This window comes from Microcaecilia unicolor, chromosome 2 (genome assembly GCF_901765095.1).
Source record: "Microcaecilia unicolor chromosome 2, aMicUni1.1, whole genome shotgun sequence".
Lineage (NCBI taxonomy): Eukaryota > Metazoa > Chordata > Amphibia > Gymnophiona > Siphonopidae > Microcaecilia > Microcaecilia unicolor.
The window spans coordinates 347,309,207-347,584,882 of record NC_044032.1 but is presented as its reverse complement, the minus strand read 5'-3'; the positions used below and the strand labels follow the sequence as shown (position 1 = coordinate 347,584,882).

The 275,676-nt window shown below is 45.9% G+C and overlaps 1 protein-coding gene and 1 pseudogene across 1 annotated transcript; one reads left to right on the top strand and one right to left on the bottom strand.

Moving 5' to 3' along the window:
- Positions 1–33,394: 33,394 nt before the first annotated feature.
- LOC115463713 (ferritin light chain, oocyte isoform-like) lies at positions 33,395–37,048 on the bottom strand. The gene is made up of 4 exons (XM_030194434.1): positions 36,849–37,048; positions 34,725–34,871; positions 34,008–34,133; positions 33,395–33,612 (listed from the first exon to the last, which is right to left on the bottom strand). Exons 1-4 carry the CDS (start codon positions 36,948–36,950, stop codon positions 33,457–33,459), a joined length of 531 nt encoding a protein of 176 aa, XP_030050294.1. The 5' UTR covers positions 36,951–37,048; the 3' UTR covers positions 33,395–33,456.
- A 17,467-nt stretch (positions 37,049–54,515) lies between these two features.
- LOC115463715 lies at positions 54,516–235,231 on the top strand (annotated as a pseudogene).
- Positions 235,232–275,676: the final 40,445 nt, after the last annotated feature.

Sequence of the window (275,676 nt, the reverse complement as noted above, 5' to 3'; positions counted from 1 at the left end):
GGGATGCAGGGAAGGAAAGACAGAGGAGGGAGATGCACACGGATGGAGGGAAAGGAATAGAGAAGAAATGGTAGACATGGATGGAGGAGAAAGAAGACAGAGAAAGAAGATGCACATGGAGGGGAGAGAGAAGAAATTCTGAACATGGATGGAGGGGAGGGGAGGAAGCAAGATGAACATGAATGGAGGGGAGAGAGGAGAAATGTTGGACATGGATGGAGGGATTAGAGGAGAAATGCTGGACATGGATGGAGGAGAGGGAAGATAGAGGCATATATATGGATGGAGGGAGGGGAAGAGAGAGGATGGAGATGAAATGAAATAAGGGAAAAAAGAGAGGAGAAAAACTGCACATGGATAGAGAAAATAGGCAGAAGCTGGATCCACTCTATATCTCCCGCAGTCAAGTCTGCGGAGGACCCAGCTTTTAATTAAGGATGTAGAGCAAGAAATGAAGAAGAAAGGAGGAAAGTAAAGAAATAAATGGAAAGGAAGCCCTGGAAATGGAGTTAAGAGAACAGATAGAGAGCAGCAGGATCAGATACTGGGACCAGCATGATCAGGATAACAAAGGTAGAAAAAAATCATTTTATTTTCATTTTAGTGTTTGGAATATGTCCAATTTGAGAATTACAACTGCTGTCTTATTTTCAATGTATAGCAATGTGTTTCTTTGTTTTTTCTGGTATTATGCTGCATGCAGAGTCTAACTTCTTAGGATTTCAGGTTAATTTTTGAAGAATTTGAAGAGGGGCTATCTCTGTTCTGCATGTGTGACTGCAGGCCAAGTGTCTGAATAGGGATCCGTTTGTTAGGTTCTGAGATTTTGATAACATATTTTTCAGATTTGGAAAGACTGTTCTCATAATTCCTGGTCTGTATGCTAATTTGGTTTGTGTCATTTTGGATATACTGGAGCTATAACAGCTTACGGAAATTATAATGAAAACAAAATAAAACACAAGTTATTTTTCTTCTCCTATACTGTATAATATTTTCAATGATGCTTGTTTATATGTGTCATGGGTGGTAAAAGAAGTGTGGCTACTGTGGGTGTGACTATAGGGGCAGTGCAATAGCAATCCTGCCCCTGCATAGGTAGGGGTGGCAACTAATAGGCTGCAGGAAGGTGCCAGAAACCCCAGCACTGGCCCTGGATGAAGGTACTGGCTATTAATTAACTGGCACTTCCTGTACTCTCATATAGGTTTGGTATTATAGACTGGCCTCTTAAAGATCTTTAAAAACTAGGTGTACAAATGAGAAAACTCTTCCATGCCCACGAGGTCATCTATAAGAATCTGTGTATGCCTAGACTGTACATTCCTAGAGCTAAAGGAGGAATGGGTCTCATAGAAATAGATTACATCTATCGAGCTACAGTTATAGGCCTCCAGGCTTACTTAATGGCATCATCAGATCCCAATTTCAAAAGTGTTGAAATATGAAAGAAAACTTCCAGGATCTAGTTTTAACATTAAAACTTCCAGGATCTAGTTTTAACATTAAACTTGGACAAGCGTTCCAATGAGTAAAAAGAATGGGTAAAATTCCATTGGTACCAAAACGGAAGGAAGCAACAGAATTTGCAAAGGAAGAGAAAAAACTCTTTAAGAAATTGGATCAACAGGGGCAAAACAACAAGTGGGGACTACATAAGTACAGTAGGAAATACAAAGTGTTACTGCAGGAACCACTTGTTGACCAAAACCAAACACATGAATGGTTAAACAGAGATGAACTGAAACCTAAGGATGAGGGATTGATAGCTACAGCCCAGGAGAGTGGATTACAGATGAGATGGGTTACAGCAAGCATTGAAACAACTGGTGCAACAGACGTGTAGATTCTGTAACAAAGAGCTAGAAACAGTTAACTCATCTTATGGCTGGCTACAAAGTGCTGATGGTGGAAAAGTTTTATACAGAAAGGCACAACAAGGTGGCATATCTCATCCATGTAAGCATTACAACATCAGTGTACCAGAAAAGCATTTGAATCATGATCCTAAGAGAACTGTGGAAAATGAAGAGGTTATGATCACCTGAGACATCCCCATCCTGACTGATAAAAAGCTGGATGCAAGAAAACTGGGTATAGTAGTAAAAGTGAAAAATACCAGAAAAGCATTGATTGTCGGTTCCAAACAATTACTTGGTGAATCACATGGAGAGGGAAGATTCTCAAGTACCAAGTGATATAGTCCAAGACCAAGAAAATGTGGCTGAAAAATATAGAAATATTTCCCAGTCATGAAAAAAATCCACACTGCTACATTAATAATCATTTGTATCCGCTACTAGACGTACGCAGATCTGTACATATTATATGCAGGTACTTTCTTTGTCCCTGGAGGGCTCACAATCTAAGTTTTGGTACCTGGGGCAATGAAGGGTTAAGTGACTTGCCCAAGGTCACAAGGAGCTGCAGTGGGAATCGAACCCAGTTCCCCAGGATCAAAGTCCGATGCACTAACCACTAGGCAACTCCTAGGATATGTCTCCAATAATTTTTTTTTCTATTCTGCAGTAACCTGTTCATTTCCACGTGGATAGCATAGTTAAAAAGAACCAGAACAATGACCTTATCTTAAAAAAGACAAAAGAATGGACATTCCAATTCAGCCTGCTGGAGTGGTTGAACACTGAGTTCTGTTATTGTTAACCATATGTCTACTGTTATTGTTGGATATGTGTGCCTGATCTCTCAGTAAAATTCTTCTACAAATTAAAAAAAAAAAAGAACCAGAACAAACATCTGGGAATTTACAAAACCTAAAACCAAACATAATCATTTCACATATTTTTTTTTAAATAAAACAATCTTCAGTTGTTTATGGAAAGACCACACATAAGTTAGAGTGGACAGCAGAAGGGAGAGAATTTCGTATTGTTGCAGCTTGATATGGAATTGAAGCCAAAAGTTGTTTAAGATATTTGACCAACTTAACTGTGGGATATAACAAAGGTATTTGCCCCCCTCAAAATCTGTCTTTTGAATACAGAGAAGAATCTCACCCAATAAAAAGGAATATTTCCTTGTAGAGTCTGATGAACCAGTGTACACAACTTAAAATGACATCTTGCTATAACCGGGAGCCAATGTAACATAATAATAATGAGTAATAGATCACTCTTAAAGCTAAATTCTGCATTGTTTGCAAATTCTTCAATAAAGTATTAGTGCATCCCACATACACCACATTACAAGAATCTAATTTCGATAATAAATAGTGATTGTACTGTAAGTCTAAAAGATTGTTCAAAAATTTTATGAATCAGTTTTAATTTTCTTAATAAGAGAGAATGTTTTACTACCGTATTTGATTGATCATCATCAACTTGCTATCCACCTCAATTCCTAAAATCGTGGAAGAAAATTCAAATTTAAATTGTATCTTATTGATAAAAAGACATTGAGGGTAAAGAAAATATTTCTGAGAGCCGCCCAAAGGAATTTTGTCTTCTCCTGATTAAGGGGCCTGTTTACTAAACTGCGCTAAGAAAACTTGCGTGTGCGGTGTTTGACACGCATTATTGCTGCTAATGCATACCAGCAATAGCGCGTGGTGGTGCTGCTACAGTTGAGGCGTGTTATAGGCAGTGTTACTGACATTGCTGTGTGTGTGCGTCAGTAACGTGCGGCAGGTATCTCGACGCACGTCAATATGTCAATGCAGGAATATATTCCTGTAGAGGAACTGGTATACTGGTAATGCTATGTGATAGGAGTGAATGCTCTGTAGGTGGCACCCTGTCACCAAACTGGGAAAAAGAGATGTTCTGCAATAGCCCAGTTGTATGGGATTGGCACACGGCTACGGCAGATTTCCCCTTTGGTGGTCAAAAGGTGAATGTAACAGTGCTGTCATCAATACCTGTGCACAATGTAGAAATTACTATGTGGCTAGTGCTATGTTTGCCCCTCTGTCTTGCCACACAATCACTAGACAGTAAAGGGTCAAGTCCCATTGTGGTAGCCATCAGGCGTTGGGTGCATGCTGGCTGATGAGCAGTGGCCACACCTCCCTCAGACTCCAAAATAGTTTTCTGTAGTATGGTAAATGGCATGCTGCAACAACAGGCGTACTGCAGCTTTTGCGGTGTGTCCCCATTTAGTGGCCCCGTCGCCCTTTCCTAATATGTCTCCCTCGAATGGGTAAAATGCAGCAGTCACCACAGAGAAACAACTGCAGGGCTCATAGCCACAGAAGAGAGGATGAATAGAAATGATGTGCCAATGGAGAAGGTTGCTCACATTAGGGCCTGGGTGTACTGTATGAAGTTTGTACATAGTGGAGGATTGGAACTCTTTCGTGTGATATCCTCCAAGGAGATTGAAGAAAACAGGAGATGGGATGGCGTCAAAAAGTTGAAGCTACTTGGGTAAGCCTTTGTTTCCTCTTCCCTACGCAGCCGTCATCTAGTACACTCAAAACAAAGCAAATTTCTACCAACAAGTATTTGCTATTTGATAGAGCCAGTAGCACAGGAGAAGTATGTGGGTCGTCCAAACAATTGGCGAGGTCTCCGGAAGAGGCCTTTGCGAAACGGGCCCCTTCATTATTTGGTTGTTGGTAGAAATTTAGATTCAGAATTAAAGTTTGGAAAATTTGATCTACCAGACACCCTTCTTTTTGGGTCTGCAAAGAGTGGACTCTTATTAAGGCCTTTTTGTTGCACGTGGCCTTCATGTCCCAGAACCTGTGTTTGACCTGCTCAGTGGTTCTGGGTGTGGCAGCAATGTTATTGACTATCTGGGTGATGGTGCCCCAGATCAGTTCTTTAGAGGCAGAGGACAGCCAATTGCTCATGACCCCAAACAGCTGCTCGAAGTTGGAGATAGCCATGCGGAGGATCAGGTCATTCTTCTCCTTTGAAAAGCATGGAACCCTGAATTGTGCTTCTGCCTCAGCTGCTTTCTGGCTCTCCTGCTTCCTACTGGCAGGCCTTTTAGCTGGTTGCTTGCCCTTCTTGCCTGTGATAGACATTGTGTCCAGGATTGTGAAGGTAACTGCTCAAACCACACAGAAGGGTGCATCATTTATCTCCTCATCTTCCATTTCCGATAAGGTGACTATCCTGCTTATTTTCGAACGAGAAGGCCAGCCATCTTCCGACACAAATCGGGAGATGGCCGGCCATCTCCTGAAGCCAGCGAAATCGGTATAATCGAAAGCCGATTTTCGCCAGCTTCAACTGCTTTCCATCGCAGGGCCGGCCAAACTTCAAGGGGGCATTTCGGCAGGGTATGGAAGGCGGGACGGGGGCATGATTATGAGATGGCCGGCTTCGGCCGATAATGGAAAAAGAAGTCCGGCTCTGACGAGCACTTTGCCGGCTTCACTTGGTCCATTTATTTTTAGGACCAAACCTCAAAAAAGTGCCCCAACTGAGCAGATGACCACCAGAGGGAATCGGGGATGACCTCCCCTTACTCCCCCAGTGGCCACCAACCCCCTCCCACCCAAAAAAAAAATTAAAAACATTTTTTGCCAGCCTCAAATGTCATACCCAGCTCCATGACAGCAGTATGCAGGTCCCTGGAGCAGTTTTTTGTAGGTGCAGTGCACTTCAGGCAGGCGGACCCAGGCCCATCACTCCCCCCTACCTTTTAAACTTGTGGTGGTAAATGGGAGCCCTCCTAAAACCCACCCGAAACCCACTGTACCCACATCTAGGTGCCCCCCTTCACCCATAAGGGCTATGGGTAGTGGTGTACAGTTGTGGGGAGTGGGTTTTGAGGGGGGGATTTGGGGGGCTCAGCACACAAGGTAAGTGAGGTATGCACCTAGGATCTATTTTTGAAGTCCACTGCAGTGCCCCCTAGGGTGCCCGGTTGGTGTCCTGCCATGTGAGGGGGACTAGTGCACTACAAATGCTGGCTCCTCCCACGACCAAATGCCTTGGATTTGGCTGGGTTTAAGATAGCCGGCATCGGTTTCCATTATCGGCATAAACCGATGCCAGCCATCTCAAACCCGGCCATCTCTGACATTTGGCCGGCCCCATCTTTTTCAATAATACGGTTCAGGACCGCTCTTTGTGGCGCCAGCCTTATAGATAGCCGGTGCCGTTCGATTATGCCCCTCTATATCACATAATCACACCTTGTGTGGTACACTTGTATCTTGGAGTGTGTGTGGGCATGCTGTTAAAATATAAGGGTCGCTAAGAGTGTCCAGACAGAGGCACATGAATATTGTCTCCCGAAGTAACATGACCTATTGGGGTTGTGGAACATAATCATGCGCTGATGACGTGCACGCACACATAAGATAGAATTATCCTGGCGAAGTCATATTATCACATATCATCAGTCTATATAACGCGCCACATGGGGAGACCACTTCCTTTTGCCAGAGTGGAGTGCATGCTGTGCTGTCTGTCTCCAAGTAAGTTCTTCATGATCAAACTTAATTTTACGAAGTCCTGTCTTCTGCCTCTTGCTTTCAGCCACACAGGTTGGACGCTTGCTGGCAAACCACACCTAGAAATTAGATGCTGTGTTATTGGAGTTTGTTCAGACGGTCACAAACAGAAGGGAAGTTTCTCCACTGAGGGAAAAAGTCAAGCAGGAACAAGTAGAGCAAAGAAACCTCTCGCAGATGCTGTTCAAAAATCTGTGTATTAAAAAACTAGTAAAAGAGGACCGTTTCAGAGCAAATGAAACGGGCGCTAGCAAGGTTTTCGTCGCCAACACCCCCCCCTCCCCCGGCCAACCCCTTCATTGTTCTGCCATTGCTCCGCCCCCAACGTCATGACATTTGACGCGAGGGCGGGGCCCGGAGCGATTTCCCCCCCGCCTCCCTCCGTGCCAACCCCTTCGTTGTTCTGCCATTGCTCCGCCCTCGAGGGCGGGGCTCGGAGCGATTTTGGTGGCTTCACCACCACGAACCTTCGAACCTTTTTGAAGGAAGTCAGGGCTTGGCTTCACTGACGTCAGTGTCCTCAGAACGTTGAGGGTGAGTTTTATTATAGTAGATTCTTCTAAAACAGTGAGGATGACCTGACACTCGTGTTTCGGCCTGACCAGCCTGCATCAGGGGTCTATAAAGTGTTAGAAAGCGTACACGATAAGAGTAAACCTATACATAAATATACATAAACAGATATGTTTAAATGATTTTTATTAACTTTTCACTTAACACAACGTGCTTATAATACATAGTGTCCAGGCATTGTAATTTGCTAATACAGTCACTTCTATATCTTTATCAGTGTCTGAACTCTTTTTACAGCTTAATTTCTTAACACCCACTCCCTCAGTTAAACATCCCCTCCCCTCCCAAAACAACTTTCCATCCACCCCTCCCTTCTCCCCCCCCCCCCCCCACCCCGAGAGGCAGGTCTCATTGTCCTTTGTAGAGGTCCATTTTGATTGGCTTATTTACATATTCAATAAGTATCCTCGGGCCGCAGGTGTCATAGAGTCTAGAAAAGGGCCCCATCTGCGTTGAAATCTCAGATCTCCAGGGGGGGGTTGGTGATTTATTTCTAATCTTTTGAATCTCATAAGCTGTATCATCTCCCCTCGCCAGAATTGGTTTTGGGGTGGTTTCGGGGACAACCAAGCTGCAAGTATAGTTTTCTTGGCCACAATGATGGCCCGAGCCGCGAACTCCCGCATGCCCCGGGCCACCTGGCCTTGCATTTGTAATTTTCCAAACAACATCTCCGGTCCAGGGTGCCAATCGGATTGCCAAGTGCTCGAGATCCATTGTAACAGTCTATCCCAAAATGCTCGTGTGGCTGGGCATATCCAGAACATATGCCCGAGTATAGCTCCCTCTGCTCCACACTTCGGGCATGCTCCATCTGGGGGTAGCCCCATGTGGAAGGCCCTCCTCAGCGGCATATGAGCTCGCATCACCATCCGGTATTGGAGCTCCCAATGCCTTGCCATTGAGGTCGTCCGCCTCAACCCTAGGATGTGGTCTTTCAAAGTTGCTGTCATTATAGTCCCATCCAGTTCTCCACTCCACACCTCTGCTAATTTCCCATAGTCCAGCTCAGGGATTGCATCTTTTATATGTCTGTGGTGGAATGTGAGTGGTACTTTCTGTTGTGATCTCATAGTGAATGCTTCTGCCAGTTCCTCTTGGGACATCTTCCGTTAGGGAATCCCAGGGTAAGCTCAATATGTAATGTTTCAGCTGATAGTAGTAAAACAGATCCGACGGCAGCAGTTGATATTTAGACTGTAGTTCACAAAAGGGTTTAACTTTCCCATCTTCTGTCAGCACCTGTACCAAATATACCAAGCCCTGTTGTTTCCATCTCCGGTAGGCCTTATGTAGCTGTCCTGGCTGAAAGTCTGGGTTCCCACATATAGGTAGGTACGGTGTTGTCCTTGCTGAGAATCGATGCAATCTGCAAACCCACCTCCAGACTGCATGTGCTGTTGTGAAAATTCCTGTATCCTCAAACTCATTTCGAACTTTTGTCCTTGGTGCGTGCAACAAATAGCCAAAGTGCATGTTTTGCAGTGCTGTCTGCTCCAATGTGGTAGCTGAGAAAAAGCTAGTGTCTCTCAACCAGTCATTTGTGTGGCGCATGCCACTTGCCACCGTCAGGTATCGTATGTTTTGGAGTCCCAGGCCACCATACTCCACTGGAGTTTACAAAATCGACAGGGGTATTCGGGGCTTTTTCCCCCCGCCAAAGAAATCTACTAATGGCCCTGTTTAATGTTTTATCATCTTTAAGAGAAAGGTATAGTGGCAATACCTGAAATGCATAAAGCCATCGTGGCACAATCATCATATTTATTATGGCAATAAGCCCTATTAAGGAAAGTGGGTATGCCTGCCAAAGCTGTAACCTAGCACATGTGTCTCCCATCAGCCTAGTAACATTCAATGCATATAGTTGTGATAAATCCTTCAGTACCCGGACCCCAAGATACCTAAATTCTTCCTCCGCCCAGGTCATCTTAAGGGTTCCTTGCCATTTGGCCCCTTCCCCATGCACCATCATAGCTGTTGATTTTGTGAAATTTAAAGTGAAACCCGAAAACTTACTGTACTTATCGAGTATTGTCAGCAGACTCGGGAGGGAGCTATCCGGGTTCGTGATTAAGATCAACAGGTCGTCCGCAAATGCCAGCGCTCTTATGTCATGAGCTCCCAACCTAACCCCTTGAATCCCCTCCTCAGATTTTATTGCTCTAAGTAAGGGTTCTAAGGACAATATGAATAACAAGGGCGAGAGGGGGCATCCCTGGCGCATCCCTCTACAAATCTACAAAAGTTTTCGCTTCTCACCCCATTGATAAGGATCTCAGCTGTTGGCTCTGTGTAGAGGGCTCTTATGGCATTGTAAAACCACCCTTGAAATCCCATATGTTGCAGTGTGTCAAACATAAACTCCCAATCTACTTTATCGAAAGCTTTTTCCGCATCGAGGCTTAGAAGTAATGTTGTAACATTATCTGCCTTGCTCTGAGCCATTGCTATTAATAGTTTACGGACATTCCCTCCTGCCTGCCTCTGTCTCACGAACCCCGTCTGTTTTTCTCCTATCAACCTGGGCAATATGTTTGATAGTCTGTTTGCTAATATTTTCGCTAAAATTTTGTTGTCTACATTTAATAATGAAATGGGCCGATATGCCTCCGCCTGGTCCTCTGGTTTACCCGGCTTAGGCAGTAAGGTGATGAGCGCCGTATTTGCGTAGCAGGGGAAACTCTTGGTCTGAACTACACTATCAAAGTAGGCTCTCAAAGTTCCTAAGGAGGTCTCTGGCAACAACTTATAAAACTCTCCCGAGAATCCATCCGGGCCCTGGCGCTGAATGCAGCGCCAGCCCCCGGACCAACCCCTGAAGCTCTTTCCCCTGGATGGGTTCATTCAACCGTTGTATCTCTTGGTCTGTCAGGTGCATGATGCCCACCCTCCGCAAATAAGTGTTTAATGATGCCTCTCTGGGCCCTTGCTGTTTTTGATATAGTTGAGAGTAGTATTGAACAAATATCTGCTTAATCTCTTCACTTTTGGTATTTATCTTCCCTTGCTTATCTTTCACCGCTGTAATCACCCTGTGAGGTTTCCAATTCGATACCAACTTCACTAACATTGAGCCCACTTTATTGCCGTACCTATACAGCTTGTATTTGTGATAAAACATCGCTCTGGTGGCTTTCTCATGTATGTGGGAATTGAGAGCTACTTGTGTCGTTTTTAGCCGTTCCCAGGTCTTTTTATTTGGGTTGCCCGCATATTGCCGTTTGGCTCTCTGGAATTGCTTTTCTAGTTGTATAATGGCTCTAGCTATCTTTTTATTTCGTGCTGCCACATACGCTATCACATCGCCTCTTAAAACTGCTTTTGCGGTCATCCAGTAGAGGCTAGGGCTGTCTGCATGTTGCGCGTTAGATACTACATAGGCTTCCCATTTTTGATTAAGGTGTTGTGAGAAATCCCTATCCTTGTATAGATACCCTGGGAACCTCCATCCCCTGCCTGTTTGGTAGTAACTAGGGGCCTCCACATCCATCCATATTGGACTATGGTCGGATATCTCTTCTGGGCCTATCTCTGCTCGTACGATTTCTGGGAATACCTCTCTGCTAACCAGAATGTAATCAGTTCTCGAAAGGGTCCCATGAGCTCTAGACACATGGGTAAAGTCCCTCTCGCCTGGGTGTAGTGTACGCCATGCATCCAGAACTCCCAGGGTGCGCATAAATGTACGTAGGGCTTGCACTCGCTGGCCACCACTCTGCTCTCCGTTCGGTCTCGAGCAATCTTGTGCTGGGTCCGCCACCAAGTTAAAGTCTCCCATTATTATTAGTGGGTATTTCAATACTGCACATTGCCGTACAAGGGATTGATAGAAGCTCGGATCATATATATTGGGGCTGTATAAGCCTAATATCACCATTTGTCTCCCCTGCAGCCATAGCCACACTAGCACATATCGTCCTTGTGGGTCCTTGGAGAGTAGCTCGGCCTTAGCGGCCACCCCCCATCCTATCAATATCGCTACACCTCTCCGCCCATTTGCTGATGCTGAAAAGACCTCTCCCACCCATGACCTTTTTAGTTTTTCATGCTCCAGCTCGGAGAGGCAGGTCTCTTGTATGCATGCTATGTCTGTCCCTTGGCGGCGTAAAGCCGACAAAATTTTTGCCCGTTTTATAGGTGATGTGATTCCTCCCACGTTCCATGAGGTGAAACGAACTTTTTTAATTTGTGTCATATGTAGCTAAGTATAAGTTCCAACAGTGGTCCCCATCATTTAAGCCTTCCCTCGGGAACCCAGCCTCCCCCCGAGTATCGCCACCCGCGGGCGCCTCAATGATTTTTAAACTTCCATCACATTGGCCTGAGTGGTGCAAGGTTACTTCTGTCCCTCTATCCTCCCCCTTTTTGATGTTTTCTTTCCGACTATCCTCTCTGCCTCTTTCCTCCCCATCCCTCCCCCCTAACTGCCCTCTGCCCCACCCCTTCCCCAATCTTCGTCCCTAACCCTTCCCTTTCCTTTATTCTCCCTTCTAATCTAAACTGCCCCCCTACAGCCCTTATCCCTTTCCCATTCCCTCTCCTATCACCCCTCTCATTTCGCAATGCTACTCGCAAAATGTGCGCTCCCTTTAGAGGCAAGAGGCTCCCGCCTCCGTGCGCGTCTGGTAACATTTTTGTCTAACCGACAGTGCTTTTAAACAGGTAACATTTAACATGGCAGTGAACAATCATCAAACATACAACCTTCAGCTTTCAACTTCATACCCCTTGTCTGTTAAAAAGGATTTCGCCTCAGCCACTTTTGTGAAATGGTGCCATTTCTCCTGGTGCAGAATTTTCAAGCAGGGCCGGGTACATTAGGGCAAATTTTATGTCCTTTTTGATTAGCCAGGTACACACTGGGTGAAAGCCTCTTCGCTGCTCCTGAACAGATTGCGAATAATCCTGGAAAATTAAGATTTTATGTCAATCATATCTGAGCTCTTCTCTCTTTAAGCGAAAGCCCCTCATGATCTCCACTTTGTGTCTGAAATTGTGGATTTTTGCTACTATTACTCTGGGGCGGTTTTTGGCTTCCTCTTTCCGACCCAAGCGGTGTGCTCTCTCAATTACCAGTGGGTTCCCGGAGTCTGTTAACGCTAATTCTTTCGCCAACCATGCCTCCAGCCATGTTTCTAAGTTTTGTTCCGGTATTCTCTCTGGGATACCCACTATTCGAATATTACTCCTTCTGGAGCGATTCTCCAGGTCCTCCAGTTTCATAGCTTGTGCTGCCATTTGTTTTTTAAGGCTCATTATATCAGGGGCCTGCGAACGGACATCATCCTCAAGCGCTGTTACTCTCGTCTCCAGGTCCCCCGTCCGGATTCCCAGTCCATCGAAGCCGGTTTTAATTTCCTCCACTTGCTGTGAAAGCACGCTCCAGCGCGGGTCCATCGCTTTTATCACTGCCGCGGTTAACTGCTCCAATTGAGCGTCAGTGAAGATCGGGGCCGGCATCGCGATGTCATCCGCCATTTTAGATTCACCGCTTCCTACCTTGCTCTTCTCTTTCCACGTTGATTTCTGCGCCATCACAGGTGAGGTTTTCTGCAAGAACTTTTCCATAAATTGTTCACCACACTTTAGTGATTTGGTCGGTTTTCGACTTTGAAACTACAATTAATTTTTCACGCTCAGGGGCGGGAAACCTCAGAGCCGAGTTCAGCTGCTGCCGCTCCGCTCACCGCATCACCGGAAGTCCCTACATAAACAGATATAAAAACAACTAAATAGAAAGGTGCCATACCTAGGAATCTGTCATTCAAAAACATATTCCTAGATTTAGTCGTCAAAGGATTAACCTTCCTGTTAGCAATATAAAAACAAATGTAAAATATACAAAATATAAAAAAAGAGACATTAATATAAATCAAAAATAGGACAAATGTAACTTATGTAAAAAGACAAGGGGCATTATCATAAAAAAAAGTGGTCACTCCAACTAAAATATGTACACACTGTACATACAATGTAATGCTGCTTAAAAGTATCTTAGACAATCTATAATGTATACAAAATGTATGAATAAGTGGTAAGAGGTATATAACATTAACATGTCATCCTCACTGTTTTAGAAGAATTTTTTAATAAATGGATTTTTGAACACCATCTGCGAGAGGTTTCTTTGCTCTACTTGTTCCTGATTGGAGTTTGTTCAGCATCAAGGTTGTAACCCATGTTTGTAGCAAGTTGGGTGTCGTTATGTGGGCCACAGCCCTTTAATGCTGAAATTGGTGTCATGCAGTGGCATAGCCAGACCTGACATTTTGGTGGGCCCAGAGTTAATATGGGTGGGCACTATGGGTATGTAGATATGGCTAGTGTTTCTTGGGATACTACTAAATAATGCCATAGAGTGCACTTGATGACTGACTTCAAAGTAAATAGTCTGCCCAACAGCTATCCTGACTCAATATAACCCACATACATACTTAACACATTGTCAACATCAAGATTTTTTTCCACATATTGTGGAATTTGTGGCATACGCAGCATAGCTTGAATGTTTCCTCTTACAGCTTCCCATAGAAAAAATGTATTCAAATTCTGGTAGCACCTCAATAATAGCAACACAAAATCCCTTCAATGCCAGATACTTTGGAAGTCTTTTATGAACAATTAGCTCATGTTATTTGCCATAGGCCTCATTTTATTCCTATAGGCCCTGCAGCAGAACACATGCGCTATTCATGAGTAAAAGGACCCCCCCTTTGATCCAGGTGATGTGGGTTCAATTTCCACTACAGCTCCTTGTGGTGTTGGCTAAGTCACATGTGAATTTTTATATTTAATCACACCATGTAAAATTGGCATCCTGACATCAGGCACATGCTAGTGTCTAGTGCGCATATATTATATCACTAGTAAAAAAGCCCCGTTTCTGATGCAAATGAAACGGGGGCTAGCAATGTTTTCTTCTGTGTACATGTGGGAGTGTGTGTGTCCCTGCCCTCTGCCCTCTCTCTGCCCTCTCTCCCCTCCCCCCTCTGAGTCCTTCAGTAAAAAAGCCCTGTTTCTGATGCAAATGAAACGCGGGGGGGGGGGGGGCCTACAAGGTTTTCTTCTGTGTGCATGTGGGAGTGTGTGTGTCCCTGCCCTCTGGCCTCTCTCCCCTCCCCCCTCTGAGTCCTTCACTGTTACAGAGCCAACGATTTGATTTCGTGCTCTGCTGTTTTCCTTCACTGACTGTTTGTGTTAAAGAGAGGGCGGGGCAGACACTCATAGGGAAACCGGATATCTCGCCCCCTTCACACTTCCGGCTGGAGGCTTCATAGAACGTTGGTGTTGCCTTTTATATAGAGAGATGATTGTGCCCCTACAAATGCTGGTTAATGTGCTACAGTGCTTGGTGTTTTCTTTGCAAGAATGGCCTGAAGTGTGGATGGTGTGAATCTCTGTTGTTGTGCTGCACCCAGTGCAAAGGAGAAGGTAACTGTACAGCACAAATATCCTGTATTTATCTCTTGTGAGAGCTTCCTGCTGTGATAACTAGTGTTACCATATTTGCCGTTAGAAAAAAGAGGACCCAAATATATCACCCCACCCCGCCCTCTGTCACACCCACCCTGCCCCTGTCACACCCCGCCCCGCCCTCTGTCACTTTGACTCCCCCCCCAAGAAAGCCAAATTCCCTCTCTCCCCCATGTATATCCCCTCTCTCCCCCCCATGTGTATCCCCCTCCCCAATTTTCCAGCCTTCCACCCACATGACTCATTACCCCTCCCCTTCCCTCCTGTCAGGGCCATGCCAACCCGGTAAGGGCGGTAAGCACGGCAGGAGGGTGCCTGCCAATCAAGGGCGCTGCTGCCGCCGGCCGAGTCATGTTCTAAAATTAAAAAATATAAACCTCTCTCGCGTTGTTGGCGCCTATGCGCATGCGCTGCTGGGTCTGGCTGACTGGCTCGCTGCTGCCTTCCTGTGCACAGTGCTTGTTCGTCTGTTTAGCACCGCCCCAGCTCTGACGCACGCGCCTGGAGCCTCGCAGGCAGTCCGACTCTCCAGGACCTGGACGGGTGTTGCTGCTGCCGCGTTAGAGTGCAGTGTGCAGCAGTGCTGAGAGGAGAGAGGAGAGCCGGCACCGCTGCTGGATGATTGATCGCTGCCTGCTGCCCGCTCCCGCGGCGCTCCACATTAATTTTGTTTTTTGCTGTGAGAGATAAAGAAAAAGAAAGTGCATTTGAGGCTGCAGGTTGGGTGGGGGAACTGGAACCAACCAGGCCAGCTGGGATAATGTGGGATATAAATGCAACAAATAAACAACAGCCAATAGGCAAGGAAATTTCTGTTGGGGGGGGGGGGGGAGAAAACAAGAATCAGGGAGGAACGAAGGAGGGGAGAGTAAGGGCAGCAGGAAAGGACAATAAGAGCTGATGGAAGAGAAAGAAGATAGGAAAAACAAGGCAAGGAAATTTCTGTGTGTTGGGGGGGGGGAAGAGAATAAGCTAGAATCAGGGAGGAAGGAGGGGAGACTAAGGCATGAGGAAAGGAAGAGATAAGTTGATGATGAGTAATAAAATGGATTTTGACATAAGTATAACACAGTCATATTTCCATTTCTAGTAGTACTTAAGATCCAGCAACTATATATAACTGTATAACCTTGTGCTGTATAACCACATTATGCTTGGGGCTCCAGCCACTGGACACACATGTGGTGGGAGTCTGATAGTGCCATATTCTTCCCGCACTGTGAGTATTTTTTAAATCCTGGTTTTCATATTGGGTCGTGAGGCTTGGCCTTTGATTTTGATTTGTCTTTTGTTTTTGTGCTTTGGAATCCAGCATTGTTATAGAGAGTGGAGCAGAATTTGTCTGTAGGCTAAAAGCTCATGAAACAGACTGGCACATGGGTGCTTTTGTAGTAACCACTAGGTGTGCAAGTTCAGACATGCTCAAAGATTTTTCTGGGCTCTAGGGAGCAGATCAGAACTGGTGTCTTCTAGTGATGATGTCACCCTATGTGTGGCTACCTTATTTTGCTTACACACAAAGTCCAATGCAGTGTTTTTCAACAGGTGTGCCACAGCTGCTCCCTTAGGTGAGATGTGGGCAGGAGCGGACTGACTTCTGGCAACTGAAGACCCAGAGCAGCAGGGGGCCCATTGCCACATTTCTCCCTGTTTCTTTGACTCTCCCCCCCCCCCCCCCCAATGTCTTGAAGGAAGTTCCCCAGCAGCAGCAGTAATTCACAACCGCTTCATGCAGCCTGATTGAAGTCTCTTCTGCTCTGGTCCACCCCCGCATAAAAGGAAGTTGCATCAGAAGGGGGTGGGTCACGGCATAAGAGAGGCTCCAAGCAGCAGCAGCGGTGAATTCCTGCCGCTGCCAGGTGGGGGGGGGGGGGGGCGCCAACTGATAGTCTGCAGGGGGGCGCCAGAGACCCTTGGCACGGCCCTGCCTCCTGTACCTTATTGTAGTGCCTGGTGGTCTAGTGGCCTCTTCGGGGCAGGAAAAAGCCCCCTCTTTCCTGCCTGGCATGGCTGTAGATCTGTCTTGCTCCCGGTGCTGCTTCAAAATGGCTGCTGAGAGTCCAAGCAGTGACCTTGCAAGACTTCTGTAGAAGTCTCACAAGATCACCACTTGAATTCTCGGCATACATTTTGAAGCAGTGCCAGGAGCAAGACACGTCTGCAGCTGTGCTGGGCAAGAAAGAGGGGACTCTTTCCTGCCCTGAAGAGGGCACTAGACCACCAGGGCATGATAATAAGGTAAAGGAGGGGAGGGGAGGATAGAACACCCTGAGGCCTTCTTGTGAAGGTCTGGTAAGAATTGAATCATTGATCCGTCTTTTTTAATCGGAGCACATATCCGAGTACGCTGCATAATGGTAACCATGTGTTTGTATCGGAGCACTCTCATAACGATAAGCATGGGATATTTGTTTTGTGGTATAGGCCTTGACGGAACCCGATGAGCTCTATTTCAAAGCATCGTTCAAATTGTAAATCCAGTAGCAAAGGTATGAAGGATTCCAAATCAGTGGCGTAGCCACACCTAACATTTTGGGTGGGCCCAGAGCTAATAAGGGTGGGCACTGTGTATATAGGTATGAGTAGTGTTTCTTGCTACAAAATAATGCATTAGAATGCACTTGATGATGGATTTCTAAGTAGTATGCCTAGCATCAATATACGAAAAAAACCAATATTTTAAAATATAGTTTACACTATCCCACATCTTAAACTTGACCAGGCGTAAGTCTACTATAATGGCAAACATCTCAACACACATGACAGGATCCTACAGTATAATTTCAGACATGATATCCTTCAAACTTTGCTTCCCTACCCCCCCCCCCCCATAGCCCAGCATCAGCCCTTCCCTTCCCCATCATCCATCCCATAGCTATGCATCAGCCCCACCCCTCCCCATAGTCTGGCATCTCCCCACCCCCACTCCCCCGCTCCCGCCACCCTGAAGCACACCAGCATTAAATATAAAACCTTTTTTTTTCTAATGTCCTGGGCACTGCAGAGGCCACCCCCACCCGGGAACCTGTCTACACTAAATATAAAAAAGAAAGCCAGTCTCTAAAAGCAGGGCAATAACAGAAAATTTTTTTTCTCCTGTACTCTGCAAAGTACAAAGCTAATTTTTTTTTTTTTTTTAATAAAATGTACATTTTACAAAGCAGGCACATCTCAATCTTTAAAAAAATATTAAATAAAAATAATTTTTTTACCTTTGTTGTCTGAGCACTTTATTTTTCTGATTGGGCTGGTCCCACTTTCTTCCACTTTTCATGTGTCAGTCTTCTAAATTCTTTTCCATTTCTTCTCTTTCCTCTTGTTGTCTTCCTTTCCCATTCAATCACCAAGTCCCACTCATTTTCTGCTGTTCCCATTCCCACCACACCCCTAGCCACATCCATCTTCTGCTTCTTCTCCATCCCTCCCTCCCTTCCTCCCTCCCTCCACCCACCCACACCTCCCCTCAGCCGTCTCATCTCCAAGCTGAAGAGCCCTAGATACTTCAGCCTTTCCTCATAGGGAAGTCGTCCCATCCCCTTTATCATTTTCGTTGCCAAAGTGAATGGACTTTGTCAGCATTAGCACATGGTTTAGTAAACAGGGGGGGGGGGGGGTAATTGTCTTCAATTACAAAAAATACCTGAGTATACTAGTAAGATTTTGATGCAGTGGCGGCAGTTGGCCTTGCTGAGTTTAAAGGGGGTCTGGACAGATTCCTGAAGGAAAAGTCCATTGATCGTTATTAAATTTTGGGGTTTTGCCAGGTTCTTGGGACCTGGATTGGCCGCTGTCGGAGACAGAGTGCTGGGCTTGATGGACCTTTGGTCTTTTCCCAGTGTGGCAGTACTTATGTACTTATACCTCAGAATGGATGTAAAATGGTAATCCTACAGTGTAAATTAATTTTCATGAGTAGGGACAGCAAGCAAATTATGCTGAGAAGAGTGAAGTAATCTTAAAGGATTATACTTTAAAAAAATATTATATTTAAAAAAAAAGGAGCACCAGTACAAAAGATCTTATTGGTCAGTATGAGAATCTTAAAAGGGAATATGAAAATTCTCTGAAAGCCAATGTTCATTAGACAGCAGCAGGGTAACCCTATCATAATTTTTAGCTCTACAGAGCAATTTCACAGTGGTAATTTGAAGTCTGAAGTTGTGTCTGGGGCAGACCATGAAAAACAGAATTGCAGTAGTCTAAGCACAATAGGACTAAATAATGAAGCAAAAGACAAAAAGCTGTCCTTTCCACCACTAAACAAACACTTAATTGTCACAGTAGAAAGAATATTTTTTTGACAACACCTGAAATATATTTTAATAGTGTCTGCACAGGTAATAGGAGTAGCACAAATGAGAGGTGTCAGAATTACTCAACTACTTGAGAAGACCATATACTGACATTTATTTGGAATCAGTTTCAAACTGTTGACCAGCAGCCAATCCGCAATTTTATCCAGTCATGAAGAAACATCAAAGAAACGGAAGATTAATCTATTAGAAGAGGAAGATGTATAGCATCAGCATATGTAAAGAAGACAAAACCCAGAGACTGAATAAGAAGTACCAAAGGAGCTAACTAAACATTTAAAAGAACTTGACCAAGCATAAACCCTTGGGGAACACCATAGTAAAGAGGAATTGAAGTAGAAATAGAATCAGCCCATTGAACTTGAAAAGATCTCTCAGACAAATAAGAATGGAACAATTACCAAGGCTTTACCAGAAAAACAAATATTTACCAAAGCAGACCTTGCATTGAAGAACGCTAACTGAAATAAATATGCTAGACATCTCAAGCAGAGTCTGAAAAAGTATGCTATAGAATTTTTCAATTCCTTCAATAGAATCAACAAAGCCGAGCTCCATGCGATACTGGGTGCCTAGAGAGTTTAATGATGCTTTTAATTGGTAAAATAATAATGAGTTGGTCAAAGACAGGAGGAAAATGGTTTCCATAAATCCAATAATTTTGTTTTCTTTCATCAGGTAAATCCAAGAATAAATAGAGTGATAGGAACAGCACAAACTCGTACTGAACATCGGAAACAAATGCCCTATACGGACGCTATTATTCATGAAATTCAGAGGTTTGCTAATATTGTGCCACTAAACCTGCCCTGTGAGACTACAGTAGATATCACTTTTGCCGGCTGGTCTCGCCCCCGTCTCTCCCGCTCTCTTTACAGCAACCCCCCTGCCGCCGCCGCCACCACAGCACTGGAGAGTTCAGTTCTTGCTCTCCCTCCAGCCCCGTATGCGCTGTAACTATCATCCCCCCCCCTCCCTCACCTAGTCTTCCAGTCCCTCGAGTCGCCAGGCAGCTTCATCGAGAAAGCAGTACAAGCACTGCTTTAGACCTGTCCCTGCCTGGAAGCCCTTCTCTCTCCTACAACTCCCCGCCTACACGGGAACAGGAAATTGAAGGAGAAAGAAAGGCTTCTGGGGGCAGGTCTAAAGCAGCGTGTGTACTGCTTTCCCGTTGACGCTATCGGCGGATTGGAAGGCTTGGGGGGGGGGCGATGCCTGGTGCCGCGATGCTGGAAAGGAAAGAAAGAAGAATGCATTTTGGACTTGGAGAGCTGCTCTTCCTGTCGGCACAGTCAGCTCCGCGGCTATATGCGCTGATTTGAGGAGCAGGGAAAACTGGGTGGGCCTAAGATGAGATTGGGTGGGCCTGGGCCCACCCGTAGCTACGCCCCTGTCAAATATTTAGTAATATTATTATCTTCAGCCGCTTCTGATACTCCCAAAATTCTGATGTGATGTTATTTCTTCTCACACGATTATTCATATCTTCAGTCTCTCAAGGATCCCAATACATTTGTATTGTCTTTGTAATTGTTTCATACTATTGTCTGCAGCATCTTGTTTATTTTCCAAGATTTCAATATGAAATAATTCAGATTTTATTGAAGATATGTCTTTTTTTTATCTCCTTATTTTCTTTAAGGAGTTCTTTTAGTTGTGTTTGAGGCCTCACCTTTTGTTTTGTTGTTTTTATCTTTTTTTGGTGATGATGGGTCTGTTCTGTGTCTTTTCCTGACTTGTTCGCCGACATGATACATGCAAGTTAGCACTTTCTGAATTTGATGTTAAAAAGAAGGATTATGATGCATATCGCTGGATGCTTGATTATATTCAATGAATCAGCAGGAGCTCGGTTAACAAGCTGCCATCACTCTTCCTGCTCAGCAGCGCCCCCTAAACGACATACGTGTTTAATATTTATACAAAATACATTGTTACCTTCAAGCCCGCATCAAGGGGAGAAACAACCTGCATAAGCTGTGAAGAAAAAAAATTAGAAGTAAACAGAGGAAGATACCTCACAATTTTAAACTTTAACTCCTACTACAACTTCACTTAACATGTCCTATAAGAAAATTTTCTAATTGCATAGATTCTCAGAAAGCATACTCTTTCCCTTGCAAGGTGATAATATTTACAAGGAAATTTTAAGAAAAAGCCTGTTCCCAACGCCATCACTCTAAGCTTCTGACTTAAAAAAGCCTTACATCTAAGTTGGTGGCCCGGGAGACATCTGGAAAAACATTTATCTTACAGTCACAGAAGCTTGCCGTCTTTTTTCAAAAATACATTTTTCAGTATAATAAATGTAAAGTATAAGTACATTGAGGTCTGTGTCTGCCTCAGTGGATCTAGGACTGCTGAGGATCTGATTGTGTGTCTGACACTCTATGGGTGAAAAACATCACAATGCTGTCTTGTGTGGTCTACAGCTCCTACTTGTCTACTGGCACAAATTTGAGGTTGCATCTTGGGGTGGACAATAGATAATGTGCTTTATCACCAGTGTTCTTCAGTTATAATGGGGCTGCATTGTATGCCAAATGTCCTTTGTGGGTTATACTCATTGAGAGTGTCCTCCAGATCAGTAGGAGTACAGTTAACTCTTATAGTGGTGAACTAAAAGTCTCAGGCCTCCTGGGTTAATAGAGTGTGAGTGTGTCTATACTTTGTTATCTTTGTGTATCATCCCCTTGAATGTATTTAGACATTGTTATCGTAGTGGTAGTAAATAGGTGACCCAAAACAGCTCAATGCAGATCACCCTGAAGAAAGTCTTGGGGCAGTTTGCTGGTTGAGGACAGATGGTAGGTATACCCAATTGAACTGCACCCTCCTGTTATGTATGAGCAGTTGTAACAGCACTCACACTGGAGACAGTTTCATCTCTGTTCCTGTGTCTCCCTCTTGGCAAATCACCACCAGGCCCAACTGTTTAGAAACAATGTCCCCCAGCTAGCAGCTTGTTTCCAACTCCTTAGTGGGAAAAATTAGCAGATGCCCTTTGGCGAGGTGTTTGATTCATCATCATCTACAGCCACACTATACAGTAATTTAGATGATGCTACCTATACAAAGCTGCCAAGGGGGTCCCAATTTTTGAGCAGGAGATTTTAGTACATGCCCCCAGCCCCACCCAACTGTACCTTGGCCCCACCCACTCTACATGGCTCTGCCCCCCTGACACACCTCAATCCCACAGTTATTTCAGAAAATATTTTATTTAATAGCCTAATACCCCTTTCAATTAGCTTTCAAAGGCCAAAACCTCCTGCCTCAGGTCAGGACAGTTGAATGCTGTTATGGTATCCTCTCCTGACCTGAGGAAGGAAGTGCTGGTCTCTGAAGGTTAATCAAAAATGTTTTAAAATCAGTGAAGGTATCGCCTTATTTTCTAGTTTATGTTTTATTTGCATTTATTAACCTTAACTAACACACCTACCACATTACTTTATCCTAAATTAAAAATAAAATTATTTTCTGTACCTTTGTTGTCTGGCTATTTACTATTTCTAATTGTGTTGGTTCCAGTCTCTTGATTCTGCTTTCCTTTGTCTTCTCTTAACTCTCTTGCCATTTGTCATTTTTTTCTCCTTTTCTTTCTCTGTCCAGACTTAATTCATTTGTACTATCCATTCTTTAATTTCCCTCTCTTTACTTTATGGCTTTTCATCTTTTCTTCACTTTTGTTTTCCCCATGCCCCTCACAATTATTCTCCAGTCTTTCGCTAACTCCATCCTCTCCCCCTTTCCATCCAGCATCCGCCCCTCTTTCTCTTCCCATCCTTCCAGTGTCTCCCCACCTCTTTCTGTATCCTTCCATCCAGTGTCTCCTTTTTCCCTATCCTTCCATCCAGCACCTTCCCTCATTCTCTCCTACTCTTCCATCCAGCGTCTTCTCTCTTTCTGTCCCCTACTTCTAGCATTTTTCCTCTTTCTCTCCCTCCTTTCATCTAGCATTTCTCCTCTTTCTCTCTCCATCTGACCAGCCAGGGTCTCCCCCTTGCTACCTTTCCTTCTCCCCAACAGCTTGTCTCTCCCAGCCCTTTTCCATGTCCCCTCTTTCTCCCCCATCTTTCCATTCATCTCTCTCTGTACCCCTCTTCTATCCAGCATCCCACTCTTCTTTCTTTCCATACAGCTTCTCATCTCCATCCAGCATGTTCCCTTTCTCTCACTCTCCCTTCCATCCAGCCCCTCCCCTCGCTCTCCACCTTCTGTCCAGTGTCTCCCTCCTTTCATCCATCTCCTCTTTCTTCCTCCTTTCATCCAGTGTCTCCCTTTTTTCTGTCCCCATCCAACATCTTTGATCGCTCTTCCCCCTCCATGCAACATACACACTGACACACTCTTTCTTCCTCCTCCCCTTCCAAACAAAATATTTTTTTCTATTCTCTTCCACCCCAGCATTTTTTGTTTCCCCCCGTACCCTAGTTCCCCAGGCACCCAAGCAGCTGCTATCTCCTGGGACCAGCCAGGGAGTTCAGCTGCATTCCTTCTACACACTGCCAGTGTGAGCAGCCGCAGCAAAAAAATAAAAAGAAGAGCGGGGCTGCAGCAGCTTCAGGCATGCACTGTCGGTCTGCTGGTCCTCTGCCCCCGGAACAGGAAATTGATGTCAGCGGGGGCAGAGGACTGCAGAGCCGACAGCGCATGCCTGAAGGCTGCTGTGGCTCCACGCTTCTTTTTCTTCTTTTGCTGCAGCTGCTTACAGGGATGCAGCGGCAGCGGAGGATCATCTCAGTAGGAGACTTTCCCACTTTGGCGGGAGTGCGGGAGATGACCTGCCAAAGCGGGAGTCTTTCGCTAACTGCGGGAGACTTGGCAGGTCTGCCTATGGATGGCTACTTGGGTTAGGCCATACCTTTAAAGGCCTTTTTGCCATTTAATGAGAAGGAAATAAGCAAACTCCAAAGTGGCTCCCCTTTGTTCAAAATGCCCAAGAACACTCTGCAGCTAATAAGCTCTGTAGTCTTTTTTTTTTGCCAAAGACTGCTAATAAGCCACAGCTGGTAGGACAGAGTTAGTTCCATTCGGGATCACTGTTCTGGCTGATAGGCACCTCTTCTGTCACCAAGCCAACATTACTTACTAGGGTTTTAAGTTGTGCACAAAGAGGGAATAGAGTCAGGCAGGGAAGACTCCTGATTTATTGCTGCCCATGATGGATATTATCACTTGTTTGTCTATCAATCGGTCTGGCAGACTAAGAGTTTCATGGTAGTAAGGGGGACAGGTAGGCTTGGACACAGTACTCCACTGCTTTTTCTGCTTGCTTCCTTAGCTTCAAGTAACAAATGTGTACGGTAATAGTTTGCAACTTGAATTTGTGAGGTGTAGGGGTGGTAGATTGGCACACCTCCCTCTTCTGCTGTCATTTAATGTAGTTCACCTTTGTGTTCGACTCCCTTGGAAATGCATTTTTCCATAATGAAATACTGAGTACAATGATCACAGTTCTCACTTGTCTAAATTTTGATGATCTGGCCAGAGGTAAGATGGAGATCTCTGCTAGATGAGAAACCAAACTGCCAGTAGCCATCTGTGAAGGATTTCAAAGAGGTTTATCAGAACTCCAGCACTACTTGTCAACATGTGATTCTCTCAACCATAGTCATTGTAGATATCCACTAAAAATGATCTCCTTGATGTGTTCCCAGGCCTGCAGTGGCGTACCAAGGGGTGGGGTGGTGGAGGCGGTCCACCCCGGGTGTCAGCACTAGGGGGGGTGCTCCGCTCCCACTGCTACCACCCAAAGGCCGCTGGTGCCCCAGTCCCCACCTGCCTGCCCTCAGCTCCGTCGACAGACTTCTCTCTACCACCCAGCACCCTGCCTTTAAAAAAAATCTCTGAAGCGGCAGCGCAGCGCAGCGCCTCACGTCTCCGTGTAAAAGAAGATCGCCTTGTCAGGCCTTCGGCCTTCCCTCATTGTGTCCCACCCTCGCAGAACTAGGAAGTTACATCAGCAGAGGGCGGGACACAGTGAGGGAAGGCCAAAGGCCAGACGAGGCACTCCGCTTCTTTTACATGTAGACGCGAAGCCCTGCACCACCACTTCAGAGATTTTTTTTTTAAGGCAGGGTGCCGGTTGGTAGAAAGAAGAGGGCTGTTGTCTGTTGACGGAGCTGAGGGTAGGCAGGTGGGGACTGCTTCGGGGAGTGGGGGCTCAGATGGGAGAAGGGGAGCTGGAACTGGGGTCTAAGAAGGGGGCAGGAGGGAGAATGGGGGCCATGCCTGGGACGAGCAGATGGGAGAATGGATCTGGGGCTGAAAAGGAGGGCAGGTGAGAGAATTGGGCTGGAGCTGAAAAGGGGGGGCCCTAATGCAAGGCATGTGGATGAAGGGGGCTGAAAAGGAGGGTAGGTGGGATAAGGGGGCTAGTACTGGAACTGGGGGTTGAAAAGGGGCAGAGGATGAACCTGTGGGGATTGGGGGCTGAAGCTCGGGACTGGTGGGAGAAAAGAGCTGGGGCTGAGACTGGGGGCTGAAAAGCGGATGGAGAAGTGACTGTGGGAGAAAAGGGCTGGGGCTGAAATGGGACTGGTGGAATAGTGGTGCTGAAAGGGGAGGGCAGGTGGGAGATGTGGGCTGGAACTAGGGGCAGGTGGGATAATGGGACTGGAACTGGGGAGCCAAAAAGAGGGGGCAGAGAGAGAGAGAGGGGACAGATCCTGGATGGAAGGGGGATCGAGAGGGAGGGCAGACCCTGGATAGATGGATGGATGGGAGAGGGAAGGCAAATAGTAGATCGAAGGGGCAGAGAGAAAGGGCAGACAGTGAATGGAAGGGGAAGAGAGGGCAGACGCTAGAGGGAAGGGAAAGAGGACAGACAGTGGATGGAAGGGGCAGGGAGAGGGGGCAGACATTGGATGGAGGGGACAGGAGAGAGAGGGCAGACACTGGATGGCAGGGAGAGAGCAAAGACAGATGCTGGATGGAAGGAAGACAGTGAAAAGAAGATGAGGAAAGCAGAAACCAGAGACGACAAACTGTAAATAAAATATATTTTTTATTTTTTTGCTTTAGGATAAAGTAGTATTGTAGCTGTGTTAATAAATAGAACGTGGAAATAAGGTAATTTTTTATTGGACTAATTTTAATACATTTTGACTAACTTTCGGATAGGATACTGTAACAACACTATACTGTATTGACCTGAGGAAGGAGGTTTTGACCTCTGAAAGCTAAAAGTATTAGTCCAATAAAATGGTATTATTTTATTTTCTATATTTGTTTTATTTCTGTTTGTTAATTTGTAAAGTGGTGATTGGTGTTTGTTAGTTTTTTCAAATTTACATCTGCTGTCTATATTTTGCAGAGTACGAGGGGACATTTTCTGTTTCTCTGGTGTGTTGCATTGTATGCAGAATCTGGCATTTTGGGGGTTCAGTTTAATTTTTGTCTAAATAGAAAGTTTATGATTACTTATTCTATAGTGGATTAGAGTGTATCTGTGTTTGTGAAAAAGACATGGCTTTCAGTTGGCATTGACTGTGCAGGATCCACGATCTGTACTATTCTGTCTGGTTTCATTTTACAATAGGTGAATTGATGTTCTAGTGCTCACTGTAGTGTTTAAGATGCTTTCCTTTTCCTTGTGTGACTCTTAGAAATTACTGCTTGTGGTATGGTAGAATTGCTCTATAGGTCCTGAGTGTTTTGTATTCTTGGTATACCTAGTACTGGATTTTGGAGGGGGTGTTAAAAAATGACTGGCTATGAGTGTCAAATACCCTAGGTATGCCACTGCAGGCCTGAGATGAAATGTTCTGGCCTTGGGCTTTGTAGTTACCTCTGTTAAAAGTACTGGGCTTAGTGCTTTCCCTGTTGGCTTTGCCAGGTCACTTTGACTGCTTTTTTCTTTCCTCTGTTTTGTAAAATGTCCTCTGCAAATAAAGGAGGGTGCATTGGGGATGTGGTCAGATTGTTTATAGCCTTTGCTGTCAGCAACTGAGTAGGGGCCTTTAAGTATGTTCTGGGTCTTAAGTCCTGCCGGTAGGATGTCTAACAGTGTAGTTCATTGTGGTTAGGGCTCAGGCAAATAGCCCCTCACTCAGTATAGGATCAATCATTTGATTACTTTGGGAGCAGCTTTAAAGGTATACTTATTCAATAGGCTTTTAGCAATGAATTTGGGAATGAGCCTAATGAACAGTCCCTAACCTTGATATGGTACAGGACCACAGTGAAGGGGATAGGATATAGGTCAGTGTATAGCTACACTCCTATCTGTGCTTAACATAATAGCTGTCCATGTTAAGGACCATAAGCCTGGCAGCATGTTAGTATTATGTGGAAGAAACACACAACACCAGATTCCAAACAAAAATCCAAAACAAATAACTTAATATCAAAACCAAAATAGCTTAGTGGTTCCAGTCCAACTAATTTACATAAAGGAAAAATTAACCACAATAACAACAACAAAAATACTCATGGCGGGAGAGGTGAGGGAGGACAAGAGGGGTAAGGTGGGTGGATAGAACAGTCCCCCCTCCTCAGTGGAGCTGGACAACCCTGTGAGGGGTTGGGCAAGACTCATCCGACCTGATCATGTTTAATGAGTCCTACCCGTACTCAGGCAAATGTCAAGTTGGACACGTTAACTGCCATTTGTCCTAGTGTCAGCTGCATCTGGGCCAGAGGCTCAGCCTGGGCCCTCTGATCTTGCTGCAACTCCTGAATCTCCTCCAGCAGGGTACCCAAAGTGACCTCTTCAAAGGCACTCGTGAGGTGGTGTACCACTGGGACCTGCCGCTACCGGCTGTTCAAGCTTCCTGGGGAGAGCTTGGAGGTGTTGCAGGATGTGGGGGGGGGGGGAGTGCTCAGCCTCACAGGGTGATGCTGCTCCTCGGAGAGAGGCCAAGTGGGATGAGCACAGGAGGGATGGGGAAACCAGGAGCAAGATGGGAGTCGAAGGAACTAACAAGGGGAGGAAAGAAGGTCCATTATGGGTGGTGGATGGGAGGCCCTGGGTGGCTGTTTCCTTGTCTGCTTCCATGTCACTCTCCTCCTCAGTTTCCTCACTGGCAAGCCCTGCATGGTGATTGGGCCTGGCTCGCTTTGGGTGGTAGCGGTGTCAGCTGGCTCACCGGCAGTGGTGGTTATGGTTGGCTGGCGATGGTGATGGCAGGGAGCTCACCATGGGCGGCAGGGGAAGTTGTGGTGGGGGCTGGCTCCCCATCATTCTCCTGGGTGGCGAGGGAAATCCTCCTGCTGATGCTGGTCTGCTGCATCTGCATGACAACTAGTGATGTGTCCTTTACACAGTGAAAACAACATTGTCACTCTAGCTGGGATTGCAGTGACTATGGACCCAGTTGAGATCTGGATGCCTGACCAGCAGTAGCTTCTGGCTGGTTTTTATCATTCAAGTTTACATCTTCCCTCCATCTCCTCCAATCTGACATCTTTCTTACCCTACTCCTCTTGATCTTCAACCTTTGCCTTCCCCTCACTCTCCATATACCCACTCACTATCTATCCCTCATGTATTTCCTCCTCCCCCAGATACATCATTTCTACCTCTCCCTCCTCCTGGGCACATCATTTTTACCTCTCCCTCCTCCTGGGCACACCATCTCTGCCCCTTCCCCTTCCCCCCCCCCCCCCCCCCCCACACACACACACACACAATGTTTATCATGCAAAAGGTTATATTTCCTACTTGAGTCTTGACATGTGCTCTCTGTTGCTGACCAGAACCTTCTCTCTGCTTTGGGCTACCTTTAGAGAAGAAGGGAGTTATAGCAAAAAGGAGGAAAGTGTAGCAGAGAGAGGATTATGATCAGAAAGCCTATGGGCCAGGGCCCTGTAAGGAAACATGACATTTTGGGGGCACTCGTGTGGGGAGGGGGGCATAGACACAAGGATGCTGGAACAGGGAAGGGGAGGATAGAGGAAGAGTGCCAGATGCATGAATAGAGTGGGAAGAAATGTCAATTCATGTGGCCAGGAGGTCCTGGGCCCCTCAACTGGCAATGCTCGGTACCCAAATAGGCAGCCCACCACTAGCTATTACACATCCCTAGGAGATAGTGTAATCATCACACACACACACACTGGAAGAGGTTGGTCATATGATCCATTGCATTCCAAACCAGGAGAGGAGCCCAACAATGAGTCCTAGATGCAAGTTTGTCCCTGTCCCTACCCCACCCCCACAGTTTCTGTCTCCACCTGAAGAAGCGGAAACATGAGAATAGGAACAAAATATTCTGCAGTGCAGAAAGGAGTCCAAAGAAGAGTAGAACACATGTTTAATATGATTAAAAAAAGCTTTATTTGTGCCACTCTGTAAAATGTCCTGACGTGGCCACATTTCATCTCACTTGAGGCTTCGTCAGTGACTAAAACACCTATTGCAATCCCAAAGGTCACATACATGCAATAGAGCTAAAATCCAATGAAAGCAGCAACAGTGTTGCAGCTCGCAGGGTTGCCATAAACATAGCAACTTTCTCATTCATGCTCTATTGCGTGTACGTGCCCTTTGGGACCACAATAGCTGTTTTAGCCCCTGTTGTGGCCTCTAGTGAGGCGAAACATGGCTTGGGACATTTTACAGAGTGGCACAAATAAAGCCTTTTTATTGTATTAGATGTGTATTCTGCTTGTTTGGACTCATCTGAAGAAGCCTCAAACACTTATAATTTCATATTTAAATCTTATTAAAAATATAAAAAGGAACAATATGCTGTGCAACTTTATAAATCACAAATCGAAAACAATAACAATGAGCAACTATAATACCCCCTCCCATTTCAACCCCAATAATAGCTAACTTCTACTACCCCAAGGAACCCTAATCCACCCTGTTAAAATGCCCAGGGGTACAAAATACAACCCATTCTGTATGTCCTCTTAAGAACTGTTATGATTTTTTTAATCTGTATATGAATAATAATCTGCAACAATCTCAGGATTCAGTGTAGCTCTCCTGTCTTCCACAGTCCTGCCTGCAATAGAAAAATCTTCTCAGATGATGTACTAGTAGCAGTAATGTACAGGATCCCCCAGTCAAATTCTGCCAGTTGTGGCCAGCACTTTTGCTTGTTTTTCCAAAAAAATGATAGCATCATCGCCTGCATCATTCAAACATAAATAACTGTCCAATTCATTCTTCAAAGTAGAGAATAACACACGAACAAAGTTTGTCCCCATCCCTGCGGGTCCCTGTCCCCGTGTCATTCTCTAGTCTGTATGCCGGGAGGCACAGCAGTAGGTGAGGAGGAAGAGCCAGGACCACATGTGAGTGGGAGATGACACCGAATGGTGAAGAAGACAACGTGATAGATGTTGCTTGAAAGGGGACAGACTGGAAGCAAAAGCCTTCTTTGCGATGTGAACCCATAACTTGGCAAAAGGGATAACATCTAAATCAGGGAAGAAGGAAGGAAAAGTATGCTGATCAAGGAAAAGGAAAGAGGAAGAAAGATGGTATGATGCTGGATGGTAAGGAAAAATAGAGTCAGAAGCAATGTTGGCTAGGGGAAGAGAAACGGAGAGATCGTTGATGACTGAGGGAGAGGAACATTTAGAAGATAGAATTAAACTTGGGATTACAAATTGTGATTGAGCAATTAACATTTTTAATTGATACAGTGGCATAGCCAGACCTCACATTTTGGGTGAGACCAGAGGTAATATGGATGGGCACCATGTATATAAGTGTAAATAGTGTTGCATGGGATACTAGTAAATAATGCCTTAGAATGTACTGCCTTACCTATCCCTATCGGTCTAACTCAGCATCAGCCCAGCTCCAGAGAGGGCTAGTGGGCAAGCTACTAGCCCTCTCTGGAGCATGGCCTCAGCCTTGACCTTCACACTCCCCCACGCAGTAGCCCAATATAAAAAATTTTATTTAGTTTTTTTTTTTTTTTTTGCCTGAGCACTGCAGAGCCCACCCCCACCCAGAAGCCCAACATGAAATATGAAGGTTTTCTTGCTACATAGGCACTTGAGAGCCCAACAACATTTATTTTTTACCTGGGCACTGCAGAGAAAGTTTCCTGGCCCTGTTTAAGGTGTGCATATGGTACAGTGCTCAGAGGAAGGCCAAGCTGGATCCTAGCAGTGCCTGTTAGCCACAGTGAAATAGGTTTAATTAACAATATCACTGCAACAGCTCCTGGCCAGACTGCTCCAGCAGCATGCAATGTAGGAGCTCCTGCATCCTAACCCCCCTCCCCTACTCTGGTGCAGTAGCAGAATACCTAGAACATGCAGGACTGGCGTGTGCGAGCCATAGGGGCAGGTAACAGAAGCGAGAACAGCAGCGCCAGAAACAGACAGAGCAGAAATAAATTAATAGCAGAGATGGCAGTGGAGGTGGCAGCCCCTCCGCAACACCCAGCTGTAGTAGACAGGGTTGGAGGCTGGAGCGCTGGTAAAAATGAAAACACCAGAACTGCAATTGGTTCACAAGCACTTCCTGTTGCATGTGGGCGAGCCAAGGAGGTGGGCTGTTAACGTGAATCCAAGTGCTATATAGTTGTAAAGCAGGGTAACTGGATGTGCCAGGGCCCAAGTATAGCCTACACCTCTGAATTGATGTGCAGCTCTCAAAGAATTGTATGCTAGGACTGCACATTCGCTAAGCCAAGGGAGGAATGGACCACCTAGAAAGATTATAGCAAGTGAGCTGCTGTGACAGGCTACCACCAGGGTTACTTAAGTGTCACACAAATATGCAGTAGGTGCTAACATATGAAAGTAAACACCCAGACTCACTCAATCATCATTAAATTTGGACATGTGTTAATACGAGTAGAGAGAACAAGTAAAAATCCAATGTTCTACAGAAGAGGCAGCAATGGAATTTGTAAAGAAAGAAAAAAAGCTGTTCAAAAGCATTAGATCAGCAAATGAGCAAAAGCAAGTGTCAAATGCAAAAGTACAAAGTGATACTTCAGGAGCCATTCATTGATCAACACTGGATGCATTTAGTGATTTGAGACACCAACAGAACTAATAGTTGCAGCCTAGGACAGCTAATTATGGACAATATGGTCAACAGGGAGTGGAAGAGTGGCCTAGCAGTGGTTAGAGCACCAGTCTTGCAGTCCAGGTGGCCAGTTCAAATCCCACTGCTGCTCCTTTTGATCTTGGGCAAGTCACTTAACCCTCCATTGGCTCAGGTACAAAACAGATTGTGAGCCCTCCTGGGACAAAGACATATCCAGTGTACCTGAATTTAACTCACCTTGAGCTACTACTGAAAAAGGTGTGAGCAAAATCTAAATGAATGTGAGGAGCTCTATGACCTTAATTGTTTTGTCACTAATTTGACTAGGCCTTGTGATAGTAGTCCAAACCTCACCCCTGTGTAAGCAGTAGAAAAAGGAATGATGCAGGAAAGATAAGAATTCCAAGATCCCAGTGTATAGTATCTAATATAGACAGCAATATAAACTATACATCCAGATCTAGGAATGCTCATCTTTTACTGCAGTTCTTGATAGTGACCAGAACTGCATAAAGTATTCAAGGTACAGCCACACAGCATAGAATGAGTGCTAATTGTATTAAGCTTGCTAATTCCTCATTCCTTTCCTACCAGTCTGCTTTTTTGGTTACTACCAGACACTTAGATTAATGTAATATCCTTAACACCTAGCTATCTTCCCTGGGTGGTAACCATTGTGGCCCTATCATGCAGCCATAAATTTGGCTTTTTTTTCCTCTGCAACATGCAGCACTTTGCACTTACCATTAAAATTTAATCTGTCCTTTGGATACAGTCTCCCAAGCCCTCCAGCAATTTCTACAAGGATATAAAATTAAGATCCCAGAACTGATAAGATGCAGGACAACTAGGAAAGTGGGACAAGGATGTGATCCAAGCCTTGTGGGGTGGGGGGGGGGGGGCAGGAAGTCACAGGTTAGCAGCAGAGAATGAACTGATTTCTTGTTTTAGCAGATTGTAAGATCTCAATCTAACTTGTATACACAAGTCTGTTGGTGCTGATTTTATGTAGACTGCTAAAAAACATAAGGCCATAATGTTTAGCTGAAGGTAATCTGAAATAACTTGCTGGGAATTAAGTAGGTTTCTCAATCTTAGGTACCCCTTTGATATTAACCTCATTCAAGCAAAGCCTTTTTTTTTTTTTGTTTAACATTTAGCCTTAAGTCACTTTCAGCATTTGAAAGGTAGACTAAAATCCTGAACTAGGCTCTACCTCCTGTTGAAAACCATTAGGACTTATGCCATATATTGAATTAGAATACACTGTATATGCCATAGAATAAATTAGAATATGCAGGAAAGCCCTACATTAATTGTTCCCTACTGGCAAGAGAAAAGGTAATTAGTAAGCAGGTGTCAGCTCTGTCTTATCTAGCCTCTCCTGCTTATGGTTTACTGCCTTTGAGTTATAGAGTTAGATTAGAAGACAGCTTGTCTCAGCTTTAAATTTGGAACAGAAGTTATCGGTGCAGAGCTCTGTAGAATTAGGGAAGGCCCCAGTACTGCACTCCATCTCCAGTTGAGATCCTGCCACAGTTCAGCCAACTCAGAATGAAGATCCTTTTAGTGAAGGCACTTTTAGAATAAGGAGACCCTGCCCCCTCCCTTTTCAGAGAAAGACAGCCAATGTCAGATTCTCTTTTTATTTTGTTCATAACAAAAAGATAACAGCTCTGATCATTAACTGCTGTCTAGCTGTCATCTTCACGCAGGGTCAGTTTGTCAAAGAGATATTCTCCCATGCCTTCTTCTGCCTTCAGCCTCTTCAAGTTGGTCAGGTGGTCTCCCAGCTTCTTGATGAGCTTCACCTCTTTCTCCAGGAAATAGGACTCCAGGAAGTCACACAACTGTCCAGAATTAGACCAGAAGTTACTTAGAATCACAGAATGCTATACCTTCTCACCTGTCAGCCCTGTAGCTCTTGGAGAGAAATAGCCCAGGAACATTCAATTTTTGTAATTGAAAAGACCAGTTCTATACACAAGTGCATCCTCTGATGTCTGCTACAACCACTATTTTTCACATTTCTATCCCACCTCAACTAGGCAGGTTACAATAAAAAAACCTATTAGTGAATAAACACCTGAAAGAAGGCCAATATTACTCGCCACAGGAGCTGGTCCCACAGTCCAACATGTAGCTGCTGTGCTACCTCACTAGTCTTGTGCTTAAACCCAAAACCACCACGGGAAGCACTCTACTAACAACCCCTACCCCCTAATCTCCAATAAGTGATACATACATGGGGATCAGCATGGTCCATAGCAGTCTTGTGTAGGTCCAGCAGAGCCTGGTTCAGAGTCTTCTCCAGTTTTAGGGCAAACTCCATGGCCCAAGTCCCATTTCCCCACTCATCAGATTCTGGTTTCTGAAACACACAGCAGAGGGTTTCTAAGCCCCAGTCTAGAAAACTGTTCTTTATATTGAAATAGGGGTACTGCCCAGGGTAAAGGTGGGCCTCAAGTTCTCTGGCTGAATATTTTATAGGATTTAAGTCTTGGAAACCATGTGTGGCAGTACAAGAGGCATTTGATAGTAGGGAGGGATTCAATGTGTTAGTGTTATCTATAACCAAACCACCAACAGTTAAAGGTCCCACAGTCAGTAGTATAGAACCATGCCAGATATCCCCTTCATTCCTTCAAGATAAAACTACAAAGGGTATGACAACAAAAGGGCTTTTTTGAGGGGGTACTGAGTACCGGCACCTTTTCCATTGTCTGCTAAAATTGACTCATAGACCCCAAGTTTTAATGAAAGAGCTCAGGCGCTACACAACAATTTTGCCTTTTCATAGATTCTGTGACTGGTTGCAGGGGGCCTGGCTATTGTGGGGTGGGTTCCTCAGTGATCACCCCACCCCTGAAGAGTGGCCTAGCATTTGAGTACCGGCACCTTTTTTTACTAGAAAAAAAACACTGGATAACAGGGGAGAAGTGGCTGGGTGGAACCTCATTACCTTCACATCCTGTAGGACCACACGACCCCCACGCTTATTCTGGAAGTTTAGGAACTGCTCTGACTGCTCCTGCTTTTCCTTGGACTGCTCCAGGAAGAACTTTGAGAACTTGGCCAAGGCCACATCATCCCTGTCAAAGTAATATCCCTGAAACCACAACAAGGATGCAATCAAAATCATCCTGAAGAGACCTTCTACTAATAATTTCTATAGCACTACAAGGTATACACAGCGCTGTACACCATATACAAAAAAAAAAAAAAAAAAAGAGACAGTCCCTGCTCAAAGAGCTTACAATCTAGATAAAACAGGTAAACAGAATAAGGGTAAGGGAATAAAGAGGTGAAGATAAAAGGACAGGGCAAGTGAGTAGTGGTTAGGAGTCAAAAGCAGTGGTAAAGAGGTGGGCTTTGAGTTTGGACCTCACCCCATATCCCCAACAAATACAAGCTAACTAGGATAGCTATGGAACGGAGTCCCCAAAATAAGGGCATAGTGAAAGGGGACAGGAGTGCAAGAGTATTTATAATAGTAGGCTTCTGTTTACCCATGGACTTGCTTCTCTTCCTGTCTTCCAGTTCTCTAGAGGCAGGCACTGAAACAACCTTACAGGTCAGACCAAGAGCTACAGCTATCCTTATAACCCCACCCCCTCCATTAGCTACTAAACCTTGCTATCTCTCCCCTAGACTTATTGTATGAATTCCTATCCATTAAACCCCACAACTTAGGAACCTTAAAGAATCAGGACCTGCTAATACCCTCTCCACCATCCCCCATCCTTCTCTCTATAGGACTACTAGATGTACAGTGTGCTGTACACCGAATATGCAGATATTTTGTCCCTAGAGCAGTGGTTCCCAAATCTGTTCCTGAAGGCACCCTAGTCAGTCAGGTTCTCGGGATACCCGAGCCTCCACTGGATGCTAATTTATCTCATGAAAACCTGACTGGCTGGGGTGCTTCCAGGACCAGGTTTGGGAACCACTGCCCTAGAGGGCTCAAAGATCTTTTTGTGCCTGGGGTAATAGATAAGTGACTTTCTCAAAATCACAAGGAGCTACGGGGGGGGGGGGGGGGGGGGGATAGAACCCAGGTCGCCAAGATCAAAGCCAGCTGTACTAACCATTAGGCTACTCCACATTCTAGCAACATCTCAATTCTCTCTTCTACCCAAAAGGTAATTAAAATTCCTCCCAGAAAGCTGTGTCATTAAACAGAACCACATCACATACCCACCATTCACTAACAAAGCCATTCAAATGTCCTAAACCAGAAGGTCAGAAAGCAGCCTAGCAGAGTCCTTCAAAGCAAACACAGAGAGCCAATTTCTGGAACCTCCACCCCCTTTTCAATAACTAGGAGGAAGAAATTCCACTTTAAAAGAAAAAAAATCCAAAGTCAGTTCCTAATGAGACCACATATGAACAAGAGAAGGGCAATGGTAATGCATTTTATAACCTTTAAAGCTTATATTGCAACCTTAGAATAAAGGCGTTCCTGGCACCCTCCCTTCAGGCTGAGGTGTTAATATGAGGAGCAGCATAGCACTGCCCTCCACCCTCTCACCTATACACTGCAATGAGGAAAACTGTACCTGGCAACAGGCTGTGAGGGACAAGGAAACAATGAAATCAGGGAAGTTTAAAAAGGAAAAGGCCTGGAAAATAGAGTAAATTATGCTCAAACACTCACTCCCCTCAGCACCCTCCTCAAATTTTCTGTCCATCTCATAGTTTCCAAGGTAAGAAGATTGGCTAATGAAGAGAACAGATCTTATACATGTGCTACCTACAGCACAACAAGCCCCAGCATTGAGGTTTTTTTTTTTTTTGGATGTAGTTCCACTGCCTTGCTTTTCAGCTCCCATTGATTTGTGCAAGTGAGGCATTACAATCTCCTCAGGTTACTCCTAGCCTAGTGACACTTTTCACCAAGATGAACTAATAAAGAGAAATGTTACACACACACACACCTTGCTCTCATCAGTGACTACCCTCAATCACACTACCCTCACTCTCTGCACTACCAGGGATATCAGTGAGAATCCAGATTCTTAGAGTTACATACTCTACTCTTAGCGCTCTTATAGTTAAATACAAGACAACTCCCATTTGCTCTCACCAGGGACAGGTAGGCATAGGATGCTTTCAACAGCAGGTTCACTAGCCGGTTAACTCCAGCCTCACTCTCCAGGTGAAAATTCTGGCAAATCTGGGAGCTCATGGTGGCAGTAGAAGATAACCTCCAGAAAAGCAGCAAAGAATGTAGGAACAAGGGCAGTATTGGCTCCAAGTTTGTTCAACCACTCTTGAAACAACACTCAAAAACCATAGCTCTTGCTGGGTTCTTTTTATAGCACAGGGAGGAGGCGTCTGTTGCCAGCTCCAACCAATGGCCTGCCCCTGCTGGAAGAATCAATGAGATACACACACCTGGAGCAGAAACACCTTCATGCAGACCCACAGAGGCACACTTACCAGTGTATACCCACACAAGCTATTACCCCAGAATCAAACAGCAGATAACTGTCTGCTGTCAGCTTCCAAAACAACACACAACCTGATCTCTCTGTTCCATTTCTCCTTTTCAGTAGTTAAAACTACAAAATATCATACAAGTTACAAAGTCAGGTACAACTCAGAGACCTAGATTGTTCACGATCTAAGTTGCCTGCTTGGTGATTCCTGTGGGTGCTACCTATATATTTATGTGGGCTAGATGAGTATCTTTTCTCCCAATTCTGCTGCTTAAATGGCTTTCTTTACAAGCTTCTTTCCTGCAGTGTAGCATTGGAATACTAATTCCAGGCTGTTTGCAGTGAACTGAAAGCATTGATCAGAGGCTGGTTTATGCTCTGCTGAACATTTCTTGGGGGGGGGGGGGTTTAGAAAAGTATTTAGTTCCTACAGTACACCCCCCCACTGCATCCCATAAATCAGTGCACCCCCCCCCCTGCCCACCCTCTATTCACCCTCTTATCCCTCCTTCCCTTCCTCCAGCCAGGCAGGAAGAAGGAGGAAATCAGCATGGAGTGAGGTCTTCCAGTACAAGCCCATCAAGGTTGCCAGGTTGAAAAAAATTTCTCTGGCCAAAACCCACACAAAGGTAAACCCCGCCCCTGATGTAATCAACCCCGCCCCTGATGTATTTAACCCCGCCCCAACATACCCTCCGACGTCATTAACCCCGCCCCCGACGTAGCCGCCAACGACACTAACCCCACCCCTGACGTAGCCGCCAATGTCACTAACCCCGCCCCCGACATCGTTAACCCAGCCTCTGCGGGGCTTCTATTGGACCAATAGAAGCCCCAGAAAACCGCCCAATCTGCAACGCGGCTTTTTAAAAGCCGCCCAATTTTCCGCAGCCCACAGCCAGCAAAAATTGCCCGCAATGGGTCGCGGAAAGCCGCAGACCTGGCAACGCTGAAGCCCATGCTCCGGCATTACCATGTCCCACCCCTTCCAATGACTACCTGTGGGATGGGGCAGGAAGCATGCAACACAGTAAGCAAGACATACATGGCAGAGAGGTCCATTCCTACCTGGCATACCTTCCCCCCCCCCCAAACATCAACACCTTCTTGCCACATTTACTTTGCTTACCATGTTGTGCTAACCATGAGAATAGCCTTACTGTAAGGTTCCAAGTATGTTCCTGTTTAGGATTACCATATTTGCCCTAAGAAAAAAAGAGGGCACGAAATATCGCCCGCCCTGCCCCCTGTCACACCCCTTCCCCGCTCCTGTCACACCCTGCCCCATCCCCATCTGTAGAAGTCTGCTGAGGCCACTGCTTGAACTCTCGGCAGCCATTTTGAAGCGGCGCCGGGAACAAGACAGGTCAGCAGCCGTGCCGGGCAGGAAAGAGGGGGTGGGGAGTAAGTGTGCCTGATTACCACTGAGTTGCTGCTGGAGCCTACACCACCTCCGAAATAGGCAGTAAGGGCTCCGGCAGTAAATGGCAGTGCACCAATTTTTTAGTTAGTGCACAGCCATTTTCTGCCTCTTTTAGAAAAATCCCTTTTACCTGCGGTGGTAAAAGGTGACCTCAGTGTTTGCCACCATAGGCCACCTTTTCACTGTCACATGGTAAAAGGGTCCCAAAATTTATCAAACCATTATCATAATCCCCAATTATGGATATTGAAAGTGAGGATATTATGATTCAAGCAGTATCAGGAGTGGGACACAAAAGAAACATCTGTGAGAGCTACAACAGGAACTGATAAAGCTGAGTGCAATCAACCTTCTTCTACCTGTTTTATCATCTATATGAGACAGGTCATTCTCACGCCTTCTGAAGAAGACCTTTATGCAGTCATGTGGCAAATCAGGCACAATCACATGGCTGTTTTAGAAAGATAGAAGGGGTCTTTTACTAAAGGTTAGCTTGAGTTATCTATAGCAGGTCCCATTTTATTCCTATGGACCCTGCTACAGATAACTCAAGCTAATCTTTAGTAAAAGTCCCCCAGAGTTTGAGAGATGGATCTTAATATTATAGCTGATCAGTTCATTCAGGCAGCACTAAATGGTAAAAATGCACTCAGTATAAAGGAATTCTAGAAGTGCATATACTACATATATTTCTTATTGCTATTTCTGAATTTAGCTATTCTCCACTGCTCTGTCTGGTTACAAGTAACTATAATTGTTTTAATTAATGCTACAACATTTCATGACTTTTATTCTGGATCGTGGGCTTCCATTTACAGAATAAATTGAGGCTGATATTCAGTGGGAGAAACCAGGCAGGAGAAATTCATACCTGCTTCTTTCTCACTGACCAAATGTTCCCTGGATTTTCAGCTCCACATAACCAGATAATGCCGCTGACAATAAATAAGTAAGATGGATTGGAGCAAACAGAGAGAGAGAGAGAGAGAGAGAGGTTTGATGTTTGATGGTTCTAGAACCTTGGATGGTGCTGTCTAGAAACCAGAAAACAATCATAACATAACAATTTAAGTAAAATAAGTCAGATGGAAAATGTATAGAAACCTTCTTCTACGAAGACTGAACAATCTTTTAGGGGGTAATTCTAAGGCAACTGCATTTCAGCACTAGGTTTCTGTGTAATCCATTATAATTCTCCCATGTATGCACATATATTCCAGATTTCCATCTAAGTGCAATTCTATACATACGCATGTATCTTATTAAATAACACCTAGTTTGAGGGTGGGCACACATATAGGCAGCATCTGGGTGGGCTGTGAAGTTACTGTATTGTAAAAGTTATGCATGTATCAGCACCACTTACACCACTCCTATCACTGCTGTAACTGCTTGCGACTAAGTTATTGCTTGTGTATCTTACCTGTTAAACTAGTATTCTTTATAGAATAGGCTGCTATCAGGTACCCTCTGGGCCCTTAAATATAGGCACTCAGTTGTAGAATTGCCCTATTAATGCATAGTTCTTGGTACTTGAGGATCTTTTCTGTCTCTTGGGACTAACGTCTACTATCAATGCTGTTCTGATATTGTTCTTTTTCACCACTATGTCCAGCTTCCTTGCATCCAGCTTTTTATCAGTCAGAATGGGGACATAAACTCTTCATGCTCTCTAATTCTGTTATGGTCATGATCCCAATGCTTTTCCACTGCAGTAATGTTACTATGTTTTCAATGAATGAGACATTCAACTTTATTGTGCCTTTCTGTATAGACATTTTCTGCCATAAGAACGTTGCAGCCAAAACCATTTGTAGCTCTTTCCTAGAGAACCTACAGATGATGTCTGTTGCACCAGTTTTTTCTTTGCTTGTTGTACCCAATCTTGTCCATAATGCACTTTCCTGGGCTGCAACTATGAATTACTTATCCTTAGGTTTTATTTTTGCTCTCCTTAACTATTCATATGTGCAATCTCGATCAATGAATAGTTCTTGGCGTTACACATTGTATTGATTACTGTATTTATACATTTGCTACTTGTTTTTCCTCATTTACCAATTAATTTCTTGAGGAGATTTTTCTTTTCCTTTGAAAATTCTGTTGCTTTCTTTCCTACTGATACCACTCATTCCGTCTACTTTTTGGAACACTTATCCAGACTTAATGATGAAGATGTATTCTGGACCTTTGTTTTCATTTGGGTGATCTTATGCTACTGCAGGTTGCCATTTTGACTGAATCATTTATCATATTCAGTAACATTTCAGTTTTTCTCTTTCAAGTGGGTAATTTCATGCCGTTGCAGGTTCCCTTTCTGACCAAAACATTTACCACATTCAGATCATTGAAATGGTTTCTCACACATGTGGGTGATTTTATGCTGTTGCAGGTTGCCTGGCTGAAACATGTATTAAATTTAAAACAATTAAATCTTTTCTCTCCCCTGTGAATCATTTTATGCAACTGTAGGCTGCCTTTCTGACTGAAACATTTACCACATTCAGAATATTAAGTGGTTTGTATCCTGAATGAGTCATTTTATGCTGTTGCAGGCTGCCTTTCTGATTGAAACATTTATTACATTCAGAACACTTAAATGATTTTTGTCTTGTATGAATCATTTTATGCAGCTGCAGGTTGCACTTCTGACCAAAATATATTTATTACATTCAGAACATTTAAATGGTTTGTTTCCTGTGTGAATCATTTTACAAAACTGCAGGTTTTCATTCATGTGGGCCATTTTATATTATTACAGGCTGCATTTCTGTCTGTTATATTTATCACACTCAAAATATTTAAAAGGTTTATCTTGGGTGGTAATGTCTTCAAATGAGTTAGTTTTGGGTATGGACATGAGAATGTGATGTTCTTTGAGTATCTGAGGGCCCCTTTTACCAAGCTGTGGCAAAAGGGGGCCTGCGCTGGCGTCAGTTCATGTTTTTGACGTGCACCGATGCCCCCTTTTACTGCAGCTGGTAAAAGGGCCTTTCCTGCAGTTTTGTTACTCTTTATATACCTTTAATAGAAGGATATCAATTTACCTTCTCTTACCCTTAAACTTACTACAGGCTTTTACCTTTGCCCACTTCAAAAGGGTGCAAGAAGTCATACTCATTTCTATACTCTAGAGTTTACAATTAAACTAGCTGCTTCCAGTAACTTACAGAACATGTGAAGGGAAAAAAAATAGGGTTGGGACTTTGGTAGGCCTCTTCACTTCTTTTTATCCACAGGTTGGTACAAATAGCTGCTACAATGGTAGTATGGCAAAGAAACATCGTGCCCTTAAAGCTGTGGCTCTCATTAAAGCTCCTGCCTCTATCCAGAATGAATGCTATCCAGAATGAACATGTGATAGATGCATGCACATTGAATCCCTCATGAACGAAGTATATGAACTCAGAGAGAAGATGGCAAGACTAAGAAGCATCTGTGACAACCAGAAATTCATCCTGGAGGTGCATGATGGAACATTGAGGCTCCGCGTGTGATCAGTCGACCTCAACAAAATGGCACCCTTCATGTACAGCAACAAAACAACCTTTTAGGGTGGATCACAATGAGCTCCTTTCATTATCAACCAGATAGAGTTTTCAGTTTTAGCACAGTATAAGTCATCACAAGAACAAAATATAAGAAAACAAATGGGCTGCATTAGGGGCTTATAGCCCATTTATGTTTAAACAAAAAAGATCTGCATGAAAAAAATATGATTTTTATTTTGACTTATAAAAACCACTTGCCCTGAAACATGTTCAAAACAGAATAATCCATTTGTGTTATCTAAAAGGTAAACTTCTACAAAATAGATGATGTGATTCCATGTGCCTGAATGAAAAGCATGTTTAATTCTACTCCCATGTAACCTCAATATATTCCATCATCTTCATAACACCAGGCTTCCCAAGGCAGATTACAACAGTTAAGATTAACTTTGCGGCTACTACTACTACTCATCATTTCTATAGAGCTACTAGACGTAGGCAGCGCTGTACACCTGAACATGAAGAGACAGTCCCTGCTCAACAGAGCTTACAATCTAATTAGGACAAACAGGACAAACAAGAGATAAGGGAACATCAAAGTGAGGATGATGAAATAAGGGTTCTGAACAAGTGAATAAGGGTTAAGAGTTAAAAGCAAAGTTAAAAACCCATCAGGAAACAGGATATCCTCACTGAAATTTGGCCACCTGTATTGTATAAGTGCATTTATTTAGTTATTAGTGTAGAAAAATGAGCACAAAATACAGAGTTTAAAATTGCTGTTTCTATAGCTATAATAATTTTTTAAGCTGTTCTACTGATATTCAATTGTTAGTTCTTCAAATAAATTAAAAAGCTGTCCAGTAATTAAAAAAAAAATCTATTGTCCTCAACCCTTTAAGGCACTGCCTAGCCAATTAAAAAGGTTTTAGATTTGTTACAGGTGGACCAACAAAGAACGACAATGTGGATGCAGCACCTCGTAGGTTTGCTTGTACTGTTTTGAGTGTACTAGAGATTCTCCGAGGACAAGCAGGCTGCTTGTTATCACATATGGGTGACGTCCACGGCAGCCCCAGGTCCGCAAAATCTTCCTATCATCAAAGGTTGCTAAAGCCTTCGAGCGCTGCCATCTTCCCGCCTGTAGCGCGAGAGTCTCGCTTCAGTCTTCTTTTTTCTGCGGTCAAAAGCAGCTGTTTACGGCGGTTCTGTGCCCCAGAAAAGAAGAGCCTTCATTTTTAGTTGGCTTTTTGCCGCTTTTTTCTTCTTCGTCGTGCTCATGCACGAGCTGTTTAGTTTTTCTTAAAAAAAAAAAAAAAGAGTTTTCCCCTTAGTTTCTTAGTTTTTTGCCCTCAAGTTTCCTTTCATCATCTTGTGCGGCCATTTGGGCTGCTCGTACGGGTTTTCTCCCTTTTTTGTGCCCTTCCTTTGGCACCATCACGAATTTTGATTTCGCTGCCGCTATTTTTCCATCGATGACATCGAGGCTCACCAGCAGCTTCAAGAAGTGCACTCGGTGCAACCGGGCAATCTCAGGCACCGATCCTCATGCATGGTGTATCCAGTGCCTTGGGCCCGACCATCGCCCAGACGCATGTAAGTTGTGTCTTAGCCTTAAAAAGCGGGCACAAGTGTCGAGACAAGCTCAACGGGAATGCCTGTTTGGAGCTTTGCCCGGTACTTCGGTGTTGACGTCAGCAGGGGTACCGATGTCAGCAGCGGCGGTGTCGATGTCGGCACCGGAGATTGCATCGACTTCGGGAGCACAGGTAATGGTTGTCCAGAGACCATCGCATGCTGGCAGCAGTGAACCATCGAGTGGGTCTCCACCTGCCTCGAGGGCTCCTGCGGTACAGGCCCATCATGACTGACCCCTTTTGGACCCCACCCCGAGGAGGCGTGTGGATTCCACGTCCTCCTTGTCGGTACCGAGAGGTACCAGTAACGTGCCTCGAGCGAGGACAAAGAAGCACTGTCATCGGTCCCCTTCTTGTCATGGTACTGAGAGCTCTAGGGTGTTGAGGGAATCGGCCCCCGTGAAGCGTCAACGCCGGGAGGACTGCCCCCCAAGAGGTGTCAATGCGCCGGTCTCCGGACAGCCCGGTACCGCCTCTTCCTCCTCGGCAGATTCTAGCATCGACTCCTGTACTGATGCCATAGCTTTTCTCGACAGACACTCTTGACGAGCGCCTCAATGCCATTCTTCCAGGGATCCTGGAAAGGCTGCTGCGACCATCTGTTCCGGTACCTGAGGTGCTTGTGCTGACGGTACCGTCGATAGATGCGGTGGCTGGCTCCCTGCCTCTGGTGAGGCCCTCGACGTCGGTGCCACTTGCAGCATTGGCCTCGGCTGCCCCCCGGGTTGACTCTCCGTCGACGTCAATGGAGGGAGTTCATCGCCGCTGGTACAGGAGTCAACTTCTCGGCATCACCATCAAGGACATAGCTCCTGGGCGTCGAGATGGGCTTGGCTTCGGACCGCAGTCAGGGAACTCCTGTCCGATACCAAAGGGGAGGCCTCGTGGGAGGCAGAGGAGGACCCAAGATATTTCTCTTCTGAGGAGTCTTGTGGCCTTCCCTCTGATCCTACTCCCTCGCCGGAGAGAAAGCTTTCTTCCCCGGAGAGTTTGTCTTTCTCGTCCTTTGTCCGGGAAATGTCTACGGCCATTCCCTTCCCCGTGGTAACTGAGGATGAGCCCAGGGCTGAGATGTTCGAGGTCCTGGACTATCCTTTGCCACCTAAGGAGTCATCCACTGTTCCTATACATAATGTCCTTAAGAAGACACTGTTGAGGAATTGGATGAAACCACTATCTAACCCCACCATTCCTAAGAAGGTTGAGTCCCAGTATAGAATTCACGGGGACCCATAGTTGATGAAGGCCCCGTTGCCTCATGACTCGGGGTTTGTGGATTCTGCTCTTAAGAGAGCCAAAAGTATGAAAGATTTCGCCTCGGCGCCCCCGGGACGGGAGGCTCAGACTTTGGACTCTTTTGGGAGGAAGGCCTACCAGTCAGCTATGCTCATCTCCAAAATCCAGTCCTACCAGCTCTACACGAGCATTCACTTGCGGAATAATGTGAAGCAACTGGCGGATCTGGTCGATCGGCTCCCTTCGGAGCCGGCTAGGCCTTTTCAGGAGGTGGTCAGGCAGCTGAAGGCGTGTCGTAAATTCCTGTCCAGGGGTACTTACGATTCTTTTGATGTGGCGTCCAGAGCCGCTGCTCAGGGTATAGTGATGCGCAGACTTTCATGGCTACGTGCTTCTGACCTAGACAATCAAGTCCAGCAGCGGCTTGCGGATGCTCCTTGCCGGGGGGATAATATTTTTGGCGAGAAAGTCGAACAGGTGGAAGAGTAGCTCCACCAGCGGGACACCGCTTGCGACAAACTCTCCCGCCGGGCGCCTTCAGCATCTACCTCATCAGGTAGACGTTTTTACGGGGGTAGGAGGAATGCTCCCTATGCTTACAATAAACGTAGGTACAATTCACCTTCCCGCCAGCCTGCTCAGGCTCAACCCCAGCGCGCTCATTCACGTCAACAGCGTGTGCCTCGTCAGGCCCCTGCAGCGCCCCAGCAAAAGCAAGGGACGGGCTTTTGACTGGCTCCAGGAGAGCATAGCCGAAATAAAAGTGTCCGTGCCGGACAATCTACCGGTCAGGGGGAGGTTAAAATTTTTTCACCAAAGGTGGCCTCTTGTAACCTCTGATCAGTGGGTTCTCCAAATAGTCCGGCGGGGATACTCCCTCAATTTGATCTCCAAACCTCCAAATTGCCCACCAGGAGCTCAGTCCTTCAGCTTCCAGCACAGGCAGGTCCTTGCAGAGGAATGCTCCACTCTTCTCAGCGCCAATGCGGTCGAGTCAGTGCCACCGGGGCAAGAAGGGCTGGGATTCTATTCCAGGTAATTCTTGTGCAAAAGAAAACAGGGGGGATGCGTCCCATCCTAGACCTAAGGGCCCTGAACGAATATCTGATTCGAGAAAAGTTCAGGATGCTTTTCCTGGGCACCCTTCTTCCCATGATTCAGAAAAACGATTGGCTATGCTCTCTGGACTTGAAGGATGCTTATACTCGCATCCCGATACTGCCAGCTCACAGGCAGTATCTTCGATTCTGTCTGGGAACACAGCACTTTCAGTATTGTGTGCTGCCCTTTGGGCTCGCCTCTGCACCCCGGGTGTTCACCAAATGCCTGGTGGTCGTTGCAGCGTCACTACGCAGGCTGGGAGTGCATGTGCTCCCTTATCTCCACGATTGGCTGGTGAAGAACACCTCGGAGGCAGGAGCTCTACAGTCCATGCAGATGACTCTCAAACTCTTGGAGCTACTCGGGTTTGTTATAAATTACCCAAAGTCCTATCTCCTTCCAGTTCAACGACTAGAATTCATAGGAGCTCTGCTGGATTCTCAGACAGCTCGGGCCTATCTTACCGAAGTGAGGGCGGACAACCTTCTGTCCCTGGTTTCCTTGGCCAGAGCGTCTCAGCAGATCACAGCTCGGCAGATGTTGAGACTTCTGGGCCATATGGCCTCCACAGTTCATGCGACTCCCATGGCACGCCTTCACATGAGATCTGCTCAGTGGACCCTAGCTTCCCAGTGGTATTAAGCTGCAGGGGATCTAGAAGATGCAATCCCGTTGTCCACCGCTTTTCACAACACCCTGATATGGTGGGCAATTCAATCCAATTTGACCTTGGGACATCCTTTGAAAACTCCTCAGCCTCAAAAAGTGCTAAATACGGATTCATCTCTCCTGGGGTGGGGACATAGGCGCCCCGTATAAGAGGCTTGGGGAGGCTAAGCCTCCCCAGCCCAACTGTGACCTGCTTCCCCTCGAATTCTGCAGGCAGGGCAGGAACAACAAAATTGTACTTTCCTCTCCCTGCTGGCGCTGGTGCCTGCCCCTCCCCCCTCTCCCTGCTGGCACCCCCCTCCCATTTCTGTTCTTACCGGCTGCAGCTGCCCTGCTGCCTGCCCGACTCGATATCCCTATGGCTCCTTCCCCAGCGGTTCTGGCTCTGCCGGAAGGTAACATCATCCGAGGCAGCCGCAGCCAGTCTTGCGCAACGCAGCAGAGCGAAGCCTTCTGGCCGGACCGGTGCAAACAGCGAAAATGAATCGCTGCAGGCAGCGCCTCTGAGGTATGATTGAGACGGGGAGCAGATACCAGGCTGCCGGCAGAGGAGAAGAAGAAGTAAGGGAACTTTGGTGCAGACTAATACTTCTGGAAGGGGGGAGGGTCAACTTCAGAGAGTGAGAGAGTTGCTGGGCCGGGGGGGGGGGGGGAGGTCAACTTCAGAGAGAGTGAGGGAGTTAATGGGAGGGGAGGGGGGAAGAAATGGGGATTGGGAGGGAAGGTATAAAATGTATTTTATATATCTACGGGCGGGGGATTGGGGAAAGAGGGCGAAATGGTGGGGTGAGAGAAGCTGAGTGGAAGGTTAAAATCTACGTGCAAGAGATTTTCCTCAGGGAAGGAGAAATGTTGGGGGAGGGGAAGGTAAAAATATATTGTATCTACAGGGTGGGAGGTGGAAGGGCCCATCCAAGTTAATTCTGGGCCCACATAATACTACATAGAGAACATCATAGTAATGCAGTCTCTTATTGCTTTGTTGAACAACTGGTGAGGGGACGGGGTGATGATGCTAGATGTTGAAGGGAGGAGAGAGAGATGGGGAGGCATAGGGGCAATGTTGGATGGTGGTGAAGGGCAAGACAGTGGTGCAATACTGGATTGGGGCAGAGAGAGAGAGGCTTTATAAATAAAAATAAAAATAAATATTTTGTTTCATGCAGATCTCTTTTAAACATAACTAAATGGGCTATAAGCCCCTAATGCAGTCCATTGGTTTTCTTATATTTTGTTCTTGTGATGACTTATGCTGTACCAAAGTTCAAAACTCTTATCTTTATCTAGTCGTTAGTAGAAGGAATTCATTGTGAACACTATCCACCCTAACAGGTTGTTTTGTGGCTGTACATGAGGAATTGTGATATTATGATCCTTTGTTTCATATTGAAATATTTCATATTGTTTCATATTGTAAGCCACATTGCGCCTACTGCCATGCGGGAAAATGCAGGATACAAATGCAATAAACAAAAAATATTATTGATGGTCTGTGTTTACCGTATGGGTGGTATATTGGTGTATTAGGGTCTGCCCAGTGTAATATTTACAGTGCTGCCTTTTCATGCATAATGTTACTTCATTAACATGGTGTTTGCTGATCGGTTGGCTATTCTTTTGTTCTCTCTGTGGATTAATTTGCATACATAAAGGAATTCAAGCCTATCAGCTTCTCAGAGAAAGCTGATTGTGACCCCTGAGGCAGGCGCTTTGGCGCCGAAACACGGACCGTGTCTGGTCCTTGATATTGATATGAATATTCTGAATAAACTGGCTTTTGATATTATCTCCCTATTGGTTTGCGCATTTGTCAGCCTCTACTTTTGCTGTTTTGCTTTGACTTTCCGTGGAGGCTCCTCCTGTCTACTTCATTAATGTGACCATTTCATTTTGGAATTTTCAATGGATGGAAATAGCAGTGTTTAATAATTGATAACATTTTTGAATATTATACATTGGTTAATATATGCTTTGAACAACCACTTTATTCTTTTACATATGATACATATCCAGGGCTTTTTTTGAGGGGGTACTTGGGGGTACTGAGTACCGGCACCTTTTCCATTGTGTGCTGAAATTGGCCCATGGTCCCCAAATTTTAATGAAAGAGCTCAGGCTCTACACACCAATTCTGCCTTGTCATAGATTCTGTGACTGGTTGCAGGGGTCCTGGCTATTGTGGGGTGAGTCCCTCAGTTATCACCTCATCCCTGAAGGGTGGCCTGACATTTGAGTACCGGCACCTTTTTTGCTAGAAGAAACACACTGTACATATCTAATATCTAAATTGAATAAAAGGTATTAATTGTGACTATTTTACTTTTACTTATTTTGTTTTCTGTGTGTTGTCAGACAATTATGGATATAAGCCCCACCCCTGGCACCACCCCTTACTCCGCCCCTTCTAGCCTCCCCAAACAGTTGGGCCGCCGACCGCCTATGGGTAGGGAGCTCATGTGGATGGGCTCCACACTCAGGGAGTTTGGTCCCTTCAAGAATCAGGTCTTCAGATCAATCTCCTGGAGTTATGAGCAGTGGCGTACCAAGGGGGGAGGGGCGGTCCGCCCTGGGTGCACGCTGATGGGGGGTGCCGTGGCGCGTGCCTGGCTCCGAGTTCGCTATCTTCGCTCATTCGCTGCAGCTCCCTCTGTCCCGGAACAGGTTACTTCCTGTTCCGGGGCAGAGGGAGCTGCAGCAAACGAGCGAAGTTAGCGAACTTTTCAGAGCTGACAGGCACACCCCCCCCCCCCCCCAGTGGCGTGCACCCAGGGGGGGGTGTCATTTCGCCGGGGGGGGGGGGCGCTGCACTCAGGGGGGGGGCGCATCGGCGATCCGCCCTGGGTGCCATCCTGGCTAGGAACGCCACTGGTTGTGAGCGATCTGGAACGCTCTAAAGGCTTTCAGAGATCGGCTGTCCAATCAAATTATTCAAATTCAGACAGACAACCAGGTTGCCATGTACTATGTCAACAAGCAGGAGGGCACCGGACCTCGCCCTCTGTGTCAGGAAGCCGTCCAGATGTGGCTTTGGGCCCGCCGTCACGGCATGTTTCTCCAACAGTCTGGCCTACAGGTTGAGCAGGATAATGCAACCTCACGAGTGGTCTCTCAACAGGGCAGTTGTCCGCAAGATCTTCCGAGCATGGGGCACCCCCTCGGTGGATCTTTTTGCCACTCAGATCAATCACAAGATCCCTCAGTTCTGTTCCAGACTTCAGGTCTACAACAGGCTAGCCTCGGATGCCTTTCTCCTACATTGGGGGGTCAGGCCTTCTGTATGCGTATCCTCCCATACCTCTGGTGGGGAAGACTTTGCTGAAATTACAGCAAGACCACGGAACCATGATTCTGATTGTGTCCTTTTGGCTGCGTCAGATTTGGTTCCCTCTTCTTCTGGAGTTGTCCTCCGAAGAACCGTGGAGATTGCACTGGTTTCCAACCCTCATCACTCAGAACGAGAGGGCGCTTCTGCATCCCAAACTCCAGTCTCTGGCTCTCACGGCCTGGATGTTGAGGGCGTAGATTTCGCCTCCTTGGGTCTTTCTGAGAGTGTCTCCCGAGTCTTGCTTGCTTCCAGGAAAGATTCCACGAAGAGGTGTTACTCTTTTAAATGGAGGAGGTTTGCCGTCTGGTGTGATAGCAAGGCCCTAGATCCTTGCTCTTGTCCTACACAGACCCTGCTTGAATACCTTCTGCACTTGTCAGAGTCTGGTCTCAAGACCAACTCCATAAGGGTTCATCTTAGTGCAACTAGTGCTTTCCATTGTCATGTAGAGGGTAAGCCTATCTCTGGACAGCCTTTAGTTGTTCGCTTCATGAGAGGTTTGCTTTTGTTAAAGCCCTCTGTCAAACCTCCACCAGTGTCATGGGATCTCAACGTTGTCCTCACCCAGCTGATGAAACCTCCTTTTGAGCCACTGGATTCCTGCCATCTGAAGTACTTGACCTGGAAGGTCATTTTCTTGGTGGCTGTTACTTCAGCTCATAGAGTCAGTGAGCTTCAAGCCGTGCTCCTTATACTAAATTTCATCATAACAGAGTAGTCCTCCACATGCACCCTAAGTTCTTGCCGAAGGTGGTGTTGGAGTTCCATCTTAACCAGTCAATTGTCTTGCCAACATTCTTTCCCCGTCCTCATACCCGCCCTGCTGAACGTAGGTTGCATACATTGGACTGCAAGAGAGCATTGGTCTTCTATGTGGAGCGGACAAGCTCCTTCAGACAGTCCGCCCAAATGTTTGTTTCTTTCGACCCCAACAGAAGGGGAGTGGCTGTCGGGAAACGCACCATTTCCAATTGGCTAGCAGATTGCATTTCCTTCACTTACGCCCAAGCTGGGCTGACTCTTGAGGGTCATGTCACGACTCATAGTGTTAGAGCCATGGCAGCGTCAGTGGTCCACTTGAAGTCAGCCACTATTGAAGAGATTTGCAAGGCTGCGATGTGGTCATCAGTCCACACATTCACATCTCATTACTGCCTTCAGCAGGATAGCTGACGCGACAGTTGGTTTGGGCAGTCGGTGCTGTAGAATCTGTTTGAGGTTTAGAATCCAACTCCACCCTCCTAGGCCCATTTTTATTCTGTTCCAGGCTGCACTCTCAGTTAGATGTTTCTTCGTAGGTCAATTTTTTGTTCTGTCCTTGCCGTTGCGAGGCCCAATTGACCCTGTTTGTTGTTTTGAGTGAGCCTGGGGGCTAGGGATACCCATATGTGAGAACAAGCAGCCTGCTTGTCCTCTGAGAAAGCGAAGTTACTTACCTGTAGCAGGTATTCTCCAAGGACAGCAGGCTGATTGTTCTCACCAACCCGCCCGCCTCCCCTTTGGAGTTCTTCTTTTCTTTGTTTTTGCTTCATAAGTTGACCTAAGCGGGACTCTCGCTCTATGGGCTGGAAGATGGCTGTGCATGCACGGTGCGAGCAGTCGCGCGCTCGAAGGCTTTAACAACCTTTGTTGCTAGGAAGATTTTCCGGACCTGGGGCTGCCGTAGATGTCACCCATATGTGAGAGCAATCAGCTTGCTGTCCTCGGAGAATACCTGCTACAGGTAAGTAACTTTGCTTGATGGCTGCGCGGGGAACTAGAAACAGAGATTAACCAAATGGCTTCCTTGCTTCCAGTGGAGTAGATAGGCTCACTTCCACTTCTGCCTATTAAACCTCATAGACCCCCTACTCTGTATAGACCTCCCTGTGACCATTTTATAAGATGGATCTCTGTGTGGCCCTACAAGAACATCCATCTTCCTTGCACTGGCTGTGTTTTCGCATTACAGTCAGGGGCGTAGCTACGGGTGGGCCTGGCTGGGCCCAGGCCCACCCAATTTCAGCCCAGGCCCGCCCAGCACCAGCCCCAGCACCTATTGCCGGCTACTGCTGCTTTTCCTGTTGAGCAGCAGGGCCGCTGGCGGCGCTACAAAAAGAAGAAGCGCTAACGGCGCTAAGGACGTGAAATGTTAAAAAAAAAAAAAAGCGCGGCACCGGCAGGCACTGTCTAGGCAGCCTTGAGGCATTGGCTGCTGAGGCATTGGCTGCTGGCTCGCAGGCTCCTCCCGTCGATGGGAGGAGCCTGCGAGCCAGCAGCCAATGCCTCAGCAGCCAATGCCTCAAGGCTGCCTAGACAGTGCCTGCCGGTGCCGCGCTTTTTTTTTTTTAAACATTTCTCATCCTTAGCGCCGTTAGCGCTTCTTCTTTTTGTAGCGCCGGCCCTGCTGCTCAATAGGAAAAGCAGCAGTGGCCGGCAATAGGTGCTGGGGCTGGTGCTGGGCGGGCCTCGTCGAAGAAAAGAGGGAAAACGTGGAAGGATGAGGAGAAAAAGAGGGAAAACAGATGGAAGGATGGGGGAGAAAAAGAGGGAAAACAGATGGAAGGATGGCAGAGAATGAGGGAAAACATAGAAGGATGGGGAGAAAAAGAGGGAAAACAGATGGAAGGAATGGGGAGAAAAAGAGGGAAAACAGATGGAAGGATGGCAGAGAATGAGGGAAAACATGGAAGGATGGGGAGAAAGAGGGAAAACAGATGGAAGGATGGCAGAGAATGAGAGAAAACATGGAAGGATGGGGAGAAAGAGGGAAAACATGGAAGGATGGGGAGAAAAGATAGAAAACAGATGGAAGGATGGGGAGAGAAAGAGGGAAAACAGATGGAAGGATGGCAGAGAATGAGGGAAACATGGAAGGATGGGGAGAAAAAGAGGGAAAACAGATGGAAGGATGGGGGAGAAAAAGAGGGAAAACAGATGGAAGGATGGCAGAGAATGAGGGAAAACATGGAAGGATGGGGAGAAAAGATAGAAAACAGATGGAAGGATGGGGAGAGAAAGAGGGAAAACAGATGGAAGGATGGCAGAGAATGAGGGAAAACATGGAAGGATGGGGAGAAAAGATAGAAAACAGATGGAAGGATGGGGAGAGAGAGGGAAAACAGATGGAAGGATGGCAGAGAATGAGGGAAAACATGGAAGGATGGGGAGAAAAAGAGGGAAAACAGATGGAAGGAATGAGGAGAAAAAGAGGGAAAACAGATGGAAGGATGGCAGAGAATGAGGGAAAACATGGAAGGATGGGGAGAAAAAGGGAAAACAGATGGAAGGATGGCAGAGAATGAGGGAAAACATGGAAGGATGGGGAGAAAAAGAGGGAAAACAGATGGAAGGAATGAGGAGAAAAAGAGGGAAAACAGATGGAAGGATGGCAGAGAATGAGGGAAAACATGGAAGGATGGGGAGAAAGAGGGAAAACATGGAAGGATGGGGAGAAAAGATAGAAAACAGATGGAAGGATGGGGAGAGAAAGAGGGAAAACAGATGGAAGGATGGCAGAGAATGAGGGAAAACATGGAAGGATGGGGAGAGAAAGAAGAGAGCTGCTGGATGGAAAAGGAGAGTAGTGAAAGGCTGGAGAATAAGAGGAAGGGGCATGGGGAGAACAAGGGTGAGAAAAAGATGAAAAGCCATAAGTAGATGAAGGAAATTAAAGAATGGATAGTAAGAATGAATTAAATCAGGACAGAGAGAGAGAGAGAGGCAGCAAAATATTGAAGAAAGCAAAGAAAAAGGAGAGAAAAATGAGAAATGGCCAGAAAACCGTGGCAGAAGAGTTAAGCGAAAACGAAAGAAAGCAGAATCTAGAGACTGGGAGCGACACAATGAGAAAAAGTAAATGGCCATACAAGAAAGGTAAAGAAAATAATTTTATTTTTAATTTAGGATAAAGTAATATGGTACCTGTGTTAATGAAGTTTCAGAGACCAATACTTCCTTCCTTAGGTCAGGCGAGGATACCGTAACAGCATTATACTGACCTGAGGCAGGAGGTTCTGGCCTCTGAAAGCTCACTGAAAAGGGTGTTAGGCTATTAAATAAATTTTCTGAAATCTGATGCACTGAAAAGCAGCACTTTACCCTGTGTGACAAATGCATCTGATTAGCGTGACTAAATTTTGCTGGGGGAGGGGGGTAGAGAGAAAATTTTGTGCCCACCCACTTTGGGTTCAGGCCCATCTAAAATTGGCAGTCTGGCTACGCCACTGACACAGTACCAGCAGCATCTAGTGCGGCTTTATGGGGGAGGGGAGGGGGAAAATCAGTTCTCTGATCTCTTTCTTCCTATGTGGGACATGCTATCTCTACAGACCACCTTAAGGAGGTGGGCTACTTCAGGATGACCTCAGCAAAGGGGGAGGAGTTAAGAGCTTTGAGCTACCGTAGCTCACTCAGATGCTTCACGCTTTGATTTTTCTTTCTGTAGAGCAAAGAGCAGCCTTTTCTTTGTCTCTTGGGACTGGAAATCCTTGCAAGGCCCAGTCCCAGATATTCAGAATGGAGAAGGACTTTATCTGAGACTTTCAGGAATCAGCCCAACCTCCTCTAGTCTTACTCATCTTTCCAGAAACAGGGAAATCTCCAGCCTTAATCCATTCCAGCACCCTCTCCAGAATTCAGAAGGGAAATGTCTGTCTTGTTTTCTGATCGGGTAAGAAATTCTTCTCTCGCTTCTTGTACACAGAGTTCTAGCAGTAAAAGGAAAATATTTTCCCCGGCTGTGCTTCCAGCCTTCCCTTCTTCATCCTTGTTGGTCTGTTTTGGAGTGAAGCAGTAACTTAGTGGTGTTGGTATGGTAGAAAAATCTGCTGAAGGTGGATCCCAGTTCCCAATCTGAAGAATTTATAGTCCTTCTGAAGGACCTGGCTACTGGACTTTATTATTATTTATTTATTGCACTTGTATCCCACATTTTCCCACCTATTTGCAGGCTCAATGTGGCTTACAGTGACCTGTTATGGCATCACCATATCAGGGTACAAAAAATACATTTGGTGTTACAGAAATACCGACGATAACAGGAAAGTAAGTCAGTCTGAACGAGGAGTTATAGACGAAGACATTTATAATAAGGGATGAGTGGTGATTATTGTAGTTAGTTATGGATTCTCGTGATAGGCTTTGTTGAAGAGAAAAGTTTTCAGTGATTTGCGAAAGTTAATGATTTCGTTGATTGTTTTCAAGTGATTTGGTATATTGATCCACAGTTGCGTGCTCATGTAGGAAAGGCTAGACGCATGTGTTAGTTTGTATTTTAGTCCTTCGCAGCTGGGGAAGTGTAGATTAAGAAAAGTACGGGCAGATCTTTTGGCATTTCTGGGTGGGAGGTCCATGAGGCAGGGGCGTATCTGCGTGGGGCCACAGGGGCCTGGGCCCCCGCAGATTTCACCCTGGACCCCCCCTACCGCTGTTAACTCTCCCCCGCCTACCGCCAACCCTTTCCCCGCCTACCGCCGTCACCTACCCCGAGGTCTGCTCCTGCCGGCTTTTTAAACTATTACTTCAGCTGGCGGGGGACCCCAACCCCCGCCAGCCCAGCCGAGGTCTTCTTTAACTTCTTCATCCTCGTGCTGTTAAAGCTGCATGATGCATCCTTCCAGTTGGACGGAGTTTGACATCGCAGCACGTTGTACGGACGTCAGCGTGCTGCGACGTCAAACTCCGTCCAACTGGAAGGATGCATCATGCAGCTTTAACAGCACGAGGATGAAGAAGTTAAAGAAGACCTCAGCTGGGCTGGCGGGGGTTGGGGTCCCACGCCAGCTGAAGTAATAGTTAAAAAAAACGGCAGGAGCAGACCTCAGGAGTAGGTGACGGCGGTAGGCGGGGGAGGGTTAATGGCGGTAGGGGGGGAGGGTTGATGATGGCGGCGGGGGGCGGCTGTAGGGGGGGTTATAATGCCCCCCCTACCGCCGAACCTCAGATACACCCCTGCCACGAGGTCAAGCATGTATGACGGGGCATCTCCGTAAATGATTTTATGGACAATTGTGCAGATCTTGAACGCAATGCGTGCTTTAATTGGGAGCCAGTGTAGTTTCTCTCTTAGGGATTTTGCACTTTCATATTTTGTTTTTCCAAATATAAGTTTGGCTGCGGTATTTTGGGCAGTTTGAAGCTTTTTGATTATTTGTTCCTTACAGCCAGCATAAAGTGCGTTACAGTAGTCCAGGTGACTATGGGGCTTATTTTCAAAAGAGAAAGACGCCCATATTTTGACCTAAATCGGGAGATAGGCGTCTTTCTCCCGTGGGCGAACAAATCGGTATATTCGAAAGCCGATTTTGGTCATCTTCAACTGCACTCCATCGCAGGAATGAACAAAGTTGATGGGGGCGTGTCGGAGGCGTGGCAAAGGCGGGGCTGGGGCGTGGTTATCGGCCGAGGAGAGATGGGCGTCTTTAGCTGATAATCGAAACAAGAAGGGCATTTTTGACGAGAATTTGGTCCGCTTTATTTGGACCCTTTTTTTTCAGGTCCAAGTCCCAAAAAAGTGCCCCAGCTGACCACATGACCACCAGAGGGAATCGGGGATCACCTCTCCTGACTCCCCCAGTGGTCACTAACCCCCTCCCACCAAAAACAAACCCACTTTAAAAACTTTTTTTGCAGCCTGTATGCCAGCCTCAAATACCGTACCCACCTCCATGACAGCAGAATGTGTTCTATCCTCTGACAGCCTTTCCCTGGTTCTGATGTGGCTCTCGGGTGAGTGGGACAGCTTTTCTGTTATATGCACTGCAGACTCACATCAGCAGTGCATTGTGGTGGGTGTAGGGTATTGGGCTCCATGATTCCACTAGCTTGTGTTAAATGCTCACGATGTTGGTAGTTGGTAGGCTCTACTCCCATGGTGCTTTTCCCCCTGCTTACTGGGTCAGAGTGTGCCCTGTTTTGTTTCCGGTAGTCCATGAGATAGTAGTGGCCATTTTTGTAAGCCAGTTTTAGATCCCGATCATGTGTTAGCCACGTTACAGAACTTAGTTCTTACCTTGAATGTTGCTGAAAGAGGGCATTGTACACCATTCTGCCATCTCTGACCTACTGCTAATCTCAGTACCAGGGAGACTCTTTGCCAGTGGGGCACAACCTCTGATCTGCAGTTAACTGAGTAAACTTGCTCATTTCAATAAAGGACGTTTTCAGAGAGATTAGTGTTCAGGTGTCAACGGGTGTGCCAAGGCTATGGTGGTGGTGTACATTTGTGGGTAGTGGGTTTTGGGGGAGGGGGGTTGGGGGCTCAGCACCCGTGATAAGGGAGATATGCATGTGGGAGCGTTGTCTGAAGTCCACCGCACTGACCTCTAGGGTGTCCAGTTGGTGTCCTGGTATGTCAGGGGGGCGAGTGTACTACGAATCCTGGCCCCTCCCACGACCAAATGGCTTGGATTAGGACATTTCTGAGCTGGGCGTTTTTATTTTCCATTATCGCTAAAAAAAACAAACGCCCAGCTCAGAAATGACTAAATCCATGGCATTTTGGTCCGTACAAACCGTATTTTCGAAAAAAAAAAAAGACGTCCATTTTTTTCGAAAATATGGTCTGTCCCTCCTCTTCACGTACCCGTTTTCGGACATAGACGCCCATGGAAATAGGCGTTCGATTATGCCCCTCTTAGTACCATTGACTGTACTAGGTTTCGAAAAATGGCCCTCGGGAAGAAAGGTTTTACTCTTTTGAGCTTCCACATGGAGTGGAACATTTTATTAGTTCTATTCTTCACGTGGTTGTCAAGTGTGAGGTTTCGATCAATGGTAACTCCAAGAATTTTCAAAGTGTTAGAGATGGGAAGGGAAAAGTTTGGGGTGATTATGGTGGGGAATTTATTTGTGTTGTGTTGTGAGGTAAGTATAAGGCATTGCGTTTTTTCTGCGTTAAGTTTTAGCTGAAATGCATCCGCCCAGGAGTGCATGATTTGGAAGCTTTGGTTGATGTTGTGGTGATTTCCTTTAGATCATGTTTGAACGGGATGTAGATCGTGACATCATCTGCATATATGTATGGATTGAGGTTTTGATTGTCTAGAAGCTTGGCTAGAGGTATCATCATTAGGTTAAAGAGGGTTGGTGAAAGGGGGGATCCTTGGGGAACACCACATTCAGGTGTCCATGGGGCTGATGTCGCCTCTTTAGTTGTTACTTGGTATGATCTTGTTGTCAGGAATCCTCTAAACCAGTTGAGAACGTTACCTCCAACTCCAAAGTATTCCAGAATGTGTAATAATATTCCATGATTGACCATGTCGAAGGCACTGGACATGTCAAATTGCAAAAGGAGTATGTTGTTACCAGTTGCAATTGATTGTTTAAATTTGTTCATTAAGGTTACTAGTACTGTTTCGGTGCTGTGGTTTGATCTAAATCCTGATTGAGATTTATGCAGAATGAAATGTTTGTTCGGGTAATTAGTGAGCTGATTCGTCACTGCGCCTTCCATGAGTTTGGTTATCAGCGGAATCGATGCTACCGGGTGATAGTTGGTTAAGTCACTTGTAGTTTTCTTTGCGTCTTTAGGTAAAGGGGTGAGTAGGATATTTACTTTATCTCTTGGGAAGAGACCATTTTGTAGCATGTAGTTCAGGTGTCTCATGAGGTCCGTTTTGAATTGTTGAGGGGCAGACCTTTGTAAGGTTGTTCGGGCAGATGTCTAATTTGCATTGCGATTTGGCGTACTTTTTAAGCAATTGGAAAATGTTGTCGGACGATAGTATATCAAAGTTAGTCCATGATAGATCTGCTGGATATTCTCCCGGTATTGGGTCTAAACAATCAAGAAGGTTTACATAGTCAGTTGTGTTGATGGGTAGCGTGAGTCGTAGTTTTATAATTTTCTCTTTGAAGTAGTTTGCAAGGTTTTCTGCTGATGGAGTGTCAGTATCGTTAGAGGTGACCGGAGTAGTATTTAGTAATTTATTTATGAGTTGGAAGAGTTTATGTGTGTCTTTGTAGCTTGGTCCGATTTTAGTTTTATAATAGGATCTTTTGGTTTGTCTGATGGTGTATTTGTATTTTCTTTGTAATTGCTTCCAAAAGTTGAATGCAGAGTCGTCTTTTTTCTTATTCCAGGCACGTTCTGATACTAGGAGGAGAGAAAGAGAACTATTTCTTTTATTTTACCTATGCCTGGTCCTTTTAACAGATGGTAGGTTCAGGATCAGGGCATAGGTAAAATAAAAGAAATAGTTCTCTTTCTCTCCTCCTAGTATCAGAACGTGCCTGGAATAAGAAAAAAGACGACTCTGCATTCAACTTTTGGAAGCAATTACAAAGAAAATACAAATACACCATCAGACAAACCAAAAGATCCTATTATAAAACTAAAATGTGATTATTTGCAGCCAGGAATACCTGATGGTTCTGGCTGCATTTAACACATGTAAAACCACTGTGGGATTTCCTAACCTGCTGAAAGGCAGGGCTGGCTCAAAGGACTGTGGTGACCTGAGCCAACTTTTCCTTTAGCGTCCCCCACGCCCACATGCATAACTCTGACTGATTCCAGGGGTCTTTGGCAGGTTTGATCCACACTCACTCCTGCACTGGTGACTGCCTTCTTCAAAATGGCACCTCAGGGGTGGGAGGTGATAAACACTCGACACAGCTGTGTTTCAGCCGACTAGGCCTGCATCAGGAGTCTCTTGTGTTCCATAAGATCATCCACTTAGAATATTTGTTGTCGTCAGTACATTAAAGCAAAAGGTTGGTGCAGTATTAGCTTCAGTTTATAACAAGAACGCTGCAGACAGTTTCTTTTCACTCTGTGGAGAGAGAATGGGCTAACCACCCAAAAAAAACCAAAGGAATCAAGCTAGCCAATAGGGCGAGTCCCATATGACACAGGGAACAGGGACATGTGCTTAGGAAGACCCTATCATAGAGAACTACAAATGACACAGATCTGTAGTCTTATCCAATTTAAAGATACAGGACACATATGAACAAAAAGCATCCTGCCTCCATGAATATGGGGCAGAACACTCCCCACCTGGTATACCACTATTTAATTTCTCAAACTTATAAATACCACTAAATTCATGCAAGTCCATAAATAAAGCTGGATCTTGAAGCTTAGCAACTTCTTGTCTCCAGTTCACTGTTGCTCTGCCGACTTCTCTCTTGCAATCTCGCAAGGGCTGAAATGAGACACAGACAACACAAAGAAACAAACAACATAAAGAGAGAGAGAAAAAGTCTTTGAATCTTTGGAGTGGAACTACGGTCCATGGTGTTCACGTCTTCTCACGATGTAAAAGAAGTATCACTTCGGTGACTGGTTGTATGAAGGCCTTCAGCGTCCCTTGATTGACAGTCTTGATTTCCAGCTTGTGGACTTTCCCATCCTCACTTGGAAAGGTTTTGTGAGGAGCCCAATACAAGGTTGCCTTCTTGTAGGCTTGGCTGGGTTTTCTGGCACTTATTGTGATACTGCAGAGTAGGAAGGTATTCTCTGTTCCAATGTTTCTAAAAGATGACTGAGAGGTATTGAACCTGCTTCCTTTGATGCTTGTAGATGCTGCTGTCTTTGAAATCTCCAGGTGGAGTAGGAATGGTATTAGTCTTTTGTGTCAAAAGCATAGCTGGTGTCAGTCAGTGGCAACTCTAAATCTAAAGACACTGGAACTAGGGGTCTGGTGTTTATGATAGTCATGAGTTCTGCAAGAAAGGTTGTTCGAGCTTCGTGTGTTAGTTGAAGGTGATCAGTATCCAAGAGCATGGCATCAAGGATACGACGAGCTATTTTGATCATTCGCTTCCATGCTAATCCCATATGAAATGAGTGAAGAGGATTGAAGATCCAGTTGCATAAGTATCTTTCAATGGCAGAATGGTCTAATTTGATAGACATGATGTTCAGTTCTCTGGAAGCACCTACAAAGTTATCTCCAAAGTCAGAACGGATCTGCTTAGCTGGACCTTTGATGGAGAGGAATCTTCGGAAGGCATTAATAAAATTTGAAGTGTCCATTGACTCAATAACTTCAATGTGAACTGCTCAAGTTCTCATACATGTGAAAATCACAACCCAACATTTACTGTTGGACGCTCCACCTCTTGTGCATCGTGTCACAACTGACTAGGATCCAAAAACATCTAGACCCACATAGAACGATGGTTCGGTACTGAGCTGGTTTTGCTGTTCTTGTTGCTTGCTCTTTGCCCCGTAGTCTACGACACTTGACACACTGGTGTATTACAGAGGTGATGCTATGCTTTGCTCCCATAATCCATAATCTTTTGGCTCTGATAGCTCCCTCTGTGAAATATCATCCTTGGTGTTTAACTTGCTTATGGTAATGATGCACAAGCAAGGTTGAAATGTGGTGCCAACCTGAGACAATCAGAAGATTCTTGTCACTAATTCTGCTTGGGTGAGGTGGTCTCCTACTCTCGGCAGATCTTCCTTATCAATTAAGGGATTCAACTTTGGAAGGGTCATGCCTTTGTTAATGCATTTGAATTCTTCTGCATATGTTTCTGGTTGTACGCAACGTAGGAAGGTACTCTCTGCTTGAATAATCTCACTTACTGAGAGAGGCTTTGTACAGATGTGCCAATGATAACAAATGCTGGGTCTTTCATCAGCTGACAGATGAGATGAAGATGCAATATGAATGAGGTGTGCTATTGCTCTTCTGAGTGTTATCCCAAATTGCTTTTGGGTACATTGTTAGTTGCAATAACAGTCATCTATGTACGGATCTCTGCGTCAGTCAGGATCTATAAGTTCAAAGATGTTCTCTTTCACTGGAGATTTGTGGTCCGGACAACCACGTGGTTTCCATTAGATGAGATGCGGGCACAAACTGCTGGATTTTGGTTAGTTGACACATAATGCCACTGTTCTGGTTGTTTTGTCTTTCGTATATGCTCATCTGTGCTTCTGACATACACACAAAATCTCCTGATTTGTTTATAAATGTAGCCCAGGATGACTTTACTGTCGGTATAGAATCTGACAGTATCTATATGAATGTCCATTTCATTGAGTATCATTTCTACTAACACTGCTCCACACAGTTCTAAGTATGGAATGGTATGATTGGGTTGTGGTGCTAATTCAGCTTTGCCAAAGATAAATCCCAGATGAGACAGCCCATCTGTGTCTGTAGCTTTCAAGGAGGCCACTGCTGCTGTGGCCTTTTCAGAAGTGTCTCAGAAGATGCAGAATGTTTTGTGAGAGACAATACTGAGGGCTGCGGGGATGTAAGTTCATTGAATGTACAGTTGTTCAATCTTTTCGTATCTCCCATTCCTGTTACGTTTCTGGTAGCAATGGAACATCTTGTGTATGACTTCTCTTGGGTGGAGACTTGAAAGTTAAAAATGTCTCTCTCTAGATCCCAGTGTAATCCAAGGCTTCTGTGAAGCGGAGGGATGTCTACTCTTAAATCTAGATCTTTTAAATCTTTGGCTTGGTTTTCCGCAGGAAATGCTCTCATTACTTCTGGACTGTTGGAGGCAATTTTATGAAGTCCTCAGATTGGCCTCTGCCAGCATTGCTTGTGTTCTGTTTTGCAAGTTAATGGCCTCTCCTTCAGTAGGTAAGAATTTCAAACCATCGTCTACATAAGTCTTTCTCAATGAAGTCCCTGGCATCCGTGCCTTATTCTCTTTCACCTTCTTGGGATGTCCTTCTAAGCTCATAGGTTGCTACTGCAGGTGACAGACTGTTACCAAAGACATGAGCTCTCATTCTATAGTCCACAATTTCCTGGTTGATGTCATTGTCATGGTACCACAGGAATCTCAAGTAGTCTGTAGTCTGGGAGGACGACAAATCAATAGACCATTTGCTGGATATCAGTTGTTATGGCGATAGGATCCTTTCTGAAATGGATCAAGACTCTTATTAGGGTGTTGATCATGTCAGGCCCAGAAAGCAGCACATTGTTGAGTGAGATACCTTGAAACTGAGCAGTGGAATCAAGCACAGTCCTGAACTGGCCTGGTTTTTGTAGGTGAAACACCCCAAAGGTAGGTAAATACCAGTATTCTTTGTTGTCTTTTAACAGTGGTGTTGGCTCTGCATGGCCATTATCTAGCATGTTCTGCATGAATGTTGTAAAGTACTGTTTTCTCTCTGTATAACATTCATGTATAGAATGTTTGTACGTTTGGGAAGCTTGCCAGGTGCCCTTGGCCTGGATTGGCCGCTGTCGTGGACAAGATGCTGGGCTCGATGGACCCTTGGTCTTTTCCCAGTATGGCATTACTTATGTACTTATGTACTCTCTGGTTTTCTTCTCAGAGTCTTTTGCAATGAAGTGAGACGAAAGATACCTTGCGCTCTGTTGTTAGGTAGTCGTGTTCTGGTCGTTCGGAATGGTAGCAGAGCCGCCTGGCTATTGGACTCATCTTTGTAGAATTCCTTATCCATAATTCTCAAGAACTCTGTCATCTACTGAAAGAGTTGGTTTGTCATCATCCTTGATGTCTTGGAACATCATATTCCCCAGATGTTCTCCTAAATCTGGTGGAGAGGTGTCCTGACAAATGGTTGAGGGGGGATCTAGTTCTTCCCAACTCTAAATCGTTGTCACTTGCAGATGGTTATGACAAGGCTTAAACAAGGTGGTGTACCCAATTTCCAAGACACACATTTTGTAAACATCTACACTTGGACTCCTCAGTCTGTTAAGGCAGAAGTCACCTACTATCACCCATCCCAGGGCGAGTCGGTAGGCATATGGGGCGTCAGGTAGACCTGCACGTGACCCATGAACTTTGAGAAATGTTGGTGCATCTCTTTCCAAAAAGAGCATGATTTGTTTAGCAGTAGATGCAGTGTAGATACCCAATCATATTGCCCTACATAGGGAGTGGAACTAAACCCTTATATCAACAGGCTGTAGTCTTGCAAGGATTTAATACTAGCCTGTGGATATGGAGCCAGGAGGAAACAGCACTGAGATGAGATTGTAGTGGAACAAATCCAAGGAATCTAATTTAGTATAATGAAGGATAAGGATGATATCAGCATAATACAAGGCACTTGTCATGAAACACAGAGCTTTAGCAAAAAGCTTTCTTTTTCAGGCTAAGACTGAAGCAACAGTCAGTACTACTGGATAATTTTAAACTCCAGGTCAATCAGAGCCCAGTCAACAAGTTTTAAATGCATATTGATGCTTGCTTCCTACTTGTGTTAAAGAAAAAGATCTCAGTTCCCTATAACAGCGTCAAGTATAAATATGCACCATCTGCTGGCCAAACAGGAGAAATACACTTCAGACATAATCAGTGCAGGAAACTATCCAATATGTTTTACAGGCTTAAAACACTGTTTCTCTGCAGTAGTAATACCATGTTCCTGGATTAAACGTGCTAGGAGACTAAGAAAAAGATTAAACAAGGTCGGGGACAGAATAGAACCCTGTGGGATACCACAGAGTAATGGCTTGGAGATGATAATGCTGACTGCCATAGTACTTGAAATGAGCGATTTTGTAAAAAAGAAGTAAACCACGCTAATACTGTACCAGATATGCCAAGGAGAGATAATTGTTGCAATAGCAGCTCATGACTAACCAATTCAAATGCAGTTCTAAGATCTAATGATACTACTAGTGCTATGAACCCATTTTCAAGCTTACTATGAACTTCACTAGTAGTGAGGTTAATACAGTTTCTGTGATGAAACCTATCCTAAAACCTGATTGCTTAGAATATAATGCTAATGATGATTATAAGAATGCGTGCAATTGTGTAAATACAATTTTCTCTGTTAATTTAGATAAGAGCGCTAGGTTAGAAACTGGGCGATAAGTCGCTGGAAGTTGTGAGTCTAGATCTGCATTTTGGAGGATTGAGCAGACAATAGCTTGCTTCCATAATAATGGAAAATTACCCGAGGAAAGACTCAGATTAATAATTTCATGGGCAAAAGGCCTAATGAGAATATGGATAACCAATGAGAATGAATAGGGTCAATATGATTAGTAGTAATGTTTAAATTAGATAAGACCTTTGAATCTAGAGAAAGTGACGGGAAGTTATAAAATGTCCAAGTCGGGCCATGTATAGGAGCAGACTGTATTATGGTGGTTAAGACCAGTGAGGGTGGAGGGATTGTTGACTGAAGTGTGCGAATCTTGTAGCAGAAATAATGAGCTAGAGTGTCCGATGATGGGTAAGGAATAGAATTAAGTCTTGAAGTTAGAATGACAAACGCATGAAATAATTGTTTGGTGCTTTTATTATAAGGTTAGAGGGGGTTAGAGAAATGAAATATTTTAGCTTTCTTTACTTGCAAATAGTAAAATCTCTTACAAGATCTGCAGTATTCATGATTCATCTAAGATCTCGATTTAAACCAGCGTCTTTCTACTGAAAGACTGGGCATCCAAATGACAGATGAAATTTAATGTGATGCTCATTGGGAAGAGTAATCCAAATCATAGTTATCTGATGCTAGTTTCCACTTTAGGAGTCAGCACTCCAGAAAAAGACCTAGGCATCATTATAGACAATCCGCTGAAATCTTCTGCACAGTGTGCAGCGGTGGCAAAAAAAGCAAACAAGGTGCTAGGAATTATTAGAAATGCAATGCAAAATAAGACCAAAAATATTATAATTCCTCTCTATCGCTATATGGTGTGACCTCACCAGGGCCGGTCTTAGGGCAAGGCGAGCGCATAGGGCCTCGCTCTCAAGGGAGCCCCGCGCGGCGTGCCTCCGCCCTGCCCCCGACCGCCCGAGTTCCAGTCCCCCTCCCTCTGAATTTTAAAAGGTACCTCGTCGGGTTACAGGCAGTGGCAGGAGTGAAAAGCGTGCGAGCTGCTCAGCGCTTCAAGAGCCTTCCTTTCCCTCTCTCAGCTCTGGTCCCGCCCTCATGGAAACAGGAAATGAGGGCGGGACAAGAGCTGAGAGAGGGAAAGGAAGGCTCCTGAAGCGCCGAGCAGCTCGCACGCTTTTCACTCCTGCTTCTGCCTGTAACCCGACGAGGTAACTTTAAAAATTCAGAGGGAGGGGAGGGAGGCCTCGGAAGGTGGGGAGCTGGGAGAGGGGCCTTGGAGCTGGCAGGGAGGGAAGGAGGCCTTGGAGCTGGGAGGGAGGCCTTGGAGCTGGCAGGGAGGGAGGGAGGCCTTGGAGCTGGGAGTGAGGAAGGACTTGGAGGGGGGACTTGGAGCTGGGAAGGAGGGAGGAGCTCGGAGGGGATGGCAGGCTCTGGAGCTAGGGTGGGGGCGGAGCTTGTGTGGAGCTGGGGTGGGGTCCCATCAAATTGGTCTGCACAGGGCCCCGCACTTGCTAAGACCGGCCCTGGACCTCACTTTGAGTATTATGTTCCGTTCTGGTTGCTGCATCTCAAAAAAGATGTAGCAGAATTAGAAAAGATTCAAAGAAGAATGACCAGAATGATAGAGGGGATGGAAGTGCTCCCATATGAAGAAATGCTAAAGTGGTTAGGGCTCTTCAGCTTGGAAAAGAGATGGCTGAGGGGGAATATGATTGAGGTCTACAAAATCCTGAGTGGTCTGGAGTGAGTGAAGGGTGAATCTCTTCAAATACCAGGGAACACTCAATGAAATTGCATGGGAATACTTTTAAAACAATCCCACAATCCTACCTCGTATACAATGTGTTTGAGGGCAACAATGGCAGGCAAAAATGAAAAGAAGTGGAGAAAAAAAGACCTCAGATCATACGGAAACTCCTCGTTCTTAAAGGACATGCCTTTTGTATCATGAGGGAACTGTTTATCAGTCATGCGTCTTCCCTCATGATGCAAAAGGCGTGTTCTTTAAGAACGAGGAGTTTCTGTATGATCTGAGGTCTTTTTTTTCTCCACTTTTTTTCATTTTTGCCTGCCATTGTTGCCCTCAAACACATTGTATACGAGGTAGGATTGTGGGATTGTTGTTGATATTATATTCTACCCATTCCGCATATTTATAGTAATACTTTTAAAACAAAAGGTGGAAATATTTTTTCACTCAAAGGATAGTTAAGCTCTGGAACTCATTGCCGGAGGATGTGGTAACAGTGGTTAGTGTATCTGGGTGTAAAAAAGATTTGGACAAGTTCCTGGAGGAAAAGTCCATAATCTGTTATTGAGTTGGACATGGGGGAAGCTACTGCTTGCCCTGGGATTCGTAACATGGAACGCTCCAGGGGCAGTGACGTGAGAGGCAAGAGGAGCGGCTGCAGAGCCGACAGCCAGTGGCTGCCTGCGATGCCGCACTTGTTTTTTAAAAGCATTTTTAGTGCTTTAATTAACTGTTTTTGTAGCGGCCGCTGCTGTTCAACAGGAGAAGCAGCAATGGCCAGAAATGGGAGCTGGCGCCGCGTGTTTCGCAGGAGACTTGGCAGGTCTGTGTTGGGTGGGTGGGCCTGGAGGGAAAGTGGCTGGGCCTGGGCGGCGACCTCGGGGGGGGGGGGGTGGAGGGGGGAGCAGTGGCTGTGGCGACCTCGGGGGGGGGGTGGAGCGGTGGCAACCTTGGGGGGGGGATGGAGTGGGGAAGCGAGCGGGGGAATGGTGGCGACCCTTGGGGGTGTGGAGGGGCGACCTCAGGGGGGTGCAGGGGGAGAGCGATGGCGATCTGGGGGGCGTGGTGTTGTGGCGAGGACGGCAGGGGCGGGGCCTCGTGCTGCTATCGTGCAGTTGGTCACTGCTGTGGGTGACGTACCCGGTACTACGTGACGTCAGTTCAGGAGATGGAGCCTTACAGAGCGCATGAATGCTTCAATTTCACTGCCACGGAGTCAGCTTCAGAATGTTGGAGGTGCTTTTTATTATATAGGATTTATAACCATGAAAAGCGTGAAAAGTCATAAAAACAGAAGAAAAGTAGACCAACAGTCTAATATCTATGTATTGAAGAGTTATGCTAGCTAACCCTTGCTCTCAGTAAAATACAGGCCAATGGCTCATAATAAGAGCTTCTTAAAATCAAAATCATCTCTGATACAAAAGAGAGCTAGCTTGTAAGAATCAGTGATCACCTTTGACACAGTTACGTTTTACTGTAGCAAATGCTAAAGTAAGTGCTCAGAGAGCTGTCAGAGGGTGGAGGGCACCTACAAGACGTCATGAGCAAGAGTTGCTATGGTTGTGCAGAGATAGTACTGGGTCAGCTGCACCCCGGATGAGAACATCCAAAGGAGGGGGCTAGGGAGAGTTTGGGGAAAATGCAGTCATCTAATAAGATGCGCTCTGAGCATATCTTGTTTATACTTAGAGCTTGATAGTTTGTGAAGTCATTTTGATCAACTGATAAGGTCCAAGAACCCTGGTGACAAAGCTAGGGTTCATTGAAATGAATAGGGTGAAAATAGTATAAAAATGGGAGTCAGAAGGCTATTAGATCAGACAACAGAAGGAAGGCTACAAGAGAAGGAGGGTGACAGACGTGACGTGGACTGCTGTTCAAACCATACGAATACCTGATTTGCCTGTATTGCTATTGGTAAGATTGAAATAAACTATCTTCTTATATCCCAGCGAGTCCTTCTGATTATGGAGTCCATTAATTCCTGGACTGTGTAAGAGCAGTCTGGGGGAGGATGAGGTCAGAATAGGTGGGGGAACACGCGAATTATATACAGTATTCAAAACAGTATGCACAAGTCCTGTAGATTATCAAGAAAAAACTCTTCAGCAGACTAATTTTAGGCAGTCTGTAAGATGTTCCATGCCTCCCATTGAAGCATTTTGAATTATCTCCCACCAACAGTCAATCAACTATGCAACCTTACAACCATTCTTATCGTTCATACTCCCCATAAAAGGCTAGCCACACAAGCAAACATACAAATGAAGAGCCACCCCACCCCCTTGCTGTTTCAAGGTACACTCGTGTTCTAAGTGGATATATCTAGGTCTGAGTTGTTCAAGAAAGTGCACCACAAAGCCACATAGTTGCGTTTGTCAATGTGTGGAGACTTATAGGTACATGAGGCTTTCAAAACATGCAAGATCCCTCATTTTTGCCACCCATTGCTGCAAAGGCGTAGACTCCTCCGAAATCTAATGCATGAGAATCACCTTCTTAATTAGAAGCAGACCATTGTAGAGAAGCTAACATTGAGGCTCAGTTAGTCCTTATGCCTCCAGCTGTTCTTGGCTGCCCAACAACAAAGTTCTGTAATCCAATTCCACCAAACAGGGTAATGCTGTCTCCAATAAAGACAAAGCCTGGCCCCATATTTGCAATTTGGGACACTGCAAAAATGAGTGTATGTAGGATCCAATCATATATCTACATTTAAGGCATACATCACTATCCCACAAGTGCAGCTCAGCTCCCCACTCCCGAGTCAGGTAATATCTATGCAAGATTTTATACTGAGTTTCTTGTAATTCCACAGATTTTACTTAGGTCTTCAAAACATCAATAAGTGCCAAATATTGGGGTTCTGTGATCTGATGATGAAGGTCCCATTGCCATTTTTCCCTCAATACAGTAACTCCCAAGATTCTAGATTGTAATTTGATAAGTTTATACCAATAAGAGAGCTTGTTAAGGGAAGCTGGTGTCTGGGCAAACAACAGATCTAGCTTTCCCTTCGACAAGTCCCTTGAGGCCTCTTTAGAGTTTCCCAGTAATGTCAAAGCTGAGAATAGGAAAACATATATTTGTTGGGTGAGAAAGTGGGATACATCCCCCCCCCCCCCCAAAATCAAGCAGCTGATCCAGGGACAAATAGCCCCAAGAGGACCAGTCCACAAAGACTGATTTGCCCCACCCAGGCTGGAAATTAGCATTGCCCTCCATCTGCATAAAAGAAGACACATTTCCCGATCTGCCTTGAAGCTTCCACCACCACCTCCATGCCGTTCTCAATGTGGATATAAAAAGAAGTTTAGGGCGATATTTCACAGCAAGACCCTCCTGAGGATGCAGCAAGGATTGCCAACTGAGTATCCCATGGGGCCCCATTCCCTCCCTACAGCAAGAGAAGTTCAGATTTATCACAGTTAACTTTTAGATCGGAGCCAACCCCAACCACTTGCACATTTACCAGTGCAGGCTCCAGGTGCAGCTGGGATTGAGCAAGATATAAAAGTATATCATCTGCGAATAGGCCAATGTGATAATCTCTCTCTCCCCCCCCCCCCCCCCAACATCACTAGACTCCGTGGTTTGTATCTTAACACCCAAAGGCTCAATTGCCAGCAAGAACAGTAGGAGGGAGAGAGAGGACAACCCTGTCTGGTTCCCTGCTGCAACTCAAAAGGGGCTGACAAGTTCCCATTGATAAAAGATGCTGTGGTTTCATGTAAAGCACTTTCACCCATGCAGTGGATCCCTCCCCCCCCCCCCCCCCCGCCCAATGTCATATCTCATAGCCCAAAACAGGTATTCCCACGATATGCTATCAAAGGCCTTTTCCATATCTAACCCCACTGTAGCAGCTGTGCTTCCACTTCCCCTATGCTCATGCAAAGCACCTATCTCTTTTGCAAGACTCATGGAGGCATATCTTCCTGGAACAAAGCCCACTTGGTCAAGATGTGTAATCCATGGTAATAAAACATTTAGCCTTCATGCCAAAATGGCAGCCAAAAGCTTCATATCCTGATTCAGTGGGCGATAAGATCTCACCTGTTCTGGGTCTTTGCCCCAGCTCTCCAGGATATACAGGATGAAGAAAAAAACAGAAAACCCTGGAAGGAGATATTGGACCAGATATGAGTTTTCCCCTGGAAGCAACCAAGTCTCGGTAAGACAGAAGCATTCTAAGTGCTATGAAGTTAGTGTATCATAAATCAGGTGAGTTTTCTTGCTAACAGACTTACAATTGAAAAGTCTACACGAGATCACAGTCTGAGTTCATTGGTCAGATGACTGCATTGAATAGTTCAAAAGGGTTAGAGAAGAACTGAGTCAGACCAATGGCCCTTCTAACCCAGTAGCAGTAGCCAATCCAGGTCAGAAGTACCTGGCAAAAACCCAATTAGTAGCATCATTCCACGCTACCAATCCCAGGTCAAGCAGTGCCTTCCCCATGTCCATCTCAATAACAGACTATGGACTTTTCCTCCAGGAACTTGTCCAAACCTTTTTTAAACCGAAATACACTAACCGCTGTTACCACATTTTCCGACAACGGATTCTAGAACTTTAAATATTCTTTGAGAGAAAAAAATATTTCCTCCTATTTGTTTTAAAAATATTTCCATGTAATTTTATTGTGTCCCCTGTTCTTTGTACTTTTTTAAATGAGGGAAAAATCGATTCACTTTTATCCGTTCTACACCGTTTTATAGACCTCAGTCATATCCCCCTCGGCTGTCTTTTTCCAACCTCTTTAGCCTAACTTGTCTGGGTCAAGGAAGTCACTGAGATATGCTAAAAGGTTGATGCCCTCAAACAATTGGGATCCGTTGTGTAAGGTCAGCTGAAAATTTAGCAGCGCTAACCAGTGGGAAAAAATAATATGAGTAAAATAAGCAAAAACATAGGGCAGGGATCAAAGAACCGAGCACCTTTGAAATCATGACTTACTATTACTGATATGGAAAAATTCTAATGTTTTCTATGTGCCCCAAATTCGCTTGCCCCCCCCCCCCCCCCCCCCCAGGAGCATGCGTAAGGAGCACGTATCCTTCGCCCATCCTGCCACAGTGCAAAATGCTACCGGTAGCATAAATTGTCACTTGTTCCGGAGTTCTTGTGACATCAGTTTAACATGACCAGTATAGCCGAGTGGGTACGGGAGCCTCAGGGGTCCAGAAGAGGTCAAGGATTGTTCTGGGGTTCTTGTTGCATCAGTGTCACATGGCCAGGTGGGTACTGGAACCTCAGTCTTTCTCACTTTCTTTCCTATATCTATCTTAGACATTGATCTGTACCTCTCAGCTTTCTTCCATTTAATTTTTACTCCCTACACTAAGATTTCACTTCTCCCAATCTCTCGTTTTTACTGCATCTACCTACAACTTTTCATGCCTTTTCCTCATCCTAGCCACCATTCCCCATCTCTCTCTCAGTAACTTCCCCCTCCCTGTGTCCAGCATCTCTCCTCCTCTGTCCAGAATTTCCTCCTCACTCTCCTCCATCTAGTGTCTTCCTTCTCTTGTTCTCTCCCTCTAACCAGTATTTCCCCCTCTCTCCCTATCCTCCATGCCCGACATCCCTCTCTTCTCCCCCCATTTCCAGCATCTCCCTCCATCTATCTTCTCTTTTTGTCCAGCATCTTTCTCCTCTAGCATTTCTCTTTTTCTCACTATCCCATCTGTGTCCAACATTTCCCCTTCTCTCTATCTCCTTCCTTTGTCCAGCATCTCCTGTCTCTCAAGTGCTACCGCACACATCCAGCTTCTTCATTCTTTTGTTATACCTCCCAATGTCCAGCATCTCCTTTCCATTTTCCTATTCCCCGTATGCAACATTTCCCTTCCATCTCTCTGTTTCTTTCCATGTCCAGCATCTCCCTCTATTCTAGCCCATATATTCACCTGCCTCTGTATGTTCCCAAGTGTCCAGCATCTTCTCTCTATAATGCACCTGTGTTCAATATCTCAACATGCCCCCTCATGTCTAGCATTTCCCCTCCATCCTCATATTTCCCCTCCCCCCATATTCAGTATCTTTTTATTCCATCTCCCTATATCCTCTGATGTCCAGAATCTCCTATCTCCCAATACTCATATCCAGCACCTGAACTCTATTTCCACCTCTCCCCATGTCCAGTTTCTCCCCATTTACCTCTCTATGTCCAAAATCTTCCCTCCTCCTCCCACCATCCAATATCTGCCCTTCATAGATCTTTGATTCACCTTCCCCTCCATTTCCAACATCTTCCTTCAGTCTTTCTATATTGCCCCAGGTCCATCATCTACCTTTCCCCCTCCCCTCTGCCACTGGGTCCAACACCTCTCCTTCTCTCTCTTCCCTACACACCCTTCCCTTTGTCCCAGGAGATGCTGATGTTAGCTGGGAGAAGGGAATGGTTGCTGTAGGGGGACCAGGTAAGACAGGCTTTGCACCCTGAGTCAGTGCTCACCTGGTCCATGCCTTGAGCCTGCCCTGCAGACAGGAAACTACAATCCACATCCACCAGGTTAATGTCTCCTACCAATGCTTTCTTCCTCATTCCCACCTTTTGTTTGTCTTCAGCCAGATCTCTGTCCAGTTCCTTCATCTCAATCAAAGGTTTATAAATGGTCCAGTGCACTTCCTCCTTTCCCCATGCCTCCTGCATTCCACATGCTTTCATATTATTTTTCTTCAACATAAATCCCAACAGAATATTAATTACATATCACTAAATATTAAATCATTTACATTTATGTTGTGCTCATACGTACCATGAGACTGTTAGTATATCCAATGACACAAGGTCAATAAAGTCTCCTTTTGTTATAATCATTGCACATGTTTTGACCTTTCAAAATGAAAAATCAAGTTCTATAAATACATATACAAGGGAATTCTATATGTGGTACAGAACATTAGATGCCACTTATGCACCAAATTTTCAGTGTGAAAAAGCATTCTATCGTTAAGCAAGGCACCAAAACAGGGCAGATGTGGCAGATCTGCACAAAAACTAACTTATCGTCCATTTTTACAATATTGCCTAAGTGTTTCCACATGGCCATGGGACAAGCATGAGTGGGTCAGGGGCATTCCCTTAAAGTTTGCGCACTGTTATAGAATACTTTAGATGTGTGCCCAGCTTACACACTGGGATTTCCACCTGGTTTCGTTGGTGTAACTCCTCACGCCCAATGGCAGTGCTGTGCATTATTCTATAAAGGACCCCAGTCACGGAACACTGCGATACCTTTCAGTGCTGAATTTTGAGTACCATTTACTGAATCCAGCCAATTGTGAACTCCAAATCCCATAAATCAAACTTTCCTAAAATATTTAAAGACTTCTCTCAAAAAAACACTGCAGTTGAACTTTCTGGTCAAGTTCTCCGGGTTTCAGAAATGATTATGAGATTTTATTGATCCTGTATCATGAAATATACTAAGTATCTTGATATACATGAGCACAACAAAAATGTAACAATGTTTAAATTATTTAATATTTAGCGATATATAATTAATATTTTGTTGGCATTTATATTGTTTTCCTGTAATTATTATATTGAGTGGTTCCCCTATTTTTTTTTGGTGTTTATGTTGTTTTTGACTTAAAAAAACTACGCTCCTGTTACTCCTTTTCTGATCCACATGTGTTGATTCCTTTTGCTCCTCCTTCCAACGGCTGAGTTAGCCAACATGTGATATTCGTATGTATCAGTAGGAACTGGGAAACCTATCCAAAACAGTAGACAGCTGGAGAACAGACCTCTGTTCCTACTATGATCTACAGGAGATCTCATCTCACTGATGGAGATCTATTACTCAAACATGATCATGAAAAATTGACTGAGGGTGTCCTGTTTGGGGTTCCAGGCTTCAGTCATATTCAAGGATGTTGCTGCTTATTTCTTGGATGTGGAGTGGAACATTCTGGGAGATTGGCAGAAGGAGCTTTACAAGAAGGTCATCAAGGAGATTCATGACATCCTCACGTCACGAGGTAAATATGTCTTTTCTATCATCTACCGCACAGACACATTATGAAAGCAATGGGTACCTGGCATCTGATGCCATCCTATATACAACAAGAGCCAGTGAAAGACACTACTGCTACAGGATCTTCAAAAGGTGCTGCTTTGTGCTGTAAGATAAAATGTATACCTTTAAGTAGAGTCTTCATACAAGACCAGCTGGAGTCGGTCTCCCTTTTCTATACAAATTAATTTTGACAGGGAAGACCAGAGAAAGGATTTACCTCTCAGACTTATTGCTGAGAGCTACAACTTCTATGTAAGGGCATGACATGTTAACTATTCTGTGCAATGTGTAACCCAATTGTCGAGAAGATTATAATTTAAATGTCGTTTTCCTATTTATTAACAGGTTATTCAATTGCTAATCCTGATGTTATATTCAAGGTTAAAAAGGAAGATGAGAAATATTTCACTGAACACTTTGAGTGGGAAGGAAACCAAAACCCAAATGACCCCACAAAGAGTAAGTAAATGTTTTGAATTTAAGGAGCTCTGCATTTTCAGTTCACAGGAGATGGATCATTCACATCAAACATTTGGGGCTTTTTTTTACTAAGCTGCGCCATCACTTGTCACGCGACAAATGAAAGGAAGCCCATAGGTATTGAATTGGCTTCCTCCCATTTGTCACACCGGAAATCACTAGTGCGGCTTAGAAAAATAGGCCTTTGGAGATTTAATGTTAAATTAGGAAATTGATTTTATCTAATCCTTGGTAAAACCTTCTTGACATGTTTTCTAACAGGCCTTCCGATTGTAACATCTGTGTTCTCACTGAATATTAAACAAGAGGATGATCTCCCCTTCATGAATCATCCTGAATCAACAATGTCTGAACAGACTCATCCTTCTGTCACAAGTAAGTATAAAATCTCTGCTTCACATCTTTAGTAAGGTCAGCCAGGACCATTTAGGAAATCAGTACTGGTGGGATAAGAGGCCGTCAATCCCCCTCTCTTTCTCTCACTGCCTATTTCCTAACTTTGGATGGAGTAGGTTGCCTGTGGAGATGGAGGAGGCAGATGATGGAGGTGGGTGTCTGGGGAAGGACTTAGGCCTTCAAAATCCTTCATCCTAGAGTGTCATGGGGTTGAGAAATCTTTCCTGTTGAATGTACTGGTGGGAAAGAAGAGGCTTCCTCACAGTGGCAGGGGAACATGACTGATGAGGTAGTAAAGCTTGACTTATCCATGGAGTTTTTATATTGCTAGTAGGTTATTGCATCTCTCCCTCCTCTTCCTCAGATCCTTCTCATGGTCTCCCATCTGCCCCTCCCACCTGATGTATCTTCTGAAAAGCAGTGCCAGCGGCAGCCATATTCAAAGGTTGCCTGTGGCCTGCACCAAGCTTTTCCCTCTGTGTGATCAGTGCGTGACCCTTGAAGTTTCCTAAATAGGAAGTACTTATGGGGAAATTAGCTCGTGGCTCGTAGTCTCACTGCTTCTCATCCTTTGAAGTTCACTCCATCCGTCTCTTCTACCTGCTGCCACTCAGAGTTGCAGTCATTTACCGCCCCCTGATAAGTCCTAATCTTCCTTCCTTACCGACTTCGATGCCTGGCTCTCCATTTTTCTTGAGCCTTCATCCCCATCCCTCATTCTCGGAGACTTTAACATACACGTTGATGACCAATCCGACCCTCACGCTTCTCAGTTCCTCACTCTAGCATTCTCCCTCAACCTCCAGCTATGCTCCACCACCCCTACTCACTGAGACGGCCATTGTCTTGACCTCGTCCTCTCCTCTACCTGCTCACCCTCCAATTTCTGCGCCTCAGCTCTTCCTCCCTCTGACCATCACCTGATCACCTTCACACTTCATCACCCTCCCCCGCAGTCCCGCCCAACACTAACCACTACTTCCAGGAATCTCCAGGCTGTCGACCCTCCCACCTTATCCTCCATTATCTCTAATCTCCTCCCTTCCATCATGTCCTCCGAGTCTGTCGACAAGGCTGTCTCCGCTTACAATGCCACTCTCTCCTCTGCTCTGGAAACCCTTGCACCATCCATCTCCCGTCCCACAAGACGTACTAATCCTCAGCCCTGGCTGACCCCTTGCATCCGTTACCTTCGCTCCTGCGCCGATCTGCTGAACGCCTGTGGAGGAAATCTCGTACCCATTCAGATTTCCTTCATTACAAATTCATGCTATCCTCCTTCCAGTCCTCCCTATTCCTTGCCAAACAGGACTATTACACCCAATTGACCAATTCTCTCAGCGCCAACCCTCGTCGTCTCTTCGCCACCCTTAACTCCCTCCGCTCCCACCCCCCCATCACTCTCACCTCAATCACTGGCTGACTACTTCCGCGACAAGGTGCAAAAGATCAACCTTGAGTTCACTACCAAGGCACCTCTTCCTCTTCACCCTTCAACCCTCTCCCTCAACCAACCAACCCAAGCCTCTTTCTCCTCCTTTCCTGATATCACCAAGGAGGAAACCGCCCGCCTTCTTTCCTCCTTGAAATGCACCACTTGTTCCTCTGATCCCATCCCCACCAACTTACTTAACACCATCTCTCATACTGTCACCCCCTCCATCTGTCATATCCTCAACCTCTCTCTCTCCACTGCAACTGTCCCTGACACCTTCAAGCACGCCGTAGTCACACCTCTCCTCAAAAAAACATCACTTGACCCTACCAGTCCCTCCAACTACCGCCCCATCTCCCTCCTACCCTTCCTCTCCAAAATACTTGAGTGTGCTGTTCACAGCCGCTGCCTTGATTTTCTCTCTTCTCATGCCATCCTCGATCCGCTTCAATCCGGTTGTCGCCCTCTACACTCGACAGAAACGGCACTTTCTAAAGTCTGTAATGACCTGTTCCTTGCCAAATCCAGAGGCCACTACTCCATCCTCATCCTCCTTGATCTATCCGCTGCTTTTGATACTGTCAATCATGATTTACTTCTTGCCACACTGTCCTCATTTGGGTTCCAGGGTTCTGTCCTCTCCTGGTTCTCCTCCTATCTCTCCCACCGCACCTTCAGAGTACGCTCTCATGGATCTTCCTCCACCCCCATCCCGCTCTCTGTTGGAGTTCCCCAGGGATCTGTCCTTGGACCCCTTCTTTTTTCAATCTACACCTCTTCCCTGGGCTCACTGATCTCATCTCATGGTTTCCAGTATCATCTTTATGCTGATGACACCCAGCTATATCTCTCCACACCAGACATCACCGCGGAGACCCAGGCCAAGGTATTGGCCTGCTTATCCGACATTGCTGCATGGATGTCCAACCGCCACCTGAAACTGAACATGTCCAAGACCGAGCTTATCGTCTTTCCAACAAAACCCACTTCTCCTCTTCCTCCACTTTCTATCTCAGTTGATGGCACCCTCATCCTCCCCGTTTCATCTGCCCGCAACCTCGGAGTCATCTTCGACTCCTCCCTCTCCTTCTCTGCGCATATCCAGCAGATAGCCAAGACCTGTCGCTTCTTTCTCTTTAACATCAGCAAAATTGGCTCTTTCCTCTCTGAGCACACCACCCGTACTCTCGTCCACGCACTCATTACTTCTCGCCTTGACTACTGCAACCTACTCCTTACTGGCCTCCCACTTAGCCATATATCCCCCCTTCAATCTGTTCAGAACTCTGCTGCACGTCTTATATTCCGCCTGAACCGATATACTCATATCACCCCTCTTCTCAGGTCACTTCACTGGCTTCCAATCAGATACCGCATACAGTTCAAGCTTCTTCTTACCTACAAATGCACTCAGTCTGCAGCCCCTCATTACCTCTCTACCCTCATTTCCCCTTACGTTCCCGCCCATAACCTCCGCTCACAGGACAAATCCCTCCTCTCAGTACCCTTCTCCACCACCGCCAATTCCAGGCTCCGCTCATTCTGCCTCGCCTCACCCTATGCTTGGAATAAACTTCCTGAGCCCTTACGCCAAGCCCCCTCCCTACCCATCTTCAAATCCTTGCTCAAAGCCCACCTCTTCAATGTTGCTTTCGGCACCTAACCTTTATACCTTTCAGGAAATCTAGACTGCCCCTATTTGACTGACTGTACATTTGTCCTTTAGATTGTAAGCTCCTTTGAGCAGGGACTGTCCTTCTATGTTAAATTGTACAGCACTGCATAACCCTAGTAGCGCTTTAGAAATGTCAAGTAGTAGTAGTAGTAATAAAATAAATAACAATTAGGCCATTTTATGGCTATGCAAAAAATGGCCGGAGTGCGCTGGAAACCCACGTGCTAGTTCCAGTGCCAGCTGCGTTTATTTGTATTTAATTTCAAAAAATTAGATTTATTCCAATTTTCCAGAAGTTACTTGGTGGGGGGGGGGGGGGGGTGCACATCAACCACTGCAAGCAGTGGCTTTCCCTAATTGAACATTGCTTAATAGGAGCTCTTTTTTGAAGCCTACATGTCCTGAGTAGCAAGTGTAAATCCCAATGTTGATCTTTTTCCCCCTTCTAAAATTTGGGAATGCACATTTATTTTTTAGGCCTGCCCTTGGGCCACCATACATACCCCTTTCCAGATGCACATTTTTCAGTGTTATCTGTGTATATCCCAGCTTTATAAAATCAGGATGTTGGGCTAATAAGGTGATTAGCTAATAATTACTCTGGTAGAATTAGTGGCTAGTCTCGTCTGTTTGGAATATAATTTTGCCCTAAAGTGGTCCCAAAACAAAGAAAAGGGTTCTTATGAAGGTTTTGCTGGCAATATGAGAGAAGAATGCTATACCTTGGAAATACCAATAAATTGTAACATATAATGTATGTATATATAATATCGAAGGAAAGATGGGGGGGAGAGGAGAGATAAAGGGAAACGAAGAGATGAGATGGTGCCCATGGAGGGAAGGAAAGCTGAATTTGAAAGATGAATATAGGGCAGGAAGTGAAGAAGAGAGAAAAGAAATGCTGAATGGGTAAGGATCCCCTGGAAACAGAGTTCAGAGTATTGACAGAGGGAAGCAGGACCAGAAGCAGGGAACAAGTGATAAGAAAAATAAAGTCGCCAGACAGCAAAGTTAAGAACAATTATTATATTTTCATTTTAGTAATTGAAATATATATCAGTTTTGAGAATTTACATCTGCTGTGTTTATTTTTCACAGGAGGAAAGGTGAGGGGTTACATCAGGTATTATGGTCATTCTCAGCAGAGCAGCAAGCAGCTCTGAAGGGTCAGTACAGTGGACTGTAAACCAGGTACCCAGGTACAATTCTCTCTTTTTTAACCTTTAAATTGTGAGCTCTCCAGAAACAAATATACCTACTGTACCTAAATATTAAAGGCACCTGCGAGTCGGAGGGCTATTGAGCTGGTGAAAATTCAGGTATAGTTGGTATTTCCGTGTCTATAGAGGGTCACTATTTAAACTAACAGAGTTGCAGTGGAATATGAACCTGGGTGCCCTGGATTAAAGGCCACTGTACTGACCACTGGGTTGCCCCTCTGCTCTGCAGGGTCGTCTGTGTGGTCATTTTCGTACAAATGCTGCCAGACTTACAGTGGGGGAAATAAGTATTTGATCCCTTGCTGATTTTGTAAGTTTGCCCACTGACAAAGACATGAGCAGCCCATAATTGAAGGGTAGGTTATTGGTAACAGTGAGAGATAGCACATCACAAATTAAATCCGGAAAATCACATTGTGGAAAGTATATGAATTTATTTGCATTCTGCAGAGGGAAATAAGTATTTGATCCCCCACCAACCAGTAAGAGATCTGGCCCCTACAGACCAGGTAGATGCTCCAAATCAACTCGTTACCTGCATGACAGACAGCTGTCGGCAATGGTCACCTGTATGAAAGACACCTGTCCACAGACTCAGTGAATCAGTCAGACTCTAACCTCTACAAAATGGCCAAGAGCAAGGAGCTGTCTAAGGATGTCAGGGACAAGATCATACACCTGCACAAGGCTGGAATGGGCTACAAAACCATCAGTAAGACGCTGGGCGAGAAGGAGACAACTGTTGGTGCCATAGTAAGAAAATGGAAGAAGTACAAAATGACTGTCAATCGACAAAGATCTGGGGCTCCACGCAAAATCTCACCTCGTGGGGTATCCTTGATCATGAGGAAGGTTAGAAATCAGCCTACAACTACAAGGGGGGAACTTGTCAATGATCTCAAGGCAGCTGGGACCACTGTCACCACGAAAACCATTGGTAACACATTACGACATAACGGATTGCAATCCTGCAGTGCCCGCAAGGTCCCCCTGCTCCGGAAGGCACATGTGACGGCCTGTCTGAAGTTTGCCAGTGAACACCTGGATGATGCCGCGAGTGATTGGGAGAAGGTGCTGTGGTCAGATGAGACAAAAATTGAGCTCTTTGGCATGAACTCAACTCGCCGTGTTTGGAGGAAGAGAAATGCTGCCTATGACCCAAAGAACACCGTCCCCACTGTCAAGCATGGAGGTGGAAATGTTATGTTTTGGGGGTGTTTCTCTGCTAAGGGCACAGGACTACTTCACCGCATCAATGGGAGAATGGATGGGGCCATGTACCGTACAATTCTGAGTGACAACCTCCTTCCCTCCGCCAGGGCCTTAAAAATGGGTCGTGGCTGGGTCTTCCAGCACGACAATGACCCAAAACATACAGCCAAGGCAACAAAGGAGTGGCTCAGGAAGAAGCACATTAGGGTCATGGAGTGGCCTAGCCAGTCACCAGACCTTAATCCCATTGAAAACTTATGGAGGGAGCTGAAGCTGCGAGTTGCCAAGCGACAGCCCAGAACTCTTAATGATTTAGAGATGATCTGCAAAGAGGAGTGGACCAAAATTCCTCCTGACATGTGTGCAAACCTCATCATCAACTACAGAAGACGTCTGACCGCTGTGCTTGCCAACAAGGGTTTTGCCACCAAGTATTAGGTCTTGTTTGCCAGAGGGATTAAATACTTATTTCCCTCTGCAGAATGCAAATAAATTCATATACTTTACACAATGTGATTTTCCGGATTTAATTTGTGATGTGCTATCTCTCACTGTTACCAATAACCTACCCTTCAATTATGGGCTGCTCATGTCTTTGTCAGTGGGCAAACTTACAAAATCAGCAAGGGATCAAATACTTATTTCCCCCACTGTATGTTGTTTTCCTGTTTGAACATGGCTGTGAGATGGATATTTTTTTTGGACATTATGAGTGGGAAGTCCCACTTTAGAAAATGCTTCTCTATGTGTGTCTCCTGCAAAAACCCCACCTGTTACTCATGAACAACATCTGGTAGGGTTAGAGCTAGCCTGCTGGCTAGATGGAGGTGTATTTTCAAAGTTACTATGGAACTTTGTAAGTCAAAGTGCTTTGAAAATGAGCCCCATAGCTTGATTTGATTATGTTCCTCACCCCTCTTTTTGCTGTCTGAACCTCCAACACTATTTATTTATTTATTTGTTGCATTTGTATCCCACATTTTCCCACCTATTTGCAGGCTCAATGTGGCTTACATCTTACTGGTCAAGGCGATTGCCTAGCCCGGTATGGAAACAAATACAATTTGATGTTAGGGTCGGGTAAAACTAGTATATTCGGGTACCTAGGGATCAAGAATAGGAAGTAATATGTATTGTCCTGCACAGCTTGAGGTTTGCTGTGTTGCAGGTTGGAGGCATCTAGGTTACATTGGTGGGGAATGCTTTTCTGAATAGGTAGGTCTTTAATGATCTCCTGAAGTCTAGATGGTCGTAAATTGATTTCAGTCTTTGGGAGTATATTCCATAATTGTGTGCTTATGTAGGAGAAGTTTGATGCATAGGTTAATTTGTATCTGAGTCCTTTGCAGCTCGGGTAGTGGAGATTTAGGTAGGTGCATGATGCTCTAGTTCTGTTTCTGTCTGGAATGTCAATCAGGTTGACCATGTATCCTGGGGCTTCACCATAGATACTCTTGTGGACCAAGGTGCAGATTTTGAAGGTGATATGTTCTTTGATATTGATATTCTTATGATCGGTGTATTCAAGGCCTCCAGTTGTTCTGATGAGAAATGCAGCAGACAACAGTCCCCTGAATTTTGATAAGGATTTTGTAGGCTTCCTGACTCCCTATAATGTATCAGTTCAATCACACAGGCACTCATCGCCCTCCCTGCCCTATATGCACATACCATACATACAGATGGGCTAAGCCGTATCATGGTACAGTTCACAATGATGCTCCAAGTCGCAGCATGCATCTGTGTCTTTCCCTTTACGAACACTAGTCAGAGGCAGTCGTGGTGGCTTCCAGTCAAAGACCCTACTTTCTGCTTCCACAAACTGCTCCTGAAATGTTTCTACCAAAGAAGACACCTGCTCTAACTTTAAGGAATAAGATAGTGGAGACGACAACAGGCAATGAGTTCTTTATTTAAAAAATAATTCACTGGACTGGACACAGACCATGTTTTGGCTTTAGTGCCTGCATTAGGAATCTGACCTTCATAACATAAGCTTATTCTGTAGAATGAGTATGTAATGGCAGAAATACACCTCACAGGAGAAACAAGTGTTTTCTGTCCTGCCCATCAAAGAAAGCAAAGAGATGAACCATTGAAGCAGATTCACACACTGCGTATTAATCAATGAAACCTTCTGGGTGTAAATGTAACTTGTATGTATTGTGGATGGCTCAATATGAAGCCACGCCAAAAAGGCACCCTTCAAAAAAGGAACATCAAAAAAATGTTAATGTCCTCTGACTCTGTGTGCAGCACCATTACATCTCAGAAAAAAATATGTCAAAATGATAACACACAACATTAAACTGATGACAAACTAGTCTGTGTTCCCCAACCAAAATTAATACATTCAATCAGATCATGCTAGAAAAATGAATGAAGTCACCTGTCAATCTCTTTAACCCATTTGGAACAACGCAAAAATGGTTTTTAAAAAATCCAGCCTCTTTTTCTGCATATGAACAAAATCTGGATTTCCATCCCTTGGGGAAGTACAAACCACTTCCACTGCTGTAAATCATAAATCATTGAAAAGGGATTTACTGACAAACAGTGTGAAACCATTAGAGCATTCAGATCCCAATGTTGTAGACAACTATGGTGTTCAATTATTGGAGTTTTCAAAGGTCGTATAGATTTTCCAATATACACCAATTTACATGGACATCAGGTAATTCACCTGAGTTGTCTGATATGTGGTGAAATCTTTTAAGCAATCTTACAACCATTTAGCATCAAAAATATCTTGAAAAAGAAGAACTGCAAAGATTGCAAGGAAAATGTCCCTTTGAAGCCGCAGAGTTCAAACTTGCCATGTGGCCATTTCCTGGGGGAGCCTTTACCACCTTCTATTTTGGAGGCGGTAAGGGCTCCCTCGCTAACCCGGTGGTAAAAATCAGTCAGATCTATGATTGCACCAGAAATGGCGCACACTGGGCGGATTAGCAGGGGGAACATGCAGTATGTGTACCGTTGCTTTGTAAAAAGGCCCCCAAATGTCAAGACCATTATACAGGTACTAGGGTGACCTCTACTGGTGACAGTACATAAATGCATTGTAGTACAGTCTGAAGGTCCATGAAGTCCAGTATCCAACAAAGGCCAATCCAGGTCACAAGTACCTGGCGGGATCCTAAAAGAAAATGAAGATACATACCTGTAGCAGGTATTCTCCGAGGACTGCAGACTGATTGTTCTCATGACTGGGTGACGTCCACGGCAGCCCCAGGTACGGAAATCTTCCTAGCAACAAATGTTTGCTCGAGCGGCCATCTTCTTGTCCGGCGCGCAAGTCCCGATTAGTTCAATAACAAAGCAAACAAGGATAAGGACAACTCCAAAGGGGAGGCGGGTGGGTATGTGAGAACGGCCATCTTCTTGTCCAGCGCGCAAGTCCCGATTAGTTCAATAACAAAGCAAACAAGGATAAGGACAACTCCAAAGGGGAGGCGGGTAGGTATGTGAGAACAATCAGCCTGCTGTCCTCGGAGAATACCCACTACAGGTATGTATCTTCACTTTCTCCGAGGTCAAGCAGGCTGCTTGTTCTCATGACTGGGGTATCCCTAGCCTCCAGGCTCACTCAAAAAAAACAAAGAAAGGTCAATTGGGCCTCGCAACGGCGAGGACATAACAAAGATTAACCTACGAAGTGTTAGTATGTGTCCGGAGGTATAGAGGGGGACATTAAAAACAGAAGTTAACATCTAACTGAGAGTGCAGCCTGGAACAGAACAAAAATGGGCCTAGGAGGGTGGAGTTGGATTCTAAACCCCAAACAGATTCTGCAGCACTGACTGTCGCATCGGGTATCCTGCTGAACGCAGTAATGAGATGTGAATGTGTGGATTGATGACCACATCACAGCCTTGCAAATCTCTTCTATAGTGGCTAACGTCAAGTGGGCCACTGACGCTGCCATGGCCCTAACACTATGGGCCATGACATGACCCTCAAGAGTCAGCCCAGCCTGGGCATAAGTGAAGGAAATGCAATCTGCTAGCCAATTGGAAATGGTGCGTTTCCCGACAGCAACTCCCCTTCTGTTGGGATCGAAAGAAACAAACATCTGGGCAGACTGTCTGTAGGGGCTTGTCCGCTCCACATAGAAGGCCAATGCTCTCTTGCAGTCCAATGTGTGCAACTGACGTTCAGCAGGGCGGGTATGAGGATGGGGAAAAAATGTTGGCAAGACAATTGACTGGTTCAGATGGAACTACGACCCCACCTTCGGCAGGAACTTAGGGTGTGTGCGGAGGACTACTCTGTTATGATGAAATTTAGTATAGGGAGCATGGGCTACCAAGGCTTGCAGCTCACTGACTCTATGAGCTGAAGTAACAGCCACCAAGAAAATGACCTTCCAGGTCAAGTACTTCAGATGGCAAGAATTCAGTGGCTCAAAAAGAGGCTTCATCAGCTGGGTGAGAACGACGTTGAGATCCCATGCCACAGGTGGAGGTTTGACAGGGGGCTTTGACAAAAGCAAACCTCTCATGAAGCGAACAACTAAAGGATGTCCAGAGATAGGCTTACCTTCTACACAGTGATGATAAGCACTAATTGCACTAAGATGATCCCTTACTGAGTTGGTTTTAAGACCAGACTCCGATAAGTGTAGAAGGTATTCAAGCAGGGTCTGTGCAGGACAAGAGCAAGGATCTAGGGCCTTGCTGTCACACCAGATGGCAAACCTCCTCCATTTGAAAGAGTAACACCACTTCGTAGAATCTTTCCTGGAAGTAAGCAAGACTCGGGAGACACCCTCAGAAAGACCCAAGTAAGCGAATTCTACGCTTTCAACACCCAGGCCATGAGAGCCAGAGACTGGAGGTTGGGATGCAGAAGCGCCCCCTCGTTCTGAGTGATGAGGGTTGGAAAACAGTCCAATCTCCACGGTTCTTCGGAGGACAACTCCAGAAGAAGAGGAAACCATATCTGACGGGGCCAGAAAGGCGCAATCAGAATCATGGTTCCGTGGTCTTGCCTGAGTTTCAGCAAAGTCTTCCCCACCAGAGGTATGGGAGAATATGCATACAGAAGGCCCTTCCCCCAATGCAGGAGGAAGGCATCTGACGCTAGTCTGTCGTGGGCCTGAAGTTTGGAACAGAACTGAGGGACCTTGTGATTGACCTGAGTGCAAAAAGATCTACCGATGGGGTGCCCCACTCGCGGAAGATCTTGCGAACCACGCCTGAATTGAGTGACCACTCGTGAGGTTGCATAATCCTGCTCAATCTGTCGGCCAGACTGTTGTTTACGCCCGCCAGATACATGGCTTGAAGAAGCATGCCGTGATGGCGAGCCCAAAGCCACATCTGGATGGCTTCCTGACACAGAGGGCGAGATCCGGTGCCCCCCTGCTTGTTGATGTAGTACATGGCAACCTGATTGTCTGTCCGAATTTGAATGATTTGATAGGACAGCCGATCTCTGAAAGCCTTTAGAGTGTTCTAGACCGCTCGCAACTCCAGGAGATTGATCTGAAGACCTTTTTCCTGGAGGGACCAACGTCCTTGAGTGTGAAGCCCATCAACATGGGCTCCCTACCCCAGGAGGGATGCATCCGTTGTCAGCACTTTTTGTGGCTGAGGAATTTGAAAAGGACGTCCCAAGGTCAAATTGGATCGAATTGTCCACCATTGCAGGGAATTGTGAAAAGCGGTGGACAGCTGGATTGCATCCTCTAGAATCCTGCAGCTTGATACCACTGGGAAGCTAGGGTCCATTGAGCTGATCTCATGTGAAGACGGGCCATGGGAGTCACATGAATTGTGGAGGCCATGTGGCGCAGAAGTCTCAACATCTGCCGTGATATGCTGAGACACTCTGGCCAAGGAAACTAGATACAGAAGATTGTCTGCCCTCGCCTCGGGGAGATAGGCATGAGTTGTCTTTGAGTCCAGCAGAGCTCCTATGAATTCTAGTTTTTGAACTGGAAGAAGATAGGACTTTGGGTAATTTATAACAAACGCGTGTAGCTCCAGGAGCTGAATAGTCATCTGCTGGACTGTAGAGCCCCTGCCTCTGAGGTGTTCTTCACCAGCCAATCGTCGAGATAAGGGAACACATGCACTCCCAGTCTGCGTAGCGACTGCACTCCCAGTCTGCGTAGCGACGCTGCAACTACCGCCAGGCATTTTGTGAACACCCTGGGCGCAGACGCGAGACCAAAGGGCAGCACACAATACTGGAAGTGCTGTGCTCCCAGATGGAATCGAAGATACCTCCTGTGAGCTTGAAGTATCGGGATGTGTGTATAAGCATCCTTTAAGTCCAGAGAGCATAACCAATCGTTTTCCTGAATCATGGGAAGAAGGGTGCCCAGGGAAACCATCCTGAACTTTTCTTGGACCAGGTATTTGTTCAGGGCCCTTAGGTCTAGGATGGGACTCATCCCCCCCCCCCCCCCCCTGTTTTCTTTTGCACAAGGAAGTACTTGGAATAGAATCCGAGCCCTTCTTGCCCCGGTGGAATGGGCTCGACTGCATTGGTGCTGAGAAGGGCGGAGAGTTCCTCTGCAAGTACCTGCCTGTGCTGGAAGCTGAAGGACTGAGCTTCCGGTGGGCAATCTGGAGGTGTGGAAATCAAATTGAGGGACTATCTTAGCCAGACTATTTGGAGAACCCACCGGTCGGAGGTTATGAGAGGCCACCTTTGGTGAAAAAATGTTAACCTCCCTCCGACCGGCAGATCGTCCGGTACAGACACTTTTACAGCGGCTATGCTCAACTGGAGCCATTCAAAAGCCCGTCCCTTGCTTTTGCTGGGGAGCTGCAGGGGCCTGTCTAGGTGCACGTTGTTGACGAGAACGAGCACGCTGGGGCTGAGCCTGAGAAGGCTGTCGGGAAGGTGGATTGTACCTACACTTAGTGTAAGCATAGGGAGCATTCCTCCTTCCCCTGAAAAAACGTCTACCTGTAGAGGAAGATGCTGAAGGCGCCCGGTGGGAGAGTTTGTCGAGGGTGGTTTCCCGCTGGTGGAGCTGCTCTACCACCTGCTCGACTTTCTCGCCAAAAATATTATCCCCCCAGCAAAGGACATCCGCAAGCTGCTGCTGGACTCGATTGTCCAGGTCAGAGGCGCGCAGCCATGAGAGTCTGCGCATCACTATACCCTGAGCAGCGGATCTGGATGCAACATCAAAGAGTCGTAAGCACCCCTGGACAGGAATTTACAACACGCCTTCAGCTGCCTGACCACCTCCTGAAAAGGCCTGGCGTGCTCCGGAGGAACTTGTCCACCAAGTCCGCCAGTTGCTTCACATTGTTCCGCAAGTGGATGCTCGTGTAGAGCTGGTAAGATTGAATCTTGGACACAAGCATAGGGGACTGATAGGCCTTCCTCCCAAAAGAGTCCAGGGTTCTAGATTCTCATCCCGGGGGCGCCGAGGCAAAATCTCTAGAACTCTTGGCTCTCTTGAGAGCGGAATCCACAACCATAGAGTCGTGAGGTAACTGCGACCTCATCAACTCAGGTTCTCCGTGAATCCGATATTGGGACTCAGCTTTTTTGGGAATGGTGGGATTAGTTAGTGGTTTCATCCAGTTCCTAAGCAATGTCTCCTTAAGGACATTATGCAGAGGGACCATGGATGACTCCTTAGGTGGTGAAGGATACTCAAGGACCTTGAGCATCTCAGTCCTGGGCTCATCCTCAGATACCACAGGGAAAGGAATAGCCGAAGACATTTCCCAGACAAATGAGGAAAAAGAAAGGCTCTCCGGGGGAGAAAACTTTCTTTCTGGTGAAGGAGTGGGATCAGAGGGAAGACCATAAGACTCCTCAGAAGAAAAATATCTGTGATCCTCCTCTTCCTTCCACGAGGCATCCTCCTCAGTGTCGGACAGGAGCTCTCTGACTGCAGTCCGAAATCGGGCCCATCTCGACTCCAAGGAACCACGTCCTTGATGTCGACGTCGAAAAGTCAACTCCCGTGCCGGCGGCGATGAAGCTCCCTCTAGCGATGTCGATGGGGAGTCAACCTGGGTGGCAGCCGAGGCCGATGCCGCAAGTGGCACCAGCGTCGAAGACCTCACCACAGGCGGGGAGCCAGCTGCAGCTTCCATCAATGGTACCAAGGGCACAAGTACCCCTGGTACCAGAACAGACTGATGCAGCAGCCCTTCCAGAAGACCTGGAAGAATGGCTCGGATGCGCTTGTCTAGAGTCTCTGTCGGGGAAAGGCTGTGGGGCCGGTGCAGGAGTCGGAGGCAGAACCTGCAAAGGGCAAGGAGGTGACACCGACACCTCTTGAATGGAGGCTGAGCAGTCCTCCCGGCGTCGACACTTCACGGGTGCTGAATCCTTCGACGCCCCAGAGCTCCCAGTCCCATGTCAGGAAGGAGACAGATGATGATGCTTCTTTGCCTTCGCTCGATGCACGTCATCGGCACTCCTCGGTACCGACGAGAAGGACGTGGAATCCACACGCCTCCTCGGGGTTGGGCCCGAAAGTGGTCGGTCCCGGTGGGCCTGCACAGCAGAAGTTGCAGAGGCAGGTGGAGACCCATTCGATGGCTCACTGCTCCCAGCATGTGGCGGTCTCTGGACAGCCATTACCCTGCGCTCCCGATGTCGATGTCATCTCCGGTGCCGATATCGACGCCGAAGAACCGGACGAAGCTCCAAACAGAAGATCTCGCTGAGCTTTTCTCGATGCCTGTGCCCGCTTTTTAAGGCTAAGACACAACTTACATGCGTCTGGGCGATGGTTGGGCCCAAGGCACTGAAGACACCACGCATGGGGGTCGGTACCTGAGATCGTCTGGTTGCACCGAGAACACTTCTTGAAGCCGCTGGGCGTCCTCGTTGACATGGACGGAAAAAAAGCGGCGGCGAAATCAAAATTCTCGATTGTGCCGAAAATGAGGGCACAAAAATGAAAAACCACGTATGTGCAGCCTAAAAGGACTGCGACGAAAATGAAAGGAAACTTAACTGGGAAAAAACTAAGAGATTCAGGTGTGTTTTTTTTTTAAACAAAGAGAAACAGATCAAAGGACCAAAAGACAAAAAAAGAAAGCGAAAAATCGCGAAAAACCGAAGGCTGTTTACGGGGCAAAACTGAGAGAGACCGCAAGCAGTCACTCCCTCACCGTGGAAAGAAAAGGACTAATCGGGACTCTCGTGCGATGGGCGGGAAGATGGCTGCACATGCGTGGTGCGCCCGCGAGCGCTCGAAGGCTCTAGCAAACGTTTGTTGCTAGGAAGATTTCCGTTCCTGGGGCTGCCGTGGACATCACCCAGTCGTGAGAACAAGCAGCCTGCTTGTCCTTGGATAATAATAGATTACGTGCTGCTTATTTGAGGAATAAGCACTGGATTTTCCGACATCCATCTAATAATGCTTTATAGACTTTTTCTTACAGGAATTTGTCCAAACCTTTTTATGTTAAATTTTTTTTATTAAAGAAATCCATATACAAGCAAAACATAATACAATGTAAAGATTTATAACTGTTGAACAAGTTCCTATTTTCTTCCCCTCCCTACCGTATCCCTTTGCCCCCAATCACAATTTCACATACAATTCCAATTCTAGCTCAATCCCACCCTGGTCCCAAACCCCTCTCTCAATTCCAGAGAGACACATCTCCCCCCCCCCCCCCCCCCCCCACTTCTGCCACCTCAGAGGGCCTGGTCTGTTATGACTCTCTAGAGCCACCAGAGGGGAAATGACAGAGGAAATTTCCCTACCCACCCTCCTCCCATCCTCCCCTTTCTTGATAGCTGCTTAAGTAAGTTGGGCCAGGGGATATGAAGGAGACATTTCTACGGAGATTAACCTATCATAATACATTTAAAATAAGACTCCTACCCAAGTATGGGTTCCAGAGCTTCAAAAACCAGGCTTTACATTTATAAGATCCCTTTGCCTCTCGTGCTTCCCAGGATAGCAGCATGTGTACCAGCTTACGCCAGTGCCAAAACGCAGGTGAGATATCTGAAGTCCAGGACTGCAAGATGCACTTTTGTGCCAATAGGCACAACTTCTGAAACAACTAAGTACCCTTCACTGTGGAACCTCTGAAGGACCCAGGACAATCCAGTACCAGTTGGACCAGGGTGCCCTCAATTTGACAGTGAAAAAGTGAGGCCAGACAAGCCATGACCCGGCACCAAAAACACTTTACCAGCCACGCAGCCCCAAAAAGCGTTATAAAAAGTATTATCTGACGCCTTACATTTGGACATATAAGCGAGGGCAAACCCCCTGCAAGAAAAATTTTAACTTGAGTAAAATAAGCTCTGAGTAGGACTCGAAATGAACATTTGGCATTGTTAGTAAGCTGCGGAATGCCCTTAGTAGAGGAAAGTAGATCCTATGAGTCTAAATTCACCCCTACATCTCGTTCCCATCTGTGTTTAATCAGCTCCAATCCCCTAGGTCTCTCAAACCTCCACAAAGATCTATGGATCCCGGAGATAGTAGTTGTACTGTCTGAGATGGTGTCAAAAAAAGTACGCATACTGGCTCCAATGCGAAGACACAGGGATTTCATATTTAAGGACCAGATATAATGATTTAGCTGGCAATGTGCAAATGTGTCTTCTCATTGAACACCCCCCTGACTTTTCAGAAGAGGCAGAGACTTAAGGCCTCCTGCCGCTGTTCCAGGCTTCCAATGCCAAACCTCTCCCATTGAAAACCTTATTTTCCAATCTGGGCTAATATTCGCCACACCTCCCTCAAAGGGCCTGAAAGCACGCTGCTCCTCAGTGACTAGGAATCGGAGACCGATCGACATGCAGCAAGCAATATTATACTTCAGATTGGGCAGTCCCATCTCCCCCCCCCCCCCAGCCCGGTTACCCATCAGATACTGGAGGCACAACTTTGATTTCTTCTTGGCCCAAAAAAACCCTAAGCCAGCCAGTTAAACCTCCGTATATCTTTCTGCAACAAGCGCAACAGCAGAGTTTAAAGCACGTACTACCATCCAAAATAGACTAGCGTGCCCTGCTAAAGGAAAAGGTAGCGATCAGTTTTGAGCATCATTCAATTCAAATAAAGGTGGTATAGATCTGCTACATTAGACGAAAGAAGAATACCTAAATACTTAAAGAACTGTTCTGCCCACTGCAGCGGAAATATACCAGGCCAAAGAAGTTTGACAGCTGGAGTTGAAGCCAAAGCTTCTGATTTGTCTAGATCCAAACGGAAGCCTTCAAAATCTCCAAATTCGCCAAAAGTGCACCCAAAGAGCCCTGGGGTAGAGAGCTGCATGGGAATGGGGTTCGCAGGAATCCCGCGGAACCCGCAGGATTCCCGCAGGGACGGAAGCAGTTCTGCGGGATGCCTGCAGGGCTCCCACGGGGATGGAAGCAGTTCTGCGGGGTTCCCGTGGAAGTGTAAGCTGCACCAGCCTCTCATCTACCGAGTTGCAGGTTCTTTGAATGCCGTCTCCTCCTCCTCTTCCTTGCTTTAACACAACAAATGTGGAAAGTCTTCCATTAAGGAGGTGGTAGAGACACAAATGATGATGGAATTCAAAATGGCGTGGGATGAACACAGAGGATCTCTAATTAGAAAATGGAAGTTATAAGAAATCTAACCTTAAATGGCTGCATGTGTGTGGATGTGTCAAGTGACGCTTAGATGGCGACTCTGGCTGTGATTAACTAGAGCCGACGCTGGGCAGACTTGTATGGTCTGTGTCTAATATATGGCTGTCTGGTTTGGGATGGGCTGGAAAGGGCTTAGACAGCAACTTCAGTGGCTGGAACATAAGGACAGTGTTGGACAGATTTTTATGGTCTGTGTCCCACAAATGAGAAGACGAATAGACTGGAGTGGGCTTCAACGACAACTCCACAGTTGGAACATAGGGATAGGGCCAGATAGACTCCTATGGTCTATGTTCCAGAAACACGAAAGACCATAATCAAGTATATAATATCACACTCGTTGATTTAATCATGAATTGATAATGAGTGTGACTATTGGGCAGAGTGGATGGATCGTTCAAGTCTTTATTTGCTGTCACTTACTATGTTACAATTAATCCTCTTTGCTCCCGGGCTGATGCGCAGACCTCAGCTCTGATACAGGCATAAGCATTGGATGCCACCTGACCTAATGGCACGTGCATGTGGTGACCTCTCAGCACACAGTGCCAATGAATCAGAGACAAATCATACATGTGCACACCAGAGTGTTCCAAGTTTCAACTTCCATTCCTTCCTTGCCAACAGTGCTGTGGCTCAAATCCAGAGAGAAACTAAGGGAGCTGACTGGAATTTTCTTTTATGTACCATTAAATTATTGCGGGGATGGATAAGATTCCAGCAGGGACGGGCTGGGGTGGGTAAGATTTTTGTTCCCGTGCAACTCTGTACCCTGGGGTTCCGTTAGAAGCACTAGAATACCATCGAAGAAAGCCACCTCTTTGAAGATTTCTTCGCCAATAGTGACTCCCCTCCCCCCCCCCCCCCCCCCCGAATGTCAGGATTAGAATGAATATTGCGAATAAGGGGATCTAAAGATAAGACAAAGAGAAGAGGCGAGAGTGGACAACCCTACCGAGTCCCACGACCAATCAAAAAATCACTAGAAATTTTCCCATTTACCATTACATGTGCCCGAGGAAAAGAGTACTGTGCATCTGGTCAAAGGCCTTCTCAGCATTGAAGCTGACTAGTAGGGAAAGCATCCTATGAGTAGTCACAATTTCTAAGGAAGCCAATATGCACCTATGGTTTTTAGCCACAGAAAGAACCTGCACAAATCCTACCTGAGACATGAATAAGGGAAGGCAACACATGACCCAATCGATTATCCAAAATCTTTGCGAAAAGTTTCACCTTGTGATTTAAAAGCGAGATTGGTTTATACGACGCATGCGAAGTAGGGTGCCAATCTGGTTTAGGTAAAATTATGGACTTCATCTGAATGAATTGGCGCGTTTAAGAGATCGCTGCCCGATTGAGAAAGGTGAGGAAGATCTAAACCTTCCAAATAAAGGTGACCCGGTAAGCTATCAGACTCAGGTGGAGTATATAAGGTTTGATAAAAGGCTTTGAAAATATCACAGATGGCCCTATTAGTGTGAACTAACTTCAGTAGGGATATTTCCCTGTGGGTCTCACCTGGCTGGTCTCAGCCTGTGCAATCCTATTACATCAAGATGGAGTCTACAACCTCTGACCCTGCACATCAGTGAGCAAATTCAGCTTTCTGCTTCTGGAAAATCACTGGCAGTCATGTAACATCCAAGGACATGCTGTGGGCAACCAACCCCCCCCCCCCCCCCCTTTATCTCCCTGAGAAGCTGAAAAGGGAGTGAGACATGGCTACAGCAAGCCGGGTGAGAAACAGAAATGCATACCAAGAAGTAACAGTTTCAAGATTATGAACAAAATGAGCTGGACAAGATCATTGATTGGTCCACGCTGGTCACCTGAGGAAAAGGGGCTAAGAAAGCGTGAAGAAGGAGAAGTTAGTTGGTCGGAATCCCTGGAAGAAGTTGGAGCTGGCAAGAGGATGAGTGAGACCTGATGTGGTCCACAACCTTATGAACTGTGTATCTGGAGAAAGTACTGTTTGGTTCAGCTGTACCAGCACGGAGTGACTGTGCCCCTGCTTGCTGCAGAGACCCTGTCCTATTTCTGAGACTAAGGCTCGCTGGAAAAGTCAGCTTGAGTCTGAGAAGTAACCTGTGCCAACATCAGAGAGACTGCCCAAGAGACAGCCTGGTGAGAGATACAGTGATTTATTTCCTATTAGTCTGGGATTAGTGAGTGGTGTTTACCTGAGCAAAGGCAGGTTAGAGTCATAACCCGTGGTCAGGAGATTGCTGCTAATAACGGTACTACCTGATAACATAGTTTCAGTATTACAAATCAGGTGTGTAATTTACCTAGTAACCAGTAAGAATCAGAGTGTTAGTGACAATATATAGTTTGTAATTCTTTTATCAGCAAGTTATTTTTGTATTTGGCTAAGCTAGCTACAGAGTTTCTATTTTGTATATCTTATATATCTATAATAAATTCTAATTTCCATATCATCATGCTGATCAATCCATAGACTGGTGGGTTGTGTCCATCTACCAGCAGGTGGAGATAGAGAGCAATCCTTTTGCCTCCCTATATGTGGTCATGTGCTGCCGGAAACTCCTCAGTATGTTCTCTATCTCAGCAGGTGGTGGTCACACACAGCAGCAGCTCTGGCTAGGCCTCCAAGCCTAATTTTTAGGTTTTGTTGAGTGCCTGGGGTTGAGGGCTCTTCTTGAGCAAGTGCAAACCTGGTGGCGCCAGGTCCCTCCTTTTCTCCCCCCTCCCGCTGGCTCCGTTAAAAAAAAAAATAAAAAATAAATTTTGGACGTCCTTAAGGGCGTTTATTTCGACGTTTATTTAAACGTTTATTGCAGCTACTCACTGGGACACCAGGTCGTTACAGCTCGTAGCGAGAAGCAGGTAATTTTTACCTTTTTATAGCGGGCAGGGGGTTCCCCGATTGATCTCCACGTGGCCTATGGCGTTGGAGGGCGAGGGCGCAAAGAATCGCTCCCCGGACCGCGTGTGCGCTTCTAGCGGGGATGCGGGGGTTTTAAAGTCTGATTCGCCCTTGTCGGGTGTCAGTTTGGAGGCCGGTCAGTGTCCCGGGTCTTCCTCCGGCGCGGCGGTTTTTCCCGCCAGAAACGCCCATCCCCCGCTGCTCGCCTCCGCCATCTTGGCCGGCCACTCTGCTCGGACGGCTTCTTCTTGGGCCGCCCTTGAGCTGGGAGACGTTCATGCCATGGCCGCCCTTGATTTGGGCGACGGCAAAAAAGCGGCTAAAGTTAAGCGCCGTTCTTCCCGCGCGGCTCCTTCACGGAGTGTCGCGCCGGACGCCATCTTGGATGCGCAGCATATTGCTCCCCCGCTCTTGCGAGCGCCGGTTGAGGGTGCGTCTAGGGCTGTGGCCCAGGCTGCTGAAATACACAGTCTGGGGGGTTTCTCCCCCGAGTTTATTTTGCTGCTGCATCAGGCTTTCCTTATGCAAAACGCTGCCCCTTCTCCCTTGTCCGATAATGGGGTTGAGGCCCCCGGAAGTAAACGCCCTCGGGTGGATTCCCAGGCCTTAGAGGACGCTGTTTCCTCTGATGTAGATGAGGGCAGCGTATCTAAGTTCTCCCAACGGTCCTTTGGGGATTCCTTGGAGGAGACGGATTCCCGCTCGGATGGAGCGGATGACCCCTCTGCAGCGCGGATCTTTCGCTCAGAGGATTTGCCCAACCTGTTACTGCAGGCCATGAGCATTTTGAAGATTTCCTCGCCAGAGGACGTCTCTCCCTCAGCCCCTGTTGGCTCTGCCATTATGCTGGGGACGAAGCGCCCGCCTAGAACCTTCCACGTGCATGATGCCATGCACACCTTAATTTCGGCTCAATGGGATGTCCCGGAAGCGAGCCTCAAAGTGGCTAGGGCTATGTCCCGCCTCTATCCTTTGCCTGAAAGTGAACGTGAGGCCTTTCTTTGGCCTACCGTGGATTCTTTAATCACTGCGGTGACTAAGAAGACGGCGTTGCCGGTGGAAGGTGGCACGGCCCTAAAGGACGCCCAAGACAGAAGATTGGAAGCGGCTTTAAGGTCGTCCTTCGAGGCGGCTGCCTTAAGTTTGCAGGCCTCAGTTTGCGGCTCCTATGTGGCCAGGGCGTGCCTGACGATGGTGCAGCGGGCTTCCCCCTCGGATCCTTCCTTGAGGGCTGACTAGCCGGCCCTGGAATCGGGCTTGGCTTATTTGGCAGACTTACTGTATGATGTCTTGAGAGCCTCGGCTAAAGGCATGGCTCAGACAGTCTCTGCGCGGCGCTGGCTTTGGCTGAAACATTGGTCTGCGGACCACGCCTCTAAGTCCCGCCTGGCTAAGTTGCCTTTTAAAGGCAAGCTGCTCTTTGGGGTCGAGCTGGATAAAATCATGACCGATCTCGGCACGTCTAAGGGCAAGAGGTTACCAGAGGTCAGGGCTCGGGCCAGTGCTCGCCCCGGTATCTCCAGAGGACGGTTTCAAGAAGCCCGTCGGTACCGCCCGGGCAAGTCGGGCTCCTCTGCCCCCTCTTCCTTCAAAAGGAACTTCTCCCCCAAGCAGCATTCCTTTCGCAGAGACCGCCGTCCCGGAGGTACGCCCTCCGGTCCTCCCCCAGGGTCTCGTACCCAATGACGGGGTCCTGGTCCATGGCCCAGTGCAGATTGGAGGACGCCTGTCCTCGTTTCTGGGCGAGTGGACCAAAGTAACTTCAGACGCTTGGGTGCTGGAAGTCATCAGAGACGGCTACAAGTTAGAGTTCTGCCGACCCTTAAGAGACGGGTTTGTACTCTCTCCCTGCAAGTCTCCGGTCAAAGCTGTGGCAGTGCAGCAGACCTTGGACAACCTGATCCGCCTGGGTGCGGTCGTTCCGGTGCCAGAAAATCAGACTGGCAAGGGATGTTACTCCATTTACTTTGTGGTACCAAAGAAAGGAGGTTCTGTCCGGCCTATCCTCGACCTCAAAGGGGTCAATCGGGCCTTGAAAGTGCGGCACTTTCGCATGGAGACTCTCCGCTCTGTTATAGCGGCAGTGAAGGCAGGAGAGTTCTTGGCTTCCTTGGACATCAAGGAAGCGTACCTGCATATTCCCATCTGGCCTCCTCATCAACGCTTTCTGTGTTTTGCAGTCCTGGGCCGACACTTCCAGTTCAGAGCCCTCCCTTTCGGGTTGGCTACTGCTCCGCGGACCTTCTCCAAAGTAATGGTGGTCATCGCGGCCTTCCTGCGAAAGGAAGGAGTACAAGTCCATCCTTATCTGGACGACTGGTTGATCCGAGCCCCCTCTTATGCAGAGTGCGGCAAAGCTATGGACCGGGTGGTTGCTCTTTTGAGCTCCCTGGGGTGGATCATCAACTGGGAGAAGAGCCAGCTGCGCCCGACTCAGTCCCTGGAGTATCTGGGAGTTCGATTCGACACCCAAGTGGGCAGAGTGTTCCTGCCAGACAATCGGATTGTCAAGCTTCAGGCTCAGGTGGACCAGTTCCTAGTAGCCTCTCCTCTTCGGGCTTGGGACTATGTGCAGCTGTTGGGCTCTATGACGGCCACGATGGAAGTAGTGCCCTGGGCCAGGGCTCATATGAGACCACTACAACACTCTCTGCTGCAGCGCTGGACTCCAGTGTCGGAGGATTATGCTGTGCGCCTTCCCTTGGACCCAGCAGTGCGCAAGGCGCTGAGCTGGTGGATGCAGACAGACAAGTTGTCTGCAGGAATGCCTCTGGTGACCCCGGAGTGGATTGTCGTCACGACGGACGCCTCTTTGTCCGGCTGGGGAGCCCACTGCTTGGGAAGGACAGCGCAGGGGCTCTGGTCTCCTGCAGAGGCAAAGTGGTCTATCAACCTCCTGGAACTCAGAGCCATTCGGTTGGCGTTCATCCCGGTACTGGCGTTGAAGCCAGTACGGGTCCTGTCGGACAATGCCACGGCTGTGGCCTATGTCAACCGCCAGGGAGGTACCAAGAGCGCCCCTCTAGCCAAGGAGGCCATGAATCTATGCCAGTGGGCGGAAGCGAACCTGGAACAGCTGTCAGCGGCCCACATTGCCGGAGTCATGAATGTCAAGGCGGACTTTCTCAGTCGCCATACCTTGGAGCCCGGAGAGTGGCAGCTATCTGCTCAGGCGTTCTTGGACATCACGAAGCGCTGGGGCCAGCCGAGCCTAGATCTGATGGCGTCATCGGCCAATTGCCAAGTGCCGCGCTTTTTCAGCAGAGGACGGGACCCTCGATCCCTGGGAGTAGATGCTCTTCTCCAACAGTGGCCGACACAAGAGCTTCTCTATGTGTTCCCGCCCTGGCCCATGTTGGGCAGGGTGCTAGACCGGGTGGCAAAGCATCCGGGCTGGGTAATCCTGGTGGGTCTGGACTGGCCCAGACGTCCCTGGTATGCGGACTTGATCAGGCTCTCAGTCGACGATCCTCTGCGGCTGCCAGTGGAGCAGGGCCTGTTACATCAGGGTCCCGTGGTGATGGAGGATCCCTCCCCCTTTGGTCTTACGGCCTGGCTATTGAGCGGCAGCGTCTGAGAAAGAAGGGCTTCTCAGACAAGGTCATCGCCACTATGCTGAGAGCGAGGAAGCGCTCTACTTCTACTGCTTACGCCAGGGTTTGGCGTATCTTTGCAGCGTGGTGTGAAGCAGGCTCACTTTCTCCCTTCACTGCTCCAATTTCTTCAGTGTTGGCGTTCCTGCAAGAAGGTCTGGAGAAAGGCCTATCGCTCAGTTCCCTTAAAGTCCAGGTAGCGGCTCTGACTTGCTTCAGGGGCCGCCTGAAGGGTGTTTTCCTGGCTTCGCAGCCAGATGTGGTGCACTTTCTCAAGGGAGTTAATCACCTGCGCCCTCCTCTGCACTCAGTGGTGCCTGCGTGGAATCTCAACCTGGTGCTAAGAGCATTGCAGAAGCCGCCTTTTGACCCCTTGTCGAGGGCATCTCTGAAAGACCTGACGTTGAAAGCAGTCTTTTTGGTGGCTATCACTTCAGCCAGAAGAGTTTCCGAGCTCCAGGCGCTCTCATGTAGAGAGCCTTTTCTGCAGTTCACTGAGGCAGGAGTGACTATTCGCACAGTGCCTTCCTTCCTGCCCAAGATTGTTTCTCGCTTCCATGTGAATCAGCAGCTCTGTCTCCCTTCCTTTCGTAGGGAGGACTACCCAGAGGAATACTCTGCTCTCAAATATCTGGATGTGAGACGTGTCATCATCAGATACTTGGAAGTGACCAATGATTTCCGGAAATCGGATCATCTGTTTGTCCTGTTTGCAGGTCTTCGTAAGGGTCTGCAGGCTGCTAAGCCTACAGTGGCAAGATGGGTCAAGGAAGCCATTGCAGCGGCTTATGTGGCCGCGGGGAAGGTGCCGCCTATCCAGCTGAAGGCTCACTCCACTAGAGCTCAGGCGGCCTTGATGGCAGAGGCCGGGTCCGTCTCCTTGGAAGAGATTTGCAAGGCGGCAACTTGGGCTTCGGCCCATACCTTCTCCAGGCATTACCGCTTGACTGTGGCTGCTCGGGCGGAGGCCCGGTTTGGAGCTTCAGTGTTGCGGTCAGGGATTTCTATGTCCCGCCCTGGGTGAGTACTGCTTCGGTACATCCCACCAGTCTATGGATTGATCAGCATGATGATATGGAAGGTAAAATTATGTATCATACCTGATAATTTTCTTTCCATTAATCATAGCTGATCAATCCATAGCCCCTCCCAGATATCTGTACTGTTTATATTCTGGTTGCATTTCAGGTTCAAGTTTAGTCTTCAGTTCCTGTTCAGGAGGACTTCGTGTTCAAGTTTTTCAATGAATTCTTCAAGAGTTGAGACGAATTTGTGTTACAGTGAGCTGCTGCATTCCTCTCCCCTCCGTTTACGGGGCTGGATTGAGACTTAAATTCTGCCGGCGCTCCCTCCCGCTTCGTGCAGCAGTAGGGCAGCTTTGTACCCCTCCCGCTTCGGCGGTGTTAGGGTCAGTCAGCTCCTCCCGCGGTTGCGGTTGCAGGATAAGCCAGATCCCCCCGCATCGGCGGGTGTGGTGTCCCTCCCCCGCTCCGCGGGGATGAGCTGGACGGATTCCCCTCCCCCACTTGTGTGGGGATGAGCTGGGTTAATTCCCCTCCCCCGTTTCGGCGGTGGTGAGCTGGGCAGAGTGTCCCTTCGTGGGTGTAATTCTCTAAGTGCTGAGTCCTGCGGATGGAGCTTGGATATCGACATACTGAGGAGTTTCCGGCAGCACATGACCACATATAGGGAGGCAAAAGGATTGCTCTCTATCTCCACCTGCTGGTAGATGGACACAACCCACCAGTCTATGGATTGATCAGCTATGATTAATGGAAAGAAAATTATCAGGTATGATACATAATTTTACCATATATCAGCTGGCTTCTTCAGTTTCATTTCTCTCTATCAAAAGTTTTCGGCTTGGTGCCAATCCAGGTTCCCTCCTTCCTTAGACAGAAATCAGAGTATTTTGCTTGCAAATAATTCTGTATTGGGAACCTTGGGCGCAGATGAGACTGTTGGGAGTTGTTTTTCTATAAGTATCATTTGTGATTTACCTACACTTCCACAAGTTGTCCTTGAGAGTAATGATTGACCTGGAAGCCTGCTTCCTGGCAATCAATTTAGCCAACAGCTTGCTGCTCTTGTTGCTGTGTTTACGCAACTGGTATCTATAGAAGATTTGAGATTTGACAGGGCGGTCATAAATTAACGTGTTCAGTACTGCACCGACATTAACTCCTGCTTAAGGGCTGCACCTTTTCTAAATAATATGGCCACTCTGCCTTTCTTGCCCACTTCTGGAGTTACCACACACTCTCCCACCCACAATTTCATCAATTTGGTATGTTCTAAATCAGAGAGCTGTGTTTCCTGAAGGAGGGCAACATGTGCTCTAATGCGCTGATGCTGTTGTAGAACCTTACCGCGCTTAATGGGGGAGTGAATACCCCCCACCCCCATTCCAAATCACGACTTTTACCACATTATAAACGTCCCAGCCCCCGGCCTCTCTCTCTTAATCCCATAGAACAAAAAAATATCACATAGTGCTACCATATACAGCCCATTAGTACCTAAAGCATGATAGTAATTCCGAACGGTGTATCCAAAACCCCCAGTGACAACAAACCCTAAATTCCTTACCGAAACCCCACCCTCTTCCCCCAGGTTAAGGTTCCTAAACAGAACAAGTCTCTCTCCCCCACTCCACATAACCCCCATAGTCAGATATATAGTAATCCCCCAGACATACAAAGACTTCTACTCAAGAAGCCCGATTTACAGGGTATAAATTCCATATTGCAAACATCCCCAAGTGATCCCACACTCACAATCAGCCAATGTCCAAACATACAATACAACTTCCCTCAGCAGAGACAACATGGGAGACAACGCTCAAGTGCAGTCACCTCATTGCCATACAAACCTATACAGAAAAAAAAGGAAAACGTTTAAAATAAATAAATGTGAGTTCTGTATTTAAAGTCAGCCATCTACACAGAATGATCTCCATCTTCTCTTCTCCTCTGACTTGATCACTATCTTCTCTTCTCCTCTGACTTGTCACCAAAAACTCCACGGCAATCAAAAAAGGACCTTCTTAGCTGCTCCAAATGACCACCTTAAAAGTAGTCCTGGCATTGGAACACCACCAACAGGAGATCCAAGTAAGCAGGCTCTCCTGAATGTCGGTGATCTGGGCTCTTCCCATGCGAAGCCAACGGGTCCAGTTGACAGAGAAACTTCTGAGCTTCCTCTACCGATGTGTACATCTTTGTTTCCACTTAATATGTGATCCTCAGTCTGGCAGGGTAAAGAAGTGCTAACTGGATTTTGTGGGCAAACAGCTGAGAGCAGGCAGCTGAAAAACTCTGTTGCTATTCTGCCACTGACGCCAAGTAGTCCTGGAAGCACAGGACTTTACGATTATGATGGAGAAGTTCCTTCCCCCCATGCAGGGCCTGCAGGATAGCTGTTTTGTGGGGAAAAACTGAGAAGGCAGCAGATAACTACACGTGCCGTGGAGGACACTGACTGCTGGAGACCGATTTAATGAGCCTGCTCCACTTGCAGCGGACCCACAGAAGCTGGAAGCAATAACTGTTTTGGCAGCCATGTCTCAAGGAATGCATGCAGCTCTTGGTCTTCCAAAGCCTCTGACAGACCCACAAAGCGGAGATTGTTCCGTCTGGATCTGTGTCCTTAATACTCTAGCTTTTCTTGATAGGTGGCCAGCGCTTTCTGCATGCGGGACTGCACATCTTCCACTTTTGTCACGCAGTCTTCTAACTCTCCAGTGTGCTGCTGGTACTTGCCAGATCATTACTAAGCCGCTCCATATTACACTGGAGTTGTTCCAGTTTTGAGTCTATTGGGATTAAATGCTTATCCAGAATGGTTTCCATGATCACCTTGGCAGCCATCTCCGACACCCAGGACAGTCCGATCGTAGAACTTACAGTGCTAGTGGGTGTCACTATTTTGTCTTTTTGCAGTTTATTTTTTTTCCGTGTCTTTGCAAAGCGCTTTCACGGCCATAATCTTTAACAATCCAATTAAACAGCTCTCAAAACGATCAGCAGCCTTAGCCCGATAAGTGGGGCTGAAATGTTGGGGTCAAAATCGTTGCAAACCGCGGGATTGGTGAAGAGGTGGCAGGAGCACATCAGTTAGCAGCCACTCTTGATCAAAGGGCCATGTGACCCCTGTCCAGTCCTTTTTAAAACAACTGCTATGCTGATGGCTTTTACCACATTTGAGACGTTTTTCTCTGCAGTGCATGAAAATCACAAGGGGGCAACATGTTGGGGGCAGGATTTTGGCATTCCCAGAACTTGGATGTTCTTGTGCCATAATGGAACAAAGCAAAAACATCCAGAGCTAAAAGTTAAACATTATGGTCTAGACCTGTTTCAATCACGCCTAAGTCAAAAAGGTGCCTGAAATGATATGACCTCCCCTCTCACCCCCAAAGATGTGAAAACAACAGTACCTACCAGCCTCTATGACAGCTTCAGATGTTTTGGCCAGTCCTATTAGAGCAGCAAGCAGAGCCCTGGAGTAGGCTGGTGGTCAATGCAGTGCACTGTAGAGAAGGAGACCCAGGCCCATATCTCATGCTGTTTATTTATTTATTTATTTATTTAGATTTTGCTCACACTTTTTTCAGTAGTAGCTCAAGGTGAGTTACATTCAGGTACTCTGGATATTTCTGTGTCCCAAGAGGGCTCATGATCTAAGTTTGTACCTGAGGCAATGGAGGGTTAAGTGACTTGCCCAAGAACCCAAGGATCAGCAGTGGGATTTGAACCGGCCACCTCTGGATTGCAGGACCAGTGCTCTAACCACTAGGCTGCTTCTCCACTGTTAAACACTTGTGGTGGAACGTGTCAGCCCTTCCACAGATAGTGCCAATCAAAAAGAATAGAAAAGAAAATAGGTGACACAGCTCACATTAGAAGTAGGATTACAGGAATCAAAAGAAAGACAACCTAAGTTCTTGCAGTCTTGTGGTTTATACTTCATGGAATACCAGTCCTTCTCAGTTTTAAATACTTGGAACAATTTATCCTGAAGATATCTCTCCAAATATGATAGGTCAAAAAAGGCATTCTGCTTCCCTTGCCAAGTTATCAAACATTTACATGGGAACTTCAATTTCGAAAGTGTAAACAAGCAATTCATATTTACCTGTTCCACTCATATCTACTATTACTATTGATCATTTCTATATCGCTACTAGACATAGTCCTTGCTGTACACATTATATGCAGGTACTTTCTCTGTCCCTAGAGGGCTCACAATCTATGTTTTTGTACCCGGGGCAATGGAGGATTAAGTGACTTGCCCAGAGTCACAAGGAGCTGCAGTGGGAATTGAACCCAGTTCCCCAGAATCAAAGTCCGCTGCACTAACCATTAAGCTACTTCTGCAAGCAGTCTCCTCTTAGCCATCAATTCTTTTAGCTGAAGAACCCTAACTTCTTTAACTTTTTCCTGGTTCGTGACTCCTGAGGTGGCATCATTTATTTATTTACTAGTATAAAAGGCCCGTTTCTGACACAAATGAAACGGGCACTAGCAAGGTTTTCCTCGGAGTGTGTATTTTTGAGAGTGTGTGTGAGAGTGACTGTGAGAGAGAGAGAGAGAGAGAGAGAGTGAATGTGCGAGTGTGTCTATGTGACAGAGAGAGAGTGTGTCTGTGAGAGAGAGAGTGTAAGAGTATGTGTGCGATACCCAGACTCTCTGTGAGAGCGAGAGAGTGTGAGAGTCTGTGTGCTATACACAGACTCTCTGTGAGACCGAGAGAGTGTGTGAGAGGGACTGTGTGACACATAGAGAGTGAATATGATACAGTGTGAGACATAGAGTGTGTGTGAGACAGTGTGTGAGAGTGAGAGAGAGAAAGACACTGACTGTGAGAGAGAGAGAGAGAGTGAGAGAGTGTGTGTGGGACAGAGATACCTCCCCCCCCCCCTCCCTCTCTGGTCTCAGGACCCCTCCCTCCCTCTCCTCTCCCTCTCTCCCCCCTCCCTCTGTGGTCTCAGGACCCCCTCCACCCCCCTCTCAGGACCCCCTCCACTCTGGTCTCAGGACCCCCTCCACCCCCCCTCTCAGGTCTCAGCACCCCCTCCCAATGTCTCCTTTTTTTCCGTACCCTTCCATCCAGCGTCTTCCCTCTTTCTCTCCCCATTCTTCCACCCATCTACCCTCTCTCCTGATCCTTCCATCTAATGTCTCTCTCCCCCTGCTTCTATCCAGTGTCTCTCTATCTCTCTACCCTTTTCTGTTCAGTGTCCCTTCTCTTTCCACATCCTTCCAGTCTCTCCCCTTTCTCTCTGCATCCATTCATCCATCTCCCCCTTTCTCTCCCCATCCTTCCATCGTGTCTTTCTCTCCCCATCCTTCCATCTGTTTTCCCTCTTTCTCTCCCCATCCTTCCATCCGTCTACCCCCCCCTCCCGATTCTTCCATCCCATGTCTCTTTCTCTATCCCCTTCTTTCCATCCAGGCCCGCCCACCCAACACTGACCTGCCAAGTCTCCCATGAAACACGCAGCGCCAGCTCCCATTTCCAGCCACTGCTGCTTCTCCTGTTGAGCAGCAGCGGCTGGTACAAAAACAAAAACAGCTATTTAAAGCACCCAAAATGTTTTTAAAAAGTAAGCGCGCCACCGCAGGCAGCCATCAGGCATTGGCTGTCGGCTCTGCGGCTGCTCCTCTTGCCTCTCACGTCGCTGCGCTGTTCCGGGGTCTGCTCCAGGGGAAGTGACGTGAGAGGCGAGAGGAGCGGCTGCAGAGCCGACAGCCAATGGCTGCCTGCAGTGCCGTGCTTGTTTTTATAAGCATTTTTGGTGCTTTAATTAGCTGTTTTTGTAGCGGCCGCTGCTGCTCAACAGGAGAAGCATCAGTGGCTGGAAATGGGAGCTGGCACCGCGTGTTTCGCGGGAGACTTGGCAGGTCTGTGTTGGGTGGGCGGGCCTGGAGGGAAAGTGGCTGGGCCTGGGCGGCAACCTCGGGGGGGGGGAGCAGTGGCTGCGGTGACCTCGGGGGGGGGGGGGGTGGAGGAGGGAAGTGGTGGCGAACTCGGGGGGGTGGAGTGGGGGAGCGAGGGGGGAATGGTGGTGACCCTTGGGGGGGTGGAGGGGCGACCTCAGGGGGGGTGGAGGGGGGAGTGATGGTGACCTCGAGGAGGGTGGAGGGGTGAGCGGTGGCGACGATCTGGGGGGGGGGCATGGCGTTGCAGCGAGGGCGGCAGGGATGGGGCCTTTTGCTGCTGTCGTGCGGTGGGTCACTGCTGCGGGTGACGTACCCGGAACTACGTGACGTCAGTTCAAGGGGTGGACACTTACAGAGCACACGAATGCTTCAACTTCACTGCCACGGAGTCAGCTTCAGAACATTGGAGGTGCTTTTTATTATATAGGATTTGTTACATTTGTACCCCACGTTTTCCCACCTATTTGCAGGCTCAATGCGGCTTACATAGTACCGTAATGGCGTTCACCAATTCGGTTGATAACAAATACAGGTTATGTTGTGGTCTAATGAGGTAGGTGTGTATCAGGCACCGTGAGGGTCGAAGGGAATGTAGATTGTATATTGTGCAGTACAATCATTGGTTATGCTGTGTTGCTGGGTGTGGGGATTTACGGTGGATCGTGGGGTAAGCCTTTTTGAAGAGGTTGGTTTTTAGTGATTTCCATGACCATCTAAACTTCAGGAATGTTTTCACAGCTTTTGGGAGTCCATTCCATAATTGTGTTCTTATGTAGGATAAGCAGGATGCGTAAGTTGTTTTGTATTTAAGTCCTTTACAATTTGGGTAATGTAGGTTTAGTTATGATCGTGATAATCCAGTTCTGTTTCTGGTTGGTAGATCTATGAGGTCTGTCATGTATCCTGGGACTACGCTGTAGATAATTTTGTGGACTAGAGTGCAGATTTTGAAGATGATCCTTTCTTTGATTGAGAGCCAGTGCAGCTTTTCTCGCAGGGCTTTGCCACTTTCGAATCGTGTAGTTATTGTTTGGATTACTGTTCCTATATTTATCACTTTTCAAGTGCAGGATGAAGATCTCTCCCATTTTTCTCATAGAATCAAAATGATTTAGCAGATTGATTTCTGATCTATAATAACTAGGTGCAGAACAGTCTGTATAAAAAAAAACAAAAAAAAAAAAACCCTCCCGATAGCAGAGATTTCCATTATGTTTATGGAGTAGCAGTATCCACAACAGAGCAGTTTGTAGCTCTTGAAAGGGATTGCCCATCTCAATATTAAAATGATCAGGATATTGTTAGAATGTATTTCTGATGATTATCAGTACAACAGTACCCCTCTTTTTTTTTTGGTTCTGTACCAGTGGAAATGTCTATGCAAACAGCATAATTCTAAGAACTTGTAGACCCTGTGGTAACTTTTTTTTTAACGTATTTTACTATCTTTTTCATATAACAGGCACCCACAATGTCAAGCCTGACATTTTAATCCGATTTGGGCAAGAGGGATTTGGTCCTGAGCCTCAGGGATCTGAGGAACGAGAAAATTTGATCACCACAAGCACATGTGAGGAATTGCATCAAACAGGTGATGTAGCTTGAATTAAAGCTAGAAATGAACTGATCCAAATGGGTTCTACAAGAAAGACAGTTCCTTTGGATCAGCACAGTGAGAATGAGGTGTTTTAATCATGGTTCCTGCTTCTAACCTTTGTTGTGTGGATAATGTGTTTTGTTTTGTTCTGTTTTCTTTTTTTCTGCTGATCCCACTTTACCATATGGATTATCAGGTGTGGCCCATTCGGCATCATGATCTGCCTTTCATTCTGTCTCTTATTCTCTCACCATTTTCCCATATCTGTCTGGTCCTTCCCTCATTTTCTTTCAACATCTCTTGTCTCTCATCCTTTATCAGTTTTTGCACTCCTTGTATCTCTCTATTTCTGGCCTCTCTCAGGGCTGCTCCATGATGCTAAACCTTCCTCTCATCTGCCCAACAGCTTATGGGTTTTGTTCTCTGTGAGCTGCACAGTGCTACCAGTATGAAAGAGGCAGGCAGGACAGGGGCATAGCCACGGGCGGGCCCAGCCACTTTCCCTCCAGGCCCGCCCATCCATGATCCCACATCTCCACCTTCGTTCTGGAGCACTGAAATTTGAAGCAGCACTGCGCTCAGCTCGCCTCGCTCGACGACGCTGGTCATAGTCACGCCGCTGCACGTCAGATCAGCTGATCTGTCCGAGTCCTCCAGGGCAGTCCCGCCCAATGCGCAGACCTGCCAAGTCTCCCACATCCCGCTTTGGCGGGTCATCTCCCGGTCTCCCGCTGAACTCCACTGCTGCAAGCCGCTTCTCTCCTGAGCAGCGGCAGGAACAAAAACAGGCGCTTCGCCAAGCCGCCAGTTCAGTTCAGCCGGCATAAGAAGAAAAACAAGCGCGGGGCTGCGCCGCTGCAGGCTTGCGCTGTCGGCTCTGCCTGTCCTCTGCCCCTTGAACGGGAAATTGACGTCAGCGGGGGCAGAGGATGGGAGAACCGACAGCGCATGACTGAAGGCTGCTGCGGGCGGCCCCACGCTTGTTTTTCTTCTTGTGTTGACGCTGCTGCTGCTCCTGCTTCAGAGGGCCAGAGTGAGAGAGGAAACGTGGCTGGTAGGGGAAGGGAGTCCGAGAGAGCAGAGGAGAGAGAAAAAAAAGAAGAGGACGCTGGAGAGCACAGAGAGCGAGAGATGGGGAGAGAGGGGACATGGAAAAGAGCAGGGGAGAGCCAGAGAGCGAGAGATGGGGAGAGAACATGGAAAAGAGCAGGGGAGAGAAAGAGGGGAGAGCCAGAGAGAGATGGGGAGAGAAGGGACATGGAAAAGAGCAGGGGAGAGCCAAAGAGAGAGAGATGGGGAGAGAACATGGGCGGGACCAGAGCTTGAGAGACAGAATGAAGGCGCGCCGAACGAAGAACACGCTTTTCGTTGCCGCTGCCGACGCCGCCTTAACCCGGTACGCTTTTTAAATTTCAGAGGAGGGGGGCCCTGGTGCTGGGAGGGAGGGAGGACGGGCGGGCGGGCTGATGCTTGTTTGGTTGGAGGGAGGGAGGCAGGCCTGGTGCTGGGTGGGAGGGAGGTAGGCCTGGTGCTGGGTGCTGCTGCGTGCTGGGTGGGAGGGAGGGAGGCGTGCTGCTGGGTGCTGGGAGGGAGAGAGGCCTGATGCTTGGGGTGCTGGGAGGGAGGGAGGCCTGGTGTTGGGTGCTGCTGGGTGGGAGGGAGGCCTGATGCTGGGAGGGAGGGAGGCCTGGTGCTGGGTGCTGGGAGGGCGGCCTGATGCTGGGTGCTGGGAGGGCAGGGGGGGTGGCTGGAGAGGAGAGGAGGGTGGCTGGACATTTGTGGCTGGAGGGGAGAGGAGGGTTGCTGGACATGGATGGAGGGCAAGAAATGAAGAAGAAAGGAGGAAAGTAAAGAAATAAATGGAAAGGAAGCCCTGGAAACGGAGTTAAGAGAACAGATAGAGAGCAGCAGAATCAGCAACTAGGACCAATATGGATAGAAAAACAAAATCACCAGACAACAAAAGTAGAAAAAAAAATAATTTTATTTTCATTTTAGTGTTTGGAATATATCCAATTTGAGAATTTACATCTGCTGTCTTATTTTGCACTGGGTGTACTGGAGCTGTAACATCTTATAGAAATGATTTATAATGAAAGAAAATCATGTTATTTTTTTCTCCTATACTAGTATAATATTTTCAATGATGTCTGTTTATATGCGCCATGGCTGGTGTAAGAGGTGTGGCTATCATAGGGGTGGAGTCATAGGTGGTGACCCCGCCCATAATGAGTACCTGCACTTTGCGATAAATAATTAGATATTGGGTTGCTGTTTGGGCACTTGGTCTCTGAAAGGTTCGCCATCACTGCTCTAGAAGGAAGGACCACACTGTTAACAGTAGAAGGTGGGAGTGAGGCAGAATGACTCAACATGGCATTAGCGGAATGTATGGAGGCAGGATGGAATAGAAGAAGGGGGAGAGGAGTAAGGCCCAGAAAAGAAGCAGTAGGGGGAGGAAAGAGAGGGTGACCACTAGTATCCATGTTGGGAGTCAGGAAGATTTGGAGTCAGGAAGGAGAGAGGAAGACCCACATTAAGAGGCAGATGCATCAAGCAAACGTTAAAAAATCTAAAACGTTAAAGTCCCTAACGAATTTTTTAAAAACGAAGGATGCACCAAAAAAACAAGCCGCACATGTTCGGTGCGGTATTGAAAAGTACAATGTATCAAAGATTCATAATCCCCGTCGGTAATGGGCCCCTAGTAACATAGTAACATAGTAGATGACGGCAGAAAAAGACCTGCATGGTCCATCCAGTCTGCCCAAGACAAACTCATATGTGTATACCTTACCTTGAATTTGTACCTGTCCTTTTCAGGGCACAGACCATATAAGTCTGCCCAGCAGTATTTCCCGCCTCCCAACCACCAGTCCCGCCTCCCATCACCGGCTCTGGCACAGACCGTATAAGTCTGCCCTCCCCTATCCTCGCCTCCCAACCACCACCCCCTCTTCCCCCCACCTGCTCCGCCACCCAATTTCAGCTAAGCTTCTGAGGATCCATTCCTTCTACACAGGATTCCTCTATGCATATCCCAAGCATGTTTGAACTTTGTTACCGTTTTCATCTCCACCACCTCCCGCGGGAGGGCATTCCAAGCGTCTACCACCCTCTCCGTGAAAAAATACTTCCTGACATCTTTCCTGAGTCTGCCCCCCTTCAATCTCATTTCATGTCCTCTCGTTCTACCGCCTTCCCATCTCCGGAAAAGATTCGTTTGCGGATTAATACCTTTCAAATATTTGAACGTCTGTATCATATCACCCCTGTTCCTCCTTTCCTCCAGGGTGTACATGTTCAGGTCAGCAAGCCTCTCTTCATACGTCTTGGAACGTAAATCCCATACCATCCTCGTAGCTTTTCTTTGCACCGCTTCCATTTTTTTAACATCCTTCGCAAGATACGGCCTCCAAAACTGAACACAATACTCCAGGTGGGGCCTCACCAACGTCTTATACAGGGGCATTAAAACCTCCTTTCTTCTGCTGGTCACTCCTCTCTCTATACAGCCTAGCAATCTTCTAGCTACGGCCACCGCCTTGTCGCACTGTTTCGTCGCCTTCAGGTCCTCAGATACTATCACCCCAAGATCCCTCTCCCCGTCCGTGCCTATCAGACTCTCCCCGCCTAACACATACGTCTCCCTTGGATTTCTACTCCCTAAGTGCATCACTTTGCATTTCTTCGCATTGAATTTTAATTGCCAAACGTTAGACCATTCTTCTAGCTTCTTCAGATCTTTTTTCATGTTTTCCACTCCTTCCGGGGTGTCCACTCTGTTGGAAATCTTGGTGTCATCCGCAAAAAGGCAAACTTTACTTTGTAACCCTTCGGCAATGTCACTCACAAATATATTGAACAGAATCGGCCCCAGCACCGATCCCTGAGGCACTCCACTACTTACCTTTCCCTCGTCCGAGCGAACTCCATTCACCACCACCCTCTGGCGTCTGTCCGTCAACCAGTTCCTAATCCAGTTCACCACTTCGGGTCCTATCTTCAGGCCGTCTAGTTTATTTAAGAGCCTCCTGTGGGGAACCGTGTCAAAAGCCTTGCTGAAATCTAAGTAGATGACGTCCATAGCACGTCCTTGATTTAATTCTCCTGTCACCCAGTCAAAGAATTCAATGAGATTCGTTTGGCACGATTTCCCTTTGGTGAAACCATGTTGTCTCGGATCTTGCAACTTATTGGCTTCCAGGAAATTCACTATCCTTTCCTTCAGCATGGCTTCCATTACTTTTCCAATAACCGAAGTGAGGCTTACCGGCCTGTAGTTTCCAGCTTCTTCCCTATCCCCACTTTTGTGAAGAGGGACCACCTCCGCTGTTCTCCAATCCCTCGGAACCTCTCCCGTCTCCAAGGATTTATTAAACAAGTCTTTAAGAGGACCCGCCAGAACCTCTCTGAGCTCCCTCAGTATTCTGGGGTGGATCCCGTCCGGCCCCATGGCTTTGTCCACCTTTAGCTTTCCAAGTTGTTGATACACACTCTCTTCTGTGAACGGCGCTCTATCCACCTCATTCTCAGGTGTACTTTTGCCAGTCCCTCTCGGTCCTTCCCCAGGGTTTTCTTCAGTGAAGCATGCGCAGAGCAGCCAAGCATTATGCTGGCTGCTCTGCGCATGCCACAAACGTCAAAACAACAATAACAACAAAAAACACAAACACGTGGCTCCCCGCTTCCCCCTGCATCAATACAAAACTAATTAAACATACATCAAAAAAGGATCGGGAGGGGGCAGAGGCGCTCGTCAGGAGCGTCCTGTATGGACAGCCTTGCCCCCCACCCCCCGAGGTCGCCGCTGCTCCCCACTTCTGCCCATATTAATAAAAACAAAACTCAAAAGTTTATCAGCCCTGGTCCCCCTCCCTTCCTGTGTCTCTCCTCCCACAGCTCCGCCTCCCGCCATCCTCCGCCCCTGTGCCCCGCCCCCTGAGGTCATCGCCGCCGCTCCCCCACCTCCACCGGACCCCCCCCCCCCCCCGCCTTACTGGCCCGCACAGCACCTCTCACCTCTGTGTGAAGGCGCTGCACGGGCAAGAACAGCTGATCGGCGATCACTGCTGCCTCCTCCGACGTCTCTCTGTTCTTCCTGGGCCCGCCCTCCTCTGACGTAAGTTACCTTCTTGATGCAGGGGGAAGGCTATGAAGTACTGCATCCACCTTGTCGTTCTTTATTGGTAGCGCTTGGATTTTTATGGTGCAGGGGGAAGCGGGGAGATGACAGCTCAGGCCTTAACGACAGGTCTGAGCTCACGTTAAATTTCTCTCGGTAAATGATTTGTTGCAATCGTCAGTATGGTTAGTGCATTCCGAATTGTCCACATTTCAATGGTAGTTTCTCATTTGCATTCCGTTTTCGTTAGCTGCTAGCATCGTTGGAAAATGGCCTTTAATGCATGCTACGGTTGAAAATTTCTTCGTTAAAGGGTCATTAAAGGGTCGTTAAGGTTTAGTGCATCTGGGCCTAAGAGCACCAGGGTGAAGAGAGATGGGATTCTATTGCAAAGGGCATATTCTGTAGCAGTTTTCATTACTCAATCCTTCACACAATTTAAGGGGAGATTTAAGACCTATTTTTTCATAAAGTATTTGCATAAGAACTGTGATAGGATAAGGGTTAATCTTGTTCTTAGGTTTGATGTGTGTGGAATGTTTGGCCTTGCAGAATGGGTTGTTTCCTAATTTTTAAAATGGTGATCTTTTCATCCTGTTTATATATTACATGTCATTAAAAACAATTTTGAAAAGTGGAATATCAAGTTCTTTTTTTTTTTTTTTACTTTATTTATTGACTTTAAAGCAACATAATATTTATAAAAACATATAACAGCATATAATATGGAACAATGAAGAAAAAAGAAAACATACAGGTCAGTGAGCTGATAAAAATAAAACAGGACAGTATGCACAACATACTTTAGAGAGCTAATTCCCTTCACAAGTCACATAGTTCTTTTAAACTATTAACTTAAAATTGTAGGACATGGTTCATTTTCAAAACTTCTCTGGATCTTTAACTCCTTCCACCAGGATACTTACATTTTCAGAGGTCATAAATTCCCATCAACTCAGTTTTAGACAAGTTTAGCTTTTCTTATGTCTTAAACTTTCCTTTAAAACCTGAAGTTATTTTTCCATTTGAGTGGAGGAGTAGCCTAGTGGTTAGTGCAGCAGACTTTGATCCTGGGGAACTGGGCTTGATTCCCACTGCATCTCCCAAAGAAAGGCTGTATATCAAGTCCCATTCCCTTTCCCACAGGAAGCCAAAGTTACACTGCTGAGCCCACAATAGAGATCGTGAAAATGGAAGAGGCTCCTGTCTGTGACCAGATGGAGAGAGGAGAGGAGGATACGGATACCAAGAGTGGTGAGCCAACAATTCCTTCATAATAAAACACTCGCTATGTGCTGTGGAGTATTTCCAAATTTTCACGTAGAGTTTTTCGTTAGTGGATGTAATCAGAGTGAAGAGCATCGCTGCAGGGACTGGAAGGGAGGAAGGAAGAGATGTTCAGAAGCAGAGGATGGTCTCTTTATGTCTTTTCATGTGCTATTGCTCAATTACACTTGTCTACAAACAAATGTCTTTCAAGATTCCTGTGGGGATATTTGTGTATACATGTCTTACTCAATAGAGGTTTAATTTATGTACATACTTTTATTTTTATCCACAGGTGATGGATTTGGCAATAAGAGAATGAGCGTGTGCGATGAGCAGCAGAGGGAGGAAAGGAAACACAAAGACCCCTACAGAGACAGCCCAGACCCTTCAGTTGATAGTGTGGGAGGTATCAGTAGCATAAGCACGCTTAGTATGAAAGAAAATACCCTAAAAAGAGTGAAATCGAATGTATGTACTAAAAAAGAGAGAAATTCCACCAACTGCCCAAATCTCAGACAAAATCAGAGAATCAGCAGAGAGAGATTTTGTCAGAACTCTACATGTGAGGAAATGTTCACTGGGAAGTCAAACCTGATAGGACAAAATAAATTTCAAAGACGAGACAAGCCGTTCCAGTGTACGGAGTGTGACAAATTGTTTACATATAAATCACAGCTTACAATTCATCAAAAAATTCACAAAGAAAGAGAACCATCAAAACGTTCAGTACATGATAAAAAGTTCAGTCAGGTATATGATTTGGGAAGACATGAATTAATCAGCATTAGCAAAAAACAAGTGCACCTCAAGGGAACAAAGCTATTTCAATGTTTAGTATGTGATAAAAGCTTCACTCAAAAGAATAACCTCAGAATTCATGAAAGAATCCACACTGGAGAAAAACCATATAAATGTTCTGAATGTGGTAAAAGCTTCAATCAAAAACCTTATCTCAGAATTCATGAAAGAATCCACACTGGAGAAAATGTATATAAATGTTTTGAATGCGGTAAAAGCTTTAATCAAAAAGGTAACCTCAGAATTCATGAAAGAATCCACACTGGAGAAAAACCATATGAATGTTCTGAATGTGGTAAAAGCTTCAATCAAAAACCTAATCTCAGAATTCATGAAAGAATCCACACTGGAGAAAATGTATATAAATGTTATGAATGCGGTAAAAGCTTTAATCAAAAAGGTAACCTCAGAATTCACGAAAGAATCCACACTAGAGAAAAACCATTTGTATGTTCTGAATGTGGTAAAAGTTTCCGACTTAAGCTTTATCTCAGAATTCATGAAAGAATCCACACTGGAGAAAAACCATATAAATGTTCTGAATGTGGTAAACGCTTCAATCAAAAAGCTTACCTTAGAATTCATGAAAGAATCCACACTGGTGAAAAACCATATAAATGTTCTGAATGTGGTAAAAGCTTCACTCATAAAGGTAATCTCAAAACTCATGAAAGAATCCACACTGGAGAAAAACCATTTAAATGTTTTGAATGTGGTAAAAGCTTCACTCTAAAACGTTACCTCAGAACTCATGAAAGAATCCACACTGGAGAAAAACGATATAAATGTTCTGAATGTGGTAAAAGCTTCACTCATAAAGGTAACCTCAGAACTCATGAAAGAATCCACACTGGAGAAAAACCATTTAAATGTTCTGAATTGGTAAAAGCTTCACTCTAAAAGGTTATCTTAGAACTCATGAAAGAATCCACAAAGGAGAAAAATCATACGAATGTTATGAATGAGGTCTAAGAAAGCATAAAAGAATCCATACTTGAGAAAAATGTGCACAAACATGCTAAGATGACTTTCCTTAGGGGAAAGATGAGCAAAATTGAAAACACTCTGAGTGATGACTATTATGGAGGAGTGGCCTAATGTTAGTGTAGCAGGCTGTGGACCTGAGGAACTGGGTTTGATTCCTGTTGCTGCCTGATGGTCAGCACTGGGTTGAGATTCTAAGGAACCGGGTTTCATTTCGTCTGCAGCTCTGTGTGACCCTGGGCAAGTCACTAAGGGGCCCTTTTACTAAGGTGTGCCGAAAAATGGCCTGCAGTGGTATAGGCACGTGTTTTGGATGCATGCAGGTCCATTTTTCAGTGCGTCTGGAAAAAAGGCTTTTTTTTTTTCCTTTTTTTGTGACTGAAAATGGACGCATGCTGAATGATTGAAGTACAAGAATTTGAACAGGTTGGTGTATATAAATATCTAGATGTGGTGGAAGGAAAAACTATCAATCAGGAATTGCTGAGAGGAAAAAAAATCAGTAATGAATATTATAGGAGATTAAAATTGATATTGAAGAGTGCATTAATACCATGGAAGACAGTACTGGCTATTAATTAACTGGCACTTCCTGCACTCTCATATAGCTTTGGTATTGTAGATTGGCCTCTTAAAGACCTTGAAAAACTAGATGTACAAATGAGAAAATTCTTCCATGCCCACGAGGTCATCTATAAGAATCTGTGTATGCCTAGACCAGTGATGGGCAACCTTTTGAGCTTGGTGTGTCAAAATTCGCCAAAAAACCGAGCATAACTCGGGTGGTGTGTCACTTCGAGAAAAAAACCATAATTTCGCGATATTTATAGTTTAAATAACAAAAATGTATAATTGTAATATAAAACTGTATTTAATAAACCAAAAACTAATTATTTAACTTACCTACTTAGTGACTTCTTTGTTCATCTGTCAGTCGGTTTCTTTTGTTGGTCTTGATATTATTTAACTTGTGTGGGGTGCCATGAACTAAGATAAGTGAGGGGGAGGGGGAATTCTTTAACTAATCTGCCTATTAGTGACTTTTTTGTTGCTGAATTTCATTGGCTAAATCTTCAATTGAAGGTTGGTATTTTGTACACTTCAAGCCCAAGCAAGCGCTACTAACTTCATCTGTCAATCTGTTTCTTTTGTTGGTTTTGATATTATTTAACGCTGAGAATAAGGTTTCACAAAAGTACGTAGAGGGAAAAATTGTGAGTAAAGCCATTGCTATATTTTTCAGGGTGCTAAAAGTGTCTGGTAATCGGATCCAGGCACTCCAAATTTCCTGGTAACTCAGATATTCTCTTAATAATTGCATCTTTATTCTGCATATCGTGAAATAGAACTGGTGCACATCTTAGGAGAGTTTCTTTAATAAATTCTCCCTCACTGAGTGCTTTTCCATGCTGAGCTATGGAGTGAGCAATGCTCAAACTTGCAGATGTTAAATTTGTAGAACCTTTTACAAATTTAAGGATGGACTTAGATTGGCTCTTATAAAAGTGTAGCTGCCTGGAAATGTATTCCTTCCGTTCATCCTCACTTTTTTTCAAGAGCTGGGAATGATTAGTTTCAAAATGTCTATTTATATTCCACGTTCTGCTTACTACCGTTTCAGTACATAGAACGCAAAATGATTTGCCATTTTTTTCTATAATGCCATACATCTCGGTCCATGTCTCTTGAAAGGGTCGGCTACTGCTACTATCACTTCCTTTACTTAACCTTGGTTTTTTATTTTTTGAGTTCTCCATCAGGGGGGCAGAGACAGAAGATAGAATTATAGATAGCCTGTTAGCCCTGCAGGCAATTAAGGGTTAACTAGCCTAACTGACCACCTTATGTAAATTAAGATGGCTGCCGCTATTTCTAATGGCGGGAAACGGCACCCATAGCACATGCCCTCGCCTCTCCCAGCCTCCCCCTCACCTATCTCAGTAATGGTGGTCAATTACAAATCCACGACACCCCAGAACAGTAGATTGGATGATGGTTGCTGGTAATGGTGATCACAGGGCCCTCAGAGATGCGTCCCCCACGGCATTCCGCTGCTCTCTGCTCCGCCGGCCGGAAGTGAGGAGCCGGGGCAGAGGGAGCAGCAGGGAGGGAGCCAATAGGAGCGCACACGGCACACCCCCAGCGGGTAAACATGCACCGGGTGATTTCGCCGGGGGGGGGGGGAGGTCGCGCTGCACTGGGGGGGAGGGGGGGCGCATCGGCGATCCGCCCCGGGTGTCAGCAAGGAACTCCGCTGCTTCTCTGTATGCGGCCACATGCGGCCGCGTGTCACTGAAAATGGCTACGCGTGTCAGTACTGACACGCGTGTCATAGGTTCGCCATCAGGGGCCTAGACTGTACATTTCTAGAGTTAAAGGAGGAATGGATCTCAAACAAATAGATTACATCTTTCGAGCTACTGTGAAGGCCTCAAGACTTAAGTAATGGCATCACCAGATCCCAATACACAAAAGGAGCTGAAATATGAAAGACAACTTCCAGAATCCAGTTTCATTATTAAACTAGGACAAGTGTTCCAACGAGTAGAAAGAATGGGTGAAAATCCGTCGGTACCAAAAGGGAAGGAAGCAACAGGATTTGCAAAGGATGGGAAAATATTCTTTACATTATTGGATCATCAGCGGCAAAACATGTGGCAACTGCATAAATACAGTGGGAAATACAAATTGTTAATCCAGGAACCATTTGTTGATCAAAACCAAACATTTAAATGTTAAGGAGAGATGAATTGAAACCTAAGGATGAGCGATTGATAGCTGCAGCCCAGGGTAGCAGATTACAGATGAGATGGTTCACACAGCAAGCATTGAAAAACTGGTGCAACAGATATATGTAGATTCTGTAAGAAAGAGCTAGAAACAGTTACTCATGGCTGGGTGCAAAGCGCTGATGGCGGAAAATTTTAGATAGAAAGGCACAACAAAGTGGCATATCTCATCCATGTAATCATGACAACATCAGCGTACCAGAAAAGCACTGGGATCATGACCCTAAGAGAACTGTGAAAAATAAAGAGGTTATGATCACCTGGGACATCACCATCCTTCCTGCCTGATAAAAAGCTGGATGCAAGAAAACTGGATGTAGTGGTAAAAGTGAAAAGCACCAGAACAGCATTGATTGTCGGTTCCAAACAATTACTCGGTGACTCGCAGGGAGAGAGGGAAGAGTCTCAAATACCAAGAGATATAATCCAAGAAAATGTGGCAGAAAGATACAGAAATATTTCCCATTTATGAAAAAATCCACAGTTGTGAAGTAGGAGGTACTCCTGTAGCCAGGACCTGCCTACCAGGGGATATACTATCCTCTTGCCCCAAGGATATGTCTCATTTTTCTTTTCTGTTCTGCAATAACATGTTCAGTTTCATGTGGATAACATAGTTAAAAAGAACCAGAACAAACATCTGTGAATTTACAAAACCTAAAGCCAAACATAATCATTTCACATATTTTTTTTTAAATAAAACAATCTTCAGTTGTTTATGGAAAGACTACACGTAAGTTAGAGAGTGGACAGCAGAAGGGAGAGAATTCCATATTTTTGCAGCTTGATATGGAATTGAAGCCGAAAGTTGTTTAAGATATTTGACCAACTTAACTGTGGGAATTAACAAAGATATTTGCCCCCTCAAAAGCTATCTTTTCAGTACTAAGAAAAATCCCGCCCAGTAAGCAGGAATATTTCCTTGTAGAGTCTGATGAACCAGTGTACAGAACTTAAAATGACATCTTGCTATATCCGGGAGCCAATGTAGCTCATAATAATTAGTAGATGCATCCAGTCTTAAAGAATAAATCACTCTTAAAGCTAAATTCTGCATTGTTTGCAACCTCTTCAATAAAGTATTGGTGCATCCCACGTATACCACATTACAATAATCTAATTTTGATAGCAACAGGGATTGTACTACTAAAAGATTGTTGTTCAAAGTTTTTATGAACTGATTTTAATTTTCTTAAAAATAAGAGAGAATGTTTTTTTATTACCACCTTATTTGATTGATCATCATCAACTTACTGTCCACTTCAGTTCCTAAAATCCTGGAAGAAAATTGAAATTTCATCTTATTGATTATCCTCAATCTCTTTTTGAGAGCCCAGCCACAGCAATTTTGTCTTTTCCTTTAACTCTATAATTCCTGTCCTTGAGAAATCCCCTGAACCATAGCATTACTACCCCAGATACACCAAAACTATCCAATAACTCTAAAAGAATAGAATGATCTACTAGGCCAAGTATGCTAGATAGATCAAACTGGAAAACTACTGCATTTTGACCAGTGCACCCAAGATGGTCTCTGTACTACTTCCCTTTCAGAACCCTAATTGTGAATAATGCAACATGTCTAATTTAGACATATAATCTTCTACTTGCATTGCTAGCCAACCCTCCATGATCTTTATCAACAATGGAATTGATGCCATTGGTCCATAGTTCACAACATCTTGTAAATCTCCCTTAGCGTTTTTACTACTATGATTATTATTGTTGACTAATATTACTATACTACAGTTTTCTTCCCTTATATATCCAAAAAACTAACACCTCATTTAAATGTATATGAATTATCCCAGATTTTCGTAGCCTTGCTGTAACTTTTGTGCCTGACATTGTCCATGTTTCACTTTACGCTTCTTCAGGAGACCAAACTGTGAAAATCATACAAGTGTTAGTCACAAACTTCCTTTAAACATTTTAAATACTTTCAGGCTTATTTTCAAAGCACTTTGGGAGGCTAAGTTCCATAGGTTTCTATGGAACTTTGGGAGGCTAAGTGCTTTGAAAATATGCCTCATTATCTAAAAAACGTACCAGCTACTCTGTTCAGATAAAACAACGAGCTCCTCAGAACATGGCATTCCTCTCCAGGAACACCCAAGCATGCGTAGAAAGAAAACCCCTTCAGATTTAAAAGGGTGTCACAATCATGGAAATGTATTTTCATTGGCTATCCTGTTGTCAAAATATTCCAGTCCACCCCACCAATTCCTGTCTTGCACCAAAACCACAAATTGCAAGTCTTCCAGCTGATGATTTTCCTGAAGCCAGTGTTTTACTAAAGGGGTATCAGTCTTCTGAAGTCGTATGTTACTGAGATGTTGCGCTATGTGGTATTTAATTTTACGTGTTGTTTCCCCGATAATACCATATCAAGCAGGGACACTGTATGGCATAAACCACACATTGCGAATTGCAATCATTATATGATTTTATACAATCTAAGAATCCAAACTTTCAGTCAGTATCACATACTTACAATAAACACGACATGTGCATTGTATGTGACCCTTACTAGCTGTACCCTTAGAGTTTTTAGGGTTGGGCATGAGAACTATACTACCACATGTTTTTGGAAACATGCCCTCACTGAGATAAAAGTACATAAAAAGCAAGAGAGGCACTGTTCATTAAGCTGAAATGGCAAACATCCAAACAACAAAAAGCTTTTACTACTACTACTTAACATTTCTAGAGCGCTACTAGGGTTATGCAGCGCTGTACAAATTAACAAAGAAGGACGGTCCCTGCTCAAAGGAGCTTACAATCTAAAAGACAAAATGTCAAGTTGGGGTAGTCTAGCTTTCCTGAGTAGAGGTGTAGTGGTTAGGTGCCGAAGGCGACATTGAAGAGGTGGGCTTTGAGCAATGATTTGAAGATGGGCAGGGAGAGGGCCTGGCGTATGGGCTCAGGGAGTTTGTTCCAAGCATGGGGTGAGGCGAGGCAGAAAGGGCGGAGCCTGGAGTTGGCGGTGGTGGTGAAGGGTACTGAAAGGAGGGATTTGTCTTGAGAGCGGAGGTTACGGGTAGGAACATAAGGGGAGATGAGGGTAGAGAGGTAAGGAGGGGCTGCAGATCAAGTGCATTTGTAGGTGAGTAGGAGAAGCTTGACCTGTATGCGGTACCTGATCGGAAGCCAGTGAAGTGACTTGAGGAGAGGGGTGATATGAGTATATCGGTCGAGGCGGAAGATAAGACGAGCAGCAGAGTTCTGAATGGACTGAAGGGGGGATAGATGGCTAAGTGGGAGGCCAGTGAGGAGTAGGTTGCAGTAGTCAAGGCGAGAGGTAATGAGAGAGTGGATGAGAATTCAGGTGGTGTGCTCAGAGAGGAAAGGGCGAATTTTGCTAATGTTATAGAGGAAGAAGCAACAGGTCTTGGCTATCTGCTGGATATGTGCAGAAAAGGAGAGGGAGGAGTCGAAGATGACACCGAGGTTGCGGGCAGATGAGACAGGGACGATGAGGGTGTTATCAACTGAGATAGAGAGTGGAGGGAGAGGAGAAGTGGGTTTGGGTGGGAAGACAATAAGTTCGGTCTTGGCCATGTTCAGTTTCAGGTGGCATACCATTTCATCAACCATCTAGTCATACTACAATATATATTTTCAAAACTACTCTAACTTCTATCCACTGCAACTTCATAGTCTATAGCTAGTTGAGGAACATCCAATACATTAACTTGTGATCTTAAAGATAAAAGTTTCTCTGTAAAGAAACCGGCCAATGAATTGAGCGATGGATAAGAAAAATTGTCAGATCTAGGCAGGAAGGGTTAGAACAGCTGTTGTAGTTGGCGATTCGATCATTAGGCATGTAGATAGCTGGGTGGCTGGTGGACGTGATGATAGTCTGGTCACTTGCCTGCCTGGTGTAAAGGTTGTGGACCTCATGCGTCATCTAGATAGGATTCTAAATGGTGCTGGGGAGGAGTCGGCTGTCTTCGTATGTGTGGGTACCAATGACATAGGATAATGCGTGAGGGAGGTTCTGGGGGTCAAATTTTAAGCTCTTAGATAGGAAACTGGTCCAGATTCTCCAGGGTACCATTTTCAGAAATTTTCCCCATTCCACATGCAGGACCCAAGAGGCAGGCAGAGCTCCAAAGTCTCAATGCAGAGATGAGGAATTTAGATTTGTTAGGAACTGGCAACATTCTGGGAAAAGGCGAGCCTGTACCAAAAAGATGGACTCCACCTGAACCAGGATTGAACCAGGCTGCTGGCGCTAATATTTAAAAAGGAGAGAGAGCAGCTTTTAAACTAAAATTGAGGGGTGGGGGTAAAGCCAACAAAGTCACCCATGAGCACATGGTTCTGTGTGGAGTATCCTTAAAGGATACTATTGAAACAGGATCTTTAGGAGGATCTTTAGGGAATCCCAATAGATAGGTTTCAATAATGGTGAAAGAAAGGCAGGAGTATCTAATCGGAGAACTGAGTAAAGGATGCAATTTATCCCTGTCAACTTAAAAGCAGCTTGTAGATGCAAGTTTGAAGTGCCTGTATACAAATGCTAGAAGCCAATGAGATGGGAAAGTTAGAGTATATAGTACTAAATGATGAGGAAGATATAATAAGCATTTCAGAGACATGGTGGAAGGAGGACAATCAATGGGTCACTGTGTTAACAGGATACAAAATATATCACAATGATAGAAGGGATCAAATTGGATGGGAGGGTTGCGCTATATGTTAAAGGAGGAATTGAGTGATTTCAATTACCACGTTTGCAAAAAAATCTGTAGCATGTCAATCACACAGCCAAGATAATAATTCTACATAGGTGATCTGTGTCAGAAAGATTGCTTAAAGCTTTAACAGTGGAGAAAAAAGACCTCAGTAGAAAAGGAGACACACCAATCTATAAGGTAAGCCTTCAGAATATAGGTGGCTCACAATAATCATCAGTCATAAAAAGAACTCCACCATTTTCTCTGGATCAAAACCATCCTTATAAAGCAATACATTTACTGACACAGCATCATTGAAAATAGTACATAATTACATGTTGCAAATATGCATAAACATTTCTACAACGCTTATCTTGGTACAGTTCATCAAAACGTCTCACAAATCCCGACGGGGATCCCTGTTTCGCAATCCAAGCTGCTTCAGGGGGGAAAAAGACTTGAATCAGTCCAAGATATTAACAAAATTGCAACTACAAATAAATGCGGCATAGGCACTTGCAAAATGGCAGTGGAACACACTAAAGATGCTCCAATTTAAACAAATCCGGGCGTCCCCTATTACCGTACTCAACGTCTTGACGTCACAACAGGATCACAAAAATACTTTCCACTCTAACGTGGTATTCAGCCGTCAAGGGGTCATAGATTGTAGAACAAATATCCAGTGTTGTTCATGTTGTCTAAGCAAGTGTCTAATGTCACCTCTTCTTTTTGTCAACCGCAACTGCTGCAACACCACAAATCTAATATCTACAAATGCATGCTGTTTTTCCAAAATAACTATCTTCACGGCCCCAATATCATGCATAAGTTGAAAATTGTAAAAATACCATCCAGATTAGCACTTATGCAAAAAATGATTGTTAATATTTTTATGAGACCTCAGTCAGTCAGAGCTGCGGGGCACTCTATGGTTCAAGCCACCGCTCTCCTTTAATTTAATTTTCTACATTTTTTATATATATGGATTTAAATTTGTATATTCCATGTGCAAACGCAAAGTGAGCGTTGTGTATTCAAGTTCTTAAAAGATCATAGAATTTTAAAGGATAATAGAATTAGATCCCACTTAGCTTCGATGAAATCGGTCCATGGGGAATATGTAATCCGACATGATACCATGTTTCACATCCTGGCTGTTTCAAGGGCGAGTCCCCTAAAAAACAGATGTTATTAGTTCCCAAAATAAATTCTATTCACATCTAATAAATCACATTTTAGCTACCAACCATATCAGCACAAAACAGTATCTTGCTGATAAAGATGGCGGTAGTGTTTTTTACCAGCAGATTTATATGGGGCATTTAAACAGTCAACCAATCAGGGCACTCCAACTATATCAACATCCTTTCCAGTTCAAGATTGAGCCCCTGCGGGGTCACGGTATTTAATGTAAAAATCCAAAATTGTTCTGTGTAATTTAATTTCTGATTTAAATTGCCTCCCTCCCTCCCCATCCTACAGTAATCACATCGATAATTTGCCATTTTAAATCGCTTCATTGATGTTGCTTGTCTTTCCAATGGCTGGATAATGGAGCTTGCAAACGTTACCAACTGTATCAGAATTTGAATTACATTGGTAAAGGAATCCAAAAGACATAAAAAGTGAGAACTGACCCGCACATAAGATTTGATGTTCTTCATGCAAGGCTGAAAAAAATCTATGTATATATTTAGCTGTATGCTCCAATAGGGAAACCCTCGCAGAGACAATTGGATGGCCTGGGGGACACCTTAAGCTTTTATGAATTTTTGGAAGGGCATAAAGAACAGGAACCTAAAGAACCTGTAATTCAAAAATGCATACTCTGCTTTGGTGAGAAAATGCATTTTCTGCCTTGAAGTGTTATCTCAGCAATAATAGTCACAACCTCCTCAGAGGGATCTTTATCCACTTTAAAAGTGGAGGAGTGGCCTAGTGGTTAGGGTGGTGGACTTTGGTCCTGGGGAACTGAGGAACTGAGTTCGATTCCTGGCACAGGCAGCTCCTTGTGACTCTGGGCAAGTCACTTAACCCTCCATTGCCCCATGTAAGCCGCATTGAGCCTGCCATGAGTGGGAAAGCGCAGGGTACAAATGTAACAAAAAAATAAATAAAATAAACCATGACATCCGATAATTGACTATCAGTCTCTGCCATATACTCAATAGAGTCCTGGATAGCAATGGCACCCCCTTTGTCAGCATACCTTATTACTACCGAGGAGTCCCTTTTTTCATATAAAGCTTTAAGTTTAGCTGTTGACAAATTAGGCTTGTACCACAGCAACTGCACTTCCATTCATTCCAATTCTCTGAACACTAAAGAACTAAATGTGAATATAACTGGGTCCAAGGGTCCCGAAGCGGTCCACGTACAGCTCTCCTTCCCTATGGAATGATCTAATGCTGTGTCCCGATCTCCAGAAAATAACAATCTCAATTCCTGATGTAACAAAACAAACTGAAGAAAGGAAGGAAGGCTTTTTTGGCCTTGAGAATGGAAACTTTGGCAATGGGGGCATCTTTCTATCTTAACTATCCATGTAAATGTGTAGTTAAACATACAGGATTAAAATATGTATTTTTTCTTCCAGAGCAATTGCGTGCCTTTATAGATTTAAAAAGGGTGACCGCAGGTAATATCCAATAAGTTGAGATTATGATATGGTACTGAACGGGGTTATGCATGTTAAGTATTCCTAGTTTTTTTCTTTAAGGCTTATCTCCTGAGTTTTTCATTGAACACGTCCTCCAATAGTGATGTATAGAGGAATAATATTATTTTGTGACCTATGCTGACTTATATTTTTTTACTTTTCCGTTTTTCTTGTTCAAGTGTTTGACTTGTAAAGAATTGTTAAAATAATAATAAAAAAATAACAATCTCAATTGCAGTTTGCAAATAAATTTCTCTATCTCAATACGGGATTGAAAAAGATCCAGAAAGGAAGAGGGAATGAAGGACAACCCCTTGGATAAGACACTCTTTTCATCTGTAATGAGCACTATCAGGCTTATTTTCGAAAGTGATCGCCGGCCATTTCCCGACATAAATCGGTAGATGGCCGGTGATCTCTCAAAAGCAGCGAAATCGGTATAATCGAAAGCGGCTTTTTTGACAGCATCGCCGCTTTCCCGTCGCCTCGCCGGCGAAAGTTCAAGGAGGCGTGTCGGTGGCGTAGTGAAGGCGGGACATGGGCGGGCATGGGCATGGCTATCAGATGGCCAGCTTTCGCGGATAATGGAAAAAAAAAGCGGTGTTCATCAGTATTTCGCCGGGTTTACTTGGTCCTTTTATTTTCATGACCAAGCCTCAAAAAGGTGCCCCAACTGACCAGATGACCCCCGGAGGGAATGGGGGATGACCTCCCCGTAATCCCCAGTGGTCACCAACCCCCTCCCACACTAAAAAAAATACAAATCAAAACTTTTTTTTACCAGCCTGTATGTCAGCCTCAAATGTCATACCCAGCTCCCTGGCAGCAGTATGCAAGTCCCTGGAGCAGTTTTTAATGGGTGCAGTGCACTTCAGGCAGGCAGACCCAGGTCCATCCCCCCCCCCCCCCCCCCCACACCTGTTACACTTGTGGTGGTAAATGTTAAGCCCTCCAAACCCCCCCAAAAACCCAGTCTACCCACATGTAGGTGCCCCCCTTCACCCATAAGGGCTATGGTAATGGTGTAGAGTTGTGGGGAGTGGGTTTGGGGGGCCCAGCACCCAAGGTAAGGGAGCTATGCACCTGGGAGCTTTTTTTGTATTTTTAAAAAAGTTTTAGAAGTGCCCCCTAGGGTGCCCGGTTGGTGTCCTGGCATGTCAGAGGGGCCAGTGCACTACAAATGCTGGCTCCTCCCATGACCAAATGCCTTGGATTTCGCCGGGTTTGAGATGGCCGGCATTTTTTTCCATTATCGCTGAAAAACAAAACCGGCGATCTCAAACCCAGCGAACTCTGGCATTTGGCCGGGCTAAACCGTATTATCGGAAAAAAAGATGGCCGGCCATCTTTTTCGATAATACGGTTCCAGCCAGCTGTTGCGCCGCCGCCGCCAAAATAGATCGCCGGTGAACTGTTTCGCCGGTGACATTCGATTATGCCTCTCTTTGTTACTTATATTTACCATGGTTGATTGCGGTGCTGGGATCACGTTTGTGGTCATTGACCTGCTCCCCTCACTTCTTTGCCTCGAAATTGGGGCACATGGAATCACATCTTCACCTCATTTCTCTTGTAAAACTGGATTACTCTGTTTTAAGCATATTTCAGGGACAAGTGCTTTTCATAAATCAAAATCAAAATAAATATTTAATACAGCTCTCTTTCTTGGGGGCTGGGGAGAGCAAGGTGACTGCAGTGTGGCTAGGATGGAGGAGATTACTTGTAGCAAGGACGGGTGGAGATGGGTTAGATTCCTGCAGGAATGGGTATGGCGTAGACTTCTGTCTCCATTCAACTCTCTAGTATAGAGCATAGTATGAGAGGAAATGGTGTTAGGTCCACTGGAAAACAGTGATCATAATATAATCAAGTTTGAGCTACTATCTGAATCAAAGCCACAAAGGAAATCTATTGTACCAGTATTAAATTTTCGAAAGGGTGACTGATAAAATTAGGAAAATGGTTAAAAAGAAGCTAAAAGGATCAGCTGCAAAAGTTAGGACATTAAGGGGCTCATTTTCAAAGTACTTAGACTTACAAAGTTGCATAGGTTTCTACATAACTTTGTAAGTCTAAGTGCTTTCAAAATACCATGTTGGAAGCCCAGACTAGATGCATTCCATGTATTTACAAAGGTGGAAATAAGAGAAAACGACAGGCAGCATGGTTAAAAGGTGGCGTGAAAGAGGCTATTAGAGGCAAAAGAATGTCTTTCAAAGAATACAAAAAGGACCCCATGAAGAAAATAAAAAGCAACACAACACTGTCAAGCTAGATGTAAAGCACTGATAAAGAAGGCTAAAAGAGAATATGAAGAGAAACTTGCTGCAGAGGCAAAAACTCAACGTAACAACTTTTTCAGATCCATCAAAAGCAGAAAGCCTGTGAGGGAATCTGTGGGACTGCTAGATCATGAAGGAGCAAAAGGAGCACTCAGGGAGGACAAGTCCATAGAAGAGAAACTGAATGAGTTCTTTGCTTCAATCTTTATGGAAGAGATCTACCTGTACCAGAAATGGTTTGAAGGTTGATGATGTGGAGGAACTGAATTAAATCTTGTTGAACCTGGAAGATGTACTGAGCCAAATTGATAAAGAATAGAAAATCACCTGGACCGAATGGCATGCATCCAAGAATACTGAAAGATCTCAAACATTAAATTGCTGATCTGCTGTTAGTAATCTGTAACCTGTCATTAAAGTCGTCCGTAGTACCTGAAGATTGGAGGGTGGCCAATATGATGTCAATTTTTATAAAAAGAGATCAGATCTGGGAAATAACAGACCTAATGCTAGGGTCCACCTTGGGGGTCAACACCCAAGAAAAAGATCAAGGTGGTGTTACATATAGTAAATGACGGCAGATAAAGACCTGAACGGTCCATCCAGTCTGCCCAACAAGATAAACTCATTTTACATGGTATGTGATACTTTATACGTATACCCGAGTTTGATTTGTCCCTGCCTTTCTCAGGGCACAGACCGTAAAAGTCTGCCCAGCACAATCTACCTTTGCCATACGGAGGGATAAAGGATTTGGATCCACTGATCTACCTGTAGGTGCAAAGGTGTGGGTTACCCAGCAGAATGGACCCCCACAATCTGCTGAAATCATTGCCAAAGGGGCAGATAATACTGTCCTGATCCTCAGGTAAGGGCAGGAAAAAATGAACTTATGTCCTGGCAAATAAATGTTATTTGAGAGAGTAACTAATCTGTTGATATGCTTTAGTCATAGATTCCTGTAGGAATCAGTATAATCCTCCTCCTTACAGTGTCTTTGGGTATTGCTATTACTCACCGCTGAGAGTCAGGGCAAGCTGATTTGTCAATAGAAGAATCAGAGTGAAATCCGACAACAAGATAATTACACATGTTCAGCTTACTAGATGTGTCCTGTGGCAACTATTAAATATGGAAAGGAGTCCTGCCACACGAACGAGCTTAATATGATTTGCACAAGTCGGAGACAGACAATACAATGTTGACCCAAAAATGCGGACATTGTTGACATTTACAGTGGGGGAAATAAGTATTTGATCCCTTGCTGATTTTGTAAGTTTGCCCACTGACAAAGACATGAGCAGCCCATAATTGAAGGGTAGGTTATTGGTAACAGTGAGAGATAGCACATCACAAATTAAATCCGGAAAATCACATTGTGGAAAGTATATGAATTTATTTGCATTCTGCAGAGGGAAATAAGTATTTGATCCCCCACCAACCAGTAAGAGATCTGGCCCCTACAGACCAGGTAGATGCTCCAAATCAACTCATTACCTGCATGACAGACAGCTGTCGGCAATGGTCACCTGTATGAAAGACACCTGTCCACAGACTCAGTGAATCAGTCAGACTCTAACCTCTACAAAATGGCCAAGAGCAAGGAGCTGTCTAAGGATGTCAGGGACAAGATCATACACCTGCACAAGGCTGGAATGGGCTACAAAACCATCAGTAAGACGCTGGGCGAGAAGGAGACGACTGTTGGTGCCATAGTAAGAAAATGGAAGAAGTACAAAATGACTGTCAATCGACAAAGATCTGGGGCTCCACGCAAAATCTCACCTCGTGGGGTATCCTTGATCATGAGGAAGGTTAGAAATCAGCCTACAACTACAAGGGGGGAACTTGTCAATGATCTCAAGGCAGCTGGGACCACTGTCACCACGAAAACCATTGGTAACACATTACGACATAACGGATTGCAATCCTGCAGTGCCCGCAAGGTCCCCCTGCTCCGGAAGGCACATGTGACGGCCCGTCTGAAGTTTGCCAGTGAACACCTGGATGATGCCGAGAGTGATTGGGAGAAGGTGCTGTGGTCAGATGAGACAAAAATTGAGCTCTTTGGCATGAACTCAACTCGCCGTGTTTGGAGGAAGAGAAATGCTGCCTATGACCCAAAGAACACCGTCCCCACTGTCAAGCATGGAGGTGGAAATGTTATGTTTTGGGGGTGTTTCTCTGCTAAGGGCACAGGACTACTTCACCGCATCAATGGGAGAATGGATGGGGCCATGTACCGTACAATTCTGAGTGACAACCTCCTTCCCTCCGCCAGGGCCTTAAAAATGGGTCGTGGCTGGGTCTTCCAGCACGACAATGACCCAAAACATACAGCCAAGGCAACAAAGGAGTGGCTCAGGAAGAAGCACATTAGGGTCATGGAGTGGCCTAGCCAGTCACCAGACCTTAATCCCATTGAAAACTTATGGAGGGAGCTGAAGCTGCGAGTTGCCAAGCGACAGCCCAGAACTCTTAATGATTTAGAGATGATCTGCAAAGAGGAGTGGACCAAAATTCCTCCTGACATGTGTGCAAACCTCATCATCAACTACAGAAGACGTCTGACTGCTGTGCTTGCCAACAAGGGTTTTGCCACCAAGTTTTAGGTCTTGTTTGCCAGAGGGATTAAATACTTATTTCCCTCTGCAGAATGCAAATAAATTCATATACTTTCCACAATGTGATTTTCCGGATTTAATTTGTGATGTGCTATCTCTCACTGTTACCAATAACCTACCCTTCAATTATGGGCTGCTCATGTCTTTGTCAGTGGGCAAACTTACAAAATCAGCAAGGGATCAAATACTTATTTCCCCCACTGTATATCACTAATGTGTCATTAGTAAATGTTTATATGCTTTTTGTGTGAATGCTACACCTATTAAGATATGCTTCTTTCCCTTAAGTGCCTAGATATAGAGTAAAATGAGCTTGGTATGATACACACCAAAACTAAATCTACCACTTTCGGACACCCTAAAAATTCTTGGAGTCACCATTGATCGGCACCTAACACTTGAGAATCATGCGAAAAACATAACCAAAAAAATGTTTCACTCAATGTGGAAATTAAAAAGAGTTAGACCATATTTTCCAAGGACCGTCTTCCGCAACCTGGTACAGTCATTGGTACTCAGTCATCTGGACTACTGCAACTCACTCTACGCCGGCTGCAAAGAGCAAATACTCCAGACAGCCCAGAACACAGCAGCCAGACTAATATTCGGAAAATCAAAATATGAAAGTGCGAAACCCCTACGAGAGAAACTACACTGGCTCCCACTTAAAGAACGCATCACGTTCAAAGTATGTACCCTAGTTCATAAAATCATCCATGGTGATGCCCCAGCATACATGTCAGACCTAATAGAACTACCATCCAAGAATGCAAAAAAATCTTCTTGCACATTCCTAAATCTTCATTTTCCCAACTGTAAAGGCCTAAAATACAAATTAATGCACGCTTCTACCTTTTCCTATATGAGCACGCAACTCTGGAACGCGTTGCCATGCAACCTGAAAGCGATCTATGAACTGACCAACTTCCGCAAACTACTGAAGACTTATCTCTTTGACAAGATATACCACAAAGATCAACACATGTAAAAATCTCTCTATATAAAAGGCAACACCAACGTTCTATGAAGCCTCCAGCCGGAAATGTGAAGGGGGTGAAATATCCGGTTTCCCTATGAGTGTCTGCTCCACCCTCTCTGTAACACAGTCAGTGAAGGAAACCAGCAGAGCACGAAATCAAATCGCTGGCTCTGTAACAGTGAAGGACTCAGAGGGGGGAGGGGAGAGAGGCCAGAGGGCAGGGACACACACACTCCCACATGCACACAGAAGAAAACATTGCTAGCCCCCGTTTCATTTGCATCAGAAACGGGGCTTTTTTACTAGTCAACAAATATATCCAAAAATGTCTTATAATGTCTTCTGCTTTACCACTATCATGCATTCCACTACCATGCAACCCAAAATCCTTCTGTAAAACCAAATGTATATTCTCTTCTTATTTCCAGTATCCATGATGTATTGTAATCCATATTGAGCCTGCAAAGAGGTGGGATAATGTGGGATACAAATGCAATAAATAAATAAATAAATTTCTAGGAGCTTTTGGTACGAGGTTAGAGATAATAAATGCTATTGATGCTAAAACTTTAGCCTAAGCAAAATGTATTAGAATTGACATTAGTCAGCTTATTACTTTTGCAATATGATAAAAAAAATTTTAATTGCTTGCATGTTGTAACATTTATTTGCCCTTATGCAAAGGAATAAGTTGCAAGATGATTTAACCCTGAACACTTGTGGAGGTGAATCTTTCACCGGTGGATTCCTTCCACAACTTGATTAATAACTCCAAACACTGCCTTGTGCACTGACCTCTTTTGTTCTGGGCAAATTGTGCAGTTTAATGTAATATAAATTTGTAATACTGCTCATTATCTGTGCTACTGAATTTTGGTTAGTTATTGGTGGGCAGCATTATTAACGTTTGCCCTTGGACTATACTTTCTACTAATTTTAGTATGTTTGTTGAAATTACTGCTCAGCATACTACCCATTTGTATAATCTATCTTATTCTTTTTTGGTTGTTTTACCTGATATAGAGCAATAACTTATGTATGGATTCTATTATACAACTGTCGTTTAGGCAAAATTGAAAATCAAGGAGCGAATGTAATGGAAGATTTTAAAGATTGTTTTTCAACTCTGCTCTAACCGACAGTCTACTTTAAAGTTCCTGTTTTCTGACTAAAAGTAACTTCTTGCAAAACAAGCAGAAGTCATATCTCTGATTGATTTGGTATGTGCAAAAAGGGAAGTGGAGCATGTTTAAGGTTCAAGAGATGAGCATGTTTAAGGTTCAAGAGATGAGCCATCTGACCAGTGGTTTGTTTACTTGAAACCAAGAGCATGTGACTACATTCTCTTGCACGTCTTTGTAATTTTCCATGGCTCTGAAAAAAAACTAATAAAAAGGAGAGCTTTGAACAGTGAAGCCAGAAGCTCATCTATGGATGGACACATCGCATAGAAAGACCGCTCCTGGTCCTGAGACTTCAGGTTTTCACTGAAAGGGCTTCCCAGCTGATGATAAGAGCCTGAATGTGATAATCCATGACCAGTGATGTATGTATATTATGATGTAATGATTATTGCTTTTCCTGGTCAAGAGACTGCTTTGTTTGGATGTAGTGACCAGTGATGTAATGATTGTTTCTTTTCAGTTCTCTTCAGTTATATAGCTTAACCATTGTATATCTTAATCATTGTGTATCTCAGACAATAATGACTTATACACTCTCCGTTTGAAGTGAACTTCTAATAAAGGTCTCATTTACCCAATACAAATCCAAAAGAATCTGTAGTAATTTACTTTCTGAGCAGTCTGTAGTGATTAAGTAAGCAGGCTGTACTTTTAGAGTAAAACACATACACATACCAATAAATATCTTTTGCCTTGGCATGGGGTCTGCATATCTGTAAAATCAATATGTAAGTCCAGAAAAGGTCCTACTGGTTTGGGGAGGACTGCAGGGAGAGACAGTACCTGTTTCCTGAATTGAGAAGTTGCCTGCTGACACACTGCACATAAAAACAAAAAATTCTGCACAACTTGTTTCAAATTAGGCACTCACCATTTCTGCCGTATGTCATTTATTAAGGTGGATGCTGGTTTATGTAGTGGCAAATGCGTGCCTGAAAAGAAATGCAAGGGTTACCTGAGAGGTGAAACCATATCCCTTCCCGGGGCTGGCATCCTGCTTCAGTTCAGTCTGGAGAGCTTATGCCTGCATCTCCTTCAGAAGATCTGTAGGTTGGGATGGCTGGAACTGTTTGCCTGAGCGCAAGGTAATTAATTGTAGAGGCCTGCTATCTTCCTCCCAGGCATAGGCGTAGTTTGACTGTTTCATCTGGGGGGGGGGGGGGGGGGGGGAGGGAAGGATGGGCGGAGCATATTAGCATATGGGTGGAGCTTATTAGCATATTTATTTGCATATATACATATGCAAATGAATATGCTAATATGGAGGAAGGAATTGAAATTTACAGGCAAAATATCACAGATGCACATTTCAAAAAGCTGACATATTTCAATTAATAAATTCTGAATAAAATACTTGTATCTACCTTTATTGTCTGATCATTTAGTTTTTCTATTTGCTTTGGTCCCAGTGTCTTCTGTTTTATGCAGTGTCTTCTTTCCAGTAGGCTTCCCTCTGCTCCCCACCCCTCCCAGTCCCATCCATCTTCTGTTCCTTCCCTCTGCTCACCATCCCTCCGTCCCATCCATCTCTGCTCCTTCCCTCTGCTGTGCCTGACCTGTCCCAATCCCATCCATCTCCTGGTCCTTCCCTCTGCTCCCCACCCCTCCCAGTCCAATCCATCTCCTGGTCCTTCCCTCTGCTCCCAACGCTCCCAGCCCCATCCATCTCTTGCTCCTTCCCTCTGCTCCCCACCCCTCCCAGTCCAATCTATCTCCTGGTCCTTCCCTCTGCTCCCAACGCTCCTAGTCCCATCCATCTCTTGCTCCTTCCCTCTGCTCCCCACCCCTCCCAGTCCCAACCATCTCTTGTTCCATCCCTCTGCTCCCCACCCCTCCCAGTCCCATCCATCTTCCATCTGCTGCCCCCCCCCCCCCAACGCGAGGTCCAAGATCATGACTCCGTCTACCCCCTCTCTTCCTCCGGCGCAGGCAGCAGTCTTTTCCAGCGTTCCTGCCAGCGGTAGCGATGTACACGCTGCCTTCGGTGTGCCCCGGAAGCCTTCTCTTCAAGTTCCTGTTCCCACCTATGCGGGAACAGGAACTTGAAGAGAAGGCTCCGGGGCAGAGCCAAAGGCAGCGTGTACAACGCTACCGCTGCCAGGAACGCTGGAAAAGACTGCTGCCTGCGCCGGAGGGAGGGAGGAAGAGAGAGGGGTAGACGGACATGCTCCTCTCCGTCCGCTTGGTTTCCCTGCCCTCTCTGTCTGCGTCCAGCCCGAAAGGAAATGACGTCAGAGGAAGGCGGGACGCAGACAGAGAGGGGAGGGAAGCCAAGCGGACGGAGAGGAGCGCGTGCCTGCTTGTTTTTTTTTTTTTTTTTTTAACTAGCGCGGCGGCGCCTCATCGTCATTTTCTCGCCCCCCCCCCAGTCTACGCCCATGCTCCCAGGGCTTCTCTCTAGCTAGTTTGGTGTCATGATCACAAATGTCATTCATGGAAGAAATCCAATCATTGTCTCCAGTGTATGCCTGACACTTAATTACAACTACTGGGACCTGCTGCTCCAATCTCTGATGCAGCAACCAAATTATGTCACAGAGAATGGATAGATGTGACACAGGGGTACCATGCCCTGTGAGCATACCTCTCCTTAACCATCCTTCCATTCTTGGTGCCTGGTGCACATATTAGGAGTCAGTGTAAATTGTCAGTGGTGACTGGGTATATGAGCTCAGTGCCACCCTGCAGGCATAAAGCTCTGCTGATTGGGCTGTGTGCTTATTTGGGTCCAGTCCCCATGCATGGAATCATGATATGCCCTGATAACCGCATATCCCACTGCCAGTGGCCGATCCTGTGGGCCAGAAGCAGACCTGTCAATAAAGACAATTAATGCTGCCTGGGATGGGTGTCTCACCCGCTAACCACTCATTCTCTTGTGCATATACATGCAATTTTGTGTCTGAGATGTTCAGCTTTGCCAGAGTCTTCTCCTTGTCTGACTTCAGTTTACTGTAGGTATGATCTGCCGGTCCATCTGCCGGTCCTGGTCCATTGCTTTCTTGTCCGTGTTCACTATTCTGTTCCCCATCTGTGTCCTCCTCCTTGTCATCATCCTCTTCCTCCTTATATACCTCCATAATTTTCCTGACTTCCTTCTCCAACCCTCCCTCTTTCACCCACAGTTCTATGTACTCATCCATAGCTAAAGGTCCCCGAAATCCTGTAAGATTCAGAAACCCACACGCCCTAGTCCATATACCATTGTCCTAATCTGTGTCGGGGTAGTTAATAGGCACCTGCTTCACTGCGCCCTTAGGGGAATCAGGATGGGTTCCCAGGTCACACTGAGCTGCCCCTCCTAATGTTTTGGGTACAGAGGCAGTGGGAGCCGGGGCTGCTTGCCCTATGGATGGCTGTATCTCCAGCACCTCTCTAAGCTATGCCAGCAATTCTTTTTCAGACCTGTCTATAGCTGGGGCAGAGGGGATTGGCGCCGTGTAACCGGCAGCAGTGCGCCATATGGGTGGCTTCACCTGATTCGGGTGTTTAGAATGCAGGGGTGATGGTGAGACCCTTCCCCTAGCATACACTGCTTGGAGGATGCCACGTAAGGTGGAGGCAGCGTTGCCACCTGGTCATAACCTGTGTTTGCTATAGTGTCCCATAATCCCCACACATTTAAATGTCTCTTCTTACTGCATTTCTTAGTTTTAGTGCATTCTATCCACAGTTTCAAATCTGTTAAAGTTTCTTTGTCAAAACTACCTGACTGAGGTCATTTACTACTCAAATCTTTGTACCACTAACCCATTTCATATAGCAAGTCAAAATTTCCTTTCTAGAAGAAGGAGCTGCCTCCAAAACCAGCTCTAGAGGAGTTTGCATGATTACAACTAAGCAAATTCTATCTTAAAACCTTAAAGGAGAAAAAAGAAAAAGAAAGAACACAGAAAAAAATATAAAATAAACCCACAGCCATCTTCTTTTTCTCACCATATGTTCTAAGAATCATATCCTCAGTCAGTTGTTAGATGGGACCGGATCTCCGGACTTTCCCAATGCAACGTGTGCATCCGTCAATTAGTTCTGGTTCTGATCCAGTAGAACCGAGCAGAAACACCACTTTTGTTGGGCCTGTTGGTGCTGGGCCTCAGAACCAAAAACCCAACAACTCACCCAGACAAATTCTCCAACTGATTTCTTATGACTGCTAGCCTGATAAGTACCAAATAACAACTATAAACAAAAGAAGCTTCTCACATTAATAAAGTTTGTCTTACCCAAGAACATGAAAAATAAGAAATTAGTAGTAGCAAATAAAAATCAGGGTAATAAGGGAACATAAACAAAAGGGATTTGCCATGGAAATGGACGCCTATTTCTTAGTATGCTGAGACAAACTGAGTAAGATTGTCAGTGTTCCCTCCTGCCTTTCAGACCAGGCATTTATGTAGAGTTTCTTAGCCCAAAGTACAAAGAACTGGTTTTTCCAGGAATACATCATATAAGATATGGCATTTGTTGTGAAATACTTCAATGAGAAAATTGTAAAGTTACAACTCACGTTACCAATTAATTCCACAGATTATGTAAAATTCCTTGACTGTCTAGATCCAACCCCCGATGAACACCCAGCAGATCGAACCTGGACAAACTTTGACACATTCTTGGATGATATCGAGGGGAATAATCGAATGGTGCCGGCGAAATACATGGCCGGTGATGTATTTTGGCGGCGCTGCAAACAGCTGACCAGACCCGTATTTTCGAAAAAGATGGCCGGCCATCTTTTGTTTCAATAATACGGTTCCGGCCAGCCAAATGCATTGGATTTGGCCGGGGTTTGAGATGGCCGGCTTCGTTTTTTAGCGATAATGGAAAGTTATGTCAGCCATCTCAAACCCTGGACAAATTCAAGGCATTTGGCCGTGGGAGGAGCCAGCATTTTTAGTGCACTGGCCCCCCTGACGTGCCAGGACACCAACCGGGCTCCCTAGGGGTCACTGCGGTGGACTTCAGGAAAGCTCCCACGTGCATAGCTCCCTTACTTTGGGAGCTAAGCCCCCCAAAACCCACTACCCACAAATGTACTGCACCCACTAAAACTGCTCCAGGGACCTGCATACAGCCTCTAGGACTTATTGCTGCTGTATAACTTTGGCACACCAGTTCACACCTGAAGACTAATCTCTCTGAAAACATCCTTTCTTGAAATAACCACGTTTATTCACAGTTAACTGCAGATCAGAGGTTGTGCCCCACTGGCAAAGAGTCCCCTGGTACTAAGATTAGCAGTAGGTCAGAGCTGGCACAATGGTGTACAATGCCCTCTTTCAGCACCATTAAAGGTAAGAACTACGTTCTCTGACGTGGATCTAAAACTGTCTTACAAAAATGGCCACTACTGCATGGACTACAACAGGAAACAAAATAGGGCACACACTCTGACCCAGTAAGCAGGGGGAAAAGCAGAGCCTACCAACTACCAATACCTATACCCACCACAATGCATTGCTGATGTGACTCTGCAGTGCAAATAACAGAAAAGGTGCCACACTCGCCCCAGAGCCACATCACAAGCAGGCAAAGGCTGTCGGAGGACAGAACACATTCTGCTGTCATGAAGGTGGGTACGGCATATGAGGCTGGCAAAAAAGTATTTGTAACCTGTTTTTTTATGCTGGGAGGGGGTTGGTGACCACTGGGGGAGTACGGGGAGGTCATCCCCGATTCCTTCCGGTGGTCATGTGGTCAGTTTGGCCACCTTTTTGAAGCTTGGACCTGAAAAAAAAGGGACCAAGTAAAAGCGGCCAAATGCTCTTCATCGCCGGGATTTTTTTTCCATTATGGGCTAAAGCTGGCCATTTTGAAACCCCGCCCATGTCCCGCCTTCGCGTCACTGCCAACACGCCCCTTTGAACTTTCGCCGGCGCTGTTGGTAAAGAGAAGCCATCTGTATCCGCAGCAGCCAGTACCTAAGGGCAGCCAGAGCCCTAAGCCAAATATCCCTGCAACCTCAGAGACAGTCAGCAAACCCTCCAGTGTTTCCCAAAAAACCCAAAGACTTTAGGCATGAGCATCCTTGTTACCAGTACGGGTGTATAGGACATTTCAAAGCGGATTGCCTAGATAATCCCAAGCCTGCACTAAAGAGTATTCCAGTTCCTGCACCAAGGCTGGTGGCTTTCATGGGTGGCTCCAGTACCACGAAGGAAGCCCATACAATTGCTGTAGCAGAAAAAGTTCCTGCCATTCATCAAGCAAGGAAGTAGATAGATTTCCACAACACTATAGCGCTCCAGTAACTGTGAACCAAACCCAGGTGGCTGGGCTTGTTGACATTGGATCTAGCATGACTTTGTTATGATCAGAGTTAGTGCCGGAAGATGCTATTCCACCAGGGCGTGCTGCAGAGGCAGTGTTAGCCAATGGATCCAGAGAGACTGTACCCATTGCTCAAGTATTCCTGGATTGGGGTACCACGCCTGCATACAGAGAAGTAGGAATAATGAAAAACATGCCTGTACCAATGTTGTGTGGTTCCAACAAGGGTCCAATGAACATTACCCTTGATAGCTGAATTTCTCCTGTGGTGACCCATAGTCAGGCCAGGGTGGCCCAACAAGCAGGAGCAGCAGAGATCACCTCTCCAGTTCCAGATCCTGAGCTAGTCCCTCAGTCTCTCAGTTTTTCTACTTTTTTCACACTACGTTTAATTATCAAGGGGTACCAAACCTTTTTAAATGTTTTGTTGTCGATTCTTCAAGTGCAACTAGGTTCATTTTATTGTAGGATTTTTTAATTTTTGCATTTTATCCTTTGAGATTCATTCCAGGATGCATATACTTTATAGATCTTTCCGGCTTGAGAGGTGTCTCATATATTATTTAATACTGGTTTCTAGCCTATTGTAGCGTTAAAAATAAAAAGAGAACAGCAGCCATCCTGAGATTAGAACGCCAATTACAAAAAGCAAAAAGAACTCATCTTCATCACCCGACAGCAGTAACTTTAGAAAACCTAAAAATCACTCAGGTGGCGTTGAATAGCCTCCTACATGAAAAAGAAATGAAGTCAGCTCTCTTTTATAAATATAAGTTGCAGAGGTATGGTAACCGGGCAGGTAGAATGTTGGGGCGCCTAATTAAAACTTTGGGAACCCCAAGGACGGTGACCACACTGAGAGATACCAAGGGAAATTTAATAACTGATAGTCAAAAGATTGGGCAGACATTCACAAAATATTTTTCAACTTTATATCAAACGAACCCATCTCCCCACGAATCGGCAATACAAGAGTATCTGTCCCAGATAGGGCTCCCGAGAGTAACAGAGGCACAGCTAGAGAATTTGAACAAACCCTTAACAATGACGGAGCTACAGCACGTGATTAAAACATTGAAGTTGTGGTCCGCACCGGGACCAGATGGATTTTCTGGGGAGTACTATAAATTGTTGACAGGGGAGGCCCTGGCTTCCTTGCTGGAATATTACTGGGAGGTGGTAGAAAAAAGGGAGTTCTCGAGATAAGCCAATTCAGCGCTCATAACTTTAATACCAAAGCCAGGAAAACCTCTAGATCAGGTAGAATCTTACCGGCCGATATCATTATTAAACGTTGACACGAAGATCCTGGCAAAGATGATGGCTGAGCGGCTGGCAGAATGCCTTCCATCACTGATAGGCTCGGAGCAGGTTAGGTTTGTGAGAGGCTGCCAGTCGGGCCACAATATTAGAAAGATCTTGATGGCCATGGCTGCTAGTCAACAGGTTGGGGCACCCACCCTGATACTGAGCTTGGATGCTGAAAAAGCTTTTGATCAGGTTGGGTGGGTGTTTATGTTTCAGACTTTGGCGGCCATGGGCATAGAGGGGTGGTTTGGGCGGGCGGCTCAGGCACTTTATAACCAACCCAGGGCAGCTGTGCTAATAAATGGTTCTCGAGAACTGGAGTTTCAGATACATCGCGGTACAAGGCAGGGATGTCCCCTATCTCCCCTACTATTTTTGTTGTCTCTGGAACCTTTGTTGCAGAGGGTCTCCTCAGCTCCAGATCTCCAGGGGGTCAACTTGGCAGGACAGGATGTTAGAATTTTAGCTTACGCAGATGATTTATTAGTAATTTTGAGAGAGCCTTCTAAAACTCTAAAGAATCTGTTAAAGATAATTGTGCAGTACGGGAAATACTCTGGTTTTCGTTTAAACTTACATAAATCCATGGCTTTTCCGGTGATCCCGGAGGTGCAGGCAACATGGTCAGGAAACTTTCCTTTCCAATGGACACAAACTTTCTTAAAATACTTGGGAGTAAATATTACTATGGACTTGTCAAAGCTTTATGAACATAATGTGCAGTGGCTGCTGCAAGACAGTAGCAAACAACTGGAGACCTTGGGGCCCCTTCCACTTTCTCTCCTGGGAAGAATTGCCCTGTACAACATGGTCATAGCCCCCAGGTGGTTATACACCTTTCAATCACTCCCATTGTTTCTAAAGAGGAATGATGAGCGGAAGCTGATAAAAATGGTGCAAACTTTCTTGTGGAAGAAGCAAAGGCCTCGTCTTCCTTATTCTACACTATGTGTCCCAGTGGAGTATGGCGGCCTGGGTTTGTTAAATATAAAACACATGACAGTGGCTAGTGGAATGCGCCATATCAATGATTGGTTCCAGGGAACCCAGGATTACACAGATACTTCAATAGAATTGTGCTTATACCCGGGAATACATTTTAGCAGCTACCTACATGCAGCCGGGCCCCCTATACCATACATATTAAAAAGAACAGGAATAATGGGCTCGGCGAAAGCTGTATGGAAATGGATTTGCAAATTGCACAATTTTTCTGCCAAAACTACTCCGTTCCTGTCAATTTGTGGGAATCCAGCTTTTCCCCCCGGGACCTTATACCCAGCATTTCAACGTTGGAAGCGAAAGGGAATGGTGTACCTATTACAAGCTGTTACTCTCGAGGGACGGATAAAGCCCTTCCAGGAGCTCCAAGTGGAGTATGGACTGCCCCCTCAGACGAATTCCATTACTGTCAGCTCAGGTATTACGTACAATCCTTGACTTGGGAAGATTTGGCCGAGGATGTCCAAGAAGAATTGGCCTTGGCGTTTTCTTTAGCGGCACAACAACGAGTGCCACTTAAATTTCATCACAGACATATTAGAGATACTGCTCAGGAGTAGGACTATGTTAAGTTACTGTCCCAATGGAAGCAAGACATATCGGTAGACCTTACACTGCTTCAGTTTACAGCACACGTTCTAACCCTGAGGAAGCATTCAGTTATGATTTCACTTTGGGAGATGCAGTATAAAGTGGCGCTTTGGCTATATATCTCCCCGAGAAGAGCCTTTCACATGGGACTCTCACCATGGGGGGAATGCCCCAAGTGTAGAGAACCTGGGGCCACCCTGGGACAAATGCTTTGGAAGTGTAGAGGTATAGCACGATACTGGAAACAGATAATACATTACGTCTCTGACATTTGGCAGACCAGGTGGAAATATAATTCGGGATTGCTGTTGGGCCATCCAATATTTGTTCATCCCATACCATCTGGATTTACAGCTTTTGTGCAAAAGGCAATCATAGTTACTAAGCAAGTGATTTTATCGGAGTGGATATCACACCAGTATCCATCTTACGCCCAGTGGCGGGCTCGTATGATAACACTTATGCGAACCGAGCGGATGGGAGTGATAGACTTTAAATCCAAGACTGGACGGACCTTCAAGAATACTTGGAGTCCACTTTTAAACACCCTGACCTCGGCTGCTAGGAGCAGATTGTTGAACTTTTAGTGGTGTCTTGATATATGAATGATAACAGAGGGTGGGGGGTGGGGAGGGGGAATTATGAAAAGGGGAGGGAGGGAGGGGGTGTTAGTAAGGGAGAAAATTATGTTAAAGTCTGTTGACTGAAGTTACTGACTTCTGTACATGAAGAGAATAGTAATTGACATGGTGTCATGTAACAATTTCTATGGTGGTATATGTACAGGTTATTGATTTCTAATAAAAATGATATACAGTACCATAATACTGGTTTCTGATTTTGTATTTATGTTTTTAATTTTTATCATATTCAGGATGTGTCTACCATTCATTCTATGTCCTAGTACAGGGACTTAATTGCCAAAACATGTTGGGCTGTTTCTATACGGTAGGACAAAAAAACACCCTTCATCATCAAAGGTTAATTTTTTAAATAATTTTTTTAAGGTGACAGGCACTGGTTTGTTCTCTTGGCTGCTTCTTCTTTAACATTCGGACTTTGGCTGTGGCTTTTCTCTGCATCTTCTTGTCTTGGATCCAGATTTCTAAAGCCATTGTTTGCATATCTTTGTCCTACATAGACCAGTAGGGGTCAGCGTGATAACTGCCAGTACTCACACAGCAGCCTCAATCAAGACTAGCAGTAACAGGCAATGATGATCTGACTTGGCTTAGATACCTTTGCAGTCTTCTTTCTCTGCCTCTCCTGAACGTCACCTGCTGCTACCTTCACCCTACAATGTTTGTTTCTGGAATTTATACTACTTTCTCACATTCTCTCATCTCTAAATTATGGGACCAGCTTCAGTGTACAGGTTCATCTATAATTTTCTTTCAATTCCTCCTATCTGCAAATCTACCTGCATACCACCATCAATCTATTATCCATGCTACAGCTGTTGCCATCATTTGCTGCCTTCTGCCTGAGTTTTTGTAATAGCCACTGGTGCTACTCAACTCCAAAACAAAAGGACTTTGCTTCCAGTTTCAGTTGCCAAATTTTATTTAATTTTACACTTAGTATGTACGCTTAAGAAAACCTTGCAGGGTCAATGGTGTGGAAAATCTTATTAACATGTTTTCAAAGGTCCAATAAGAGAAACACAGTATCTTTCAGCCTTTGTGGCTGCCCATGAAAATTGATCCTCTGATATATTAACCTCGGTGAGAATCTTGATTCCTTGTAGCAGAATCACTAGCGTTATTGTATATAACCATAAGTTCAGAGTGTGGCTGCAGAGATGGGTGTGATTACAAGTATGGACATGGCTAGCAGGATGGACCGTGATGTCATGGAAAGAATATGCGCATTTACTCAGTCATATAAAACTTTAGAGGGCCAAAGAAAGGAGAATACAAGCTAATGAGCATAAAGTGGCAGTACAGCTGAAGCTGGTTTCCCATAATGTGGCTTAATCTGAGCACAGTAGCTGCTTTCACTTCTAACACTGGATCTCAATCACCTTAGCAGAGTTAGATTCCTTTCCATTCATGTGATACTGTTTGTAATTTAGTTTTATCATTGTAAACTGCATTGCTGTGTTCGGTACAAAAAGTATTATCGCAAATATACAAGAAACAAACAAACATTCTTCACCTTATTCTTCCATTCAGCTGTTTCACTCCAACAATTTACAAATTATTACCACTGGAACTGAGTAGTGAAACCAAGTACCTGACTTTTAGAATAAAAACCAAGTTCTGGCCATAAAACAAGCATTTCTTGCTTGACCAATCATTATTGGCTGCTCCAAGGATCATTATCGTGGTTATTTTAGAAACTCTATTCTTGTTTTAGACGTCTGAAAATTGGCATGTAGATGTTCCTATTGCATGGATGTCCAAATCCCAATTTTACAGAAGCAGGATATGGTAATCTAACACTGCAGTATGTCCATATGCCAAGCGGGCATGGTCTGGGTGAGTTTTGGCAGGACTAAGGGGGGCCCAAAATATGGACATCCAGCTTCAATCGCAGAAGGGGAAGGGAGGTCCAAAAGATGGACTTCAGTATTTAGACTACTAGAACTTGTCACATCCACTTTACAGAAAGGTGCTCTGTTTGAGTATCTGTCCACTGGAGGGATTAAGGCACAACACCTCCTTAATCTTCCAGTGGTTCCTGTCCCCCTCCATCTCCCCTGAATGTGAAACCGGTAAAGGATATTAGGCATTATGACAACTTCAGGCATTGTGGATAGTCTTAAGGGAACACTATGTAAATCTGAGAAGTAGCCTAATGGTTAGCTCAATAGCCTGATCACCAAAGAACCCAGGTTCAAATCCCACTTCAGCGCTTGTATTTTTATTTATTTTAATTGTGAGCCCTCCAGGAACAGAAACATACCAACTGTACCTGAATATATGACTAGCAGTGTACATTCACTTACAGTAGGTACTTTTGTTCCCGGAGGGCTCACAATTAAAAAAAGAAATCACAAACAGATGAAGGGGTATTTGAGCCTGAGTCCCCTGATTTTCAGCCCACTGTTCTAACCATTAGGCTACCCCTGCCAAGGAGGTTTAATAGACAGGAGACCAACCAGCTTATAATTGAAAGTGATCGCCGGCCATTTCCCGACACAAATCGGGAGATGGCCGGCGATCTCAGAAAAGCGGCGAAATCGGTATAATCGAAAGCTGCGTTTTTGACAGTATCGCCGCTTTCCCATCGCCTCGCCGGCGAAAGTTCAAAGGGGTGTGTCACCGGCTAAGCGAAGGCGGGACATGGGCATGGCTACCAGATGGCCGGCTTTCGCGGATAATGGAAAAAAACCCGGCGATAAGCAGTATTTCGCTGGGTTTACTTGGTTCTTTTATTTTCACGACCAAGCCTCAAAAAGGTGCCCCAACTGACCAGATGACCACCGGAGGGAATGGGGGATGACCTCCCCATACTCCCCCAGTGGTCACCAACCCCCTCCCACACTAAAAAAATAAAATTAAAAAACTTTTTTGCCAGCCTGTATGCCAGCCTCAAATGCTGTACCCACCTCCATGACGGCAGAATGTGTTCTATCCTCCGGCAGCCTTTCCCTGGTTTTGATGTGGCTCTCGGGTGACTGTGACACCTTTTCTGTTAGGTGCACTGCAGAGTCACATCAGCAATGCATTGTGGTGGGTGTAGGGTACTGGGCTGTACTCCCATGGTGCTTTTCCCCCTGCTAACTGGGTCAGAGTGTGCCCTGTTTTACTTCCATTAGTCCATGAGGTAGTGGCCATGTTTGTAAGCCAGTTTTAGATCCCTTTCATGTGTTAGCCACGTTAGAGAACTTAGTTCTTACCTTGAATGTGGCTGAAAGAGGGCATTGTACACCATTCTGCCAGCTCTGACCTACTGCTAATCTCAGTACCAGGAAGACTCTTTGCCAGTGGGGCACAACCTCTGATCTGCAGTTAACTGTGAGTAAATGTGCTTATTCAAATAAAGGACTTTTTCAAAGAGATTAGTGTTCAGGTGTCAACTGGTGTGGCAAGCTTATACAGTAGCAACAAATCCTGTCCCTGGAGCACTTTTAGTGGGTACCGCAGTGCACTTAAGGCAGGCGGACCCAGACCCATCCCCCCCCTACCTGTAACACTTGTGCTGGTAATGGGAGCCCTCCAAAACCCACTGTACCCACATGTCTAGGGTGCCCAGTTGGTGTCCTGGCATGTCAGGGGGACCAGTGCGCAACAAATGCTGGCTCCTCCCACGACCAAATGGCTAGGATTTTGCCAGGTTGGAGATCGCCGGTATTTTTTTCCATTATCGCTGAAAAACAAACCCGGCCATCTCAAACCCGGTGAAATCCACGCCATTTGGCCGGGCTAAACCGTATTATAAAAAAAAAAAATGGCCGGCCATCTTTTCGATAATACGGTTCCGGCCAACTGTAGCACCGCCGCCACAATAGATCCCCGGCGACCTATTTGGCTGGCGACGTTCGATTATGCCCCTCCAAGTGACATCAAAACATTGAAACCAATTAGGTTAGTCTCAGTTTCCCCTTCCCTGCGCAGCTGGCATCTCTGTACATCTCTGTAAACCTATGAGCTGTTCTTTATTGCTGGTAGCATTTTTATTAATCTCACTATATTTTCAAACATGCCGGCTTGTGCAGTATATGGAACTGCACATCTGCTGTCTGGAATTTTGGAAGGTAGAAATAAGGAAATAAAAATTAATTTTAGATGTACTCTGTAGAAGTTGCTATTTACTTTTGCAATTCCTGTTCTGGTGTGTGCATGTGATAATCTTTGAATAACTGCCTATATTTATGGCTATGATTTCTGAACATGTGGTATCATTAAAGGACAGACTTTTAAAAGCCCAGTTGGGTATATATGCTAATCTCAACTTTGTTAAATGTTTCAGACATATCAATCTATGTGTTCAGCTCAGAATTATCACCCTGCTTCAATTTATTATATTTTTAGTCCACACCTCTGAAATCAGCAGCTTCCCAGCACAGCAGACTTCTGCACTGCATCGGGTTTACCAACCATAACTGCTCCTTTCTACCTGCTCATATCTTAGGTCCCACGTCGCTCTCATCATGCACCTACCCAATTTCTACTTAATGTCCTTTATTCTCTCTCTCATCTCTTTCATACCTCTAGCTTCATCAGTAGATTCCTCTTTTATCCCCATCATACATGCTAGTAAAAGGCTAACTCGACATCCCTCTTCTCGACTCAGCAACTACAATACTTGCCGCCCACCTACTGCACGTCAACCTCAGGGGCGCCAGCTGAGAAAAATTCCACTGTCTTGCAGCCTTGGCACCTCCTATCAAAATATCCATATTGGCTATATGAATACAAGATCAGTTGGTAATAAAACTGAACTAATCGCAGACTGGATCACATCCGATGACCTTGACCTTCTTTTCCTTACAGATACCTGGTTTCATGATCAAATAGACCCGATTCTGCTGGATGTATGCCCCCCCAGGATACAAAATCTCCCACTGGGTGCAGAAAGGAAAATGAGGTGGAGGAATTACTCTCATCTACCGTGCTAATTTAATTGTAGAACAAGTCGCTAAGTCCAACTCACCAAATCTGGAAAGATAGACCCCGAGGAATTTTAGCTATTAATTTACGATACAGATTGGTCTGAGCACAGTGATTCGAACGAGTTCTTCCTACGCTGGGATGAAACCTGTAGGGGTGTATTGGACGTTATGGCACCAATTCCAACGCGCATGTCTAGGCAGCAAAGAGTACCACCATGGTTTTCCGAGGACCTCAAAGAGCTCAAAGTCATTTCAAGGAGGCGTGAAAGAGCTTGGAGAAAGCGGAAAGACAACCTTAGCCTTTTGGCCTGGAGGAAATCTCAGCGCGAATATAAATATGCAATCAGAAAAGCTAAAACTTTGTACTATAAAACAAAATTAGAGCCTGACTACAAGGACATCAGAGCACTTTACTTCTTCGTCAACAAACTACTAGATTCCACAGCACTCACCTCCCCATCAACCACCATCCCATCTGCAGATCAGCTTGCCACCTTCTTTACAGATAAAATACTTTGTCTCCGGAGATCACTAACACAACGCTGTTCAGGAATAGAACAGTTCATAGATAACCTAACTTCGGATCCAGAAGGATGCCCAGTAGATAGAACATTTTTATGCTTTTCCACACTTACTGTCAATTCCGTCGCACAGGAGATCCACAGATTTTCCAGTAAGTTCTGCTACCTGGATGCCTGCCCAAACTATTTACTTAAAAGTGCTCCCACTTGCTTCAGAGCTGATCTAACACAGCACCTGAACTTCATGCTAGGTAACGGATTCTTCCCTGACACCCATGGGAATATACTACTCACCCCAGTCCCAAAAGATGCCAAAAAAGATAGTGCCGATCTAACTAACTATCGCCCCATTGCATCAATACCACTGTTTGTAAAACTTATGGAGAGCATGGTGAACAAACAGCTCACTGAATATCTGGACGGGTTCTCCATATTCCATGAATCGCAATCTGGCTTTCGTGCCCTTCACAGCACAGAAACAGTGCTTGTTACGCTTCTAACAAGCTTCAAGCAAGAAATAGCAATAGGGAGAAGCATTCTATTACTGCAATTTGACTTATCAAGTGCTTTTGACATGGTAGACCACGCAATCCTGCTGAGACTTCTCGATTACTTTGGTGTCGGTGGGAGTGTCCTAGCCTGGCTAGCCAGCTTCTTAACCACCAGGACCTACCAGGTGAAGTCTGGCTCGCAGTTATCCTCTCCGTGGCACCAGATTTGTGGAGTACCCCAAGGCTCGCTGCTCTTTCCTACTCTTTTCAATGTAATGCTGATTCCCCTGGCTGCAGCCCTTTCAAAACTTGGCCTTCACCCATTTATCTATGCAGACGATGTCACCATTTACATCCCATTTCGTACGAGCTTCGCAGAGATTGCTGATGACATCGGCCTTGGAATAAATACCATGCTTGTGTGGGCCAACGCCTTCAAGTTGAAACTTAACACCAAAAAAGCTCATTGCCTCAGTCTTGCCTCTCCCTTTAATAAGTTCAGGCCCACCAACTTATCTGTGCCAGGCTTTACCTTGCCCATCTCTGACAGCCTTCGCATACCAGGTGTTATAGTAGATCGGAACTTAACGCTACTGGATCATACCATCTCTACCACCAAGAAAGCATTCTCCTCTCTCTGGAAGCTAAAGCGAATGAAACCATATTTCCCAAGGGGAGTTTTTTGCAATCTAGTCAGATCCTTAGTCTTGCGCCGACTAGATTACTGCAATGGCATCTACGCAGGGTGCACTGGCGTACTCTTAAAGAAGCTGCAAACCGTCCAAAACACAGCAGCCCGACTCATCTATGGAGTGTCAAAGTTCACCAGTTCCAGTCCACTTCGTGAGAAATTACATTGGCTTCCTGTACAAGAGCGTATAACTTTTAAAATCTGTGCCCTAGAAAGGGTTAAACAGAGTGTGCTCCTAGGGCCGTTATGGCAGGTATGGAGGGAGCTGCTACCACGATGGAGACAGGACCCGTCTTGTAGTGTCCTATTGCCGATACAAGGTAATGATGATTTCATGCCCGGAAGGGAAAATGTAGTTTTCCGCAGGCTCCAAGATAAGGGGGTAACATTGACAGAGAGCCTTAGTCAAGAGGATGGCACATTGATTCCGGCAAGCAACTTCATGCATATATGTTCCGGGAGCCAAATGGGGGTTTTGGCATATCATCAACTGTCCCGCAGGCAGGCAGGCCTTTCACCAAGCTTTGGCAGAAACCTGAGGGATTTTTTAGAGGGGGACACAGCGGGGCAAGTATCTGTTTCCTGGTTCTGCAGGGAATTGGGGAAGGGACAGCCAGCAAGGAGGGTGACTGAGGTGGCAGAGCGATGGAGTTGGGACAGGCACTCACCAATTTTGGAGACGATTATAAGGAGGTCACTAATAGAGATAACATTGGTCATCCAAGGAGCAGAACTCCAGGAATGCCAGTTCAGAGCGGTGCACAGAGCATATTTTTCACCGAAAAGGGTATTTCATGCAGGGATAATAAACACTGATCAATGTAAAAAATGTAGGCAGGGGGGAGCGACCTTTGTTCATTGCATGTGACAGTGTAGGCATATCAACTTATTCTGGCAGAGGATAAGGCAATTCCTAAGTCAGGTATTAGGACACCAGGTTGTCCTCACTTTTGAAAGAACAATGTTTAATCTTGTGGGGCATTGGGGAGTGGGCACGCGGGGAGAACGCATACTGCTAAGTAAGTCATGCATAGTAGGGAAGAAATGTATTCTTAATCATTGGGTGTCGGACATGCCTCCCTCATACTGTACTGGAGGAACAAGCTTCACCAACTCATGATATGGGAATCCAGGGAAGCGAGAGTTTCGCCAAAGAGACAGGAAAGGTTCCTGGCAATCTGGATGCCATATCTCAATAAAGTATCACCCAGAGCTCGCAGCCAAATTCTGAATAGGTTGTCATGGGGCAGTAAGAAGGATAGGGAGTAGTCTGGTATGGGCAAGCATGCAGAACTCAAAAGGCAGACGACTAAAGCAAGGAAGGGGGGGATGGGGAAGGGGGTATGTAGAAGAGATGATTATGGGCTAAGTGCTTGTATATGATTTGTTTGCAATGCTCTACAATTGGCAACATTAAAAAAAAGGGGGGGGGGAATCTGTGCCCTAGTCCACAAGATTCTCTATGGGGCAGCCCCTGCGTACATGGATACCCTTGTCCACCTACCACCAAGGAACTCACTCAGGACTGCCCGTTTTTACTTAACCCTCCATTACCCTGCGTGTTCTAGGCTGAAGTATAAGGCCATGTATGATTCCACCTTTGCCTACGTCAGTACTCACTTGTGGAATGCCCTACCAAAATCAGTGAAAACGGTTCAGGATCATCTGACTTTTAGGAAGTCGCTTAAGACCTGCTTATTTGAGCAAGCGTACCCCAAAGATCCTGTCCAGCCTCACTAACCTCAGGACGCTACCATTATGGACTGACGTTGCTATTATGGACTGACCCATTTCTTTATCCTTACCTCTCTGCCCTGCTTACCCGTTTCCATTTATTGTACCCTGTCTATTTGTTATTCAAATGTTGTAAGCCACATTGAGCCTGCCAGAGGTGGGAAATTGTGGGATATAAGCACTGTAAAACAAATAAATAATAATAATAACTGAATTCTATTATTCTGTCTCACTGTATTTTCAAATGTAAGCCACATTGAACCCGACATTGCTTGGGATAATTTATGATATAAATGTTAAAAAATAAATAAAATCCTTTATCCTCCACCTTTTAAGACACTGCCTACCTGCTGGATAGTGATGGCACAAGGAAAGCAAGTTTGGTCCAGTGCAACTAACTCAAAATAACCTGTTCCTTAGCTGGGCCCTAGTATTACAATATTGAAAATGCAACCATACCATGCCTCTGTGGTTATGCCCCACTAATAGGTTAAAAGATTAACTGGATTTCTTGAAGGGATGATATAATCTTAGGATGCATGACTAGGGACAAAAACATTCACTTATTTATTCAACTAGTAAAAAAGGCCTGTTTCTGACAGAAATGAAACGGGCTCTAGCAAGGTTTTCCTCGGAGTGTGTATGTTTGATAGAGTGTGTTTGACAGTGACTGTGTGTGTGTGTGAGAGAGAGAGAGAGACATAGAATGAATGTGTGAGTGTGTGTGTGTGTGTGTGTGTGTGTGTGTGTGAGAGAGAGAGAGAGTGAGACTGTCTCCTGTGTCCCCTGCCCCCCTTTCCAGCCACTCAGCGATTGTTCTATCTCCCCTGCTCCCCTTCCAGGCACCCAGCGATTCTCCTCTGTCCCCTACCCCCCCTGTAGCCACCCAGCAATTCTCTTTGCTCCCCTGCCCCCACTCCAGCCGTGTGTGTGTGAGAGTGAGTATGTGGAAGACAGAGACAGTGAAAGTGTGTGTGTGTCTGTGTGAAAGTGTGACTGAGAGTGAGTTAAGAGAGAGAGTGAGAGTGTGTATATGTATGTGTGTCTGTGTATGTATGAGACAGAGAAAGTGTGTCTGTGTGAGAGAGTGTGTATATGTGTGTGTGTGCGCGTGTCTGTGTGAAAGAGAATGTGCAAGGCTAGTGTCAAAATGAAGAGACAGCAGCAAAAGTTTGCATAGCAGAGCACAACCATTTGAGCCAGTTGTTACCTTATCTCCCCTGCCGTCCCCTCCATACCCAATGATTCTTTTTTTGTCTTCCATCCCCTCCGTGTCCCGTGTGTGTGAGAGATGCTAGTAGTCCCTGTGACAGTGGAGGGTCAGTTGCTCCTTATAGGCAGTTGAGAGTGAGAGAGAGTGTGCATGTGGTGTTTTTTTTCCTCCCCTCTCATCTCCTCCGTGTCCCTTGTGTGTGTGTGTCTGAATACAACGGTTTATTTTTTTTTTTTATTTCTCAAGTGTAGTGAGAATGTGTATATGTGTGTGTGTGTGTGTGTGTGTGAGAGAGAGAGTCAGAGAAAGTGTATGTGTGTGTGAGAGTGAGTGTGTTGAAGAGAGAGACAGTGAAAGTGTGTGTGTGTCTGTGTGAAAGAGAGACTGTGAGAGTGATTTAAGTGAGAGAGTGAGAGTGTGTATATGTATGTGTGTCTGTGAAAGAGAGTGTGCAAGGCTAGGGTTCAAAATGGGAAGACAGCAGCAAAATGTTCCATAGCAGAACACAACCATTTGAGCCATTTCTCAGTTATAGGCAGTTAAGAGAGAGAGATAGTGAGAGAGAGTGTGTACTGGTGGGTTTTTTTTCCTCCCCTCTCATCTCCTCCCTGTCCCGTGTGTGTGTGTGTGTTCTAGAGAGAGTGAGAGAGAGGTTAGTTTGGATGTTAGAGATGCAGTGAGAGGCAGCTGTGGGAGGGGGTAGTATTTGAGGGAGTCTGCCACTCTCCTTGTTCTGTGTGCCACATGTCATGTTACTGAGGTGCAGCCAGGCATCAACTCCTTGTGAGAAATGTCTCTGACCTGCCTTCTGTGATGTGTGCTGCTGTTGATCGTATCTGTGGTCTCGGGACAGCCTGTCTGCTGACACCATCACCGAGCCTGTCTGCATCGCTTGAGTGTTGAAAAGCAGCAGCAACAACAATGAAAAAGACCTGCCTCTCTCCTAGCCCGATAGTAGCTACTGTTTAGTGTTTTTTTTTAATTGGTGGCTCCTGCCAGAAGGCAGATTAATGATCGTGTGAGGACGACATTTTCGCAGTGGCGTACCAAGGGGGGGGGCGGTGGGGGCGGTCCGCCCCGGGTGCCAGTGGGTGGGGGGTGCTCCGCTCCCGCCGCCTCCCGTGGCCTTTCCCGCGGCACCGCACATTTAAAAAACCGGCGAAGCAGCATCGCAGGCAGCGCCTCGTGCCCTGCTTGTAAAAAAAAAAAATCAAATCTCCTTCCTCCTCTTCTTGACGTCTTGACGTCGACTCGGGCCTTCCAATCAATTTGATTGGAAGGCCCGAGTCGACGTCAAGACGTCAAGACGAAGAGAAGGAAGGAGATTTGATTTTTTTTTTACAAGCAGGGCACGAGGCGCTGCCTGCGACGCTGCGTCGCCGGTTTTAACGGGACTGAGATGGGGAAGGAGAGGGGCGAAAGGGACTCGGGTGGGGGTGTTCAGAGGGGAGAAGGGGACTGGGGTGGGGGTCTCAGACAGGGGAGGGGAGAAGGGGACTGGGGTGGGGTTCTCAGAGGGGAGAAGGGGACTGGGGTGGGGGTGTTCAGAGGGGAAAAGGGGAGGGGAGAAGGGGACTGGGGTGGGGGTCTCAGACGGGGGAAGGGGAGGGGAGAAGGGGACTGGGGTGGGGTGTTCAGAGGGGAGAAGGGGACTGGGGTGGTGATCTCAGACAGCGGAGGGGAGAAGGGGACGGGTGGGGATCTCAGAGGGGAGAAGGGGACTGGGGTGGGGGTGTTCAGAGGGGAGAAGGGGACTGAAGTGGGGATCTCAGAGGGGAGAAGGGAAGGGGAGGGGAGAAGGGACTGGGGTGGGGGTGTTCAGAGGGGAGAAGGGGACTGGGGTGGGGGTCTCAGACAGGGGAGGGGAGAAAGGGACTGGGTGGGGATCTCAGAGGGGAGAAGGGGAGGGGAGAAGGGGACTGGGTGGGGGTGTTCAGAGGGGAGATGGGGACTGGGGTGGGGGTCTCAGAGGGGAAAAGGGGAGGGGAGAAGGGGACTGGGGTGGGGATCTCAGACAGGGGATCTCAGAGGGGAGAAGGGAACTGGGGTGGGGATCTCAGAGGGGAGAAGGGAAGGGGAGGGGAGAAGGGGACTGGGATGGGGGTGTTCAGAGGAGAGAAGGGGACTGGGGTGGGGGTCTCAGACAGGGGAGGGGAGAAGGGGACTGTGGTGGGGGTCTCAGACAGGAGAAGGGGAGGGGAGAAGGGGACTGGGGTGGGGGTGTTCAGAGGGGAGAAGGGGGCTGGAACTGGGGGCTGAAAAAAGGGGCAGAGAGAGGGGACAGATCCTAGATGGAAGGGGGAGCGAGAGGGAGGGCAGACCCTGGATGGATGGGAGAGGGAGGGCAAATGGTGGATTGAAGGGGCAGAGAGAAAGGGCAGGCAGTGGATGGAAGGGACGGCAGAGAGGGCAGACACTGGATGGCAGAGAGAGAGAGAGAGAGTGAAGACAGATGCTGGATGGAAGGAAGACGGTGAAAAGAAGATGAGGAAAGCAGAAACCAGAGACAACAAACTGTAAATAAAATATATATTTTTTATTTTTTTTGCTTTAGGATAAAGTATTGTAGATGTGTTAAATGTTTATAATAGAACATGTAAATAAGGTAATCTTTTTATTGGACTAATTTTAATACATTTTGACTAACTTTCGGAGAACAAAACCCCCTTCCTCAGGTCAGAATAGGATACTGTAACAGCACTATACTGTACTGACCCGAGGACGGAGGTTTTGGCCTCTGAAAGCTAAATGTATTAGTCCAATAAAATGGTATTATTTTACTTTCTATATTTGTTTTATTTCTATTTGTTAATTTGTAAAGTGGTGATTGGTACTTGTTAGGTTTTTTTTTTTCAAATTGACATCTGCTGTCTTTATATTTTGCACAGTACTAGGGGACAGTTTCTGTTTCTGTGGTGTTGCATTGTATGCAGAGTCTGGCATTGGGGGTTCAGTTTAATTTTTGTCTAAATAGAAAGTTTATGATTACTTATTCTATAGTGGATTAGGGTGTATCTGTGTTTATGAAAAAGACATGGCTTTCGGTTGGCATTGACTGTGCAGGATCGACGATCTGTACTATTCTGTCTGGTTTCGTTTTACAATAGGTGAATTGATGTTCTAGTGCTCACTGTAGTGTTTAAGATGCTTTCCTTTTCCTTGTGTGACTCGTAGAAATGACTGCTTATGGTATGGTAGAATTGCTCTATAGGTCCTGAGTGTTTTGTATTCTCGGCATGCCTAGTACTGGATTTGGGGGGGGGGGGGTGTTCAAAAATGACCGGCCCCGGGTGTCAACTACCCTAGGTACGCCACTGCATTTTCGTGCAGTTGCTAACAGTAAAAATAAAGACGTATGGTGCCCTCGAGATGAATTAAGTGTATTGTTTTGAGATGTTGTCAGTGTTCAGGCTGCATTTTTACCTTTTCGTAGAAATCCTGAGTTTCATCAAAAGGAGATGAGGCTGACAGGCAGTCTCAGCCTCTTGTTCTTGAGGACATACCTTTGACACCTTTGCTGCATCAGCAAGCGCTAGTTTTTTGAGTGTTAGGGAACTTGTTTTAGTCATCTCACATTGGTCGTCTGTGCAGCCGCTCCTGCTCTCCCCTCTGATGTCGATGGCTGCGCTTATCCGGGGTTTTCTCCAGGGGCAGCAGTGACGTAAGGAGAGAGGCTAAGCGGCTGCAGGGACCTGGCAGTCTGAGATGGTTCTGAACGGAGGTGCGTTGTATGAGTTGTTTTTCCTGTGCCCCCCCGCCCCCCCCCCACCCGTCGTCGATGTTGGTGAATTGCTCCGCCTCCGCCCTCAACGTCATAACGTTTGATGCGAGGGCGGTGAATTGCTCCACCTCCGCCCTCAACGTCATAACGTTTGACGCGAGGGCGGGGCCCAGAGACTGTGTTTTTCGAGGCTTCAGAGCTTCGAACATACGAACCTTGGCTTCAGTGACGTCAGAAGCCAATAGAACGTTGAGGGTGAGTTTTATAGGGAGCAGATGGGCGTGGCTGAGTACTGAGGGTGAGAAGTCCCAATAGTAACCTAGCCTACCAGGAGGACAGGAGTTCAGGGCTTCACTGCCAGAGATGAAGTGAGCTTCAGAACTCTGAGGGGGGATTTTATTTATATAGATATCACAATTCTTCATGTACAGCAACAAAACAGTGTTTTAGGGTGGATCACAATGAGCTCCTTTTATTATCAGCCAGATAGAGATAAGAGTCTTCAGTTTTAGCACAGTATAAGTCATCACAAGAACAAAATATAAGAAAACCAATGGGCTGCCTTAGGGGCTTATAGCCCATTTATGTTTAAACAACTACTACTACTACTACTTATAATTTCTAAAGCGCTACTAGACGTATGCAGCGCTGTACACTTGAACATGAAGAGACAGTCCCTGCTTGACAGAGCTTACAATCTAATTAGGACAGACAAACAGGACAAACGAGATAAGGGAATATTAAAGTGAAGATGATAAAATAAGGGTTCTGAACAAGTGAATAAGGGGGTTAGGAGTTAAAAGCAGCATCAAAAAGGTGGGCTTTTAGCTTAGACGGCCAGAGATGGAGCTTGACATACCGGCTCAGGAAGTCTATTCCAGGCATATGGTGCAGCAAGATAAAAGGAATGGAGTCTGGAGTTAGCAGTGGTGGAGAAGGGTACAGATAAGAGAGATTTACCCAGTGAAAGGAGTTCCTGGGGAGGAATGTAGGGAGAGATGAGAGTGGAGAGGTACTGAGGAGCTGCAGAGTGAATGCACTTATAGGTCAATAAGAGGAGTTTGAACTGTATGTGGAAACGGATAGGAAGCCAGTGAAGTGACTTGAGGAGAGGGCTAATATGAGCATAACGACACTGGCGGAATATTAGTCGTGCAGCAGAATTTTGAACAGATTGAAGAGGAGAGAGATGGCTAAGTGGGAGACCTGTGAAAAGCAAGTTGCAATAGTCTAAGCGAGAGGTGATAAGAGTGTGGATGAGGGTTCTGGTAGTGTGCTCAGAAAGGAAAGGGTGAATTTTGGTGATATTATAGAGAAAGAAACGACAGGTTTTAGCAGTCTGTTCAATATGTGCAGAGAAGGAGAGGGAGGAGTCAAAGATGACCCCAAGGTTACGAGCTGATGAGACAGGAAGGATGAGAGTGTTATCCACAGAAATAGAGAATGGGGGAGGAGGGGAGGTTGTTTTAGGGGGAAAGATGAGAAGCTCAGTCTTGGTCATGTTTAGTTTCAGATGGCACTGAGACATCCAGGCAGCAATGTCAGACAGGCAGGCTGATACTTTGGCTTGGATTTCGGCTGAGATTTCTGGTGTGGAGAGGTAGATCTGGGAGTAATCAGCATAAAGATGATACTGAAAACCATGGGATGAGATCAGAGTACATAAGCACATAAGCACCGCCACGCTGGGAAAAGACCAAAGGTCCATGAAGCCCAGCACTCTGTCTCTGACAGCGGCCAATCCAGGCCCCAAGAACCTGGCAAAAAAAACCAAAATTTAATAACGATCAATGGACTTTTCCTTCAGGAATCTGTCCAGACCCCCTTTAAACTCAGCAAGGCCAGCTGCCATCACTACCTTCTCCGGCAATGAGTTCCAGAGTCTAACTACGCGCTGAGTAAAGAAAAGCTTTCTCCGATTTGTTTAATACCTACCACATTCTAATTTCATCTTGTGTCCCCTGGTTCTATTATTGTTAGAAAGTGTAAACAAACACTTCACATCTGTCCGCTCTAACCTACTCAGTATTTTGTAAACCTCTATCATATCACCCCTCAGCCGCCTTTTCTCTAGACTAAAGAGTCCTAGCCGTCTTAACCTCTCCTCATAGGGTAGTCGTCCCATCCCTTTTATCATTTTTGTCACCCTTCTCTGCACCTTCTCCAATTCCTTTATATCTTTTTTGAGATGAGGCGACCAGAACTGAACACAATACTCCAAGTGTGGTCACACCATGGAGCGATATAACGGCATTATAACATCCTCATGCTTGTTTTCCATCCCTTTTCTAATAATACTCAACATTCTGTTCACCTTCTTAGCCACCGCAGCACATTGAGCTGAAGATTTCAACGTCCTATCCACGATGACTCCCAGATCCTTTTCTTGGTCTGTAACCCCTAAAGCGGAACCTTGCATTACATAGCTGTAATTCGGGTTCCTCCTTCCCACATGCATCACTTTGCACTTTTCAACACTGAACTTCATCTGCCATTTGGACGCCCAATCCCCCAGTCTCATGAGGTCTTCTTGCAATCTTTCACACTCCTCCTGCGACGAGACGACCCTGGATAACTTTGTGTCATCCGCAAATTTAATTACCTTGCTAGTTATTCCCATCTCGAGGTCGTTTATAAATATATTAAAAAGCAGTTGTCCCAGCACAGACCCCTGAGGGACCCCACTAACTACCCTTCTCCATCAAGAATAATGGCCATTCAACCCTACTCTCTGCTTCCTATCTTTTAACCAGCTCTTAATCCATAATAATACACTGCCTCTGATCCCATGACTCTCCATTTTCCTTTGGAGTCTTTCATGAGGCACTTTGTCAAATGCCTTCTGAAAATCTAGATATACAATCCAGCTCATTTTCGAAAGTGATCGCCAGCCATTTTCTGACATAAATTGGGAGATGGCTGGCGATCTCGGAAAAGCGGCCAAATCGGTATAATCGAAAGCCGCTTTTTTGGCAACATTGCCGCTTTCCCGTCGCTTCGCCGGCCAAAGTTCAAAGGGGCATGTTGGCGGCGAAGCGAAGGCGGGACATGGGCGGGCATGGGCGTGGCTACCAGATGGCCAGCTTTCGGCAATAATGGAAAAAAAATGGCGATAAGCAGAATATCGCCGGGTTTACTTGGTCCTTTTATTTTCACGACCAAGCCTCAAAAAGGTGCACCAAATGACCAGATGACCACTGGAGGGAATGTGGGATGACCTCCCCATACTCCCCCAGTGGTCACCAACCCCCTCCCATACTAAAAAAATAAAACTAAAAACCTTTTTTGCCAGCCTGTATGCCAGCCTCAAATGCCGTACCCACCTCCATGACAGCAGAATGTGTTGTATCCTCCGACTGCCTTTCCCTGGTTGCGATGTGGCTCTCGGGTGAGTGTGACACCTTTTCTGTTAGGTGCCCTGCAGAGTCACATTAGCAATGCATTGTGGTGGATGTAAGGTACAGGCTCTACTCCCATAGTGCTTTTCCCCCCTGCTAACTGGGTCAGAGTGTGCCCTGTTTTGTTTCCGGTAGTCCATAAGGTAGTGGCCATTTTTGTAAGCCAGATTTAGATCCCTTTCATGTGTTACCCACGTTAGAAAACGTTATTACCTTGAATGTGGCTGAAAGAGGGCATTGTCCACCATTCTGCCAGCTCTGACCTACTGCTAATCTCAGTACCAGGGAGATTCTTTGCCAGTGGGGCACAACCTCTGATCTGCAGTTAACTGTGAATAAACGTGCTTATTCAAATAAAGGAATTCTTCAAAGAGATTAGTCTTCAGGTGTCACCTGGTGTGCCAAGGTTATACAACAGCAACAAGTCCTAGAGGCCTGCGTGTATGCAGGTCCCTGGAGCACGTTTAGTGGGCACCGCAGTGCACTTAAGGCAGGCGGACCCAGGCCCATCCCCCCTACCCGTAACACTTGTGCTGGTAATGGTAGCCCTCCAAAACCCACTGTACCCACATGTAATTGCCCCCTTCACCCCTAAGAGCTTTGGTAGTGTTGTACATTTGTGGGTAGTGGGGTTTGGGGGGGGGGTTGGGGGGGCTCAGCATCCAAAATAAGGGAGCTATGCATGTGGGAGGTTTTTCTGAAGTCCACCGCACTGACCCCTAGGGTGCCCAACTGGTGTCCTGGCATGTCAGGGGGACCAGTGCGCTACAAATGCTGGCTCCTCCCACGACCAAATGCCTTGGATTTCGCCGGGTTGGAGATGGCCGGCATTTTTTCCCATTATTGCTGAAAAACAAACCCAGCCATCTCAAACCCAGCGAACGCCAAGGCATTTGGCCGGGCTAAAGATCAGCCCGCAAATTCCTCTATTTGAACTTTCCCAGCTGTAAAGGAATTAAATACAAACAGGCATATTCTACTACCTTTGCGTACAAAAGCACACAGATATGGAATGCACTACCTATGGCCCTGAAAACCATGGACAACTTAACCAGCTTTCGCAAATCTTTGAAGACATATCTCTTCAACAAAGCCTACAAAAGAAATCCTAATGAAACTAATCACTCGTAAACTACCCAAGCGCTTCAAAAACCTCTCACACGACCTTACCTATCACCTTTCCATTTAAATCCTCATCTACCTTCAGCTTATTACCGACTATTTAAAATAATGTAATGACTATATCATAACAACACTCTGTAAGCCACATTGAGCCTGCAAAAAGGTGGGATAATGTGGGGTACAAATGCAATAAATAAATAAATAAAATTATCAAAAAAAAAGATGGCCGGCCATCCTTTTCGATAATACGGTTCTGGCCAGCTGTAGCGCCGCCGCCAACATAGATCGCCGGCGATCTATTTGGCCGGCGATGTTCGATTATGCCCCTCAATATCAACTGGCTCCCCTTTGTCCACGTTTGTTCACCCCCTCGAAAAAATGCAGTAGATTTGTGAGGCAAGACTTCCCTTCACTAAATCCGTGCTGACTTTGTCTCAGTAGCCCATGCTTTTGTATGTGCTCTGTAATTTTATTCTCAATAATAGCCTCCACCATTTTTCCCGGCACCGACGTCAGACTCACCGGTCTATAATTTCCCGGATCTCTTCTGGAACCCTTTTTGAAAGTCGATGTTACATTGGCCACCCTCCAATCTTCCGGTACCACACCTGTTTTTAGGGATAAATTACATATTACTAACAGTAGCTCCACAAGTTCATTTTACAGCTATATTAATACTAAGGGAAGAAGTATAGATGGAGAAAAGAAGAGGTCCCAGGACAGATCCCTGAGGTGCACCAACTGACAGTGGTATAGAAGTAGAGGAGGATCCACTAGAGTATACACTAAAGGTACGCTGGGAGAGATAAGAACAAAACCACGAAAGAACAGAGCCCTGAAATCCAAGTGAGGACAGTGTATCAAGGAGTAGGCTGTGATCAACAGTGTCAAAAGCAGCAGATAGATCGAGAAGGATGAGGATAGAATAGAGACCTTTTGATCTGGCCAGGAACAGATCATTGGAGACTTTAGCAAGCGCTGTTTCAGTTGAATGAAGAGGGCGAAAGCCAGATTGAAGTGGATCAAGAATAGCTTGAGATGAAAGAAAGTCAAGGCAACGGCGGTAAACAGCATGTTCAAGTATCTTGGATAGGAAAGGGAGGAGGGAGATGGGGCGCTAGTTGGAAGGCAGGTAGGGTCCAATGAAGGTTTTTTAAGGAGTGGTGTGACTACGGCATGTTTGAAGGCATCAGGAACAGTCGCAGTGGACAGTGAAAGATTGAGGATATGACAGATAAAAGGGATGACAGTAGGAGAGATAGTGTTAAGTAGATGGTTGGGAATAGGATCAGAGGAACAGGTAGTTAGTTTCGAGGAGGAAATAAGATGTGTAGTTTCCTCTTCAGTGATTTCAGAAAAGGAAGAAAAGGAGGCAGGGGTTGGAGGGTTGAGAGAATGGGCTAAGGGAAGGAGAGGTGGAGGTGACCTGGATGAAAATTCAAGTTTAATCTTGTGAACCTTATCACGAAAGAACTCAGCCAGAGTCTGGGGGGAAAGTGAAGGGGGGGGGGGGGGGGTTGGAGGTGAAGGTACTTTGAGGAGAGAGTTCAGTGTGGCAAAAAGATCTGCATGAAACAAAATATTTATTTTTCTTTTGACTTATAAAAAACACTTGCCCCGAAACATGTTCAAAACAGAATAATCTATTTGTGTATCTCTAAGGTAAACTTTTACAAACTAGATGATGTGATGCTATGTGCCCGAATGAAAGGCATGTTTAATTCTACTCCCATTTGACCTCAATATATTCCATCATCTTTATAACACCAGGTTTCCCAAGGCAGATTACAACAGTTAAGATGAACCCATCAGGAAACAGGATATCCTTGCTGAAATTTGGCCACCTGTATTGTATACATTGCATTTATTTATTAAGTTATTAGTGTAGAAAAATGAGCACAAAATACAGAGTTTAAAATTGCTGTTTCTACCAGCTATAATATTTTTAAGCTGTTCTAGTGATATTCAATTGTTATTTCTTCAAATAAATTAAAAAGCTGTCCAATAAGTAAAAATAAAAATAAAAATCTTTTGTCCTCAACCCTTTAAGGCACTGCCTATCCAATTGAAACAGCTTTAGACTTGTTACAGGTGGACCAACAACGAATGACAATGTGGATGCAGCACCTGGTAGGTTTTTGCTTGTACTGTTTTGAGTGTACTAGAGATGACGGCTGCGCGGTGAAGTAGAAACAGAGATTAACCAAATGGCTTCCTTGCTTCCAGAGGAGTAGATAGGCTCACTTCCACTCCTGTCTATTAAACCTCCTAGACCCCCTACTCTGCATAGACCTCCCTGTGGCCATTTTATAAGATGGATCTCTGTGTGTCCCTACAAGAACATCCATGTTCCTTGTACTGGCTGTGTTCTCGCATTACAAGAACATCCATGTTCTTTGCACTGGCAGTGTTTTCGCATTACAGTACCAGCAGCAACTAGTGCGGCTTTGTAACGGGGGAGGGGAGGGGAATCAGTTCTCTGGTCTGTTTCTTCCTGTGTGGGACCTGCTATCTCTACGGATCCACCTTAAGGAGGTGGGCTACTTCAGGATGACCTCAGTAAAGGGGGAGGAATGAAGAGCTTTGAGCTAGCTCATGCTTTGGTTGGTTCTCTTTGTGTAGAGCTGCAAAGAGCAGAGTTTTCTCGTCTTTTGGGACTGGAAATCCTTGCAAGGCCCAGTCCCAGATATTCAGAGGGGAGAAGAAGGACTTTATCTGAGACTTTCAGGAATCAGCCCAACCTCCTCTAGTCTTACTCATCTTTCCAGAAACAGGGAAATTTAATCCATTCCAGCACCCGCTCCAGAATTCAGAAGGGAAATGTCTGTCTTGCTTTCTGATCGGGTAAGAAATTCTTCTCTCGCTATTTGTACACAGAGTTCCAGCAGTAAAAGGAAAATATTTCCCAAGGCTGTGCTTCCAGCCTTCCCTTCTTCATCCTTGTTGGTCTGTTTTGAAGTGAAGCAGTAACTTCAGGGCCAGATGCACTAAACTTAACAAGCCATTAACAAGCAAGTAGTAAACCCTGGCATGCACTAAAGACTTTTTTCCCCGACGACGGTAGCAGCTAACGAAAACGGAATGCAGATGAGCAAATTGTGTAGAAACCTTATTGTAATGAGATGCACTAACCTTTTCTGATTGCCTTAACGCTGGAAAATCTAACGAGAGGTCTGGACGGGATAGAAAAATCTGCTAGAAAAGTAACAAAAAAGAAAATAGTGCTCCGCTTTTTAAAAAAATGTGTATTTTAGCCGTCATCCCCCCCCCCCCCAAGATGCCCCGCCACTCACCCCCTCTGATGCGGCTCGACAGTGCAGTTGAGGACGTCCATTAAAAAAAAAAAAAGTCCATTTTGGCTGTCATACCCCCCTCCCCCCCCCCCCCCCCCCCCCCCCGCAATAATAAAAACATCTTTTTTGTCAGTGCTTCACTCAGCCGAGAGACCTGGAAGTCCCTGAGCCAATCACAACGCGTTTGAGCCAATCACAGCGCGTTTAGCTCTGCTAAACGCGTTGTGATTGGCTCAGGGACTTCCAGGTCTCTTGGCTGAGTGAAGCACTGACAAAAAAGATGTTTTTATTATTGTGGGGGGTAATGACGGCCAAAATGGGCGCCCATCCAAAAAAACCCGCCCATTTTGGCCGTCATTCCCCCCTTGCAATAATAAAAACGGCTTTTTTGGCAGTGCTTCACTCAGTTGAGAGACCAGGAAGTCCCTGAGCCAATCACTGCGCGTTTAGCTCGGCTCAGGGACTTCCTGGTCTCTCAGCTGAATGAAGCACTGCCAAAAAAGATGTTTTTATTATTGTGGGGGGAAATGACAGCCAAAATGGGTGCCCATCCAAAAAATAACGCCCATTTTGGCGGTCATTCCCCCCTTGCAATAATAAAAACGGCTTTTTTGGCAGTGCTTCACTCAGTTGAGAGACCAGGAAGTCCCTGAGCCAATCACTGCACTGTTTAGCTCGGCTCAGGGACTTCCTGGTCTCTCAGCTGAGTGAAGTACTGCCAAAAAAGATGTTTTTATTATTGCAGGGGGGGGGGGGGGGGGATGACGGCCAAAATGGGCGTGTTTTTTTTGGATGGGCGCCCATTTGGGCTGTCATTTCCCCTCTTGCAATAATAAAAACGTCTTTTTTGGCAGTGCTTCACTCAGTTGAGAGACCATGAAGTCCCTCAGCCAATCATAACGCGTTTAGCCGAGCTAAACGCGCTGTGATTGGCTCAGAGACTTCCTGGTCTCTGAGCTGAGTGAAGCACTGCCAAAAAAGACGGCCAAAATGGATGTTTTTTTTGGATGGGCGTCCTCAACTGCACTGTCCTCTGGATTGAGCCACATCGGAGGGGGTGAGCATCGTGTCGTCTTACGGTGGCACAGGGAGGCCTATTTGGTATGCGCAGAGCAGCCAGCATAACGCTTGGCTGCTCTGCGCATGCTCCACCGGCCTATTGGCCGACTTTAACGATGGAATAGAGAATGCAAGTGAGCTACAACGAGCAGCTCATTTGCATTCCCTTTCCTTAATGCATGCCCGTTTCTTACCGATTTGCTAAGGGAATCGGTAAGGGAAGGGCTCTAATGATTGTTTAGTGCATCTGGCCCTTAGTGGTGTTGGTAGAAAAATCTGCTGAAGGTGGAGCCCAGTTCCCAATCTGAAGAATTTATAGTCCTCCTGAAGTAACTGGCTACTGGACTTTAAAAGATGGTAGGATCAGGGCACACCATTGTGCATATTTGCAGCCAGGAATACCTGATAGTTGTGGTTGCATTTAACACATGTAAAATGTAAAAGACGGATATAGCGGGATCCTCCCGGATTCAATTAAAAACACCTTTAAAAGTTCATTTTTTCTTTGCCCAGTCATTTAGATAGGGATGTTTTATATATATCCACCAAAAAAATTGTTTTTAAAAGAAGACTGTTGATGTATTCGCTGAAGATTATTCTCCCGGACCCTCGTATTTGCCTAGCAATCTTGTCCTCCTTAAAAGTTGCAAGGTCCCCGTCGTGCAGCGGTAATGTTACTTCACAGGGGGCGTGACTTAGCGGGATCTATGGTTCTTGGGGTAATAAAAGTTTTGTGACAGAAGGAGCGCTTCATTGTTTTGACGGCCGCCGCTGCTTACAGTATACAGCGATCACTAGCCATAACCCAGTCCTGCGGTTCTCTATTCTCCTCTTTCCTGGCGAATCTTGAAGGAGGTTTAATAGACTGGAGTGGAAGTGAGCCCATCTAGTCCACTGTCAGCAAGGAAGCCGTTTGGTTAATCTCTGTTTCCACTCCCCCACGCAGCCATCATTGCCGTTCATTCAAAACACAGCAAGCAAACCTGTGAGCTGCTGCATCCACGTTGTTGTTCTTTATTGTCTGTCCATCTGTAACAAGTACTGTCTAACACTGTTTTTATTGGATAGGCAGTGCCTTACAAGGTGGAGGAGAAAAGACAAAATTGAATATCACTAAAACAACTTCAAAAATTATTGTAGCTAGTAGAAACAGCAATGATAAATTCTGTAGTTTGTGCTCATTGAGGCACATGGAATCACATATTCATCTGTTTTGTAGACGTTTACATTTTAGGTATAGAAATGGATTATTGTGTTTTTGAACTAGTTTCAGGGGCAAGTGGTTTTATAAGTCCAAATAAATATAAATATTTTGTTTCATGCGGATTTCTTTTGTATAAACATAACTACATGGGCTAGAAGCTCCTAATGCAGTCCATTGGTTTTCTTATATTTTGTTCTTGTGATCACTTATACTGTGCCAAAACTGAAAACAGAGATAAGAGTTGAGGTTAAATGAGGGGGACATGGGATAAACATATCTGGTCCACAGGAGACGGTACGACTATAAAGTTGAAGCCAGTCCCGCTGCAGCAGCCATCTCCGTTTGTTAAAAACAATAGCAAAGGAGATTTGCATTCTCTCTTGATAGGGGGTGGGGGGGGGGGGGATCTAAGAGCAGTTGTGGGGGCTGGTGGAATTTTCAAGGGTCTCTGAGGGCGGGGGGGTTATTTTCCAAAATATATTTGTCAGTACTCCAGAAGCTGCTTTGTTATTTCCAGTGCTGTATTGTGGTTTTCATTGGAGCGCTAGATGCTTGCTGTTTTCTTCATGATGACAATAAACATAGTTCTCTATAAAAATACTTGCTAAAGTTTTAATGCCCATCCAGCTCATTTTCGAAAGAGAAGGGCGCCCATCTTTCGACACAAATTGGGAGATGTGCGCCCTTCTTGCAAGGCCGCCTAAATTGGCATAATCGAAAGCCAATTTTTTGACACCCTCGACGGCTTTCTGTCGCGGGGACAACCAAAGTTCACGGGGTTGTGTCGGCAGGGTAGCGAAGGCGGGACTGGGGCGTGATTAGAAGATGGGCGTCCTCGGCCAATAATGGAAAAAAGAAGGGCGGCCCTGACGAGCACTTGGCCGACTTTATTTGGTCCATTTTTTTTTCATGACCAAGCAGTGAAAAGATGCCCAAACTGAGCAGATGACCTCCCCTTACTCCCCCAGTGGTCACTAACCCCCCTCCCACCATAAAAAACAGGTTAAAAATACTTGTTTGCCAGCCTCTATGCCAGCCTCAAATGCCATACTCAAATGCCATACTCAGGTCCATCGCAGCAGTGTACAGGTCCCTGGAGCAGTGTACTTCAGGCAGGCGGACCTGGGGGGGGGGGTTTGGGGGCTCAGCACCCAAGGTAAGGGAGCTATGCACCTGGGAGCAATTTCTGAAGTCCACTGCAGTGCCCCCTAGGGTGCCAGGTTGGTGTCCTGGCATGTGAGGGGGACCAGTTCACTACAAATGCTGGCTCCTCCCATGACCAAATGGCTTGGATTTGGCCATTTTTGAGATGGGCGTCTTTGGATTCCATTATCGGCGAAAACCAAGAGCGGCCATCTCTAAGTTCGACCCAAATGTTGAGATTTGGGCGTCCCCGACCGTATTATCGAAACAAAAGATGGATGCCCATCTTGTTTCGATAATACGGTCGGGGACGCCCCTTTACGGGGCCGCCCTTAGAGATGGGTGCCCCCGTTCGATTATTCCCCTCTGTGTGTAATTTTTTTTTTATTTCACAGAAATGTCTTTTATTTTAAAGCTTCCACTATGAACATGTAACAAAGTTTTAAATCAGCAAAACAGCATTAAAAATTATTCTACCTGCTAGACACAGCAGAAACTCTCTTTGCATATGCCCAGAACTTTCTGGAAGGACTGCTTACACCTAGATCCAGCTGTATTCATTGTCTTATGGGCAGCATACACCTCAATTCAGCTGTTTCTCATCAGAAGGGCCGAATACACCAGGATCCTGGTCTATTTTCGATCACAAGGGCCGGATACACCAGGATCCTGATCTATTTTCAAGGGCCGAATACACCTGGATCCTGGTGTATTCGGCCTATCTGATGAGAATACACCAGGATGTTGGTGTATTCATCCCTTCTGATCTAAAATACACCAGGATCCTGGTGTATTCGGCCCTTCTGATCGAAAATACACCAGGATGGAAATGGGACTTGATATACCACCTTTCTGAGGTTTTTGCAACTACATTCAAAGCGGTTTACATATATTCAGGTACTTATTTTGTACCAGGGGCAATGGAGGGTTAAGTGACTTGCCCAGAGTCACAAGGACCTGCAGTGGGAATCGAACTCAGTTCTCCAGGATCTGAGTTCCCAGGATCAAAGTCCATTGCACTAACCACTAGGCTACTCCTCCACTCCAGGATTCTGGTGTATTCAGCCCTTCTGATCAAAAACACACCAGGATCCTGGTGTATTCATCTCCTTTGATCGAATATACACCAGGATCCTGGCGTATTCATCCCTTCTGATCGAATATACACCAGGATCCTGGTGTATTCATCCCTTCTGATCGAAAATACACCAGGATCCTGGTGTATTCATCTCTTCTGATCCCAAATACACCAGGATCCTGGTGTATGCGGCCCTTCTGATCCCTAATACACCAGGTATTCGGCCCTTCTGATCGAAAATACACCAGGATCTTGGTGTATTCATCTCTTCTGATCGAAAATACACCAGGATCCTGGTGTATGCGGCCCTTCTGATCCAAAATACACAAGGATCCTGGTGTATGCGGCCCTTCTGATTGAAAATACACCAGGTATTCGGCCCTTCTGATCAAAAATACACCGGGATCCTGGTGTTTTCATCCCTTCTGATCGAAAATAGACCAGGATCCTGGTGTATTCATCTCTTCTGATCGAAAATAGACCGGGATCCTGGTGTATTCATCTCTTCTGATCGAAAATAGACTGGGATCCTGGTGTATTCATCTCTTCTGATCCAAAATACACCAGGATCCTGGTGTATGCGGCCCTTCTGATCGAAAATACACCGGTATCCTGGTGTATTCATCTCTTCTGATCCAAAATACAGCAGGATCCAGGTGTATGCGGCCCTTCTGATCGAAAATACACCAGGATCCTGGTATATGCGGGCTTTCTGGTCGAAAATACACCAGGATCCTGGTGTATGCGGCCCTTCTGATCGAAAATACACCGGTATCCTGGTGTATTCATCTCTTCTGATCCAAAATACAGCAGGATCCAGGTGTATGCGGCCCTTCTGATCGAAAATACACCAGGATCCTGGTATATGCGGGCTTTCTGGTCGAAAATACACCAGGATCCTGGTGTATGCGGCCCTTCTGATCCCAGTTACACCAGGATCCTGGTGTATGTGGTCCTTCTGATGAGAACAGAGCTGAATCTAGGTGTATGCTGCCCCTCAGACAATGAATACAGCTGGATTCAGGTGTGAGCAACCCCAAACACCCGCACAATTACCAGTGTAGGTTCCAGGTGCAGCTGGGATTGAGCAAGATATAAAAGTATATCATCTGCGAATAGGCCAATATGATATTCTCTCTCTCCCCCCTCCCCCCCCCCCCCCCCCCCCCCCCCCCCCCCCCCCCCCCCCCCCCCCACATCACTAGACTCCAAAAAGAGTCCGTGGTTTGTATCTTAACACCCAAAGGCTCCATTGCCAGCAAGAATAGTAGGGGGGAGAGAGAGGACAACCCTGTCTGGTTCCCTGCTGCAACTCAATAGGGGATGACAAGTTCCCATTGATCAAAAAGCATGCTGTGGTTTCATGTAAAGCACTTTCACCCATGCAGTGGATCTCCCCCCGCCCCCCCAAATGCCATATCTCGTGGCCCAAAACAGGTATTCCCACAATATGCTATCAAAGGCTTTTTCCATATCTAACCCCACTGTAGCAGCTGTGCTCCCACTTCCCCTATGCTCATGGAAAGCACCTGTCACTTTTGCAAGACTCATGGAGGCATATCTTCCTGGAACAAAGCCCACTTGGTCGAGTTGTATAATCCGTGGTAATAAAGCATTTAGCCTTCATGCCAAAATGGCAGCCAAAAGCTTCATATCCTGATTCAGTAAAGATATTGGGCGATAAGATCTCACCTATTCTGGGTCTTTGCCCCAGCTCTCCAGGATATACAGGAAGAAGAAAAAACAGAAAACCCTGGAAGGAGATATTGGACCAGATATGAGTTTTCCCCTGGAAGCAACCAAGTCTCGGTAAGACAGAAGAATTCTGTGCGCTATGAAGTTAGTCTATCATAAATCAGATGTTTTCTTGCTAACGGACTTACAATTCAAAAGTCTACACGAGATCACAGTCTGATGACTGCATTGAATAGTTCAAAAGGGTTAGAGAAGAACATATGAATAGCTATACTGAGTCTTACCAATGGTCCATCTAACCCAGTAGCAGTTGCCAATCCAGGTCACAAGTACCTGGCAAAAACCCAATTAGTAGTATCATTCCATGCTACCAATCCCAGGGCAAGCAGTGGCCTTCCCCATGTCCATCTCAATAACAGACTATGGACTTTTCCTCCAGGAACTTGTCCAAACCTTTTTTAAACCGAAATACACTAACCGCTGTTACCACATTCTCCGACAACGGATTCTAGAACTTTAAATATTCTTTGAGAGAAAAAATATTTCCTCCTATTTGTTTTAAAAAATATTACCATGTAATTTTATTAAGTGTCCCCTGTTCTTTGTACTTTTTTTGAATGAGGGAAAAATTGATTCACTTTTACCCATTCTACACCGTTTTATAGACCTCAGTCATATCCCCTTCGACTGTCTTTTTTCAACCTCTTTAGCCTTACTTGTCTAGATCAAGGAAATCATTGAGATATGCTAAAAGGCCGATGCCCTCAAACAACTGGGATATGTTATGTAAGGTCAGCTGAATATTTAGCAGCGCTAACCAATGGAAAAAAATAATATGAGTAAAATAAACAAGAACATAGGGCAGGGATCAAAGAACTGAGCACCTGTGAAATCATGACTCACTATTACTGATATGGAAAAATTCCAATGTTGTCTATGTGCCCCAAATTCGCTTGCCCCCCAGGACCATGCATAAAGAGCACATATCCTTCGCCCATCCTGCCACAGTGCAAAATGCTACCAGTAGCATAAATTGTCACATGTTCCGGGGTTCTTGTGACATCAGTTTAACATGACCAGTAGCCAAGTGGGTACAGGAGCCTCAGGGGTCCAGAACAGGTCAAGGATTGTTCTGGAGTTCGTGTTGCATCGGTGTCACATGGTCAGGTGGGTACTGGAGCCTCAGTCTTTCTCATTTTCTTTCCTATATCTACCTTATGAAAAATAAACGGAGCAGATGGTTGACAAAACAAAACTAATTTATTAGTAAAAACCAATGGAATATACACACACAAATAGCCCGACACAGGCCATGTTTCGCCCAACAGGGCTGCTTCAGGGGCTACAAAAGAAATATAAATAAAAAATATAAAACATGTATATTGTTTGTTGTATTATCAAACCACATATATAAATAGACATGTGTATATATATATATATATATATATATATATATATATATATATATATATATATATATAGCATACACAAACATCTACGTTGGTCAAAGGTCAAAGTACTTCGAACATAATGACACAGACCACTAAAAAAAGGGGTTATTTACTCAATTGTATACTGTACAATAATCAAATATTCTGCTGGGTGAATTTAGTTAAAAAAAACTGATAAGATGGCTGTATAGAGCTAATGACATAATAAAAAACTTATATTGAAGAAAATATAATTTTAGAGCAGCAGCCTTCTAGTGCTAAATCAAACAAAAAGCGTGCCTCAAACACCTTCCATGCATGCCAGAGAGAAGCAACTACTTACTTGATGTCAGTCCGACAGTCTCTTATCTCTGAAAGTGCTGAAAAAACGTGACCATGAAAACAAGAAGCAATAAAGGGAGACTGAAGGTCAAAGTGCTTCGAACATAATGACACAGACCACTAAAAAAAGGGGCTATTTACTCAATTGTATAATGTACAATAATCAAATATTCTGCTGGGTGAATTTAGTTCAAAAAACTGATGATGGCTGTATAGAGCTAATGACATCATAAAAAACTTATATTGAGAAAAATATAATTAAAAAGTGAGCGAATTCACTAATCTGATGGAATAAAAGTGTAATAAAAAAATTTTTTTGTAATAAAATTTTTTTAAGGAGAACACTTATATAATTCTAAACGCCAAGCAGTGACATCAATAAAATGAAATACTATAAATATGGACCATTAGAAAGTGTGCGGTGACTGAAAAAAAGAATAATGGAAGCACGTGAAAGAAATGCCTAAAGGCACTGAACAGAACAGTGATAGACAAATTTGACAATAAAAATAGAGAAATATTTGTAAATTTAATAAAAAGGTTTTTTTTTAATAAAAAATAATTTATTGATGAAAAAAAGATAAGAAAAATATGATGATAAAAATGAAATGAATGATGATAAAAAAAGAAGAAGAAAACCAAAATAGGAAAAAAAGTTGGTGCACTATGGATATTGCTAAATGATAATAATACTTTCTGACCCAATTATATGGAAAATGAGTGACATACATGTATGTACTCCAAATAATAACATTGATTGTATAAAAAAGGTTTTGTGTGGTGGATGTCTTAGATGCCTATGTAAACATAATAATGGCAAGTGTTTGATGATACATAGTGACATATTTTAACAAATTAATCATTTAGTCAATTGCAGGACATTTTATATGTGTTCATTACACTTGACAGTGAAGGACTGTTGTGTAGGTGGGTTTCTTTTGTCCTATTTTTGCCTATAGTGGTTTAGATATGGAATATTAATTATGTTTTAGATAATATTTTATACATTACACTGCATACATTATCAATGTTTTTTTTAAAAAGATTATATTACAATGCATATGTTTTTTATATAAAAAAGATTATATTATAGGACATATGTTTTTTAATTTTTGTTTAATATTTATTTGCAATTTTTTGGTAAATGTTTTCTGGTGGGATATTGATGTCATATATAATGTATTTATTTTTATATTCTTTCATATATATATATATATATATATCATACCAATGTAGATGTTTGTGTATGCTATATATATATATATATATATATACATGTCTATTTATATATGTGCTTTGATAATACAACAAACAATATATATGTTTTATATTTTTTATTTATATTTTTTTTGTAGCCCCTGAAGCAGCCCTGTTGGGCGAAACACGGCCTGTGTCGGGCTATTTGTGTGTGTATATTCCATTGGTTTTTACTAATAAATTACGTTTTGTTTTGTCAACGATCTGCTCCGTTTATTTTCCATCTTGGAGTTTGTAGGCCATCTGCCTTTGTGCTTTCTTGGACTATATCTATCTTAGACATTGATCTGTACCTCTCAGCTTTCTTCCATTTAATGTTTACTCCCTCCACTAAGATTTTACTTCTCCTAATCTCTTGTTTTTTACAGCATCTACCTACAACTTTTCATGTCTTTCCCTCATCCTAGCAACCATTCCCCATCTCTCTCTCAGTAATTTCCCCCTCCCTGTGTCCAGCATCTCTCCTCCTCTCTCCAGAATTTCCTCCTCACTCTCCTCTGTCTAGTGTCTTCCCTCTCTTGTTCTCTCCCTCTGACCAGTATTTCCCCCTCTCTCCCTATCCTCCATGCCCGACATCCCTCTTTTCTCCCCCCATTTCCAGCATCTCCCTCCATCTATCTTCTCTTTTTGTCCAGCATCTTTCTCCTCTAGCATTTCTCTTTTTCTCACTATCCCACCTGTGTCCAACATTTCCCCTTCTATCTCCTTCCTTTGTCCAGCATCTCCTGTCTCTCAAGTCCTACCGCACACAACCAGCTTCTTCATTCTTTTGTTATACCTCCTAATGTCCAGCATCTCCTGTCCATTTTCCTATTCCCCATGTCCAACATTGCCCTTCCATCTTTCTGTTTCTTTCCATGTCCAGCATCTCCCTCTACTCTTGCCCCCTATATTCGCCTGCCTCCATATGTTCCCAAGTGTCCAGCATCTTCCCTCATCTCTCTCTAATGCCCTTGTGTTCAATATCTCCATATGCCCCCTCATGTCTAGCATTTCCCCTCCATCCTCATATTTCCCCTCCCCCCATATTCAGTATCTTTTTATTCCATCTCCCTATATCCTTTGATGTCCAGAATCTCCTGTCTGTCTCTCAATATTCATATCCAGCACCTGAACTCTATTTCCATCTCTCCCCATGTCCAGTTTCTCCCCATTTACCTATGTCCATCTTCCCCCCTCCTCCTCATATACCTATACCCCCCACCATCCAGCATCTGCCCTTCATAGACCTTTGATTCACCTTCCCCTCCATTTCCAACATCTTCCTTCGGTCTCTCTATATTGCCCCAGGTCCATCTACCTTTTCCCCTCCCCTCTGCCCCTGGATCCAACACCTCTCCTGTCTCTTTCCTACACCCCCTTCCCTTTGTCCCAGGAGATGCTGATGTTAGCTGGGAGAAGGGAATGGTTGCTGTAGGGGGACCAGGTAAGGCAGGCTTAGCACTCTGAGCCTTGAGCCTGCCCTGCAGACAGGAAACTACAATCCACATCCAACGCTTCCTTCTTCATTCCCACCTTGTCTTCAGCCAGATCTCTGCCCAGTTCCTTCATCTCAATCAAAGGTTTATAGATGGTCCAGTGCACTTCTTCCTTTCCCCATGCCTCCTGCATTCCACATGCTTTCATATTATTTTTCTTCAACATAAATTCTAACAGAATATTAATTACATATCACTAAATATTAAATCATTTACATTTATGTTGTGCTCATACGTACCATGAAACTGTTAGTATATCCGATGACACAAGGTCAATAAAGTGTCATTTTGTTATAATCATTGCACATGTTTTGACCTTTCAAAATGAAAAATCAAGTTCCATAAATACATATACAAGGGAATTCTCTATGTGGTACTGAACGTTAGACGCTACTTATGCACCAAATTTTAAGTGTGAAAAAGCATTCTATCATTAAGCAAGGCACCAAAACAGGGCAGATGTGGCAGATCCGCACAAAAACTCACATCGTCCATTTTTAGAATATTGCCTAAGTGTTTCCACATGGCCATGGGACAAGCATGAGTGGGTCAGAGGAGTTCCCTTAAAGTTTGCACACTGTTATAGAATACTTTAGATGTGTGCCCAGCTTACGCACTGGGATTTCCACCTGGTTTCGTTGGTGTAACTCCTCACGCCCAATGGCATTATTCTATAAATGACCCTAGTCACGGAACACTCATTATGCGATACCTTTCAGTGCTGAATTTTGAGTACCATTTACTGAATCCAGCCCATAGTGAACACCAAATCCCATTTATCAAACTTGCCAAAATTATTTAAAGTCTTCTGTCAAAAAACACTGCAGTTGAACATTGTGGGTCAAGTTCTCCGGGTTTCAGAAATGATTATGAGATTTTATTGATCCTGCATCATGAAATATACAAATCTCTTGATATACATGAGCACAACAAAAATGTAACAATGTTTCCATATCATCAAGCTGATCAATCCATAGACTGGTGGGTTGTGTCCATCTACCAGCAGGTGGAGATAGAGAGCAAACTTTTGCCTCCCTATATGTGGTCATGTGCTGCCGGAAACTCCCCAGTATGTTCTCTATCTCAGCAGGTGGTGGTCACACACAGCAGCAGCTCTGGCTAGGCCTCCAAGCCTAATCCTTAGGTTTTGTTGAGGCCTGGGGTTGAGGGCTCTTCTTGAGCAAGTGCAAACCTGGTGGTGCCAGGTCCCTCCTTTTCTCCCCCCTCCCGCTGGCTCCGTTAAAAAAAAAAAAAAAAATTTTAAACGTCCTTAAAGGCGTTTATTTCGACGTTTATTTAAACGTTCATTGCAGCTACTCACTGGGACACCAGTTCGTTACAGCTCGGAGCGGCAAGCAGGTAATTTTTACCTTTTTATAGCGGGCAGGGGGTTCCCCGATTCTTCTCCTCGTGGCATATGGCGTCGGAGGGCGAGGGCGCAAAGGGTCGCTCCCCGGTTCGCTTGTGCGCTTCTATAGGGGATGCGGGGGTCTTACAGCCTGATTCGCCCTTGTTGGGTGACAGTTTCGTGACCGATGAATGTCCCGGTCCTTCCTCCGGCGTGGCGGTTTTTCCCGCCATAAACGCCCATCCCCCGCTCCTCGCCTCCGCCATGTTGGCCGGCCACGCGGCTCGGACGGCTTCTTCGGGGCCGCCCTTGAGGTTGGAGACATTAATGCCATGTACGCCCTTAATTTGGGCGAGGGCACAAAGCGGCTAAAGTTGAGCGCCGCTCTTCCCGCGCGGCTCCTTCGCGGAGTGTCGCGCCGGACGCCATCTTGGATGCGCAGCATGTTTCTCCCCCGCTCTTGCGAGCGCCGGTTGAGGGTGCGTCTAGGGCTGTTGCCCAGGCTGCGGAAGTGCACAGTCTGGGGGGTTTCTCCCCCGAGTTTGTTTTGCTGCTGCATCAGGCTTTCCTCATGCACAACGCTGCCCCTGCTCCCTCGTCTGGTAAAGAGGTTGAGGTTCCCAGAGGTAAACGTCCTCGGGTTGATTCTCAGGCCTTGGAGGACTTTGTCTCCTCCGATGTAGATGAGGGCAGCGTGTCTGAGGTCTCCCAACGGTCCTTTGCGGATTCCTTGGAGGAGATGGATCCCCGCTCGGATGGAGCGGATGACCCCTCTGCAGCGCGGCTTTTTAGCCCAGAGGATTTGCCCAACCTGTTGTTACAGGCCATGGACACTTTGAAGATTTCCTCTCCGGAGGACGTCTCTCCCTCAGCCCCTGTTGGCTCTGCCATTATGCTGGGGACGAAGCGCCCGCCTAGAACCTTCCACGTGCATGATGCCATGCACACCTTAATTTCGGCTCCATGGGATGTCCCGGAAGCGAGCCTTAAAGTGGCTAGGGCTGTATGTCCCGCCTCTATCCTTTGGCTGTGAGTGAACGTGAGGCCTATCTGTGGCCTACCGTGGATTCTTTAATCACTGCGGTGACTAAGAAAACGGCTTTGCCGGTGGAAGGTGGCACGGCCCTAAAGGACGCCCAAGACAGAAGATTGGAGGCGGCCTTAAGGTCGTCCTTTGAGGCAGCTGCTTTAAGTTTGCAGGCCTCAGTTTGCGGCTCCTATGTGACAGGGCGTGCCTGACTATGGTGCAGCGGGCTTCCCCCTCGGATCATTCCTCGAGGGCTGATTGGCCGGCCCTGAAATCGGGCTTAGCCTATTTGGCAGACTTGCTGTATGATGTCTTGAGGGCCTCAGCTAAAGGCATGGCTCAGACAATCTCTGCGCGGCGGTGGCTATGGCTGAAACATTGGTCTGCTGACCACGCCTCTAAATCCCGACTGGCTAGATTGCCTTTTAAAGGCAAGCTGCTCTTTGGGGTCGAGCTGGACAAAATCGTGACCGATCTCGGCACGTCTAAGGGCAAGAGATTACCAGAGGTCAGGGCTCGGGCTAGTACTCGTCCCGGTACCTCCAGAGGACGGTTGCAGGAAGCCCGTCGGTACCGCCCGGGCAAGTCGGGCTCCTCTGCCCCTTCTTCCTTCAAGAGGAATTTCTCCCCCAAGCAGCATTCCTTTCGCAGAGACCGCCGTCCCGGAGGTGCTCCCTCCGGTCCTCCCCCAGGGTCTCGTACCCAGTGACGGGGCCTTGGTTCACGCCCCAGTGCAGATTGGAGGACGGCTGTCCTCGTTTCTGGGTGAGCGGACCACAGTAACTTCACACGCTTGGGTGCTGGAAGTCATCAGAGACGGCTACAAGCTACAGTTCTGCCGACCCTTAAGAGACAGGTTTGTACTCTCTCCCTGCAAGTCTCCGGTCAAGCTGTGGCAGTGCAGCAGACCTTGGACAGCCTGATCCGCCTGGGTGCGGTCGTTCCGGTGCCAAAAGATCAGATTGGCAAGGGACGTTACTCCATTTACTTTGTGGTCCCAAAGAAAGGAGGTTCTGTCCGGCCTATCCTCGACCTCAAAGGGGGTCAATCGGGCCTTGAAAGTACGGCACTTTCGCATGGAGACTCTCCGCTCTGTTATAGCGGCAGTGAAGGCAGGAGAGGTCTTGGCTTCCTTGGACATCAAGGAAGCGTACCTGCATATTCCCATCTGGCCTCCTCTCCAACGCTTTCTGCGTTTTACAGTCCTGAGACGACACTTCCAGTTCAGAGCCCTCCCTTTTGGGTTGGCTACTGCTCCGCGGACCTTTTCCAAAGTAATGGGGGTCATAGCGGCCTTCCTGCTAAAGGAAGGAGTACAAGTCCATCCTTATCTGGACGACTGGTTGATCCGAGCCCCCTCTTCTGAAGAGTGCGGCAAGGCTATGGACCGGGTAGTTGCTCTTTTGAGCTCCCTGGGATGGATCATCAACTGGAAGAAGAGCCAGCTGCGCCCGACTCAGTCCCTGGAGTATCTGGGAGTTCGATTCGACACCCAAGTGGGCAGAGTGTTCCTGCCAGACAATCGGATTGTCAAGCTTCAGGCTCAGGTGGACTAGTTCCTAGTAGCCTCTCCTATTCGGGCTTGGGACTACGTGCAGCTGTTGGGCTCTATGACGGCCACGATGGAAGTAGTGCCCTGGGCCAGGGCTCATATGAGACCACTACAGCTATCTCTGCTGCTGCGCTGGACTCCGATGTCGGAGGATTATGCTGTGCGCCTTCCCTTGGACCCAGCAGTGCGCAAGACGATGAGCTGGTGGACGCAGACAGGCAAGTTGTCTGCAGGAATGCCTCTGGTGACCCCGGAGTGGATTGTCGTCACGACAGACGCCTCTTTGATGGGCTGGGGAGCCCACTGCTTGGGAAGGACAGCGCAGGGGCTCTGGTCTCCTGCAGAGGCAAGTGGTCTATCAACCTCCTGGAACTCAGAGCCATTCGGTTGGTGTTATTGGAGTTCATCCCGGTACTGGTGTTGAAGCCTGTACGGGTCCTGTCGGACAATGCCACGGCTGTGGCCTATATCAACCGCCAGGGAGGTACCAAGAGCGCCCCTCTAGCCAAGGAGGCTATGAATCTTTGCCAGAGGGCGGAAGCGAACCTGGAGCAGCTTTCAGCGGCCCACATTGCCGGAGCCATGAATGTCAAGGCGGTCTTTCTCAGTCGCCATACCTTGGAGCCCGGAGAGTGGCAACTATCTGCTCAGGCGTTCTTGGACATCACGAAGCGCTGGGGCCAGCCGAGCCTAGATTTGATGGCGTCATCGGCCAATTGCCAAGTGCCGCGCTTTTTCAGCAGAGGACGGGACCCTCGATACCTGGGAGTAGATGCTCTTCTCCAGCAGTGGCCGACACAAGAGCTCCTCTATGTGTTCCCGCCCTGGCCCAGGTTGGGCAGGGTGCTAGACCGGGTGGCAAAGCCCCGGCAGGGTAATCCTGGTGGGTCCGGATTGGCCCAGACGTCCCTGGTATGCGGACTTGATCAGGCTCTCAGGCGACAATCCTCTGCGGCTGTCAGTGGAGCAGGGCCTGTTACATCAGGGTCCCGTGGTGATGGAGGATCCCTCCCCCTTTGGGCTTAAGGCCTGGCTATTGAGCGGCAGCGTCTGGGGAAGAAGGGCTTCTCAGACAAGGTCATCGCCACTATGCTAAGAGCGAGGAAGCGCTCTACTTCTACTGCTTACGCCAGGGTTTGGCGTATCTTTGCAGCGTGGTGTGAAGCAGGCTCACTTTCTCCCTTCACTGCTTCAATTTCTTCAGTGTTGGCGTTCCTGCAAGAAGGTCTGGAGAAAGGCCTGTCGCTCAGTTCCCTTAAAGTCCAGGTAGCGGCTCTGGCTTGCTTCAGGGGCCGCCTGAAGGGTGCTTCCCTGGCTTCGCAGCCAGATGTGGTGCGCTTTCTCAAGGGAGTTAATCACCTGCGCCCTCCTCTGCACTCAGTGGTGCCTGCGTGGAATCTCAACCTGGTGCTAAGAGCCTTGCAGAAGCCGCCTTTTGAACCCTTGTCAAGGGCATCTCTGAAAGACCTGACGTGGAAAGCAGTCTTTTTGGTGGCTATCACTTCAGCCAGAAGAGTTTCCGAGCTCCAGGCGCTCTCATGTCGAGAGCCTTTTCTGCAGTTCACTGAGGCAGGAGTGACTATTCGCACAGTGCCTTCCTTCCTGCCCAAGATTGTTTCTCGCTTCCCTGTGATTCAGCAGCTCTGTCTCCCTTCCTTTCGTAGGGAGGACTACCCAGAGGAGTACTCTGCTCTTAAATATCTGGATGTGAGGCGAGTCATCATCAGATACTTGGAAGTGACCAATGATTTCAAGAAATCGGATCATCTGTTTGTCCTGTTTGCGGGTCCTTGTAAGGGTCTGCAGGCTGCTAAGCCTACAGTGGCAAGATGGGTCAAGGAAGCCATTGCAGCGGCTTATGTGGCCGCAAGGAAGGTGCCGCCTATCCAGCTGAAGGCTCACTCCACGAGAGCTCAGGCGGCCTCGATGGCAGAGGCCGGATCCGTCTCCTTGGAAGAGATATGCAAGGCGGCAATTTGGGCTTCGGCTCATACTTTCTCCAAGCATTACCGTTTGACGGTGGCTGCACGGGCGGAGGCCCGGTTGGAGCTTCAGTGTTGAGGTCAGGGATTTCAATGTCCCGCCCTGGGTGAGTACTGCTTCGGTACATCCCACCAGTCTATGGATTGATCAGCTTGATGATATGGAAGGTAAAATTATGTATAATCATACCTGATAATTTTCTTTCCATTAATCATAGCTGATCAATCCATAGCCCCTCCCAGATATCTGTACTGTTTTTATTCTGATTGCATTTCAGGTGCAAGTTTAGTCTTCAGTTCCTTCAGAAAGACTTCGTGTTCAAGTTTTTTCACTTGGATTCTTCAAGAGTTGAGACGAGTTTGTGTTACAGTGAGCTGCTGCATTCCTCTCCCCCCCGTTTTACGGGGCTGGATTGAGACATAAATTCTGCCGGCACTCCCTCCCGCTTCGTGCGGCTGTAGGGCAGCTTTGTACCCTTCCCGCTTCGGCGGTGTTAGGGGCAGTCAGCTCCTCCCGCGGTTTGCGGTTGCAGGATAAGCCAGATCCCCCCGCATCGGCGGGTGTGGTGTCCCTCCCCCGCTCCGCGGGGATGAGCTGGACGGATTCCCCTCCCCCACTTGTGTGGGGATGAGCTGGGTTATTTCCCCTCCCCCGTTTCGGCGGTGGTGAGCTGGGCAGAGTGTCCCTTCGTGGGTGTAATTCTCTAAGTGCTGAGTCCTGCGGATGGAGCTTTGATATCGACATACTGAGGAGTTTCCGGCAGCACATGACCACATATAGGGAGGCAAAAGTTTGCTCTCTATCTCCACCTGCTGGTAGATGGACACAACCCACCAGTCTATGGATTGATCAGCTATGATTAATGGAAAGAAAATTATCAGGTATGATTATACATAATTTTACCTTAAATGATTTAATATTTAGTGATATATAATTAATATTTTGTTGGCATTTATATTGTGGATTTTTGGAGGGTTTTCCCATAATTATTATATTGAGTTGTTCCCCTATTTGTTTTTTGGTGTTTATGTTGTTTTTGACATAAAAAACTACTCTCCTGTTACTCCTTTTCTGGCCCACATGTGCTGATTCCTTTTGCTCCTCCTTCCAATGGCTGAATTAGTGTCATGGTTGTGGCCTGGTTTCAGGCTCTCAGTCATCTCGCCCCCTGGTGGCTGCATTGGATTGTCTGTGTGCTGTTTCCCGTCCCAATTTTCAGTCCGGTCCGGATCTTCCAGATTGCCAGACTTGCTCTTTTTGTTTGAACCTGCACAGCTCCCATAGTTGCCTGGTGATTGCTGCTGCTGAGCTTATTAGCCAGTTGGAACCTTTCTGCCTTTGCCTTTGCATCGGCTAAGGCCCTGAGGTTTGTCGGTGTGCTGTGTGCATGTGTGCCTAGTCTGGTTTTATTGTATTGATTCTTGCCTGAGATTTTTGTCTGTTCTAGTTAGTCTGTGTGTAGTTTAGATTAGGTTGTTGATTGTTCTCTAGTCTTGTTTCTGAGTTGTAGTTTTGTGTCTTTGTGGCTGCTCTGCAGCTTTCAGTTCTGTGTCTTATCAGTGTTTTGTTCTCTGTTTTAGTGGCTGCTTGCAGCTTTCAGTCCTGCCCTTTAGCTTTCCCTTCCTTGCCCTGCTGCCCCTGTATGTTCCTTTCCCCTCTGACCCTCAGTCCTAGTTCAGCCTAGTGGGTATCCAGGCCTGCCTTGCCCAGTAAGTCCTGCCGGCTACCTGCAGTCAGGGGCTCAACTCCTGGTGAAAGGCGTCCAAGTGCAGGTGAAGTTTAAGTGTGCCTGCTCTGCTTATTCCTGCTTGTTTGCCTCTGCTGCAACTCCAGTCTGGGTTCCAGGCCTGTTCTGCCTAGTCTCCGGTGTGGGGTGGTTTTGCCTGCCACTGCCGCTCCTCGGCAGTGGCCCGAGGGCTCACAAACCTAGTTCCAGCTTTGAAAACGTGACAATTAGCCAACATGTGAGATTTCTTGTGTATCAGTAGGAACTGGGAAACCTATCCAAAACAGTAGATAGCTGGAGAACAGACATCTCTTCGTACTGTGATCTACAGGAGATCTCATCTCACTGATGGAGGTCTATTACTCAAACATGATCATGAAAAATTGACTGAGGGTATCCTGTTTGTGGTTCCAGGCATCAGTCATATTCAAGGATGTTGCTGCTTATTTTTTGGACGTGGAGTGGAACATTCTGAGAGAATGGCAGAAGGAGCTTTACAAGAAGGTCATCAAGGAGATTCATGACATCCTCACGTCACGAGGTAAATATGTCTTTTCTATCATCTACCGCACAGGCACATTATGAAAGCAATGTTGGAAAAATCACAGATACTAGATACCATGGGCACCTGGCATCTGATGCCATCCTATATACAACAAGAGCTAGTGAAAGACACCACTGCTGCAAGATCTTCAAAAGGTGCTGCTTTGTGCTTTAAGATAAAATGTATACCTTAAAGTAGAGTCTTCATACAAGACCAGCTGGAGTCGGTCTCCCTTTTCTATACAAATTAATTTGACAGGGAAGACCAGAGAGAGGATTTACTTCCTTGTCATCAGCAGCAGATGAATCCATTAACTGATCGGTTGAATCCGCCTACCAGCAGGTGGAGATAGAGAACACTGAAAAACCATAGTGCCTCTTGGACGGCTAGCCCCAACTGCCTTCAGTATTTCTCTATCTCCCAGCAGGTGTGGACATAGCTTGATCAGCTCCTCGATTTCAGACTGCCTGGGGTGGCTCCTGTGCTTTGCCAGTTGAGCAGGGGCGTTGTGGCTGGTGGGGCCCACTTTAAAGGCATATAGGTTCGCCCTTTCCCTGCCTTAACCATTCCCCCAGAGTCCCTCTGTTTCTGCCTGCCTCCAACTTTCCTCACAGCGTTTAAAAAAAAAAAAAAAAAGTGCGCTTTTACTGCATGGCTGTTCTGAGGCTTTTTCCAGTGATTCTGGTTCTGTGCAGCTTGACCGGAGCTCGTTGACTTGGTCCTCTGAGGTGAGAGTGGTGCCCAGCTCCTCCGGGGAGGTCCCGCGGACGCCGTTCCGATTGGGGTAAGTTTTGGCAAGAAGCCGCCATTTTATTGATATATTCCCGTCCTGTCGGATGATGGCTGCTGAAGGAGTTAAGCGCTGCTCCCGTTGTGGTAAACGCAGATCAGCAGCGGGGCTGTGTAAAGCGTGCTCCTTAGACGCTCACGCTAGTATGAGCATGGCGAGCGATGTTTCTTCCCGCTCGAAGGAGCTGGCAGCGGGCGCCATTTTGGAAGCGCCGCATGCCACGACCCTCGCGGTTGCGGAGGAGTCTGAGGGCAGGGGGACGCCTCGTTTAGAGGCTGCCAGAGGAGCTCCTACATCCATTTCTCCTAATTCGGAGGCGGAGGGTCAGGGTGAGTTTTTCTCCCCTGAGTTTGTGCTTTTAATGCATAAGGCTTTCATGCTGAAAAGAGCTCTGCCGCAGGTGTCTGACACTGCGTTGCATCCTGGCTTCCCTCCAGGTGTTGATGCCCCGGGGATGGCTTCAGAGGTTAATTCCTCCCCCGAGCGTTGGAAACACGATAAATGTAACATAGGGAAAGGTGAAAAAAAATATATTAAAATTTTTTTTTTTTAACTTACCTGTGGGTGTCCGGAGGATGCAGGGCTTTGGGGAGGTTTGAAGTGCTGTGAAGGGAGCAGTGCTGCTGTTTTTAGCAGTGAGGGGAAGTTCGGGGCAGGGTTTGGGGTTGAGGCGCGACAGAGAGAGAGGTGCAGGACCCGAAGGGACGCTGGAGGGAGAGTGCCAGCGGTGAGTTGCGCTGCAGGAAGCAGGGCCGATCTTTTTGGGGCCGGGGCTGTCACAGGGATGGTGCGGCCTCTTGTTTAGGGCCGGTGGCGGTGATAAAGAGCGCTGCGGGAAGTAGCGCCTCCGTTTTGTAGGTCCAGGGACGATTGGGCACGTCCCCGGACGTAGCAATGAACCGGGCATTCCGGGTATCTTCGGGCCCTGCCGGGGCGCCTGAGATGGGAGGTAGTGCTGCAGGAGCGGCAAGGAGGCAGCGCCGCGACGCCACGTCCCCGGGCACGAGGATGAGCAGTGGGGGTACGGGAGGGTCGTCGGGCCTGTTTCCGGGCCAAAGGAGGTTGACGGGGTTTGCACCGGGACGCTCGGGGGTTCCGGTGTGAGGAGCGCCGATGATTTGCGTCCTCTGCGATCGCACGGGGGCGCCGAAGACGAGCCTGGTCCAGGGAGGAGAAGAAGATGGCCGACGATGAGGAAAACGTGCGGGCGCGTGCATGAGGCGGCGAGCCTCATGCACAAATCGGGGGGGCGCATCCGGGAGAGGAGCTCCGTTTAGGCCGAAGCCTGGGACTAAATTTTGGGCCTGAGCTCCAGGAATTTTTATTGTTAATCCGTTTTGGAAACCGGAGGAGCGGGACCGGAACTAGCGGTGGTCTACATGTGAGGGGAAAATCTACTTTCAGGTAAGGGGTATTTTGACCCGGAATTTTGATTGGTTTAATTTTAAATTGTATAAATTGCGTTTTTTATTTTTAAAAATTCAGGGATTTGTTGAATTTAAATTTGGTTTTTGGATTCGGGTTCGGGGGATTTTTCTGAATTTTTCCGTCGGGTTAGTTCTTGATTTTAAATATTTTTAAAGGGTGATTTTGAGGGGGGCTAGTTTTTAGGGGTTAATAAAAGGTTAAAATTTGTTATTCGACGGGATGGGTTTAAAAGGGGTTGTGTGAATTTTTGAGATACTTTTTAAATAATTTTGGGATTTTTGAGGGGGTGTTTTTGGAGAAAAGATGGGGCGGACGTAAAAAAATAATTAAATTTAAATTTTAAAAACATGGTTTAATGGGGAAAGTAGTGCTTAGGGGTTGGGGTGATTTTGGGAATATTTGAGTGAATTGTGTTTTTCAAATTTAGTATTTAGTAATTTTCCCATTATTTCCTATGGAAAAAAAAAAAAATTAAAATGGGGTTTGGGCTGTTTTGGTGAACATTCCAATCCGTTTTTAGAAAAAAATGGAATTTTTGGGTGTTTCCTGATTGGTTCAGAGGGTGCGGAATCCCAAGCATGGAAACCTAGGAAACGGCTCAGCTGACAGTTTGGCAGAGTGCTTTTGATTGCCAAAGTGAGAGGAACTGTTGTGCTGTGTGTGAGCAGGTGAAGGGAGATTTTGGTGAAAGAAAGGGAAGAGAAAGATTTTGGAGGAATTTGAAAGGTTGGAAGTACTAAAGTAGCTGTAAGGTGTGTGTGTTTTGATTTGGGTGGAGAGTTTTTCTTATTCAATTTCAGGGATTGGCGGGATTGTATTGGAAGTTAAGCAAAGGGGTGAGAGATTAAATTAAACTATTGGATGAGGGAGGTTTGGGAAGTCCGTGAGTGTGATAGTGAGGTGTGGAAATGACCTGAAACTGCTGGGAAAAATCAGAGATCTGTGCTTGTGTGTGTGTGTACAGTGAGTGCCAGGGTTAGAATGTTGATGAAGGAGCCTGTCAGCAGAATGTAGGAAGCTGCACGGTGTGTCTGAAGGGAATCAAGCACTCTGATACAGCATAGGGAAAGGAAAAAATAAGCACAGGTCTGGAAGAAAGGGATCTTAAATTAATTTTATTTTACTTATGATAGAGGGCCACAGTTAATTGTTAAAAACCCCATTAGTTTAGCTTCATTAAAGGAGGAGGTAGGAAGGTTAGGGTTTTGCTCCCAGTTATTTTATTTAAGAGTAAGGTGTAGCCAGAAGATTGAACGGCGGAGAAGGACATCTGGTCCGGAGGAAAGAAAGGGCCCCACTGCAAGAAAGATTTCGTGGACAGATGCTATACCTTTCAGCGCTATATTTTTCAGCTAAGTACTACTGTGGAAAAAGGATAGTGAAGGAATACAGATGCAATAATAAACAAACTGATTGAGTACATACTTACCTAGAGTCTCCCGGGAGTGAAGATCTTAGATATACCTGAAAAGAGAAAGAAAGACAAAGAATCAAATTCTTAATAGTAATATTTACCTGATACAAGCACAAGGAAACTGTTTAAAGTAAATTATTACACATTCACGGAAAGAATAAAACACAATATTCACTTATTTGACAGGGCACTTAGTAAAAGTTAATGAAAGTTTGAAATGTTAAAGTGTAAGGAGTAAATAAATTGAAGGATAAGAGAGGACTAGAAAAACTATACTTATCTGATTAATGTTGGGTTGCTGTTTGCAGAGGTGCATTCTGTAAAACAAACAAAATATGTTAAAAGGTTATTCTTTCATAGTGAGTTAATGATATGTTGATGCAGATTTATATTGTTACAATTCAATAAATCCAACTTTTCTTTATTGCACCAGTAAGTTTGTTCATTTCCAAAATCAGGATTAATCCAATTCTTAGTTTTTTTCCCCCCCCTCATTCCACGGGAGTGAAGGGCAAGGTTAGTGACCTGTACAGCTTCTGACGTTCAGTGGTGTGGAAACTGGGTGTTGACCACAACCATTTCCATCAAGATCCCAAAGAAGCACTGTTTACTGAGCGTGAGCAAAGCTGATTACATAAACATAGCGGGTAAATTCCCTGTCTGAAAGTGGCGCATATCCTTCCCCCCCCCCCCCCCCCCCCGTGGTCGGGCTGTGGAGAATCTGAGGGATCTGGCAGGCCCTCAGGGACGGATGATCCAGAAGAGGGTGCCTGTTTGCCACTGGATTTGGATGATCCCAATGCGATCCGGATTTTCCACCGCGACAAGCTGCTAGCTCTCATTACTGACGCCTTACAGGCCCTCTCGATTGATGATCCTGCTGAAGGCGAGGCCTCCTCTGTTAATCTTAGGATGGCGAGTACTAAGAAGCCTACTCGGGCCTTTCTGGTGCATGACTCCATCCAAGAGGTTATTTCTGCTCAGTGGTCTGACCCCGATGGGCCTTTGAAAGTGGCCAGGGCTATGGGTCAGCTTTACCCTCTACGTGAGGAGCACTTGGCCCCTTTGGGGATGCCTAAATTGGATGCATTGGTCACGGCGGTGACAAAAAAGACCACTCTCCCAGTAGAGGGAGGGGTCGCTTTGAAAGACTTGCAGGACCGGCGGCTGGAGTCCGCGCTGAAGCGGTCCTTTGAAATTGCGGGCCTTGCCTTGAGGGCGTCTATTTGCAGTTCCTATGCAGCCCGGGCATGTCTTTCCTGGCTACAGCAGGCGGTGGAACAACCCGCCGATGGTGCGGGTCCCTTTTCTGAGGTTGCCCCGCGGATGGAGTCAGCCCTGTCATTTTTGGCTGACGCACTTTATGATCTGGTCAGAGCTTCGGCTAAACAGAACTGTGGCGGTGTCCGCCCACCGCCTTCTTTGGCTGCGGCATTGGGCGGCTGACATGGCTTCTAAGCAAAGGCTGGTCAGACTACCTTTTCGGGGCCTCCTGTTATTTGGAGAGGAATTGGAGAAGATTGTGAAAGACCGGGGGGAATCTAAACCCCAGCGGTTACCTGAGGATAGGCCGAGGCCTTCTTCCAAGGGTTCTGTGTTTCCCTCCTCTTCCAGACCTCGCTTCCGTGAAGCTCGCAGGTATCGCCCAGGGCGCTCTGCTGGGTTTTCTCAACGCTCCCATTCTCAGCAGAGGAACTCCTTTCACTCGGACAAACGTTCTGCAGGGGCCTGTTCAAGGCCAGGAGTTCAGGGGCATCCTCCACAATGATGGGACGCCGGTCCACTCCTCCTTGCCTGCTATAGGAGGACATCTTTCCCTCTTTCTAGAGGAGTGGACCAAGATTACTTTGGATCAGTGGGTCCTGGACCTGATCAGAGAAGGTTACTGACTGGAATTCGGTGCCCCGGTGAGAGACATGTTTGTGGAGTCCTGATGCGGCACTGCTGTAAAACGGGCGGCGGTAGAGGCGACATTACAAGTCTTGCTGCACCTCAGAGCGGTGATCCCGGTGCCTCCCGCCGAACACGGCTGCGGCCGCTATTCCATTAATTTTGTCGTGCCTTGAAAAGGCGGGTCTTTCAGACCGATCCTCGACTAACGGTACATTGCGGCGGTACACATCTCTGGACCTAAAAGAAGCTTATTTGCACATTCCTATCTGGCCTCCACACCAGTGGTTCCTCCGGTTTGCGGTGTTAGGAAAGCATTTCCAGTTTCAGGCCTTGCCTTTCGGCCTAGCCACAGCTCCCCGTACCTTTTCCAAGGTAATGGTGGTCGTAGCTGCCTGTCTCAGGCGAGAGGGTATCAGACACCCTTATCTCGACGACTGGCTCATCAGAGCGGATTCGGCAACCGAGAGTCATCTTGCCACAGCCAGAGTGGTGGCGGTCCTGCAGGCGCTAGGCTGGGTGGTCAATATACCCAAAAGTCACCTGACCCCCTCTCAGTCTCTCGAGTATTTGGGGGTCCGGTTCGACACGGCATCGGGGTTTGTCTTTCTCCCTGACCAAGGCGGTGCAAGCTTCAGAATCAGGTCCGTCTGCTGCTGTGGATGCCTCGCCTGCGAGCTTGGGACTTTGTCCAGCTGCTGGGGTTGATGACTGCTACCTTGGAGGTGGTGCCTTGGGCGAGAGTGCATATGAGACCTCTGCAGATTGCCCTGCTTCAACAATGGTCTCCGATGTCCCAGGAATATCAACACAGACTAACACTACGCCCTGCGGCCCGGCTCAGTATGGATTGGTGGCTCTCCGACAGGATGCTGCGCCAAGGAATGCCTCTTGCACTTCCTTCTTGGTGCCTGGTGATAACAGATGCCAGCCTTCTACTGGGGAGCGCATTGCCAGGGAAGCTATGCTCAGGGTCTGTGGACACCTATGGAAGTGGGGTGGTCCATCAATCGCTTGGAACTGAGAGCGATATTCCAGGCTCTTATGGCCTTTCAAAAGACTCTGAAGTGGCTTGCTGTCCGGGTTCTGTCAGACAACACGACAGCGGTGGCATACATAAATCGTCAGGGAGGCACTCAGTGTAGGGCTGTGGCCGCAGAGGCCGCCCAGATTTGCCACTGGGCCGAGCTACACCTGCAGCTTCTGTCAGCAGCTCACATAGCAGGTCAGAGCAACGTGCAAGCCGATTTTCTCAGCAGGCATCAAATCAACCCGGCGGAATGGGAACTGGCAGAAGTTTTTCTTCAGATTTGTGCCAAATGGGGGACTCCCGGAATGGATCTAATGGTGTCAATTGCAAACGCCAAAGTACCCTGCTTTTTCAGCAGAAGGAGAGATCATCACTCGGCGGGGTTGGATGCTGTGGCTCAACCCTGGCCCTCGGGCCTCCTGTATGTGTTCCCTCCTTGTCCCTTGATAGGGCGAGTCCTACTGCGGATTCGACAGCTCCGAGGTCTGGTGATTCTCATCGCTCCAGATTGGCCAAGGCGTCCGTGGTATGCGGATCTCCGCCAGATGTTGGTGGACGCTCTGGTGCATTTGCCCCTGGTGCCGAACCTATTGGTTCAGGGTCCGGTGTCTATGGAGGATCCCTGACTATTTGGTCTTACGGCCTGGCTATTGAGAGGGCGCAATTGAGAGACAAGGGCTACTCTAACAAGGTCATCTCCACTTTCTTGCAGGCTCGCAAGCGGTCCACCTCTGCAGCTTATGCTCGGATCTGGTGCAAATTTGAGGCGTTGTTTGTTTCAAAGGCGATCACACCCACACGTGCTACAGTCTCGACAGTGCTGGACTTTTTGCAGGAGGGCTTATAAAAAGGCCTGGCTTACAATTCCCTGCGGGTGCAAGTGGCAGCATTATCATGCTAACGAGGGAAGGTTGCTGGCTTGTCCCTTGCTGCTCATCCGGACATTGCCCAATTTCTCAGAGGGTTGCTTAGGCTCTGTCCTCCTGTCCAGTTGCCCTGTCCGGCCTGGAACCTGGGGCTGGTGTTGAAGGCTCTTCAGTGTTTGCTGTTCGAGCCGCTTAAGCGAGCTTCAGAGAAGGATTGGACTCTCAAGACAATCTTTTTGGTGGCCATGACATCGGCTAGATGCGTGTCTGAGCTGCAGGCGCTGTCCTTTCGGGACCCCTTTCTGCAATTCTCGGAGTCCGGAATAACGGTACGTACGGTGCCTTCCTTCCTGCCTAAGGTGGTTTCAGCATTTCATCAGAACCAGCCCATTTTTCTTCCTTCCTTTTCTAGGGAAGAGTTCCTGGACTCCTTTGGGTAGTTACGTCTTCTGGATGTCCACAGGGCGCTGTTGCAGTATCTACAGATGTTAAATGACTTCAGGACTTCTGATCATCTTTTTGTCTTGTTGTCAGGTCCTCGGCGTGGAGGCCCGGCATCTAAGGCCACTATAGCCCGTTGGCTAAAGGAATTCATTTTTGCTGCGTATCTGCTTTCAGGTCGTCTCCACCTGAAGCATTTAAGGCGCATTCCACGAGAGCAATTTCCTCCTCGTGGACTGAAACGGGTGCACTCACTATTCAAGAGATATATAGTGCGGCTGCTTGGGCTTCTCAGCAATCATTTGTCCGGCATTACAGGCTGGACGTTGCAGCGAAGCAGGACATGCATTTTGGAGCGCAAGTGCTTGCTCGTGGAGTGGCCTGTTCCCACCCTAAGTAGGGATTGCTTTTGTACATCCCATCAGTTATGGATTCATCTGCTGCTGATGACAGGGAAGGGAAAATTAGGTTCTTACCTTGATAATTTTCTTTCCTTTAGTCACAGCATATGAATCCATGATCCCTCCCTGTCTGACTTTGTTTTTTGTTCAGATCTTTCATGCAGATATAAATCGCATTGGGACAAGTTGGAAAACAGTTCTCAGAATTTCTACATGATGTTCTACTACAGGAGGTTGAGATCGTCCCTCCTTTGATGCTCCTGTTCTGCGACGTTTGTTCGCTGTGAGGAATGTTTATGTTATTATACCTTTATGGTTCACTCTGCTTTGGAAATCTCATATACTGAAGGCAGTTGGGGCTAGCCGTCCAAGATGCAATATGGTTTTTCAGTGTTCTCTATCTCCACCTGCTGGTAGGCGAATACAACCCATCAGTTAATGGATTCATCTGCTGTGACTAAAGGAAAGAAAATTACCAAGGTAAGAACCTAATTTTCCCCTCTCAGACTTCTTGCTGAGAGTTGCAACTTCTGTGTAAGGGCATGACATGTTAACTATTCTGTGCAATGTGTAACCCAATTGTCAGAGAAGATTATAATTTAAATGTCATTTTCCTATTTATTAACAGGTTATTCAATTGCTAATCCTGATGTTATATTCAAGGTTAAAAAGGAAGATGAGAAATATTTCACTCAACATTTTGAGTGGGAAGGAAACCAAAACCCAAATGACCCCATGAAGAGTAAGTAAATGTTTTGGATTTAAAGAGCTCTGCATTTTCAGTTCACAGGAAATGGGTCATTCACTTCAAACATTTGGGGCTTTTTTTTTTACTAAGCTGTGCCATCACTTGTCACGCAGCAAATGAAAGGAAGCCCATAGGTATTGAATTGGCTTCCTCCCATTTGTCACGCCAGAAATGACTAGTGCGGCTTAGAAAAATAGGCCTTTGGTGATTTAATATTAAATTAGGAAATTGATTTTATCTGATCCTTGGTAAAACCTTCTTGACATGTTTTCTAACAGGCCTTCCGATTGTAACATCTGTGTTCTCACTGAGTGTTAAACAAGAGGATGATCTCCCCTTCATGAATCATCCTGAATCAACAGTGTCTGAACAGACTCATCCTTCTGTCACAAGTAAGTATAAAATCTCTGCTTCACATCTTTAGTAAGGTCAGCCAGGACCATTTAGGAAATCAGTACTGGTGGGATAAGAGGCCGTCAATCCCCCTTTCTTTCTCTCACTGCCTATTTCCTAACTTTGGATGGAGTAGGTTGCCTGTGGAGATGGAGGAGGCAGATGATGGAGGTGGGTGTCTGGGGAAGGACTCAGGCCTTCAAAATCCTTCATCCTAGTGTGTCATGGGGTTGAGAAATCTTTCCTGTTGAATGTACTGGTGGGAACGAAGAGGCTTCCTCACAGTGGCAGGGGAACATGACTGATGAGGTAGTAAAGCTTGACTTATCCATGGAGTTTTTATATTGCTACTAGGTTATTTCATCTCTCCCTCCTCTTCCTCAGATCCTTCTCATGGTCTCCCACCTGCCCCTCCCACCCTGTGTATCTTTTGAAAGCAGTGCCAGCGGCAGCTGTATTCAAAGGTTGCCTGTGGCCTGCACCAAGCTTTTCCCTCTGTGTGATCAGTGCGTGACCCTTGAAGTCTCCTAAATAGGAAGCACTTAAGGAGAAATTAGCTCGTAGCCATTAATAAAATAAATAGCAATTAGGCCATTTTTATGGCTATGCAAAAAATGGCCAGAGTGCGCTGGAAACCCACATGCTAGCTCCAGTGCCAGCTACGTTTATTTGTATTTAATTTCAAAAAATTAGATTTATTCCAATTTTCCAGACGTTACTTGGGGGGGGGGGGTGCACATCAACCACTGCAAGGAGTGGCTTTCCCTAATTGAACATTGCTTAATAGGAGCTCTTTTTTGAAGCCTAGATGTCCTGAGTAGCAGGTGTAAATCCCAGTGTTGATCTTTTTCCCCCTTCTAAAATTTGGGAATGCACATTTATTTTTTAGGCCTGCCCTTGGGCCACCATACCCCTTTCCAGATGCACATTTTTCAGTGTTATCTGTGTATATCCCAGCTTTATAAAATCAGGATGTTGGGCTAATAAGGTGATTAGCTAATAATTACTCTGGTAGAATTAGTGGCTAGTCTCGTCTGTTTGGAATATAAATTTGCCCTAAAGTGGTCCCAAAACAAAGAAAAGGGTTCTCATGAAGGTTTTGCTGGCAATATGAGAGAACAATGCTATACCTTGGAAATATCAATAAATTGTAACATATAATGTATGTATATATAATATCGAAGGAAAGATGGGGGGGAGAGGAGAGATGAAGGGAAACGAAGAGATGAGATGGTGCCCATGGAGGGAAGGAAAGCTGAATTTGAAAGATGAATATAGGGCAGGAAGTGAAGAAAAGAGAAAAGAAATGCTGAATGGATAAGGATCCCCTGGAAACAGAGTTCAGAGTATTGACAGAGGGAAGCAGGACCAGAAGCAGGGAACAAGTGATAAGAAAAATAAAGTCGCCAGACAGCAAAGTTAAGAACAATTATTATATTTTCATTTTAGTAATTGAAATATATATCAGTTTTGAGAATTTACATCTGCTGTGTTTATTTTTCACAGGAGGAAAGGTGAGGGGTTACATCAGGTATTATGGTAATTCTCAGCAGAGCAGCAAGCAGCTCTGAAGGGTCAGTACAGTGGACTGTAAACCAGGGACCCAGGTACAATTCTCTTTTTTTTAACCTTTAAATTGTGAGCTCTCCAGAAACAAATATACCTACTGTACCTAAATATTAAAGGCACCTGCGAGTCTGAGGGCTATTGAGCTGGTGAAAATTCAGATATAGTTGGTATTTCTCTGTCTATAGAGGGCTCACTATTTAAACTAACAGAGTTGAAGTGGAATATGAACCTGGGTGCCCTGGATTAAAGGCCACTGTACTGTACTGTACTGTAGCTTCAACTCATGCCCTCTAGTCCTAGTATCCAAAAATACTAGGACTAGAGGGCATGAGTTGAAGCTACAGTGTGGTAAATTTAAAACGAATCGGAGAAAATTTTTCTTCACCCAACATGTAATTATACTCTGGAATTCGTTGCCGGAGAACGTGGTACGGGCGGTTAGCTTGACGGAGTTTAAAAAGGGGTTAGATAGATTCCTAAAGGACAAGTCCATAGACCGCTATTAAATGGACTTGGAAAAATTCCGCATTTTTAGGTATAACTTGTCTGGAATGTTTTTACGTTTGGGGAGCGTGCCAGGTGCCCTTGACCTGGATTGGCCACTGTCGGTGACAGGATGCTGGGCTAGATGGACCTTTGGTCTTTCCCAGTATGGCACTACTTATGTACTTATGTACTGACCACTGGGTTGCCCCTCTGCTCTGCAGGGTCGTCTGTATGGTCATTTTCGTACAAATGCTGCCAGACTTATGTTGTTTTCCTGTTTGAACATGGCTGTGAGATGGATATTTTTTTTGGACATTATGAGTGGGAAGTCCCACTTTAGAAAATGCTTCTCTTTGTGTGTCTCCTGCAAAAACTCCACCTGTTACTCATGAACAACATCTGGTAGTGTGAGAGCTAGCCTGCTGGCTAGATGGAGGTGTATTTTCAAAGTTACTATGGAACTTTATAAGTCAAAGTGCTTTGAAAATGAGCCCCATAGCTTGATTTGATTATGTTCCTCACTCTTCTTTTTGCTGTCTGAACCTCCAACATTATGATCGGTGTATTCAAGGCTTCCAGTTGTTCTGATGAGAAATGCAGCAGACAGCAGTCCCCTGAATATTGATATGGATTTTGTAGGCTTCCTGGCTCCCTATAAGTATCAGTTCAGTCACACAGGCACTCATCGCCCTCCCTGCCCCATATGCACATACCATACATACAGATGGCCTAAGCCGTATCATGGTGCAGTTCACAATGATGCTGCAAGTCGCAGCATGCATCTGTGTCTTTCCCTTTATGTTTCAACAATTTTTATTGATGTCAACTAAATAAACAATCACCACCATCAAAATGCAGTACAAGTATACATTATAGACACACCAATCTAAGTGTAAACAAATCAGTGGTTACATCATCAATTATGTTTACACATGCCCCCCACCCCACCCCATTCCATCCCTCCCTCTCTTATTGTTTTAATTTTCATATTTTTATTGCCAACAAAGCTCAACCGTGTGTAATCATCAATTGTCAGTTATACAAAGTTTAGCACACTGAACATAAAACAAGCATGAGAAGTTTGCCTGACATACTCCATTATTTATTGTTTTAAAGTATTCACCCTTTCATTTCTTCCCCCCACCCTTCCCATTGTCTATTGTAATCGCCACTTCCATATCATCATGCTGATCAATCCATAGACTGGTGGGTTGTGTCCATCTACCAGTAGGTGGAGATAGAGAGCAATCCTTTTGCCTCCCTAAATGTGGTCATGTGCTGCCGGAAACTCCTCTGTATGTTCTCTATCTCAGCAGGTGGTGGTCACACACAGCAGCAGCTCTGGCTAGGTCTCCAAGCCTAATCCTTAGGTTTTGTTGAGTACCTGGGGTTGAGAGCTCTTCTTGAGCAAGTGCAAACCTGGTGGTGCCAGGTCCCTCCTTTTCTCCCCCCTCCTGCTGGCTCCGTTTAAAAATTAAAAAAAAAAATTTTTGAACGTCCTTTAAGGGCGTTTATTTCAACGTTTATTTCAGCGTTTATTGCAGCTGCTCACTGGGACACCAGTTCGTTACAGCTCGGAGCGAGAAGCAGGAATTTTACCTTTGTAGTGGGCAGGGGGTTCCCTGATCGGTCTCCACGTGGCCTATGGCGTCGGAGGGCGAGGGCGCGAAGAATCGCTCCCTGGACCACGTGCGCGTCTAGTGGGGATGCGGGGGTTTCAAAGCCTGAATCGCCTTTTTTGGGCGTCAGTTTGGAGGCCGGTCAGTGTCCCGGTTCTTCCTCTGGTGTGGCAGTTTTTCCCGCCATAAACGCCCATCCCCCGCTGCTGCCCCCCCCCCCCCCCCCCCCCCCCCCCATTTTGGCCGGCCACTCTGCTCGGACGGCTTCTTCTTGGGCTGCCCTCGAGGTGGGAGATGTTAATGCTATGGTCGCCCTTGATTCGGGCGACAGCAAGAAAGCGGCTAAAGTTAAGCGCCGTTTTTTCCCGCGCGGCTCCTTCTCGGAGTTTCGCGCTGGACGCCATTTTGGATGCGCAGCATGTTTCTCCCCCGCTCTTGCGAGCACCGGTTGAGGGTGCGTCTAGGGCCGTGGCCCAGGCTGCAGAAGTGCACAGTCTGGGGGGTTTCTCCCCTGAGTTCATTTTGCTGCTGCATCAGGCTTTCCTTATGCAAAACGCTGCCCCTGCTCCCCTGTCCGATAAAGGGGTTGAGGCCTCCGGAAGCAAACGCCCTCGGGTGGATTTCCAGGCCCTAGAGGACTCTGTCTCCTCTGATGTAGATGAGGGCAGCGTATCTGAGTTCTCGCAACGGTCCTTTGGGGATTCCTTGGAGGAGACGGATTCCCGCTCGGATGGAGCGGATGACCCCTCTGCAGAGCGGATCTTTCGCTCAGAGGATTTGCCCAACCTGTTAGTGCAGGCCATGAGCATTTTGAAGATTTCCTCTCTGGAGGATGTCTCTCCCTCAGCCTCTGCTGGCTCTGCCATTATGCTGGGGACAAAGCGCCCGCCTAGAACCTTCCACGTGCATGAGGCCATGCACACCTTGATTTCGGCTCAATGGGATGTCCCAGAAGCGAGCCTGAAAGTGGCTAGGGCTATGTCCCGCCTCTATCCTCTGCCTGAAGGTGAACGGGAGGCCTTTCTTTGGCCTACCGTGGATTCTTTAATCACTGCGGTGACTAAGAAAACGGCGTTGCCGGTGGAAGGTGGCACGGACCTAAAGGACGCCCAAGACAGAAGATTGGAGGCGGCTTTAAGGTCGTCCTTCGAGTCGGCTGCTTTAAGTTTGCAGGCCTCAGTTTGTGGCTCCTACGTGGCCAGGGCATGCCTGACGATTGTGCAGCGGGCTTCCCCCTCGGATCCTTCCTTGAGGGCTGATTGGCCGGCCCTGGAATCGGGCTTGGCCTACTTGGCAGACTTGCTGTATGATGAGAGCCTCAGCTACAGGTATGGCTCAGACAGTCTCTGCACGGTGCTGGCTTTGGCTGAAGCATTGGTCTGTTGACCACGCCTCTAAGTCTCGCCTGGCTAAGTTGCCTTTTAAAGGCAAGCTGCTCTTTGGGGTCGAGCTGGACAAGATTGTGACCGATCTCGGCACGTCTAAGGGCAAGAGGTTACCGGAGGTCAGGGCTCGGGCCAGTGGTGCCCGCCCCGGTTCCTCCAAAGGACGGTTTCAGGAAGCCCGTCGGTATCGCCTGGGCAAGTCGGGCTCCTCTGCCCCCTCTTCCTTCAAAAGGAACTTCTCCCCCAAGCAGCATTCCTTTCGCAGAGACCGCCATCCCGGAGGTGCCTCCTCCGGTCCTCCCCCAGGGTCTCGTACCCAATGATGGGGCGCTGGTCCATGGCCCAGAGCAGATTGGAGGACGCCTATCCTCGTTTCTGGGCGAGTGGACCAGGGTAACTTCAGACGCTTGGGTGCTGGAAGTCATCAGAGACGGCTACAAGCTAGAGTTCTGCCGACCCTTAAGAGATGGGTTTGTGCACTCTCCCTGCAAGTCTCCGGTCAAAGCTGTGGCAGTGCAGCAGACTTTGGACAATCTGATCCGCCTGGGTGCGGTCGTTCTGGTGCCAGAAGATCAGCTTGGCAAGGGACGTTACTCCATTTACTTTGTGGTACCAAAGAAAGGAGGTTCTGTGCGGCCTATCCTCGACCTCAAAGGGGTCAATCGGGGCCTTGAAAGTTCGACACTTCCGAATGGAGACTCTCCGCTCTGTTATAGCGGCAGTGAAGGCAGGGGAGTTCCTGGCATCCTTGGACATCAAGGAAGCTTACTTGCATATTCCCATCTGGCCTCCTCATCAACGCTTTCTGCGTTTTGCAGTCCTGGGCCGACACTTCCAGTTCAGAGCCCTCCCGTTCGGGTTGGCTACTGCTCCGCGGACCTTCTCCAAAGTAATGGTGGTCATCGCGGCCTTCCTACGCAAGGAAGGAGTACAAGTCCATCCTTATCTGGACGACTGGTTGATCTGAGCCCCCTCTTATGCAGAGTGCGGCAGAGCTTCAGTCCGGGTGATTGCTCTTTTGAGCTCCCTGGGGTGGATCATCAACTGGGAGAAAAGCCAGATGCGCCCGACTCAGTCCCTGGAGTATCTGGGAATTCGTTTCGACACCCGAGTGGGCATAGTGTTCCTGCCAGACAATCGGATTGTCAAGCTTCAGGCTCAGGTGGACCAGTTCCTAGTAGCCTCTCCTCTTCGGGCTTGGGACTATGTGCAGCTGTTGGGCTCTATGACGGCCACAATGGAAGTAGTGCCCTGGGCCAGGGCCCATATGAGACCTCTACAGCACTCTCTGCTGCAGCGATGGACTCCAGTGTCGGAGGATTACGCTGTGCGGCTTCCCTTGGATCCAGCAGTGCGCAAGGCACTGAGCTGGTGGCTGAGGCCAGACAAGCTGTCCGTAGGAATGCCTCTTTTGACCCCGGAGTGGGTTGTCGTCATGACGGACGCCTCTTTGACGGGCTGGGGAGCCCACTGCTTGGGAAGGACAGCGCAGGGGCTCTGGTCTCCTGCAGAGGCAAAGTGGTCTATCAACCTCCTGGAACTCAGAGCCATTCGGTTAGCGCTTGTGGAGTTTCTCCCAGTACTGGCGTTGAAGCCAGTATGGGTCCTGTTGGACAATGCCATGGCTGTGGCCTATGTCAATCGCCAGGGAGGTACCAAGAGCGCCCCTCTAGCCAAGGAGGCCATGAATCTATGCCAGTGGGCGGAAGCGAACCTGGAACAGCTGTCGGCGGCCCACATTGCCGGAGTCATGAATGTCAAGGCGGACTTTCTCAGTCGCCATACCTTGGATCCCGGAGAGTGGCAGCTATCTGCTCAGGCGTTCTTGGACATCATGAAGCGCTGGGGCCAGCCGAGCCTAGATCTGATGGCGTCATCGGCCAATTGCCAAGTGCCGCGCTTTTTCAGCAGAGGACGGGACCCTCGATCTCTGGGAGTAGATGCTCTTCTCCAACAGTGGCCGACACAGGAGCTTCTCTATGTGTTCCCGCTCTGGCCCATGTTGGGCAGGGTGCTAGACCGGGTGGCAAAGCATCCGGGCCGGATAATCCTGGTGGGTCTGGACTGGCCCAGATGTCCCTGGTATGCGGACTTGATCAGGCTCGCAGTGGACGGCCCTCTGCGGCTGCCAGCGGAGCAGGGCCTGTTGCATCAGGGTCCTGTAGTGATGGCTATTGAGCGGCAGCGTCTGAGGAAGAAGGGCTTCTCAGACAAGGTCATCGCCACTATGCTGAGAGCGAGGAAGCGCTCTACTTCTACTGCTTACGCCAGGGTTTGGCGTACCTTTGCATCGTGGTGTGAAGCAGGCTCTTTTTCTCCCTTCACTGCTCCAATTTCTTCAGTGTTGGCGTTCCTGCAAGAAGGAGAAAGGCCTGTCGCTCAGTTCCCTTAAAGTCCAGGTAGCGGCTCTGGCTTGCTTCAGGGGTCACCTGAAGGGTGCTTCCCTGGCCTCGCAGCCAGATGTGGTGCGCTTTCTCAAGGGAGTTAATCACATGCGCCCTCCTCTGCACTCAGTGGTACCTGCGTGGAATCTCAATCTGGTGCTAAGAGCCTTGCAGAAGCCGCCTTTTGAACCCTTGGCGAGGGCATCTCTGAAAGACCTGACGTTGAAAGCAGTCTTTTTGGTGGCTATCACTTCAGCCAGAAGAGTTTCCGAGCTCCAGGCGCTATCATGTCGAGAGCCCTTTCTGCAGTTCACTGAGGCAGGAGTGTCTATTCGCACAGTGCCTTCCTTCCTGCCCAAGATTGTTTCTCGCTTCCATGTGAATCAGCAGCTCTGTCTACCCTCCTTTCGTAGGGAGGACTACCCAGAGGAGTACTCTGCTCTCCAATATCTAGATGTGAGATGAGTCATCATCCAATACTTGGAAGTGACCAATGATTTCCGGAAGTCGGATCATCTGTTTGTGCTGTTCGCAGGTCCTCGTAAGGGTCTGCAGGCTGCCAAGCCTACAGTAGCACAATGGGTCAAGGAAACCATTGCAGTGGCTTATGTGGCCGCGGGGAAGGTGCCGCCTATCCAGCTGAAGGCTCACTCCACTAGAGCACAGGCGGCCTCGATGGCAGAGGCCGGGTCCGTCTCCTTGGAAGAGATTTGTAGGGCGGCAACTTGGGCATCGGCTCATACCTTCTCCAGACATTACCGCTTGACTGTGGCTGCTCGGGCGGAGGCCCGGTTTGGAGCTTCAGTGTTGCGGTCAGGGATTTATTTCTATGTCCCGCCCTGGGTGAGTACTGCTTCGGTACATCCCACCAGTCTATGGATTGATCAGCATGATGATATGGAAGGTAAATTATGTATCATACCTGATAATTTTCTTTCCATTAATCATAGCTGATCAATCCATAGCCCCTCCCAGATATCTGTACTGTTTATATTCTGGTTGCATTTCAGGTTCAAGTTAGTCTTCAGTTCCTGTTCAGGAGGACTTCGTGTTCAAGTTTTTTCAATTGGATTCTTCAGGAGTTGAGACGATTTTGTGTTACAGTGAGCTGCTGCATTCCTCTCCCCTCCGTTTTACGGGGCTGGATTGAGACCTAAATTCTGCCGGCGCTCCCTCCTGCTTCGTGCGGCTGTAGGGCAGCTTTGTACCCCTCCCGCTTCGGCGGTGTTAGGGTCAGTCAGCTCCTCCCGCGGTTGCAGGATAAGCCAGATCCCACCGCATCGGCGGGGTGGTGTCCCTCCCCCGCTCCGCGGGGATGAGCTGGAAGGATTCCCCTCCCCCACTTGTGTGGGGATGAGCTGAGTTGATTTCCCTCCCCCGTTTCGGCGGTGGTGAGCTGGGCAGAGTGTCCCTTTGTGGGTGTAATTCTCTAAGTGCTGAGTCCTGCGGATGGAGCTTTGATATCGACATACTGAGGAGTTTCCAGCAGCACATGACCACATATAGGGAGGCAAAAGGATTGCTCTCTATTTCCACCTGCTGGTAGATGGACACAACCCACCAGTCTATGGATTGATCAGCTATGATTAATGGAAAGAAAATTATCAGGTATGATACGTAATTTTACCTTTATTATTGGTTAAATCCAAGGTATCTGTCTCCTAAAGGATCAATTATAGAGTAAGATATGTTAACTCCCATCTACCTGTTAACTACTGCCCTCCCCCCTACTTTCCTACCTCTACCACTCTCTCCCCCCTCTCCCCCCTTCGTGTCAAGAGGATGTGCTTATATGTGCATGTGTCCACCAATATTTGCTCCCACATTGTTTCTCAGTTATAACGTATTAAGAATTAGGCTTCTTTCTCTCTGAATTAAAGCTTCCAGCATATTCCCCCAAACTTTTAGGAACTGCATTTTACGTCAGTGTGAACCTTTTGCCTCCCTTGCTTCCCATGTCATTAGCTGATGTACCTGGTTGCGCCAGTGCCAATATTCAGGAGGGTTTTCCGAGGTCCATGATTGTAATATGCATTTCCTCGCTACCAGGCAAAGTTTACGACACATTAATGTTCTTTCTGCATCTAGGCCCCGGAATGCACCCGGACAATCCAATATCAATTGTAGAGGAGTACCCACTATCTTACATGTCAGTATTGAGGACATAAAATCCACTATCCTTCTCCAATAATTCTGTATCTTTGTACATTCCCAGAATGCATGGTAAAAGGTGTTCTCCTTTAGATTGCATTTCAGACATGTGAACGTAGTAATCCCTCCCACTCTGAACAGTTGAGCTTGTTTAAAATATGCTGTATGCACTACCCTAAATGCACATTCCCGATAACTTGCTTCACTAATTAATTGGGGAATACCCCTGCAGTGACGTTCAATATCCCAGTCAGATAGATCTATGCCCACATCTACCTCCCATCTCTGGTGAAGCTGAATCAGCCCCACCCTCGGCGTCAAGACCCACATTTTCTTCTGAAGACATGAAATTGTGGGGGCATCCTCTGAGACCTCATCAAAAAACATTGTGATTTTTTCCTCCAATTGGAATTTAAGTGCCTCCCCATTCAAGGATTGAATATAATGCCGAACCTGCTAATAAGCAAAAATATCCCCCCATTCACCCATTTCAGAAGCTATAAGTTGCCTTAATGGATTCAATTTCCCTTCTACATCCAATATTGTCCTCAGACAGGTAAAGCACTTTCTCTCCCACTGTATACATACCGGGTTTTCCAACCTTGGCGTGAACATCAGATTCCCTCTAACAGTAATTCAGAATTATTGGGGTTGCCCCCCAGTTTCTTCCCCAGAACTTTCCACGCTTCCTGTAAAGGCATCGAAAGTAAACAGTTTCTAAATGACCTTGGCAATGAAGTTCTATCTACATGCAACAGGGTGACTAAATTGTAAGGGCTAAAATAAGCTTTCTCCAACTCTAAGGGAGAGTGCATGTTCGATGAAAAAACTCAATCCCTCACCAATCTCAATAGGCAAGCAAGATTATAATATTGTAAATTAGGAAGGCCCATCCCCCCCTGAAGCCAACTCCCCATCAGAAATTGCAATTTAAGCTTGGCCTTCTTTTTTGCCCAGCAGAATTTCACCACTAACTGATAAAACCGCCTGATATCTACTACTACTACTACTACTACTATTTAGCATTTCTATAGCGCTACAAGGCATACGCAGCGCTGCACAAACATAGAAGAAAGACAGTCCCTGCTCAAAGACCTTACAATCTAATAGACAAAAAATAAATAAAGTAAGCAAATCAAATGAATTAATGTGAACGGGAAGGAAGAGAGGAGGGTAGGTGGAGACAGGTGGTTACAAGTGGTTACGAGTCAAAAGCAATGTTAAAGAGGTGGGCTTTCAGTTTAGATTTAAAGGTGGCCAAGGATGGGGCAAGACGTAGGGGCTCAGGAAGTTTATTCCAGGCGTAGGGTGCAGCGAGACAGAAGGCGCGAAGTCTGGAGTTGGCAGTAGTGGAGAAGGGAACAGATAAGAAGGATTTATCCATGGAGCGGAGTGCACGGGAAAGGGTGTAGGGAAGGACGAGTGTGGAGAGATACGGGGGAGCAGCAGAGTGAATACATTTATAGGTTAGTAGAAGAAGTTTGAACAGGATGCGAAAACGGATAGGGAGCCAGTGAAGGGTCTTGAGGAGAGGGGTAGTATGAGTAAAGCGACCCTGGCGGAAGATGAGACGGGCAGCAGAGTTTTGAACCGACTGGAGAGGGGAGAGGTGACTAAGTGGGAGGCCAGCAAGAAGCAGATTGCAGTAGTCTAAACGAGAGGTGACAAGGGTGTGGATGAGGGTTTTGGTAGAGTGCTCGGAAAGAAAGGGGCGGATTTTACGGATGTTGTAAAGAAAGAAACGACAGGTCTTGGCGGTCTGCTGGATATGAGCAGAGAAGGAGAGAGAAGAGTCAAAGATGACCCCAAGGTTTCGAGCTGAGGAGACAGGGGAGAATGAGAGAGCCATCAACAGAAATAGAAAACGGGGGGGAGGTGGGTTTGGGGGGGAAAATGAGAAGCTCGGTTTTGGTCATATTTAATTTCAGGTGGTGTTGAGACATCCAGGCAGCAATGTCAGACAAGCACGCTGAAACTTTGGTTTGGATGCAAGGTGAGATATCAGGGTAGAAAGGTAGATTTGGGAGTCATCAGCATAGAGATGGTAGGAAAAGCCATGGGATGAGATTAATGAACCAAGGGAAGAAGTGTAGATAGAAAAGAGGAGGGGACCAAGAACAGAACCCTGAGGTACGCCGACAGGCAGAGGGATAGAAGTAGAAGAGGATCCACCAGAGTGAACACTAAAGGTGCGGAGGGAGAGGTAGGAAGAGAACCAGGAAAGGACAGAGCCCTGGAATCCAAGTGAGGACAGGGTATCGAGAAGTATGCTGTGATCGACAGTGTCAAAAGCAGCGGAAAGATCAAGAAGAATGAGGATGGAATATTGACCTCTGGATTTAGCCAGTAATAGGTCATTGGAGACTTTAGTAAGCGCAGTTTTGGTTGAGTGGAGAGGGCGAAAACCAGATTGTAATGGGTCAAGAATAGCATGTGAGGAGATAAAATCAAGGCAGTGGCGGTGAACAGCACGCTCAAGTAATTTGGAGAGAAAAGGAAGGAGGGAGATGGGTCGGTAATTAGAGGGACAAGTAGGGTCAAGTGAAGGCTTCTTAAGGAGAGGTGTGACCACAGCATGTTTAAAGGCAGCAGGGACAGTCGCAGTGGAAAGTGAGAGGTTGAGAATGTGACAGATAAAAGGAATAAGAGCAGGAGAGATGGCATTAAGAAGGTGGGTGGGAATGGGATCAGAGGAACAGGTGGTACATTTTGAGGAAGAAAGGAGAAGTGTAGTTTCCTCAATAGTAACTTCAGGAAAGGAGGAAAGGGAATGAGGGGAAGGAGAGAGAGGGGAACGGACTAGTGGAGGGAGAGGTGGTGAGGTAGAGAAAGCAAGGTTTATCTTTTGAACCTTGTTGTGAAAGAATTCAGCAAGGGTCTGAGGAGATAATGAAGGGGGAGTTGGGGGAGGGGGCACCTTGAGGAGAGAGTTCAATGTGGTGAAGAGAAGTCGAGGATTAGAGCCAAGAGAGTTGGTCAGTTGGATATAATAATCCTGTTTGGCACGTAAAAGAGCAGATTGGAAGGAGGTCAGCATGAACTTAAAGTGTAAGAAATCAGCAAGGGCCCGAGATTTCCGCCGGAGGCGTTCGGCAGAGCGGGTACAGGAACGTAGGTAGCGGATATTAGAAGTCAGCCAAGGTTGGGGTTTTGTACGCCTTACAGGGCGGGTCATCAAAGGTGCAAGAGTGTCTAAGGCAGAGGATAGAGTATTGTTGTAAGAAGAAACAGCCTCGTTGACAGACGTGGATGGTGCCACAGTAGAGAGGAGGTTTGAAACATGGGAGGATAGAGATGAAGGGTCAATATCGTGAAGATTCCTAGATAAATTAGATAGGATAGGACGGGACTGGGAGGGAGGAGATTTAAGTGAAAGTTATAAGATGGTGATCAGAGGAGGGATGATCAGAGGCAAGGAAACTAGAAGGTGAACAGTTGGAGGAGAAGATGAGATCAAGACAGTGACCATTTTGATGAGTGGGGGAGGTGGAGCATAGTTGGAGATTAAAGGAGGACGTTAAAGCGAGTAACTTGGAAATATAAGAGTTGGAAGGATCATTAGCAGGAATATTAAAGTCACCAAGGATGAGAGAGGGGGAGGAAGGATCATGGAAGAAGGCAAGCCAGGCGTCAAAGTCACTGAGAAAGGATGAAAGGGACTTATGAGGGGGACAATAAATGACCGCTATTCGAAGAGGCAGAGGAGAGAAAAGGCGGATAGAGTGGACTTCAAAGGAGGAAAAACAGTGAGATTGAGGTGGAAGAAGTAGCCATAACGGTAAAGTTTGCAGAACATATAACCATCTGGGCAGGATCGAATAAGACAGATGCGACCCACTAAGGGCACAGTCAACGCATTACAAATTTCCAATTGCCTTTCTGTTTGCGTTTACAACCGATTGACATTTAATTTTTATATATCTTCCGTTTGAGCCGTTAAAAGGACCCCTAAATATCGAAAGGAGTTATCCGCCCATCTCAAAGGGAAATCCCCCTTCCAGAGGAGGCGAGTGGTTAGAGTCACTGCCAGCGCTTCGGATTTGTCCAAGCTCAATTTAAATCCTGAGTTCTCCAAACTCCTTAAAAACTTCCAAAAGAGCCGCCAGTGACGATCGAGGTTTGGTAAGAGTCATTAGCAGATCATCTGCGAACGCCGCAATTTTAAATTCTGTCTGCCCTATCGTTATTCCATTAATAGTCCGGCATGAAACTATCTCGAATCAGGGGATCTAAGTAAAGCGCAAAGAGCAGCGGAGACAGCGGACAACCTTGCCTGGTCCCGCGACTGATCTCAAAGTCCTCAGACCATGTTCCATTTACCAATACTCTAGCCCGAGGTGAAAAATATAGGGCCTTAATCGCTTGCACAAACCAACCGTTAAAACCATAAGCTGAAAAAACACAAGTCAGAAAGCTAGAACGCGCATGGAACAAAAAGAAAGATGAAACCACACTGAATGCCTGGAAATCACTTCGGAGGAAATACAAATATACCATAAAACAGACTAAAAGACAACATTACAAAACAATGATTGGACCAAACTACAAAGACACACACAAACTCTTCTACCTTGTAAATAACTTACTAGACACCACACCAGTTACAAACAACAGCAAAGATACACCAGGGGTCGACGACCTCGCAAAATACTTCAAAGAAAAAATTACACAATTACGACTTAAAATACCCACCAGCCCTATTGAATACGCCACACTGCTGAACTGCCTAGACCCAGAAGACGGAATATACCCAGCAGACAGGTTCTGGACCGAATTCGAATTACTGCCAGAAGACCTCATCTCTAAAACTCTCAAAAGATTTGCCAAATCCCATTGCAAACTAGATATTTGCCCAAACAATCTCATGAAATCAGCTCCTCAACAGTTCATAATAGACCTAACGAACCACATAAACTTCATGCTACAAAACGGACTTTTCCCAAAGGAAAAAGGAAAAATTTTACTCACCCCAATACCCAAAGATAAAAAGAAAAACGAGAGCAAAATTACCAACTACAGACCAGTAGCATCTATTCCACTAATAACCAAAATAACTGAAGGGATGGTAACCAAACAACTCACAAATTATCTAAATAAGTTCTCAATACTGCATGATGCCCAATCAGGATTCCGATCAAATCACAGCACAGAAACAGTACTAATTACCCTAATGACCAAATTCAAACAAATGATTGCCACCGGCACCAACATACTCCTCTTACAATTTGACATGTCAAGTGCCTTTGATACGGTCGACCACGGAATCCTATTACACATACTCGAATATTTTGGAATTGGAGGCAGTGTCCTAAATTGGTTCAAGGGGTTCTTAACCATGCGCTCATATCAAGTCACATCAAATTCAACCACGTCTGCAGCATGGACACCTGAATGTGGAGTACCACAGGGATCCCCCCTCTCGCCAACAATTTTCAACCTAATGATGACCCCCTTGGCAAAACTTCTATCAAATCATAACCTTCACCCTTACATATACGCAGATGATGTAACGATATATATTCCCTTCAAACAAGACATTAACGAAATCTCCAACGAAATCAACCAAAGTCTACATATCATGAATACCTGGGCAGATGCATTCCAATTGAAACTGAATGCAGAAAAAACTCAATGCCTCATACTTACCTCCCAATACAACACAAATAAATTCACCGCTATTAATACACCAAAACTACAATTGCCAATCTCCGAAACTTTAAAAATCCTTGGAGTCGCTGTCGACCGCCACCTAACACTTGAGACTCATGCAAACAATACAACCAAAAAGATGTTCTACTCCATGTGGAAACTGAAAAGAATAAAACCATTCTTTCCGAGATCCGTCTTCCGTAACCTAGTGCAATCACTCGTACTTAGTCATTTAGACTACTGTAACTCACTATATGCAGGCTGCAAAGAACAAATACTGAGGAAACTACAAACAGCCCAGAATACAGCAGCCAGACTCATCTTCGGAAAACCAAAATACGAAAGTGCAAAACCCTTACATGAGAAACTGCACTGGCTCCCACTCAAAGAACGTATCACCTTCAAAGTATGCACCTTAGTCCACAAAATCATTCACGGTGAAGCCCCTGCATACATGACTGATTTAATAGACCTGCCACCCAGAAACGCTTAAAGAACATCCCGAATTTTTCTCAACTTCCACTTCCCTAACTGCAAAGGGATAAAATACAAAGTACTGCATGCATCAACCTTCTCCTATATGAGCACGCAACTCTGGAATACACTACCACGTAACCTGAAAACGATCTACGAATTAACCGACTTCCGCAAACGATTGAAGACTTATCTCTTCGAGAAAATCTACTGCAAGGATCAAAACACATGAAGCCCATACACACCAACAGAAATGAATCAATACACTCTCCTTGAATTCTCTCACCCCGCATTTCCACCACAATTAATACACCACCCACAAATAAAATTGTTATACCCTAAGGTTATCTGCTATTGTTCTATCGCCCCATCTTTTCCCCATTGTATCATTCCATTGTTCTACGCCCCAAAGATGTTCTGACTTGACTCTGTCTCTCATAACTCTTCACAATGTAACCATAATTGTACTGTAACATATTGTACTTCCATCACTCACAATGTATTGTAAGCCACACTGAGCCCGCAAATAGGTGGGAAAATGTGGGATACAAATGCAATAAATAAATAAAATAAGTATCTAAAACAGTAAATAAAAAGGGCCACTCTACTCAAACGCCTTTTCGGCGTCAAAGCTGATCAATATTGACGATTCCGGGGACCTCTTCAACTTCCCCAGAGATGCCAAAATGCTGCGTAGGGTCTTGGTTATAGAATGACCTTGAACAAAGCCCACTTGTGCGTCATGAACAAGTTGCGGTAAAACTCGTCTTAACCTGTTAGCCAATATTTTAGCAAACAATTTGACTTCATGATTTAAAAGAGAAATAGGATAATATGAAGATAACATTCCATCCCTTTTCGGTTTCGGTAGTACTACAATTTGGGCCAAATTAAGTCGCTCTGGTAAATTGCCCTTTTCCACCCATTCATTGAATGCCCTGGTTAATGATGGGACTATATGTTCTCCCATCAACTTATAATATTCCGCTTTAGCTTTATAGCCACCCAGGTGCCTTTCCCAATTTACTTTGTCTTATAGCCCAGGTAACTTCATCACCACTTATAGGGGCATTCAATTGCTGACATTCTGTTTGGGTCAAAGCAGGAGTCTCAATGTTCTGCATATACATTTCCACTTGCAAACCCTGTGTCTCCCCTGTACTATAACGGTTTTGAAAATAAAAGTGAAAAGCATCTCTTATTTCCCTATTCGTTTGAAGCAATCTCCCATCCCTTCCTTTAATAGCCACAATATGCTTTGATACATACTGTGGGGCTATTAACCTCACCAGAAATCTACCTCCTTTATTCCCATGTTTATACAATTGAAATCGGAAATACACCTGGGATTTTATCGCCCTTTCATGCAGCAAGGAGTTCACAGCTGCTTGGACCGAAATTAATTCTTGTCTCACTCTAGTGGTCGGGGCTGCCCCATATTGCTTCCTCAACCCTACTAATTGTCTCTCCAGACGTATAATTTCTCTGTCACGGGCCTTTTTGTAATGATTGGCATAACTAATAATCTCCCCTCTTATGACCACTTTCGCTGCTTCCCAGTATGTCGAAGCATTCCCTACCGACCCCTCATTAAAATGCTTATATTCCTCCCATTTTGTTATCAAAAATTCCCGGAATCTATCATTTTTATAGAGATAACTGGGAAATGCCCATCCCCCCAACGTCCTGTTCTGTGTCTCCCACCTGCCAGGTCATCCATACTGCTGCGTGATCTGAGATCACACAAGGACCGATAACCGCTTCATTAATATGTGTTAAAGTCCTACGCGAAATCAGCAAATAGTCAATCCTTGAACAGGTATTATGGGCCCTTGATTGATGTGTATATTCCCTATCTGTTGGGTGCAATGTACGCCAAACATCTAGAAGACCTAAAGTAGTGCATAGATCCGGCAACCCTCTAGTACTCTTGTTTGCTGGCTCCGATGGGGGATGGGATCTATCAGCTTGCGGATCCCAGGTCATATTAAAGTCACCCCCCAACATCACCGGAATGGTCTCTATTTTGGCTAAAATCATACTTAACCGTTTGTAAAATTGTAGGTCTAACGTGTTCGGGGCATATATACTGCCCAATACTATCTGTTGCCTAGCAATTGTGACATTACAAAAAACAAATCTACCTCCTGGATCTTTGATCAAATTATGAATTTGCGAAGTTAGTCCCTTTCTAATAAGAATAGCCACTCCTCCTTTGCGGCCTATCGCTGATGCAGCTATACAGTCTCCCACCCACCACCTAACTAACTTTGCATGTTCCAGATCAGAAAGATGTGTCTCCTGCAGCAGAACCACATCTGCTGTGATTCTCTGGAAATAATGCAAAATTTTTGATCTTTTAATGGGTGAGTGGATACCACCCACATTCCAGGTAACTATTTTAATCATTCCGCATATTGGAAGCACAGATTATTATCCATTGAAAAATTGCATTTACTGAGAGGAGCCAGCCCAGCCTCTGGCCCCTCCCCTCAAACTTCGTCATCCACCACCTCAGCCCACATCCCAATCTCAAAGAGGTACTCCTTTCCTTCACATCCAATCCTATAACGCACACCTCCCCCCCAACTGTATTCCTTCCCTCCTGACCCTTGTCCATAATTCCCAACCTCCCTTTACCTCCCTACCTCCCCCCTCCTTCTCACCCTCCCCCTTTTAATGCTTCCATAATGGAAGCCGTCACGGTGAAACGCTTACCCAACCACCCTCCTGCCCTCCATATCTCGTACAGCTTAATCTTTAATAATCCCCCTAACCCATTCATGCCCTCCCAGACATCTCCAGTCATCTGCTCACACTCTCTCATCAAATCAAACCTTCCCCGTATAATGCAGTTATTCCAACACTATTTTGCAAAACCTCCATCATGTCTTAGTGTCTCATTGCAGTCTCCAATCTCCTCTGTTCCATAATCTTTAACAGTAAAACAACTATTATGTTAACTCCAACATTAATGATCATCAACTCTTTTGTATTCCCAACAGAATTTCCAACTTGTTTGCTTCCTTCCGTAGCGAGATCAATCACCCGCTTCAATCTCCAGCTACTAAGTAGAAACGCTTCCCTTTCACCACTACAATGCCTCATGTCTGTTCACCATCTTCAGCTGCCGTTGTCTCCGATTTCTCCAGTTGTTCCACATACCTTTTCGCTTCTTTTTCAGAGATAAATGATCTTGTTGTTCCATTGTGTGTAATTTTCAGGATAGCAGGGTATTGCAGTGTGAATTTGATTTTCATGGCAAATAGCTGGGAACACGCTGGCGAAAAGGCTCGCCGCTTCGCCGCGATTCCTGCCGAATAATCCTGAAAACAAAGAATCCTCTTTTCGTCAAATTTCAAGAACTTATTTGAGCATGCCGCTTGCAGTATGAATTGTTTGTGTGTAAAATTCAACACTCTGCAGATCACCACTCTCAGTTTATTTCCATCAGCCTGGCGTACGCCCAGTCGATGGGTTCTATCTATACGCAGCAGGCCCAGAGCCATTGGGAAGTCGATTGATTTTGTTAGCCACTGTTCCAACAATCGTTCCAATGGTTGGCCTCCTATAGCTTCTGGCAGCCCCACCAGATGGATGTTGTTTCGTCTGGATCGATTTTCCAGGTCTTCTATTTTGGATTTCATCGCCTTTAACTTAATCGTTAAGTCCTTTTGATGGCCCTCCATTTCGACCATTTTGTCCTCTACCGCGCTAGTCCTGGTTTGATACGTCACACATTCTCTTGTCAGCGCCTCCAGCTTAGTGCTTAATTGTTCCAGTTTATTATCCAACTTCTTATCCAGCGGGGCTAGGCAACGCTCCAAGAGCTCCTCCATCACCACCATCATCTCTGATGTGATCTCCCCTATCCAGGCTGAAGACACCGACGGACCCGGCTCAGAAGGTCATGCCGCCGTTTTGTATTCAATTGTTTTACCCCGAAGTTTGTCTTTCTGTGTTGATTTCGCTGCCATATTTCAACTCCTTACCTTTCCAACTGTCTTACTTCGCTCTCCTTCGTGTTCTTTACCAGATAACCCTCCGTTAGGGGTTCCGATTCTATTTCAGAGTCCAGGAACAGCAGTTAGATATCAGAGAGAAGCTCACCCATGTCCTCTCTCTCCACCATAGCGTCATGTGACTCCCCCTCCCCCAGGAGCTCTGTGTCTTTCCCTTTACGAACACTAGTCAGAGGCAGTCATGGTGGTTTCCAGTCAAAGACCCTACTTTCTGCTTCCACAAACTGCTCCTGAAATATTTCTACCAAAGAAGGCACCCGCTCTAGCTTTAAGGGATAAGATAGTGGAGACGACAACAGGCAATGAATTCTTTATTTTTTTTTTTTATTCTTTATTTATAATTTTAATTACAATACTCAAGGATAACCTTGTTCAGAAATACAGGGTCAAAACAATAATAGAGGTATTCCAAACACTTTCCATATCTTATTATATCATCATTTATCCTTCAAAAATCAAATTAAAGTGTTTATAGAGTCAATCATAGTAATTTAAAACCTTTCTTAGACCACAAGTCATGTGCAGGGAGGAAAAAGAGTTAGAGAAGTAATACAGGAAAAATTATCAAATTTATAGGAAAAAGCTGCATTATTCCAGGATATATTCATTTCACTTGTTTCAGTTCCAAAAACGATTTAAGTTGGTCCGGTGAAAAGAAAGTATATTTTGTTTGACCAAGTTTAACTATACACTTGCATGGATATGCGAGAAAAAAGGAGGCTCCTATATCTATTGTTCTCTGCTTCATAGCCAGAAACTGTTTCCTTTTTTGTTGAGTCATCTTAGTGACGTCTGGATAAATCCAAACCTTAGAGCCATAAAATTGAGCTTTGAGATTTTTAAAATAAAGCCTCAAAATAGTGTTGTAATCCTGCTCAAAAACCATTGATACTATCGTTGTAGCTCTGTTCATTATAATATCCGAGGATTGTTCCAGGATATCAGAAATATCTTGTAGGTCTGGAATATCTTTGTCAGGGCCATATTCTCCACTTCTAATCCTAGGAATTGAATATATTTTATTTAGGGGGGGTATTGCCTCTGGAGGAATTTTCAAAATTTCTATCATATATTTCCGAAAGGTATCTATCAGAGTTTCCCCCGCTACTATGGGAAAATTCAGGAAGCGGAGATTTAGGCGCCTGTTAAAATTTTCAATTTGTTCAATTTTACGTCTAATGTCCAAAGATTCTTTAGCAACCACACTTTTAAAGTCTTTTAAAGTATCCACTTCTTTTTGTAATATTTGAACTTGCGTTGTCAAATCATTTTTAACAGAGTCTACAGTTTTATGCAATTCTTCAAATTTAGTATTAAGGTTAAGTACATCACCAGACGTCTTTTGTAGTGTTATAGTAATCTGGTCCAACATCACCTTAAGCGTTTTTAGAGTCACCTCCGAGGTCTGCGCTGTGGAAGAAGCACTTCCCTCAGCGCCCCGAGTCGTCGCTTGCATGCCTGGGTCCTCACTAGATTCCCCTATCGACGTACCTTCAGGGTCGACGGGGTTTCCCGCCAGGACTGCCCTCGACGCTGGGCTGGGAGGGATCAGTGAGACGGATGGTGGAGATAGGGAGACTTCCTCTCCCGGCGGGGAGTCCGCTTCTCCAGACAAACCCGCAATGGGATCTGCTCCCCGTAAAAGCCTGGAAGCCCCGGGGAAGAAACGTTCCAGAGATGTTTGGGCCGGTGAGGAGGTTGAGGTAGGTGCAGGCGCTGATCTCAACACTCCTTTGCGCTTAGAATGAGGCATTTCAAAAAACAGGAAAAAAGTTCAGATCAAATTCTCACAGAGCGTCTCAGCAACTAACCGGTGCGGCAGCCATCTTGGTTTCCCCCCCATGAATTCTTTATTTAAAAAATAATTCACTGGACTTGACACAGACCATGTTTTGGCTTTAGTGCCTGCATTAGGAATCTGACCTTCATAACATAAGCTTATTCTATAGAATGAGTATGTAATGGCAGAAAAGCACCTTACAGCAGAAACAAGTGATATCTGTCCTGTCCGTCAAAGAAAGCAAAGTGATGAACCACTGAAGCAGGTTCATGCACTTAGTATTAATCAATGAAACCTTCTGGGTGTAAATGTAACGTATCTATTGTGGATGGCTCAATATGAAGCCACGCCAAAAAGGCACCATTTTAAAAAGGAACATCAAAAACATGTTAATGTCCTCTGACTCTGCACCATTACATCTCAGAAAAAAATATATGTCAAAATGATAACACATAACATTAAACTGATGACAAACTAGTCTGTGTTCCCCAACCAAAATTAATACATTCAATCAGATCATGCTAGAAAAATGAATTAAGTCACCTATCAATTGTTCTGTCCTTTGACAGCCTTGCCTGGTTGGGATAGATTCCTGTAATGTGTTTAATGTTTAATGTAGTCACTGTAATGTTAAATAAGCAAGGCATTATGTGAAATGAAGTTCACAGGTAGTGCAGACACACTTGTTTAGAAAACTGTTATTATTAGTATGCTGTTGCCTAAGCTTTTTTGCTCAGCCTAACTTGGCTCTGTTCTCATTGGTCTTCATGGCCTCTTGTTCTTTAGGCTCTGGGAGCCCCCCCCCCCCCCCCCCCTCCTGTCCAGTTACTCTCTCTGACTGACTTGATGGCTGTCTCCATCTTATTTTCTGTCAGCACTTGTCCTCATAGACTCACTGGAGAGAACTCGGTTTTTACCTCATAAATATTCTCATATATATCTCATACATATCTGGCCAATGAGATATTGCATCTTCAATCTCCCATCTGTGAGCTGCTCTTGTAACTGTTTTCTACCTAAACAGTAGAACTGCCCTCTTCCTCAGGTCTCTGATTCCATCTGAGGCAGCTTTCAGAACACGAAGGCTCTGTGCTAAGTAGCACCTCTTCTGATTTGTGAGTAAACTGCTTGTTATTCATTAAAGGATATTTCAGAAATATAAAGAGACTTCTGGGTGTATTGATGTGCTGAGGTTATACATCAAGATACTAAGATCTTACAGTGACAGATCTTGGGAGGCTTGAACATCAAACTCTTTAACCCATTTGGAACAACGCAAAAAAGGTTAAAAAAAATCCAGCCTCTTTTTCTGCATATAAACAAAATCTGGATTCCCACCCCTTGGGGAAGTACAAACCACTTCCACTGCTGTAAATCATAAATCATTGAAAAATGATTTACTGACAAACAGTGTGAAACCATTAGAGCATTCAAATCCCAATGTTGTAGACAACTATGGTGTTCAATTATTGGAGTTTTCAAAGGTCTTATAGATTTTCCAATATACACCAATTTACACGGACACCAGACTGCATAATTCATCTGAGTTGTCTGATATGTGGTGAAATCTTTTAAGCAATCTTACAACCATTTAGCATCAAAAATATCTTGAAAAGAATTGCAAAGATTGCAAGGAAAATTTCCCTTTGATGCCACAGAGTACAAACTTGCCATGTGGCCATTTCCTGGGGGAGCCTTTACCGCCTTCTATTTTGGAGGCGGTAAGGGCTCCCTTGCTAACCCAGTGGTAAAAATCAGACAATCTATGATTGTACCAGAAATGGCGCACACTGGGTGGATTAACACGGGAAGCATGCAGTATGTGTACCGTTGCTTTGTAAAAAGGCCCCCAAATGTCAAGACCAGGATACAGGTGCTAGGGTGACCTCTACTGGTGACAGTACATAAATGCATTGTAGTACAGTCTGAAGGTCCATGAAGTCCAGTATCCAACAAAGTACCTGGCAGGATCCTAAAAGAATAATAAATTGCGTGCTGCTTATTCGAGGAATAAGCACAGGATTTTCCGACATCCATCTAATAACGGTTTATAGACTTTTTCTTACAAGGATTTGGCCAAACATAATACAATGTCAAGATTTATAACTGTTGAACAGTTCCAGTTCCTATTTTCTTCCCCTCCCTACTGTATCCCTTTGCCCCCAATCACAATTTCACATACAATTCCAATTGTAGCTCAGTCCCACCCTGGTCCCAAACCCACACCCCTCTCCCAATTCCAGAGAGAGACATCTCCCCCCTTCTGCCACCTCAGAGGGCCTGGGCTCTTATGACCCTCTAGAGCCACCAGAGGGGAAATGACAGAGGAAAATTCCCTACCCACCCTCCTCCCATCCTCCTCTTTCTTGACTGCTACTTAAGTTAGGCCAGGGGATATGAAGGAGACATGTCTACGGGAAATGAACCTATCATAATACATTTAAAATAAGACTGCTACCCAAATATGGGTTCTAGAGCTTCAAAAATCAGGCTTTACATTTATAAGATCCCTTTGCCTCTCGTGCTTCCCAGGATAGCAGCATGTGTACCAGCTTACGCCAGTGCCAAAATGCAGGCGAGATATCTGAAGTCCAGGACTGCAAGATGCACTTTTGTGCCAATAGGCACAACGTCCGATACAACTAAGTACCCTTCACCGTGGAACCTCTGAAGGACCCGGGACAATCCAATACCAGTTGGACCAGGGTGTCCTCAACTTGACAGTGAAAAAGTGAGGCCAGATAACCCATGACCTGGGACCAAAAACACTTTACCGCCACGCAGCCCCAAAAAGCGTTATGAAAAGTATTATCTGACGCCTTAAATTTACCACATATAAGCGAGGGATGGAAGCAGTTCTGCGGTATTCCTGCGGGGTTCCCGCGGAGATGGAAGCAGTTCTGCAGGGTTCCCGTGGAAGTGTAAGCTGCATCTGCACCAGCCTCTCATCTACCGAGTTCCAAGTTCTTTAAGTGCCGTCTCCTCCTCTTCCTCCTCCTTACTTTAACACAACAAATGTGGAAAGTCTTCCATTAAGGAGGTGGTAGAGAGACACAAATGATGATGGAATTCAAAAAGGTGTGGGATGAACACAGAGGATTTCTAATTAGAAAATGGAATGGCTGCATGTGTGTGGATGTGTCAAGTGACGCTTAGATCGCGACTCTAGCTGTGATTAACTAGAGCCGATACCGGGCAGACTTGTATGGTCTGTGTCTAATATATGGCAGTCTGGTTTAGGATAGAAACATGACGGCAGATAAAGGTCATATGACCCATCCAGTCTGCCCATCCTCTGTAACCCCTAATTCTTTCTGTTCCTAAGCGATCCCACATGCTTATCCCATGCCTTTTAAAATTCTGGAACAGTCCTTGACTCCACCACCTCCACCAGCAGGCCATTCCACGCCTCCACCACTCTTTCTGTGAAATAATACTTCCTTAGGTTACTCCTAAGCCTATTCCCACTTAACTTTGTCATATGCCCCCTCATTCCAGAGCTCTCCTTCATTTGAAAAAGGCTCTCTTCCTTTACATAAATGCCCTTGAGATATTTAAATGTTTCTATCATGTCTCCTCTCTCCCTCCTCTCTTCCAGCGTATACATGTTGAGGTTCATAAGCCTGTCCCTATAATTTTTGCATTCAAGACCGCTTAATAATTTCGTAGCCACTCTCTGGACCGACTCCATCCTGTTTATATCTTTCCGTAGGTGCGGTCTCCAGAACTACACGCAGTTCTCCAAATGGGGCCTCACTAGAGACTTATACAACGGCACTATCACCTCCTTTTTCCTGCTGGTCATGCCTCTCTTTGTGCACCCAAGCATCCTTCTGGCTATGACCGTCGCTATTTCTACCTGTTTGGAAGCTTTAAGTTCATCAAACACAATCACCCGCAAGTCCCGCTCTTCCTTCGTACACTGAAGCACTTCACCCCCTATACTGTACCGTTCCCTCGGATTTTTGCGACCCAAGTGCATGACCCTGCATTTTTTGGGATTAAAACTTAGTTGCCAAATATCGGTCCATTCCTCCAGCTTCGCTAGGTCCTTCCTCATGTCATTCACACCCTCCAGGGTGACCACCCTGTTGCAGAGTTTAGTATCATCTGCAAAGAGACAAACCTTACCAGACAGCCCTTCCGCAATATCTCTCATAAAGACGTTAAAAAGAGCCGGCCCTAGGACCGATCCCTGCGGTACTCCACTGACGACATCCTTTTCTTCAGAGCAAGCTCCATTTAACACTACCCTCTGTCTCCTACCATTCAACCAATTTTTAACCCAATCAGTTACTCTAGGTCCCATACCGAGGGCACTATTTATCAGTCGCCTGTCAACAGCTTTGCTGAAATCCAAGTATACCACATCATGCGCCCCTCCCACATCCAACTGTTTGGTCACCCAGTCGAAGAAGACAGTCAGATTCATCTGACACGACCTGCCACTAGTGAAGCCATGCTGCCTCGGGTCCTGCATTCCTTGTAGTTCAAGAAATCTCACAATCCTCCTCTTTAGAAGCGTCTCCATTAGCTTACTCACCACCGAGGTCAGACTGGCAGGTCTGTAATTCCCAACATCCTGCTTACTTCCACTCTTGTGCAAAGGAACCACATTCACTCTTCTCCAGTCCACCGGGACCACTCCAGTTTCTAAGAAAGCATTGAAGAGGTCCGTCAGCGGAGCAGACAGAACTTCTCCGAGTTCCTTAAGCACCCTTGGGTGTATCCCATCAGGCCTCATCGTGTTGTCTACTTTTAGTTTGGCAAGCTCCTCACGTACACAATCCTCCATAAATGGGTCTTGGTCTGCCATACATCCATCCTCTTTAGCCTTTGTTTTCTGCAGCCCTACCTCCGGTATTTCATTCATGTACACAGAACTAAAATAATCGTTAAGCAGTTCAGCTTTATCCTTATCATCTTCCACATATTTCTCTCCCTCAGCTTTGAGCCTCACAATGCTATTATGGCACGTCCTCTTGTCACTTACATATCTGTAAAAGGTCTTATCCCCAGTGGCGTAGGAAGGCGGGAGGGGCGGTCCGCCCCGGGTGCACGCGCCCGGGGGGTGCCGGCCCCGCCGGTTCCCTGCTCTCTCTGCCCCGGAACAGGTTACTTCCTGTTCCGGGGCAGAGAGAGCAGGGAACCAGCGGGGCCGACGCAGCTCCGAGTGACGTGCACTTGGGGCGGATCGGCCCTCCCGCAGGTAAGAATGCAGTCAGGGGGGGGGTGCGCCGCAGAGGGGGGATCGCGCCGTGCTGCACCTGGGGGGGGTGCGCAGCGGCGACCCGCCCCGGGTGTCATTAGCCCTCGCTACGGCACTGCTTATCCCCGATGGGCCGGAAAGGGCTTATACAGCAACTTCAGTGGCTGGAACATAAGGACAGTGCTGGACAGATTTTTACGGTCTGTGTCCCACAAATGAGAAGACGAATAGACTGGAGTGGGCTTCAACGACAACTCCAGCAGTTGGAACATAGGGATAGGGCCAGATAGAGGGGCATAATCGAACGGCGCCGGCCAAATAGATGGCCGGCCATCTTCGGGGCCGGCCCCACAAAGGGGCGGAGCCAACCATATTTTCGAAATAAGGTTGGGGCCGGCTAAATGTTGAGATGGCCGGGTTTAGAGATGGCCGGCTTCGTTTTTCAGCCATAATGGAAACCGGGCCCGGCCATCTCAAACCCGGTGAAATGCAAGGCATTTGGTCATGGGAGGAGCCAGCATTTGTAGTGCACTGGCCTCCCTCACATGCCAGGTCACCAACCGGGCACCCTAGGGGGCACTTCTAAAAATTAAAAAAAAAAAAAAAAAAAAAGCTCCCAGGTATATAGCTCCCTTACCTTGTGTGCTGAGCCCCCCCAAAACCCACTCCCCACAACTCTACACCATTACCATAGCCCTAAGGGGTGAATGGGGCACCTACATGTGGGTACAGTGGGTTTTGGGGTTTTTTGGAGGGCTCAACATTAACCACCATAAGTTGAACAGGTGGGGAGTGGGGGGAGATGGACCTGGGTCCACCTGCCTGAAGTGCACTGCAACCACTAAATACTGCTCCAGGGACCTGCATACTGCTGTCAGGCAGCTGGGTATGACATTTCAGGCTGGCATACAGGCTGGCAAAAAAAAAATTTTTTAATTTTTTTTGGGTTGGAGGAGGTTGGTGACCACTGGGGGAGTAAGGGGAGGTGATCCCCCATTTCTCTCCGGTGGTCATCTGGTCAGTTGGGGCACTTTTTTGAGACTTGGTCCTAAAAATAAATGGACCAAGTGCAGCCGGCGAAATGCTCATCTGAGCCGGCCATCTTTTTTCCATTATGGGGTGAAGCCAGCCATCTCGTAACCACACCCCACCCCCACCCCGCCTTCTGTACCCTCCCTTGAAGGTTGGCTGGCTCCGCGACGAAAAGCGGTTGGCGCCGGCCAAAATCGACTTTCGATTATACCGATTTGGCTGGGATCAGGAGATCGCCGGCCATCTCCTGATTTGTGTTGGAAGATGGCCCGCGATCTCTTTCGAAAATGAGCTCAATAGACTCCCATGGTCTATGTTCCAGAAACACGAAAGAAAGACCATAATCAAGTATATAATATCACACTCGTTGATTTAATCATGAATTGATAATGAGTGTGACTATTGGGCAGACTGGATGGACCGTTCAGGTCTTTATTTGCTGTCACTTACTATGTTACAATTAATCCTCTTTGCTTCCGTGCTGATGTGCAGACCTCAGCTCTGATACAGGCATAAGCATCGGATGTCACTTGACCTACTGGCGCGTGCATGTGGTGACCTCTCAGCACACAGTGCCAATGACTCAGAGACAAATCTTACATGTGCACACCAGAGTGTTCCAAGTTTCATCTTCCATTCCTTCCTTGCCTACAGTGCTGTGGCTCAAATCCAGAAAAAGACTAAGGGAGCTGACTGGAATTTTCTTTTATGTACCATTAAATTCTTATGGGGACGGGTTAGGATGGGTTAAAATTTTGCGAGGATGGGTAAGATTCCAGCAGGGACGGGCGAGGATGGGTAAGATTTCTGTTCCCATGCAACTCTGTACCCTGGGGTTTCGTTAGAAGCAGTAGAATATCATCGGAGAAAGCCACCTCTTTGAAGGTTTCCTCGCCAATAGTGACTCCCCCCCCCCCCCCCCCGAATGTCAGGATTAGAATGAATATTGCGAATAAGGGGATCTAAAGAGAAGAGGCGACAGTGGACAACCCTGCCAAGTTCCACGACCAATCAAAAAATCACTAGAGATTTTCCCATTTACCATTACACATGCCCGAGGAAAAGAGTGCAGTGCCCTGACCGCTGACACGAACCATTCTGCTAAGCCATAGGCTCCCAAAGCGGCAAATAAAATAATCCCACTGGACCTGGTCAAAGGCCTTCTCAGCATTGAAGCTGACTAGTAGGGAAGGCATCCTATGAGTAGTCACAATCTCTAAGGAAGCCAGTATGTACCTATGGTTTTTAGCCACAGAAAGAACCTGCACAAAACCTACCTGAGACATGAATATGAGAAGGCAGCACATGACCCAATCGATTATCTTTGTGAAAAGTTTCACCTTGTGATTTAAAAGCGAGATCGGTTTATACAACGCATGCGAAGTAGGGTGCCAATCTGGCTTAGGTAAAACTATGGACCATCTAAATGAATTGGTGCATTTAAGAGATCACGGTCCGATTGAGGAAGGTGAGGAAGATCTAAACCTTCCAAATAAAGGTGATCTGTTAAGCCATCAGACTCAGGTGGAGTATATAAGGTTTGATAAAAGGCTTTGAAAATATCACAGATGGCCCTATCAGTGTGAACTAACTTCCCCGAGGTGTCCTTGAGAGTAACGATTGACCTGGAAGCCTGCTTCCTGGCAATCAGTTTAGCCCAACAGCTTGCCGCTCTTGTTGCTGTGTTTAAGCAACTGGTATCTATAAAATGTTTGAGATTTGACAGAGCGGTCGTGAATTAACGTGTTCAATACTGCACCGACATTAACTCCTGCTTAAGGGCTGCACCTTTTCTAAATAATATGGCCACTCCGCCTTTCTTGCCCACTGCTGGAGTTACCACACACTCTCCCACCCACCATTTCACCAATTTGGTATGTTCTAAATCAGAGAGCTGTGTTTCTTGAAGGAGGGCAACATCAGCTCTAATGCTGTTGTAGAGCCTTAGAGCGCTTAATGAAGGAGTGAATAACCCCCCCCCCCCCCCGCCACATTCCAAATGACAACTTTTACTATATTATAAATGTGCCAGCCTCTCTCTCTTAATCCCATAGAACAAAAAAATATCACATAGTGCTACCATATACAGCCCATTAGTAAAGCATGGAGTGGAGAAGTGGCCTAGTGGTTAGAGCACCAGTGTTGAAATCTAGATGTGGCCGGTTCAAATCCCACTGCTGCTCCTTGTGATCTTGGGCAAGTCACTTAACCCTCCATTGCCTCAGGTACAAACTTTAGATTGTGAGCCCTCCTGGGACAGAAAAATATCCAGTGTACCTGAATGTAACTCACCTTGAGCTACTACTGAAAAAGGTGTGAGCAAAATCCAAATAAATAAATAAATAAAGCATGATAGTAATCCCCAATGGTGTATCCAAAACTCCCAGTGACAACATACCCCAAATCCCTTACCAAAACCCCACCCAGCTTCCTTACTCTCTTCCCCCAGGTTAAGGTTCCTAAACAGAACAAGTCTCTCCCCCTCACATAACCCCCATAGTCAGATATATAGTAATCCCCCAGACATACAAAGACTTCTACTCAAGAAGCCCCATTACAGGGTATAAATTCCATACTGCAAACATCCCCAAGTGATCCCACACTCACAATCAGTCAATGTCCAAATATACAATACAATTTCCCTCAGCAGAGACAACATGGGAGACAACGCTCAAGTGCAGTCACCTCATTGCCATACAAACCTATACAAAAAAAAAAGGGAAAACGTTTAAAATAAATAAACGTGAGTTCTGTATTTAAAGTCAGCCATCCGCACAGAATGATCTCCATCTTCTCTTCTCATCTGACTTGATCGCCATCTTCCCTTCTCCTCTGACTTGTCACCAAAAACTCCACGGCAACCCAAAAAGGACCTTAGTTGCTCTAAATGACCACCTTAAAAGTAGTCCTGGCATTGGAACATCACCAACAGAAGATCCAAGTAAGCAGGCTCTCCTGAAAGTCGGTGATCTGGGCTCTTCCCATGCAAAGCCAATGGATCCAGTTGACATAGAAATTTCTGAGCTTCCTCTACCGATGTGTACATCTTTGTTTCCACTTGATATGTGATCCTCAGTCTGGCAGGGTAAAGAAGTGCTAACCGGATTTTGTGGGCAAACAGCTGAGAGCAGGCAGCTGAAAAACCCCGTTGCTATTCTGCCACTGATGCCAAGTAGTCCTGGAAACACAGGACTTTACAATTCTGATGGAGAAGTTCCTTCCCCCCATGCAGGGCCTGCAGGATAGCTGTTTTGTGAAAAAAAATGAGAAGGCGGCAGATAACTACACGTGGCCTGGAGGACACCAACTGCTGGAGACCGATTTAATGAGCCTGCTCCACTTGCAGTGGACCCACCGAAGCCGGAAGCGATAACTGTTTTGGCAGCCGTGTCTCAAGGAATGCATGCAGCTCTTGGTCTTCCAAAGCCTCTGACAGACCCACAAAGTGGAGGTTGTTCCATCTGGATCTGTGTCCTTAATACTCTAGTTTTTCTTGATAGGTAGCCAGCACTTTCTGCATGCGGAACTGCACATCTTCCACTTTTGTCACGCAGTCTTCTAACTCTCCAGTGCGCTGCTGGTACTTGCCAAATCATTACAAAGCCGCTCCATATTACACTGGAGTTGTTCCAGTTTTGAGTCTATTGGGCTTATGCTTATCCAGAATGGTTTCCATGGGTCATGGCAGCCACCTCCACCACCCAGGACAGTCCGATCGCAGAACTTACAGTACTAACGGGTGTCACTCTTTTGTCTTTTTGCGGTTTATTTTTTTTTCCGCAAAGCGCTTTAATGGCCATTATCTTTAACAATCCAATTAAACTATAACCTGTTTCCAGTAAGTGGTTTTTATAATTCCATTCCCTCCCTCTACTAAGCATTGAGACCGTGAAACAAGTACTGTATAACAATACGTTAATTACCTATTGCCTATATGGTGCACTTTATTCCTCCTACACATTTTATTCCATTAAAGCTTCCATTCGCACCTTTTTAACATAGTCTTTTACGGTGAGTCAACCAGATTGGTTAGTATTTTGTTCACCAGATAATACTTTGAAAGATTCTAACAACCAATCTTCACTCATAAACACCTTTACTGCACCATCTATCCCAGCAGTTTCCTTCACTTTTTTCAGCAAGCTCCTAATATTAACAAACTTTGGAGCATCCAAACCGTCCCCTTACCTACTTACCCCAACTCCCCATGAAACAACTGTCCCCTGTGCTGGGACTTAACTCAAAAGACAATTATACCCCAACCATTATACCCCTCCCCCCCAGTCCCAGTCCTAGTCCTAATTACCTTACCCCCAAATTAATATTTCCTTTACCTCCCCCCTTCCCCAGAGCACTGCTCTCTGGAACCATTTTGATGGCTATCTACCCCATGGAAGCCAATTCAATATTTGGCTACGTGCCCAAGGCGAGGTTTTGTTTAAATATGCCCTCCATACTGCTAAGAACCTCCGCTGCCTCCCCGGAGACCCACCTGCTCCTCTAGACTCCCAAGTCATCAGCTCATGAAGTTTATTCCTCCAATGCCAAAAGGAAGGCAGGTGATCCTGAGCCCAATAAAGTAAGATACATTTTCTACCCAATATGCAGGCCTTACCCAAAAAACGTTTTTCACCCTTTGATCCAATAGGCCACTGGCCCAGTGTACTGAGTATGGCTCTCTCAAAAGTTAATATAATCCTTTCCCCTAGCACCCCTCCTAAATATCGAGCAACCAACCTCCAGAACGAGATGATCAACCTACAGTTCCATATACCATGATAGAACGTAGCCTCTACCCTTCCACATTTCCTACAGCTTTGTGACTCTGTTGCCCCAGCATGAAAGGCTTGTCTCTGGGAGAAGTATGCTCTATGTACTGTCCAAAAATTGCATTCCTGTAGTTCTGCACTGTGGACCAATTGTGGACCGCTTCAAAGAGCCGCTAATAGCAACTTTGCTGATATGCACCTGCCTAATTTTGCACTCCAATTTTCCGCAACCTTCGTCAAATCCCTATCTTGGGCCAGTCTCTTGAAGGCACCATGAAACCAGGATACCGAAATTTGCCCCGTTGCGTCTCCTTCCAATAGTTCCCTCAGTTGTCTACCAAACCATGGAAGTGAGGTTCTCTCCGGTAGAGACCTGACATAATGCAACAGTTGTCTATAAGCCAACCAAGAGGAAGGGCCTTGTCCACATTGCCTTGTGAAATCATAAGACATTAAAGACCCTTCCTCATTTATTAGACTTTCTAGTTGGGTTACTCCCTTTGCAACCAGAACACGAAAAACCCCATTTTCATCCCATGACCTAAATGATATATTCCCTTGTAAAGGAAGCCACACACTACTGAGGTGATTTTGCCCCCATAGTGGGAGCACCACTCTCCATAAACACCAAAGGGGGTGAAGCAGTAAGCTTCCTTGTAGTCGTTCAGGTAATTCTTCCCTGGAAACATGAATTAGCGCAGCCATCTGCCATGGGTGAAAGAAGGCTCGTTCCAATCCCGTATCCCTGTATGTGTTCGAGCCCAACAGCCAGTCTCTCAGATGACGGAGTAGGCATGCTTGGTTGTATCTCCGATCTGGAAGTCCCAGTCCTCCCCCCTTCTGCACCCCTATCAAATAAGGCCACCGCAGCTTTGGTTTTCAACTCCCCCCCCCCCCAAACAAAATTTTGCCACCATCCTCTGAAGCACTATCAAATCCTTTCTAAGCAACCATATAGGTAGTGTCTGTAGCACATACAACCATTTGGGCAAGATCAAATCCTTTCTAAGCAACCATATAGGTAGTGTCTGTAGCACATACAACCATTTGGGCAAGATCATCATTCTGTAGAGATGCAAGCGGCCTAAAAGGGTTAGAGGCAATGACGACCAAAGTGTCAACTGCTCTTTGAGTAGTCTGGAAATGTTGAGCTCATATAACCGCTTTGTATCAATAGTTAACCAGATTCCCAAATATCTAAACAACTCCTCAGCCCATCTTAAAGGGAACCTTTCCCCCCAAGACAGTTATAGCTGATCTGAACTTGCCAGCGCTTCCGACTTCAAGAAGTTCAAGCTAAAGCCAGAAAATTCTACATATTCCACCAAGCTTGCCATAAGATATGGTAAGGATTGCCGAGGCTCTGTGATGAGGAATAGTAAGTCGTCTGCGAAAACAGCGATTTAAATGTAAAGTCCCTTATTTTCACCCCTTTTAATGTCATGGTTATGCTGTATCTCCCGCAACAAAAGATCCAATGTCATCACAAAACGTAGCGGAGACAATGGACAACCCTGCTACGTCCCTCTTCTAATCGTGAACCAATCAGAGGCAAAATCATTATCTTAGACCTGCGCCTTTGGATCTGCATATAGCGTTCTCACCGCCTGAAAGAACCAGCTTTCTATGCCGTATGCCTTCAAGACCCCAAACATAAACCTTCAGTCCACCCTATCAAATGCTTTTTCTGCGTCGAAGCTTATTAACAAAGCCTGTTCTCCTTCCATGCAAATGGTCTCTAACGCCGCCAAGATTCTTCTCATGTTTTTGGCTATTACCCATCCTCTGGTGAACCCCACTTGAGGTTCAAACAACAATGTTGGAAGAATTCTCGCCAGCCTATTAGCCAGTATTTTGGCCAATAACTTTACCTCTGTGTTAAGCAGCAAAATTGTCCGATATGATTCAGGACAATCAGCTGATTTCCGTGGCTTTAGTAAAACTATTATTTGAGCTGCATTTAAATGCTCATGGAGTTTCTCCTGTTGGACAAAACTATTAAAAGACATCAGCCAGAACCAGACTAACCTCCGCCTGCAACATTTTAAAAAACTCATTACGGAGTCCATCTGGGCCTGGAGATTTACCTAGGGCACTTTGTCTGATTACCCATTCTACCTCTTCGGCTTCTATTGGCGCATTCAATTTTGCCAATTCTGTTGTTGTGATTTTTGGCAACTCCAGACTAGTCAGATAAGTCTCACTATCCATCAGTGGAGGGGTCTGAGATTCATACAGTTTAGCAAAAAAACTCGTAGAGTACTTTGTTAATTGCTCTATCCTCATTCTTTCTAACCCCACTGGAATCCACCAGCGTTGAGATTTTTTGCCTACCCAGTCCCCCTCTCACTAGTCTAGCCATAAAGTGGCTTCCCTTGTTTGCAAATCTGTAAAGCTGAAATTTAAAATATGCCCACGATTTCTGAGCCCCTGCATGCACCAACTCATTCAAGGCTTGTTGTGCTTCCAGTAGTTGTGTTCTGACCCGCAGTGAGTGATCTTTCCTATATTGCTGTCTAAGATATGTCACCCTCCTTTCCAAACGAAGGATCTCCCTACCTCTCACCTTCCTTTTAAAGCTGACATAAGAAATGATCTCCCCTCTGAGAACCGCTTTAGCAGTCTCCCAAAACAGAAAAGGATCAGCTCTATGTTGTTCATTAGCCTCCTTATAGTGCTGCCATTTACAGATCAAAAATGGTAGAAGCTGGCTATCTCTGTAAAGGTGCGATGGAAACCTCCATGCACTCCTCCGTGTTCTTAACTCTTCCTCCCTCATACCCATCTCCACCCATGCATGATCTGAGATCATAATCGGTCCAATCTTAACAGATCCCACTTGAGTTAAAAGTTCTCTAGAAATCAACAGATAATCTAATCTAGACATTGTGGAGTGTGCCCTGGACATAAGCATAAAATCTTTCTCCAGAGGATTAAGCGTTCTCCAAACATCTATTATGCCCAAAGCAGTACTCAGCAGACTTACCCCTCTTACTGTCCTAATTTTCTATCCGTTGGTTTGGATCAATCTAATCTAGGGTCTGCCACATCATTTAAATCCCCTCCCAGAATTATCGGAATCTCCCCAAAGTCTAGAAACTTACGGATCACCATCTCATAAAATCCATGATCGAATACATTGGGGGCATAAATATTACACAACAAAAACGACTGGCGCTCTAACATCACTGAAGCCAACACAAATCTTCCTTCCGGATCTACCACCACCTTCTTAACTTCTAAACGCATCCCCTTCTTAAATAAGATCACCACACCTCCTCTCCTTCCCACCGCTGGTGCCTCCAGATAATCACCCACCCACCACCTTTTAAATTTTGTATGTTCTTCTGCCGGCAGGTGGGTTTTCTGCAGAAAGGCAACAGAGATCCCCCTATCTTTCAACGTCTTCAGTATTTTGTGTCGCTTAATTGGTGAGTGGACACCACCTACATTCCATGTAGTTACTACTAATCCCGACATATTAGCCTACCCCCCTACATACTCCTTGGACCGAAGACCGAAACGTTACCATCTTGATGGAAAGGCGGCCCAGCCCCCACCCCCCACCTCGAAGTTTGTTTTAATCCTTATTCGGCTACCAATTCCTATTGCCCTCCACTCTCCCCTCCCTCCCCCCAACTTCCCCCCCTCCCCACCCCCAAGTACCCTTTCTGGTCACCCGAAACCATTCCGCTCCTGGGCTCAAGGTATCCTCTCCCTATGATATCATTCTTTCCCTCAGACCCCCCTCCACTTAGGAGTCCTCACACCCCTTTTCTGACCCCTTAAATGGCCTTAGTACACAATAAAACACTTCCAATCACATTTACTCATTCTCATTACCCCACTTCACACACTACTGCATATGGATATATTTTGAGAGAAGAAAAAGAGAAAGAGAGAGAGAAAAAAAAGAAACTTTCATATATTGGTCTTTAATTTCAGCCTTTTTGTCTTCTGATAGTTGTCTGTTGCTTCTCAAACTTTTAATCTTGTGTTGAAGAGTCACTCGAATAGTCTTCCACTCCATCCCCGTTACTCCGCTCACTGGATATCTTTCCCGTTGCTTCCCGCATATGAAGACAAATAAGTTAAGGCATAATCTGCCCCTAAACGGCTCTCAGTGTACTTCCAAACTAAACAGTTCATTAGTGATCATCCCATCTGGCTTACAATCATTCCTCCACTGCCATTCACAGCTCCATCAGCTCCTCTGGAAAAACTATTGGTCTCCACTCTAAACTGCCCGCTTCTCCAGGCCTCATGCGGGCGATGAACTGGTAGCCGCCATCTTGTCCGCAAAAAGTCTTGCCTCCTCTACTTGATCAAAGTACAACACCTGTCCATTGTCCAGCACTCGCAAACGCGCAGGGTATAGCAAGCTGAAGCGACACTTCATCTTGAACACTCTGGAACATACCGGTACAAAGGCCCTTTGGGCTGCTGCCACCTTCACGGAGTAATTCTGAAAGCACAGGATTCTTTTATTCTGATACTGTTATTGCTTACCTCTGCGCAGAGCCTGCAAGATTCGCATTTTGTGAGTATAATTTAATACTCTAAAAATAGTTACTCTTGGTCGGTCTCCTTTCTGTTACTCGCTGTCCCAATCTGCGCGCCCGTTCCACCCAGAAATCTCCCGCTATTTTCGGGATTGCCGCTGCCTCAGGGAGCCAAGCTTCCAGGAATTTCCGCAGATCTTTTTCCAGCAAAGTCTCCGGGAGACCCACCAAACGTAGATTATTTCTATGTGATCGATTTTCTAAATCCTTTATTTTTTCTTCCAATTCCAATAATTGCTTAGAAAGCTTTGGCTGTTCTGCTGTAAATTGGTGCAGCTCCTCCTCCACTTGTCCCACTCGGTCCTGCATCGCCTGCATGTCTGTTGCCATTGCCACATAATGCTCCTCCATTCCATCTAGTTTGTCTAAAATCTTCTGGATCTTGGAGTCCATCATCTGCTCTACTGCCGCTCTCACATCCGTAATGATCTCCGCTGCCCATTGTGAACTTGGCGTCGGGGAAGGTGGTGAACTTTTGTCCACCATCTTTGGCTTCGTTATCCGGCTTTTCTCCCGGCTCTCTTTCTTCGCCGATTTGGCAGCCATTCACTCCGGCTCAGCTCTCTCCACCTTCTTTCCGATGCCCGGTGCCTTTCTGGGATGTTTGGTACTTCTTTTTGGGTGAAATAAATGCCGTTACCAACTGCTGGTTATTTAGGTACCTCGGAGCAGCGAGACCCCACTTCCTCACTCCTCCATAGCCCAACCGGAAGTCGCCCCAAACCTTTTTAAAACAACTGCTATGCTGATGGCTTTTACCACATTTGAGACATTTTTCTCTGCAGTGCGTGAAAATCACAAGGGGGCAGCATGTTGGGGGCAAGATTTTGGCATTCCCAGAACTTGGATGTTCTTGTGCCATAATGGAACAAAGCAAAAACATCCAGGGCTAAAAGTTAAACGTTATGGTCGAGACCTGTTTCAATCATGCCTAAGTCAAAAAGGTGCCCAAAATGATATGACCACTGGAAAGATTAAGGCATGACCTCCCCTCTCACCCCCCAAAGATGTGAAAGCAACAGTACCTACCAGCCTCTATGACAGCTTCAGATGTTTTAGCCAGTCCTATTAGAGCAGCAAGCAGGGCCCTGGAGTAGGCTGGTGGTCAATGCAGTGCACTGTAGAGAAGGAGACCCAGGCCCATATCTCACGCTGTTAAACCCTTGTGGTGGAATGTGTCAGCCCTTCCACATATAGTACCAAAGAAAAAGAATAGAAAAGAAAATAGGTGACACAGCTCACATTAGGAGGAGGATTACAGGAATCAAAAGAAAGACAACCCAAGTTCTTGCAATCTTATGGCTTATACTTCATGGAATACCAGTCCTTCTCAGTTTTAAATACTTGGAACAATTTCTCTTGAAGATATCTCTCCAAATATGATAGGTCAAAAAAGGCATTCTGCTTCCCTTGCCAAGTTATCAAACATTTACATGGGAACTTCAATTTCGAAAGTGTAAACAAGCAATTCATGTTTACCTTTTCCACTCCACTCATATCTACTATTACTATTGATCATTTCTATATCGCTACTAGACATAGTCCTTGCTGTACACATTATATGCAGGTACTTTCTCTGTCCCTAGAGGGCTCACAATCTACGTTTTTGTACCTGGGGCAATGGAGGGTTAAGTGACTTGCCCAGAGTCACAAGGAGCTGCAGTGGGAATTTAACCCAGTTCCCCAGAATCAAAGTCCGCTGCACTAACCATTAAGCTACTTCTGCAAGCAGTCTCCTCTCACCTATCACTTCTTTTAGCTGAAGAACCCTAACAGGATGAAGATCTCTCCCATTTTTCTCTTAGAATCAAAATGATTTAGCAGATTGATTTCTGATCTATAATAACTAGGTGCAGAACAGTCTGTATCAAAAAAATAACAAAAAAAAACCCTCCTGATAGCAGGGATTTCCATTATGTTTATGGAGTAGCAGTATCCACAACAGAGCAGTTTGTAGCTCTTGAAAGGGATTGCCCATCTCAATATTAAAATGATCAGGATATTGTTAGAATGTATTTCTGATGATTATCAGTACAACAGTACCCCTCTTTTTTTGGTTCTGTACCAGTGGAATTGCCTATGAAAACAGCATAATTCTAAGAAGTTGTAGACCCTGTGGTAACTTTTTTTAAAACATATTTTATTGTCTTTTTCCTATAACAGGCACCCACAATGTCAAGCCTGACATTTTAATCCGATTTGGGCAAGAGGGATTTGGTCCTGAGCCTCAGGGATCTGAGGAACGAGAAAATTTGATCACCACAGGTACATGTGAGGAATTGCATCAAACAGGTGATGTAGCTTGAATTAAAGCTAGAAATGAACTGATCCAAATGGGTTCTACAAGAAAGACAGTTCCTTTGGATCAGCACAGTGAGAATGAGGTGTTTTAATCATGGTTCCTGCTTCTAACCTTTGTTGTGTGGATAATGTGTTTTGTTCTGTTTTCTTTTTTTTCTGCTGATCTCACTTTATCATATGGATTATCAGGTGTGGCCCGTTCGGCATCATGATCTGCCTTTCGTTCTTTCTCTTTTTTTTTTTTTTTTTGTTACATTTGTACCCCACGCTTTCCCACTCATGGCAGGCTCAATGCGGCTTACATGGGGCAATGGAGGGTTAAGTGACTTGCCCAGAGTCACAAGGAGCTGCCTGGGTGGGAATCGAACTCAGGTCCTCAGTTCCCCAGGACCAAAGTCCACCACCCTAACCACTAGGCCACTCCTCCACTCCTTACTCTCTCTTACCATTTTCCCATATCTGTCTGGTCCTTCCCTACATTTTCTTTCAACATCTCTTGTCTCTCATCTTTTATCAGTTTTTGCACTCCTTGTATCTCTCTATTTCTGGCCTCTCTCAGGGCTGCTCCATGATGCTAAATCTTCTTTCCATCTACCCAACAGCTTGTGGGTTTTGTTCTCTGTGAGCTGCACAGTGCTGCCAGTATGAAAGAGGCAGGCAGGATAGTCTTCCTGTAAGAGACTGGAGGAAAGACAGACTCCACTGGGATCAACAGGAAGAATGAGGAAAGATGGCCAAATTGGTGACTCTAGAAGGAAGGACCACACTGTTAACAGTAGAAGGTGGGGGTGAGGCAGAATGACTCAACATGGCATTAGCGGAATGTATGGAGGCAGGATGGTAGAAGGGGGAGGGGAGTAAGGCCCAGAAAAAAAGCAGTAGGAGGAGGAAAGAGAGGGTGACCACTAGTATCCATGTTGGGAGTCAGGAAGATTTGGAGAAGGGAGAGAGGAAGACCCACATTAAGAGCACCAGGGTGAAGAGAGATGGGATTCTATAGCAAAGGGCATATTCTGTAGCAGTTTTCATTACTCAATCCTTCACACAATTTAAGGGGAGATTTAAGACCTATTTTTTTCATAAAGTATTTGCATAAGAACTGTGATAGGATAAGGGTTAATCTGTTCTTGTTCTTAGGTTTGATGTGTGTGGAATGTTTGGCCTTGCAGAATGGGTTGTTAACTAATTTTTTAAATGGTGATCTTTTCATCCTCTTTATAGATTACATGTCATTTAAAAACAATTTTCAAAAGTGGAATATCAAGTTCTTTTAAACTATTAACTTAAAATTATAGGACATGGGTTCATTTTCAAAATTCTTTTCAATTTGAGTGGAGGAGTAGCCTAGTGGTTAGTGGAGCAGACTTTGATCCTGGGGAACTGGGCTCGATTCCCACTGCAGCTCCCACAGAAAGTCTGTATATCAAGTCCCATTCCCTTTTCCTTTCCCACAGGAAGCCAAAGTTACACTGCTGAGCCCACAATAGAGATCCTGAAAATGGAAGAGGCTCCTGTCTGTGACCAGCTGGAGAGAGGAGAGGAGGATACAGATACCAAGAGTGGTGAGCCAACAATTCCTTTATAATAAAGCCCTACTTTGTGATGTGAGGTATTTCAAATTTTTCATGTAGATTTTTTTGTTAGTGGATGTAATCAGAGTGAAGAGAATCACTGAGAGACTGAAGAGGAGGATGAGATGTTCAGAAGCAGAGGATGGTCTCTTTATGTCTTTTCATGTGCTATTGCTCAATTACATTTATCTACAAACAAATGTCTTTCAAGATTCCTGTGGGGATATTTGTGTATACATGTCTTACTCAATAGAGGTTTAATTTATGTACATACTTTTATTTTTATCCACAGATGATGGATTTGGCAATAAGAGAATGAGCGTGTGCGATGGGCAGCAGAGGGAGGAATGGAAACACAAAGACCCCTACAGAGAAAGCCCAGATCCTTCAGCTGATAGTGTGAGAGGTATCAGTTGCATGAGACCGCTTAGCTTGAAAGAAAATACCCTAAAAAGAGAGAAATCGAATGTATATACTAAAAAAGAGAGAAATTCCACCAACTGCCCAAATCTCAGACAAAATCAGAGAATCAGCAGAGAGAGACTTTGTCAGAGCTCTACATGTGATGAAATGTTCGTTGGGAGGTCAAACCTGATAGGACAAAATAAATTTCAAAGACGAGACAAGCCGTTCCAGTGTACGGAGTGTGACAAATTGTTTACATATAAATCACAGCTTACAATTCATCAAAAAATTCACAAAGAAAGAGAATCATCAAAAGATTCAGTACATGATAAAAAGTTCAGTCAGGTACATGATCTGGGAAGACATAAATTAATCAGCATTAGCAAGAAACAAGTGCATCAAATGCACCTCAAGGGAACAAAGGTATTTCAATGTTTAGTATGTGATAAAAGCTTCACTCAAAAATGTCACCTCAGAATTCATGAAAGAATCCACACCGGAGAAAAACCATATGAATGTTCTGAATGTAGTAAAAGATTCAATCGAAAACATAATCTCAGAATTCATGAAAGAATCCACACTGGAGGAAATCTGTATAAATGTTCTGAATGTGGTAAAAGCTTTAATCAAAAACGTAACCTCAGAAGTCATTTAAGAATCCACACTGGAGAAAATCTGTATAAATGTTCTGAATGTAGTAAAAGCTTTACTCAAAAATGTCACCTCAGAATTCATGAAAGAATCCACACTGGAGAAAAACCATATGAATGTTCTGAATGTAGTAAAAGATTCAATCGAAAACATAATCTCAGAATTCATGAAAGAATCCACACTGGAGGAAATCTGTATAAATGTTCTGCATGTGGTAAAAGCTTTAATCAAAAACGTAACCTCAGAAGTCATTTAAGAATCCATACTGGAGAAAATCTGTATAAATGTTCTGAATGTGGTAAAAGCTTCACTCAAAAATGTCACCTCAGAATTCATGAAAGAATCCACACTGGAGAAAAACCATATAAATGTTCTGGATGTGGTAAAAGCTTCACTCAAAAAGGTTACCTCAGAATTCATGAAAGAATCCACACTGGAGAAAATCTGTATAAATGTTCTGAATGTGGTAAAAGCTTCACTCAAAAATGTCACCTCAGAATTCATGAAAGAATCCACACTGGAGAAAAACCATACGAATGTTCTGAATGTGGTAAAAGCTTCAATCGAAGACATAATCTTGAAATTCATAAAAGAATCCACACTGGAGAAAAACCATATGAATGTTCTGAATGTGGTAAAAGCTTCAATCGAAAACATAATCTCGGAATTCATGAAAGAATCCACACTGGAAAAAAACATTTAAATGTTCTGAATGAGATAAATATTTCTACAGTAAATCTGATCTAAGAAAGCATAAAAGAATCCATACTTGAGAAAAATGTGCACAAACATGCTAAGATGACTTTCCTTAGGGGAAAGATGAGCTAAATTGAAAACATTTTTCTGTGTGATGACTAGTATGGAGGAGTGGCCTAACGTAGCAGGTTGTGGACCTGAGGAACTGGGTTTGATTCCTGTTGCTGCCTGATGGTCAGCACTGGGTTGAGATTCTAAGGAACCAGGTTTAATTTCATCTGCAGCTCTGTTTGACCCTGGGTAAGTCACTAAGGGGCCCTTTTACTAAGGCGCGCCGAAAATGGCCTGCAGTGGTATAGACACGTGTTTTGGATGCATGCAGGTCCATTTTTCAGCGCACCTGGAAAAACTTGCTTTTTTTCTTTTTTTTTGTGACCGGAAATGGACGCATGCTGGCTTTCATTTTGCCACACATCCATTTTCGGCCTAAGATCTTACTGCCACCCATTGACTTAGCGGTAAGGTCTCACACGTTAACCTGGTGGTAATCGTCAGCGCATGTAAACTGCCGATTCCCCCAGGTAAGCAAAATGCGGTAGAAAATAGAAAACAATTGCTACCGTGTAATTTGGACGCACATCAAAAATGGAATTACCGCCCAAGGCACGCAGTAGCTCCAATTTGACCCGCGTTGGACATGCATAGGCGTCTACGCACCTTAGTAAAATGGGCCCTAAATCCTCTGTTGCCCCAGGTACAACAGTAGTACAGTGTGCTACTTAGATTGTGAGCCCACTAGGGACAGCCCCAGTACTTGTAAAATGAAACTGTAAACTGCTTAGGGCTAAGCGGTATATAAATACTTGAATGATTAAAGTACAGGAATTTGAACAGGATGGTGTATATAAATATCTAGATGTGGTGGAAGGAAAAACTATCAATCAGGAATCGCTGAGAGGAAAAAAATCAGTAAAGAATATTATAGGAGATTAAAATTGATATTGAAGAGTGCATTAATATAATGGAAGAAAGTACTGGCTATTAACTGGCACTTCCTGCACTCTCATATAGCTTTAGTATTGTAGCCTCTTAAAGACCTTGAAAAACTAGATGTACAAATGAGAACTCCTTCATGCCCACAAGGTCATCTACAAGAATCTATGTATGCCTAGACTGTATATTTCTAGAGCTAAAGGAGGAATGGATCTCAGACAAATAGATTACATCTTTCGAGCTACTGTGAAGGCTTCAAGACTTACGTAACGGCATCATCAGATCCCAATACACAAAAGGAGTTGAAATATGAAAGACAACTTCCAGAATCCAGTTTCATTATTAAACTAGGACAAGTGTTCCAATGAGTAGAAAGAATGGGTGAAAATCCATCGGTACCAAAAGGGAAGGAAGCAACAGAATTTGCAAAGGATGAAAATACTCTTTACAAAATTGGATCAACATGTGGCAACTGCATAAATACAGTGGAAAATACAAATTGTTACTCCAGGAACCATTTGTTGATGAAAACCAAACATCTAAATGTTTAAGGAGAGACGAATTGAAACCTAAGGATGAGCAATTGATAGCTGCAGCCCAGGATAGCGGATTACAGATAAGATGGTTCACACAGCAAGCATTGAAAAACTGGTGCAACAGCCATATGTAGATTCTGTAAGAAAGAGCTAGAAACAGTTACTCATGGCTGGGTGCAAAGCGCTGATGGCGGAAAATTTTATATAGAAAGGCACAACAAGGTGGCATATCTCATCCATGTAATCATGACAACATCAGCATACCAGAAAAGCACTGGGATCATGATCCTAAGAGAATTATGAAAAATAAAGAGGTTATGATCACCTGGGACATCACCATCCTGACTGATAAAAAGCTGGATGCAAGAAAACTGGATGTAGTGGTAATTGTGAAAAGTACCAGAACAGCATTGATTGTCGGTTCCAAACAATTACTCGGTGACTCGCATGGAGAGAGGGAAGAGTCTCAAGTACAAAGAGATATAGTCCAAGAAAATGTGGCAGAAAGATACAGAAATATTTCCCATTTATGAAAAAATCCACATTGGTGAAGTACGAAGTTCTCCTGTAGCCAGGAACTGCCTACCAGGGGATGTACTATCCTCTCGCCCCAAGGATATGTCTCCAATAAATTTTTCTTTTCTATTCTGCAATAACATGTTCAGTTCCTTGTGGATAACATAGTTAAAAAGAACCAGAACAAACATCTGGGAATTTACAAAACCTAAAACCAATACCCCAAACATGATATGTTTCACATATATTTAAACAATCTTCAGTTGTTTATGGAAAGACCACACATAAGTTAGAGAGTGGACAGCAGAAGGAAGAGAATTCCATATTGTTGCAGCTTGATATGGAATTGAAGCCGAAAGTTGTTTAAGATATTTGACCGACTTAACTGTGGGAATTAACAAAGATATTTGCCCCCTCAAAAGCTATTTGACCGACTTAACTGTGGGAATTAACAAAGATATTTGCCTCCTCAAAAGCTATCTTTTCAGTACTGAGAAAATTCCCACCCAGTAAACAGGAATATTTCCTTGTAGAGTCTGATGAATCAGTGTACACAACTTAAAATGACATCTTGCTATATCCGGGAGCCAGTTTAAAGATTGTTTTTCAACTCTGCTCTAACCGACAGTCTACTTTAATGTTCCTGTTTTCTGACTAAAAACGTCTTCTTGCAAAACAAGCTGAAGTCATGTCTCTGATTGATTGATTTTGGTATGTGCAAAAAGTGAAGTGGAGCATGTTTAAGGTTCAAGAGATAAGCCATCTGACCAGTGGTTTGTTTACTTGAAACCAAGAGCATGTGACTACATTCTCTTGCATGTCTTTGTAATTTTCCATGGCTCTGAAAAAAAACTAATAAAAAGGGGAGCTTTGAACAGTGAAGCCAGAAGCTCATCTATGGATGGATGGATGCATCACATAGAAAGACCGCTCCTGGTCCCGAGACTTCAGGTTTTTGCTGAAAGGGCTTCCCAGCTGATGATAAGAGCCTGAATGTGGTAATCCATAACCAGTGATGTATGTATAGGATGTTTAGACTCATTTGGAGTCATTGATTGCACATTTAAAGGACAAGGGGTGGGAGATAAATCTTAATAAGATACAAGGACCATCCCAGACAATGAAACTTTTAGGCATTGGAATTTGTTCCTTCCTGTAACGAGGAGGAGGCACAATAATTTATTGGATTACTTAGCTTTTGAAAACAGCACATACCTCATTTCCCTTCAAAAATAAAGATTTGTTGGCTAATCTTTAGAAAGACTGGTTTCTTATGAAAAATTTAAAAAAAAATGTTTGCTTCTCTTTGGGCCATGTGATTTTGAAAAGCAGGAAACCAACAGCAGAGCTGCACTGCGAAAGCAAAAAGCATTAATGTCTGAGAAACCTGTGAGAAGTTATTTAAAGGCAGGGGTTTATTTATTTTATTTTATTTATAGCAGTGTTTATATCCCACATTATCCAGAAAGGTCTGGTTCTATGTGGCTTACAAAGTTAGTGTTACGGAACCCGGGATGGTGAGCCCCTTGGGCTGCAGCAGACAAGTCCTCAGGGGAGGTGCAGAGCAGAGGTGAACCAGGCACTGAATACAAACAGGATACCAGACATGGCAAATAGAGCACACTCAAGACAAGCAACAAGCACCACCATAAAAGGGAGATAGACCACTCAGGTGGGCCTCACGGCCAGTCTGGAACCCCCTCATACAGTCCAAGCGTATGGGCCTCACGGCCGAACTGGAACCAAATCATACCAGAGGGAAGGGAAAAGAAACAGAACGGAATCTCATGAACAAGTACTACTCAAGCAGTGCACAGCACACACACCGCCCTAAACAGAGCCACAAACACGGGGTCAAAAGACCCTACACACAGGTACAAAGAAACTGAAGGGGAGAAACAACCCCACTAAGACTCACATGATAGAAACCAAAAGTAAAAGATAAGAAAACCACACAGGAAGGCAGCACAGGACTGGGCTTAGAACCCTAGCTATAAATGAATAGTCCTAACCAAGTCAAACAGACATTACACAGAGAGGTAGCAAAGGGTTGGGCACAGGGTAGTCCCAGCTAAACAGAAGAACCACCCACTCAAGAACAAACAGAACCAAACAGAGAAGGACACTCGGGGCTGTGCTAGATCCACAGCTATAAACGAATAATCCTAACTAAGTCAAACAGAAATTACACAGAGAGGTAGCTCAAGGCTGAGCTAGTAGTCCCAGCTAAATGGAAGAGCTGTCCACTCGTGCCACACAGAGAGGCAGCTCAAGGCTGAGCTAGTAGTAACAGCAAACAGAAGAACCACCCACTCAAACAGAATCAGAGGATGCACAGGACTGTGCTAGTAGACACAGCTAAGCGGAACAACGGCCCACTCGTGCCACACAGAGAGGCCGCTCAAGGCTGCGCTAGTAGTCACAGCTAAATGAATAAGCAATCCACTCAAACACAACCAGAAACCTCACAGAGAGAACTCAAACAGAAAGTACACAGGAAAGACTCAAGACAAGGCCACACAAAGGAATACTCTCGGCTATGCCACACAGCACTCAAGGATAAGGGAAGCCACTCATGAAGGAACACTATAAGCTGTACCCAGTGGTGTGCTGGTAAATTTTTAACAACAGGCTCTCTCCCCGGTCCACCTGGGCGCCCCCCCCCCTCGTCCACCACTGCGCCCCCCACCCACCTCTGCGCCCCCCCAAAAAAAATAAATTGCAGAGCTGGCTATACCCAAGGGGGGGGGGGGGGGGGCGGCGGCCAACACATTACTCTCTCCAGGAAAAAAAAATTAAATGATCCCAGGTTCCAATCTAATTCATGTTTAATATGGGATAAAATGCCATAAATAAGTAAATAAACATAACGTTCAGCACCTGATTCTCAAAGTGGACATATTACAAACACTATAATGAAAATAAAATTATTTTTTTTTTCTACCTTTGTTGTCTGGTGACTTTGTTTCTCTGATCATGCTGGTCCAGTATCTGATTCTGCTGCTCTCTATCTGTTCCCTTGACTCCGTTTCCAGGGCTTCCTTTCCATTTATTTCTTTTCTTTCCTCCTTTCTTCTTCATTTCTGGTCCTCCGCATACTTGACTGTACAGTGGATCCAGCTTCTGCCTATTTTCTCCATCCATGTGCAGTTTCTCTCCTCACTTCCTTTTCCCTCATCTAATCTCCTTCCTCTATCTTACCTCCATGTCCAGAATTTCTCTTGCTCTCCCCGCCATCCATGTCCTGAAACTCTCCTCTCTCCCCTGCCCCTCTCTATCCATCCATACCCAGCAATTCTCTTCTCTCCCCTGCCCCCTCTGCCCATCCATGCCCAGCAATTCTCTCCCCTGCCCATCCATGCCCAGCAATTCTCTCCCCTGCCCATCCATGCCCAGCAGTTCTCTCCCCTTCCCATCCATGCCCAGCAATTCTCTCCCATCCATGCCCAGCAATTCTCTCCCCTGCCTCTCTCTGCCCATCCATGCTCAGCAGTTCTCTCCCCTGCCTCCCTCTGCCCATCCATGCCCAGCAATTCTCTCCCCAGCCCCCCTCTGCCCATCCATGCCCAGCAGTTCTCCTCCCTCCCCTATCCTCCCCTGCCGCTCCCATCCGTCAGTTTCAATTACCTGCCTCGAAGCGCCGCATTATTTAAGGCCTGCCTGCTGCCCGTCTCCAGCTGCCTTCCCTGCTTGCTTCTCAGGAGTTCGGTTCACGCCCTTAGTCCCGCCACGGGAAAAGGAAATGACGTCAGAATGACGTCAGAAGGCGGGATTAAGGGCGCAAACCGAACTCCTGAGAAGCAAGCAGGGAAGGCAGCTGGAGACGGGCAGCAGGGCTTTAAATAAGGCGGCGCTTCGAGGCAGGTATTTGAAACTGACGGATGGGAGCGGCAGGGGAGGATGGGGGAGCGAAGGACATCGCTACACATGGATGGGAGCGGGAGGGGAGGTAAGCATGGCGCCCTCCTGCCATGCTTACCTCGTGCAATGGAGCCGGCTCGCCCCGTACAACAACCGGCTCGCAAGAGCTGTCAAAATTTAACAAGCGGCTCTTGCGAGCCGGCTCCAGCACACCACTGGCTGTACCATACAGCATTCAGGGAAGAGGGAAGCCACTCAAAGGAATACTCAAGGCTGTGCTACACAGCACTCAAGGGAAAATGGAAACCACTCATAGGAACACTCTAGGCTGTACCATACAGCACTCAAGGGTAAAGGGAAACCACCTATAGGAGTACACAAGGCTGTGCCACACAGCACTCAAGGATAAGGGAAGCCACTCATAGGAACACTCTAGGCTGTACCACTCAAGGGTCAAGGGAATCCACTCACAAGAATACACAAAGCTGGCCATACAGGATTCAAAGGTAAAGGGAAGCCACTCATGAGAATACACAAGGCTGTGCCATAGAGTCAATAACAGAGACAAAGGGAAAAGCAAGCAAACAGGGAAAGCTGCCTTTACATACACAAATCAGATAAGGAGCAATGCTCACAAGAAGCAGGAGACAGACACAGCAGACAAAGAGTTAAAGCATGCTAAAGGGAAAGGCTGTTTCTAAAACACAAATCAGCAAGAAGCAGGGCTTACACTGCAGTCAAAGGTTTAAAGCAAACAAAGGGAAAAACAAACAATGTTCCTACCAGAACTCAGCCAGCACCCACAGCCAGGTAGGGAAAGGAAAGGCAGGCAGCGACAGAGCAGACTGAATTAATTCTAGGGTTATTTCCAGTCCCCGAGACACCCCAGACCAAATGGAGATATCTCGAGCACAGGAAACTCCCTAAGGCTGCTTTCAATATACTCACATCGTACATCTGAACTCCTTACTTACCAGAGCTGTGTACTAGCTCATAAGTAGCCAAGAACACATACTAAATATAGCTAAGAGTATAAGAAGGTATCTTTTATTTCTTAGGCATCAAGTATAATTACAATTAGCCATTAGTCTACAGACACAATTTACAGAACATTATTTGTCATGAGAAATACCATTCAATTAGTTATAAGAATGTAATATTCCAGCTGCAAACAGATGCTATCTAGGTTTTAGTCTTATGATATATTTTATCACTCAAAGGTATTCATGGGAAAGTAATTGGGTTTTTAGCCAATTCTGGGGTGCTGCAGCTATTTCCCATGGAGAGAGAGTAGCTGTGGCTGCCCCTCTCTAACTTGAAGCAGGAAGTACGCTAATTTTTATAGATTTACTCAGGATATGAGTAATATCACAGTAAGCACATCTGATTGGATCTATGTTAATGTCATGGTTAGCACTGATTGGCTTATGCTAATGAGTAGCTTCAAATCTTAAACATGTTCTCATCTTTAGCTTGCTTTTTTTTTTTTAATAAACACAGTACAACAGTGTGCGCATACAAGCACTCGGAACTTTCAGTTGCAGTTATACATTTTTTTGTTGTTGTTGTTACATTTGTACCCCGCGCTTTACCACTCATGGCAGGCTCAATGCGGCAAAGGAGGGTTAAGTGACTTGCCCAGAGTCACAAGGAGCTGCCTGTGTCTGAAGTGGGAATCGAACTCAGTTCCTCAGTTCCCCAGGACCAAAGTCCACCACCCTAACCACTAGGCCACTCCTCCACTCCAATCCACAAAAAAGCCACAAATTGAGCCTTCCAGGCTATCTAAACATAATCCACCTGCATGGTTCACACTACATACTGTATTTTCCATTTTCACCCCTCTCCCCATCATGTTCCCCCGCACCCAGCCTCCATTCTCACCATTTTAACCCATACCGTTTCTCATCACTCACACCCCATGCGCCACCCTCCTACCCTTCCTTATCCCTCCCCCCCTCTTCAACCCCTTGTAAAGATAGCACTTTTAAGCAGCCTATCCACGGGCTATGATATTGCTTGCTAGCAAGCTTTGCTGAAGTAGAGTAGATACAACACTCATTCTCACCAACGGCTCTCTTCTTGGTATACCACACCTCCACCGGGACACTCTCCGGGGATGTCCAGAATTGTAGTATGGATTTTTTTATCAATAAGAGGGAGGTACATATGAATTTCCTGTAGGGTTTAGAAAGGCCCCGAGCTATTAGCAGAGTTTGATCCCCCAACAGTAAAGTTGCATAGTCCCATTCTATCTGCCTATTTTTGACTTCACTAATCACCTGAAATGCCCGGTTCCACAGAGAGAGAGACGGGCACTCTAAAAAAGAGTGGATAAGATTCCCCCATCCTTGCTTACATTTAATACATTGACCTTCCCCCCCACAGACCCATGACTACCCCCCTGGCCTTAGTAATATGTGCCCGTTGCAGTTTCTTATATTGCATTTCATGCAGGTCCGCTACCTTAACCATGTCATAGATAGTGGAGAAGAGCTTGCTAAATTGTTTTATGGTATAACTCGTGTTTGGCTCTCTATTCCACTGGTCCATCAGTCTTTCTACCCCCCCAAGGGCATATTCGTGTGTAGGATTTTATACCACGTGGAGAGGCTGGTCGCCTTGAATGGTGTACGTAGAAGGATCTTGTCTAAGGGCACCCACTGCCATCGGTCCCCATAGGCCCTCACTAAAGAAGAAAAATAGTGCCGCATTTGAAGGTACTGCAATAGATGATTATTAGGGATGTCCCACCTGTCTCAGCTGATCAAAGGATTCTAAGTGTTCCTGCCCCTGCTCCATAAGGTGGCCTAGCATCACACAGCCCTTCTCCTTCCATTTGTCAAACACAGAATGTCTTACACCTGCTGGGAAGTCCGCATTGCCCACCAAGTCTAAGAAGGGAGAGTCCTCAGGTGCCCAATTCTGGTGCCCTCTCCACCACACCCATGCCCTCCGCAAGGGCTGTAAAAAGGCCAATTTCCTCCACGACCCTCCAGACCGGTCAAGACGCGTGGGTTATGTCCTCCTACCAGCAGAGGGAGACTGAGAAACACTGAGCTTTTGAATACTGTATATATAACCTGTGCAGTACATCCACTAGCCAGTATTTTCTCAGTCTCAGCAGAGGTAGATGGACAGCCTGTGCAGTCTTCAATAGTCTGGTGAGGTAGTTTAATTATTCAGTTAAGGGGATTTTCTCTTATTGCCAAATTTATTGGTTTTGACTATTCCCTGTACGTGTGTTAAAAAAAAAAAAAAAAGTGCTTCGGGGCCCTGGGTCCGGTGGGGCCCAGTTTTCCCCCCCTGGGGTGTCACACCTGTGTGCAGGTCCCTCCCCCTGTGCTGCTCTCTTTGGAGACTCTGGCAGCTTTGTGCCTCGGCTGCTTTTCTAATATTGTAGCCTTGAGAGCCCCTCACTCCTCAGCTGCCAAAAATTTGGGTGATGTCTCTTTAAGAGCTATCTGAAGTTTTTCCTTCATAGGAACGGACGGCAGGTCCGTTCACTGTTAATAGCGAGTGAGAGCAGTGCGAGTGCCTGTGCTGGGGAAGCGGTGAGTGAGAGATTTCTTTTGGCGCCGTTTTGCACAGCGTGTGGGGAGCTTCGGGGCCATGACAGGCAAACTCCTTCGCTGTCGCGCGTGCTCGCGCCGAGGAGTAGAAGCTCCGGGAGGTCAGTGCCGGTTGTGCGGCGACCCGAAGCAGACCTCGCCGATGGCGGCTCCCCCGGTATTGAGTGCGGAAGTCCCAGCGAGTACGGGGGTCTCGGGGGCGGCAGGAGCATCGGCAGGGACTATGTCGGCGAATTTAGTTTTGGCGGGAACGTCCGCCATTTTGGATTCCGCGCGTCCCGCGGAATCAGCTGTTTTTGGCCCTGCTGCTCCCGGATCGGTACAGAAGGGGGTGCCTGAGGGTACAGGAGGCGTTTGCTTTCCTCCGGATTTTGTTTGGACCCTCTATCAAGCCTGGAAAGCGGGACCCACACCGTTAGGGGAGGGGCCTAGTTCGGCAGTGCCTAAGAGGCCTCGTTTTGAGTGGGACGAAGAGGAGGGATTCTCTCCTGTTGGATCCGAAGGGGCTTTTAGTGATGTAGGGGACCCTGAGGGATTTGAGGGTTCTCAGGATCCGGAGTTGGTGGTCCCTGGGGAGGACCCCTCCGTAGTGCGAATTTTTCACAGGGAGGAGCTTGCGGAGCTTATTGAGCAGGTCTCTTCAACCCTTAAGTTTGAGCAGCCAGAGGCGTCTTTGGGGGAGGCTAGACAGGTGGACCCCTTGGTTAAGGGGATTCAGCGGCAGGCTAGGTCTTTTCCCATGAATAAGGACATCCGGGATATGGTGTTTCAAGAGTGGCATTCGCCGGAATCTCCCTGTAAAGTGTCTAAAGCTATGTCTAGACTGTACCCGCTCCCACAGGAAGATAGAGATTCCTTTAAGGCACCCACAGTAGATGCGGTGGTGACAGCAGTTACAAAGGCCACGGCTATTCCGGTGGACGGGGGGACTGCGCTCCGGGATCCCCAGGATAGGAGGCTTGAGGCCTTCCTCAAGCGGAGTTTCGATTTGTCGGCCCTGGCCCTGCAGGCCTCGGTTTGTGGGGGGCTGGTTGCGAGGGCGTGTTTCCGCTGGGCCGAGAAGCTGCTTGATGATTCGGTGGAGGTTGGGGCCTCCGGTGTGCAGGAATTAGCCAAATTGGAAATGGGATCGTCCTTTTTGTCGGATGCGCTTTATGATTTGCTCCGTGCCTCGGCCAAGAATATGGCTATGCTGGTGGGGGCACGTAGGGCACTGTGGTTGCGAGGTTGGGTCGCAGATGCGGCTTCCAAGGCCAAGCTTTGTTCGCTTCCTTTTAAGGGGTCCATGCTTTTTGGTGAGGATTTGGATAAGTTGGTGCGCGGACTCAGTGATGCCAAGGCCCCTCGTCTTCCGGATTTTCGTCCTAAGGCGGCCTTCAGGGGTACTTCCTCCCGAGGTCGGTTTAAGGAGGCTCGCCGGTATAGGCCCGGGAGGGCTAGTGGCTCTTTTAGAGGTCGGTTCTTTCAGCGCACTCAGTCCTTTCGGGGCAATCGGCGCGGAGGGCGTGATTTTCCCGCAGGAGGACAGGTGCCGGGGCGTAGTTCGCAATGAAGGTGTGCGGGCCCAGGCTCTGGTTCGGGTAGGGGCTCGGCTGAGTCTGTTTTACCAGGACTGGGTCCAAATCACTGCGGATCAATGGGTTCTCGAGGTAGTGCGAGACGGATACGCTCTGGAGTTCGACGGCTCGCCTCCCGAAAGGTTTCTGGAGTCTCCTTGTCATTCGAGGCTCAAGCGGAAAGCGGTACGGGACACTCTGGCTCGCTTGATCAGTCTGGGAGCGGTGGTCCCTGTTCCCCCCGCTCAGCGCCGCTTGGGCTGTTATTCAATCTATTTTGTGGTCCCAAAGAAGGAGGATGCTTTTCGGCCTATCCTAGATCTGAAGGCGGTCAATGCAGCTCTCAGAGTCCCCTCTTTTCGCATGGAGACATTGCGGTTGGTCATTGTCGCGGTGCAGGAAGGGGAGTTTCTCACGTCTTTGGATTTGACGGAGGCTTATCTGCATATCCCCATTCGGGCTGCTCATCAGCGATTTCTGCGCTTTGCGGTTTTGGGAAAGCATTTTCAGTTTTGTGCTCTGCCTTTCGGATTAGCAACGGCCCCTCGGACATTTTCCAAGATCATGGTTGTAGTGGCGGCGGCCTTGCGGAAGCAGGGTATTCTGGTGCACCCGTACCTGGACGATTGGTTGATTCGAGCCAAGTCCCGGTCGGAGAGCGAGGTGTCTACTGCTCGGGTGGTGCAGTTTCTGCAGTCTCTGGGCTGGGTAGTGAACTTCGCCAAGAGTCACCTGGTGCCGTCGCAGTCGCTGGAGTATCTGGGGGTGCTTTTCGACACCAGGAACGGTCGAGTCTTCCTGCCGGGCCCTCGGATTCGCAAGTTGCAGGATCAGATTCGTCTGTTCCTGTCGGAGGCGGCTCCGACGGCCCGGGAGTATCTCCAAGTTCTGGGGTTGATGGCGGCCACCATAGAAGTAGTTCCGTGGGCCCGGGCGCACATGCGGCGGTTGCAGTCAGCTCTTCTCAGTCGGTGGTCACCCCTGTCGCAGGGGTTGGACGTGAGTCTCCAGCTGCCGGTAAGCCCACGCCTCAGTCTCCGGTGGTGGCTAAACCCGGGAAATCTGGACAAGGGAATGCCGTTGGAGGCTCCACAGTGGGTGGTCCTCGTCACAGACGCCAGTCTTCAGGGCTGGGGAGCTCATTGTCTCGGTCAGGTAGCTCAAGGTCGTTGGTCTCAGGTAGAAGCTCAGTGGTCCATCAATCGTTTGGAAACTCGGGCCATTCGGCTGGCGCTGTTGGCGTTTCGGAATGTGCTGTTGCGGAAAGCAGTCCGGGTGTTCTGCGACAACGCCACCGCCGTGGCTTATGTCAACCGTCAGGGGGGCACAAAGAGTCAGGCGGTCGCGGAGGAGGCGGCGCTGTTGTGTCAATGGGCGGAGGTTCATCTTCTAGCGCTCTCCGCGGCACATGTGGCTGGAGTAGACAACGTGGAGGCAGATTACCTAAGCCGGCATTCTCTGGACCCAGGAGAATGGGCGCTTCATCGGACGGTGTTCAATCGCATTGTGTCGGTCTGGGGACTTCCCGTGATGGATCTCATGGCAACCGCCCGCAATACTCAGGTTCAGAGGTTTTTCAGTCGGCGGAGGGATCCTCGAACGGAGGGCATAGACGCGCTTCTGATGCCTTGGCCGCAGGGGTTGCTGTATGTGTTTCCTCCATGGCCGTTGGTCGGTCGAGTGGTTCAGCGCATTGCTCGGCACCCCGGTCAAGTGATTTTGGTAGCCCCGAATTGGCCGCGTCGGCCGTGGTACGGAGATCTGGTTCGGTTGGCAGTAGCGGATCCTCTGCCGTTGTCAGAGTCAGTGGTGTTGTGTCAGGGACCGATAGTTATGCCAGATCAGGATCGGTTCTCGCTTACGGCCTGGCTCTTGAGAGGCACAGGTTAAGGAAGAAAGGTTTTTCGTCCAGAGTTATCGATACGATGTTGAGTTCGCGTAGGCAGTCCACTTCGTTGGCGTATGTCCGGGTCTGGAGAGTATTTGAGCATTGGTGTGTAGGTAGACAAGTTCTTCCCTTTCGAGCGTCGGTAACAGATGTCTTGGAGTTTTTGCAGGATGGTATGGACAGGGGTCTGGCCCTGTCTTCTTTGAAGGTGCAGGTGGCAGCTTTGTCGTCTTTTCGTGGGAAGATCCAGGGGAAGTCGTTAGCTTCTAGTCCGGATGTGGTTAGATTTTTGAAGGGTGTTAAGTTATTGCGTCCACCCCGGCGGCGGATGGTACCTCCGTGGGATTTGAATCTCGTGCTGGAGGCTTTGGTGAGGCCGCCGTTTGAGCCCTTGGTTTCTGTTTCGGATAAGGATCTGTCCCTAAAGACGGTGTTCTTGGTGGCTATTACTTCAGCCCGGCGGGTGTCGGAACTTCAGGCTTTGTCTTGTAGAGAACCCTTTTTGTCCTTTTCCAAGGAGACGGTTTCGTTGCGCCCGGTGCCGTCCTTTGTGCCCAAAGTGGTGTCAGAGTTTCATGTGAATCAAGTTATTTCCTTGCCAGTTTTGGGTGATCTTGCGGGGGATGCGGAGCAGCGTCGACTGGCCAAGTTAGATGTGCGAAGAGTCTTGCGCTGTTACATTTCCAGAACTCAGCACTATAGACTATCTGATCGCTTGTTCGTTCTCCATGGTGGTGCAAGAAAGGGCGCGGCAGCTTCCAAAGCTACGATAGCGAGATGGTTGAAGGAGTCAATTGCGTCGGCATATTTGCTGAAGGGTCGAGTGGTTCCTAAAGAATTTTCGGCTCATTCTACCAGGGGAATGGCGACCTCCTGGGCGGAGAGTAGTATGATTCCGCCGTTAGATATTTGTCGAGCGGCGGTTTGGTCCTCATTACATTCGTTTGTTAAACATTACAGGATTGATGTACATGCCAAGGATGAGGCAGGCTTTGGGGCTGCTGTGTTGACCTCTGGCCTTCGTGGATCCCGCCCTTAGGATGTTACTGCTTTGGTACTTCCCACGCGTCTTGACCGGTCTGGAGGGTCGTGGAGGAAGGTGAAATTAGGTCTTACCTGCTAATTTTCTTTCCTCTAGACCCTCCAGACCGGTCAAGGCCCGCCCTGTCTGTACTGTAGGCCAGGAGGTTTGGTTTTAGGCTGGTCTTTAGGTTGTTCTATCTTGGCAGCTGTTGAGTGTGATTTCTATGGTTTCAGACTTTGTTGTTATGAGTCTGGTTAGGTGTGACCGTGTTTCAGAGTCCACCTGTGGAAGCACACACAATAAAAAGGGCACAATGAAAGAGATGAAGAAAGTGTCCAGTTGACAGTGACCACGTACAGGATAGTTAGTTGTAGTTGGTGTTTTGGTTTTCTCTGCTTTGTCAGGGTTATACTGGCTAGTGGATGTACTGCACAGGTTATATATACAGTATTCAAAAGCTCAGTGTTTCTCAGTCTCCCTCTGCTGGTAGGAGGACATAACCCACGCGTCTTGACCGGTCTGGAGGGTCTAGAGGAAAGAAAATTAGCAGGTAAGACCTAATTTCACCTTCCCTGCAGTATCATATATATTACTGGGTTTCATATGTATTAAGTTTGTAAAAGACCATGGGGCACACCAATCATCTAACCCCCCGCCAGGCAAAAACCGGTATTGGCCCGTCATGCCCTCAAAGATAAGTCGCATAAGCGCAGCTATGTTATATAAGCGTAATTCAGGCAGTGCCAAGCCCCCTACATTCCTACTGAGAGAGAGCTTCTGATGTCCAATCCATGCCCCCTTCCCCTGCCAAATAAAAGAGCGAATAAAAGATCGGTACAGCCTTTCATCCCTCCTCAGTAACCAGATGGGGGCCGCTTGTAAAGGGTATAATATTTTTGGCAATAAGATCATTTTAACTAAAGCTATTCTGCCCATTAGGGAGAGCGGCAAATGCTTCCATCGGTCGCATAGCTTCCTAATATTTTCCAATGGATCAACCATATGTTGTTTATAAAATATCAATGCATTAACACTAAGATAAATTCCCAGATACCGCATGGCTCCCCTTGTGAGCGGTATTGATAACCCCGACATACCAGGATCTGCAGAGCAGCCCGACAACGGGAGCAGTTCCGATTTGGAGCAATTTACCTGCAGTCCCAATAAATTCCCAAAATCCCCTACTATCATAAGAACCCTGGGGAGATCTCTGGGCCCATTTGCCATATATACTAAGATGTCATCCACAAATAAGTTTACCCTAAATTCTTGTTTACCCACCCTTATCCCCTGTATGCTCCTGCTGTCCCTAATTTTTATAGCTAGCGGCTCTATAGCTAATAAAAAGAGGAGCGGTGACAATGGGCATTCCTGTCGGGTTCCCCGCTATAAGGGGAAGCTCTCTGTAAGTTTACCATTGATCAACAGCCTGGCCACGGGAAGGGTGTAAAGCGCTTTAATCCATGAAATGTACATCCCTGTGATTCCGAACCGGTTCAGGGTCCAGAACAGGTATTGCCACGAGATACTGTCAAACGCTTTTTTCATGTCTAGCCCGGCAATTACTGAAAGCCCCCCTTTACCTTTACACTCCTGTATGGCCCTCTCATAATATTCATGGAGGCGTACCGCCCTGGGACAAAGCCCACTTGATCTTCGTGAACTAAGCAAGAAACCACCCCATTCATGCGCCTAGCCATTATAGCGGCCAGAAGCTTGATATCTTGGTTTAGCAATGATATGGGGCGGTAGGAGCCCACTTGAGTCGAATCCTTACCCGGCTTCGGTATTAATACTATATGGGCCATATTGTTCTGTATGGGCAGTCCCTGATCCACTATCCCATTGAACCACGCTGCCAGTGGGACCACTACCAGGTCCGCTAGCATGTGGTAATACTCTGGGCCATAGCCATCGGGCCCTGGCGCCTTGGTCAGTTTTAAAGATTTAATAGCTTGTCTGATCTCCTGCTCCACAATGGGGCCATTTAGAGTTTGTAATTGCTCAGGTGTGAGTGTAAGGAGATGAACATCTTGAAAAAAGGCCTCGCATGCTTCGGAGTCAAAATCTCATGCCCCATATAAGGAGCTGTAATAGTTAACAAATTGTTGTGTAATATGCTGCTCTGTGGTGTACTCCCTTCCTGCAGCATCCCTAATAGTAGTGATGATTTGTCGCTTGCGGTATGGCCGAACCAGGGTGGCTAGCAGTTTTCCAGCCTTGTTTCCCCATTTGAATAGTTTAAATCGTTGGAAATATATATCCCGCTGCGCCCTTTGGGTCAAAATGTCATCTATCTGGTGTCTGACCTCTGCCATGCGAAAACGATCTGATGCATTCATAGTACTCGTGTGTGCCCGTCGCAACTGATGATATTCACTAGACAGTCTCAAGAGGTCCACCTTCTTCTTTCTCCCTGCAGTGTATGCTATTATGTGACCCCTCATCACTGCCTTCGATGCCTCCCAGTACGTGCCCGCATCCACATCCGCCGTTTGGTTATGCTTTTGGTAGTCTAGTCACTTATTTCGTAAATATTCCCGAAAGTCCCTATCATGATACAGTGAGGGAGGAAACTTCCACACCCGCTCTCCCTGCCCCTCAGCAAAGGACACCGTCATAGTAACTTCTGAATGATCGCTTAGTGCACAGTCCACTTTGTGGACATGGGATGACCTGGAAAGCAGGGAGGGTGCGGCAAGTAAATAATCGATCCGGGAGTAGGTGTTGTGGGGGTGGGAATAAAAGGTAAATTCACTGCCATGTGGGTGTAGGATTCGCCAAAGATCCACCAGCCCCAATTGTGATGATAAAAAATTAACCCCTCTACTCCCCCAGTTCCCTCCTCTTAATTTCCGGGGTTTACTGTCAACCGTGTGGTCAGCCATGAAGTTAAAGTCTCCCCCCATCACTATGTGGCAGTCCAGGAAGGGCGCCACTTTGGCTACTAGGTCTGCAAAGAATTTCTGGGAATAGACATTGGGTCCATAAACATTACACAATAAGAAACTCTGGCCCCAGAGGTCGCCTAAAACAAACACGTATCTCCCTTCCTTGTCTGGGATCACTTTGTGGGTGATGAAAGGCAGTTGCTTGTGTATTAAAATAGCCACTCCCCTATGCCTAGAGTTGTAAGAAGCTTATTCTACTTCCCTCACCCATCCCCTTCTGAGTTTTTGATGTTCTGTCGGAGTTAAGTGTGTCTCCTGAATAAATGCTATGTCAGTTCTCTCTTTTTTCAGCCAGGAGAGTACTTTAGTTCTCTTAACCGGGGAATGTAGCCCGTCCATATTAAGAGTGACCGCTTTCAAGTTAGCCATCATCACCATAATAGACGATACCTTTTTTGGTTATGCTAACCCCAAACCCGCTGGCCTCCCAGCTGGACCGGCGAGCTCCCGCTCTCTGACGCTCTAGCCTCTTTACACAGCTCTTCATCCCTCTGCGCTCACCCTCTTCTTCCTGGGTCCCAGCCTGTGATTTACTTCTTGTGTGTGCACCCTTTACTCCCCCCCCCCATTCCCCCCTCATGCACACCCATACATCCATCACATTCATACACCACCCCCTCCCCTCCCCCCTCATCCCACTCTTCTTCCCCTGCCTCCCCCCCCCCCCCGCTGCCCTCCCCTCCCCCCTCTCTCCCCACCCCTTCCTCTCCTTTGTCATCCTTCACCTTCCCCAGGTCCACTCTCAGCAGCTCCCCCGCCCCCAGCCCATCTCAGGCCTTTAATGCTCAGATCCCCACCCCTCAAATTAAAATTACAGGCCCAAATCCTATAAACCGACAACATAAAAGAACCCCCCAACCAGATAACAACCTTTTTTCAGTCCCCTAACTCCCTCTCCCCCCCTTAGAGCTATATCTATGAACTCAGTCCAAACAACATTAACAGGCAAACCTATCAACAGCTGAGACTCAAGTCCTCTTTCACTGTGATATTTCAGGGTCATCGATATGTTGCAGCAGCTGCATACAAAGTTCTTTCCATCTCCCGCAGCTCCAGCTTCATCAGCCCTCTTGCATGGCAGCATTTATCTTGCACAGAAACGCTTGAGCTTCCCCCACTTCCTGCATGATAACTGGCTTTCCACCATGCCATATGCGCAGTTTGGCGGGGTACAAAAGCGTGAATCTCACTCCCTTCTTATGAAGCTCAGAGCACGTGGGTGCCATTGCCCTCCTTTGCGCCGCAACAAGTGCAGAGTAGTCATTAAACAAAAGTACACGATGATTCTCGTAATCCACACTCCCCTTCATTTGAAATGCTTTAATGATCTGTTCTTTGGAGAGCCAGTTAGTATAGTGAGCTATAGCCATGTGCGGCCTGGTGTTGACATCTCCCTTTACTCCCATCCGGTGGGCTCTATCACAGCAGAAGGTACTTGGGGACTCTTCCAGTCCCAGCGCGAGTGGCAGCCAGGAATCAAAAAAACGATACAGTTCATTGCCTGCCACCATCTCTGGTAACCCGATCACTCGTAAATTGTTCAGGCGGCTGCGATTCTCTTGTTCCTCAATTCTCTCAGTTCTCCCGCCTCCTTCTGCAGTGCAGCAACCAGGTTCGCCGTGGCCCTCGCTTCCTCCTCGCCCGTCGATATGCACTGTTCCATCTCTTGGAGCCTTTGGGAGTGCACATCGAATTTTTCGTGGATTTCCTCCACTGCTGATTGCAGCTTGTTCAATCTATCAGCTAGTGCCACCGATACAGATCGTGTGATCTCCTGCACCCATTCCGTGGTTTGCATGAGCGACGGGGCAGAGTCGGGCCTGGATTCTGGGCCTGCTGCGACAACGCCATCTTGGTCAGGCTTGTTTTCCGTGGTGCTTTTGCTTTTTGTTGCACCCGTGTGGGCATAACTCGGGCGCCCAGCCTGCTCAATCATGGCCCCGCAGTGTCCAGAGATGTTCTTCGTTCCCCAGTGTCCGTTTTCCAGGATTTATCACGGCGGGATCTATGTTTTTTTAGCAGATTTTGGCTGATTTCAGGGGAGCTGCCCAGATCCACGTCCTCCTAGGAAGCAGGCATCACGTGACCCCCATCTTTAGCTTGCTTAACCACAAACCTTTGCAATTCCCTTGCACCTGGCCTATGAAGCCATCTGTGTCCTGTTTCTGAGGTTTTTGGACCTTAGCTCCTTCCTCATTTTGCTGCATGGTGTGTCCCAATAGCTCAGGAGCTTGCTGGAACTTCAGAGTTCAAATTATGGCTAAAGGCTTATCAGTTTTTATATCATTTCGGAACCTGAACCACAGTCTCAGGCCTGGGCTGCCAAATAATTATACAAGACAGAGCACTCACAGCTGCACGGAAGCAAGGTAATCAAGGAAAGCAGCTGGGCTGACAACAACCGGCTCTCTGAACAGTGAAAGGTAACAAGTGAAACCACACAAGGAAACAGAATAGGCTTATGCTGGAGAGCCTAGATAACAAGGAAGGAATCTATTCAGACTCAAACCAGAACCACACACAGAAAACAGAACAGGGCTTTGCTTGGGAGCAAAGTTAACAGTCTAGTAATCCATATAGGTTTAAACCAGAACAACACACACAGAGAAACAGACAAGGGCTTTGCTTGAGGACAAACCTAGCAGGAAAGTAATCCATACAGATTCAAACCAAAACCACTCACACAGGGCTCAGGGCTGTGCCCAAAGACACAGCATAACAAGAAGACCAGTTCCCTTAGAGTCAAACAACAGTACAACAAGAAAAAGGAAAATAGACCTGTTGCAAAAGCAACGCAGGAAAGCTCCCTGGGCTCTTATAAAGGAGTAGGCTGATGATGTCACAAGTAGGAAATGAAGCAGAAGCAGAGAGACCAAAGCTGAGGCTTGGCTTCAGGGACACCAAAGCGAGGCTTGGCTTCAGGGACACCAAAGCGAGGCTTAGCTAACTGGAAGAACAACAACAGGAAAAAAGGCAGACTGGAGAGGTCACAGAGCTAGATACAGAGAAACAATAGGTCTGAACATAATGGCACGGCCACAACCATGACAGAGGGTTACAGATCCAGAAAGGTGGCAGTTCCATTAATAGGTTACAAGGTTGTAGTGTTGATAGTGGTTGTATTACAGAAAGTGTAACATTATGCTCAGAAAATCATAATTGAGAGATGGAGAACCTAAGGGAAGAATTTGGTGCGAGAGACAACAATGAGAGGGCTTGATGAGCTGAGAGATGACATATCCCTGGCTTGGGGTGAGTGAGTAGTGTTCAGTGAGTGTGATCATTGTGGTGCATTGACCTGGTGTTTGGTCACTAGCCCTTGTCCTCTTCAAGGTAGAATTGTCAGAACAAAAAGGTCTTGAGTTGTTTGCAGAAGTTAATGTAAGTGTTCAGTGCTCTGAGGAGTTTTGGGTAAAGAGTTCCACCATTTTGTGCTTTGGTATGGGAAGCTTGCTGCATAAGCCGATTTATAGGTGAATTTTTGGCATCTAGGGTAGTAGAGTGTCATGAAGTTTCTGGTTCCAATTTGTGTGTTTCTTGATAGTAGATAATTGATCAGGTTGGTCATGTATGCTGGGGTGTCACCAGAGATTATTTTGTAAACCGTAGTACATACTTTAAAGGCTATTCATGCTTTGATCAGGAGCCAATGTAGGGATTGGAGTAGTGGTCTGGCTCTGTCATATCATGGTTTCCTGAAGATTAGTCTTGCTGCTGTATTCTGGGTCGTTTGCAGCCTTTTCATGATTTGTTCTTTGCATCCGGCGTATAATCCATTGCATTGGGTGGATGGAGAGGAGGGGGGTTTCTGGACATAGGTGGCGGGCAGGAAGGACAGGAGGGTCGCTGGACATGGGCGGATGGCAGGGGGGATTGGAGGGTCGCTGGACATGAGTGGATGGAGGAGAGAAGAAATGCTGGACATGGATGGATTGGCCGCTGTCGTGGACAGGATGCTGGGCTCGATGGACCCTTGGTCTTTTCCCAGTATGGCATTACTTATGTACTTATGTCCTTATGTAGTCTATGTGTGAGAGTTGTGTTGCATGTACTAGCATGCGGAACACCGTTCTGGGGAAATACCTCCTGATCTTTCTCATTTTCCACATCACTTGAAATATCTTAGATATTACATTGGTGGCATGAGGTTTGAAGGTGAGTTTCTGATCAATGGTGACTCCCAGAACCTTTAGGTTATCTGAGAGGAGTAAGTAGTTCCAACTGTGGTAGTGTTGGGGTAAGTGGTGTGGTTGTGTGGATTCGTTATGACTAGGAATTATGTTTTGTCTCTGTTCAGCTTGAGCTTGAATGCTGAGACCCATGTTTCCATTGTATTTAATCCTATAGTGATTATGTCGTTCAGTTCATTGTTGAATGGTAAGTATATGGATACATCTGCATAGATGAATGGGTTTAGGCCAAGTCTATCTAGCAGTCTGGCCAGTGGTGTCATCATGACTTTAAACAGTATTGTGAGATGGGAGAGCCTTGAGGGACTCTGCAGATGGCTTTCCATGAGGATAAAGTCGTGTTTCTCATTTTGACTTGATACGATCTTGTGGTCAGGAAGCTTTCGAACCATTTGAGGACCATTTCACCTATTCCGTTCTCATTGAGAATTCATAGAGGATTTGATGGTCTGCATGTTGAATGCCGACGACATGTCAAACTTTAGGAGTAGAATCTTTTATCTCATACTAATTTCTTTCCTGAAGTTGGCAATGAGTGTTGTTAAGACTGTTTTGGTGCTGTGTTGTTGTCTGAAACCTGATTGGGAGTTGTGAAGTATTGAGAATTTGGACAGATGTTCCATGAGTAGCTTGGCGACTATTCCTTCCATTAGTTTGGCTATGAGGGGTATGAATGCTACTGGTCTATAATTTTTGATGTCGCTTTTCCTAAGTTTCACATTTTTTGGTATTGTTGTCAGGACAATATTGCCTTTCAGTTTAGGGAAGGTTTCTTCCATTAACATAGTTGCAACATATGCTGTGAGTTATTCAATGTTGTGAGTTAACAACTGATATTAAAATGCTTAATTTTTATCTTATTTTATTTTAATTTCTAATTTAAAGCTTCCTCTTCATGGTAATGTCCTATAATTGCCTTTGTTATATTTTACTGCATAACACTGAATTGCATTAATGTTTTGAAATTACCATTAATGAGTAAATTCCAGTAGCTACTATTGATCCTACTTCATGTCGATGTCCTATAATAGCTTATACTGTATTTTACTGCATTATGCAGAATTGCATAAAGGATCTCAACTCCCATAAGTAACAACTATATTTTAAATGCTCTTTACTCCATTTCATTGTATTAGACTGAAAGGCTCTAATAACTCTGAATACTCTTAAGTTACTATTGTACTCCATTGCATTCTACAGAACTGCATTAGTGGCTGATAATTCTCATAAGTGACTACTGCTTCAGCTGCATTATTAGACATTCTTTTGAATTTATACTCCCAACTATTGTATTATTATTTTATTATTGTATTGTATTGTATAATCTGTAAACCTATTGAACTCTACAAAGGCAAAGCCAAAATGAACATCTCCAAATTGCTTCTAATAATTTACTTTTTACCCCACATTTATCATGCTCTAACCACCCCTCTTACAGACAACAACATTCCCACAATACTAAAACCATGCAGACTACCTAAAAACATTACACCTCATCAAAAGAGTAATAATCAACCAAAAAGAAGATCTACCATATATGGACACAACCAGTATAAAGGTAAAAAAGGACAAAGCATGCCCCACCCTCTGATGTAACTTCCGCAAGGGCGGGACATGAGGGAAGGCTGGCTGACGGACGAAGCGATTTTTCTTCTTTTACTCTCAGACGCGCGAGGCACCGCCGCTTGTAGATTTTTTTTAAATGCTGGGTCAGGTGCCGGCCGGGTCGGGTTGCAGAGAAGAGGGTCGTTTGGCGGGTCGGGGGGGGGGGGGGGGGCTCAGACGGGAGGGGGGCTCAGGTGGCTGGAGGGAGGGGGAGCAGGGGAACGAGGAGAGTCGCTGGACATGGGTAGAGGGCAGGGGGGACGGGGGTTACTGGTCATAGGTGGAGGGCAGGGGGGACAGGAGGGTCGCTGGACATGGGTGGATGGCAGGGGAGGGGGGTTTCTGGACATAGGTGGATGGCAGGGGAGGGTAGGGAGGACAGGAGGGTCGCTGGACATGGGTGGATGGAGAGGAGGGGGTTTCTGGACATAGGTGGATGGCAGGGGAGGGCAGGGAGGACAGGAGGGTCGCTGGACATGGGTGGATGGAGGAGAGAGAAGAAATGCTGGACATGGATGGAGGTAAGGGAAGAGTGAGGAAGGAGATGAGGTGAGGGAAAAGGAAGAGAGGAGAAAAAGTGCACATGGATATAGAAAATAGGCAGAAGCTGGATCCACTGGACAGTCAAGTCTGCGGAGGACCCAGCTTTTACTTACGGATGTAGGGCAAGAAATGAAGAAGAAAGGCGGAAAGTAAAAAAATAAATGGAAAGGAAGCCCTGGAAACGGAATTAAGAGGACAGATAGCGGCACAATCGGATACTGAGCCAGCATGATCAGAAAAACAAAGTCACCAGACAACAAAGGTAGAAAAAAACTATTTTATTCAGGATTTATTAATTGGAATATGTCAGTTTTTGGAAATGTGCATCTGTGATATTTTTCATGTAAGTTTCAATTTTTGTAGTATTGCTGCATGCTGAATCTGAATTCTTGAGGTAACTTTCCAGTTCAGTATTTTGCCTTCATGTGTTTTTCAGGTGTGATCAAGGAAGGTGCAGTATTCTGCTAGCGTATAGTTTGCAGCCCTTTTTGTTTTGTTTTTTTCACTAGGTTGTGCACTGGTGTTTTAGAGCCCAGTGTAATTACATTTGCCTTTCCATGCCACACATAAGGTTGTAGCTCGTCCTGTCCTTGGAATTAGTGCTGTTTATGGTTTGTTATGGTTATGAGTGTGTTTTTGCACGTTTGTGTATAGTATTTTGCAGTGGAGAGATTGTGTGTTGGCCTTACTAAGGTGGCACCAAACATCAGAAAGGGTGTAGAGCCTAAATCATGACACACTACCTCAAAAAGGGTGTTTTGTGGCTCTACATGAAAATTGTGATATTATGATCCCTTGCTAGCTTCATATTGTTGACTCTGCATTTTCCGTATGGCTGGTATATTGGTGTATAAGGTTTTAATTGTGACTATTTTATTTTTACTTATTTTTTTTCTGTGTGTTGTCAGACAATTATGGATGACAGACAGAGTCGGAGTCTTCTTGAGTCAGAGAGTCGTGGTATATATTTTAAAACAATTTTAATACCTTGGTGGTCTATATGTTTTTATAGTGTACATTATATTTTACACATCACTTTATTTTATTGTATATCTTTTCATTTCATTTTTATTTTATTGCATATATGGGTTACAGAGTAATAGGGGAATTTGAAAGTACTGAATCTTTTCTTAATATTTTTCCTTTATTCTCCTTTGTTATGAGAATTGGAACTACTAATTGTAGTGGACTTGAACTGAATAATTTCTGGGGAGGGGAGGTTTCATGATAGCATTGTGCTGATTATTTCAATCAGGTTTTTTTGTACAAGTTTAGCTTCATTTGTCTTTATTTGAAATTTCATAAATAAAAAAATGTTCTAAAAATGAAATAATCTTATCAATGGGGTGGGGCCCCACCAAATTGGTCTGCATAGGGTCCCGCACTTGCTAAGACCAGCTCTGCTACCCATAATTATAATACAACAGGCAATGTTAAGGTTCCCACCAAAGACTGCATGTCCCTTAGTATAATTATTTCCCAAGCTAGGGCCCAAGAGATCAAACCTCTGATATTTGTTAATTTTTCAGGTGGTAGTCTAGAAACCATAGTGGTTGAGTCAAGCTCAATGCCCAAGAAGGATAAATGAGAAACTGGTCCTACAGTTTTATCCAAAGAAATTGGGACGCTGTATTGCTCTAAAAGTACAGCCTGCTTACTTTATCACTACAGACTGCTCAGAGAATAAATTACTGCAGATTCTTTTGGATTCGTATTGGGTAAATGAGACTTTTCATTAGAGATGGATTCACATCAAAGTGGAGAGTGTATAAGTCATTATTGTCTGAAATATACAATGATTAAGCTATATACCTAATAAAGAAACAATCATTACATCACTGGTCATTAATTATTACATCCAGGCTCTTTACATCAGATGAGAGAAGCCCCTTTTTCAGCAAAGCCGGAGTCTGGTTCTATGCGATGCGTCCACCCATAGATGAGCCTCTGACTTCACTGTTCAAAGGTCTCCTTTTTATTAGTTTTTTTTTCAGAGCCATGGAAAATTACAAAGATGTGCAAGAGAATGTAGTCACATGCTCTTGGTTTCAAGTAAACAAGCCACTGGCCAGATGGCTTATCTCTTAACCCTTAAACATGCTCCACTTCCCTTTTGCACAAAATAAATCAGAGACATGACTTCATCTTGTTTTGCAAGAAAAAATTAGTTTCAGTCAAAACAGGAACTTCAGAGTAGACTGTCTGTTTAGAGTAGAATTGAAAAACAATCTTTAAAATCTTTAAAATATTCCATATATAATATGATTAAAAATATACAAAAGTTTGTTACCTTGTCGTTTGGAGTGCTGGAGGCGGTCTGAGCACGGTTGCCAGATGGGCGGTTTTCCCGCCCAATTGGGCGGTTTTCCGCAACCCGCTGCAGGAAGCTTTTGCCCGCAGCGGGTTGCGGTTTTTTGGGCTCCTTTTGATTTTTTTGTGCGGATTTTGGGGTGGTTTTTCGGCCGGCGGGGGTGGGGCTAATGAAGACAGAGGCGGGGTTTATGACGTTTTGGGCAGGGTTTGGTGGGGCGATGACGATGGGGGCGGGGGCGGGGTGATGACAGAAGGGGCGGGGTTGATGACGGCAGGGGTAGGGTGATGACGGAAGGGGCAGGGTTGATGACGGCGGGGGTGGGGTGTGTGCGGGTTTTGGGCTGTTTTGTGTGGGAATTTTTTTTTTTTATTTGGCAACCCTGGGTCTGAGGCATTCTGGGATGCAGTTTGGGGGTGCGGTGGCAGTTCGGGTCAGTGCTGTTTTTTTTTTATTTGATTTGTTGGGACTCATTTCAGGAGTCTAGGGTCCTCCTGACCCATTTGGGGTCACTTTTGAGCTGTTTCCTGGTGTTTAACTTGTCAAAAAGAATTAATTTCGGCTGTGCACAGTCTTAATAAAGCTCCGGAGTTCTGAGTAGGCCGAAGCCTAGGCCTTGATTTTTAGTCCACCGATTTTAGTTCCAGGAAATTGCGTTGTTTGGGAGGTTTGAAAACAGAGCTGCGACGGTGTCCCTGGACGGATTTTAAAGAGGAAAGTGGTGGTCATCATGTAAGGGGACACAGGTAAGAAGCCCTATGGATTTATATTGTTGAAATTTTAATTTTAAATGTATTTTATGCATGCGATGGCCAGGGGCATCCAGGAAAATTGTTAACATTTTCTTTTTGTTAGCAGGGATACCCTAGGGTTTTATTTAGGTAAGCTAGTGGGGTCTGACTTCAAGAAGAATTAATTTGGGGCCATTTTAGGGAAGTACACAGTTTCAAGGGGCTGCGCATCTTTGGGTGTGCGTTTTGGAATTTTGATAGCTGTATAGGATGGAGGGGAATTTAAGGAAATTATTAGATGGTGGTTGGGAAATTTAAATAATTAACCACACCCCTTATACCAGCCATGGCGCATATAAACAGACATCATTGAAAATATTATACTAGTAAAGGAGAAAAAAAAACGTGATTTTTTTAAATTATAAATCATTTCTGTAAGCTGTTACAGCATAAGACAGCAGATGTAAATTCTCAAATTGGACATATTCCAAACACTAAAATGAAAATAAAATGATTTTCTACCTTTATTGTCTGGTGACTTTGTTTTTCTATCCATATTGGTCCTAGTCTCTGATTCTGCTGCTCTCTATCTGTTCTCTTAACATCATTTCCAGGGCTTCCTTTCCATTTATTTCTTTACTTTTCTCCTTTCTTCTTCATTTCTTCCCTACATCCATAAGTAAAAGCTGGGTCCTCCTCTGTAGAATTGACTGGAGGAGGTATAACGTGGATCCAGCTTTTGCCTATTTTCTCCATCCTTGTGCAGTTTTTCTTCTCTCTTCCCTTTCCCTCATCTCCATCCATCTGCATCTTCTTCTTTTTTTTCTTTCCTCCTCTCCATCCATGTCCAGCATTTCTCCTCTCTCTTCCCTCCCCTGTATCCATATATAGCAATAATTCTCTCTCCCCTCTCTTCCATCCAAGTCCAGCATTTCTCCTCTCTCCCCGCCAACCCCTCCATCCATCCACGTCCAGCAATTCTCTATCTCCTGCTCTCCTCTCCATCCATTTCTAACATGTCTCCTCTCCCCTTCTCTCCCCTCTCATCCATATCCAACGATTCTCCTTTCTCCCCTGCCCTTCATGTCCAGTGAATTTGTCTTCGCTGACCTCCCCTCCCCTCCATGTCCAGCATGCCTCCTCTCTCCCCTGCCCTCCCCTTTAATCCACGCCCAGCGATTCTCCTCTCTCTCCTGCCCTCCCCTCTCATCCATGACCAGCAATTCTCCTCTCTTCCCTGCCCTCCCCTCTCATCCATGCCCAGCAATTCTCCTCTCTCTCCCCTGCCCATGTCCAGCAATTCTCTCTTCCCTGCCCTCCTCTCCCCTCCATGTTCAGCATGTCTCCTCTCTCCTCTGCCATCCCCTCTCATCCATGTCCAGCATGACTCCTCTCTCCCCTGCCCTCCCCTCTCATCCATGCCCAGCGATTCTCCTCTCTCCCCTGCCCTCCCCTCTCATCCATGCCCAGCGATTCTCCTCTCTCCCCTGCCCTCCCCTCTCATCCATGCCTAGCAATTCTCCTCTCTCCCCTCTCTTCCCTGCCCTCCTCTCCCCTCCCCTCCATGTCCAGCATATCTCCTCTCCCCCCTGCTCTCCCCTCCATGTCCAGCAATTCTCTCTCCCCTGCCCTCCCCCCTCCATGTCCAGCATGTCTCCTCTCTCCCCTGCCCTCCCCTCATCCATGCCCAGCAATTCTCCTCTCTCCCCTGCCCTCCACTCATCCATGCCCAGCAATTCTCCTCTCTCCCCTGCCCTCCCATCATCCATGCCCAGCAATTCTCTCTCCCCTCCATGTCCAACATGTCGCCTGCCTCCCCTGCCCTCCCTTGTCATCCAAGTCACAGCGAACCGGCAGTGAAGGCAGCAGTGCTCACTGAGGCAGGCAGGTTCATCTCCTCTCGCATTGCTTCCCTCGAAGGCGGGATGCGCTGAGAGGGAAGCGACGCAAGAGGAGACGAGCCTGCCTGCGTGCCTGCCTCAGTGAGCACTGCTTCCTTCACTTCCGGTTCGCCACAACTTGGAGAGGGGAGGGCAGGGGAGAGAAGCGACATGCTGGACATGCAGGGGAGGGGAGAGAGAATTGCTGGACATGGAGGGGAGGGCAGGGAAGAGAGGAGAATAGCGATTTAGGGTAATGAAAAGATTTCAACGGAGCGCGGGAGCAGGAACGGACGGGAGCGAGCAGGTGAGCCAGACCTCAGGAAAAAGGTGCCGGCACAAAAAAAGCACTGCTAGTGACAGAACTCCTGTGTCAGTGTCACAGTAGTGTTTAAGTTCCGGTTCCTGTGAGTTCCAACTGCAATCCTGAGAGCAGCTGCTGATGTTCCAGAGTAGCTGTTGTTCCTGAGTGGCAGCTGTGGTTCCTGACAGTTCCAGTATCCGGTAGTAGGGAGATTCCCGACTGAAACCGAGGAGGAGAGGATAAGTTTTTTTTTTTTTTTTTTTCACTAAATGTTTTTTCCAGAAATATATTTTTTGTTGTTTTGTGTGCACACATGAAATTAGTTTTGGACTGTTTGAAATGGTTAAGGAAATTTTAAACCTTATACAGTGGCTTTTCTTGCAATATCAAAGTTCATCACTTACCTCAGAGATGAAAGTTCCCGAGGTTCCTGAAAGTTACGGATGCATCTGATGTTGTTCGTTTAACATGTGAAGAAAAAGTAAACAATTTTTAAACCAAAGAAAACTTTTTCTTGGCTAAAGTCAAGATAGAAGTAAAGGTTATGGACTATTAAAGTACTTACCTGATGATTTACTGGGACTTGGGTTTTGCGGGAACTTGGTTCTATGAAATCCTGAACCCTGGAAAGAGGAAACAAGCTTGAAGTTACAGAGAAAAGTGAATTTTTTTTTACGTACAGGTTAATAATATGTAGTGGTGCATGTTGTCACTTCAGTTTAACTATTTGAAGTTAAAAAATATTTTTGAAAGCAATTTAAGTTTTCGCAAGGTGGAAAAGAATTTGACTTCTAAGATTCTTAAAGGGTTGTAAAAGGTTTAAACAGAAAGAAAAGTATTTTGGGCTGTTTTAAACTATTTAAATGTGTTAACTGCTAAACAAATGTTGGCTGTGAAATAAAACAAAACATATTTACCTGTTAAACAGTGATTTATTGCTTTACTCCTGTGAATGGGGTTCCTCACACTCTGGAAAATAATCAACTCTGTTAACAAGAATTATTTTATTTTATTCCTTTATTTCAAAAAGGGCAGTAGTGCTGGGTGGAAGTGTGCTTTGCTTCAAGGGAAACATCATACTCCGGTGCTGTGACCAATAGCAAATTTTGTTAATGTTGCGAAGCGAAGCAGCGCTGATACCTAGGGGGCGCTACACATACAGATGCCGAACCTCTCTGTGATTGCACTAAAATGATTCAGCAAGAGCTGACATGAGCCATTGTGTGCAGGACCAATAAACAGAAAATCGTCCAAATAGTGAACAGTGTTTTTGCTCCATGCTGATTTGGCTACAGCCCAATGCAAGAAGGTACTGAAACGCTCAAAGTAGGAACAAGACACAGAGCAGCTCATTGGCATACACTTATCAAAGTAAAACTGCCCCTTTAACTGAAAACAAAGTATAGGCAAATTGTCAGGATGTACAGATAACAACCAAAAGGTGGCTTTGATGTTTGCCTTAGCCATGAGTGCTCCCTGACCACAACGCTTCAGCAATCGAACTTCATTATCAAAAGATGCATATTGGACAGAGCAGGCTTGGGGAGGCAGCAAATCATTCACCAAAGATCTTTCAGAATGTGACAAATTGTGGATAAACCTGAATTTGCCAGGTTCTTTCTTGGGCACCATAGCTAAGGGAGAAACAACCATTTTGTTAAAGGGCCTATGATGGAAAGGACTCGCTACCCTCTCCATCTCTACTTCTTTGTCTAACTTCACCCGAACAATGGTGGATAAGCATGAGACAGATGTGGAGTTCTTGGCATATTTTCTCTCTATGGAACCTGCTTAAGGGATTCTAAAGCCGGATGCAAAACCTTTCCAAAGTATTGAATGTCCTTTTTTGGGGGATATTTGATTAACCAGGGTATCATTTTTTGAGACGTATCGGTGAGGGGGCCATCTGAAAGCAGTTGTCAAGGCTGTTGAGGAGGGTGTCTCAGCAGCATTCTTGCTACATTTGGCAGCTGCATGGATGGGTCCACATGATGAACAGATGTGTTTGTATTTACAGTCCTGTGTGCTACAGAAGATCTGTTGAAAAGCCAACAGACTCCTTTGGGTGTGTTTGTGTTTTTTCCCTGTCCATGGGTTCCTTGCCGAAAGGACCTGTACATGGTATTGACAAAGGGGCCCCTATTAGTCATGATGCACAGCCAGAGGTTGATGTCTTTTGAGCCCCATGACAGAGAGGAATTCTCCATTTTATCTCTAAATTCTTCGTCATATTTCAACCATCTAAAACTCTCGTAATCCCTGTGGGCTAGTAAAATGTTGTGGGCATAAGCCAGCATTGGACTAAATTGAGTTGGATCTGTCTGGCCAACCATGTCTATGACACGTAAGAAGGCTGTCACCCAATTTAATATTGATCTTGGTACACTTTTGATTTTACCCGTGTTTTCCTCTTGCTGTTGCCCCTTTTCTTATCCACCTCTTCTCCCTTCTAGTAATTGGAATATGTCAATAAACCTCCTCTTCTTTATCTTTTTCCTTGTGGATTTGGGGACCATTTCCCACAAATAAGGGAGAGCTGCGAGCGCCTGGAGACAGTACCCCCCCCCCCCCCCCCCCACAGAACCCTGAGACAAGCCTGCCTCCAATCGTGCTTCCTGCTTCTCTGAGGAGGAAGATGAGGAGGAGGAATCAGAACTACTGTCACTACTTGATTCACTAGATTTACCCTTCTTTTTCATTTTCCCCTTACTCTTTTTTTCTTCCTTTAATCTTTTCTGCCACAGTGGCTAAATGACTGGCAGCATTACCAACTGTTGGAGCGTCTGACGCAGCTGTCGCTAGCGCAGCACTGGTGTCTACTGCTGCCTGCACCACGCCAGTGTCTACAACCCCAGCAGCTCTCCCAGGCGGACATATCTGTAATACATATGGCTATCAATTTGTAATATCTGTAGTAAAAATATCTGTAGTAAATAAAACAACAATAATAACAGACTGGATCAGCTCAGAAAACCTTGACCAACTTTTCATTAGCGAAACCTGGATCCATGATCAAGAGGACCCAATAATCCTAAACCTATGCCCTCCATGATACAAAATCACTCACTGGACCAGAAAGGAAAAGAGAGGTGGAGGCATAGCACTAATCTACCGATCCCAGTTCACCATCAAAACCACCGCCGAGTCCATAACAACCCAACTCGAAATTGCCTCAATCAGGATCCACCACAAAACCCTGCATGATCATCTAAATTGTGTCCTGTTTTATAGACCACAAGGTAACTGGAACGTAAGCCAATCAAACTTCATGGGCTTCATCTCAAACACTTGTATAACCAACTCCAATATACTAGTACTAGGAAACATTAACCTCCACCTTGAAGACCCAAACTCTACCAACACACAAGAATGCATGGAATTCTTCCACTTATGGGATCTTAAACAACCACACATGCAAGCAACCCATATCAAAGGGCACACACTGCTATGTTTGTGCAGCGCTGCGTATGCCTTGTAGCGCTATAGAAATGCTAAATAGTAGTAGTAGTAGTAGTAGTAGTCAACCTCATCTCATACAAACTGTCCACAGACCAGAACCTACTAATAACAGAAATCAACTGAACAGAAATACCATGGACCGACCACTACAAGCTCAACCTATCCCTTAAATGGTGGAAAAAGGGATCACACCGTATACAAGAACACACAACCTACAGCACAAGAGGCCAAATAAACTCAGAAACATTCTGGCAACAGATATATAATAACGAGTGGACAGCACAAACGGACTCCATATACTACCTCTCAGAATGGGATAAAAGATGCAGAAGCACACTAGACGAAATAGCACCCCTTCGAACAAGAACCTCAAGTAGGCACAACTGAATACCTTGGTTCAACGAAAAACTGAAAAAACTAAAACCACAATCCAGAAAATGTGAACGAGCTTGGAAAAAAAAAAAAAGACAAACACACACTCAACGCATGGAAACAAACACAAAGAAAATACAAATACGCAATAAGGCAATCCAAAAGATCATACTACAAAATTAAAATTGGACCAGATTACAAAGACACGAAGAAATTATACTAGCTCATGAGCAAACTACTAGACACTACCTTGATCACCACAACAAAAACAGACATCCCATCTGCAGACAACCTCGCTAAATACGTCAATGAAAAAATTGCAAACCTACGTAACACGTTACCTCAGAACAACACCGATATTGAAAACTTCATTACTGGCCTGGACCCAAACCCTGGTGAATACCCAGTGGACCAAATCTGGTCAAAATTCGCTCTCCTTACTACCGAAACAGTCACCCAGGCAATTAAGTTCTCCAACTCTCACTGCAAACTGGACACCTGCCCCAGCTACCTACTAAAATCCGCCCCTCACCGTTTCATAACAGACCTTACATCCCACATAAACTACATGCTTCAACAAGGTCTCTTCCCCAAGGAAAATAGCAACATCCTACTCACCCCAATACCGAAAGATCCCAAGAAAAAAAAAACAAGCAAAATCACTAACTACCGCCCAGTAGCATTAATCCCACTGGTGGTTAAACTAATGGAAAGCATGGTAACCAAACAGCTTACTGATTATATAAACAAATTCACAATACTACATGAATCACAATCAGGATTCCGTCTCCTCCATAGCACCGAAACTGTACTAGTCACCCTACTAGCCAAATTCAAACAGGAAATAGCATCAGGAAAAAGCATACTTCTCCAATTCAACATGTCCAACGCGTTCGACATGGTAAATCATAAAATACTAATAAGACTCCTAGACTACTTCGGAATTGGCAGACACGTAATCAACTGGATTAAGGGTTTCCTAACTACTAGAACATATCAAGTGAAATCAAGCTTGAACATATCATCACCGTGGAAAGCAGAATGCGGAGTACCTCAAGGATCACCACTATCGCTGATCCTTTTCAACCTAATGATGACACCACTAGCCAAGTCCTTATCCAACCAAGGCCTCAACCCTTTCATTTATGCAGACGATGTTACAATATACATTCCATACTAACATGATCTGACTGAAATCAACAATGAAATCAAACGCAGCCTGAACATTATGAACTCATGGGCAAATGCATTTCAGCTAAAACTTAACTCAGAAAAAACACACTGTCTCATCCTCTCATCCCAATACAATACATACAAACCAACAAAAATAAACACCCCAGACCATACTCTCCCTAGCTCAGACAGCCTGAAAATCCTCGGCGTCACAATCAACCGCAACCTCACACTAGAGAACCAAGCAAAATCTACTACAAAGAAAATGTTCCATTCAATGTGGAAACTCAAACGCCTGAAACCATTCTTCCCAAGGGAAACATTTCGCAACTTGATACAATCAATGACGCTAAGCCATGTAGACTACTACAATGGAATTTGTGCAGGATGTAAAGAACAAATTTTAAAAGAAACTTCAGACCGCTCAAAACACAGCGGCCAGGCTTATATTTGGAAAAACACGATTCAAAAGCGCCAAACCCCTCCATGAAAAACTGCACTGGCTTCCAATCAAATAATTTATTGCTTTCAAAATCTGCACCCTGGTGCATAAAATCATCTATGGTGAAGCCCCGGGATACATGACAGACCTCATAGACCTACCAACAAGAAACACAACAGGATCAACACGAACATACCTAAATCTCCACTACCCAAGCTGCAAAGGACTGAAATACAAATCAACTTATGCATCCAGCTTCTCCTACATAAGCACACAACTATGGAATGCACTACCATAGTAACATAGTAGATGACGGCAGAAAAAGACCTGAACGGTCCATCCAGTCTGCCCAACAAGATAACTTATATTTGCTGCTTTTTGTGTATACCCTACTTTGATTTGTACCTGTGCTCTTCAGGGCACAGACCGTATAAGTCTGCCCAGCACTATCCCCGCCTCCCAACCACCAGCCCCACCTCCCAACCACCGGCTCTGGCACAGGCACAGACCGTATAAGTCTGCCCAGCACTATCCTCACCTCCCAACCACCAGCCCTGCCTCCCAACTACCGGCTCTGGCACAGACCGTACAAGTCTGTCCAGCACTATCCCCGCCTCCCAACCACCAGTCCCGCTTCCCACCACCGGCTCTGGCACAGACCGTATAAGTCTGCCCAGCCCTATCCCCGCCTCCCAACCACCAGCCCCGCCTCCCGATCTTGACTAAGCTCCTGAGGATCCATTCCTTCGGCACAGGATTCCTTTATGCTTATCCCACGCATGTTTGAATTCCGTTACCGTTTTCATTTCCACCACCTCCCGCGGGAGGGCATTCCAAGCATCCACTACTCTCTCCGTGAAAAAATACTTCCTGACATTTTTCTTGAGTCTGCCCCCCTTCAATCTCATTTCATGTCCTCTCGTTCTACCACCTTCCCATCTCCGGAAAAGGTTCATTTGCGGATTAATACCTTTCAAATATTTGAACGTCTGTATCATATCACCCCTGTTTCTCCTTTCCTCCAGAGTATACATGTTTAGTTCAGCAAGTCTCTCCTCATACGTCTTGTAACGCAAATCCCATACCATTCTCGTAGCTTTTCTTTGCACCGCTTCAATTCTTTTTACATCCTTAACAAGATACGGCCTCCAAAACTGAACACAATACTCCAGGTGGGGCCTCACCAATGACTTATACAGGGGCATCAACACCCCCTTTCTTCTGCTGGTCACACCTCTCTTTATACAGCCTAACAACCTTCTAGCTACGGCCACCGCCTTGTCACACTGTTTCGTCGCCTTCAAATCCTCAGATACTATCACCCCAAGATCCCTCTCTCCGCCCGTACCTATCAGACTCTCCCCGCCTAACACATACGTCTCCCGTGGATTTCTACTTCCTAACTGCATCACTTTGCATTTCTTCGCATTGAATTTTAATTGCCAAACCTTAGACCATTCTTCTAGCTTCCGTAGGTCCTTTTTCATGTTTTCCACTCCCTCCGGGGTGTCCACTCTGTTACAGATCTTAGTATCATCCGCAAATAGGCAAACTTTACCTTCTAACCCGTCGGCAATGTCACTCACAAATATATTGAACAGAATCGGCCCCAGCACCGATCCTTGAGGCACTCCACTACTTACCTTTCGCTCTTCCGAGCGAATTCCATTCACCACCACCCTCTGGCGTCTGTCCGTCAACCAGTTCCTAATCCAGTTCACCACTTCGGGTGAAAACAACATATAATCACCTAAGCTTCCGGAAATCATTAAAAACCAACCTATTCAAAAAGGCGCATACCACACCAACCCAACTATAACCTCACTAAGTCAACTCAACTATGAATGCACACCTTCCATAACTACACTAACAACTCTCCTTCTTCCCTCTCACCTTCCTTAATCGCTACACATTACTAACTGTATCCGATATCCTGTTATGACAATGTTATCAAATCTATGTAAGCCACATTGAGCCTGCAAATAGGTGGGGGAATGTGGGATACAAATGCAATAAATAAATAAATAATAAAATAAATGCCGGTTCCCTGCAACACAACGAAGCCAACGGTCATAACGGATATATAAGAACTCTTCCTTTCTACGATTCTCTTCCTCTATAAAATTCCCTAAAGTGTCTGATACACTTGAACCTTGTTCTACCAAAACATAACTGTATTTGTTCATACTGGAATTGACAAACGCCTTTACGGTACTATGTAAGCCACATTGAGCCTGCAAATACTGTAGGTGGGAAAATGTGGGATACAAATGTAAACACAATAACAGTCAATACTGCGGAATGGAGGGAGGGAGGAGACCTCAGACTGGTGAAATTCCAGCAAACTGCTGATAATGCTCTGATTAGAGGGTCACCGTAAATCAATTATTGATCTCGACCCAACCACCTTCCTCTAAGTGGAACAATATATTTTTTTATAAAAAAAAATTTTTAATCCACCATGAGGCATATTTTCAAAGCACTTTGGGAGGCTAAGTTCCATAGGTTTCTATGGAACTTTGGGAGGCTAAGTGCTTTGAAAATGAGCCTCCAAGTGTCCCAAAATTCGACCAACATATAATGTAGAAAAACCACTTAGCTTGATGCAGCTCGGAAACGGGGTTCCCCGCCCAATGGTTCCGTTTTGCCAAAAGGGGCTTCAGGGGAAACACGAACACCCGGTCCAACAAACGCTGCTCAAGTGGTTATCATCAAATTCTGGAAAACCAACACAAAAAGTGAGAAACCATTCTAAGTCTCCTTAGTCTTACTGACTGGTCAAAAAACTGAAAAATTGTACTTACATTTCAACAGCCTGACTTACGGCTAAAACAGTTGCAGTGCAAGCGCCGCAAAAAAATCAGCTGATTTTTGTACACGTAACAGCCAATTGTACCTCTAATGCGATATCAGCTGTGTGCACACCCCGCCCACAGTGGGAGGAGTTGCCCACTGAAAACCGTGACGTCAGCAGGACCAAAAAAAACTAAAAACCAGGAAAAAACCTTATCTATAAAAAACTAAGGTGCAAACAAAATAAACCAACAGATCAAAACTAAAGACAAGAATAAACAAAACCCAAAATAAAACATAAAAAGTGAGTGTTTTTGTCCCACATCATATGCATATGCAAACTCATACGCCACAAAACATACGAATGTGGCGTGATCATGCATATCTAAAGGAGCAATGTCCTTTCTGCTCCTTGGGCACCGAGCCAAGCCAACAAAAAAGTGGATCAAAAAGCTACCTAACGAGAGGTCAAAAAAATTACCTAACGGTGCGAGTAGACCCACAGTATTGACTGTTATTGTGTTTACAAACTGTAGCGGGTTCCCCCATCTGTTTTTGCATTTGTTACCCGGATACAAATGTAACAAATAAAAAATACAACCCAGCTGCTACTGTTACCTGCATCCATGTTGGAGGGAGGGTCTCAAAGTAGTGCTGCTCCTCCAGAGGTTCCTGTGCTGGAAACCTGTAAAGGCTCTGACACAAATGATTTACCAATATTAACACAAGTAGGTCTTTCAGTTCTTGCTGGTGTAGCATATTATAACCATGTTGTACCTGGCTGTAATTCGCAGGCATGGCAGTAGGTGCATCCTAGCATGCGGTGCTAACAGAGGTGGGCAAAGGAACCTGGCTACTTGGGAACAGGGTTTGAAAAATAGGTGGTTGTGGGTAGTTAAGTGGCCAAGCCCTATAAAAAGTATAGGGTGGGTAGACCCAGCCTGCTTGAAAGGCAGACAGTGCTTGCTGAGGGATAGGAGGCCATGGTCCTGTGCCAGGTCTTGGGTGTCTAGTCATGGCGGCATCAACCCCTTCCTTGTCATCATCAGCAGATGAATCCATTAACTGATGGGTTGTATCCTCCTTTCAGCAGGTGAAGATAGAGAACACTGAAGAACCACAGTGACCCTTGGACGGCTAACCCCATCTGCCTTCAGTATTTCTCTATCTCTGAGCGGGGTAAGTTTGGCGCGAAGCAGTCCTTTTATTGCTATATTTCCGCCCAGTCAGGTGATGGCTGCTGAAGGAGTTAAGCGCTGCTCCCGTTGTGGTAAACGCAGGTCAGCAGCGGGGCTGTGCAAAACGTGCTCCTTAGACGCTCGCGCTAGTACGAGCATGGTGAGCGATGATTCTTCCCGCTCGATGGAGCTGGCAGCGGGCGCCATTTTGGAAGCGCCGCATGACTCGACCCTCGCGGTTGCAGAGGAGTCTCAGTGCAGTGGGACACCTCGTTTAGAGGCTGCTAGAGGAGCTCCAACCTCCATTTCTCCTAATTCGGGGGCGAAGGGTCAGGGTGAGTTTTTCTCCCCTGAGTTTGTGCTACTAATGCATAAGGCCTTCATGCTGAAAAGAGCTCTGCCGCTGGTGTCTGACACTGCGTTGCATTCTGGATCCCCTCTAGGTGTTGATGGCCAGGGGATGGCTACAGATGTTATTTCTTCCCCCGAGCGTTGGAAGGACGCTAAACGTAGACGGGTAAATTCCCTGTCTGAAAGTGGCGCATCTCCCTCCCCCCCCCCCCCCCCCCGTGGTCAAGCTGTGGGGACTCTGAGGGATCTGGCAAGCCCTCATGGACGGATGATCCAGATGAGGGTGCCTGTTTGCCACTGGATTCAGATGATCCCAATGCGGTTCAGATTTTGCACCGTGACGAGCTGCCAGCTCTCATTACTGACACCTTGCAGGCCCTCTCGATTGATGATCCTGCCGAGAGCAAGGCCTCCACTGTTAATCTTAGGATGGCGAGTACTAAGAAGCCTACTCGGACCTTTCCTGTGCATGACTCCATCCAAGAGCTTATTTCAGCTCAATGGTCTGACCTCGATGGGCCTTTGAAAGTGGCCAGGGCTATGGGTCAGCTTTACTCTCTGAATGAGGAGCACTTGGCCCCTTTTGGGATGCTTAAAGTGGACGCGTTGGTCACGGCGGTGACTAAAAAAACCACTCTCCCAGTAGAGGGAGGGGTCGCGTTGCAAGACATGCAGGACCGGCGGCTAGAATCAGCGCTGAAGCGGTCCTTTGAAATATCGGGCCTTGCCTTAAGGGCGTCTATTTGCAGTTCCTATGCAGCCCGGGCCTGTCTTTCCTGGTTACAACAGGCGGTTGATCAGCCCGCAGATGGGGCGGGGTCCCTCTCTGAGGTTGCCCCGCGGATGGAGTTGGCCCTGTCTTTACGGATAAGTAACTTATCCCTATCTCCTCCCCGACTAGACATTGGAACATGATCTATCGCTATACATTTGTAGTCCTCAAATTTATGGGCTTTATCTATACTATGTCTAACTAAAGGAGCTTCCGTAAAGAACAAAGATGGATACACAGATTACAAGCTTTGAGTCCCATAGGGTTAAATACAAGAGTAGACTGGAAGGTTTTCTTCTAGCTTAAGGGATAGTCTAGCTCTTTAAATAGCAAAGAGCATATGATTGGATAGCTGTTGACAGCGTCATGTTAAATAGCGTCCGCAATCTTGAAAGGCAGGACGCTGCATCTGTTTAGTACAGGAAGGTCTCAAGTAAGTTTCCAAGCAATTGGTGTATGACTTTCTCTACCCTCTTTAGTATAGTAATAGTCTGCTTGTTATATATTTTTAGAGATAGACGGTACTGCTCCTTAAGAAGCTGTTGGCGAAACGGGAGCTCGCTGTACGGCGTACCTGGAGTCCTGGGAGAGGGATCTTGGGGTGATAGTATCTGAGGACCTGAAGGCGATGAAACAGTGCGACAAGGCGGTGGCCGTAGCGAGAAGGTTGCTAGGCTGTATAGAGAGAGAGGTGTGACCAGCAGAAAAAAGGAGGTTTTAATGCCCCTGTATAAGACGTTGGTGAGGCCCCACCTGGAGTATTGTGTTCAGTTTTGGAGGCCGTACCTTGCGAAGGATGTTAAAAAAATGGAAGCGGTGCAAAGAAAAGCTACGAGGATGGTATGGGAGTTGCGTTCCAAGACGTATGAAGAGAGACTTGCTGACCTGAACATGTATACTCTGGAGGAAAGGAGGAACAGGGGTGATATGATACAGACGTTCAAATATTTGAAAGGTATTAATCCGCAAACAAATCTTTTCCGGAGATGGGAAGGCGGTAGAACGAGAGGACATGAAATGAGATTGAAGGGGGGCAGACTCAGGAAAGATGTCAGGAAGTATTTCTTCACGGAGAGGGTGGTGAACGCTTGGAATGCCCGGAGGTGGTGGAGATGAAAATGGTAACGGAATTCAAACATGCGTGGGACAGGCATAAAGGAATCCTGTGCAGAAGGAATGGATCCACAGAAGCTTAGCTGAAATTGGGTGGCGGGGGGAAGAGGGGTTGGTGGTTGAGAGGCTAGGATGGGGGAGGGCAGACTTATACGGGGTCTGTGCCGGAGCCGGTGATGGGAGGCGGGACTGGTGGTTGGGAGGCGGGAAATACTGCTGCACAGACTTATACAGTCTGTGCCCTGAAAAAGACAGGTACAAATCAAGGTAAGGTATACACATATGAGTTTATCGTGGGCAGACTAGATGGACCTTGCAGGTCTTTTTCTGCCGTCATCTACTATGTTACTATGTTACTGTATGAGAAAGTAGCAGAAGATAAGTGTATTTTTTAAGTAATATGAAGTAAAGTGACATTACTAAGGATTAAAAAATTTAAAAAATTATGCAGAGGTTTTTTGGCTAATGAGGATGCTCGTGGTAGGCGAAACTTTGCATAGTAAAGTAATCAAAGTGCCTCCAAATGAGTCAGTGAGCCTATAAATTAAAAAGATTGGCTCACTGAGCGGCTGAAGCCTTTTCCTCTGTAGTAAGGTAATAGAGGGAAGTTGTCTTGCTTTTTGACTATATTTTGATGAGAAGTGTGAGCAAGCACCATATTGAGTA

Bases quoted from the DNA above. Each gene is read 5' to 3' on its own strand.
- LOC115463713 (XM_030194434.1), bottom strand. From the start codon at position 36,950: ATGAGCTCCCAGATTTGCCAGAATTTTCACCTGGAGAGTGAGGCTGGA. The intron at 34,872-36,848 runs GTGAGAGCAAAT...TTGTGGTTTCAG, and splicing joins CCTATGCCTACCTGTCCCTG to GGATATTACTTTGACAGGGA. The intron at 34,134-34,724 runs GTAATGAGGTTC...TGTGTGTTTCAG, and splicing joins TGGTCCTACAGGATGTGAAG to AAACCAGAATCTGATGAGTG.